Source organism: Sorghum bicolor, chromosome 2 (genome assembly GCF_000003195.3).
Source record: "Sorghum bicolor cultivar BTx623 chromosome 2, Sorghum_bicolor_NCBIv3, whole genome shotgun sequence".
Taxonomy (NCBI): Eukaryota; Viridiplantae; Streptophyta; class Magnoliopsida; order Poales; family Poaceae; genus Sorghum; species Sorghum bicolor.
Genome location: NC_012871.2, coordinates 68,013,697 through 68,290,446, shown reverse-complemented (window position 1 = coordinate 68,290,446; position 276,750 = coordinate 68,013,697). Strand labels below are relative to the sequence as shown.

The 276,750-nt window shown below is 45.1% G+C and overlaps 35 protein-coding genes and 1 pseudogene across 48 annotated transcripts in view; 20 read left to right on the top strand and 16 right to left on the bottom strand.

The window, feature by feature from the left end:
• LOC8077463 (peptide-N(4)-(N-acetyl-beta-glucosaminyl)asparagine amidase) overlaps positions 1-6,808 on the top strand; it is a 16,642-nt gene extending 9,834 nt beyond the window's left edge. For both annotated transcript variants that reach the window (XM_002462843.2, XM_021452128.1), the window contains 3 exons: positions 5,528-5,630; positions 6,228-6,359; positions 6,489-6,808. In XM_002462843.2, the coding sequence (XP_002462888.1) occupies positions 5,528-5,630; positions 6,228-6,359; positions 6,489-6,573 (320 nt within the window). In that variant the 3' untranslated portion in view covers positions 6,574-6,808. The remainder of the gene's footprint in view (positions 1-5,527; positions 5,631-6,227; positions 6,360-6,488) is intronic.
• Positions 16,374-18,079, bottom strand: LOC8080706 (transcription factor RAX2). Its single transcript, XM_002460678.2, has 3 exons — positions 17,815-18,079; positions 17,566-17,695; positions 16,374-17,476 (listed from the first exon to the last, which is right to left on the bottom strand). Exons 1-3 carry the CDS (start codon positions 17,942-17,944, stop codon positions 16,582-16,584), a joined length of 1,155 nt encoding a protein of 384 aa, XP_002460723.1. The 5' UTR covers positions 17,945-18,079; the 3' UTR covers positions 16,374-16,581.
• Positions 27,143-30,148, top strand: LOC8077461. Its single transcript, XM_002462842.2, has 3 exons — positions 27,143-27,378; positions 27,835-27,972; positions 29,859-30,148. Exons 1-3 carry the CDS (start codon positions 27,288-27,290, stop codon positions 29,870-29,872), a joined length of 243 nt encoding a protein of 80 aa, XP_002462887.1. The 5' UTR covers positions 27,143-27,287; the 3' UTR covers positions 29,873-30,148.
• On the bottom strand, positions 30,400-35,038 carry LOC8080705 (LRR receptor-like serine/threonine-protein kinase GSO1). Its single transcript, XM_002460677.2, has 2 exons — positions 31,035-35,038; positions 30,400-30,952 (listed from the first exon to the last, which is right to left on the bottom strand). Exons 1-2 carry the CDS (start codon positions 34,453-34,455, stop codon positions 30,600-30,602), a joined length of 3,774 nt encoding a protein of 1,257 aa, XP_002460722.2. The 5' UTR covers positions 34,456-35,038; the 3' UTR covers positions 30,400-30,599.
• LOC110433084 lies at positions 45,186-46,230 on the top strand. The gene is made up of 3 exons (XM_021454707.1): positions 45,186-45,363; positions 45,450-45,671; positions 45,952-46,230. Exons 1-3 carry the CDS (start codon positions 45,196-45,198, stop codon positions 46,120-46,122), a joined length of 561 nt encoding a protein of 186 aa, XP_021310382.1. The 5' UTR covers positions 45,186-45,195; the 3' UTR covers positions 46,123-46,230.
• On the top strand, positions 56,005-59,705 carry LOC8080703 (protein trichome birefringence-like 13). Its single transcript, XM_002462840.2, has 6 exons — positions 56,005-56,461; positions 56,924-57,101; positions 57,483-57,623; positions 57,791-57,911; positions 58,256-58,390; positions 59,181-59,705. Exons 1-6 carry the CDS (start codon positions 56,071-56,073, stop codon positions 59,436-59,438), a joined length of 1,224 nt encoding a protein of 407 aa, XP_002462885.1. The 5' UTR covers positions 56,005-56,070; the 3' UTR covers positions 59,439-59,705.
• LOC8080702 (peroxidase 7) lies at positions 60,063-62,040 on the top strand. The gene is made up of 3 exons (XM_002462839.2): positions 60,063-60,718; positions 60,854-61,211; positions 61,352-62,040. The coding sequence occupies exons 1-3, from the start codon at positions 60,401-60,403 to the stop codon at positions 61,759-61,761; spliced, it is 1,086 nt and encodes a 361-aa protein (XP_002462884.1). The 5' UTR covers positions 60,063-60,400; the 3' UTR covers positions 61,762-62,040.
• LOC8077460 lies at positions 86,100-91,695 on the top strand. Of its 2 annotated transcripts, none has more exons than XM_021454682.1 (8): positions 86,100-87,247; positions 88,684-88,793; positions 88,897-88,956; positions 89,070-89,660; positions 89,981-90,263; positions 90,329-90,476; positions 91,074-91,164; positions 91,345-91,674. In XM_021454682.1, the coding sequence occupies exons 1-8, from the start codon at positions 86,339-86,341 to the stop codon at positions 91,460-91,462; spliced, it is 2,310 nt and encodes a 769-aa protein (XP_021310357.1). In that variant the 5' UTR covers positions 86,100-86,338; the 3' UTR covers positions 91,463-91,674. The 2 variants fall into 2 exon arrangements, with proteins under 2 accessions (XP_021310357.1, XP_021310356.1); XM_021454681.1 differs by having other exon boundaries at positions 86,102-87,247; positions 88,888-88,956; positions 91,345-91,695.
• LOC8080701 lies at positions 92,090-93,244 on the bottom strand. The gene has a single exon (XM_002460676.1). The coding sequence runs from the start codon at positions 93,242-93,244 to the stop codon at positions 92,090-92,092; it is 1,155 nt and encodes a 384-aa protein (XP_002460721.1).
• On the top strand, positions 95,918-98,139 carry LOC8077459 (GTPase activating protein 1). Its single transcript, XM_002462837.2, has 3 exons — positions 95,918-96,233; positions 97,180-97,275; positions 97,549-98,139. The coding sequence occupies exons 1-3, from the start codon at positions 96,102-96,104 to the stop codon at positions 97,834-97,836; spliced, it is 516 nt and encodes a 171-aa protein (XP_002462882.1). The 5' UTR covers positions 95,918-96,101; the 3' UTR covers positions 97,837-98,139.
• Positions 99,759-102,203, bottom strand: LOC8077458 (annotated as a pseudogene).
• LOC8080700 lies at positions 105,664-108,713 on the bottom strand. The gene is made up of 7 exons (XM_002460674.2): positions 108,584-108,713; positions 108,167-108,225; positions 107,712-107,967; positions 107,303-107,469; positions 106,475-106,778; positions 106,133-106,287; positions 105,664-106,036 (listed from the first exon to the last, which is right to left on the bottom strand). Exons 2-7 carry the CDS (start codon positions 108,192-108,194, stop codon positions 105,873-105,875), a joined length of 1,074 nt encoding a protein of 357 aa, XP_002460719.2. The 5' UTR covers positions 108,195-108,225; positions 108,584-108,713; the 3' UTR covers positions 105,664-105,872.
• LOC110432772 (putative cyclin-dependent kinase F-2) lies at positions 110,753-112,030 on the top strand. The gene has a single exon (XM_021453587.1). The coding sequence runs from the start codon at positions 110,753-110,755 to the stop codon at positions 112,028-112,030; it is 1,278 nt and encodes a 425-aa protein (XP_021309262.1).
• On the top strand, positions 118,675-119,952 carry LOC8080699 (putative cyclin-dependent kinase F-2). The gene has a single exon (XM_002462836.1). The coding sequence runs from the start codon at positions 118,675-118,677 to the stop codon at positions 119,950-119,952; it is 1,278 nt and encodes a 425-aa protein (XP_002462881.1).
• Positions 126,867-128,144, top strand: LOC8080698 (putative cyclin-dependent kinase F-2). Its single transcript, XM_002462835.1, has one exon. The coding sequence runs from the start codon at positions 126,867-126,869 to the stop codon at positions 128,142-128,144; it is 1,278 nt and encodes a 425-aa protein (XP_002462880.1).
• On the top strand, positions 135,012-136,289 carry LOC8080697 (putative cyclin-dependent kinase F-2). The gene has a single exon (XM_002462834.1). It carries the CDS (start codon positions 135,012-135,014, stop codon positions 136,287-136,289), a length of 1,278 nt encoding a protein of 425 aa, XP_002462879.1.
• On the top strand, positions 139,797-142,130 carry LOC8080696 (nucleoside diphosphate kinase 1). The gene is made up of 4 exons (XM_002462833.2): positions 139,797-140,081; positions 140,280-140,328; positions 141,095-141,326; positions 141,777-142,130. The coding sequence occupies exons 1-4, from the start codon at positions 140,028-140,030 to the stop codon at positions 141,892-141,894; spliced, it is 453 nt and encodes a 150-aa protein (XP_002462878.1). The 5' UTR covers positions 139,797-140,027; the 3' UTR covers positions 141,895-142,130.
• On the top strand, positions 142,902-145,030 carry LOC8077457 (FAD-dependent urate hydroxylase). Of its 2 annotated transcripts, none has more exons than XM_021453950.1 (5): positions 142,902-143,343; positions 143,474-143,545; positions 143,655-143,820; positions 143,903-144,131; positions 144,238-145,030. In XM_021453950.1, exons 1-5 carry the CDS (start codon positions 142,997-142,999, stop codon positions 144,756-144,758), a joined length of 1,335 nt encoding a protein of 444 aa, XP_021309625.1. In that variant the 5' UTR covers positions 142,902-142,996; the 3' UTR covers positions 144,759-145,030. The 2 variants fall into 2 exon arrangements, with proteins under 2 accessions (XP_021309625.1, XP_021309626.1); XM_021453951.1 differs by having other exon boundaries at positions 143,251-143,343; positions 143,464-143,545.
• Positions 145,874-152,771, bottom strand: LOC8077456 (protein VASCULAR ASSOCIATED DEATH 1, chloroplastic). Of its 4 annotated transcripts, none has more exons than XM_021453946.1 (18): positions 152,452-152,771; positions 152,259-152,321; positions 151,452-151,505; positions 150,374-150,439; positions 150,180-150,275; positions 149,999-150,106; positions 149,768-149,865; positions 149,510-149,667; positions 149,359-149,399; positions 149,201-149,288; positions 149,029-149,115; positions 148,874-148,928; positions 148,388-148,454; positions 148,094-148,190; positions 147,299-147,360; positions 147,177-147,216; positions 146,758-147,044; positions 145,874-146,513 (listed from the first exon to the last, which is right to left on the bottom strand). In XM_021453946.1, the coding sequence occupies exons 1-18, from the start codon at positions 152,638-152,640 to the stop codon at positions 146,280-146,282; spliced, it is 1,890 nt and encodes a 629-aa protein (XP_021309621.1). In that variant the 5' UTR covers positions 152,641-152,771; the 3' UTR covers positions 145,874-146,279. The 4 variants fall into 4 exon arrangements, with proteins under 4 accessions (XP_021309621.1, XP_021309623.1, XP_021309622.1 ...); XM_021453948.1 differs by having other exon boundaries at positions 149,999-150,100; XM_021453947.1 differs by having other exon boundaries at positions 151,455-151,505.
• On the top strand, positions 157,638-162,462 carry LOC110432932 (COP9 signalosome complex subunit 7). Of its 3 annotated transcripts, none has more exons than XM_021454186.1 (9): positions 157,638-158,023; positions 158,166-158,241; positions 158,836-158,924; positions 159,532-159,621; positions 159,825-159,869; positions 159,961-160,031; positions 161,058-161,190; positions 161,441-161,529; positions 161,960-162,462. In XM_021454186.1, exons 1-9 carry the CDS (start codon positions 157,856-157,858, stop codon positions 161,979-161,981), a joined length of 783 nt encoding a protein of 260 aa, XP_021309861.1. In that variant the 5' UTR covers positions 157,638-157,855; the 3' UTR covers positions 161,982-162,462. The 3 variants fall into 3 exon arrangements, with proteins under 3 accessions (XP_021309861.1, XP_021309863.1, XP_021309862.1); XM_021454188.1 differs by having other exon boundaries at positions 161,424-161,529; XM_021454187.1 differs by having other exon boundaries at positions 161,421-161,529.
• Positions 162,787-165,166, bottom strand: LOC8077455 (vacuolar protein sorting-associated protein 32 homolog 1). 2 transcript variants are annotated; one of them, XM_021454189.1, is made up of 3 exons: positions 164,973-165,164; positions 164,093-164,320; positions 162,787-163,084 (listed from the first exon to the last, which is right to left on the bottom strand). In XM_021454189.1, exons 1-2 carry the CDS (start codon positions 165,033-165,035, stop codon positions 164,099-164,101), a joined length of 285 nt encoding a protein of 94 aa, XP_021309864.1. In that variant the 5' UTR covers positions 165,036-165,164; the 3' UTR covers positions 162,787-163,084; positions 164,093-164,098. The 2 variants fall into 2 exon arrangements, with proteins under 2 accessions (XP_021309864.1, XP_021309865.1); XM_021454190.1 differs by lacking the exon at positions 162,787-163,084 and having other exon boundaries at positions 163,631-164,320; positions 164,973-165,166.
• Positions 167,537-170,901, top strand: LOC110433179 (ranBP2-type zinc finger protein At1g67325-like). Of its 3 annotated transcripts, none has more exons than XM_021454935.1 (8): positions 167,537-167,747; positions 167,867-167,927; positions 168,587-168,705; positions 169,091-169,304; positions 169,385-169,452; positions 169,533-169,605; positions 170,098-170,210; positions 170,521-170,901. In XM_021454935.1, exons 1-8 carry the CDS (start codon positions 167,733-167,735, stop codon positions 170,677-170,679), a joined length of 822 nt encoding a protein of 273 aa, XP_021310610.1. In that variant the 5' UTR covers positions 167,537-167,732; the 3' UTR covers positions 170,680-170,901. The 3 variants fall into 3 exon arrangements, with proteins under 3 accessions (XP_021310610.1, XP_021310612.1, XP_021310609.1); XM_021454937.1 differs by having other exon boundaries at positions 167,590-167,747; positions 167,885-167,927; XM_021454934.1 differs by having other exon boundaries at positions 167,590-167,804; positions 167,885-167,927.
• LOC8077454 (nucleobase-ascorbate transporter 11) lies at positions 171,651-177,060 on the bottom strand. The gene is made up of 10 exons (XM_002460671.2): positions 176,162-177,060; positions 175,053-175,150; positions 174,799-174,969; positions 173,820-173,920; positions 173,595-173,730; positions 173,368-173,418; positions 173,000-173,287; positions 172,651-172,885; positions 172,281-172,561; positions 171,651-172,197 (listed from the first exon to the last, which is right to left on the bottom strand). The coding sequence occupies exons 1-10, from the start codon at positions 176,964-176,966 to the stop codon at positions 171,976-171,978; spliced, it is 2,388 nt and encodes a 795-aa protein (XP_002460716.1). The 5' UTR covers positions 176,967-177,060; the 3' UTR covers positions 171,651-171,975.
• LOC8080695 (peptidyl-prolyl cis-trans isomerase FKBP20-2, chloroplastic) lies at positions 180,953-185,357 on the bottom strand. Its single transcript, XM_021454019.1, has 7 exons — positions 185,184-185,357; positions 184,992-185,061; positions 184,376-184,596; positions 183,428-183,537; positions 182,920-183,028; positions 182,662-182,738; positions 180,953-181,360 (listed from the first exon to the last, which is right to left on the bottom strand). The coding sequence occupies exons 1-7, from the start codon at positions 185,227-185,229 to the stop codon at positions 181,241-181,243; spliced, it is 753 nt and encodes a 250-aa protein (XP_021309694.1). The 5' UTR covers positions 185,230-185,357; the 3' UTR covers positions 180,953-181,240.
• LOC110432896 (ubiquinol-cytochrome-c reductase complex assembly factor 1) lies at positions 185,390-190,093 on the top strand. The gene is made up of 7 exons (XM_021454018.1): positions 185,390-185,868; positions 186,695-186,908; positions 187,522-187,688; positions 188,388-188,512; positions 189,292-189,352; positions 189,449-189,497; positions 189,593-190,093. The coding sequence occupies exons 1-7, from the start codon at positions 185,635-185,637 to the stop codon at positions 189,679-189,681; spliced, it is 939 nt and encodes a 312-aa protein (XP_021309693.1). The 5' UTR covers positions 185,390-185,634; the 3' UTR covers positions 189,682-190,093.
• On the top strand, positions 197,807-207,021 carry LOC8077453 (calmodulin-binding transcription activator 6). Of its 2 annotated transcripts, none has more exons than XM_021453139.1 (13): positions 197,807-198,017; positions 198,617-198,742; positions 199,851-199,966; positions 200,052-200,140; positions 200,794-200,839; positions 201,669-201,846; positions 202,112-202,207; positions 202,288-202,373; positions 203,421-203,795; positions 204,095-204,771; positions 205,211-205,763; positions 205,973-206,284; positions 206,628-206,981. In XM_021453139.1, the coding sequence occupies exons 2-13, from the start codon at positions 198,637-198,639 to the stop codon at positions 206,646-206,648; spliced, it is 2,655 nt and encodes an 884-aa protein (XP_021308814.1). In that variant the 5' UTR covers positions 197,807-198,017; positions 198,617-198,636; the 3' UTR covers positions 206,649-206,981. The 2 variants fall into 2 exon arrangements, with proteins under 2 accessions (XP_021308814.1, XP_021308813.1); XM_021453138.1 differs by having other exon boundaries at positions 197,831-197,986; positions 206,628-207,021.
• LOC8077452 (developmental and secondary metabolism regulator VEL1) lies at positions 207,480-210,047 on the bottom strand. The gene is made up of 5 exons (XM_021453141.1): positions 209,573-210,047; positions 208,601-208,658; positions 208,408-208,525; positions 208,170-208,287; positions 207,480-207,964 (listed from the first exon to the last, which is right to left on the bottom strand). Exons 1-5 carry the CDS (start codon positions 209,993-209,995, stop codon positions 207,935-207,937), a joined length of 747 nt encoding a protein of 248 aa, XP_021308816.1. The 5' UTR covers positions 209,996-210,047; the 3' UTR covers positions 207,480-207,934.
• On the bottom strand, positions 210,580-211,886 carry LOC8077451 (expansin-A26). The gene is made up of 2 exons (XM_002460668.2): positions 211,352-211,886; positions 210,580-211,147 (listed from the first exon to the last, which is right to left on the bottom strand). The coding sequence occupies exons 1-2, from the start codon at positions 211,858-211,860 to the stop codon at positions 210,838-210,840; spliced, it is 819 nt and encodes a 272-aa protein (XP_002460713.2). The 5' UTR covers positions 211,861-211,886; the 3' UTR covers positions 210,580-210,837.
• Positions 217,147-218,968, bottom strand: LOC8080694 (photosynthetic NDH subunit of subcomplex B 3, chloroplastic). Its single transcript, XM_002460667.2, has 6 exons — positions 218,541-218,968; positions 218,302-218,412; positions 218,112-218,168; positions 217,920-217,982; positions 217,738-217,800; positions 217,147-217,508 (listed from the first exon to the last, which is right to left on the bottom strand). The coding sequence occupies exons 1-6, from the start codon at positions 218,781-218,783 to the stop codon at positions 217,458-217,460; spliced, it is 588 nt and encodes a 195-aa protein (XP_002460712.1). The 5' UTR covers positions 218,784-218,968; the 3' UTR covers positions 217,147-217,457.
• LOC8080693 (7-deoxyloganetic acid glucosyltransferase) lies at positions 220,723-222,699 on the top strand. The gene has a single exon (XM_021452790.1). The coding sequence runs from the start codon at positions 221,092-221,094 to the stop codon at positions 222,577-222,579; it is 1,488 nt and encodes a 495-aa protein (XP_021308465.1). The 5' UTR covers positions 220,723-221,091; the 3' UTR covers positions 222,580-222,699.
• On the top strand, positions 227,581-229,140 carry LOC8077450 (7-deoxyloganetic acid glucosyltransferase). Its single transcript, XM_002462829.2, has one exon. It carries the CDS (start codon positions 227,594-227,596, stop codon positions 229,055-229,057), a length of 1,464 nt encoding a protein of 487 aa, XP_002462874.1. The 5' UTR covers positions 227,581-227,593; the 3' UTR covers positions 229,058-229,140.
• LOC8077449 (extensin-like) lies at positions 232,778-233,434 on the bottom strand. The gene has a single exon (XM_021453586.1). The coding sequence runs from the start codon at positions 233,432-233,434 to the stop codon at positions 232,778-232,780; it is 657 nt and encodes a 218-aa protein (XP_021309261.1).
• LOC8077448 (transcription termination factor MTEF18, mitochondrial) lies at positions 234,954-237,103 on the bottom strand. Its single transcript, XM_002460665.2, has one exon. It carries the CDS (start codon positions 237,004-237,006, stop codon positions 235,276-235,278), a length of 1,731 nt encoding a protein of 576 aa, XP_002460710.1. The 5' UTR covers positions 237,007-237,103; the 3' UTR covers positions 234,954-235,275.
• Positions 238,811-244,382, bottom strand: LOC8077447 (uncharacterized Rho GTPase-activating protein At5g61530). Of its 2 annotated transcripts, none has more exons than XM_021454101.1 (10): positions 244,056-244,382; positions 243,431-243,497; positions 242,878-243,125; positions 242,361-242,423; positions 242,253-242,271; positions 241,784-241,882; positions 241,624-241,701; positions 241,295-241,539; positions 240,018-240,174; positions 238,811-239,307 (listed from the first exon to the last, which is right to left on the bottom strand). In XM_021454101.1, the coding sequence occupies exons 1-10, from the start codon at positions 244,365-244,367 to the stop codon at positions 239,165-239,167; spliced, it is 1,431 nt and encodes a 476-aa protein (XP_021309776.1). In that variant the 5' UTR covers positions 244,368-244,382; the 3' UTR covers positions 238,811-239,164. The 2 variants fall into 2 exon arrangements, with proteins under 2 accessions (XP_021309776.1, XP_002460709.1); XM_002460664.2 differs by having other exon boundaries at positions 244,151-244,286.
• Positions 249,694-251,995, bottom strand: LOC8080692 (60S ribosomal protein L15-1). The gene is made up of 4 exons (XM_002460663.2): positions 251,842-251,995; positions 251,587-251,753; positions 250,299-250,496; positions 249,694-250,203 (listed from the first exon to the last, which is right to left on the bottom strand). The coding sequence occupies exons 1-4, from the start codon at positions 251,843-251,845 to the stop codon at positions 249,958-249,960; spliced, it is 615 nt and encodes a 204-aa protein (XP_002460708.1). The 5' UTR covers positions 251,846-251,995; the 3' UTR covers positions 249,694-249,957.
• LOC8080691 lies at positions 251,844-270,445 on the top strand. The gene is made up of 4 exons (XM_021453585.1): positions 251,844-252,011; positions 268,446-269,369; positions 269,651-269,833; positions 269,954-270,445. The coding sequence occupies exons 1-4, from the start codon at positions 251,844-251,846 to the stop codon at positions 270,257-270,259; spliced, it is 1,581 nt and encodes a 526-aa protein (XP_021309260.1). The 3' UTR covers positions 270,260-270,445.

Genomic DNA, 276,750 nt, shown 5'->3' with positions numbered 1-276,750 from the left:
TCTTCAATCTCACCTTGTGCTGGGCGTCCAGGGAAGAACCCTGGCGCCAGCATTACCCACCTGCAGCTACGAGTTGAGAAGTCAGGGACCTGCCACTCGGGGACCTGAGGTCCTTGACAACTTGGTATCGGACGGCCGTCGATCCTCCGGCTGCCAAACCACCTCTGCTGCATCCTCTGCCACACCAGCATCCTCACCCACCCACTCCGCCACATCTTTCCCGCCCACCATGACAGAGCCCTCCATCACCGACCTCGCCAAGATGATTGGTGACCTCACCAAGAACATGGCGGCGATGCAGCAGCAGCTCCTGGCCATCCAGCAAGCCCAGCCGCCACCATCTTCTTCGTCAGGCTCGCGCGGGTCCGGCTTCGGCGAACACCACGGCGACCGGCCGCCGCGACTCCAGAAGATGGACTTCCCCAAGTTCGACGGGAAGTCCGATCCGCTGGCCTTCATCAATCGATGTGAAGCATTCTTCGTCCAGCAGCGCATCGCGCCGGAAGAGCAGGTATGGATGGCTTCGTATAATCTCGAAGACATCGCGCAGATGTGGTATATCCTCGTGCAGCAATCGGAGGGCACCCCCAACTGGCGGCGCTTCACCGAACTCCTCAATCTCTGCTTCGGGCCGCCTCTCCAGTCCAATCCCATGGGCGAGCTCATGGCTTGCCGCCGCATTGGGACTGTGGAGGAATACCAGGCCCGCTTTGAGGCTCTGCTTCCCCGGGCCGGTCCACTGGAGGAAGCCCAGCGGGTCCAAGCATTCACGGCGGGGCTTGGGCCGCCGCTCCGCCATAACGTGGAGATGCATAACCCCCAGCACCTCGTCGTGGCCATGAGTCTGGCCCGGAAACTGGAGCTACGCGAGCAGAGCGCCGCGGCCGCCGCGACCGCCGCGGCCATCGCCCCCATCGTGGCCTCGGCACCGCGCTTGGACGGCCGCGGTCTGCTGACGGGGCCTTCCCCCACGTTGGCCCTTCCAGCTCCACCGACGCAGCAGCAGCAACGCCCCCCCAACATCACCCCGTCCTTCGCCGGTCGACAGGTCCGCCGGCTGTCCAACGCCGAGATGGACGATCGTCGCCGACAGGGACTCTGTTTCAATTGCAACGAGAAATACTCTTGCGGCCATAACCGTGTCTGTCAACGCCTGTTTTTTCTGGACATTGCAGAGGAGGACGACGCAGATGAAATCGCCCCTGTACAGGCCTCGGACGCCCCACTCATCTCGCTCCACGCGATAGCAGGTGTCCGCCTGGGGGACACGATGCAGGTGCGCATCAACCTTGGTGGCGCGTCCCTGCTGGCCCTGCTCGATTCAGGGTCAACGCACAACTTCGTGGCAGATGAAGCGGCCGCCCGCACAACCCTCCGCCTCCAGCTCCGCGGTGGCATGAAGGTCACCGTCGCCAATGGCGAATGGGTGCCGTGTCCAGGCGTGTACCGCGCAGCCCCCTTCTCCATCGAGGGCACCCACTTCTCCACCGACTTCTTCGCCCTTCCGCTGGCCGGCTATGACGTTGTGCTGGGAACGCAGTGGCTGGCCACGTTGGGGCCCATCCTTTGGGACTTCAGCGCCCTGACCATGTCCTTCTGGCACCATGACTGCCGTGTGTGCTGGAAGGGCGTGGTCGGACCGACGAGCCCACGCCTCAAGGCGTGCCACTCCAACGATCTCATGCCGACCCTCCTGGACGAGTTCGCCTCCGTCTTCGCCGAACCAGAAGGCATGCCACCACCGCGTTCCCGGGACCATCACATCAACCTGGTGCCAGGAGCGGCGCCCGTTGCGGTCCGCCCCTACCGCTACCCGGCATCGCACAAGGACGAGCTGGAACGCCAGTGCTCCGATATGCTGCGCCAAGGTCTCATCCGGCGCAGCAACTCGGCGTTCTCTTCGCCGGTCCTGCTCGTCAAGAAGGCGGACGGGTCTTGGAGGTTCTGCGTCGACTACCGTGCACTCAACTCCATCACCATCAAGGACGCCCATCCCATCCCTGTCGTCGACGAGCTCCTGGATGAGCTGCACGGCGCCCGGTTCTTCTCCAAGCTGGACCTGCGTTCCGGGTACCATCAGGTCCGGATGCATCCGGAGGACATCGAGAAGACCGCGTTCCGGACGCACGAAGGGCTGTACGAGTTTTTGGTCATGCCTTTTGGCCTCTGCAACGCACCAGCGACGTTCCAGGCCCTCATGAACGACGTGCTCCGACCATTCCTCCGCCGCTTCGTCCTCGTCTTCTTCGACGACATCCTCATCTACAGCCACTCCCTCGCCGAGCACCTCCAGCACGTGCGCACTGTCCTCAACACTCTCCACCAACATCGGCTCTTCGTCAAGCGTACCAAGTGCGAGTTCGGTGCTGCATCCATTGGCTACCTGGGCCACATCATCTCAGCCCAGGGAGTGGCCATGGACCCAGAGAAGGTGCGTGCAGTGGCAGACTGGCCACAGCCACGCTCAGCTTGGGCGATTCGCGGATTCCTCGGCTTGGCGGGATACTACCGCAAGTTTGTAAAGGACTTCGGGGCGATCGCTGCTCCACTCACCGCCCTCCTCAAGAAAGAAGGCTTCTCCTGGTCCGCAGAAGCTGAGACAGCCTTCTCCACCCTCAAGGCTGCAGTCACCACGGCACCAGTTCTGACCCTCCCTGACTTCAACCAAAAATTTGTCGTGGAATGCGACGCGTCAACTCATGGCTTCGGTGCAGTACTGCTCCAAGGGCCGCACCCGGTGGCCTTCTTCAGCCGGCCGGCAGCACCACGACACCGCTCACTAGCAGCCTATGAACGCGAGCTGATCGGCCTTGTGCTGGCCATCAGGCACTGGCGGCCATACCTATGGGGCAGACCCTTCCTGGTGCGAACTGACCACTTCAGTTTGAAGTTTCTGCTGGATCAAAGGCTGTCCACCATCCCCCAACATCACTGGGTGGGTAAGCTATTGGGTTTTGACTTCACAGTCGAATACAAAGCGGGCAGCACCAACACAGTGGCGGACGCGCTCTCGCGCCGGGACACTGAGGAGGCAGTAGTGTTGGCCATTTCAGGGCCCAGATTCGACTTCATCACACGCCTACGCCAAGCCAATCAGCAGGACCCAGCCTTGGTTGCCCTACAGGAAGACATCACTTCAGGCAGTCGCGGGCCACCGTGGGCCATCACAGACGGCCTGGTGGCATTTAACGGCCGCCTCTACCTACCTCCGGGCGCGCCGCTCCTCCACGAGGTTCTCACTGCTGTCCATGAGGATGGCCATGAGGGCGTCCAGCGCACACTCCATCGGCTGCAGCGAGATTTCCACTCACCCAACCTACGAGTGGCCGTCCAGGACTTCGTACGTGCCTGCGTCACGTGCCAAAGGTATAAGACAGAGCATCTGCATCCAGCTGGCCTCCTCCTGCCCCTCCCTGTGTCATCATCCATCTGGACAGACATAGGCATTGACTTCATCGAGGCACTGCCAAAAGTGGGCGGCAAGTTCGTGATCCTCACCGTCGTCGACAGGTTCAGCAAATATTGCCATTTCATTCCGCTGTCCCATCCTTACTCAGCAGAATCAGTAGCCCAAGCGTTCTTCTCCGGCATTGTCAGGCTGCACGGACTACCCCAGTCCATCGTCTCAGATCGGGACGTCGTCTTCACTTCCATATTTTGGAAGGAACTGATGCGGCTCTCAGGGATTAAGCTCCATATGACGACTGCATTTCACCCCCAATCAGATGGTCAGACAGAGGCAGCCAACAAGGTGATCATCATGTACCTACGCTGCATGACAGGGGACAGGCCTCGAAAATGGCTGCAGTGCTTGCCGTGGGCTGAGTTCATCTTCAACACAGCTTACCAGACCGCCCTGAAAATGACACCATTCCAGGTCGTTTACGGCAGGGAGCCTCCCTCCATTCGCTCCTACGAACCAGGCGAGTCGCGCGTTGCAGCTGTGGCTAAATCCATGGCTGAACGCGACGAACTGATAGCTGATGCACGCGCAAGGCTGGAGCAGGCGCAGCAGGTGTACAAGCGCTGCTATGATCAGCACCATCGGGAGGTCCACTTCAGCACTGGTGATTGGGTATGGCTCCGCCTTCGACATCGTGCCCCTGCCTCGCTGAACGAAGTCACCAAAGGCAAACTGCGCCCACGCTTCTACGGGCCATATCAGGTGGCGGAGGTCATCAACGAGGTCGCATACCGCCTCGACCTGCCACCACGCGCCCGCCTTCACAATGTCTTCCATGTCGGTCTGCTCAAGAAGTTCGTGGGCGTCCCACCAGCAGCACCACCACCTCTGCCCCTGGTTCACTATGGCGCCACCCAGCCGGTGCCCGAACGCGCCTCCCGCACCAGACTTGCACGTGGAGTCCGTCAGGTGCTCATCCACTGGCAGGGCGAACCAGCGTCCTCTGCAACATGGGAAGACATCGACTCCTTCCAAGATCGCTACCCCAGCTTTCAGCTCGAGGACGAGCTGCTCGTCGAGGGAGGGAGAGATGTGATGTGGGGCCGACAATACAGCCGCCGACCTCGAGCACGAGGTGCTGCGCATGGCCAGCAGCAGCTTAATGAGGACAGGGCGGCTGAAGCTTAAGGCCTCACGAGGACCAAGAAAGAAGAGGAAGAGCTTAGCAGCCAACTAATTACGGCTGGCATTAGTATCAAGGAGACAGACTCCTTTAGCATTAAGTAGCAGCCGGCTGTAATTGCCTGGCAGTAGAATCAAGGAGCCTGGCTCCTATTTATGTAATCGACAGACCATCGTATGAGGCAAGCAAGAAGAACCAAGTTATCCCTAGTCTCATCTCTGCTGTCTTCAATCTCACCTTGTGCTGGGCGTCCAGGGAAGAACCCTGGCGCCAGCATTACCCACCTGCAGCTACGAGTTGAGAAGTCAGGGACCTGCCACTCGGGGACCTGAGGTCCTTGACAAAATATAGGCTTGCTTTCGAATTTATGTGAATTTCGAGCTTTGAATTGATTGTTTCATATTTTTGCATGTTTCTCCAACTTGGTGTAACAAATGGTGGTGTGGGCACCAGTAGCATGCATGCTTTAGTATTTATGTTGATTTTTTTTTCCCAAAGTAATAACTGTGAAGGAGTTTGCAGTTTTTCTTGCTATTTCTTTTACTTCCTATCAGTTGTCTCCCTGATGACTAATTGTTTTTATTTTGCTAGGTTGAAACTTGAAGTTTGATTATGGCATTATGCAATTGGGGACTTTGATTTAGTATGTTTTTTGAATTGTCGTAGAAGTTATTTGTCTACATGATCTAGTTCATGGATGCTTGATGATACTGTATATCTTTTCTGCTCCCTGTAGCAATCCACATTTGCTATCCATCTTAAAACTTATTATAGTTTTGCACCTGATGCAGTTCATCAATTATTCTTTATTCACAGTAATGTCCGGTCAAGTTTTGCAGATTTTTTTTGTGTTGTTGTAAAGATGCTGTCTAAAGTGTTTCAAGTACACAAGTGTAGAATTTTATTGATCTGCTGTATTGGCTAACAAAGAAGTTATGCAGGATGTTGGCTGATTTATACAATGCAAGCTGGCAAAAGTTGTGAGTTGGAGTCATATGATTTGATGTCAGCTAATGATGCTCCAGAGAGGGATCCAATGGACTGGTAAAGCTGAGATAGATTGTTAGTCTTATTTAATCCAATGGACTGGAATGGAATATAATGTGCACTATCTGCCATATACATTAAATAAATCACGATGTTGTTCCTTTTTTTTGTAGCATTAATGTCTTACTTGGAGTGCATAATGTTCTATGAGACCATCCAATATTGTGTCTACTCTAAAAGCTTATTAAGAGAACTATCTTGAAGCTAGAAAAATTAGCGCAAGATAAACAAAATTAAACATGATTTGAAAAACCTCACTTGAAGTCAAACAGGTTCTTTGTCCTTTCTTTTGTGCTTATTTTGGTCATTGGTTTGTCCTTGTGGACTTGCAAATATCTTGTTTAGCATTGTTGGTCTGAATGCAGAAAGCCAGATAGTTAGGCTTGCTTTGATGAGAATGTAATCTCCTCAGTTAAATTTCTGTTCACTTAAATGGTCAGTCCATTTTTTTTACTATGAACCATATGACTTGCTGAATTGCATCGTTAACTAGATAATTATTGTAGAAAGAAATTTGTAGCTATATAAGTTATGGGCAACGTTAATCGAACTTACTATCAATTTCATTGCAACTCACAAGCATTTTTATGTCAGGGTTCTTGAAGGGAGCACAGATGCAGGTTCCACCTGGAATCTACTTGATGCTCGGAATTCTGAAATGTTTGAGAGCCGTTTCCTTAGAAAAACATTTACAGTGGATAAGAGATATAAAGCAAATGCTTTCCGGTAGGTTTTACACCATCGTGGTAAAAAAAAAAAAGGTTTCATACCATCGGCTGATGGCTGATGCACACTTTGTGAAGTAGTTAGCAAACCTTTTCCCTTCTGACTGAATTGCTCTATTTCCTTTGGCAGGTTTAGGTTTCTACGCGTAAGAGAATCTCATTCTAATCCAAGGTTTCAGATAGGATCAATTGATCTATATGGGAAAACTGTATGAACTTCCCGGAACTGTGTTTCACTTTTAGTGAGGTCAGCAAGTGGAAGCTTTTCTAACCTGCTCGATTTCGCGAACCTGTGTAGTATCATAAATCCAATTGTAATATGGACATTTTTTTTAAGGAATCCGGAGGAGCCAGTGGCTCCTATGTAATATGAACATTTACTGTGGAAATAGCAGACAGTAGTATCATGAATGAATTGAATAATTAAGAACATGGTTTTTTTGTGTGTTTGATTGAGTTTTGAAATGTAAGCTTGGACCAACATTGAATGGGCCTGTTTGGTTCCCTTCTTCAGTCCTAGCCTGGCTAGGAAATAAGCCAGGTTAGTCTAAGTCAGGCTTGTCCAAGCAGGAACCCCTTGTTTGGTTGTCATGTACTAGGTAAGCCTGGTTTAGTAGGTTTTTGTTTGGTTGTCTGGCTTAGTATGATAGAATCACCTCTTTCTTGCTAGGGTGATTTTTCACCTCACATATCATCACTTGGGCATTTATCGAGCACCTAGGGGTTGCCACCGACCACCGCGCCTGCCCCTCCATTGCTTGCGTTGCTGCTAGGATAGAGGCTCAGTGGTGTTTGGGTAGCGACGATTGGAGTGGCTAGTGCAGGGGATCTATGGCGGGGAGGAGTAGGGGACCTCAGGCAGGTGGTGGCTAGGCGCTCCGGAGGGGAGGATGAGCAGAGGACCACCAGCATGGAGGACAAAAGAGCGGACCTCCGGCTGGTGGTGGCCACGCGCTCCAGTGGGAAGGAGGAGTAGAAGACCGGGGGGGGGGGGGGGGGGAGGGGTGAGGACGAGCAGGGAACTCTGGCGAGGACGAGTAGGCGGAGCTTGCGTGTGAAGGTCCAGGGATGCCCTGGTGCACAGAGATGGAGGAGGGTGGCCCGGGTGCTGAGAGGACGCCCGTGGGCGAGCGGCAATGAAGCTCTTGCTTTGACCTTGTCCATGGCGTAGAGGCGAGGCGGAAATGAGGCAAGCGAAGGACGAGATGACGGGAATCGGCATCGAGCTGGCCCGAGCCTAGTCCCTAGAAAACGACTTGCAGTTTCATTCTTCTAAAGCCTGGCTAACAGCACAAAGGGTCTGTTTGGTTGGGTGGCTAACTGCCAACCAGGCTCTAGCAAGCCAACTTCGAGTTGTTTGGTTGCCTGTTTAGAGTCCGAAGCCAGGCTACATGGAGCCACCAACCACCCTCTAGCCAGGCTCCAGAAAAACGGAAGGGGTGGTCGTTTTTCTGGAGCCAGGCTTGGCTAAGCACCGATTGGCATTCTCCTCACCTTCCATCTCGTCCCGCATCCGGGCCTTGGGGAGGCATCGCAGGCGGCGGAGGAAGAGCAGGAACTGCGACGTCGGGAGGTGGGGCGCCCGCGAGATGGCGGTGAGCGCGAGCGGCGGGGACAGGAGCAGCGCGTGCGCGCGCCTGGCGGCGGTGTGCGTGAGGTGGCGGTGGTGTGGCGGCGCGGCAGCGACGAGCGCAGCGGCGAGCGTCGGGAGGTCGTCATCGGGGACGGGGGCGTCGAGGGCGGCAATGGGGTCGGCTGCGGTGGTCTGGGAGTGGGAGTGGGCGAGCTCGGCGACGAGGTGGGTGAGCAGGCCCCGAGGACGGAGCTCCGCTCGATGTGGAACCACGCGAAGGAGAGGACGAAGACGGAGCATCCCGCCGCCGTCCAAGCTCATCTCTAATGCACGAAGGGGTGGATCTTGCGCCTTGGTGGGAGGAGGGGGCTCGCCGGCTTCATGTGCTGCTCGCATTTGGGAGGAAGGAGGAGAACAGACTCGCCGACTTCCTCTGCTGCAGCTCGCGGTCGAGAAGAAGGGGGCTCGCCGGATTCATCTGCTGCTGCTTGTGTGTGGGAGGAAGGAGGGGGCTCGTTAGCTTGCTCCTTGCTGCTGCTCACCCACGAAGGGAGAGGGGTGCTCGCATCCGTGAAGGAAAGGGCCAGCTTCCTCTGCTTCTCACCACGGTAACATCACCATAGTAGAGAAAAAGGTAGCAGTACCAACTAATCTAGCCAACCAAACAAAAACTAACTTAGCCAGGCTTAGCTAGCACATAACAACCAAAGACTACTAGGGTGGCTTGACTTGAACAGGCTAACTCAAGCCTGGCTTATTTTTCTAGCCATGCTAAGTGGAGCCATGTAACCAAATTGACCCAAAGTGGCTTAGCTGAGCCTGGCTGGCTTCGAGGCAACCAAACAGCTAAAGGGTGGCTTTCTAAGAGTTAACCATCTAACCAAACATGTCAAGGCTCCGCCCACTAGCCAGTAGCCTCCGTACGTTTGCAATCTGCAGCGGATGCACGACCTTGGTGCTGTGAATACCTTGCTGGCCTCTGTTGGGTCTTGAGATCGATGAGAAATGCAGTCGTCCGAGCTCCGGCAACATCTAACTGCCCGTGTCCAGGTCTGAAGCCATCAAGCGCGCGCATCACAGGTGCGCGCGGTGTCCGTTGTGGATCCTCGTGCTGCCATTGCCAATGGTCCACTCCACGGCCCCCTGCTGCGTGCCGCCACCGTGGGCATGGATCAGCGTCCATGGAAATGGATCCGCCGCTTCCGGAGTTCTGCTTGTCGTTGGTGTTCTCGGCCTTCCCTAGTCTATTGGCCTGCAAGTCCATACTGCGTTCCAGCTTGTGTAAATCTGCGTGCGCAAGATCTCACGTACGTTAGACAAGGCGGCAGAGCAAAGAGACGAGGAATTAAGTCGCAGATGGAGAGGACGCAATCAGACATGTTGGCGGCGTGGACGAACGATTACGGTCACATCGTGAGGAAGGAATCTGAGACATGTCAAATTAAACCGCGGGCCTTTGCAGCAGAAGCATCTCTCTATCTGGTGCTGGACGACTGGGATAAAGGCTACAACACCTACAGAGTCGGCGAGGATGATTTCGTCGTCGTCTCCGACGCCGACGACAACTGCAGCCTGCAGGACGACGACTCTCGCCAAGCCGAGTCCCCGCTCGTCAGCATCAAGGCGCTCCACGTACTGCGCGACACCGCGCCCACATGGAGGCTCTGCGTCGACGTGCCTTTTCGTCTGGACAAACTGCATTTTGGCGCGAAGCTCCGTGTACATGGGGGACAACAAGTTCTGCTTGGTCGAGTCCCCGCCGGCGGGTGCAGATGGAGGATGACGACGACGATGGCTGCTTTTACTGGTGGAAGATCTGCGGACGACCCGCGCGCCGTCGGGGTTATGCGTCCATGTGGTACCAAGCTCACAAAGGTGGGGATGACCCAGGATCCAGCGGCGTTCTGGATGTGAGAGCTAGCTGAATAATATATACTCACAAGTCACAAGTTGCTGGCTGGCTGGCTTGCTTCAGGAGCATATATAACCGTATAATTTTAGCTTTTGTACGTAGTAGGACAAATAAATGTGGCATACATAGTCTGATAGTCGTGCTAGTTCTGCTAAAATGAGATGTGGAGCCGCTTTATATTTGAACTCCTCGTCTGGATCTCAGCCGCACATGTCCGGATATCAGCTGTGCAGTGGGGACAACGGTAACGGTGGAGGAGGCAGTATGGGGCGATAATGCGGAGCTCAACGGCGGTGTGCAGAGAAGGAGCCCGAAAAGGAAGAGGAGGGCCGGGACGGAGGAAAACTGGCAGCACAAGGAGCAGTAGTGGTTGCATTGGTTGAGAGAGGTGGCGGAGGGTTGGGCATCTGGAACCGAGGTGATTTTCCCCACTGCTCGGACTCGGTTGCTTCAGCTTTTATGCTGTGGGAAAAACAAGTGCGAGAAAAGAAGCGGATATGAAATCGCTTCGTTTGGCGAGCGTTCGTTGATTTCCCCACGGCCTTGTTTAGATTGAAGATGAAATTTTTTTGAATGTCACATCATATGTGTCGGAAGAATATCGGGTGGAATTTTTAGAAACTAATGAAAAAACAAATTACATAGCTCGTCCAGAAACTGCAAGATAACTCTATTAAGCATAATTAATCTATCATCAACACATATGCGTTACTGTAGCACTTAAGGCTAATCATAGACTAACTAGACTTAAAAGATTCGTCTCGTGATTTTTAACCAAACTGTATAATTAGTTTATTTTTTATCTACATTTAATGTTCCATGCATGTGTCCAAAGATTTGATGGGATGGATGAAAATTTTTTAGATGGGAAACTAAACAGGGCCTAAGTGGAGCTCGATCGTTTATATGTTTTCATAATGAAATAAGTAAGAACGTTTTTTCAAGAACATTACATTGAGATGATACAAAGTCTTGAAAAATGTCTTTTGGTCTCTGCTTGAATAAACCACAAACCATAAAAAGCAGAACATCACACACACTCTATTAACCATCAATATATATGAAGCATCTATGTGCCCCGGGGAAAAAAATAACCTTGACCATCCGCCCATCAGCGCCAACGATCGTTGCTATCTAATGTTGGTAAGACAACTGTAAATAAAAGATATATCAATATATATAGCCGTGAGTTCTATCACTCTTTTATTTCTCTTCTTTTTTACCAAATAAAACCGTAAAACCGACCGTCTGTTCGCTTGAACTTATCAACGAAGGAATATTGTTTTTTTCACGCAACAAATCAAAATCAACAGCAGCAGCCAAATTTCAGCGAGGCGAACAGCGGAACAGGGAAGCTTGATCAACAGCCGGTTCTTGTAACATTTTATATATGAAAGACGAGCAGTGAAAAACCGTCGGTGGAACATACATGCGTGTCATATGGCTGATCTGAAAATTACGTAATTCCTTATGCTTTCAGGTAGTACCATGGAGTGGAATGAAAAAAGTGTTTGCTATGGTGGGAAGGATGCTGAGAAGTTGGATGCCGATGTTCAAACCAGAAATTCAAGAAAAGATGGAGCAGGTGGTCCTTTTAGTGGAGAACAAAGCAAGCTTAGCACCGCGGATCAAGTGGAATCTAGGATATATCAGGATCGGATAAATCAATTGCTTAGCCTTTAGTGGTATGAAGAGCTACGTCAACTTTGCAATGTAATAGGGCTTAGAGTGTCTAGTGTGGCTTTTCTGTTTTTGGTGGCTGTTTCTGGCTTGAACTTGCATTCTTTCGGCCTATGGCCTGGCACTGTTAACTGATAAACCTGCTATATATAGCTTTATGGTAATAAAGCTAGGGAGACCTATTATTTAAAAAAACATATATGCACGCGGGACAGTTTTTGTTTTTTAGTTTATACCCTTCATATTACATCACAATATAGCGCTAGGTCAAGCACACAGTTTTCTCGTAGCCGGTCGGTAATTAACGACGAACACTTGTTTCACTTCAAGGCTGTTAAGCTGTCACAGTTAGTTGGGTTCCACAAGTTACTGAACATTTGGGACACAAGAAAATGAAACACATAGTGGTATAAAAGTTTTCACACATCTGCATGACTGCATGGATGGCTACTACGCAAGGTCTGCTCGGGAATAACACACTGATCGAGATATCCCAACCTGCACAGATCGCGCTGTGACCAGCAATAATATTCTCGGAAACGTACGTGGTGGTTATTTGCGTCCTGTATCGCTTTCGTATCCAATCATAGCGAGGCCTCCAGTTTATTACTAAGTAGTATAGCTTAGCACGTCTGCATGTACAAAGCTCATCTCACCTACATATATAGAGAATTATATATGTAGCTGCTGGAAGTCGAAGTGTACGGTTTATATAGTTACATGTACCATCTCCAATCTCTATCAACTGCTGATTGCCCATTGCTGGAGGTTTAATTTCTTGTAGCTTATTATTAGTGATTAATTGGAATCTTGGCGTGCGGTTTGTTTCTTTGTTTCCCCAATCGATGCTCCTCATTGTTTTTTATAACGATGCTCCTCGTTGTTGCTTGAGCTATGATTGAATGTATCCGTGTTGCAAATGCATCCGTTTCGAAACTCAATATGGTTTCTGGCATGACTTATTCTAGCCTTTGATGGCATGCTATTAGTCCTCTTTCTTAGAATCTGATACCCTAGTTATGCGCAACAACTTTTGGATCTCCAAAAGGATATTGAGTATGACACAAACTCGCACCTTATCAAAAACAATATAGATAAATTGCGTAAAAACCTTATATGAAATCTTTAAAGAAACCACAACAAGAGATTGGGGGTTTTTGGTGAAGCCGATCATAAGCACAATTCTAAAAGAGTGTAAGTGTTTATCGCTCTCTCACAACCCTACTTGACCCTTTAGGACCCATCGATTCTTGCCATATATAAGAATCTATTACATGAAAATTATCTAGCTTAATCCTCTTGAAGGCTCTTAATTGCTCCTTACAAGTTTTAGATGGAGACCATTGTGTTAGCTTGGTTGACGCCTATGGCCTCTAACCCTTGTTTATATAACCCCCTCAAGGTCCGCATACATGCAAGTAGGAGCCTTAATCCAAATAGGATTTTACACTCAAATCCTAATAGAACTAAAAGTCCTAATAGCACGTCTCTCTTGAGTCCTATCACAAGGATTTGAGTCACCACACAACACCCTTAGTCTATGAAATATCAAGACAAGGGGTCAAAGGTGAAGAATTGTGAGTCGACCCCTTAGCACAATACATAGACATTTATTTATCACTAGATATATGCCCATGAGTTGCATCAGGGCCACAATTTTTTTGGACTGAACCTCAGTAATGGGACATGATATATGATCTTTTGTGAACCTCTAGCAGTTAGTATTCGTTGCTAGAGGCTAATATTGACTATTACTGAAAATAGATTCTAGGTCATAACTATTAGTTGCATGAACATAATTGACCAAAAACTCAAGGGATTAGACCATTGAGATACTTGCCTAGTTTACTCTAGTGCAAGTGGGAGGTTGTTGGATGCATGTTGTAGGGCTAATTGGTTTTAGTCTGAAAATGGGCTCTGATCTATTTGACCCATTAGGGTAATATAGAATCCTAATGGGCCACATTTAAGGCCCATTAGATAGAGAAGTTTCATTGCGTATGTTACTATTCATGAGGTTTTGTCGCCTTGTGCAAGGTAAGTGTTTTTCTGAACGTTAAACAATCAATCACTTACTGTTTAGCCATTATTTGTGCTAAATTTCTATTTAAATAGGTTAAACAACCAACTAAACAAAAATGACATACCATTGTGTAATTTCAAATGGGGTCTATATGGGCTTAACGACCATTTAGACTAATAATTTGCAAGAGTTGCATGGTGGAACCCTATAGTCACCACCTCCATCAACCATCCCTGGATCGTGACCAATTGAGAGGTGCTAGCACATCTATATGCGTGGTATTTATGTCGTGTAAATGTGGACTCCCATAAATGTGTTGCTAGTTTGCATGGTACATGCATATATATGGCTTACAACAACTTCCATCGTAGACTACCTCGACCACACACCTTTGATCAAGTCTCCATTGTGCCACGCGACATGAAAGTATAATCTATAGTTATCTACATGTAAGTGATCATGCTCTTGAAGGTAACTTTTTTTTTGCACACTAGCATGGCATACAGTGCACTGTTCCCAAACATATTTAGAATAATGCATGGTTTGTTATATTTTTGGCTGCTCATGAATTTTAATAAATAATGGTATTATTTTTTAAAGTACAATAAGTGAATTGATTGGATATGATGTGTTTTCCAACATAAAAGAATACTAGTTAACTAGAGTTTGGGAACATATATTCTTTGCATGTACTTGGGATGATGCAAAATTATTGTACTCATCATCAAGCTAAAAATGCTACTCCCTCCATCCCAAATTGTAAGTCATTCCAAGAATTTTGAAGAGTCAAACTTTGCAAAGTTTGACCAAATTTATATCATAAAATAATTATTATTATGATACCAACTAAATATCATTAGATTTTTTCTTAATTATATTTTCATAGTATACTCGCTTTAGGTTACAAATCTTAGTATTTCACTCTATAATTTTGGTCAAACGTGAAAATGATTTGACTCTCCAAGATTCTTGGAATGACTTACAATTTGGGATGGAGGGAGTACAATAATGTGATTAAGGTAACTGTCTTTCAATGGCCGAGGGAGAGGGATAATGGGATTTGGTCTTGGAAGAACATGTTGCTATATATTTTTATGACCTGATTAATGACTTTGTTAAGAACTTCAATGGCATATTGTTATAACCATTAAACATGCATGTGTGTTTCAATGGGATCATGTCCCACAGTCGCCCAAACAACTTGCAACTCGAAGATTTATGTATTGATCACGTCATGCATTCTAATTTACCTTTCAGTTGGAGTGTGCGTGTTTGGACACTCGCTACTCTAACTCGTATGCGCATGTGCGAAGCTTCATATTTATCCAATAATCATGACATGTGTTCTAATTGACTTGAGGATTAGATTTTGCATCACACTCCTATGCCTACTTGTTGTCATTCAACACACACGAGTTAGTTTGCCTAGCTAACTAATTGATCTAGTCTAGCATTCTGTATCAACAAGCAGCTAGTCATCCTGTATTTGTGAAATGCACTTGCACTAAGTCAATTTGCTATGCATGCAGAGAATTTTGTTACAAAAATTTTATATAGATATATGTGCATAACACATATTGCCTCAGTTCTGAGATAGAGTGCATTGTGACTTCTAAAATTTGTATTGAAATACAATGCATTCTCTACATAATAACTATGTTTTGATTTGGCAAGATTTGTTAAAAAGAAAGTCACGATTTGAGGATAAACTCTATAATTGAAATAATCTATTAGTACATGTGTCATTTGAGTGTTCTCTTAAGTTGTCTTAAAATTAATGCACTATATTACAGGACAAAGGAAGTACCATATTTTTCTTTCTCCAAATAAAGAGTTGGTGCATGCATGCATGGCAAGATTTACAAAAAGCAGTATATGTTCCCACATATATGTGCTCTTACATTAAATATATATATATATATATCCTAATATATATACCAGATTGATGAATAGAAACATCCTTCTTCTACTAGCAGTAGCTAGCTATAGAGATGTGATGTACTGAATCAACAGTATTTTATGTGTCATTCATTGCTTTTCGTTCATCAACTTTTGTATGCACTGACTAATATAAGTAAACCTTTCAAAATTTGACAGTGGTATTTTCGTTCATCATCCCAATTATTAGTTCACATTCTAGTATGGAAACACTCATACGTATATAGTTTAAGCACATACTGCATTTTGCATTATAGTTGCATCTTGTCCACTAATTTTTGCAGGATATATATATATATATATATATATATATATATATATATATATATATATATATATATATATATATATATATATATATATATATATATATATATATATATATGCACATGCATTGCACAAGAAACAAATTAAACTTCCTTCAACTAAAAAAGAAAAAAAGAGAAGTAATTATTGAAGGATGAACTGCATGCACATCATAAGCAAGTAGTATATAAAACGTGCATTTTTTTGTGCATATATACTTGGATGAGACAAAAGGTGTTATTGCAAGTAGTATATGAGAAAATTGTTTTTTTTTGTTGGAGAAACTTGTGTGCTTCTGCATAAATTGACAAATTTCAACAACTTTCCTTGCACTAAAAGGTTGAAACGTATATATATGTTGTTGCTGCCAACTGGTAACTGACTTGTTCCTCTTGCATGAGTTGACTGCAGTGCAAGAAAAGACTGCAGAAAGTTAAGGATTTGGTGTGTGTGCTCAGAACTCATGCATCAGAGGTGTGATTTCTGCTGCAGTTCGTTACCAGTTTGCTTGCTAAGATAAAATTTCAGATGAGCTAGACACGTCCACACGGAGAAGAAATCAACAAATAATGTGTGTAAGTAATCAAGATAAAATTTCAGATATCTTTATTGAAATCTGAATTAGATGAGTTCGTCACTAAGCTCAGCATATGCATTTCTTGCTTGAAAAGGATGATCTGAACCAAGAACACCCAGTAAATCGAACATCAAAATTAAAAGGAAAAATAATAAAGACATGGATTGAAGCATGGAAGACAACAAACTAATTAGGAGTAAGGACGATAGTGAGCTTAGCAGTCCCATTGCAGCTGCTCCATGGCGTTGCCGGTGGCGCCGCCGACGCCGCTGCCACAAAACAACGCGCACGACTCCATCAGCTCCAGATCGAAGGTCGTTGTACCGGCGCCGCCGTACACCGAAGAGACATCCATCATGTCCATGCCCTTATCAGCAACTGCACCGCCACCGTTCATCACAGCTTGCCGGCCGACGACCATCTCTCCCTGCAGCAACCCTTGCGGTGGCGGCAGCGGCTGCTGCTGCGGCTGGACCACTTCCATCCCTGCACACATGGCAGAATCCACGGCGGCGGTGTTCCACATTCCTGCCGTCACGTCCATGAAGGCCGCCGCGCCCATGCCTTGGCTAAAGCCGTTGCCGTTAGGCATGCCGGCGGCGTGATCCATGGAGGAGGAGGACGAGGAGCCGTTCATGAAGTCCATAGATGTCTGGAGACCTGCATTCTGATCCCTGAAGCTCATGAGCACGCCGCCGCCGTTGTCCAGGTAAGGGTATGCCGGAATCGGTGCGGCGGCTGCCTGGTCATGCCCCATGAGCATGCCGTCATGGTTAGGGACGTCGTACATTGCCGGCGCCATCTCCGGCGGCGGCGTGACCGTGACGGTGTCGTAGGCGGCGGCCTTGGTCGGTGAACTGATGGTGAACGGCGTCGTGGCGACGGAGCCGACAGCAGCGCCGCCGCCGTTGGAGTGGAACTGGGCAGGATTGTTGCCGCTAGGGTTTGCCCCGTTGCCGCCCTGGAGGAGTGTCCTGGAGGCCGGCAGGAGGTTGTGGGTCTTGGGGTCGAGGCCCTGCGCGATGAGCTTCTTCTTGATGCATGAGTTCCAGAAGTTCTTGACCTCGTTGTCCGTGCGCCCGGGCAGGTGCTTGGCGATCTGAGCCCATCTGTGAGTTCCAGCCATGGCCGGCGGGCCGCGGTGAGTAACCAGTTCGGGAACAAGAGAGACACGGCAGAAAAGTATGCCCGTACGTACCGGTTGCCGAGGATGCGGTGGACGTCGATGATGGTGCGCTCCTCGTGGTCGGAGAAGGTGCCGCGCTTGAGGTCTGGCCGGAGGTAGTTGATCCACCGGAGGCGGCAGCTCTTGCCGCATCGCTGCAGCCCTGGTCGATTCGATCGGCAAGAACACAACGCGCATCAGGACGTGAACAAATTAATCCAATTTCTTTGAATTACTAGGACGGCTGGCCGGAGCGAGAGAGATATGGCCGCCGGACCATACCGGCGTGCTTGGGGACGGCGCTCCAGCAGCTGTGGCCGTGGGCGGTGATGTACTTGACGAGCTTCTCGTCCTCCTCCGGCGACCACAGGCCGCGCTTCACCTTCTGCTTGCTGCAGCAGTGGTGCCCCATGGCTGCCCGACCGCTCCTCCCCTTGCTCTCCCTCTCTCTCTCTCTCTCTCTCTAGCAGTTTCGTCTTCTCTCTCTACCTCCTCTCCCCCAACAGTGTATGTAAAGCCTGAAGCACACGCGCAGAGGCACGCCCCTTTTGCTGGTGAATTGACCTTTATGCATCTCTATGTGTGGGAGAAGGAAGCACACCAAATAAAGTTGTGTGATCTCTCTCAAAAGGGTAGATTAATTGCAATTAGGCCACTAAGCAAGCAGTACACTCTTCTACCTCTGGTTCCTTTTTAACCGATGTGTCAAAAGAAATTCCAAAATCAGATCGACACAAGTCATGCATATACATATATAGTAGATATATGACTCAAAAAAACCTTTGATTTTATTTGGTATATATAGCAAAAGTCAGTGGTCAAAATTGCCATTTGGTGAATTGCGTCAGTGTGTACAACAGCATTTGTTTGCAACTGAGGGAGTGAGGTCAGTGTGATCTACTGTATCCAGTAATTACAACAGCATTTGTCTTTTTGTAATTCATTTTGGTCTTTTTGACCACCTAGAGAACAAGAAGATTTGATACCATATATAAGATCAAATCAAATTGTTTGTACCATGGTTCGTTTATGCCCTGTCTAACTATGTGCATGCATTCATAGGGTAAGTGTGTGTGTGCGTGTTTGCATTGTACTGTGTAATTAGAAAAAAATAACTACTTAATAAATGCAGTTGAAAATTTGGCATCATAGATCAAATTGAATTACCAAGATTTTTTTAAAAGTCAGCAGAGGAGCCCCCACCTATTTTTTTCATTTTCATTGATATAAAGGGGAAACAAAAATGATACAAATGTATAGGGAGGGGAGGAGCAAGAGGGAGAGGGAGAAGAGAGATACAACAACAACAACAACAAATGATATAAGGCAAATAGGCCCAAAAACAAAAGGGAGACACTAAGAGTAACTGTCTTGCCACATTGAAAGTTGTGCCCTCTTCTCAAGCTTAGCCTTGATGCACACCAGGCCAAGCTCCTCCTTGAGCAGTCTTTTCTAGTTAGACAAGCTACAATTTCCATGGATCCTCCTCCTGCCTCTCTTCTCGTAGATCCGGTGGGGCGGCGGGCTAGGTGAGCAGCGGGGCGGGGCCTACTCCCCAGTGGTGGCGGCGGCAGCACGCAAGGGAGGCATAGCCAAGCCCAAATCCAAGCCCAGCCCAATTAAGGCTGGATACAGGCTTTTTCTTTTTATTTTTTTATTTGATTAACTGAGGCGGTTATGGAAACCTCTTCGGTTAATGCCTGATTTACTACGACCTTTGATCGGAGGTATTTTGTTTATCTGCCTCCTAAAATCCAAAACACTCGTCTCTAATTATTGTAGTAGTATAAATTGCCTAGCTTCTGAGAGTTCATTTTTTGTTCTATGTATTAACCACCAATTAAGCGAACAAGAAAACCTAGTGACATGCATATGATCAAATTAAATTCCTTGGGTAATTCTGTTCCACTCGAAGAACCAAGTACATATAGCGTAACTTAGCTGGTTGGGTTGCTTGTGGTAATCTTATCCATTTAGGTTCAAGTTCTAGATTTAAATATGTTTTTTTAGTGTAGACAACGTACTCGTCGACAACGTTGGATGACTATTTGTATATTGATTCAGAGAAAAAAGATTTTGTTTGTAGAAAGAAAATGTTATGTTTTATGAAATATCATTTATTTGCAAAAAAGGTAAATGTAGTTCTTTTTTGTTTGAACTAGCTTTTTTTTAGGAAAATTGAACTAGCTAATTCGTAAGTGGAAGATGGCATTTTTTTTCTCATTAACTGTATATAAAGGCCTATAAATTAAGACCATGCATGCTTTGCCGCGAGAATTGGAGAAGAGCAGATGCTGGTCTCGATTAAGAAGGGGAAAAAATAGCAGCTGGAAATGAGTGAGTGGCGTCGTTTGTACTCAATCAAGAGCCAGCATGCAGGAGGCCAGGGGTATCTTCCAAATTCTTGGATCTTTGCCCTAGATAGCTAGCTATAAGAGTACCAAACGACTAGTGTTAATTGCCGCCTGGCTAATCATTTGCTAAAACTTGTGAGAGTCCACAAGTCCAGTTGGGAGCGAGGATGCGTTGCAGGGAAGCTGCCGCCCTGCACTCTTGAAGCACAAGAGACCACTCACGCAATGCGCTGATCAGGTGCATGCTCACTGTCGGTGAGAGCGTGCATGCGTGCAACTCGGTCCTTGTGTGTTACAGGTGGGGGTGGTGCCGTACGTTACGTGACATTGGGTGTCCTTGTTGCTCACCCTCCGACTGGTATAATATAAGTATATATATGATCGTTGATCGACCGATCAGGCTGTACGTTTTACAATGTTGGCCATGCATGGACTCAAATCTGAACGTGTAGCTTCGATTTGGATGTATATATCTCCCGGTAATAAGTCCGGTCGTAACCGTAGCTTTTCTCATCAGGTTCTATGTTTCAGTTTGAGTTCTGACAGATATATATGTACACCCGGAAACTCAAAATTCAGGATGTGTATATGTATTAGTTACGAAGTACCTGTCTGTGTAGTCTATTTGAACCACGTATGATCATCCAGATCCGCGGTAGTACCGATGATGTTTACTCGGTCAGATTAATTACATATACAAATGTTGCCTGCGCTTATACATTTCTTTCACATTGACCTGGGTCGTCTATAGCTACTTCGATGGCTACATAATACATTGTTAATTGAGGCACCAGCTATCACACGGTTAAATCAAATTCAACAAATATAGTATCAGTAACAATCTTCGTCTAATTTCTTTTCACCGACCCAGAACTAGAAATACGTACGGCTGGTAGTTATGACACACATGAATTATATTTATACTAGTATAGTAGTTATGCAGCTTATATATATTGTCATGTGGATATGAATCAGCATATATGCATGCTACGAGTTTACAGCAATTAAGTCACACGCAAGTCGCGAGAGTTTATAAAACTTGTTTGGAGTGAACCCCGTAGCATTTGCCTGTTGGATTATTCGTGCGGCAAGAAGCTAGCAACGGGTTGCTGCTTTTCTGGTACTATATTTATGTAGTATACAGAGGTCCGTTACCACAACTTATACTTCAACTTCTCCTTGGAAAAGGAAAAAGACCAAAGCTAGCACTACAATTAGTAATTTTATCACCAATTTCACTGTTTTTTTTTTCACAATCGAATAGTTACTATATTATAACAAGTAGTACCAAAGGGAACCTTTGTAAAGGTTAGTCCTAACAAATAAGTAGAAAATAAATTGAAGTCTGTTATCAATATATTGGGATTACATGTTAGAATGTGTGTTTGAAATGTGATATTTTGGGGAAATCAAAACTGAATATGTGTGTTTCTCATCCAATTAACTAACACCCAAGTTTTATATCCCTTCCCCCACCATAGGTACTCTCTTAACTCCACCTTCTTTATCTTTGGTGACCTACGACCATGTATTCTCCATGTCCAACGAGCTTTGATCATGTGTTATCCATCTCTATCTAGCAAACAATGGATTCATCGATGTTAGAGTTTAGGTTTAGGTTCCCATGATGGTTGGCTTGCCTAGCGGAGGAGGTGGGCAAGAGGGAACTATCACAAAGGACAGCTAGTGAAAAAGGTTGCGACATGGGCATCAATCAATCCCCCCCATTGAAGATAAGCTAACTCATAGAGGTTGGTTGTTGTGATTCTGGCCACACGAGCTATATAAGACATGTGTAAGAGAATGGATCGGGGCGGTGGTAAGATGGGTGAGTGTTGTGATTGGAACAACAAAGGAATGCAGGGAAAACATTAGAAGGGGCTAGGATTAGAGGAAGAAAACATAATAGGAGTCGTTGATGATGGGTTTCACTTAGATCTAGCAGTTATAAATTTGAGTATGCTATCACTAAGTGAAAACCTCATAACAACGATACAAGCAAAAGTAACATGCCTAATATATAAGCATGTCACTATTATTTTGTTATTGATGGACATTACCTATGTGTCCTTTAATTCGAGGTTTGAGTACGCCCTATCATTTATGCGACGAGTGAAAAAAATCATTCATCACTTGTAGTTGGACCAACAACAACATGCATACATCTTCGTCCTTCACCTTTTAGTTGACAACCATGTTAAAAATATTTTCTTCTCTCTTTATCTAAATTTCAAAATGTCCCAAGTCCCCAGTCGTAGACTTATGTCCTAGCGTCACCAATGACTGTTGCATATCCTCGCATGCCACCTTTGCCAGGATGGAGCTAACACATAGCCATCTCATGCTCGTTGGTGAAGTGAAAAGGAAAATTTTCTTTATATCAACATGATTGTTGTATTTTTGTAGTTAAATTTTTGCATAGTAAGAAATAACCTAGACTCCTAAAAGTTTTTAGCTCCGACACTGACCTCCACCCAAGGACCTCTAACTCCAAGAGGTTGAACTCCTAGAAGAAACTCCTCCCCCTCTTCCCCAAGGATGGTGCACGCACCACCCGCCAGCTCCTCTTCCTTTTGCAGGAGTGCAGCATAGGCTATATCATTGCCTTATCTAGATCTTCATTGTGCAAATGGGGACCATCATCACTATGGCTATGGCTACCTCCTCCTTCTCCCTAAGGTGAGCCCCCATCCACCCTATTTTTAACCCTAGAATCCATGCACAAATATGGTATTGACAAATAAATGCTTGGATCAGTTGATGCTTGGTTATGTTAGAGTAACGACTATATATATGCATCGGATTTGCATGAACGTTTGGATGAATAAGGGCTTAGATGAATACTTAGGTAATATGTTGGATGGATATATAAATGTTATGAATAGATCTGGTATTGATAATTAACTTCTTGGATGGACTGATGCTTGCATTGGTTATGGTAAATCAATAAATTTATAAATGCCATAGATGAGTTGGTGCATGGGTTACAAAGGAGATGAATGTTCATATTGGACTAGATAGACTAGGAATTAGATGAATACATGGCTAATATGTTTGTCCCACTATATAAGGCGTAACCACCTTTGATTCAAAGTCTAAGAAACGTATTTAATTTTCTCTCTCAACACTAGTATTATTATATTGATATACATGTGTCTAGAGAGAGCACACCTTGTATTATAGGACATGAATAAAAAGTGATTGCGCCTTATATCTTAGGACAGACAAAGTATGGATGAGTGAATAAATGGATGGATGACATGTTCATTTTGGTTTCCTCATGTACTACACCTCACAGATCAGGTATGCCAACACTAATTTGCTACTCTAGACGTAACAACCTTGCTACTTCATCGTTCCCTACAAAAACCCAGAAAAAAACAAGTCAATGCCATGTAAGCTTTTAGGACCTACTACCTCCATTTGAAATTAAATGACATTTTGGCTTTTCGATATACATGGTTTTTACTTTGTATCTAGACATAATATGTATCTAAGTGCATAGCAAAAGCTATGTATTTAAAAAAGCTAAACCATCTTATAATTTGGAATAATAAATGACTTGGATCAACCTTCTGTTGTGCATGTTTAAGTTGTGTGATATAAACCTGTAAATATGTTGGTATTTACCACTTGAATGGAAGGATAATGCAAACACTTATCTTTAGCAAGATAGGTATCATCTAAAAACATATACCGTAAACCATAGAGGGTGGCCATATATATCTAGAAATCCTAGTTTGTCTCATCGTCATTGCTCTTCTTTTTCATCTAGACCTATTTCCTTGCCTTGTGTTCTATCAAATAGCATGTGGCCAATCTTTCAATATTAAAGGCACTCCTATGGATTGGGTGGCATGGTGTTTGCTAGGTCGAATAATTGTGCCAAATATCTAGTTGTAGTAAAAAAACATTATAGAAAAAGGGTTTTTCTTAGTTGCAGCCAATATTTGCTTCACTTCTGCTAGACATTCATGAGGCACAACACTTATTGATGCAAGTATTATTGGATTTAAGATGAATCATTTAACTATTAGAAAGATTAAGATTAATCATTTAAGATGAATCATTTATTGGCACAACACTTCTGCTAGACATTTTACTATTAGAAAGATTAATCATTTAATATATGTAATCATAAATGCATTGAAAAACTTAGACAAATAAGGTCAATGAATAAGGTCATAAATTGCTTTTTGTTGACTTTGATATATTCTTTTACATGATACTTGACTTAACACAGATAAGTTCTTGGCAAAAATCATGTCGCTTAGGGATTTTCTACAAGTGTCATCATCTACACAAGTTTATAGAGTCAGTTCCTCAAATTATGTACAAGACTTGGCTAATTTAGTATTCTATATGTCACGATAAAGTATTATTAAAGACGCAAAGCTATTACTATGTATCCACAGGGAAACAAAGATGGACATGAACATAAGCATGTGTCACTATTATGTACTCAAAACTCAAAAGTAACGGGTTGAGGTGTTACCCATCACTTTTGAGTATGCAAGGCGATGGACTTGATTTCGGCCGCCAGCAGCTTCTATAGTAAAGTGCCGAGCAAAAGGGTCCATCATTTTTCAAGGTCATTAATGATGCACCTGACCTGAGTGACGAGTGTTATGACCGTCATTTTAGCATCTTGTTCATCACTCATCAGCACTACCCGGTTGTTTTCAGATAGTATGCGGATAGGCTTAATAATAATATAATCATATTAATATTTTACTTTAAAAGTGATTCCCACATAAATCAGGAACAAATCATCAAGGGTTTGAGTGTTTGACCTAAAACTTAGAATAAGAAAACTGAACATCCCGACAGTAGCACTTGCCTAATGACATGGTCTACCTGGCATGCCGGCCAGGTATCTGATGATGTTCTCTTTAATTTTTTTGGTCTCTCTCTATCCTTTTTTTCCAAATACCTTTTCAGCGTGCGTGACTTCCTTTTATCAAGATCCTGCAACAGTGTGTGTGCACACGAAACCTAGCTAATTGCACCAGCAGCCCTATCTTTTCGTCCCTGCAGGCTAGCTAATTAACAAAGGCAAAAGGAAAATCTTGTGCTTTAAGCTGCCAGTGCAAGTAGTTAAAAGGGTTACCCTCACCCATTTCTTCTCCCCATCGTCGTCACTAAAAACGTCTCATCTTGTTGCAAGCATGCAACTCCAGGCCCTACACAATTTGCAGTTTTGTCTCCATCGGGCCGGTTTATATGTATAATAATAAAGGTGCACACTCTGTGTCATGACGCACGCACGTCTTGTGGGGTGCGACAGCAGCATATCACACTCAAACATAACTGAAGGTGCGTATGATCGAGATGTCGTGGAAGCTGCAGCCAGGTATATGTTGCAACTTGCAAGCTAGTCTCTATATACCCTGCAGGTGGGTGTTTCTCTCATTGGGTGAAAGTGTAATGTATGCATCAATTAATCGCGGGAGGGAGTTCTTTGGTACATTTATTAATTCCTCGTAAGAATCTAGGAGTCTCGGAATATAGATCGAAAAAAGCGAGCATCTTTAAATGTTTATTGGTCCACCATACTTGTTTTTTTAAGACCCAATACAGTCGTTTACACCTGTATCTATAAACACTCGGACACGTCGTCTACCACTAAAAGAATAATAATATTAAATCTTATAATAAATTTTCAAAAATGTAAGCATCTATATAAAGTCGAGGACTTCAACTCAGTGACGATCAATTCACGAATCACCGTACCTTCTAATCCAACATGGTCCATGACTGGTCACCACTATGGTTCTTAGCATGTTTAAGACAACTCATAGAGAAGCTCCTAGGTGGATTTCATGGAAAAAACACTCTTGGAAAAGTGACTTTAGTTTTAGATTAAATTTATTAGGTGGGTCTCTAAAATAAACTTACACAGCTACATAAATGGTTTTCGTTAACAGTATTTTCACCGTTGGTAAAACCAGTGGTGAAAAATCTCCCAGTCATGCATATGGCTATTTTGTAAAAAAAAAATCATTAATGATAACATTGACTATCACCATCCACTTTCACTAGCGCGGGGTGAAACGACGACGGTGATGAGAGTTTCCCATTTGGCGATGAAAATGGATTTTTAGTAGCGTAAGAGGCAGGTAGGTGAAAAAGGTACTATTTTCATTCACTTCCTCATAGAATCATATTTTTTCTATAGAATGTATCTTATAGAATCATAAATAATCGTTTTCCATGATAAAATAACTTCTCTTAGCAGAGAACAAAAAGGCAGAAGTCATCATACCAACGCATGAGAAGTAGTAAATTGTGTGTGCTGCGAAGGCAATAATGTCACCATCAATCTCACAAGGTATGTAAAAAAGATTCATGACTGAGTGGCTGACTATTTGACTCTATCAAAATGTGTAAATACCATAAAGCCACTAGCTATCACAATTTCTTTATTCCATTTTACCGGCACTAAAATGGAAAGTTCATCGAATGTCCCAACCTAAGCCATATATACACGCTACTTGGTACGCATAATGTATCGGTTTGTTGGTCTCAGTGATATCTTTATAGAGCGTCAAAGGCTAACATATATATGAGCCTGTAACTCTCACATGGAACCCACTGAGCTATAGGAGATCCACCATAACATACCACATCAGCACATGGAGTGAGGATAAATTTGGATCTAGGTGACATTGTAATAAGATGAGTTCATAGACACTGCATGATAAGTTTGGGGACCTAGAAATGACATTTTGAGAGCTTAATTGACATGCCGGGACAAGTTTGTAGACCACATGTACATTTTAATTTGTGTTTACACTTGGTAAGCTCCGCCTAATCCAAGTCCATGATAATTAATAAAAAGCAACCGCTCCTTCTACGGTTGAAATTGTAAAATTAATGATTTGAAGTTTGACTAAATTTTATTAAATTAAGTATAGAATATATTTTTATAATAAATTTAGCTAGAGACATAAATGTTAATGTAATCACTATAATTTTGATTAAAATTCAGCTAGTTTGATTAGCTCAAACCTCATAATTGCATTATTTTATTAAGGGAGTACAACTCAACACTCCTGTTTATTCATGGGAAAAGAACTAAAAAACAATGGCGAGGAAATTGCATACCAAATGAAAGCTGTAAATGCCAAAAATTTGGGCAACATGTATTTAGGCCCATTTTCTTCAAAAAAATGTATTTAGGCCCATGGGCTTATTGCTCTCCAGCCTCCGCCACTCTCTCATTAGACCCACAAACTGGCGGCCCACGCAAACAAAGTCCAACAGGTAGTAGGAAAGGCCCTCTCCGGTCACAACTCACCACCACAAGTTCCCACAGCACTCTCCCCGACCTTGCCGTCCAGTCCCCCGGCCCCCGCCGCAGCCGCGCCGTTCGCCCCGACAGGACCGGAGAGCAGCAGGATGCCGGCGACCCCGACGATCATCGGTGCCCTCCTGGGGTTAGGCACCCAGATGTACTCCAACGCCCTCCGCAAGCTCCCCTACATGCGCCGTGAGCCCCTGTCTCCTATCCCCTGTTCATTTCCCCGTTTCTTGATCTGTCTCCGCATTGCGTCCCGCGCCCCATGAGTCGTCCTGGCGCCCGATTCCATCTGATCTGCGGTATTTCCACCTGCCCCCGTGGTGTTTCGGTTGGTCTGGGCGCCTTCCGTCTTTGGAGTCCTAGATGCGATATGGTTCTTGATTTTGAGGTGGCGGGCTCTAGATTCAGACTCGGTTGTGTTGTTAGGATGTGATTTAGAAAGTACGCAATTTGGGATTTAAGTTCAGCCTTTTTTACGAATTTACCATCTCACCTTGATTTTAGGAGGCCGTACTGTCGAAGAGAATTCCCCCTCTGTTCCCCGTTCCCCCTTACTATTCATGATTTCAGTATGTGCTTTGTACCAGTCTCTTTTTAGATGCGATGATTCATTCTCTTGTGCTTCTTATGTCTAAATTGTTATAGATCCATGGGAGCATGTGTTGGGAATGGGTCTCGGTGCAGTGTTTGTGAACCAGCTGGTAAAGTTTGACGAGAAGCTTAAGGAGGACCTCGACAAGATGCTTGAGCGTGCCAGGCTAGCCAACGAGCAACGCTACATTGGTACAGTGCTAACTTGCTCTGGCATGTTATGTTTGCAAATTCATGTTGCTATTGTTGCCGGTAGGTCTCGCTTATAAAGTTATAATCTGCCGTATTGCCTCAGCCATCAGCAATGCTACTAGAAGAGTTAGCAGATGTTTTATCATTTTGTTCCAGTTTTAACATATAAGTTGTCATACCGCCAGCCTTTTATCCTTATGCAATATTCGAGGAAAAAAATCACGCATTTGATTTTTTGAACACCTTCGAGTACACTAATTTGATCTGCAATTTTATGTTTCAATCTGCCTTGCTGACAGCAAAGATATAGAGATCTACAAAGTCTATAATTTGACTGTCCAAGTGTGAAACAAAGCTGCCGTATCACAATTTGCTCAGACATGGAAATCTTTAAGTTTCTGTATCATGAATTCAGGATCTTGCATAAAATGGAAATGGAACACGTCTACCACGAGCTACATTGGCAAATCCCCTTTCAGCTTTGTTTGTAACTGTGGAGAAATATATAAATTTCGAATCGTTTGAAAAACTTTCATTTATGATATCAGGGGTAAATGGTGAACTTAAGACATTCCAAAAAAAAAAAACTAGATTCCTTACTTCCATAGAAAACTTGAAGCTATGCTGAGTTCATTTGACCCAAACTGCTACCCTGCTGACTGTTGTGTCTGAAATTGGATGGCTGAAGAATTTTCCTGGTGGCATCTATGAAATGTGAACATGATTGAATTTTCTTCCTGAATTCCTTTTTTTTTGTGATGTGATTATGTGAATATCCACAGCCATCCTTGCTAATGTAATACAAAAGGGCTAGCATCGGCGCATCACAATTTAGATTTGTTTACTGTATTTTTCACAGTATCCGATTTGAATAAGGTGTCTTTCAAACTAATAGAGTTAACTGTTATCTTAGTTGGTTTCCAAAATTCTACATTTTGAAGATTGTTTCGAATACGATTACTGTGAATGTTCTCGAATGGCATGCTGAGTGGCTAGTGGCTACACCATCAGGAGACCTGGTCATTCATATTCGCTATGGGGATGTAGAAACTTTCTTCTAAGGACAGTTAATCTTTAGTCCTGCCATATTGGCACCTTGCAAGAGGTGGTTTTAGTTCCAATCTTTGGTCCTATCTCTATTATAATAGAGTACTTGGATTAGGCAACATTACTTCAGTCCCTTTCAAAGGCCTTATATTGGTCAAAGTTTGAACCTAATACCATATTCTTGTTTGAATCTGCACACATTTTGCAGTGCCTCATTAGTATTTTGTTGACTTTAGCTTCTTTTTTTACATTCTTCCATGTAAACCCCAAAAATGGTTGCATCCTCTTTGTTAACCATTAATTATGACGAAAGAGCAAACTCTTTTTCATTCTCACTTTATTGAAGGGAAGTCCTTAATAATCCTGAAAAGATTGTGAAACTAAATGCTTGTCTCATTTTGTTGTAATGTTGCTTAATATCTGTAAGCTGTTGGCCTACATGATCTAACATTACCATATTAGATAGTTGTAGTACTTAACAAATAGTTAATATCTCTAATTGATATTGGGCTATGGAACAAAGTATGGTTGTAGATTGAAGGTTAAACCAGAACAAATTTTCCAAGTAGGAATTTGTTATGGCTGCAAATGAGAAGGTTTTACTACCATTTTACAGTTAGAAGGTGATGAAAGAGAAGAGCTGCAAAAATGTGGATGCATCCTGGATGATGCTATTTATAGTTGTGAATCTATGAAGTGACTGGAAACAGTTGGCAATTGGACTAGCATTTACAAACATAAAAACATAAGAGGTCCTGGGAACAGCTGGTGCCTGTCTTAACCATTCTGTTTGTTAGTCATGGGGCCTAACAACTTTTCCATTCCATTTTTTTATGCAGATGATGATGAATAGATGTCCAGATTTGTTTGCCAGCGACCTGTATTTTTTGCAACATGTTGTCAGTACACATGGTGAGGACTGAGGATCCCCCATCGTCTTAGTTGTTGTCTCAGCTCCACATTTCAACTGTGGTTTTGTAATAAAATGTGGGTTCACAATGGATCTGATGGATTATTACCAATGTAAGACACCAATTATGGGCTCTGAATCTGATGGCTTACTTCCTCTGATGCAAAATTACTCAATTATAATGATTGTGTTTTTTCAATGTCAATTTTTTTTCTTCCATTTCTCTTCCTGTCTGGTGACATTTCTTTCATTGCACTTTTTTTCATTGGACATAATGATTCGCAAGACCTGTATTTGCCAAGGTTTTCCTATTTTAAAGTGATACTACAATCATGTCGTCCTATGAGCACTTTAGTACTGCCTCTCTCATTTCGCAATCGCAATACTGTTACACGTCTGTTTCAGCTATTTGCAGAATGAGTAGGAAAAGATCTCAGCCATACTGCTTTGGTGTGCCTCGTTACCGAACATTTCCAAATGCTTGTACAAGCATTTCAAAATTTGAAATCCAACTTTGAAGGGCAATCTTTGACTTGATTCAATTGCAAACCCTAAAAACCACAAGCTTCTTTTTTTTCCCTCTAGTTTCATGAATGAAAAAAGATAGGCTAGCTGAAGCACGATTCAGAGAAAGCAGCTGCTAGGACAAGATCATCCCAGTTTCGAAATCCTAACGCTTCTCGCAGGCGCGATAGTAATCGAGTGAAACGTGGAGCAGCAGATCGGAGACCTGCCGCGCAGTCGGCCTCTCCCCCGGCGCCGCCCTCGTGCACCGGAGCGCCACCTCCAGCACCTCCGCCATTGACGACTCCTCACGCGGCGCCAGCGGCTTCAGAGCAGGATCGAACACCTGCTCCCGGGCCGGCAACGGCGCGTCCATTCTCGACTGCACCCACCTCACCATGTCCATGTCGCCGCCGAAGGTCTTGTCGGTCGGCAAGAGCCCGGTGACGAGCTCCATCAGCACGATGCCCATGCTGTAGACGTCGCTCCTCTCCGTCGCCTTCAGGGAGTAAGCACACTCTGCAGAGATAATGTGGCACGTCCACTGTCAGTAACTGAACTCTTGCGTTTCTGTAGCATTTCAGATTGCCGTTGAAATTACCTGGAGCGATGTACCCGTATGATCCGGCGAAGCATGAAGCTGACTCGGTGCAGTCTTTGCCGAAGGCGGCCTGCCGGTTCTCGGCGACGGCCTTGGCGAGGCCGAAGTCGCCGAGGTGCGCCTCCATGTCGCCGTCGAGGAGCACATTGCTGGACTTGATGTCCCGGTGCACGATCCGGGGCACACAGTCGTGGTGGAGGTACTCCACGCCCTGCGCCAGCCCGGCGGCGACCTTGAGCCGCGCGTCCCAGCTGAGCGTCTGCTTCTTCCGGCCGTCGCTGCCGCCGTGCAGCCAGTCGTAGAGGCTGCCGTTCTCCATGTACTCGTACACGAGCATGCCGCCGCCGCCGCCGCACTCGCGGGACGTGACGAAGCCGAGCAGCTTGACCAGGTGCCGGTGACGGACGCGGCCCAGGATTTTGACCTCCCGCGCGAAGCTCTTGTCGTGCAGCAGCATGTCGCTGTCCATGTGCGCGATCCTCTTCACGGCCACCGTCTCGCCAGTGGACAGCTCCGCCCTGTACACCGTGCCCGACCCGCCGGACCCGATGGCGAACTGGTCGCTCAGGTTCGCGGTGGCCTCCATGATCGCCTCCCACCGGAACTCCCGCCGCGCCGAGCCCTTGAAGACGAGATGCCGGTTTGCGCTGCCCGAGCTCGACGACGAAAAAGCCGTGCAGTTCACCTCCCGTGACCCCCGGGCCCGGCGACGCACTGCCATCAGCGCAAGCATGATGATCAGGAGCACAATCAACAGCGTGACCGCCGCAGACACCAACGCGATGGTCGCCGCGTGCAGCGCCGAATGGCTGTTTCTGCTGCCGCAATCTCTCAAGGGGCTACCGCAGAGCCCTGCATTGTCGGCGAACGCGGCCTGCGGCCACCGGCCGAACTCAGTGCCCAGCTTCCCTTCCAGCTGGTTGCTGGAAAGGTCCAGCTGCACCAAGCTACTCATTCCAGCGAGCTGCGACGGCACCGCGCCGACCAGAGCATTGTGGGAGAGGTTCAGGTCTTCCAGCTTGGAGAGTGAACCCAGTGATGCAGGGATGTGGCCACTGAGGTTGTTGCTGCTCAGGTCCAGCAGGCTCTGCAGCTCTTGCAGCTTGCCGATGTCCAGAGGGATCGGGCCGGACAGGTAATTCTGTGACAGATTCAGCTCATAGAGACTGCTCAATTTCGCGACCGCCGTCGGAATCAGACCTGAGAGCTGGTTGTGTGCGAGATTCAGCACGTTGAGGGACACCAGCCTGCCGAGCTCAGGCGGCACTGTTCCATTGATCTGGTTGTTGTCAAGCGACAGCTTCAGGAGCTTGGAGCACTTGCTGAGCTGCACCGGGATTGCTCCGGCGAACTCGTTGTTGGAGAGTGTCAGCTCGCCGAGCTGCGGCAGCGAGCCCAGCCAGTCCGGAACCGCCCCTGACAGGCGGTTGTGGCTGAGGACGATGAGGCTGAGCTGCTTGCACTGCGCGAGCGTCGCCGGGATACCGCCGGTGAGCGCGTTGCTTGACACGTCCAGCAGCGTCAGCGCGGCGATGCCGCCGAGCGACGGCGGGATAGGGCCGGAGAGCATATTGAAACCCAGGCGCACGCGCTGGAGCGACGACGACCGGCCGAGCTGCGCGGGGATCCCGCCGTCGAAGGAGTTGTTGGTGGCGTCGAACGACAGCAGCCTCGCAGTGCCGCAGAGCGGCAGAAGGCTGCCGCTGAGCCGGTTGTGCGCGATGTTGACCCTCGTGATGTTCCGGCACTCGAACATGCCGTCCGGGATGACGCCGGAGAGGGAGTTGTTGTACAGCATGAATTGCTCCAGCGAACGGAGCTTCCCGAACGTCTTGGGAATCGACCCGGACAGAGCATTGTCGGCCAAATCAAGGATTTCAAGTTGCTGGCACTCACCGAGCTCCGGCGGGATCACGCCGGACAGCTCGTTCTGTCTGAAGTCGAGGAAGGTCAGCTGCGACAGGTTCCCCATGGACGCCGGTATGCTCCCGTTGAACCGGTTCCCGAAGAAATCGATCAGCTGCAAGCTCGCGCAGTCCCCGATGGATTCCGGTATCTCGCCGACGAACTGGTTCTCGTACAGGTACAGCACCTCCAGGTTCACGAGGCGGCCGATGGCGTCCGGCAGCCGACCGCTGAGCTCGTTGTGATACAATGCCAGTGTCTGGAGCTCGGTGAGGTTGAAGAGCTCTGGCGGCAGCTCGCCAGAGAGGCTGTTGTTGTTGAGCAGCAGGTCCGTCAGGTTGCCGAGCTCGCCGAGAGCGGCAGGGATACCGCCGGAGAGGCTGTTGTTTGCCAGGTCGAGCTGCGTCAGCGCCCGGCACCGCGAGAGCCCCTCCGGTATCTCCCCGGTGAAGTTGTTCGTCGAGAGCATAAGGTGCTCGATGCTACTGGACTCTGCTTCATCGCCGCCGCACAGGTCGCCGGGGACGCTGCCGGTGAGTTGGTTGTCGGATAGCACCAAGAAAGTAAGCTCCGGCAGGCGGCCGAGCTTGGCGGGCAGCGCGCCGGAGAGCATGTTGCCGGACAGGTCGATCGTGCGCACGCGCGAGAGCGCGGCGAGCGTGCGCGGGACGCGGCCGGAGAGGCGATTGTTCATGAGGTTGAGGTACTGGAGCTCGCCGAGCGCACCGAGCTCCGGCGGTATGGTGCCCACCAAAGAGTTATTCCCAAGGTTGAGCTTCTGGAGCCCCGTGAGCCTCCCGAGCTCCGGCGGTATCGCGCCCGTGAGCTGGTTGCCGGCGAGCGAGAGCACCTGGAGGCTCGCCAAGCCGGCGAGGCCACGAGGTATTGGCCCGGACAGCGCGTTCTGCTGCAGGTTCAGCGCCGTGAGCGCGTCGAGCCGGCCGAGGCTCGCTGGGATCGGGCCCGTGAGGTTGCAGGAGGCGAGGCCGAGCACGGTGAGGTTGCCGAGCTTGCCTAGCGCGTCCGGGATGGCGCCCGACAGGCCCGGGTTGTCGCCCAAGCGGAGCACCTGGAGCGCCGAGAGCGCCCCCAGCAACGCCGGTATCTCGCCCGTGAGATGGTTGGAGTAGAGCAGCAGCACCTGGAGGTTGGCCAGCCCGCCGAGCGCCGCCGGGACGGGGCCCGTGAGCGCGTTCGACGACAGGTCGATCGCCTCCAGCGCGTCGAGCCGCGCCAGCGCGCGGGGCACCGTCCCGGCGAGCCCGGCGCCGGACAGGTTGAGGCCCACCACCCTCAGCCCCGCCTCGTCGCACACCACGCCGGCCCAGGAGCAGAACCCCGACGCGTCGGCGCTGGCGTTCCAGCCCGCCAAGACCCCCTGAGGATCGTCGACGAACGCGCTCTTCACCTGCAGCAGCACGTCGCCGTCGTCCGCCGCCGCCGACGCCGCCATGCGTGAAAGAAGAACCAGCGCCACTATCATCAGCGGCGCCAAGAACGGCCGCGCCATTGCCATCTTCTCGGTGCCCCTCAACTCAATGCTCGCCGCTCGCCACAGCTAGCCCAGAGCTTGAGCTCGTAGCCTCCTCCTAGGTGCAAGATTGTGGTGGGTACATGAGCAGGAGGGCAGGGGGCAAGTAGGGAAGCGCACGTATGCGGCGGGTGCGTGCATGGGCGCACGGGTTCCCGAGCGAGTCAGCGTCGGGAAGCGACGAGGCAGGGGAGTTAAAGGAGGTGGCGGTGACTGCGTCGTGTCTCAGAGAGAAAGAGAGAGAGAGCAGACAGCAGAGGCGCCCTGTGTCTCAGTGCATGGGCCGGGCAGCCGGCAGTCGGGGCATTGAATGGCACCGACTGCGTCCGCCTCTGGAAGGAGTTGTTGTGCTTGGGGAATGGCGGAGCTGCTCGGCTGAGCTCGCTAAACAGAGGAGGAGGAGGAGGAGGAGGAGAGAGAGAGAGAGAGAGAGAGAGAGAGAGAGAGAGAGAGAGAGAGAGAGAGAGAGAGAGAGAGAGAGAGAGAGAGAGAGAGAGAGGGAGGGAGGATTCGGCTGGCAGTTGGGGGAGTGAGTAGAGCAGAGCAAGGCCGAGGAGAGAGATGGAGTTCGTAGAAAGAGAGTGGTTGGCGTCCCTTTTATGGATGGTGGATTCAGAATCCTTCCTGCCTTCGTCCTCGGCCCTCCATGGCTGTGACCTGTGGGAACGAAAACGAATGAAGTGGCTGGAATGATTTGACCTGCAGCATGGGGCCACACGCCAGACCTCATGTATTATTGAGGTTTTATCGGAAATTATACGCATAGGAATTTCGAGAACTCTACGCATAGATTATACGCCAAGTATTTTTTTTTTCTCTGAAGAAAAGGGGGGAAACGAAAACCTTGCTGACCTTTTGCTGCATTTTTCGTTGATGAGATGGGTTTTCCACGACTTGAAGCTGACAAACTAAAACAAATCTAACTTTATTGGCTCCTAGGTTATTTGAAGGAGAAAATAAAAGGAGTTCATGTGGACCCTGATATGAGTAGTGTTTTGCAGGTGAAATTGAAGTTGCTTTAAACCCTGCAAAAGAGCACTTAGGAATGGTTAGGTTTAAAGATTAGAGTTTTGGGAAGGGGCTTCTCCAGAGTATATTAAGATGGGATGTTAAATTGGAAGAGATTAAGGCTCTATTTGGATCCACCCAACTAAAGTTTAGCTAGCTAAAATTTTAAGACTAGACTTTAGCAGCTAAAAGTTTTCCTAGCTAAACTTTAACTGATGGGTCTTTTAGCTTAACTATTTTGATCCTTAGCAGTTAAATTTAGCCAACTAAAGTTTACTTGGTGGATCCAAACATGCTCGAAGACTTCCTTTGGCAAGGCTCTAACCCCGTCTTCTTACCAAGCATTGCAAGAAGCCCTGTCAAAAAGGATATAAAAAGGCTTTTTGAAAGGAGACGGAGCTAGAGTTGTTTTTTATAGAGCAATTAGAATTGAAAAAAAAATAGCTTCTTCTAATTACTTTACAAATTTAATATAAAATCTTTTAGCTTTCATCTCTCTTATTTAATATTATTTCTGTATCAAGAAATGTTTTATGTGGCACTATATTATATAGTATGGAAATTATTATAGTCATATAATTGGGATTGCCCCTGAGGTTTGGAACTTAGTCAAACATTGGGAAAATAAAATCATAAATAACTTTTTCAGTTGTTTAATTTGAAAATGTGTTTTTCAGTTGTTTAATTTGAAAATGTGAAAACCATATGACTGGATTTGTCTTGAAAAATACTTTCATAAAAATATACATATACCACTTCTTGATGAATCTTTTTTATAAAAACAAGGAGTCAAAGTTAGGCTTTTGAGATCGTGTCGCAATCCTAAATGATTTATTTATAGGTATAGAGGGAGTATTACCTTTCTATTAGGGCGTCCCCAATGGTTAACTATTTGACTAGCTAGATCTAACGTGGCAAGAAAAAAATAGGAGAGAGAATAGTCAATAGCGACAAATAAATAGCTAATCTATTTCACGTAGCCCAAGAATATGTGAGAGGAGCATGTTTAAAATAGTCTTTGCTTATGTCTCTCACCTCCACGTCAGCTGACTACGTAGCTAGTACCATTGGGATACCTTTAGTATATTTCTTCATATATTGGTTCTCGTGTATACATGGTTTCTTATCTCTATTTTCTTGTCTTTTATCTTTTTTTCCTTAATTGTAGCTAGTATCATTTTGTTTAGTTAACTCCTTAATTGATTAACATAGAAATCATGCAGTTTAGGTGTGAGTACCCTATCCAATTGAATGGCTAAAAGAATAGAGAAAGACAAGTTGGTGGACGCATGGATAAGCAAGAGCAGCTCTTCGAGGGTGATTGAGGGGCGTGCGTGTCTGATTGCCCACATATCTACGGAACACAAAGAGGAGGTAGGCAACTAGGCATACGCATGCAAACGGATGTTGGGCTTCAGAATTAATGCATGCGCAAGCATGCGAGCAAATCGATTGCTAGTATAATCGAGGTATTTGACAATTCGCCTATTTTAGGAGTGATATATTAGAAAATAAAACCATTAGGCTAATCCCAAAATAACAATTTCATTTTTCTGTTTTTTATTGATGGAACAAGAGCAGTAGTATTTTCATTATTACATAGTGTCATTGTGTTGTTTTAAAGGCTAACTATCTTACTATTACCAATTGGTGGTCTCCTAACGGAGCTCCATGTTATTCTTCACAATATGTGCTAGAAAAAGTAGACCCTAAATAAAACTTTTCATGAAAGCAAAAAAAGGTCTAGTCACCACTTAAGTGACTATAATCATCATTGACTAGTCATTGGATCTAGTAATATTCTGTTTTCTAAAAAAAAGACCCACCTCTAATAGTCTAATATTATGTAAACAATAACCAATAAATTTTATATAGATTACCCACCTATATGTTATGAAACATAATCTAAAGTAGACGTAAATTTGCATGTAAATTACCCACATGGCACTATGATAGATAATATAAATAAAACTATTAAATTTGCATCTAAATTACCACTTTTATTGCTATTTAAAAATAAAATGCCCTTTAAATCCACATCTATATTAGGAATGAATGTCCAAATGATAATAAATTGCACCTATTTCTTTATGAAACTTTTGAATTATATTGTTATTGATTTTAAAAAATAACTTAAACTAGACATAAATGTTCTGCTATCACTTAGATCAAGTACACATGTATACACAAGAGATAAATATATATTTTATGTTCTAGTACTCATAAAAATATCTCTCCAACAATTACAATAACAAATTATTGTAAATTGTATTAATATCATGAATAATCTATATAAGTAGTTATTTTAGATAAAGGTAGTAGACATTTTATAACAGGAATGTCATACCTATATACTTTTATCTAAAATTATAACAAGAATGTGGGTAAAATGTATAATCTTTTTTAAAAAAATTATATCATGAATAATGTATGCAAGTATTAACATTATAATTGTAGACACATTTTTATTAAAAAAAACATTGTTACAAGGGTTAGAGAAAAAGTGTCAATGAGCTTCGAGTTTTTTGAGGTTATTTAAAGTGAACAATGATTATTAAGCTTAAACACTACTCCCTCCATTACAAAAAAAAAACTTCATGTTCTAGGATTTGAAAAACGACGACTCTTCTGTTACAGGATGCGGAGTTGAAGTTAGTGAAGTAAAAAATAATAGTTCCTGGTTCCTAAATCAAAAATAATCCTTTTTCTAGTGAAGAGCAAAAAAGGAAAATTAACTTTTTACTGCAATAATGTAATACACAGAAGAGTAGAGCCGAAGCCGTTGGGAGCTCTAAGGCCTTGTTTAGTTACACCAGAAATTTAAAATTTTTCGTCACATTAAATTTTGTGACATATTTACATGAAACATTAAATATAAATAAAAAATAATTAATTACATATTTATGAAATAAATTTTTTAAATTTAGTTAGTCCATAATAGACAATAAAGGCCTAAAAGCAAACGGTGCCAAACAGTACTACTCGACGAATGTCGACGATTTTGTTGCTGTAGCCTGTAGCAGAATCCTTGATCTCACATTGATCATCAGTAGCTACAGCTAGGGCCTAGTACGTCAACGTTGCAGACTTGCAGTAGGATGTAGGATACTACTGGGACCGTGCTAACCCCGTGTAGGCCGCAGTAGCCTGTTACCCTCAAAGAGTACTCTACTACTCTATGTAGCGACATGGCAAGTTGCAATGCCACGAGGGGCTGAAAGTCCTCTAGTAAAAATCACGAGGAAAAAAATATCTCATGTTTCTCGTTCCACCAAATGGCGTCCTAACGGCACTCCCAATGCAAGACTCTATTATAAAGTTCAAGATAATTAATTACATTATTTATGGTATTTTGCTGATGTGGCATCATATTTATTGAAGAAAGAAGTAAAAAAAATAAGACTCCAAGTCTTATTTAGACTCTAAGTCCACATTGTTCGAGGTAATAAATAACTTTAGACTCCATGATAGAGTCTGCATTGTGAGTGACCTAAGGCCTTATTTAGTTCACCCCAAAATTCAAAATCTTTTCAAGATTCACGTCACATCGAATCTTGTGTTACATGCATGAAGCATTAAATATAGTTAAAAATAAAAACTAATTATACAGTTTGTCTATAAATCACGAGATGAATCTTTTAAACCTAATTAGTCTATAATTAGATAATATTTGTCACAAACAAACGAAAGTGCTACAGTAACCAAATTTTTTCCATTTCGGCAACTAAACAAGGCCCTCGCTTGAAAATGTAGCCACACGTACGCTCTGACAAAAAAAAACTTGTGCCTTGTTAGCTTGTTTGGCTAGATGCTTATGAGCTAAACAAGCCAAATACTTTATAGTTTTTTTTGACAACCTAAACTAGCAATATATAGGGCTTGTTTAGATGCGAAATCTTTTTGGATTTCACTATTGTAGCACTTTCGTTTGTTTATGGCAAATATTGTCCAATTATAGATTAACTAGGGTCAAAAGATTCGTCTCACGATTTACAGACAAACTGTGTAATTAGTTTTTATTTTCGTCTATATTTAGTGCTTTATGCATGTGCCACAAGATTCGATGTGACGGAGAATCTTGAAAACTTTTTGAATTTCGGTGGAAACTAAACAAGGCCATAGTTAAGCTAAATTTTGTGTTATATGTACGAGATTAAAGTCTAAAATTGATGTATTGCTACGTTTTACACTTATTTATTTACTTGCGGTGGCGTATGCATAGAATAAATTACTTGTGAGCTAGCTTGTTAACTATAATCTATACATTGGTTGCAATAGTTAATAAACCAGCTCACAAGCCAAATGAGCTGGCTTACGAGCTAAACAAGTCGAGTTGAGTTTTTAGCTCGTTTATTAGTTAACGAGCCGAATCAAACCAGCTCGTTCTAACGAGCTACGACGAGCCGTGGAGCCCTAGCGTACTTTTGGGCGTGGGACTGAGGCTTTGGCTGGATGTGCGCCCACCGCTGCCGGTGAAAAACTGCAATTCAGCACGGCCAGAGAGCAGCAGCACGTACTCCTACTATAGGCTGGTGGCCTTTTTGGTGGTGGGATCAGAGCACACGCGACACGACACGACGTCCCGACCCAAGACGAGGCGAGATTTTCTGTTGGGCAGGGCTCGCCGGAAGATTGGAAAAAAAAAAAAGGCCGGTGTGGCTCGCCGGAAGATTGAAAAAGAAAAAGGCCGGTGTGGCTGGCTTTTGGCGCGGCCGCGACGACGACGGGACCAACTGACGTGTGAGCAAGCAACTGGCATCTCTCGCATCTGCAAGCACAGCGGCAGCCACCACGCCTGGTTTCCCCCTCCCCGTGCCACGCCACAACAGGGGGGCCGCATGCACAACAGCAACCCTGCCGCTGCCTGCCGTCGTCCATTCACCTGGCTGGGCCATCGTCCGTCAGGGGCACGGCACACACCCAGCTGGAACCGCCGACGATAACCGAGGCAGGCTGCATCGACGACGACGATCCTCGGCGCCTCTTACCAGACCGTGGTGTTCGCCGCCGGCGAGGGCTGCAGGGTGGGAGGCGAGGCGATCGACAGGCGTAGCTGCGCGGCTGCGCGTCGACCTCGGCCGGGTTCACGTAGTACATGCACGCCGGCCTCGGGCCCCGGCGCAGCAGGTTCGGCGGTGGGTCTCTCGTCCCGGCGCGGCGGCCCCGTCGTCGCGATCCCGGATGCAACGTCGGACGCGTGGGGTCTCTCGGCCGACAGCGGGTGCGAAAGGTGACGCGACGGGTTCGACTCGCGAGCGTGCGTGGGGTCGCCCGGCCGGTCAAGGCGGCGTGCACCGGCAACCAACTTCGCAGACCGCCGTCCCGTCGCTGACCTCGTGGGCCCCGTCCCGTCATCCTTTCCGTCCCGGCCACCTGGCTGGCGTGTGCCGTCCCTCCTCCCATCCGTGCGCTGCGTTGCGTTCGATTTTTTGAGCGATGGACGAGTCTCTTACTTTCCAGACATTGTGTGTTCGACGATTGGCAGCAATATTGAGCATGGTCGTTGGTCGCATGGATTATGGCCTTTGAAGAGTGTAGAGTGTATCGAGTCAGGGCAGTCGTGGCTAAGAGGCTGTTGGATTCCCTTTACTAAATTTCTAAATTTTAATTACTTTACTAACTAAACTTTCAAACACATTGATTAAAAAAAGCTAAAATAGTTTAGTTCTACTAATTATCTAAGACTACCTAAAATAGTTTTAGTAGCTAAATTTTAATAAAGGAAACCAATTAATAAATAATATTATGTTCAGTTTTCGGATAGAGGGTTGGAGGGACGCGGGCGGCCTGGTGTTTGGATTGTGGGATGGGACTATAACCGTTTTGCAAGGAGTGTGAACTCGGTGGCCTCCTTGGCAGCACAACCAATCTAGGAGCACACGACATGACCAGCTAGCGACGTGTTTTTAGGGGAGTGAGAAGGTGTCCGATAGACAACAACACGATCCTAGTGGCATGCAAAAGGAGGGGGCAGTCCCCGACATCCATACCAACCGGCGGCGTCCGAGCGAGGGAGCGAGTGGGTGGCCTATGACACAACCAACTGACGCATGTGGGGGTGTGTGGGGAAGCTTGGCGTTTAGAGTGAAGCCTCGAGTTTGGAAAGACTAAGAAGAAACAACGACTGAAGGGGATGATGTGACAACATTTTAAGAGTATATTCCCTCTTGGAGATAGATGCATCCCTATGTTCCAAAACCAAAAATATCCTAAGAGCATCATCAATGTGTCATACACTATCAACCATCTTAGAAGAACTATGATACACGTAGGAGTGGATGTATTAGAACTAATATCTTCCCAACACAGGGTACATATGCCATTTTCTTCTTGCCCCCTACCACTTCATGCTCTGTCTTCCCATGACTCTATCACTTTACCCATCATGTGCTCTCAAGAAAACGTATGCTGAGCCACATCGAGTAGCTTCATGGGTGCTTCTGCGATTTGTCAGGTGCGGCGCCGACTTGTTCTGCAGACTATTCTTAATGCAAGCCACCGCCTCTCTATTTTTTCCACCTGGTTTGAGGATACTAGTAAGACTAACGAAAGATGGAGTTGACATGACCATGGTTATATATGTGTGCTGTAGTGTAGTGATACTAAGAGAGTCGACATTGTTATATGGAATAGGAGGAGCTCTACCAAATAGGCCATTCTCACCACACTCTAGTCTAGTCCACTATGTATGTCATCACAAAATAGATCAAAAAATGATGAACTACATAACGCTTGAGGCTAGTCAGTCTCAACTTTTGCACGTCTCAACTTTTGCAAAAAGTACATCTATGGATAAACTCGGTTTATTTTCTTAAAACTTCTAAGTACAGGCCTTTTATGTGTTTTTATGGAGTTTCTAAAGATTTGCCAGAAAAACAATGACACGCATCGTACGCACTATGCCACTATTCCAACACAACATGAAAACCACGATACCCAGCTAACAATATCATCATGACGGCATGATTAAAGACGGAGGGGGGCAAAAGCAGAGGAAAAAAGGGAAAAGGAGCAGAGAATGAGAGAATCACAAAGACACCGCCATGGGTTTTTGGCTCGTTTGCAACGGAACGGAACACAAGGCGTCGCGGTTCCTTTCTGCTCCAAAAGCGTTGACACTTTTTTGTCCCTGCTGCTTGCTTGGTGAGGCAATGACAATCACACCAGGACCTCGCGCGCTCGCAGCTTGTTGACTCGATCTTGTCACGGAACGGGTGGTCGTGTCTGGAACTCTGAACAGGTGGCCCCTTGGATCAGACAATGGACGTTGGAACAACAATTATTTATGTGCTTCTTAATCCTCCAGTGTAGTCCCTGATCATTGATCAAATTACGCTGCAAACTGAGTGGATGGAGTACAATACAAGCGTCCATTCGTCCCTAGCTCTTTGCTCATGCCAAATTGACCTAGAGCTTGGCTGACACGTCAGCTGAAGTTTCTTTTCTTTTGGGCGTGTCAATGCGTGATTAGATTAGATTAGACATATGAGCTAGAGTGATAATAATAATGTGGACACTGGAAGGTCATTGGAGTTGGGCTACCGAACACAGAGAGGCGTCCAACCTTTCGGACAGTATCAGCTGCTACGATCTCTCTCACCAAATTGAAAATTCGGATGGGAAATTATGGGGCGGGCGCTAATGGTAACAACTCAACCATTGAAAAATCGGATGAGAATTATGGGGCGCTAATGCTAACAACTCAACTAGCTATCTAGGCGACTAGGCCTCTGTCGTTTATACCACTGTAGGAGTATAGTAGCTAGCGCCAATGGTGCTTACTGTATTGTTTTGCGACGCCAAGTCTATCATGGAAGCATGTCAGCCAAAGTCCTCTTCAGTTTTTGTCTTCTCTGATCTGATCCCTACTCGCAGAATAATTATTACCAAGGTGCATGGGTAGTGCTCTTGTGACTCTTGTTGTTAACTACCTCAAAGTCATACCTGTGCATGATATCTTAACTGTCCTTTTGGAGTTCCATAGTTCCATTGCAATCAGTGTTCATGTAGTATACTTGTATAGTATATTTCTAGTGCCTCACGGATCAAATTATAATAGCTCATCAAATTTCACTAGCCACTAGGAGGATAAATCTCGAAAAGTTCATATGCATAATGCATTTAAAAGGGATCTTAAATTTCCATGCTACCTATTTAAGGGGATTTTATTCGTTTTTAAAAAAGGGGGATTGAATTGGCCATTTGACCAACGCGGCACAGTTCGTAAGCATCAGGTACAGAGTCCACTCTAGTGAAGATTTCGGGCTAATTATTTATACTGCCTGTGTACCTGCCCAAACTTATCAGAATTTGCTTGCATTTCTTTACGCCATGGAGAGGATTTGGAGATGGAGATAGGAGATTGGTTGGCACTAAACATTTCAATCCCCAATAATATTTATACTTTCTTTTGTTGGGGTTACATGAAGAAATGGAGCCTGAGCCTTCTACTAGTTTGGTGAGCTAATCCTCCTCCCTAGCTTCCTTACTATAATAATGATCTATCTAGACCATTCTGCATGTACTTGCTATAAAAAATTGAGCTGGTAGCATATTTTGTGCTTTTTTGTGCCTAGCTTAGCTAGGGCCTTGTTTAGTTCCGAAAAGTGAAAAGTTTTCGGTACTGTAGCACTTTCGTTTGTTTGTGACAAATATTATTCAATTATGGACTAACTAGGATCAAAAGATTCGTCTCGTGATTTACAGTTAAACTGTGTAATTAGTTTTTGTTTTTCATCTATATTTAATGTTTCATACATGTGCCACAAGATTCGATGTGACGGGGAATCTTGAAAACTTTTTGGTTTTCAGGGTGACAACGCCTAGGTCATTCCAAAGTGCAGGTACTAGGGTGTTTCCTTCGTGAAGATACAGTATGCTATAGTGTTTGATTAAAATGCTAGTGTTTGACACTTTTAGTCAAACCTAACGTCATCATACTAAGGCCAGTCTCAGTGGCTCGTTTCAATGCACTGTTTTCAAAACAAATCCGCTGACAAGGCATCAATGAAACGAATAATGAAACAACATCCACAAAGCATGAGTTTCATCTTGACGTTTCCTAAGCTGGGTAAAGCATTTAATTACTGCAAAATGATTGGATCACATGCAAGATGGTGAAACGATTTAGCCCTCAGTAGGGATTTCATCCCATTTCACTGCGTGGGAAACAACGCCCATGGAGTTTCACCATGGTGAAACTATTTCCTTCTCTCTCTCCTTTCGTTTCATACAAAAAGTGCAATTTTGCTGATATGGCGCTCTAATAAATGTGCATGACATCCTGATGAAATCCCCACTTAGACTGACCTAATAATCAATAAATAGCACATCACAAACAAGATCAACCACGGATGACACCTCAACAAGTCTTGAGACAGTTTTGAGACATGGGTCAACTAAAAATAAATAAAAGGGAACCAATACAAGTGCACTATAGCTGCTTTCTGGATGTAGTTTATTTAGCATTACTTTCTGGAGGCAAAATGCATGGCGTGCAAGAAAGATGCTGCCTGTGGTTGTAGCTAAACTAGCTATTGGACTGTTTATAGCGAATATAACCTGCATTCACATCCATGAGGATTAATTATTGGAGGGACCCTGACCACCACCCCCCCCCCCCCCCCCCCCGGCGCAACACACACACAAGAACCATAACCGGACGGAACTGCTACTAGATATAACACACTGTAGACTGTAGACACAACCAGAAAAGAAATGGAATGCCAATGCAACAAAACAGTGGTCCGTATCTTGTGCAACGACGACAGAGCTGAGCCGTTGAGGCACACAACACGATCTATGCACATGAGGCCTTGTTTAGTTGAGAAAAATTTTGGATTTTGCTACTGTAGCCAACGGCCAACAGCGGTGGAGGCACTACAGGTAAGTATTCCAGTTTCATTCATCGTTCTTTCAATTTTACGTTCCTTACCTTTGCATTATTGAAACATTGGGTTCAAATGTTGTAGGCCGAGCTGCTAGCACTTCGGGCCCAGCAGGAGGCCCAGTTGGCTGAGCGAGAGGCTGAGCGAGCCGAGCGGGAGGCCGAGCGTCAGAGGATACAAGCTTTGGAGGCCCAGCAAGAGGGTTTGCTCAAGTTCGTGCAACAACTTGGGCAACAACAAGGTTGGGAGATCCCAGCACAGCTGCTTGCACCACCACCACCACCATATCGTCGAGAGTCTACTCCGGTGAGTATTAGTATGGATGTTTTACTTTCTTTGCTCACACTTAGCATAAAACCTAGTGATGGCCTTCTCCGGATTTGTTAATGTGTCGGCCTTCGTGCTGGATTTGTTGATGTGACGGCCATCGTGCCAGACATGTGGTTGTCGGCCTTCGTGTCGACGTTTCTCTTGCAGGTTTTGGAAACCTCCCCGTGCAGGGGAGGTGCTGCCGAAATTTTCAATTTTTCTTTACACTCTCTACATTTTTATTTGTCACTCACATCTAATGCCCTCTCTTTTGTAGCATGCATCGGGGGCGGCGTCCAACCATGTCGGAGGGTCGCCAGGATCGCACGGCGTGCTATGCACACCTAGACCGTCGCCGGGATCGCAAGCTGGGGCGTCCCAACCCTCGCCGGCATCGCACACTGGACAGTCGCCGTGTGCTGCCTTGGGAGTTGTTTTTATGTATTAAACTTGTGAACTTGGAATAATATGTACTCTTGAACGTGTGGTTTGTAATATATTCTGAATTTCGTATAAATTTGGTCATTTGTGATATATATAAATGTGGTTTGTGATATATTGCTGTTGATTTTTGGACTGTGATATATATATATATATATATATATATATATATATATATATGTATGCTCTGTTGATTAAATTGAAAAGCAAAAAAAAAGAATTTTCGAAATGGCTTCCCCGAGTGCACAGAGTTTGGCTCTCGGGGAAGAGGAAGTCTTCCCCTAGTGCTTTGGCAGCGGCTCTCGGGGAAGAGGAAGTCTTCCCCTAGTGCTTTGGCAGCGGCTCTCGGGGAAGAAGGAGTCTTCCCTAGTGTCTGGACTTCGGCTCTCGGGAAAGATAGTGCCTTCCCCGAGTGTTGCACTCGGGAAAGATTTTTTTTTAACAAGTAAACGGCGCCGGAGGCCACCAACGGCGTCAACTCTTCCCCTAGTGCTAGGATGGCTCTCGGAAAAGACTTCCCCGAGTGCACGAGTTTTGGCTCTCGGGGAAGACGTCTTTACCGTGAAGAGATACCCCGGGCACTCTTCCCCGAGTGTTGCACTCGGAGAAGGCTTCCCCGAGTGCTATTAGGCCTTCCCCGAGTGCATTTGGCACTAGGGGAAGCCACTCCCTTCCGTAGTGAGACTAACTAGGATCAAAAGATTCGTCTCGCGATTTACAGGTAAACTGTGTAATTAGTTTTTGTTTTCGTCTATATTTAATGTTTCATGCATGTGCCGCAAGATTCGATGTGACGGAAATCTTAAAAATTTTTGGAAACTAAACAAGGCCCGAATCAGGCCCAGATGGATATGCATGTGCATGCACGTACGGCGCTGCTCTGCTGGGGCAATGACCAGGCACCAACCGGCGACTGGCTAATTGATCCTAACTACCTCTACTACTGCATCACATCCATCAGCCACACCACAGGAAAGCTGCAGCAGCTAATAATCGACGATTCGATCCCCAAGCATATGCATGGCAAAAGTCCAGCTCATCAGGTGGTTCTAACTTTTCTAGCTCACTGTTGGTTCGGAATCAGATCGATGAGCAGACGACCACAGATCGCATACAGATGCGTGAACAGCAAATTCCATCGTCGATCACCCGCGGATCACGCAATCTCGCCGTGGTTCTGCTTCTGCCGTGGTTCTGGTTCTGGTCCAGCCACATACTCCTGCTTCGGCTAGCTTGGATTATCCGGGTGTTGTTGCATGGATTCAACAGCGGCCTGACAGCGATGGCTTAACCGCAGTCCGCGGCAGGCAGGATCACCTTTCTCTTCTCGCTGGCTGGCTGGGGTAGCTTACTAGCTTAACTATATGGTTTTTCATTACCACTACCATTACCATTTCCTTTCTTTGAAAATCATTTTGCTTGTACGTTTGGTGCTTGCGTATGCATGCAGCTCGATGTGTCGACGTATTGGATTGGATTGCCTGTTATATTATTGGAAATTTGGTCTGTTCGGATAATTGCCTTGTGGTCACTAGATCCTGCAAAGTCGGAGCCGCCTGTTCGGTCGATCGTTTCTGCAGCTGATGCTAATTTATTCTGATAAAAAAAACACTAAATACTGTTTCATGAATGATAAGTTTAAACGAACAGACATTCAGAGAATTGCATTCGATAGAAATAGTTTCAATATCTTTTAACATTTTTTAAGTAGTATATGCTTGTTTTTTTCTCTCGATAATATGTAGGAGAGTAAATGTCATTCTAGGAAAAGGAAAAATAAATATTTATTTAAATAATTCCTGACATGAGAAGCAAGAATAGGCAGAGCCCTCGTGCTGTCCTTTTCGTATGGTTACTGTTAGGCGTTATAAGGCGTTGCGTATGAGATTTAGAAGCAGGAGCAGTGGCGGCATGGGTAGGTGTTGTCCACGCTTTGGTGATGCACGGAACACTGACAGCACTGCACAGTGCACATATATAGCTGGAAAAGAGAATTATCAGCAGACTTTGGTACTTCTATAAAGCCTTTTTGGAACAGTGTCGTCCAACAGAAAAAGAGTCTTATTATATGTGGTCCTGCTAAAAGCGGGCAGCCCCACCATTTTGTAACTCTGAACGCTTATGGCTTCAGAATATGATAGTATACAATCTAGCAATAGTACTCATGCATTTTCTCCCTAAAAAAAAGTAGTCATGCATTTTCTCCAAAAGATGATCCATTAGGATTAATTGAGTGGTTTAATTTTTACACTTGCTGTGTCAAACGTAAAGAGGAATAACAAAATTATTACACTGATAACTGGCTGGCCACTTCTGACAGACAAGATTCAGCCTACAGATGCAAAATACCTGCAGATCGATGATGGCTCAATGAGCGAGTCATGCTGATATCCTAACGCGTATTTCTTCATCTGATCTTTGAAAAGACTTGCTTGCACCACATCCAACCATATGCAATGTGAAATCTCGATCGAAGCAGGCGAGACCGACAATTATCCTACAAAATGCAAACTTCACATCATAATCTATTCTAAGACTGTTGGACAGATGGAAAAGGAATAACATGTGTGCACTCAAGAAACTTGTTGCAAACATGTGTAGGCTCGATCAATATACGAGTACGACAGCGACATGAAAAGTTGAAAACCTGCAGCATGATTTTCACCGAGACGAGAACAAGGACAGGTGTGACTTTGCAGCTCATATGAACTCCTGGATTTGTTGGGCACAGAGCGATTAGGGCGTTTCAGTACTATTTTTTAATAACAAGATCTCAAAGTTGAATAAAGTGGCAATGCTGTCTGGTCTGCCTCGTTGGATTTGTCCTTTGCACTGACGGCATGCAGCTAAAACACAAGGATTCGATCAGAATACATGCCGGCACTGAATACATGGATGGAGCCTGTTTTCATACTGCTGATGAAGAGTGATAAGTTCCTGCAATGTTGCAAGTAACATCGTATGAACTGGACTGCTGAAACGCTTGTTCTACAGTTGCCAGCCCAGCCGTTGAAGAGTTTCTTAACACCACACAAGGCAGCTGAAAGCAGGTCTCTCTCTGTAGTCTGTTGTTTTCTTGACTGCATTCATGTTTTGCACATTGTAATTTTTTTTTTTGCACATTGTAATTAATGGCATAAAATGGGGAATGCAGAGCGCCAGCCGCCAAGCCGCAAACGCGGCATTGAGCGCTGACCCAATATGAACAACTGCACTGCACTGCAGGTAAAATCCATCAACCGCTGATGATGTCTCTCTCTCACTCCGGCTCCGGCTGACCGCTGAACATGAACATGACTACATGAGCATCTTCAGAACCGTTCTTTTTTTTCAGCAAAAAGAAAAGAAATCTATCTTGAGACTTCTGACTATCGCAGATACAACAGTATAGTAGATATACAGATGCGAAGTCAGAGTTGAGGCCTTCATATGGAGTCTGCAGGTGATGAGGCCGTGAGCGCTGAGTCTGGGTCTCATGGGGTTGGTTACACTACACAGATAAAACGTCGGCGGATTCGGTGGTGGAGTCCGGCACCGGCAGTGGCAGGTAGGAGTAGGATACCGGATACGACGACGACGACGCCACGGAACGGAGGAAACAAACGCAGCGTGCGCGCGGCGGACACGGATCGGACTGGAAGCAAGGACGCAGCATGAGACAAGAACCTCAGTCTGCAGAGGAGGACGGTCAGGGCGAGCGCCGAGCGAGGTGTTGGACTTGCAGCTCGGCTGGTCGTCTTGGGCCACCTCACGGTCTCGGCTCGGCAAGTCTGGCTGCCATGACGGAACAACGACACCGATACACACGTACAGTCGGCAAACAAATCAAAACAACGTTTTCACGGTGCGTAAAGGCTAAAGAGTTCACATCGACGAGTCGCTTCAATTCCAACGTGCAGCTTCTACCAAACTCTAGTAAATATAGTCTGGTGCCTGGATTTATTGATCTTTCACGGTGTGCCACAGTACCCTCTGCCACCGCTTCAGTAAACTCTAGTGTGTGGAGAGTGTGGACAGAGACGAACACGCGTAGAGTAGAGAGAGGCATCGCCAACACGTACGCGTACTCGCCGGCCACACCCTCCAAGCCATATAGCCATGGACCACCGATCGCAGTTGCGGCGATCAGCGACCCCGGCCGACCACACCCGCACGGCCCGGAGACGCGCCGCTGCCAAGCCTCCGTCAGTCCACCGGGGTTTGTCCTGTCACGGGCGCGCGGCAAGGGAGCTCTGGGACGAGATGCAGCCACCAGCCACTCGCCAGCACGGATCCACGGAGCCGAGGCAGGCAGCACCTGCTAGTTTGGTTTGGACGAAGCGAAAGAGCAAGATTGTGGCAGATCCCGTGAGCGCCTTTTAGTTTGACTCGCGGAGCAAGGTGACAAGGGCGCAGATTAGATGGACGCGGACAATCCCCTCAGGTCAGGGGACGTGGTAGGCATGTGTGGCAGTAGTAACCCAAAGCTGCGAACTCGTGCCGTCCGGCACCGTGCAGTGCAGCTCCTGCACCTCCAGTCCAGTCCATCGGGTCCATCGGGTCGGGGCACATTGCACTGCCCGGTACGGACTGCCGACGTCCCGTATGACTGGGGAATATAGTAGGATGGTGTACCTCCCTGCTCTGGATTGCATGCGATGCTGGGGTTCAGAGTCGTCTCGGTTTCACATGCATGACGATGATCCATCGGTGCATGCAGGAACAGGACTGGTGACGCCAACGGCACATCTGTCGCGCGGGTGCGAATGCCGCCATGGACAGAAGAGTAGTAACAAATCAACGACGACATCACCTCCGGCAGCAGCTCGCTATGATATGATTGCTACTGCCTACTAGCTCTAGCTGACTAGCAGCAGCTCCATGTGGATCGGATGCATGCATGCAGATGCTGCATGCGTGAGAGGTGAGGTCACGGGGGACGAACGAACGCCATTGGCATGCAGCTGCTTCCGCGGCTACTCGGTGGCGGAAGGGTTGTCCTGGTCCGGTTCCTATAACACGGCTGACGAGATGTTGCATACTTGCATTGCATACCATAGGGATAGGGTCATCCTCCGATCAGCTACATTGTATTCTATTCTACTACTACTACTACTACTACTACTATCAATGGCGGGTGGCACATGCCCTTGGTTTCTATGAGGGGCGGAATAGCCATTTTTCTCCCTATTGTTTCAAAGCTCCATTTTTTTGGTCGACGCTCAATTTTATCTATAACTTTTAGAATGATCGTGTTTTAGTCTTTGAACTTTATTTTTAAAGGGCCAATTTCATTCTATGAGACTGATCTTATAGTGGAGAGATCTCTATAGTGGAAGAGGTCTTTGAGCTAGTGCAACGCGAATTGCAACTCGTTTGTCCAGGCAACTGCAATTACTGAGGCAAATATCCCGGCATGGTTGGTCGAGAATCCACTGTATGTCTTGGCCAACTTGACCCCTTCAAATTCATCCCCTTGAAATGACGGAATCCGTAGGTGCTTTTGTATGGTGCATACATGTACTTTCTGATGGACATAGGTATATTTTCTTTACAAACCTAGAATTTGAGAGGGACATGTGCCACCCGCTCCTTGTGTACTCAGTCCGCCCTTGGGACACAGCCGTTTGAAAAGTCCCGCGGCCACCACTTGCTGAGTGATTGAGGCTTGACAATATCCGTACATTAGAGTTTGCAGGAACCACTTGTTGAGTGATTGGGGCATAGCCGTTTGAAAAGTCCTGTAGTCCACACATTTGAGTTTTGCTTGCATCACAATATATGTAGGTGCCGCAATAGGCATAGGCATCGCACGGGTCTGATGGGTAATAAAAAATATTATCCATTTTTTGTTTGTCCAGATTACCCTTTTGATCCGTCTTAAGGAGTTATCCAAAAGGTTATCTGCTATGAACTCTGAAGATGGCAATGCACCGGCATTTTCAATGTTCAAAGAAAGAACACCCTTCTTAAGCGGTTACAATTTCTCCCTAAATTGAAAATTCAGATGGGAATTATAGGGGTGTGCAACAACAGAAATTCAACTAGCGCTGTCCTATAGGAGTATCTATGTGATAAGAGTAGTATATTGGCACGAAGTAAACTAACTCTATGATGTTTGTAGTTTTTTATCGCGGTCATCGTGTCACGAGCTGATGCACGCATGTCAAAACACAATCACACTATAGGATCACATGGAAATTTTAGAACACCATATTTACTTCAAATAACTATCAAGGGATAAATGGTTAAATTTATAGTGAATGATAGAGGGTTGTCAATGATTCCAAATAATGATAAAGTGTAAACATATTAACACATATAATTGTGTTTGTTTGGCCTAAATATTGTAGACATGCTCCATTTCATACGATCGAACTTTACGAGAATTTATCTTTTGGAGAAGTAATTTCATAAGGAATATATAGTTAGGATTACGTTCCCCCGAATTTGCTTGGAGGTGAAGCTTCAGCTTCTAGTGGGGTAGGCTAATGATCCTCTTCTTAGGAAATAAGCATTGAGTACTTGCTGATAATGGAGCTAGCTAGTAGCAAACTAGGAACCGTTGGTGCCTTTTTTGTGGTCCTAGCTTAATATCTGCAAAGTGCAGTCGTCCTTCCCCACTTTTTCCCCCTTTGCTGAAAATACTTGTTTACTGTGCTAGCTAGCGTTTGACACTTCAGTCAAACCTAACACATCATATATTCATAAATAAGAATATAAGATGGATGGTATCCATTATGGATGCATGACACGGCCTCAACGATGATGAAACGAACACTTTTATTGAGACATGTAGCCATGTAGGTCAACCGGCCGGACACACGAAAACAGGTGTAAACTGTACACTGCACTTCGTCAATGCATAATTCGTAAATTATATGCATGAAAAACATTGAATTAAAGAAAATTTTATGAAAAAAATCTCAAATACGTATACATGGATCTAGGAAAAACATGTCTTCACGTGCATTACCTTTTCTTATTAAATCAATCGACATACTCTCACGACTATGATTAATACTCATATTAGTTCAGCATTTAGTATTAATAATTTAATAATTATTCAATAGTTTATTACATCATGTATTAAGTAAGAACACAGTGAAAGACATAGATTATACTCCTCTCTAGTAAGGAATGAATATTTTCCGAGGTTTGACCTAGTGGCGCTTAAAATATTTTACAGCTAAACCAAAAGGCGGTGTTTAGAGGATCTAAAACATTATTAGCGGTAATAGCATAACAATCATATATAGTGCGGTAAATCCTATAAAAATGTTATAGTCAAACTATTGCAAAAATTTAATTTAACTTAGAACACACATAGGGCGATGCAGATAACATGCACCTATATAAAAGTTCAGAACTTGCTGCATGACTGTCATCAATCGAGGCTTATATGTGATGACTTCGGTGGTACGTATGAACTGCAGGATTTTGGATAGAAAATGGTAAAGCCCTGACAGTGTTCCTGAAGATCTTAAAGTTGAACAGATAAACAAAGTAGCAGCATGCCGTCTGGTCCTGCAATCTGCTGCCTCTTGGGCCTTGTTTAGTTCCAAAAAAATTTGTAAAATTTTTTAGATTCTCCGTCACATCGAATCTTTAGACATATGCATGGAGTATTAAATATAAACGAAAATAAAAATTAATTGCACAGTTTGGTCGAAATTGACGAGACGAATCTTTTGTCCATGATTGAATAATATTTATCAAATACAATGTCCATTTCTCAATTTTTTTTGAACTAAACAAGGTGGATTTTGTCCTACGCGCTAACTTGATGAGGCGAAAACAAATATTTCTGCCGGAATACATGCCGCCGGCACAGCGATGAAGAATTATGACGTTCCTGCATGCAACGTTGTATGAATGAAGGTGAACACTAGACGACTTCTGAAACGCTTGCCCCACAGATCGATGCCGGACTTTGAAGTAGTTTTCCAGATCCAGAGCAAAATTGAACTTAGGAATTGCCACTGTTGGTAACCCGGTAGATCCTACTGTAAATTGCAGGAGATACAATGGACACGAGGCATGAAGCAGAGGTGTGTTTGACCGGTATGAACGCCACACCTGGTAATAAATCCATTACTGGCATTGTTTCAGTCAGAGGGGGCTTGATTCAGTTATTGCTGTACTCCAGTTCTAGCGCTAGACTGCAGAAGCCGCCGCGTCCAGGACCAGGCCAGGAGCATCTTGAGAAAATTCTGACTAGCACCACAGTCCACGGATGCAAAGTCAGAATTGTGAGCTGGGGCTGAAAACCACAGATGGAACAAACACGTCTGACGGCAGTGCACTTTACATCTGGAATCATTTGTCTGTTGCCGTGGCCTATGCGGCCACGAATTCAACCTCCAGATGTGTGTGCGGTACACACCGAAACTATACGACCAAAGCGTGCATATGCATGTGTACTCCTACTAGCTAGTATCTGGCCTCTGCTGATAATCTGCATTTATATTATCGTGTGTCAGCAAAGTCATGGATGGTTAGATAGACAGATAATAATAATGTTTGCGCTCATCGGCTCATGCATGTTGTCCAGCAGGCAGGACGACGACGCCACTGAAAGAAACGCGCGCGGCGTGCGGACACGGCCGGGGGCAGAAACGCCGCGTGAAACAAGGACGGCAGTGGAGGCTAGGGGACCCCGACGACGGGGATCGATCGGAGCTGAATGCTGGTGCTGGTGGAGCTCGTATCTTCATCTATCGTTGCTTGCGTTGTTGAGCTCAGAAAGCATAAACGACTGACTGACTGGCAGAACCAACACTGATCATCAGTTCATTTTTATGAAGAAGAAGAATGCTGAATGCAGTACATGAGGTTGGTCCGGCTCCGACGGATTGCCATTTGCACGCACATGCACAGCTAGTGGCTGACGCGCGACGGCACCTAGCAGCTGCCCGTGCGTCTGACCGCCCCAGCATCTCAACTACTGCACTGCTAATGCTGTACAGTACAGTACAGTACTCATAGTTGGCCGCCAGTTTTTCAGTTTCAGTGTAAATGGGTGCAGAAGATAGTCCTTGTTCAGTTATTGCATGCAAACAACTCCCTAGCGTACCGGACATATAGGAGTGAGCATGCCTGGTGATGGTCAACGGTAGAACGAGGTCGTCACGAACGCCGTCACTGTCCAGTCACGGGCACGAACAGATTTAGCGGCGCCTAGCTCTTTGTTTGTAGATGGTACATACGTACAATACAAAGGTTGGTACTATACGTACGGTGGATTCGTATGTAGGGTGTAGATAAACTAGTCCAGAGACTGCAGAGACGAAGTGGACCGACGATGACCGACGACGACGGCGAACGCCGCGCCACACGGCCTGGCCTCGTATTTCTATGATTGCTGCCTGCATGTGTGGATGGATATACGGAGTACAATACAACAAATATAATGTAGGCATTATTCCTGTCCTGCTTCGACGCAATGCCGGCCGGCGAGTCGCTACGTAGGCATGACACTGTATATGACGCCAGCTAGCTTCTAGTAGGATGCTACGTCGGTCCAGGTCCAGCCTGCCTGCCTTCATCTCGTTGCGTTGCCGTACGGTACTGTACTCTGCCGCCTGCCAAACTAACATACCCTCTGCTTCCAGCACTCCATATCATCGCCGAGTAATCAACAATGCCTTTTTATTTTGCGATCGAGATCAATAGATAACTACTACGTGTTGGTGCATAATAATATGCAGAGAGCCAGAGACCGAAACAAAATTCCCTTTGTGATGACAGGAGGAACATTTTCCGTTCTGCTGTTTTTTTTTTTTTTTTTGAGCATATTCTTGTGGCCGACACCAATGTTTACGCTCCCGGCCTGTTAAGGCCCGGTACTTGTCCCTTCTTCCTCCTTTGGCCCAGCAAAGTTCCTCGGCACGAGCTTGTGTATTGTAGGCCCACCGCGCAAAGCACGAGATCTGCTTCGCTCGCCCAACCTCGCCCTCCGCCGGGCCGCTCCCCCATGCCACCGCCGACGAGGAGCCCGACCACGGGGCCTCGGCGGCGCGCCCTCGTGCTCACTCTCCTCCTGCTTCCCCTTCTGCTGCTCCTCCTCCACCTCACCTCCTCGCGCTCGCGTCGGCCCCTCCTCCCCGCGCCCCGCAAGCCCTCCTCCCGGTCCCAGGCCTGCGACTACTCCGCCGGCGAGTGGGTGCGCGACCCCGTCGCGGGCTCCTCGCTCCGCTACGACCACACCTGCAAGGAGATCTTCAAGGGCTGGAACTGCATCGCCAATGGCAAGACCAACGCCCGCGACCTGCTAGGCTGGCGGTGGGCGCCCGCTGGGCCCGGATGCGAGCTCCCTCGCCTCGACCCGCGCCGGTTCCTGGAGCGCCACAGGCACACCAGTATCGGTAACTTCCCGCTCCCGTTTTGTTGTTTACGAAAAATGGCTGAGAAAATCGACATGCTATGCGACTTTGGTGGTGACAAGGTGGTTCTGGTGTGATTGGGTAGTTTTCAAAGCAATTGATTCGGGGGTGTGTAGAATGTGGCAACGATGCGTGATGCGTTCCACTTAGTTGTACAATGGTCATCAGGCGAGTAATGTGATTGCACACCGTACTTTGTTTGCACATGTCCTTGTGTGATGATGGTTGCATGTTCCACTGTGTCCATTCTGCTGTGTCCATTCTGCGGCATGCTTCTAGTTAGATTGTTACAATTGGCCAAAGGTAGAAGCAATGTTGATTCACACTTCCAAACTCTGAGGCATCAAAGTGTACTCAGATTTTCTGCCTGTACTGAACTCATATATTTAGAGCATCTGAAATTTGCCTTGCTGTGCTGACGGTTGTCCTATACCTGTCTTGCAGGATTTGTGGGTGATTCGTTGAACCGCAACATGTTTGCCTCATTAGTCTGCATGCTGAGGGGAGTCAGTGGTGAGGTTCGCAAATGGCGTCCTGCAGGGGCAGACCGTGGATTCACCTTCCTGAGCTATAACCTCACCGTGGCATACCACAGGACAAATCTCTTGGTACGCTATGGTAGGTAAGAAGTGTCATTTCATTTGGATTAGCGTAAAAATGGTTATTTGGACATATGGCCTACTTGTATTGTTATTTATGATAACTTTATTTCAGTTTTGCATATCTTGCTTTCAGTTTACAACTCTAGATGTATCTTGGAAGCACTGAAAAATTTGAAATATCTCCCAGTCGACCATTCTTGCTACCTTGTTAAAGAAATAGTGGCTTAATGTTTATAGAACTGTGCTCTTATCAGTCACTATGTTTCTTTAATTTTGCCTATTTGATTCCTAAAACTTTTTTATGTCAATTAGACGCTGATTCAGAACTTTTTGTTCATGGTGATATTGTTGCCCTTCTAATTGGTCATCTTTTATTGAACCCCATATCACTCATTTTGTAGATGGTCAGCAAATCCAAATGGAGGCACTCTAGAATCTCTTGGATATAAGCAAGGTTACAGAGTTGATGTGGATATTCCTGATCAAACATGGGTAGAGGCATGTAGCTTCCATGATGTTCTTATTTTCAACACTGGGCATTGGTACGTGATATTTATTCATGAACAAATAAGCATCACATCATCAGTTCTACAGCTTGATGCCAAACTAACGGAATTTTATGATTTAAGATCTTGGCACGATTGGTTGACCAAACAATGCACATATACTATTTTTACCACTGGCCTCATTTGCTTTGTTTTATACTTAGGTGGTGGGCACCCTCGAAATTTGATCCAATACGGTCACCAATGCTTTTCTTTGAGAAGGGGAAGCCGATTGTTCCTCCTTTACTGCCACCTGCTGGACTGGATTTGGTTCTACAAAACATGGTATGCCTATAGCCTTGTTTCTTCATGTTTCTAAAAGTTCCAGTTTAGAGTGCCCATGCAGATATCTAATAACCATTTTATCCGTGCCTGAAGCTCATATGTAACTGAATCCTGATGTTCTCTTACTATGCAATGGACTAGCATTTCTCTATGATATGCATATTCTACTTCAACTACTTGATAAATTTTACCAGTTGTTGAAATATTCTTTACCATGTGAATTTGATCTGAGTGGATTTATGACATTTTCATCTCTTAAAAAGAAAAAAATGCTGCCTTTGTATGTCTATCAGAATGACTTTCATCTTATCTTTCTCATGCTCTGAATAAATAATTTCCATCAGATAACGTATGTGAACAAAGCAATGAGACCAAACACAGTGAAATTCTTCCGCACTCAATCTCCTAGACATTTTGAAGGTGGTGACTGGAATGAAGGTGGATCTTGCCAACGCAACCTGCCCTTATCGTCAGAAGAGGTACTGATATGGTACTAAATACATGAAATGCTTAAATAGCAAACTTTTTCATATCCTCATGCAAGCTTTCTGTTTCTTCAATTTTGTTGCAACATCATGCATAATATGCTGACATGGATATGGGAATGTGCTGAAATACTTCCTTGTTATGTTCTTGTGTTATCTGGTAGGACAATTGTAATATAAAGAATGAGAAAATGTTTATTGAAGATAATATAACTGCACGATGGTTGGCTTATTAACTTAGTTCTAAGCTCAATTGGGCATGCTGCCATGTACACAACTTTTTTATCCAAATGTAAAGGAATAAGAAACCATTATCCTTGTTGCATACGGGACCTTGCGCTGCAGGGACCTAATCTTTTTCATGTTAACATGCTAGCCAAAATAAAGTAATGTGTCTTATTATATTTTATCCTCTGCGATCAGTTTTTGAACAGAAAGTTTTTCATGTTCACATGTCAGCCAAAATAAAATAATGCATCTTTTTATATTTTATCCTCTGCGATCAGTTTTTGAACAGAGAGTTTTTCATGTTAACATGTCAGCCAAAATAAAATAATGCATCTTTTTATATTCTATCCTCTGTGATCAGTTTTTGAACAGAATCAGAGCATTTCCAAATAATCATCCACTAACTGGCAGACAAGCTAATCCCCACTTAATGGATTTCATTAACATGTTGGAACAATGCTCTGATGCTGAACGGCAAACTGTTTGATGGTTTCTGCCAAAATCTGTTTTTTCTATATAAAAAAATAGACTAACATATTGAGGCAAACCTGTTCAGGTGGAAGATTTTTTCTCTTTGGACAATAACAGCACCAATGTAGAAACACGCTTGGTAAACCAACACTTGGTGAAGGCTCTTGAACAGTCAAGTTTCAGAGTTCTGGACATCACTCGCATGAGTGAATTCAGAGCTGATGCTCACCCTTCAACAACTGGCGGGAAAAAACACGATGATTGCATGCATTGGTGTTTGCCAGGACCAACGGACACATGGAACGATTTGCTAGCTTTGAGCCTTGAAGCAGTTGAGAGCTAGTCTGAGAAATAAAACTCAAGAGCTCACCTGAGGAATTATCCCTAACTTCATTTTTTTTTCCGGAATATGAGTATGAAGTATGAATCCACTGGCAGAATAGAGTTTTTGCTGGAAGCTGGTTTTAGGGCTTTTGCTGCAGCTTGTTAAATATAGAGGGGAGCATTTTCCCCACTTGTATTCTTGACCCTGTATATTTTAACATCACTGTAGAGTTCCACTGACGATATACAATGCTATATTCGAAGAGTCCATTTTGTATGTTTGAAACTAGTAAGTCGCATTTATGCACCAACAGATCGATGGAGCATGTTTTGGCGCAGACTACATTTTCGGCATTTCATTCACTGCAGATTTGAACTGAATTCATGAGACCCGGCGAAATACCTCTCGCCCAAAACAAGTAATTTCATTCGCTTGCCATTTTTCTCTTCAGGTGAGGCCAGCACCAGTGTCTACCCTGAGCTAATATTCTGCTACCATGCTGTCTGCAGGAGCCAATAGGAAATTGCAATGTGGCTATGTGCCTTTGACTTTTGTGTTTAGCAGCAACATGGGAGTTGCTGACACGATGTGGCATGCTGCAAGTGAAGCTCTAGCACTAGCAGAAGTCAGGGCCTCATAATCGATCGATCTGCAATGGACATACTTCCTTTTTCAAATAAATGCCGACAACAATTGAAGAAGAATATATTGGATTGCTCCAACAACCACCACCACCTACGTGCAAACCATCTAGGTATCGTCGATCAAAATGGATGTTGTGTTGCTCGTCACGTCGTTGTAAAGCTGCTAGGAGTACGTGCCTGCATGTACGGGGAGCTAGCAGCTAGCTGCTGTACCAGTACTCCAGTAGTATAAAGTATCCTGGCGCAATGGAACCCCAGGTCAATGCCATCCATCACGAGCTAGAAGAAGCCTGAGCACCTCAGGTCCACCCTCCGGCGATCGATCGACAGAGCAAGATGAGGACGCCGCGGGCTGTCTCCTCGTTCTTGTCCCTTTCCGGGCTCCTCCTCCTCGCCGTCTCGGTGGCCGCGGGCTCCAAAGGTTACGGCGGCGATGGCGCTGCGGCCGGTTCGAATGGCAGCGGCGGCCAGGAAGGCAGCTACAAGGTGCCGGCGTACCAGAAGCCCGTGGCCGGCCTCGACGAGAGGTACTACGAGAAGTCGTGCCCGCAAATGGAGGAAATCGTCGGGAGGGCCGTGATGAAGGCTGTGAAAGCCGACGAGACCCTCGCCGCCAGCATCATCCGCCTCTTCTTCCACGACTTCGCCGTCGGGGTACGTATCGTCTTTCGTGCGTCATCAGCTTAACTAATTAAGCTAGTTTATTTGTCACCGGTGAATCGAATTGACGACATGGTGAACGTGAAACGACTGATGTGGTCGTCGCCGGCGGGCGGTACGTACGTGCAGGGCGTGGACGGGTCGATCCTGTTAGACGTGCCGGGGCACAGCGAGAAGTACGCGCAGGCGAGCAGGACGCTGCGCGGGTTCGAGCTGATCGAGGAGATCAAGAAGGAGCTGGAGGCCAAGTGCCACGCCACCGTCTCCTGCGCCGACATCCTCACCGCGGCCGCCCGCGACGCCGTCGCCTCGCCGGCGGTCAGGGGCCCCTACTGGACGCTCAACTACGGGCGCAAGGACCGGAAGGGCTACTTCAGCGCCAACACGGCCGACCGCGACGTCCCCATGGGCGGCCAGAGCGTCACCCAGCTCATCTCCTTCTTCGAGAAGAACGGGCTCAACATCCAAGACCTCGTCGCCCTCTCCGGTGAGCTCTCTCATCTGTCGATTAATTTGGTTATCAATTGGGCACCGCCGCACGTACGCATCGATCGACGATCGACCGGCACATAACTAACTAACTAACACACACACATTATGCTGACATGACATTGACATGCATGGCAGGAGCTCACACGATCGGGCGCGCGACGTGCGGCGCGGTGAGGCCGGGGCTGTGCAAGCGCCGGAAGGAAGGAGGCGCGCTGCTGCTGCTGGACCGGCAGTACGGCGACTTCCTGCAGCGCAAGTGCCGCGCGGGCGGCGACGGGGAGTACGTGGAGCTGGACGGCGAGACGCCCACGGCGTTCGACAACCAGTACTACAAGAACCTGGTGCACGGGAAGGGGCTGCTGGACACGGACCAGAAGCTGCTGGCGGACTCCCGGACGGGCGGCTTCGTCAGGTCCTACGCCAACCAGAGGTCCCAGGCCTTCGTCGGCCAGTTCGCCCAATCCATGCGACGCCTCGGCGAGGCTCAGGTGCTCACCGGGAACGAGGGCGAGGTCCGCCGCAAGTGCTCCGCCGTCAACTACTAATCAATCATATATAGCAACCGATCGAGCTAGGAGATGCATCATCATGCGTGCACTACTATTCCGCGGCGAACCATCTCGAGTTACTATTTTGGCGTCTTTAATTTGCTGATCCTTTTTTTCTTTTTGTAAAATGTGCTGCGTATTTCATTCGTCCAGTGATCTACACGTACTGGTACATGCATATGTATATTGGCCATGAGTGTCTTGGAGCCATGCATGTCCCGTCCATTTCAAGGGCTGAAATCAAACATTTTGAACCATATATACTTTGTGATACCATCTCAGTGTCGTCAATGTGTGATGGGGCTGTTGTGCAAGAAGAAGAGTTTTCATGGGGCTAATGTAATGTTGATTTTTCAGCTAGTATTATTATTTATATGTGATGTGATGAAATGAAACGGATGGATTTCTCAGAAAAGCAATGGAAAAGGCCCCCAACACAAACTTCAAACAGGCCTCCATTGGGTTGTTGAGCAAAAGAAGAATTGTGTTTCCTGAATGAAAAGGTAAAGAAGATAACGGAGCGGGCTAAATTAAAATGTAAACCAGAAGAGCCCCTGTACCACTAGGACATCAAACAGGCCAGGGCTTCGCCCAACAATGGCCCATTTAAATGTTGGGCCAGGGGGCTTGCAAGTCGCAATGCAAGTGACGAGAATTCGACACAGAGTGAGCAGTGCAGCAGCATTTCCACTACACTACACTACACTACACTACAGCAGCATAGGACACGGCGGCAATCTGTTGATGTGGGTCTACGCCAGCTAGCTAGCCATCTGTGATCTCTCTCTATCAGGTCGGATCGGCATAGTGTACAAATTCCCACAACAAAAAGAGAAGAACAAATAGCTAACAGTAGAGAGATATAGATAACAACGTAGGATGAGTATTATGGTGCAGAGAATGGACCATGCATCACGGTTTCATTATTATGTCGACCCTAGCACTAGCACGAAACCTATGGCTGGTAACCGGAAGCAGGGCATGGCTTATTGTATCCAGATAGGAGTTTTGGAGACTGCAAATTACTAATAAGAGCGAAGAACATATAAATAGTAAATAATTACACGTATCCACCACCAACGGGTATAGTTTGCTACCTTTGAGGAATCCAAGTACAAATAAGAGCGGAAGCGTGCCAACCGCTCTGCAACAATAATGTCAGGTGTAGAGCTGATTTACCGTACGTGTCAACTTTGTTCTGCTGAAATCTGGTAGCTAGGAAACCTCTGGGGGCTCAGCGTTGACTAACAATGATGGCCATTAGCCACCGTCTATGAAAACACTGACAGAATATATAGTAGATTCTTCTATGCATGTCTAAGAAACAGATCAAATAAACTTACCATTTAAAATAGATACACACACACGCCTCTTCATTTGGGTTGCAATCATCAGCTTTAAACAAAGGCATTTTGCTAGGTGAGTTGGGACGACGGGAATATGGTGAATGGGAAATTCCCCCAAAAGCAACCCGGTTGCCGGGCGTAGGGAGGCACGCGGCGTGCCGCCTGGGGGTCCCCGAGCCGCGCGGAGGTGTGGTGTTGCCCAACCCCAACCCCGCGGGCTGCCGCAGAAAGGGACGCCACCATCTTTCCTTTCTGCTATCCCCACCGGCGCACGCAGTCGCAGAGCAGAACGTGCTATCCTTTGATCGCTGGCCCAGCAGCGAATGCTACGTCGCAACGACAACGACATGCGTTTTGCTCGTCATTATCATCATCATCTCACGGTCTCCTGCCTTTTAATTTTATTTTATTACGAAAATGTTTCGAAGCTGGAGGAGACATCGATTGCCCTTTGTTTGTTTATTAGTTATTACTAGCAAAAATGCCCGTGCGTTGCAACGGGAAAAAATATCAAATCTATTTCTATATCTGTATATATATCTACATTATCTAATTATATATATAATATCAAAGAGGTAAAATTTCAGTCTATTTTTTGTTCGTCTTCCTCTAACTACCGGATAATGCAGAGTATTTTTCGTCCAAACTTATATATAACTCGTGCTTATACGAGTTATAAAATAGCTCTTGTCTAACATGATATGGAGTTCGATTCTAGTTTTATATAGGTCCTATATATGGTAACTTTGATAGCTAAGAAGAGTCCTAATCCTAATTCATAAATAGATTACTTCAATCTTTTGAGTAAGCTAAATAGGAATTCTAATTCAAGAGTTTGATTCTAGATTTATATTAACACTATGGCCTTGTTTAGTTTGAGAAAAATTTTGGATTTCGCTACTGTAGCACTTTCGTTTGTTTGTGGCAAATATTATCCAATCATAGACTAATTAGGATCAAAAGATTCGTCTCGCGATTTACAGGTAAACTGCGTAATTAGTTTTTGTTTTCGTCTATATTTAATGCTTCATGCATGTGCCGCAAGATTCGATGTGACGGGGAATCTTGAAAATTTTTTGAACTAAACAAGGCCTATATATGGTAACCTTGATAGCTAGGAATCCTAATCCTAATCCTAATATAAATAGATTACTCATCTTTAAGTAATCCAAATAAAAAAAGATATAAGTTTTCTATTTTGCTAGCAACAAGAGTTGGCTAAATATAACATTTTAAAATTTACAAAACCATTTATTGTATGATGATGTTAGCAATTTTGTTTGCAAATAGGGTCCACTGCAGCTCCTAGGCCGCGCTGCTGTCAGCCCACAAATCCTGTCCGCACGCTGCTATGGGTGCCGCGCTGAAAGCCACCTTCGAATAGCGTGCGAATTAATTGGTGGCAATCGCCAGATGGAGTTTACCGTCCGCCCATTGGACCATAGCACGACCCGGGTTTGAATCTGCCAAAATAGATAACGGGGGCGCGGGGAAGCGGATAGGAGAGGACCGGATGAAAAAAAAAGGGCAGACTGAAATTTTGGCTCTTTATAGATAGGTATAGATTATTATTATTATGTTTAGATAGGAGAGAATTTAGAAGAAATAGTATTAGATACGGAGAGAGATGCCGATTACCTAGTATAACTTGGTTGGTGGATTTTTGCATAGTTAAGGGACCTATGGGGGCCCAGTGACATGTTGCTGGGCTTTTCCCTTTTTTAATAAAGCCGGAGAGCCAAACCGGGCCAGCCCAGAGCTCAGCAATATATCATACTATCAGTTGAGAAATACATACATATATAGCTGTGTTGTTATGCGGACAGTACTATTCATGCATGTTTTCTACAGACATATGCATGCAGTGATAGATGCCGAACTAGCTAATGAGTATAGATCCAAAAAATAAGAGTAACTTTACTTGTCAGAATATATGTGAGAGCAAAAACAGACACATAGAAGACGGCAAAGATCTCCATGTGATGAACCTGAACCTTGTTTTGCAGTCAATAATAGTATAGTGTCACGCTACAGCTGATTTGGGAGATATGCACAGTGCAGCTGCGATGGATCAGTATGCATGTTTCTGGAAGATAGCAATTGTCCGTTGGCCGGTCTAGTACACTATTTTCTTGCCCTTCCGAACACGCTACCTACTCCGATCCCTGCATTCACGTCACTGTAACCACTTCACCAATCCAAGCAGGCATTAAACACAATTCCGAGTTCGAGCTTGTTAAACGTTTGAAGCTTTTTTTTTTTTTTTGAGGAATCCGTTTGAGGCTTTTACATACAAGTTATTATAAAAAGTTAGTAATTATTTATAAATCATTAAAAAAGTTGAGTTCTAACAGATGCCATTGCTCTAAACTCTTTTCCTCTTCATGCTATTTTCGTCAGATTTAGCTCTAACGGTGTCAAACCACGAGTATGAAAAGTCAAAAATACTCTCAAAGCTAAATATGTAATTAATTTTTTTGAACATCTTATAATGACCTTAAATGAAAAACCTCAGAACTACAACAACAATATCTATAAGTTTTGTATAAAAATTGTCTTCATTGAATTTCATACAAAATATGATTTGATATGGTTAATATGTCTTAGAAAAAAAATTATACAAAATCAAATAAAAATATTTTTTATATAAATATTATAGATCTCAATGAGATCTACGACTTTCTAGTTTTGAATTTTTTTTTCATTTGAGATTGTTAATATGCTCAAAAAAAATTAATTGGATATTGTCGACGAAAGCTGGTCGGCAGTCTACCTTGGGGTATACCCACGGTAGTAGTTTATCGGTAGACGGTGCGCAAACTACGAACTCGATGGTGACGCAAGACACGGACAAGCTTTTTATCCAGGTTCGGCCGCCGAGTTGGCGTAATACCTACGTCCTGCGTCTGGTTGTATTGATTTGTGCTGAGAGAATATGACGTCCTAGGGGGGTCCCTTGCCCCTCCTTATATAGTCTGGAGGGCAGGGTTACAGAGCTAGAAACTAATCCTAGTCGGTTACAACTGCCAAAGATAATTCGATATCAATTCCTATTCTAACCGACTAGAATCCTGCTTGATCTCCACGTCTTGTTTCCTTGCGCGAAACTCGGGCTGTCGGATCAAGCCTTGAACTCGTCTCGTAGTGGGCCAAGCTTCCTGGCTAAAGTCTAGCCGTAAGGGTATAGGGGTTTATACCCCCACAGCTAGTCCCCGAGCGCCATGTATTGTGATGCAACACGCCGTCTTGAGCTTCTTCGATCAGCGAGGCTTGTCGTCTTCAATAAGCAGGGAAATCGCCCCAACAGTTGCAACGGTTCCTTGACCAACTCGAAAGACAATTGATCAACGTTGACATCGAAGAAGCAGGTTGTTCGAAGAATGCATGGTGCTCTAAGAAAAATTTCTTTCCTGGTGAAGTGTGCCCACTTTGCCTTTTTGAAAGGTAGAAGCATCAAAAAAGCAAGCAAATTCACCGCTAGGTGAAGTGTGCCCACTTAGTCCCCGAGCCTGGTAGTAGGTGGCGTAGGCACGTGGTGCCAGGGTCAAAAGAAAATTCCCCAAAGTAGTTTTGAGACTGAGATGCATCGCTAGATGCATCGTACCGATGTAGTCCCCGAGCTTGCTGGAAGGCGAAGTATGAGCCTTGTAGCAAGGTCTAAAAAATTGAATTTACCAGTCCCCGAGCATGTCATGCTCGTCTGCAATCGAAAAGACCAATCGACCAGTCCCCAGACACTTAGTGTGCTTCTTGGAATTATATGTTGCTATACTGTACGACCAGTCCCCGAGCGTCGAGTGCTCAGTGGTCGGTGCATGCTTTAAAGCTTTGAGCTGATAGACTGAGCGACCAGTCCCCGAGCGTCGAGTGCTCAGTGGTCGGTGCATGCTTTAAAGCTTTGAGCTGATAGACTGAGCGACCAGTCCCCGAGCGTCGAGTGCTCGGTGGTCGGTGCAGTCCTTGAAGTTCTGAGTTGATAGATTGGGCAACCAGTCCCCGAGCGTCGAGTGCTCGGTGGTCGGTGCAGTCCTTGAAGTTCCGAGCTGATAGACTGGGCGACCAGTCCCCGAGCGTCGAGTGCTCGGTGGTCGGTGCAGTCCCCGGATTGCTGACTCACTGGCGTACGTGTCTTCTTACTTTTGAAAAGATCTTTCCAATTAAGGTTGACGTGACGGGGTCTTCTGACGATATGTCAGACGGATGCATGAAAAGCTGCACCTGGCAACTGTACAACCGCTCTTTGCATGGTTTGAGAAAAGGAAACCATCAATTGGTACGAAAACTCCGCCGCATTAATTGTCTATAATCATTGTAAACCGAAACGCCGCGTCCGCCGCATGGCCTGCCCACTTCCCGAGAATACAGGAAGTGGGAGAGGTGGGGTCGCGGGTTTATAAGGGCCTAATAGGACCGCCTGTACCGCTTCTCCTGCCATTGCCTTCAAACCTTCCGCTCTCATCTTCTCCAATCTCCTGCATCGTCCTAACTCCAGCCCACATTCGCACCTCTAATGGCGAAGAGCGACTCCAGGAAGAGGGCCGAACTGATGGCCAAGGAGTGGAAGAAGTCTCGCAGCACCACAAAATCTCTTGGTGACCTCGTCGATATGGGGCTTCTGCACGGCGCAGAGCTCGGCGGCTGGAGGGCACCGGAGGGGGAGAGCTACCCCGACCCTCGCGCCGGTGAGATCGTCGTTTTTGAAGATTTCGTTAAGAGAGGTTTTGGTGTTCCTGTCCATCCTTTTCTTCAAGGTCTTCTTTTGTACTATGAGATCGGGATTTGCAATCTGCACCCGAACTCAATTCTCCTTATTTCCACCTTCATCCACCTGTGCGAGGCCTATGTTGGCATAGAGCCGCACTTCGATCTTTTCCGGTATCTTTTCTGTCTGAGGAAGAAGGGAGCAGTTGGAGGCTCCAAGGTTGCAGGTGGAGTATACCTCAACCTTCGTGATGGGATGAAGAATCGCTACCTGCACTGCCCATGGAACACTTCCTTGACCGAATGGTACAGGAAGTGGTTCTACATCAGGGAGGAACCGGGCAGCTCCACGTTCTGCGACGTGGGATACATTCCCGAGAAGAGGACGAGCTGGACCGACCGCCCAGAGTTCGACGGTCAAGTGGCGGATCTGATGAAGCTGATCGACTGGTCGCGCCTGGATGGGCTTGGCGTGGTCGGCAACTTCATTTGCCGCCGGGTGATGCCCTGCCAGAAGAGGGTGCACTCGGCGTACGAGTATGCCGGAAGCGCAGACCCGACCAGGATGCGGTCGGAGATCTTGGAGAAAGCGGAGGTACAACAGCTGTTGAACGAGCTGTTTAACTTCGCGGATGGGGGCTTCACCCGTGGCAGTGATCGGGTGCAAGCCTTCAAGTTAGGACGACCAGCACCAAAGGTTAGTAGCATACTCCGTTTGATCATTCGTATATCGTCTGTAGTTGACTCGCCTCTGTTGCTTTTTCAGGTCGGTGATGTCGACCGGTGCGTGGTGTATGTATCACTGGCGCCGGGGATGGAAAATCCTGCGGGAGAGGTCCCGCCAGAGGAGGACGCTGCTCGGTGTACTCATTACACCAGCAGTGAGGAAGACCGAGCCCGCCCCGTCCCGACCTCCGAGGAGAGGGTAGCGGGGAAAAGGCCATTGCCGGCGGATCCCTTGCCGACACCGGAGCTGCCAGCAGACCTACCGGCGGAGAGCAGCCAAGCGCCGAAGCGTCGTCGGCTCGTGCGGATCGTCGACGACGACGACGAGGAGGCTGCGCCATCATTGGTCCGACGGCCTCGGAGCCGCCCAGACACTGCGCCGGTTGCCACTGATCGAGTGGCCAGCGGCGCCACTGCCCCGCAAGTTGCCGAAGTGGGGGCACAGGTGCCGACCGGCCGGGCGAGGAGGAGGTTCACCGCGACCCATCGTCGGTCAGACCTGTAAGTGTTCGACTTACGTATTTTGGACTCCTCTTTTTTTTTAACTTTTGTTCCTGCAGTGCGGCATCGGATGTCGACCCTGGCCAAACTGCCGGCCAGGGGACGGGCGAGCCTGCCCGCGGTTCTGGGGATTCAGCCCCCCAGACCACAGAGCAGCCAACAGCTGCAGTCGCGCCTGGGAGCACCGAGGGGCTCCCGAGCGCGGCGCCGACAACAAGCAGCCCGACCAGGGCTGGAGAGGCTCCCCCAACTGACTCCTCGGAGAAGGGGAGATCTCCGACCGCTCCTCCTGCGGGGGGGAGTGAAGTCCCCCCGCTGCCCCGAGCAGGAGCCTCTTCGGCTGCGGGCTCCCCAGGTCTGGTCCAAGGGCCAGTAATGCCTGGGACCACCACCGGGGGTGACGCAGCACAGGAGGAAGAAACCCGGGCGGCCTCCGACGATGAGGTGGAGGAGATCGAGGGTCGTCCCCGTGATGGCCGCCAACACGTGTATGTGTGGCGCCAACGCGGGGATCACTTTATCGGTCATGAGGAGGTCGCCGAGACCGAAGAGGCCGCCAGGGTGGAGCGCGCGGCCAAGCGCCTTGTCGACGAAGTCAAGGTAAGCGGCTTTTTGTACTGCTGCGCATTCTTTTGCCTTGTCTTGCTTGATCGTTATATGCTTGCTTTGTAGGACGTAATGAAAACGGCGAAGTACCGGAAACGGTGCTTTGACCAGATAGAAAGCGTCATGGCCGAGAACAAGGCCCTTGCCGCGGAGGTAGACCGGTTGCGGGCGGAGGTCGGGGAGAAGGTGGTCGAGATGAGCGCCGAAAAGGAGCGTCGTCTCGACCTCGCTCGTCGTCTGGCCGACCAGTACCGGCTGCAGGAAGGTTAGTCACACGCTCCGAGCAGTTTCGCGTACTTGTATAGTTTGCTTTGCTGACCAGTTTAGGATTCACGCAGACTTGGAGGAGGAGGTGGCGAGCCTCCAACAAGAGAAGGAGCAGCTCGGCCAACAGCTCGCCAGTGCACAGGAGTCCGGGCGGCGAGCGGAAGAGGAATTGGGTCGAAAAGACCGGGAGTTAGCTGGTAATGGGTGCCGCCTTGTTGGTTGCTGCCTGCCCCTTTGCTTGTCTGGTATGCCGAAAGTAACGTTTCGTTTCGTTTGCAGTGCTCAAGGTGAACACCAAAAAGCACCTGGATGACCTGATCAAGGACCGGGACTCCTGGAAGGTCAACTGTTGCAGGATCTGGAAGGGAGTGTCCCCGGTCCTGGACCTGATCAGTCCCGAGCTCCCGGAGAGCCAGCCCCGCGCGCCGCAGTTGACCCCGGTCGAGAAGGCGCAATGGGCGTGGGACTGGCTCCAGCAGTTTGTGAAGGACGCCGGGGAGTTTGCCGGCGCGCACGTCCTCAGCATGGTACGCGCCCACTACCCCCTGGTCGACTTGAGCAGGCTGGAGAAGGGGTACCCGAAGGAAGTCGGCCCACAGGAAGCGGACGAACTTCGGGGTAGTCTGCTGGACTTGTCGTCGACAGTGATCGGCGACATCAACCTGTGCGGAACGGCCACTCCTCCAGACCAGCCGAGCTCAGATAGGTCGGCCAGGGAGTTGTCGGGCGCGTCCGTTGCTGGAGATGGGCGGTCGACGCCTGCGGTCTCGACCAGCCAGGCGCTGGTGGCCCCGACCCCTTCGTCCGGGCAGCAGGGCCAGGCGGGTGATCAGCCCGAGCAGCTAGCCCAATAAAGTAGTCTGTAGGAATAGACTAGTATCTGCCCGTCAGGGTATTTATTGTAAACTTTGTATGTAAAGTTTGTAATAAAGTTTTCTTTTTGTCATGACTGTTGTTTTGAGCGCTGTAAAAATATCTGAGTGACGTGTCACCGTATTTGTCTTGGTTGTCGCCAAGAGCATCCATTGCAGGAGTTTTGCCGAGTGCTGTGTATGACAAGGTATAGGCGAAAAATAGAGAATTTTATTATCAAAAATTATAAGATACTTACAAAAGAAAGTCATTAAAACTTTATGGATAGAAACGTCGCAGTTTGTCGATGTGCCAAGAGTTAGGCACTCGTGTTCCGTCTGGGCATGCCAATCTGTAGGACGTAGGTCGTGTGACCTCGGTCACCACGAAGGGTCCTTCCCAGGGAGTGGATAACTTGTGCATTCCCTCCTGGCTTGTTTTCCATCGAAGCACCAGATCGCCGACCACGATGGAACGGTCCTTGACGTTCCTGTTGTAGTATCGCCTGACTGCCGCGAGATATTTTGCTGTTCGGAGACATGAAACTAAACGCTTTTCCTCCATGCAATTGATTTCGAGTTCTCTGGCGTTGTCGGCGGTCGCCTGGTCGTGTCGGGGGTCCCTGTCTTGGTCCTCATCCTCATCTTCGTGGTCGTGCCCGTCGCGTTTGTTATTTTTCTTGGCGGAGTCCTCTTGGGCGGCCCGCCGTGTATAGATACTTTTGAGGACGCGGCACTCTTCCATGGTATGGTTAGACTTTGGGTGTAGCTGGCATGGTCCCTTCAACGTTTTGTTGTAGTCGTCTTGGTAGTCCCGTCGTCCGTTGGGACGTTTGACCGTATTTACTTCGTGGTCGTATTCACGAGGGCGCTTTCCTCTGAAGTCGTCGCGGCTGTCGCGCCGCCGATCCCGACCCTCTCGGTGATCGCGGTTGTCGGAGCGGCGATGATTTCTGTTGTCGTAGCGACCACGACCGTCATCTCGCCGGGAGGGCTGGTCGGTGCCTCTCGCATCGTCTCGGATTAGTTTCTCTGCGTCATCAGCATCGGCATAATTTTTAGCCGTGGCTAGGAGCTCTGCTACCGTTGATGGGCGCTTACGCAACAGCTTGTTCCTCAGCGCTTCATGGAAACGCAAGCCCTTGATAAAGGCTGATATGGCCTCGTCATGAGAAATCTTCGGGATTTCGAGGCGCATATCCGAGAATCGTCGGATGTAATCGCGCAGAGGTTCATTCTTCCTGTCTCTTATCCTTTCAAGGTCATACTTGTTTCCGGGCTGCTCGCATGTGGCGATGAAGTTGTCGATGAAAGCCTGTCGTAGCTCTTCCCAAGAGTCGAAGGAGTCCTCGGGCAAGCCGAGAAGCCACTGATGACCAGCCTGGTCGAGGACTACGGGGAAGTAGTTAGCCATGACGTGCTCATCTCCTGCCGCTGATCGGACGGCGATTTCGTAGAGAGTGATCCAGTTCTCAGGATTTTCCTTGTCGTCGTACTTTTTAAGTTTTTCGAGCTTGAAATTGCGGGGCCACACGACCTGGCGGAGGTGTGAGGAGAACTGCCTTAGGCCCGGAGGACCGTGGGTCGCGTCGTACTCGATGCGGCGCAGGTTTTCGTGGACTGCTCTCTCTGCGGCGCGCCTGTTGATGCGGTCCCGGGCATCTTTGGGAGGGATGTTGTGGCGGAGATCCCTGTGTTGATCTTCTTCTTCTTGGCCGCGTACGCGGTTCTGCTGGCGGCGGCCATCGGCGTCCCGACCACCATCGTCGCGCCGTGAGTCCCCTTGACGGTTGTCGGGGGAGCGGCTGCGGCGACGCCTGCTGGGTGAGGCCCGGCTACGATTAGTCTGGTCGGAGGCGGCTTCCGTATAAGAGACGTCCTGGACTCTCTTGAGCAGAGTGGCTGTCTGTCCCATTGCGGCGATCAGGTGTGCTCGGATGCTGGTCCGGACTCCCTGGCACTCGGGGGTGTCAGGAAGCCGATCCAGGTTGGCCATGGCGACAGCCACGTTGGCGCTTGGCGTTTTGTAGACCGGCTGGTCCCCGACCATGTCAAAGGCATCATTGAGGTTACTTGGCGGCATCTGTTGTTGCTCGTCCGCACGCCGTCGGGCGCGATCGGCGTTACGCTGTTCGCGGAGTTGCCTCTGGTCGTCTGTTTCTCCGTCAACAGCTGGTTCGTCGGCGCTGACATTGAACACGATATCCCCTCGCCGGGGGGGGGAATATCGGGAATCGGTCGAAACCCGGAGGGTGTGAAGGAAAATCCAGGTCGTAGCCCTCGTCTTCGGTGTTTATAACCTCGGTGGGGACGGAGCCGGTGCTTGAGTTGGTGCTGGAAACCTGGCCGTCCCGTAGCTCTCGGATTGTCACCATGTTGACATGGTGGCGATTGTTCCTCGTCGGCGACCAGCCCGCTTTGCTGAAAACGGATTGGACATGCTGTGAGTAAACAGAGGCCGAGTTGTTCAGGCCGCGAGGATAGTCTTCCTTTTTGAGCTCGACGGACCGTCCTGAGGGGGTTGAGGTTATCGTCAGGGACGTTCCCAGCCGTTCGTGTGTGGCGACACGAGTTGGCCGGCAGGATTTCGAAAAATCCGCTCGAGCAGCTTGGTCGGGCCGGCGCAGAACTCCATCTATTAGTTGGGAGATTTCGAGTAGCTTGGAGTCAGCGCGATCGAGCGCTTGGAGAAGGTCCGAGCAGTCGATCTCCTTTCCCTTGTAGAGTGGGAACGGTGGTCGGGAGCTTGGTGCCGTCACGCGTGTGGTCGGAGACGGCGTGATCTCAGATTGGATCTGGACCTCTTTCGGAACCGTGGTCGGGAAGCCGTCGCTGCACGTCGTCCACGTGATCTGGCCGACGGTGAACATGAGGCCTTCGGGCACGGTCGCGGAAGCTGGGATCGTGACCATCTTGTTCGCCGGAAAAGTTGCACGCACACCCCCTACCTGGCGCGCCACTGTCGACGAAAGCTGGTCGGCAGTCTACCTTGGGGTATACCCACGGTAGTAGTTTATCGGTAGACGGTGCGCAAACTACGAACTCGATGGTGACGCAAGACACGGACAAGCTTTTTATCCAGGTTCGGCCGCCGAGTTGGCGTAATACCTACGTCCTGCGTCTGGTTGTATTGATTTGTGCTGAGAGAATATGATGTCCTAGGGGGGTCCCTTGCCCCTCCTTATATAGTCTGGAGGGCAGGGTTACAGAGCTAGAAACTAATCCTAGTCGGTTACAACTGCCATAGATAATTCGATATCAATTCCTATTCTAACCGACTAGAATCCTGCTTGATCTCCACGTCTTGTTTCCTTGCGCGAAACTCGGGCTGTCGGATCAAGCCTTGAACTCGTCTCGTAGTGGGCCAAGCTTCCTGGCTAAAGTCTAGCCGTAAGGGTATAGGGGTTTATACCCCCACAGATATTTAGACATGAGGGTATTTTTGACTTTTCATACCTGCAGTTTAACACTGTTAGAACTAAATCTGACGAAAGTGGCATAGAGGATAAAAGAGTTCGGAGCAGTGGCACCTGTGAAAGCTCAACCTTTTTAATAGCTTATAAGTAATTACCAACTTTTATAATGACATACATATAAAAACCTCAACATTTATTGGTTTTCCGATACATAGAGCCAAACTGCTTCAATTGCCTTGACAAGCAACATAGCACACAAATTACACTTCTTTCCCTTTCTTATGAAAGCATTGTATTACAATACATATCTCTTCTCTACAACTAAAAAAATATAAAAGGCTTGTTTAGTTCTCTATAGAATATAAAATACAAAATACCAAATTGTTTGGAATGATGAAAAGCGAAATGACAATTTTCAGGGTTACATTTAGTCCAATCCAAAATGTAGAATTTATTGCCCTCTTATGGTCTCTTAAGGCTTTTTTGGACTTTTTTTTTACTTCCTGAGGATAAATCCAAAATAGAGAATAGCAACTATTTTGCTAAAATTTTGTATAGTGTTTATTTCTATTATATAAAATAATAGATCGAAACCTAGAGTTTTTTGAGACAAAAGGAGAACTAAACACCCCATGAAGTGATATAATCTGCTCGTGGCTCCTTCAACACTAACCTCTCTGGCAATTCCACACGTGCTCTTTTTGCATACTTTGTTTCCTCACACCTTTGGCCGAGCACATTGAATCTTTAAACTCATGCATTGAGCATTAAATATGAATGAAAATAAAAATTGATTGCATAGTTTGTTTGTAATTTGCGAGATAAATTTTTTAAACCTAGTTAGTCTATGATTAGACAATATTTGTTAAATACAAATAAAAATGTTATAGTAGCTAAGGTAAAAAAATTTCGTGAACTAAACAAAGCCTGTATCTCTAATCACCTCCTTCCAATTCGTTACACGGAAAAAGAACCTACCTGAAGAACCGAGCGAGGCGACCAGAAAGGGCTAATGGGAGTCTATTCCAACTATTCTTCGACTTGGACCATTATCCGAACATCGCGCAACCAAGCGCTCAAAATCACCAAAAACTCCGAGAAGACTAACAGACGCCAACTGGTGGCTACTAGATGCACTCAAGAGAGACCCAAGGACACAGTGGAACAACCATGGAATCTAATTGAGATCAATACAAGTAACCTCAAAAATCAATGGCAAAAACCGACCTGAACCAGTTTGCAAAACCAGCTTTAGCTAGTTTTTCAGCTTACAACGGAGAAAAAGTCAAAAAGTCAATCAAATGATTTCGAACAGACTTGAAACTTGCTGGGGGAAGCTTAAAACACAAAGGAGAAGATCTTCACCGAAAATCAGCTCAAGCAGAGTAACTTGAAAAACTGGTCTGAGCCAGTTTTCCAAATTGGTCTGAGCCGGTTTACACAGATTTCAGGAAATTTTCTCCAAGACAAATTCAAACGGGCTCCAAAAAATCTAAAGTTTTGCATAGAGTTTTCCTTGGGTGCTTAGAAGCTATTCCCCGGAGATCATCACCGAAGCCATTATATTATCTGTTAAGTTCGCTTTGTGATGCATTTCTTTTTTGTTTCTCATAAAAAAAATCAGGTTCATCGATCTGCATTAGGGTTAATAGGAAGGAATTAGGAGTAGACACAATTTAAATTTTGCTTATGTGGAGCCCGTCGCCCGAGGCTTGCCTTGGGCTGAAAAGGGATGGTTCCGGCCTAGTATGGAGGTGCCCTTTTGGCGGCCCAACAGTCCTCCTTTTACAGGGCCAGACGTTTTTGGGCTTTGACTTTTGTTTTAAAACGAAAATTTGGATTTTTTTTTTATAGTTTTAGCTTGGATATCATGGTTTACGGTACCCAACACCTCTAGCTTCAACTCTAAATATTCACTATTTAGTCCTTCTTTATCTCCATCCTAGATCCGCCACTGTCAACTAGTACTCAACTTGACAGACGATCGACATTGGTAGCTAACCTTCGAAGCTCAGCTTGATCATCATCAGCTTCCACAAAAGGTGGAGGGATTATATTAATTCCCATACGTGTGCATGCATGCATATCTATAAAATGATGTGAATGGTGTTGTGTATGTGCAACAATATAAGTTATCCCTTTTTGAATGATGTAGTACAGTAGCTTCACTGCCTAGATCCAAAAGAACGAGCAAAATCCTGTACAGAGAACGAAAACGAACACATAGAAAACGGCAAAGAAGGCCATGTGACGAACGAAGCCACACGCTACGTACTGGTTTGTGAGTTATGCGGCTGTGATGGATAGGTCAAATATGTCTGTGGAAAGATAACCCATATATCATTTGTTTCATTGATCCAGGCACAATTTTTTCTTACTTTAGTATGGAACAGTATATATATAATATTAGTGCATAGGCATTCATGCATCTGTCGTGAAGCAGCAGGCAAAAAATATTCTTCTTGAGCCTGCTAAACTCCTTTTTTTTTAAAAAAAAAAGGTTTTCATACATGCAAGCTATCATCAAGTCTGTTTTAATCGCCTTTTGACTAGCTATATTATACATTTGTGCAACATTCATGTTAAACAATATACTTAATTAGTAGCACATATATATAAAAACAAGAAGAAACTTAAAAAGAGTATAGGCAAAGGTTAAGGCCTGTTTATATCTCGTATTGATAATAATTAACTACTAAAAATAACTGAGATTGTGTTTGAATCCTGAGCTAGCTAATGTCTTACCAACCACGTAACTAACAACTAACTAATGCTCCCTCCGTTCCAAATTATAAGACATTTTGACATTTCTAGATTCGTAACTTAGCATCTCCAACAGTTTGGTAAAACTCACTTGTCAAATCTTGTGATTTGGCAAGTTGCTAAAACATATGGCAAGTGGAACCTTTTTCTATCTCCAACTTTTTGTCAATTGAGCTTGATAAACTTAAAAAACAGACCCACAACCAATATGCGTGGGAGAAAAAGCAACCACTACATATACTGAACACATGCGCGCGTGATGGCAAGTCACTCGGCTGCGCGTGCTGTGTTGCTCGATGGCAAGTTGCCAAAAGATGGTAACCCATTTGCCAAACTTAAAGATGAGCAACGGGCCGGCCCGGCACGGCCCGAAAGGGCACGGGCCCGTATGGCCCGCGTGCCACCGGGCCGTGCCTGCACAGCCCATCGTGCCTGCCTGACGGCCCAGGCACGGCCCGTGGGCCGATTTTCGTGCCGGGCCGGCCCGAAAGGCACGAGGCCCAATAGTGTTTCGGGCCGGCCCATGGCCCAATATATGAAAAACACCAAATTTAATGCATAATTTAACAAAGCATAAATACATTACATTCAAGTCACATACATTAATACTTCACAATTCACATGACACAATATACTCTCAGATCATATTTTACTTACCAAAAGTCACAAGTTTCACAAGGCATAGAACCTGATACTTCAAGTTTCACAAATTTCCTAATACTGTGTCGACACCGTGCCTGCTGTTAAAAGCGTGCCGTGCCGTGCCGCCCAGCGGGCCGAGGGGTCGGCCCAAGCACGGCCCGCAACGTGCTTCGGGCCGGCCCGGGCCCAGTTAGGATCGGGCCGTGCCGTGCTCGGGCCGGGCCAAACGACCGTGCTTTGGGCCGTGCCTTTGGCCCGCGGGCTGCATGCTCAACTTTAGCCAAACTATTGAAGTGTCTATTTTCTAATTTTGCCAAATAAACAAGGAATAGCAAATTCATTTAGGAAATTGTTGGTGATGTTCTATATAGAAAGAGCACCAATGTTTAAACGTATATAAGTAGATACACCATAAACTATATATCATACGCTTAGTTTGTGTTACTAATATTTGTACTTTTTGTAAAATCATAGAATGTGAAAAAGGTGGACTTAGGGTAATTATAGAAATTGTTTTATTTAGGAACGGGGGAGTAACTAGATCGATCGATCCAAATAAAACCTAGAGCATCTTCAAGAGTTTGAAAATCCACTTGGCCACGTCCAATCTAGATTTTTTGACAAGATTGAAAAAAACTGTTCTCCAACAATTTTCTATCTTGACTCCTATTTTTTCTGCACTTAGAAAAATCAACCCAATCGCATGAAAATATATGTGCGTGTATTGATTGCTGAAGGTAGAAGGACGTGTGAAAGGATAAAGAGGAGGACAGTGTTGTCAATACAAATATACAAGAAGGAAACAAGGTATCAAAAAATGGTTAGGGTGTGACTTACAATTAGTCAGGATTGTTGGTGTGAAATTGTCTTCTATATTTTAGGAGTAAGACTTTTATAAACTATTCAAGAAACTCAATGAATATGCTTCCAATTTTCATTGGTCATACATTTTTTTTTGAAGTTATTGGAGATGCTCTTATTATATATTACTACCTCTGTCCTCAAAAGAATACAACTATAGTATACATAGCAGTTAAAGTGGTTTATGTTTGACCAAATCTCTAGTAAATACTATTCACATTTATGACTTTAAACCAATATATTTCATAATTAATCTAATGGCGTGTTTTTTGATATTGTAAATATTTATGTTTTTTTTATCTTAATTGATAAAATTCGGTATACTAAATATGACACTGTTTTAGAATTACATTTTTTTTAGATGGAGAGAGTAAAAGAGATTTCAACAACCGTGCGTTATGGATAGGTGCAAAAAATAAATCGAAGGAAACATCACCATGACTGTGGACTCACCCGTACGCAACCGCAACGTGCGTGATGCATGAATTGGACACACGCATGCAGCGCTTGACGATGTCGGCAACTCGGCATGTCGCCACGTAGAAAACAACGATCTGTGCCGTACCGTACGTCCGGCATGTGCGCGTGGCCTCGTACGTACGTGTATTGTAGCTGCCATAGCTAGGGTCGTCGTCGATCGGAGTGGGGCGTGCAAGCTTGGCATGCAGATGGGCTAGCTACCAATCGAACAGCCACGTCGATCTCCTAGGTAACTAGGAGAGTTTGACTAAAATTATGACTAAAATTAGTAGTTAAATTTTATTATTTAGCTACTTTGTAAAATAGAATTTTTTTTAAAAAAAAGTCCACAATAATCTGACTATTTTATAAAATCAGATAGTTAGTTTTCTAAAAAAAAAAGTATAAGTAGTTGGTTATATATGGCCACCAAAAATCAAGAGATAATCAACTTTTCATTTACAGAATCATTCTATTATATAAAATCATATATTAGAGCCTACTTTTTACTATACAAACTCTAAAATAATTTCTATAATAAAAATAACTAAGCTCTTAGAGTTATTCTAGCATGCTAAACGCACGATGTGACGAGAAACTGATGATGAACAAGCTTGTCGTGAAGCATCGAGATCAATTATTATCGACGTACTTATCGGTGTGGTCGTGTGTGGACAACGCATGCATGCTGCGGAGCTTTCTCTTTGATTTGCATTTGCTCGCGATCTTATTTGATTTGATAGATCGAGGCGTGCATGCATGCAAGGGCGCGCGCGGTGGCAAAATAACGACGACGACATGGTACGTTTTTTCACTCTCACCTGCTCGATTAAGAACCGACACGAATTCGATCGTCTGACGAGGACTGACTCAGAGAGAGAACAATGAAGTGATCGCCGCATAATAGTACTAATATTCGTCGGGCATCTCGGTTGCTTCTAATCGAAATAAAGGTTGCATATATATTTTCCCCCGGTCCCCTGGGTGATTCCGAGAGTTCACTGCCACATCGTTTACAGATTAAATTTACCAAAAATAAAAAAAACGATCGAAACATCAAACGTACGCGTAAATACGAATTGGGACAAGTTAAATATAAAAGTCAAGATATATATACCAACCATTTTCACCCCTACCTCTATATATAGTTCGTTGTAAGAATGAGACCGGCATGCATGCATCTCATTTTTCTGTTACCTTAATTGAGTTATGAATGTGTTTTTTTTTAAAAAAAATAAAAATAGTTTTAGGTGGAGGTAGTGGTAGAGGCTAGTGAGTAAATAAATAATATTCAAGAAAGGGAAATGGCTATCTAGGCCGTTTGCATATATTTATACTACAACAGTCAACAAATTCAACTGGCAGAAAAAAGCAGGACATCCATCGCTTCTTTAGAGGGGCCCTTAATCTTGTGTCTCCCTATTCCACCCAAACTAAAATTAATATATGGCGCATGGGATCGAAGAAAAAAAATACTAGCGCTCTGTTTTCGTTCGAGTAGTGCCTGCAGAATTAAATAACAATGATGCATCATAGCCGATTCAGTTTTGTTCTGTAAACACACATCTGTTACATATTTGAGTTAAAAAAAATGCTTGCTGATGGCGACGTTTATTTCTTAAGAACGTGCTAATGATGAGGCTAGCCACATACAGTACACTGCTTTTAGTTTTATTAGCTAGGTTTCTTCAATTCAATTCGTTCTGAAAGGCTCATTCACTTTAAATAGAATCACTACAGTATGCTACTACTACTATATATCTATATGTAGTGTATATAGAATATGAACATCTTTCCACTGGTTACATAGGACTACATAAATTAAATAAACACAACGCTGCGCGCAAAAGATGGGGCAGGATTGAAACGATATCATGTCATGTTGCTTGTGGTCTCGTGCCTCTGTGGATCTTGAATTCTTGACTAGAAAGTGCATGGGCCCAAGGAAAAGACAGATTAGTTAGCCGTTCGATCGGTCGAGGCGTGTTCCTGCCTAAATTATATATATACGAATTAAAGCTAAGTTAAGCTAGTAGGAAAATTTAGTCCTAGATTCTACTCCCATCATCCGTGGTCTTTTCGCATAGACTAGTGCATGCATCCAAGCTGGCCTAGTGCCCGGCGCCGATCCACCGAAAAGGCTAGCAAGGCAGGCCAGGCCAGTTGGCCGCACGCAGATTGCAGTGCATGCATGCATCGGCAACCGCGCGCGCGGCGGGGAAGGGAGGGGCTGGCCTGGATCCATGCACGATTCTGTGGATCCCGGTCTCCCCTGACGGCCTGGCCTGGCCGGGTTTTTTCTCATCGACGGCCGGCGTGCGTAATATAATGCCCGGTCGATGGGTGGCGTGGCGTGGCGTGTCCGATCCATCTGTACGTACGTACGCAGAACGTACTCTCGATCGGGCATAGTACGTACTACTGTGTACCGTGCGTGCACGTATAGTAGCAGGTAGCTAGCTAGTAATCGGTGGCGTAGAGTTTGTGTTATTTGTTGGCTTGTTTGCATGGTGGTAGTACGTGCTCCGACGACACAAGTCATCACCCAGAGCCAATCAAATTTAATTAGACCACGTGTTCAAAAAAAAAAACTAAACTTGAGGCTGAAGCTAATCGCTCCAGTCTTTCTATATATACGTACGTACGATCTTTGGACAAGTACAAGAGTTAGTAGTAAAAATCGTACTAACCGGAAAGTGTACCATTTTTTGGGGGAAGGATCCGAATTTTGGCAAGTGTGCTATGTTTTCACTGACAATGGAGCACCGAACAACATAGTCGAAAACTACCGTGTTACATGGCTCGAACTTGAACAGTTGAACTTGCATGCTTATTACCTGATCGAGATGTTATCGTAGGCCGGGCACAACTGGAGCAAATTGGATGGTATATGCTTGCCTTACGAGTGCATGGATTTGTGCTATAAGGAGTGTATATCTTGAAAAAACGACAATAGTAACAATTTTTACATTTTGTCGTTGGTACGTGCACACACCTCCTAAACTTATATATAGATTCGTCCTCTGGATACTACTTTTTGTTCGGTTAATCCCCGATCCAACTCATATATAACTCAAACATATTCAGATTGGAGATAAACTGATCGAACAAGTGATAAATGCGTGTTAGTATATGCATCCATGCATACAACAAGATGTAAACAAAAAGGAAAACTTAGTGCACGAGTTTAATTTGAAGCAGCGGGGGGCGCCGCACGGCATTTAATTCGCATCTCGTGTGAGCGCGGATCGATCGAGCGCTACCAAATAGTACAAATTTAACGCTGTCCCCGCGCGTCCATGTAAACCTGTCTCCGTTACGCTCATTCAATTTCAATTTCAATTTCGAAACATGCATGCGCCCTTTGTCGGTTTGAAAATCGAATTTTTCTTGGCTCCAATAGCTACCTCTCTCCTGGGTGTGGGCCGGGGTACCACAGTCCACAGGCGCCATCAGGCATGCTGCATGGTGCATGCACAGGCACAGGCGCAGGCACAGCAAGGTGGTCACCGCACAATACACGTACAGTACAGTACACATGGTGGTTGAAGGCAGGTGCCAGAGACATTCCTTCTACACGCACGTATTGGTTGTTCTGGACGTTCGTATTCATTCATTTTTTTGCCTAGAGTGGTTGGAGTAGCTAGTGGCGTACTACTACTACTCGGCCTTGTTTAGTTCTAAAAAATTTTGAATATTTTTTCAGGTTTTTCGTCACATTGAATCTTTAGACACGGAGTATCAAATATAGACGAAAATTAAAACTAATTGCAAATTGACGAGATAAATATTTTGAGCTTAGTTAGTCCATGATTGAATAATATTTATCAAATACAAACGAAAGTGCTACCGTGTCGATTTCTTCGAATTTTTTTGAACTAAACAAGGCCCGGCTTGCAGTGTTTCTTCGGTTCCAAACAATTTTAAAAGAAACCTATTATATACGGCCGGAAGCCCGGAAGGTATCACTGTAACTCTGCTGGTCAGTTTTATCGGATGAGTTTCAGTCATACAATGGCGTACGTACTACGTATCGATCAGTTACGGAGTAATAAAGTCCTTCACGAGAACTACCAAACGGCTGCTCCGATCGGGGGCCTTGTTTAGTTCCAAAAAATTTTGCAAAATCGACACTGTAGCACTTTCGTTTGTATTTGACAAAAATTGTCCAATTATGGACTAACTAGGCTCAAAAGATTCGTCTCGTCAATTTCGACTAAACTGTGCAATTAGTTTTTATTTTCATCTATATTTAATACTCCATGCATGCGTCTAAAGATTCGATGTGACGGAAAATCTGAAAAATTTTGCAAAATTTTTTGGGAACTAAACAAGGCCTAAGGTTGGTGGAGAGAAGCAAATGTTGGCATCACTGCTGTTGTTGGGCTCAAGAACAAGTCACGAGTGTATATACTACACGTATCCGCAAATGGCTCAACCAAATAAAAAGAATTAACGTTCACTCAAAAAAAAATTAATCACAACCAGATTGTTCAATTTTTCCTAGTAGTGTAGGGTTCTTCTAGTGTTTTAGCATTCAAATTTTAGTATAAACTTTTCCTAGTAAATACCTTATAGTGAGGATTTCTTAGCGTTTTGACTGGTGGTAGTATTTTATTACTAACTAAAAACACTATGAGAACTCCACCATTTTGGTAGTGAATGCAGTCTTCTGAAAAAACAAGGGGAAAATAAATAAAGCATTTTTTGATTCATGAAAATAAATAAAGCTGACCAGACAGAAGTAGTATTCCGCAGAAGGTACGTACAACGTACTACGACTAGTACGTTTTAGGTGAAGTTGTGACCAGTGAACTACTCGATCCAGAAATTCAGGTACCCTACCGGCGTCGGCGGCGAGTTTTTGCGGCGTTTGGTACGCCAAAAGAGAGAAAAAAAAAGGTCCAGTAGCACTTGAGCTACAACATACTGAGTATGCCTGCTTGTAGAATTATATTCATTCAAGTTTTCTTTTAAAAAAAAATTACACAAACATCGTATCTAACAGTCTTTCATGATTACATGTATATACGTATGTAACGTTGTGTGTGTATGTATTATGTAACGTGTGTGTAATGGGGCCGGAGAGGATTCGTGCGTTGTCGCGTTGAAGTCAGAGAGGATTCTAAATCATGTAGTAACGTGCGTTGCCATCTACTACGCACTACGCAGTACGTTTAGAGTAGGCCAATGTCAATGCATATTTTATGAGAGTGTCATACACATTAAATATGGTGTCACATAAGCAAAATTGCTGACTTGGTAGGGTCATTAAATGAAGAAGTATTATCAGATGAAAGAGGAGTTTCATCACTATGAAACTCATGTGGCTCGGTTATCTAGTTTAACTGTGTTATGAAACTATATATATTGAGATTGACCTTAGTACTACAACTAATTTGGGCCGTTAAAAGCTGGTTAAATAAGCTGTACTAAAGGAGGTCTTAATAGCGAGAGCGTTTCGGGTGGTCGACGACCGACTCACTTTTCACGTCACGTGCTTGACAAGTTGGGCCAGAGCTCTCTGATCCTGAATTCCTGATTTTTCTCTTTGTGGGCGGTCGGCATCGGCAAATGGACGGGGGGATCCATTCATTTCCTCACGGTGAGTCGGTGATGAAGCTGAAAGCGGCATCGATTTTGGCCTTAATTACCGATTGCTGATACTGATACTACGGCCACGTCAACGGCTACTTGTTTGGCGCCAATACGTGCGACGGCACGTCTCGGTAATCATGCCAGTGCATCTCTGGACAGTCTGAGCGCCTGGGTGATCTAACCGATGAGTGTGCCTGGAAATGAGAGCAAAACGCCGCCAGGTGCAGGTGCTTTTGGGCTTTTGGGAGAACGCACGTCCTTGCTTTTGGGCAGTGGCTTTGGAGTACTACAACAACTTTTCAGACGACTGGACTGACGACCAGCTTGAAGATCTGGACAGGATGTAGCCCTAATCGTAGGCCGCTGTGCTTACATTCTCCTCGAGAGCGAGAACACTCACCGAAGCCCCAGCGACACGGCCATTGGCTGTTGCCCCACCGCGCCCCGGGGAACGCCACGAATTCTTCGCCTCGAGCTTGTTGCGAAGGTCTTGTTTAGGCCTTGTTAGTTTCTAAAATTTTTGGATTGGATACCGTATCACTTTCATTTTTATTTAATAATTATTATACAATTATAGAGTAACTAGGTTCAAAAGATTTATATCATAAGTTACAACTAAATTATACAATTAGTTTTTGTTTTTTGTCTATATTTAATGCTTTATGCATGTGCCGTAAGATTCGATGTGACTGAAAATTTTAAAAAATTTTTGGTTTTTGGCGTGAACTAAACAAGACCTTAGTTCAACCAAAATCCACCTCATACCAAATCTTTAGACACAAGTATTAAATGTAGATAAAAAATAATAATTATACAGTTTGACTATAATTTGTGAAACGAATCTTTTGAGCTTAGCTAATCTATAATTGAATAATAATTGTCAAATACAAATGAAAGTGTTATAGTAGCCAAATTTAAATTTTTTCACCAACTAAACAAAGCCTAATCGCACCCGATCGAAATGGCTGCAGCTGCAAGCTTTGTTGTGCTGGCCTCTAGTCTACAGGAGATTATTGTTCCTTGGTTCTTTGCAGCTCCGCAGCCACAGGTTTACCGAACAAGCCACCCAGTTGATCAAGGAAGCTGACGATGACGGACCAAGGCACATCCAAGTGAAGAAGCTGCCTCCAGTGCTGTGGCGATGTGCTCGACGTCGTGCTGTTGTCTTTCTGTTAGTCGCTCTGGCACGTTTCTGGCCTTTACTGTTGTTTTTCTGAAACTCTCTAAACGCTGGAGTATTTCCATTCCTATGCGTAATAATGGATGGAAATTGGGGACCCTCGCTTATAAAAAAAAAGGGCCGAGGCCGGGAAGGGCTGCCCCCCGCCAAGGTTGCCCGACCCCTGGACGGGCGCGAGCGAAATCATCGGTCTATCTTTCAAAAAAAAAAAAAAAAAAAGCAAAAGCACCGGTCTGGACGCGACGACATCGCCCTGTAAACCACGTGGCAACCCGTCGCCCGCGCGACGCCACCACACGTAAACCAGAACGGCACTCACGTCCCGGCGGACGGCGGCCCCGTCTGCGGCGCCTAAATTTAGCGGCCGCCAGCGGAGCCAAGCCAGCTGATCAAATCCACTCGCTCGCCTGCCTGCCGTTTCCCTCCCTCCCTTTCCACTGGTTGAACGGAGCGGACGAAACCTCCCCCTGCTGCTGTCTCCGCCGCGAAAATAGCGAGCAGGGGCAGAGGGAGGGAGGCAGGGCGCGAGGAGGGCCGCGCGCGGCCCGCGCGGTTATATCTACCACCGCACACGCGTCCGCCCGCCGTTCCCCTCGGCCTCGGGCGCGGCTTTCACCTCTCCCCCCGCCCTGCCTCCCGCTCCATTTTCCCACGGCCATGGCCTCTTCGGTGGCCGCCATGCCCCACGAGTCCGCCTCATGGAGGGACCCCTCCCGTCCCACCCCGTCCAGGGGCTTCTTCAACATCCTCGTCTCCACCTCCTCCCCGGACGCCGCCGCCGCCGGGGGCTCCGCCTCCTCCTCCTCCTCCGCCAGCGAGCCCACGCCCAGGCGCCGCCGCCAAATCCTCGACCGATGGGCCGCCGCGGCCGCCGCCGTCACGGCCAGCGCCGCGCCGGAGCCCGCCGACCAGCCCCGCCGCGCCAGGGACGCAGAGCTGTCCGAGCTCGCCTCCGCCACGCGCCCCGTCACCGCGCGCGCCGCCGTCTTCCGGGAGCCGTCCCCGGCGCCCTCCGACGCCTCCTCCACGGCCGCCAACGCCGCCTTCGCCGCCGCGGGCGCAACCAGCGCGCCCTCCGAGCTCCCGCCCGCGGGGCCCCGGGCCTCGTCGCTCATCCAGCGCTGGCGCGAGATCGAGGCCATCGGCCCCGTCACGCCGCGCCCCGGCACCGCTGCCGCCGACCCGGGAGCGGCCTCCGCCTCCGACTCCGACACCGGCTCCCCGCGCGGCCGCGTCGGATGCATCGTCAAGAAGCTCAGCGGGGCGTCCTCGCTGCCCGAGGAGGAGCTCGACGAGGTCGCCAAGTCCGAGCTCTCGTTCTCGCAGTCCGCGCCCCCGTCGCCCGCCCGCATGCGCGACGCCTCCTCGCAGTGCGCGTACCCGTACCCGTACCCGACGGGCGCGATCAACTGCCCCCGCCCGCCGCACCTCGTCGTCCGGACGGTGCGCGGCCGCCGCGCCATGGAGGAGCTCGTCGCCGCCATGGCGCACCGACGGAGGCGCGAGGTCGCCGCGCTCGCCGAGAGGCACGCCGTGTCCCGCTTCGCGCACAAGGGCAGGATCCAGGTAACCTCCACTTCTTGTCGCGTTCTGCGGTTTGGATCATCGTCTCATGTACTTGTCACACTTATTAATCATCATCACTCGGATATTGTTCCGTTTCTCGATCCACAAATCCTTGTTTCAAAGCGAGCCAAAATGGTGGGAGCTGTTCATTCTGACTCCCACACATGGCGTCGGATGAGAGTTTGGTGGATCGGTTCCTTCCCAACTGGCGTTGCTGATCAATGTCATGTGCGAAGTCCATTATCGTGCTTGCATTGTTTCGTCGGGTTCGTTGACAAGTCATCAATATACAATAAATTGAGGGCTAAACTTTTTTACCGTTAAATATTTTTTTTTCCGAAGAAAAAAAATGCACCTAGTCTTATTTGCTTATTTATTTGTCAGTTGGGACTCTGGGGCAATTATATAGAAAGTTCCACCAAAAGATCCTGAAATTGTTTGCAGCTACATGGACAGTACTTCACTTTCACGTTTCACAGATCTGTTAGGTTGTCATTTTTGGACCAGAAGAAAAAAGGGAGTCAATTAAGAAGATGCAAACTTGACATTGTATTTTGCAAAAACACGGATGAAATGGAGGTGTGCATCTAAGACAGCAGTGATGGGTCAGTTTACAGGTTGTGACTCTGCATATCTAGTGGTTGAGATGTCTGGGGCGAGTAACATCTCCCGTTTGTCTGGCTCTTCTGTTTCGTACACAAGCTGACATGTTATTGGAGATGTGGGTGCTGCACGGTTGTGGTCAAGAGGCCACATGACTTGACAGGTTCATTGCTGGTATATCATCTCATGTACCTGAGGCAAATAAATAGGAGTAATGTCCTGGTGGTTTGTTAAGAGCAAGTACCATGCAAATTTCAACAATCCTTAATGCCATTGTCTTTTAGGTTTGGTTTAGTTGTTACCGTACGTTCAGTCACTTGGAACCCCTTTGGTTATTCTTTACTCCAACTCTTGCCAATAGTGATGTGCATGGTACTGGCACCAATGAAAGCTGAATTGCTGTAAAAACACAACACAGGTTCATTGGCTTGTCAGCAGTGATATGATGTGTTGCGGACATTGCCAGTTTTAGAAGCAGCCCTTGTTTGTGGATAGTATTGTGCAAGTATTTTGATTGCTTGAGATCCAATTGTATATGCTGGGCACAAACAAACATAACAAGAATACTCTGTGTCATTATTCTTTTCTCAAGGACAAAAGCATTCTTTCCTTTTCATCAAAAAGAATATTCTTTCCCCTGAGGCAAAGATTGGTTAAATCATAGTGAACTATTGATGCTGTCATTTCTGATGGAATAATAATTGTATAAATGTTCTCTCATCATAGAGCATTGTAATTTTTTTTCTTATATGGGAGAAGCTGCACTTCCATTTTACCACGCTGTGCAGTATTCAACTGTAGCTGATTCCAGATGCTGTTTCACATCTTTGCAGTCCATGCTTCGTCTGAGATTGTTACGCCAGAGAGGTACAGTTGAGGATGAACTGTGGAGTCAACTAAAACCGGTGAGGCCACACCAACCAAAACATGTGGGCGAGCTGAGGTATTATCACATTCATGTCTACGAGTTGAGCTTCCAGGAAGTTTAGTGGACATGTAGAGAGCTAGACATTAGCTGATTTTATTTCTTCAAATAGTGGGTGCAGGTATGATAGCAGGGACACAAACTTACGAGAAGCAAACAATTACAGCCAACAAAATAATGGGTAAATAATTAGAGTGCATTGCTTGGGTAGAGCAAGTTATACTTAATTTGAAATATTTGTTGGTCTATGCCTTATTATTGCTAACCAATGCCTCTTGTAAATGTTCTTTTCAGCAAGTGCAGGCCTGACGAACACTTTTGTAATGATAGAGTTCCAGCTGAGGAAAAGTCAACTGATGTATCCGCTGAAGGCCTTGTTGATGGTTCAGGAAATCTACAGTGTGATGAGCAGATGAAAACCAAGGGGGATACGTCTCAGAAAGATTGTAAAAACTTTTGTGTTCATAGTCAGAACTATTCTGAAGCATCAAACTTTGCAAGGTATGGTGAGCATAGTACTATCGATGAGAATCAGTTTGTGGAAGATATCTCCCCAAGCACCACAAGCACGTTGCATGAACTAGAAACCCCATCATCTAGAGGAGATAATCTACGCGAAGAAGACAACCAAAGCATAAATGGTTCCTGGGAAGAGAGAGGATTATGGATAAGTAGCCTAGGTTGGCCTGCACCAATAGACACTATGAGTCCGGATAGCTGGCATCAGGATACAATGGGTGATATTGAGAATCATAATAATCAGATTCAATTCAATGATCGCCCCTGGATAGACTCCCCAAACTCATGGAGATCACTATGTGTTGTCACGCAATCTGACTATCGTGCTTTGTCACGCAATGCTGACATTTGCAACCTTCTCGAGAGGTAAATTGGTCCCAGTCTAACTGTTTTGCATATTGCTTTTGCAAAATCAGATGCATTTAATCACACATTATCCCCACATTGGTGACAGCAGTGGGATTCATACGGGCCATTCTACTTTTGTTAGTTTGGCATTCATCTCAAAACTACCAGTTAGCAATAGTAGCTTTATATAGCTAGTTTCTGAAGTTCAAACATCAAAATAATTTTGCCACCTTGTTAAAAATGGTTATCATACTGTTCAAATGATTTTGCATGTGCTTGACTTATATTTTTACAGGCTTAACTGAATCAATTCATGCTATCTCTTTCATTTCCTGCAGCAAAAAGGTCTCAAAGTCTCTTGAGAGTGACTTCAGCAATAAAATGAACCAGCTGTTGCTTACAGCTCTGCAAAAACAAAGGCAACAACAGATGATGGATGATTTTGGAGGATACTATGATGAACGCATGTACTGGAGACAAAATGATGAAATTCATGATGCTGATAAGGAGGCATCTGCTCCATGTTCATTAGCTCCTGTCTCACATCTTGGAGCTCATCAGCAAGAGAGCTGGCAGCATTCTTCATTTGGAAGTCAACATCACGATAATCAAAATTTACTTGTAAGTGAGTTGCTGCTTAATGTCAACTGTGGAAAGTTATATTCTTACCATATTCTCTATCCTAGGAAATGGAAGTCAGGGTAAGGGGTGAAATGTCCCAGATTCATCATGAAATATATGAACTGCGGAAGTTGGTGGAAAGTTGTATTGCATCCCAAGTAAAGATGCAGCACTCCATTAAAGAAGAGGTGTGCAGTGCACTTCGTGAGGCAGGTGAGTTGTGCCACATTTTTTTTTTAAGTTTGTGTTTTCTATACGCAACAAAGAAAAAATAGCACTCTATTAAAGAAACCTAGTTTCCATATAGAATAGGAACTGCTCCTATCTCTTTGCAAAAAGAAAGAAATATAGAATATGGTAACTATCACGCATAGCCTCAGTGTGAAATGTTACAATTGGCTTTCAAGGCCACACTCTGCTCTTTTCTGAGCTGCCAGAGAAAGTGAGCTAGGTTGTCTTAAAAGTCCAGTCAGCTGAGGTCTCAAGAAAGAAGGGCATAGCTATGTTTGGGGAAACAATAGAGGGAAGGAGCTGTTTAAGTCTTTGAAGCAAGACTATGTGCTGCAGTCTTGTTGCTTAGATCTTGGCCTGGACCAGCCTACTGCTGCATATCTTCAATGCTTCGTATGGTACTTTTGGTCCAGTTTGATGAATTAACTGATTGTGCAATGAAGTCTGTGAACAACCATATGAACTTTGTTTGGTTATTTGCTAGTGCCCCACCATCCATTACTACCATCTTGACTGTATTTTATTTGTAATCATTGATGCACATCTTCATGCTTTTTTCTGATGCCATTTCGTGAACAGGTTTGATGCCAAGCCAACCCGACACAACAGCAGCAAAAAGGGGTGATTGCTGCATCTGCCATCGAATGCAAGTTGACTCTCTACTTTACAGGTAATGATTTGCAGGGATAGATCATCTCGTACTTTGAGTAACTTTAATCAAGAAGTCATATCTTATTCTTGTTATGATTCGTAACATCTTTATCCACACGAACCTCAGACCTAATAATAGTCTGAAGTGCACAAATTGGTGTGTGAAGTGCTTCTAACCGCGTTCCTTATGATGCATCAGGTGTGGGCATGTGTGCACCTGTTTTGACTGTGCCGATCAGCTGAAAATGAGCGGCAGGAGTTGCCCAATCTGTCAATCTCCTATTGATGATGTTGTTCGGGCGCAGCTGAATTTTTGAGCTTAGGATTTAGGAAAAGGCCAAGAGAAAAGAGCCGGCACTCCCAGATTTAGATGTGGAGTTTGCGAAGCCCTGGTTTTGAGGAGGCTTCTTACCTTTTGATAACCACCACTAAAGATATACGAGCTAGTTCTTGGAGAAATGTAAATATGTCTTTTTTGCTCAAGAGCGGTGTGCTTGTATTTCCCTAAAAGAAAACAGAGTTCTAATCATAATGCTGATCCTGTTTCTGATGGTTCTTGGTTGTATTCTGTATGTATCACAGTATTTGTTCACAGCGAGAATGTAGTGATTCTGTTTGCGCACAGGATTGAACTCACGGCCTGGATACAAGTCATTTCGGCCTATTTGAACAAAGCCGTTGCTGCTGAATCTGCCTCGCTGGACTGGCATTTAGTTCAAATAAACGTGAAACTTTGAATTCAGATTTAGCATGCAGGAATAGCAAGTACTTCAAAAGTTTTGAAAAATGAACATGGAATCGCTGGACAGAGTTGGGATTCAAAAGCTAATGCCGCCCGTCATGAGGTTATGCACAGTTGTACACACAGCTAGTGCACGGGGTTCTCCGCACTGAAAAAAATTCTGTCTGCCACCTGCAGGACGCTTCGTCGACGGCGAGGACTTTCACGGTGACCTAGACTTCAGGGAGACCCGAACATGAGCGTTCGATATCCTGACGGACGCGTCCATGGACACCTTCCCCAACGACGGGCGCCGCGGCTCCCAGCCGGCGTCAGCTTCCAGCCTCCGCTTGAGCACGCTCTTCCGTATGCCGTCGCTGTCGAACAAGAACGCGGCGCACACCGGCAGGTCGGCATCGTCTTCGGCGTCGCAGCCCAGGATCAGCTCCAGCGGCAGGTCGAAGTAGGACGACGACGCCGAGGGGTCCTCGCCGTCGTCGTCGTCGAGGCCCAGGCCTCGTGGGGACGATGACGTCGACATGGCGCCGCAGTCGAAGCGCTCGAGCGACACGGCCAGCGACATGGTGCTGGGTCGAGCCGAGCACGTGCCTGGGATCACTGGGTTGATGGGCTGCAGCTGCACAGTGCTGGCGGTGCTGCCGAACTTGCCCGATGAAGAAGAGCGTGCCGCCGCCGTTGCCGTTGCCGTTGCCGTTGCCGTTGCCGTTGCCGTGGACGTTGGAGGCTTGATCCTCCTGGTGAGCCCCGGGACGAACATACAGCACGTGAACGGCGCTCTGCCGGCCTGCTTCGCGTGCTTGCCCCGGCCGTCCTTGGCGGGGTAGCCGCCGAAGGAGTACTCCTCGGCGTCCGCAGCAGCAGCGATCAGCGGGACATCGCTGCCCCAGCGCTGCGGCTCGCTCACCTTGTTCCGCTCCGTCGACGACAAGTGAACGCGAACGTCGAACCCGGCGTCCGCTAGCTCCGTCTCCCCGCCGGCGGACAGCTTGCTCCTTGGCAGCGCTCCGGAGGGCGCGATCGGGCGCGCGCCATCCCACCAGGTCGGCGTGGCGGGAGCCTTCAGCTCGCCGGCGTTTGACGCGCGTGGGGACGGGGACGGGGACGGAGACGACGACGCGGAGTCCGCCGGAGGAACGCTCCTCGCGCCGTGGAACCGGGCCGGCGACACACGGCGGCGGTGGTCCACGGAGACGGCGGGGATGGGCAGCGGGCGGTCGATGTCGACGCGGGAGAACTGCCGGAGCGAGAAGGGGTCGACGGCCACGTCCCTCACCCCGGGCTCCTCCGGGCGCTGTGGCCGTTGCCACCGGAAGGCGGCCTCTTCCCAGGACGCTTCGCAAGTGGAATCCCTCGCCATGGTTGAGACTTGGCGCGTGCTAGCTGCGGTGGTGCGCGAGACGACTGATCGGAGATTCGGAGCTACGGCGATCAGGTTATGGGTTTGGGTTTGACACCAGGCCACCAGGGACAGGGAGGGGAGAGTGGTGGGTGGCACGCATCGCATGCGCAGCGCATTAGTGGTGGCGGCGTTCGTGCCCACTTCGGCGGATCCTGCCATGGCGCGCAGTATTCAATTCCTGTGTCCTGGTGCTGTCACCACGCTGGAACCATTTTCATGGGCCGGAACTGGAGAAGCAGGGACATCTCGGCACGACTTATGGGTTATGGCCTTATGGGCCTTCGAACAGAGAGGCTGTCCTAGTAGCTAAATATACACATTTGAAGCCTTTTTGAACATTAATCAAAAAAACCTATATGCCGGCATCGCGCTAAAGGCTAAAGCTCTCAACTCCGGATCCGAGCTATGCCAACATGTGCTGACTCTGACAGCGACGAGAACCCTATCCACAGGAACGACATAGTACACTTATCGGCCTCAGGCTGCGACATTGATTTTAATTTCCTCGTACTAACCTGGGCCGTCGAAATAAAAGGCCCAGTTACTTCAGTATAGTGCTTTGATGTCAACATGACATGGAGACACTCTGGACTTGTGGAGTCTGGACGTGTGGATGTGGTACACGAGTGTACGTAGGTGTAGTGACCCGTGCATGCTTATGTCACCTTGTAATCGTAAATAAAAAGAAGGGGAAAAAAAGGCGATCACAATGCTAGCGTGACTTATATTATCCCATAGCGGTGTACCAGCTAGTTTGTTGCAGAGACCATTATCGTTTGGTTGAAGACTTGACTTTGGGAAATAGTTTTTGCAATCAAGACGGTACGACATGTTCGTTCAGAAACAAAGATAAGAGGGGGTACGCACGACGAGGTTTCTGATTTGCTAACCCGTACGTGTAACATGATAGGGAGAGAGAGCCACCAGCTGGTCGAAAATGACCCGGTTAATACCGGGCTCCATCTAGCGACAGTGTGGTTATGTACCATGTGTTGCATGCTCATTATATTATATATATCGACACCAACGAGTCCGTCTGCAGAGTTCACATTCACACCCATCATCCATCCATCCTTAGATAGGTCCATATAACCGATCGTAATGTGTGTCAAACAGGTGAATGCAATAAAAAACCTTGCAACATCCCCTCAAAAAAAAAAACACACACACACACACAAAGCCTTGCAACATAAAACACTTGATTTGTCGTATATGTGAATCTCACCAAACAATAAAAAAGAAATTGCAGAATTTGAAGAACATATAGAAATGGATTTTTTGTCACGGTGATAGAGAGCAGTAGTAGTGCAGCAGCCATGTATTCATGTCCCCGGTCTGATGACGCCGGCGACCATAAAACTTCTCTTGGAGTCCACGGATGGGGACGGCATACACAAAGAGCAAAGAAATACGCTGCCCGTAGCTGAAAACCGGCGAGGACGATGTCGTCGGAGCTGTACGTGTTCGTTCGGCAGTGGCGCCGATCGGACGGCCAGAATAATGTATTGCGAGCGGTTGCAATGTCAGGATCTGAGCTGGCACGCCGGGCGCCGTGCACCTACGACTGAGCTGGGAGGAGTGAGGTCGCCGGTGACAAGTGGCAGGGCCAGGGCGGGTGAGGTGGCCGTGGCCTCTCCAGGCGATAATTTCTAACAATTATTTGTTTGTCTGGTACATGACAGAAAGTACTAGTTGATTTGTTGTGGGAGAAAAACACTACTAAATGATTGACAGATTCGGCTGATAAACTCAAGCGAACAAGGCGCGGCCACATAGAAATAACAATCGCCACAAGGCTATCACTTCATCCGGAGAGGTCGTGCCGTGATCCTAGCAGAAAATGACACTGCGTGCGTGCAGAACAAGCACAGCCTACACTACACCCACATAATTTACATGCCTGAGTTCTGTCAAAAAGAAAAAAAAATCACATGGCAGATATCCACCAAGCATCTCACAATAACAGTATACGGATCACGATGTTAACAGAGTCTTGTTCAAATTTGGTTCACTTTAGCACGGTATTTTCTTTTGCCTTCACACACCAACCTCTATGATGGCTCTACCTGCTTGTCTGTTTTAGAATTCAGAACGCCTTCACCAACCCTTGGATGACAATTTCGTGCCTTCGAGCAGACGGTTCATGCTTCGGCTACGTGCGCGAGAGGAGAGGGAGGACACGTCATTACTCATTACTCCATCAATTCTTCGTGTCTACACATTGGATCCGCTTTCATAAATATAATAACAATATAATATGTGCCGAAAATGGTCTGTTTAGATCAACACCTCTAAACTTTAGACCACTAACTAAACTCTAGAGCTAAAACTCTAAACAGGTAGTTATAAATTAGCTCTAAACTGTAGTCCACCTCACATTAAAGCTTTAGATATAAAAAATGAGTTAAAGTGCTCTAAAATTTTTATAGAGCTCTAAAGATGATAGAATCTAAATAGACCTGTCTCACGATGTACAGACAAATTGTGTATTTAATTTTTGTTTTTAACTATATTTAATGTTTCATGCATATGTCGTAAAATTCGATGTAACGAAAAATTTTGAAAAACTTTTTATTTTGGGGTGAACTAAACAAGACCTTATTGGCTGCAAAATTATCCACCAGGCAGGCCGCGCCGCCTATAAAACCCGGCGCCGGCCGCCAGCCGTTGGCAGCATCCACCGGTGAGCAGAGCGGACCACTCCTCCCCTCCCTCGTGGCCTCGTGTCCGTCGGAGCCTCCGCCTCCGCCTCGGCTTGTCCCCACCAATCCACAGCTCGCTCGCTCTCTCCCACCAAACCCCCCACACGCGCACAATGGCGTCGGCGTCCAAGGAGGAGGTGATCGGGAAGCTCAACGTCCGCGTGGTGCGGGGCAACAACCTGGCCATCGCCGACCCGCTCACCCACACCAGCGACCCCTACGTCGTCCTCCAGTACGGCGCCCAGGTCCATGTCCATCCCCGCTCCGCTCGCCTTCTCCCTCTTCCTCTGCCATCTGGTCCCCTTTCTTCCCCCCCCCCCCCCCCGCCCACAGCATTGCTTGGCTGGATCCCCCGTGATCGACGGGCCCCGTTCGCAGTGGGCTTGAGGTGGGGATTGGGTGTCGGGATTGTCGATCTTCACCCGATCTCCTAGTCCTAGGTGCTCGTCTGTCTCTGTCGTCTTCTATGGGCTGCGAATCTGCCCCTGTTACCCGACCAGCCGTTGACCTCGACGCAAAGGGTTGCTCTACTGTTTTTCAACGACGACTGAAACGGGGATCAAAATCCTGGCAATGAACTTTCAGTTCTAGCTTGCTCATGAATTTGCGTAACCAATGTCCCTGCGAAAGGGCTATCCTGCACTTTGGGGAATGTTGAACTGAGGGGCAGAGCACCACACCCCGTAACAACTTCACCTTGAATGAAATAAGAAAATAATAACTGCTAATAACATTTCTTCTGAACTAGGGATTGATCCTGCACAAGTTTGCGAGAAGAGAATATGAATTGAACCTGTACTTAAGCAGTATCTCTGTGATCTGCATAATGATTCCAGGATCAAAATATTTTTCCTGGGGCAATTCAAGATATTTTACTAACATGGCTTTTTCTTAGTGTTACCCCTAGGCTGACGATTCCAATGAATATATGAATTATAGTTTGACGTTTATTTATGTATGATTGGCTTGTCTGGTGTCAAGTCAACCACTCATGTCGACTGTTGCTGAATGCACTATTGCCAACTGAATACATGATAGAATGCACTACTAAACAGTTTTGTAGGATTTTGAAAGCTCTTGTTCTATTTTATCCAGTTGACTTCAGTTCAAGCGTCATGGATGCCCATTGAATTTATGGCTTTCTGTTCTTGTTGTTCGTGTCATGGAAGTTCTCTTTTGCTGTTGTTACAGAAGGTGAAGACTAGTGTCCAGAAGAAGAATCCCAATCCAGTATGGAACGAAGTACTGCAGCTATCAGTGACAAATCCTACAAAGCCAATTCACCTTGTAAGTTTGCTGTCTCAATTAGTTCATCATGTTTGCTATCATGAAACTATATATATAGATTACAAAAATATAATAAGTATACAAGTATACAATACAACTATATGCTGGTTAAAAGGTTTACCATGATGACATGTTACAAAACATTTAATTTATCAAACCAACAATTTTGTTACCTGAAAACAATTTCTTGGCAGAAATGTGAATTATATGTTTCTAATTATGCAATAACCAGGAAGAATGTATTTTGATTTCTGAATTGCAAATATCACACAGGAAGTTTTTGATGAAGACAAGTTCACGGCAGATGACACCATGGGTGTTGCTGAGATCAACATTACTGACATCTATGATGCAGCAAAGCTGGATCTGAAGCATGCCACTGATGGGACTAGGATCAAGACAATCTACCCAGTCGGTGTAAACTACCTTGGTGGTGAGAGCCATGTTCAGTGGAAGGATGGCAAGGTGATCCAGGACTTGATTCTGAAGCTGAAGAAGGTCGAGAGTGGCCTGATTGTGGTGCAGCTGGAGTGGGTTCATGTTCCTGGTGTGAAGCTGTGAGGCCTATCTGAATTTGCGGTCGTTGCTTTGATGGAGCTGCAGTTGTAGTTGGTCGTCCCTGGTTTGAGTGTTTTGTTGTAAACTATATCCTGAACGTGGTGATTTGCAGTGTATGAGTGATGTTTGAGTGTTGGTTTAAGTGTGATGTTCATTTAAGGTACTTCGTGGTGACATGATATGGGTGTGACTGTTAAAAGGTTGTGGCGCACCAATAAGAAACGCCCTGTCAACACAAGTGGAGTGAGATGTAAATTAAGAACTTAGAACTTAAATATAGAAGTGATTGGGCGTTAATTGCTTTCACTTTGTTCCTGCAACGTTTCTCTCTTAGCTCCTAATCAGATATTATTGTAGCTAGGGAAGCAAGAACATTTGTTGAAATACCTGCGTCCGGCCTAATTTTCTTCGTCTGTCTTTTCTAGAAATACCTAATCTTTCATACATTTCTAGTCATCAAGCGAGGAGCGTTTTGTCAGTTCTATCCTTAATATTAAAGAGCCTAATTTTCTTTTCCGGTGTATTCCTGTAGTTGAGTACATTCAATGGTCATGAATCGGCTCTGAGGCCGTGTTGTTTGGATTTAAGCCTGGCAGACATTTACCTAGCCAGTCCCCTGCCCTAGGCATCCAAAATTGGATACTTGGGATCCATATCTGGCCCAGGAAAAAATTTTCAGCCTCCAACGAAACACACCATTGGGATGCTTCAAACTTTCGTATTTTTTAAGGAACAAATGCTTGGCAATTTGGCATCATTATTTGGCCCACGCAAGTTTTCTCGGTCTCCAACCAAATACGTCCTTGGGATGCTTCAGAACTTCCGTTTTTTTAAGGAACACATCCGTGTTTTTATAGAAGTCCTATGCTTTGCTCAGAAAGTGCATTTAGATGCCAAATTTCTTGCTTCCGCTAGGCCTTGCTACAACGGCCTTGTTTAGTTGCGAAAAGATTTTGAATTTGACTACTGTAGCACTTTCATTTATATTTGTTAGTGTCTAACCATAGACTAATGGGATAGGCTCAAAAGATTCGTCCAATGATTTACAGGCAAATTATACAATTAGTTATTTTTTATCTATATTTAATGCTCTATGCATGTGCCATAAAATTCGATGTGATGGAGAATTTTGAAAACTTTTTTGGATTTTGAGTGGAACTAAACAAGGCCGTAAACCGACTCTTGGAATAGAATCTCCAATCCAAGGGAGTTGTAGTGGATTGAGAAGGATTTTGCTCTTGGACTAAGGGGGTGTTTAGTTCTCCTTTTTCCCAAAAAAATTTGAGTTTTTGTCTATTAATTTGCATAATGAAACTAAACACTATGCAAAAAATTTTGGTAAAAAATTAGTTATTTTCTATTTTGGATTTGGGCCTCAAGAGGCCAAAATAACCCAAAAGCGTCTCAAAAAGCTCTCATGAGGGCAATAAATTCTACATTTTGGATGGAACTAAACATGACCCTAAAATTTTTGTATTTTGCATTCAATCGTTCCAAATAGTTGGGATTTTGTATTTTGCCTAACTCACTGTGAAATCGACCTATGAGGGATTGGGATTTGGGAGCATGGTATTGGAGTGGTTTAGTAAATAGTAAAATGGTTTATATAGCAGCCAATTGCGTTGTTCACCCCCTTTGACATATCACACGCTCTTTGTGCGGCTGTTGTTGTTTTGGCCTTTAATACCCCATTCTGTACATAAAATTATTCGCTCATAATTGATAGGTAGAGCTCCTGCCGTTTGTGTAAAAAAATGTTGTTCCCAAGAAAAGCACAACTAATAAGGCTGGTCAGCAAAAACAAAATAAAGAAAAAATAACTGCTGCGAAATCATTCGTTGCATGATTGTGCAATCAAGATAGATTACCAGAATAACCTAAAATAATAAGATCTCAGTTTGCATATATTAGCAACTTAGATCACATAAAAAATAGTCAAAGCACATATATTTGGTGTCTTCGACAGAATGAAGCGAAGAGTGGATACGTTGACATATCTATAGTTCCACAAGCAAGCAAGAGTCGCAATGTCATGGTGATATATAGGGAACACGGTATATAGTTGGTTCTAGCGAGAATAAACACTAACCATGAGCTCTCACAAATTACTGAGTGTACTCTGTCTTGGAAGATCCATTGATTGCGACTTCAGCCTCAACGCAACACTTGCCTTTGATGAGATAACCCTTTGAGGTGTCCTTGAAATTTTCCAGCGAGATGAACTTATTCCATCCCCAGTAAGGATATTGGTTTGAGAACTGGCACCTGCCTGCATTTGCATTTCCCAACAAAAATAAGGCAAGAATATGTGATGACAATTTAGCATCCAGACTAACCAGTCCATCAAGCAAATTTCTGCTAAACTGCAAACCTGGCAATTTCTTGTGCTTGCTGTTTTCCTGGTCTTTGATGGATAAAGTAATTTCGACCAGGTTCCCAGAGTCTTTGGGGACATCATTTGTCTTCTTCATTTTCAGAAATAAGGACACGTGATTACCATCGCAAGATCGATACATAGTGATAGACCTGCAAGAAAGTTCAGATTATGCTATCAACATTCAGTCATGTATACATGCCAAGTATTGCAAGCTGAAAAGATTATCACCATGTGTATCCACCAATTTCAAACTCTGGTGAGTAGGATCAGTTCTTCGGAGCAAAGAAATCCTCAATTTTCAAATCCTAAATTTTCCAAGTGTAAACTTTGGCCTCGTTGAAGACGTTCATCTTCCTGACAAACAGTGTTTCTAACGCCGTGTTGGCTTTGATAGTGGCAACTTTGACGAACTCAATACCAAATATGCAGCTGTTGTTGACAAGAAATCCAGAGGACTGTTTGTTTAGTGTTTTCAGGGGTAACAAGCATGAGATGCTAGACGTCGTACTTGCAGTCTGGAAGCTGTGATTAACTGCACAATAAAAAAAAAATCTAAGCATACATATTTCTCAGAAAGAGGTATTTAATTACCATAACAAGATTTGAAGCGAAATGGGAACGCATTGTTTCCAGAGAAAAACTAAATGGGGACATAAAACCAAATAGAAGGTTTTGTAAAAAGGCAAGCATTAAAGGTTTTAAGTTATAGCTAGCAGTTAAAAATGAGCATTTGGGCCAATGACTATACAACTCTGATCAATTCTCAGAGAAAAAAACATTAAAGTTTACAAGTTATATCTGACAGTGTAACTAGGAAGATATAGTTTGCTACTTTACCTAGCTGCTTCTTGTGTTTTCCATTGGACTGATCATATATCATTAACTTGAAAGATGCCTTAACGATAGTGTCAAGTTTCACTGAATCCTGTTCAAGCCTGAGAGAGACATACTCCTCCTTACCAATGATGTTTTTGTACTTTGGATTCAGTTTCAGATACCTGCAAATGAGTCAGAACAGAGCACTGAGATCCTGTTCATGACATGAATGACTGCTGGCCATGTTTTGTATTTTGAAAGTTCTTACATAAACCTATGAAAACCATTTGCATGTTAGGGGAGATGTACAAAGAAGCCATTTCATTATTGGCTAGACTTCTGAAGTCATTCAGTTTTGCAGGCAGGATATATACAAACAAAGTCAACATTGAAATAGTTACCCCCTCAAAGAAAACATTGAATAGATCTGGCTGTAAGAAGGAAGCAATTTAAGTAGAGAAACAAAAACAGCAACGATAGTAACCATACCATTTTACGCCCATGATCTCAAATGCATTGGAGTATGTCCATCCTTGATCCTTGTCTAGAAGTGAGGAAAAGCCATCAATGATCCACTTGAAGGTTGTCTGCTCCCCTGGAGCTGTGGCATTGGACGTCAAGTCCAGACCTGAGTTTGATCGGCCTGAAAACAATGAGGGGGCAATAATAAGAAAGATCAGAACAAGAGCAAAAACCAGCAGTGAAATCTAGAAGGAAAAAAAATGCGAGATGAAGTGTTTGTTGCTCGTGAAGTCGTGATGGCGTAGCAAGTATGCTGAACAACGTGGCTACATTGAGGTAAGCTCTAAGAAGAAAATCCGTACCAGCTCTCATCATTCATCAAGAAAGACAACAACTCGCATCCGCAAAGCCCGAAACCCCTCTAAAATCTACGAGCAATCCAGGATCTCTGCAACCGTGCAAGATTCTCCAAATGCTTTCCCGATTATTCCTTCCACTCCCCTGCGCACTTACAGCCCACGATCGCCGACGCCGTACACACGCGACGAAAGATCGTTGAAGAGGCACGGCAAGATCAAGAGACAGAGCTCACCTCGAGATGCTTTCTCGGCGGAGATCCGAGGCTTCGAGCAAACCCTCACCGCGGATGGAGTGGGGTTTTCTACGGAGCCGAAGCCCGCAGATGGGGTTTTCTAAGGGCGAGGTGAAGCCGGGGGCTGCGCCACACGAGGGGGGAGGGGGGGGGGGGGGGGGGGGGGGATGCCTCTCCGTAAATTCGGTTGCAAAATTCACGGGTGGTTTCGCTGCAAAGTTTACGGAAGAAGTTGAGGTAAATTTGACGGTGTGTAGCTAAAAAAAAAACTTATTCGACGGTGTTGTCTTGATCTTTTAACTTATTAGAATTTGGATATTTACGTCCTATACGGCAGTGTCCCTCTGATCCTTAACACTCCTCAAATTTTAATGTTTGGGTCCTAAATTCTTGTACAATTATGATATAATCTACTAGGCTTTGTTTAGTTCACACCAAAATCCAAAAAAAATTAAGATTCTCTATCACAACGAATCTTACGGTATGTGCATGAACTATTAAATATATAAAAATAAAAAAATACTAATGGCACAGTTCATCTGTAAATTGGAAGACGAATCTTTTTGAGTCTAATTAGTCCATAATTGAACAATAATTGTCAAATACAAATAAAAGTGTTACAGTATCAAATCCAAAAAAAAAAAAGATCAAAACATGGCCTGAGTTCTAGAACTAGCACGTTGCACGCAATAATGTACCACGTCAGCGTTATCTATGAGGTGAAAGTTTGGGAACCTAGATAATATACTTGTACAAGTTTAGGATCTTATAAAAATCAAAATCTAGGAGTTGGAGGCTCAAGTGACACCCTGGTATGATCGGGGACTCAAATGTTAAAATTTGAGGGTTAGCAACAAGACCTAGCACTATGGTTGAGTAGGTGTTTATGCTAGTGCAATACAGTGGTTTGGAACCGGTTACTTTTTTTTTCTTTTGTTAGTCTTTTGGTTTTTGGCATGTGTGCCATAGTAGTTTAAAGTCGAGTTGCTATGTAAGTTGTTGTAAATATTTTCTGTTTTTCTTTTTCCTCGTCTAATAAAAATACGGCAAAGCTCTTACCGCTTTTCTAAAAAAAAAGATCCAGGGTCAAACAAAATCAGATGTGATAGTCTTTTAGAGAAATTTCTTCGTATGAAACCTTTGATATGCTTTCCTACATGGTTGGCTCGAGAAGCTTTTTGTCTACGTGATACAAGGTTTATTATTAGTGGCTTATTTTTGATGCTATGCATCGACAGTTATATGCAACATAAGTTATAGATACATCACCTTTCGATTCTTGATTTTCTATTTGTGACCATTATTGATGAGATCAATGATATGGAGTAACAATCCTCATTAGGAGTGTCCAATAACACCCCTATACTTGCAGGCAGTGACCATAAATTGACTATCTACCTATGATTAGCCATCTATCGATGAAATTGATGCTTACAACAACGACCTTATCGTGACAATCACTGAAATCATCACAAATAACAAAAATTTGAATAAAAATCATCTAATTCCGTTGGTAGATTAATCTTGATTAAAACTAAAAGAAATAGATTTAAAGAATAGTTAGAGACATGATATAGGTTTCCTCTCTTTGCCATCGATAAATTCACCTCCTCGAAGAGGAAGAAAGAAAGAGACCTTAGATGATAATAGCTTCTCTAGCGGTTTTCAATAATATCTTTTGTTAATATTGGGGGAGTTGTTATAGCAATATTCCAATATATCTTTGACAATACTCATACTATGAAAGATGGGTCTATAGGAGTGTAAGAGAAAATATGGCTGAAAACTGGTAATGGTAGTTGGGATGGTCCACGTGGTATTGGGGGAGTTGTATCTCCCTTTTATTTGAGGAGAAGATGAGACAAATATTGGTGGCCACAAAAAAAAGAGAGGTATTGCGGACTACTAGAGCAAGAAAAAGGTATAGCATAGCTATACTCAATATGATAGTTTTATAGTGATAGAGAGGTATTGAGGAACTGTTGGAGATGCTCTAACATCGGCGATGAGGAAAGGACAGTGCTTTGTAGTTACCGAGTTCTAAATCTTTATATCTTTACTAGATATATGCCCGTGTGTTGCATCAGGGTCATATTTTTTGTTGAGTTGAACATTACTAATTGGACATAGAGACATGAGCTCTAAGGACTTTGTGTTAAACACGAACATGTGGATCTGATCTTCTTATTATAGCTGGGTAAGACATAGACATGAAAATAATACGACTAATAAGTATGAATGACTCGGTCATATACCTATGTTGTTGCGTCAATGTGCTCGTCCTAACTCACGTCCTTCTCGAAACTCATTCAAGTAATTGCCACTGAGTTAGGCCTTATTTAGGTGGGGAATTTTTTTTTGGTAATGTAGTACTTTTGTTTTTATTTGGCAATTATTTTCTAACTATAGGCTAACTAGGCTTAAAAGATTTATCTCACAAATTACAGATGTAATTAGTTATTTTTTATCTATATTTAATGTTTAATACATCTGTCATAAGATTCTATGTGATCGAGAATCTTAAAAAAAATTTGATACTTTTTGAAAACTAAACAAGGCATTATATAAGAAGATTATTTCGAAGCCCCGTTTGGCACGGCTCACTTCACCAGTGAAGTTGTTTTTGGGGCTTCAGCTCTAGCTCTATCGATAGAGCTGGAGCCATTTTGATAAATTGTTTAGCAAAACAGCTCTTTCCTTAATATGTGCTCTCATAGAACGCTACGTATGATGAGGTAAAGCCGGGAGAAGCCGCTTTTTTGGCTCCTTCATACCAAAGCTCCGTGAGAACACATTTTTAAAAGCTTCATTAGTGGAGCCCTTTTTATTTTACCCCGTTTGGCACAAAACAGCTCCAAACGACTCCTGAAGCCGCTGGAGAAGCCGTGTCAAACAGGGCCTAAATATATTATAGCTGATTACATGAAACAGAAAAAACAGACGTATCAATCTATGGTTGCGTCTGATTTATAGGATCGTCAGTTGCTAGCTTCAATTAGGGAGTGTTTGGGACAGCTCCGCTCCATGTTTTTTTAGCCAAACAGTTTCAGCTCCACACATTTAGTTCGAAAAAAAAATATTGGAGTTGTGAGAGCACCTAAAGAGGTACTCCACGAACTCCAGTTTTTTGTGGAGTTGCTCCATGGTGGAGTTTGTGGAGCAGAGTTCGTGGAGCAGTGCCAAACACCCCCTTAATATAAGAAAATCCAATGTGTTTCTAGGTAGTTCCTAATTTATAGGATCGTGTGCACCTAATTTAGGCCTTGTTTAGTTATATTTTTTTGCAAAATAGATATTGATTCGTCTCGTAAATTACAGGTAAATTATATAATTAGTTATTTTTAATATATATTTAATGCTAAATTATGTAATTAGTTATTTTTAATATATATTTAATGCTTTGTGTATGTGTCGTAAGATTTGATGTGACAGAAAATTTGAAAAATTTTGTAAAATTTCGCAGAAAACCCGGGCAGACGGACCATGCGGGAGCCGGATAAATTAAACGCGGTTGTACGTCTCGCCAGAGAAAAAAAAAAGGAACTACTAAAAAATCATTCGTTGCATGATTGTGCAATCAAGAAAGATTGCCAACTTAGATCACATTCAAAATAGTCAAAGCCATACATTTGATGTCTTATCGATAGAATAAAACCTGAAGAGGTGATACGTTGAGCTATCTATAGTTCCAAGCAAACAGAGAGTCTCGATGCCATGGTGATGGCCGTGATGGGGAACATTAAATATAGCTGGTTCTAGCGAGGATAAACACTAATCATGAGATCTCACAAATTACTGAGAGTACTCTGTGTTGGAAGAGCCAATGATTGCGACTTCAGCCTCAATGCAACACTTGCCTTTGATGAGATAACCTTTTGATGCGTCCTTGAAATCCTCCAGCGAAATGGACTTGTCCCATCCCCATCCAGGACTACTGCTTGAGAACTGGGCACTGCCTGTATGTCCAAACAAAAATAAGTTAAGAATATGTGATGATGATTTGGCATCTGGACTAACCAGTCCATCAAGTAAATTCCTGCTAAAATGTGAACCTGTTAATTTCCAGTCCTCGCCGTTTTCTTGGTTTTTGATGGATAAAGTAAATTCGACCAGGTTCCCAGAGTCTTTGCGGAGGTCATTTGTCTTATTCATTCTCAGAAATAAGGACAGGTGGTTACCATCCCTAGATGGATACATACGGATTAACCTGCAAATTTGACAGCATCACAGAATCAAGTTAATAATGTGCAAAACTACTATATTTGTGTTTACGTACATTTCCAAAACTTCTGTGGTATAGAGCCATTCTTAGCATTTTAAGAGAGTTTAGATATTATGTTATCAACATCAGTCATGTATACATGTCAAGTATTGCAAGCTGAAGAGATTATCACCATGTGTATCCACCGATTTCGAACTCTGGTGAGTAGGATGTCTTCTTTAGAGCAAAGAAATCCTCAGTTTTTAAATCCTCAATTTCCCAAGTGTAAACTTTGGGCTCGTTGAAGACGTCCATCTTCCTGACAAACAGTGTTTCTAACGTGGTGTTGACTTTGATAATGGCAACTTTGATGAACTCAATACCAAATATGCAGCTGTTGTTGACAAGAAATCCAGAGGACTGTTTGTGTAGTGTTTTCAGGGGTAACATGCATGAGATGCCAGATGTCGTACTTGCAGTCTGGAAGCTGTGGTTAACTGCACAATAAAAAAATCCAAGCATACATATTTTCTTCAGAGAAAGTTATTTAATCACCACCACAAGATATGGCTTCAAACTAGAAGAAAACACATTGTTTCCAGAGAAAAACTAAGTGGACACATGTCTCTTCAAATCATGCATTGTTTCCAGAGAAAAACAAAATGGAGAAATGAAACCAAATTGAAGGTTTTATAAAAAAAAATAAAAAAATCAAGCATTAAAGATGGTAAGATGTAGTTGGCAGTTTCAAATGACCATTTGGGAATGGAGACATGAAACAAAATAGAAGGTTTTATAAAAAAAATCAAGCATTAAAGATGGTAAGATATAGTTGGCAGTTTCAAATGACAATTTGGGCCGATGAGTATAAAACTTAATCAATTCTCAGAAAAAAAGAATAAAAAGTTTACAAGTTATATCTGACAACGTAACTAGGAAAATTTTGAGTCAATGTGAGTAATGCATCAGTTATTTCCATCAGATATAATCAATTCTCAATGTGAGTAATTTGTTACTTTACCAAGCTGCTCCCTATGCTTTCCATCGGACTGATCATATATCATTAACTTGAAAGATGCCTCAACGACAGTGTCAAGTTTCACTGAACTCTGCACCTGTTGAAGCTTGAGAGAGACATACTCCTCCTCATCATTGATCTTTTTGTACTTTGGATTCAGTTTTAGATACCTGCAAATGAGCCAAAACAGAGCACTGAGATCCTGTTCATGAGATGAATACATAAACCTAAGAAAACCATTTGGGGAAGATGCACAAAGAAGGCATTTCATTATTGGCTAGACTTCTGAAGTCATTAAGTTTTTCAGGCATGATATATATGAACCAAGTAAAAATTGAATAGTTCTGACTGTGAAACGTAATAACAATGCAATTTTAACCAACGAGACAAAAAGAGCAACATCTAACCATACCAGTTTACACCCATGATCTCAAATACTGTGGATCGTGTCCATCCTTGATCCTTGTCAAGAAGCGAGGAGAAACCATCAATGGCCCACTTGAAGGTTGTCTGCTCCCTTGGAGAGGGTGTGGCATTGGACGTTGTCTTGACATTGAACATTGTCTGCTCCCTTGGGGAAGGTGTGGCATTGGACTTTTTCTTGGCATTGGATGTTGTCTGCTCCCTTGAAGAAGGTGTAGCATTGGCCAGACATGGGTTTGATCGGCCTGGAAACAATAACAGGGACAGTAGTAAGAAAGATCAGAACAAAAGCAAAAAAACACTAGTGAAATCTTAAAGAAAAATCTAAAAAATACGAGATGAAGTGATTGTTGCTCGTGTGATCCGTAGCAAGTACAAGTATGCTGAACAATGTTGGTACAATAATGATTATCGCATTGAGGAAAGCAGTAAATCCATCCGTACCAGCATCTTTGGCGCAAGAGTTGCCCATGACTCAACCACTCCCTCTTCCCAGGAATCCTCTGTAAATTGATATCAATCCTCATGCCATAAGCAAATAATGAAGGTTGCGTTGTTAAGAACTTCGAGAGGGTCTCAATTTCAAAGAACAGCCAAACCGCACTACACGAACAGGTAGATCAAAAAGAAGCTCCCGAACACTGATCACAAACCCTCCCATCATTCATCATCAATCAAGAAAAAGCAAACAACTCTGCATTCGCAAACCCTGAAACCCCTTCAAAACCCACAAGAAATCCACGAACTCTGCAACCGTGCAAGCCCACGATCGCCTACGCCGTATAAACGCTACGAAAAAGGAACAAGCTTTCCTATGCATTGTGAGATTAGAAGACTGGAAGAGCCACGACAAGAGATCACCTCGAGGCTTTCTCGGCGAAGATCCGAGGCTTCTAGCAAACCCTCACCGCAGATGGGAGGTTTTGTACGGAGCTGCAGATGGGCTTTTTTACGGAGGTATGGAAGTGGAAGGACGACGTGAAGCCGGGGCTGCGCCGCACGAGGAAGGCTTTATGCACAAGGGAGGGGATGGGAAACATTGGTCCGTTCGTTTGCAGTCCAAAATGACATGGAACTATAGATCTGGAACTATTCAATAAATTGTATTGGCCTGAAATTGTTTTGAGCATTTTATGCCAAAAACGCTTAATCGAATGGGCCTTAAATTGCTGTAAAATTCAACAGATCCTAACTTACATGGAAGTATCATCTAAATTTTTATATAAATTTTAAATGGAGAAAAATCCTTATTTCATACTGAAAATAAAATAAATTTTTCTAATACAACACTATCTTTATTTGTTTTAATTTCTCCAAGTAGCACTTTTTTTAGATCTGACCTCTAACGCCGTTAACTTGGCCGGAAAAAGACTGTTTTACCTCTACTTTTTTTCATGTGTATGATTTTCATAACAGATTTTTAACGTGTCATTTTTTGACATCGAATATATTTTCAAAATATTTTTTTACATTGAACATTCTTTTGTAGTACCATTTCTCTACACAGATAATTGTTGAATTATGACACAATTTTCGGACAGTGCTACACTACACATGAAAAAGAGGGTTAGAAGAGTCTTTTTTCGTCCAAGTTAACGGAGGTCAGATCTAACGACAAAGCTATTTGGGGACCCAAAAATAAAGCCCGTGTAATATTGGAGAACTTTTAGCTTTTTCAGCGCTAAAATAAAGAATAGAATCATTTTTCAATGGTAAAAAAGGAATTTTTTTTTACGCTTGTGTCTCTTTAGTCCTCAACTCTTTGTTTTTGATGTTAAGGTCCTAAATATTTATACATCACACACAATTAGTATACCACATTAGCTTTATACATGGGTTGACGCGCAAGTTTGGGACCTAGAAAACATTATGGCATAAGTTTAGGATCTCAGGTATCAAAAACTTAAGCGTTAAGGATATGAGTAACACTGTTGTTTAAGTTTAGGAACCATTCGTGAATTTTACGCTAAAGCTAGGATCAAGCAAAATCAGAAGTGATTTTTTTTAGAGAAAGCTCTTTGTATGATAAGTTGGTATTCTTTCGTAAATGGCTGGCTTTGAGAAGTTTTTTCTCTGTGTGATGGCCGGTTTGTTATTAATATCTTATTTGACACTACACATCAGCGATTGAACTATTGGAGATTCATAATCTCTAATCTATATATCCTATAAAGACAAATTTCACTAAGTTAATTCTCTTACACCTCCTTACGCCACGTCATCATCCACTTCTCCTACTGCCGCATGCAATTAAGTGTTCACTCACAAATGGTTGATGCAGCTGCCTACATATGATTATGCATACATATTCCTATCAATTATTCTCTCACGTGACCTCCTCTCTTCCTCTTCACAAACTAACTACTAAAACTATATATAAATGACTCAATAGAATATAGTAAGGTCATATTTATATTCTCCTTCATACCCGCGGCAACACGCGGGGAATCCTCCTAGCTCCTATTGATTTTCTCTCCGCAACTATTGGAGATGAGATCGATGATCCGAAGCAAATGCCCTCATTGTGCAGACAGCAGGCACAAATTGACTGTCCGCCGATAAAATTGATGACTACAACAACGACCTCGTGATGACAATCATCCAAATCTTCATGGGTAATAAGATCTCAACCGAAAATTATTTGATTCGCAAGGAATGTAGTTCTACTTATACCACGAGGTCCAAATTCTTTTATAACAACCATGGTTTGAAATCTTTACGATGGAATTACCACTAGAATACGGCTCCTAATATCAGCTCCATTTCCGACTCGGAAGATTAGTCAACCGGCAGGCAGAGCAGCTCCATTGTCATGTGCAAGTCCGACGGAACGAGCAAGACTAGACTAGACTACGTGCGGCGGATTTCCGAGTCCGGTCACCAATCGATTGCAAGCAGAAGCAGCGGGTTCCTTCGCTTTCCTCCATATAAACCCCCCGAGTCTCCCTCCGGCGATCACCAAGCATCGCCTCGATCGTTCGCCGTGTCAACCGCGCGCCACGCAAGCTGAGACCGTCGCCAGCTCGCTCCATGGCCAACCCAGACACCACGCAGATGACCTCCGTCGCCACGCGGGTCGCGGCGCTCTGCAACGTCATCCAAGAACACCGCCGCACCGGGAAGGCGATCAGCGGCAGGCGAGCCGCAGCCATCTCCGCGATGATCGACGACGTCGCCGCCACCGCCGCCGAGGGTAGGCCCAGGGCCTACAGGCGGAAGCGGCGCATGGCCAACGCCCGCGGGTACAAGCAGGAGGGGCGCAGGGTCGGCGAGGGCGAGCGCGGCGTCGTCGTCAGGGCACGCCACCGCGGCACGGGCCAGGCCGTCGCCGTCAAGTCCCTCCACCGCAGGAGCGGCGGGAGCCGCGCCTCCGACGTCCTGCGCGAGGCCTGCTTCACGGCGGCAGGCGGTGGCCACCCCTCGCTGGTCGCGTTCCGCACCGTGGCGCGCGCGCCGGGCACCACGGACTACTCCATCGTCATGGACCTGCACGTCGGGCCGAGCCTCAGGGCCGTCATGGCAGACCGCGACGGGCGGCCGTTCACGGAGGCCGAGGCGCGCCGTGTCATGCGGCAGCTGCTGGCCGGCGCCGAGGCGATGCACCGGCACGGCGTCGTCCACCGAGACATCAAGCCCGAGAACATCCGCGTGGGCGCCGGCGCCGTCAACGTCAAGATCTGCAACTACGGGGTGGCCAAGTCCGTGGCCGAGAAGGACCCGCCGCAGGCCTTCGCCGGAACCATGGCGTACATGGCGCCGGAGGTGCTGGTGAAGAACGCCGACCACGACACGCTCGCGGACGTCTGGTCGCTCGGCTGCGTCATGGTGGAGATCCTCACCGGCAAGCTACCGTTCGTAGTCGCGGCGAAGGACGAGGACGACGAGGCCAGTCAGCTGTTCAAGATCTTCGACGTGCTCGGCGTGCCGTGCAAGAGGGTGTGGGAGGCCCTCAAGCCCCAGGTACATGACGACAAGGTGCAGGTGTGGCGAGCGCGGCAGCTGCGAGCCGGTCACGGCAGCCGCCGCCGCAACCGCCTGCGAGAGCTGGTCTCGGAGGAGATCCTGTCCGGGGACGGGTTCCAGGTCCTGAAAGGGCTCCTGACTTGTGATCCCGAGAAGCGGCTGACGGCGGCCGCCGCGCTCCGGTGCCCGTGGTTCACCGACAACGTTGACGACGATGCTGTTGCTTCGGAGAGGACGACCGCGGTCACCATGATCGCTGCCGTGGCCAGCAAACCGTGGTCACTGGCCACGTCATTCGTTAGGCGTGCTCTAGGATTGCTGCAGGGATTGTCCTGTGAATGTTAATGAGAAGTATACATTCGCTGCTGTCGTCGATGTTTTTTTAACAAAAAAAATATATATTTTATCGACGCGGCTCTTCTATATTGCAAGATAAGCCAAATTTATATATCAAATATAAATGTGCCTTCCATTAGCTAATGGCTGTGCTTTCCTGTCAACCCAATGCATAAAAATTTACCAACACAAACGATTTCTAATTTTCTATAGCCCTGAACTTCGGCCATCGGACCAGTCTATATCCCACATCCAATGGACCCTTTTCTTCTTAACCCAATCTTCTACAGTACACATATATACTCCTAACTTCGTGGGCCACGCGAAATGAAATTTGAAATCACAGCAATGAAACGTTCAAGAGCTGAAGTTCAATGGAGATTGCAACTTGCAATTGCACGACCATGTCCCATAGGGCCATTTTTTTTAACTAGGGCCGTTGTTTTTAGATAGAGGGTATTTTTGTTTTTAAATGACGGAGCTGTGGAAGTGGAAGGGCGACATGAAGCTGGGGCCGGGCGGCATGAGGAGGGCTTTATGCACAAGGAAAGGGATGGGAAACATAAATTAGTGCAAAAATCAACAGATCCTAACTTACATGGAGGTATCATCTAGATTTTTTATTAATTTTAAATGAAGAAAATCCTTATTTAGTACTAAGGCCTTGTTTAGTTCACCCTAAAAACTAAAAAGTTTGCAAGATTCCCGTCACATCGAATCTTGTGGACATGCATAAAACATTAAATATAGATGAAAACCAAAACTAATTGCACAGTTTGTCTGTAAATCGCGAGACAAATTTTTTGACCCTAGTTAGGCCTTGTTTAGTTCACCCAAAAAACCAAAAACTTTTCAAGATTTTCCGTCACATCGAAGCTTTCAGCACATGCATGAAGCATTAAATATAGATGAAAAAAACTAATTGCACAGTTTACCTATAATTTGCGAGATAAATCTTATGAGCCTAGTTACTCTATGATTGGACAATGTTTGTCAAATACAAATAAAAATACTACAGTAGCGTTTCCCAAAAATTTTTGGCAACTAAACAAGGCTGTCCATGATTAGATAATATTTGGCACAAACAAATGAAAGTGTTACGGTGGCAAAAAAAAACTTTCATTTCGGCAACTGAACAAGGCCTAAATTTTCCTGATACAACATTATCTTTATTTGTTTTCTTCAAATAGCACTTTTTTAGATATGACCTCTAACGCCGTTAACTTGGTGGGAAAATGAGGATACAGATTTAGTGACTTTCCTTCGTAAAGTCACGTTGTAACTTTCCCTATGATATCCATCGTCCAATTAAGATCCAAGGAGGGAGATCGATTCAAGGCGTGGAATTGCTTCTTCTTCCACACGATGGTCCTTCGCAGGGCCGCAGCACGGGATTGAAGCCTTGAAAGCTTCATTCGTTGCACTGTGCTTCCACGGCATCTCCTCGCACAGGAGCACGGCCCATGATGGCGCAGTGGTCAAGCTGGCCTAGGTGGCAGGATGCCCCACCAGTGCAGGGCCGCAGCCCGCAGGATGTCAAGGAACGCGAGCACGCTGTAGGAGCAGAGCAGAGCATGAAATCGCAATCTGCCACACCGTAGGTCTCTTGCAACTCGTTTCCATCTGCGCCTCCCTGGAGGGATCGGAAGTCCCACGCTGAGGCAACCGCGCTGGTGCCCCACTCGCCGTGCTGAACTTCGCACCAGCCGCGCATGCTCGCCGCATCCCGTGCCCGCGACGGCCAGCCGCTTGCCGGCGCCCTGTGCCCAGGTCAGCTGGCTGCCCACCACGCCGCCCTCCGTGCTGGGCGTGCACGCGCACGGCGCTGGCCACGCGCGTCGCCCCGCCGCCCTCCGCGATGGTGGCGTGCGATCGTCGTATCCCATGTCCGCAACGGACGCCGCTCGCCGTGCCGACCTTCTACCACCTGCGCACAGTCGCTGCCTCCTGTGACCACGACGCTGGCCGCTCGCTACGCCACCATCCGCGTTGCACACAGCGTTGGCCGCGACCTCGCCACGCCAGCCGCGCACCTTCGTCACGTCGCCCTCCGCGATGGCGGCGCGTGCTCACCGCATCCCATGTCCGCGACGGGCGTTGTCGACGAAAGCTAGTCGGGGTATACCCACGGTAGTAGTTTATCGGCAGAGAGATGCGCAAGCTACAAACTTGATGGTGACGCAAGACACAGACAAGGATGATTTTATCCAGGTTCGGGCGCCGTGTGGGCGTAATACCTACGTCCTGCGTCTGATTGTATTGCTGTGTGTCGAATTGAATTGTCTAAGGGGGATCCCTTGCCTCTCTTTATATAGTCCAGAGAGCAGAGTTACAGATCTGTAAACTAATCCTAGTCAGTTACAATTGTCATAGATAACACTATATCAATTCCTATTCTAACCGACTAGAATTCTACTTGATCTTCACGTCTTGTTTCCTTGTGCAAAACTCTGAGTAGTTGGATCAAGCCTTGAACTATCTCGTAATGTGCCAAATCTCCTGGCCCCAAGTCTAGCCGTAAGGGTATAGGGGTTTATACCTCCACAGCTAGTCCCCGAGCTCCATGTATTGTGATGTAACACGCCGTCTTGAACTTCTTCGACCAGTGAGGCTTGAAATCTTCGTTCAGCATGAAAGTCGTCCAAACAGTTGCAACGGTATTTTAACCAACTCAAAAGACAGTTGATCAACATCGACATCGAAGAAGCAGGTTGTTCGAAGAATGCATGATGCTCTTAATAAAAAAAATTCTTTCCTGATGAAGTGTGCCCACTTTACTTTTCTAAAAAGTATAGACCTTAAAAAGTAAGCATATTCACCATAAGGTGAAGTGTGTCCACTTAGTCTCCGAGTCTGGTAGTAGGTGACGTAGGCACGTGGTGCCAGAGTCTAAAAAGAAAAATCCACGTAGAAATTCTGATATTGAGATGCATCGCCACATGCATCGTACCGATGTAGTCTCCGAGCTTGCTGGAAGGCGAAGTACGAGCCTTGTAGCAAGGTCTAAAAAATTAAAATTATCCAGTCCAATTCATATGTAACTGAGAAATTCAATCCACAAGCTGTGGTCGGAGAGTAATCGAAGCAAGTCCCGAGCACAGCGCAGGGAGTGATTGATGAGTCCCCGAGCATGGTTGAGAATGTAATCGTGCTCGGTGGTCAGCACAGTCCCTGAGCACGGCATAAAGACTGGTCGACTAGTCCCTGAGCATGGTTGGGAACGTAAACGTGTTCGGTGGTCGGCACAGTCCCCGAGCATGGCGTAGGGACTGGTGGACAAGTCTTCGAGCGTGGTTGGAAACGTAAACGTGCTCGGTGATCGGCACAGTCTTCGAGCACACCGACAGCGTAGAGACTAATCGACAAATCCCCGAGCGTGGATGGGAACGTAAACGTGCTCGGTGGTCAGAGCAGTCCCCGAACATAGCATAGGGAAAAGTCGATGAGTCCCCGAGCGTAGCTTGTTGACTGGGCCAAACTCCTGAAAAATAAATATAGAGAATAGATAGTACATAATGTATAAATAAACTCTAAACAAAAATTCAGCACTGAGATAAGTTTTAGATTTTTTGTTGTAAAATTAGGACAAGTAGTTAATTCATCCTAGAGCTTGTACCAAGTCTGGTCTGGCCAACAATCAGCATGAGGTGCGGAACCTAGGCACGCGTAGGATTGCCAGCCTCGCCAGAGAGCTACTGCCGACCACCCGGAACACAGAGGACGGATCTCATGCACGTGTAGGGAGGAGTCGAAGACAGTGCCGGCTCTGGAAAACTCGTGTAGGAGAAAAAACTAGTGGGCTAACCAAAATGTTGTTTTTGAAGGATAATAAAAAATATTATGCTAAAAATAAATAAAATATTAGAAGTGTACTTATCTTTGGACGAAAGTCTGGTCGGTGGCGATAAAATTGATTGGCCCTCGAGCTTTTTGACTTGTTGTCATGACGGTGGTCGTGGTTGTCGTAGCGCCGTTCTTCGCGATGATTATTATTGCAACTGGTGGTCAGAGCAAGTAGGCCAAACAACTTGGTCGATAGCCCGAGCAGGTCGGTGTCGTCGATCTGCCTCCCTTTGTAGCAGGGAAGCGGGTGACGTGTTGTCGGCGTGGTCGGAGACGTTGCTGGAGTAGTCGGAGTCGTAGCCAGCGTGGTTGGAGCCGTGGCCGACGTCGATGAAGAAGTGATGGGCGCAGATCGGATCTACGCCTTCTCTGTGGTTGTGGCGGTGAAGCTGTTGAAGCCGACGGTGAACGTGAAGCCACCCGTCATGGCCGCGAAGTCAGGGATGATGGTCATCTTGATAGTCTGGGAAGCTGTACGCACACCCCCTACCTGGCGTGCCTCTGTCGACGAAAGCTAGTCGGCAGTCTACATTGGAGTATACCCACGGTAGTAGTTTATCGGCAGACAGGTGCGCAAGCTACGAACTTGATGGTGACTCAAGACACAGACAAAGATTTTATCCAGGTTCGGCCGCCGTGTGGGCGTAATACCTACGTCTTGCGTCTGATTGTATTGTTGTGTATCAAATTGAATTGTCTAAGGGGGGGTCCCTTGCCTCTCTTTATATAGTACAGAGGGCAGGATTACAAATATGGAAACTAATCCTAGTCGGTTACAATTGCCATAGATAACACGATATCAATTTCTATTCTAACCGACTAGAATTCTACTTGATCTCCACGTCTTGTTTCCTTGTGTGAAACTCTGAGTAGTTGGATCAATCCTTAAACTGTCTCGTAATGGGCCAAATCTCCTGGCCCAAATCTAACCGTAAGGGTATAGCGGTTTATACCCCCACAGGCGCCGCTCGCTATGCAACCCTCCGCACTGGCCTCGCACACTCGCCGTGCAGCCCTCCCCGAAGCTCCATTGTGTCGCCCCTGTCGTGCTCACTATACCGGCGCGCACTCACCCAGGATGCGCTCATGTTCGTGGACAACGAAGGTGCGAATGGCGGCGAGGCATAGAATGGCAGTAGTGGCCTGGAGGCGCAGCGCAACAAGGTTGGAACAATGCAGAGCACGGTGCCGGATGGCTGCAGCGGCACGACGCTTCGTGTGCTGTAGGACTTGGCCGCGATGGGGGCGCGAGGTGCGTGAGGGCGGCGGGCGGTGGCAACGGTGGGTCGGTGGCCCAGCGTGGGAGACTCAACATGAAAAGATCAGGGAAGTTTTTTTAGCCGTCGGATGTTCATTCGACGTCGGATACACACCCGAAAGTTAAGACGTGACTTGCAGGAGCAACGTTACCGAATCCAAGTCCGGAAAATGACTGTTTTGCCTCTATTTTTTTTTCATGTGTATGATTTTCCTAACAGATTTTTAACAGTGCCATTTTTTGACATATAATATATTTTGAAAATATTTTTTTACACAGATAATTGTTGAATTATGACACAATTTTTGGACACTGTGCTACACATGAAAAAGAGGGTTAGAAGAGTCTTTTTCCATCCAAGTTAATGGAGGTCAGATCTAACGACAAAGCTATCTGGGGATCCAAAAATAAAGTCCGTGTAATATTGGAGAACTTTTATCTTTCAGTGCTAAAATGAAGAATTGAATAATTTTTTGTTGCTAAAAAAAGGAATTTTCTTTTACGATTGTGTCTCTTTAGTCCTCAACTCTTTGTTTTTGATGTTTGGGTCCTAAATATTTATACATCACACACAATTAGTATACCATGTTAGCTTTATACATGGGTTGACGCGCAAGTTTGGGACCTAAAAAACATTATTGCATAAGTTTAGGATCGAGTATCAAAACTTAAGAATTAAGGACATGAGTGACACCATTGTTTAAGTTTACGAACCATTCGTGAATTTTGCGCCAAAGCTAGGGTCAAGCAAAATCAGATGCGATATTCTTTCGTAAATGGCTGCCTTTGAGAATTTTTTTTCTGTGTGATTGCCAATTTGTTATTAATGTCTTATTTGACATTACACATCAGCAGTTGTACTGTTGGAGATTTATCATCTCTAATTCTTGACTCCTCTCAACTATTGGAGATGAGACCAATGATCCGAAGTAAATGCCCTTATTGTGCAGACAATGGGCAGAAATTGACCGTTTGCCGATAAAATTGATGACTACAACAACGACTTTGTGGTGACAATCATCAAAATCTTCAAGGGTAATATAAGATCTCGACCGAAAATTATTTGATTTAGCTGGTAATTTTATCTTAACTAAAAACAAACAGAATTGCATCTAAAGAATTGTTGTACTTACACATGAGAGAGAGAGAGAGAGAGAGAGACGGTGGCGGCGGCAAGGAATGTAGTTATACTTATACCACGAGGTCCAAATTCATTTTAACAACCATGCGTTGAAATCTTTACAATGGAATTACCATTAGAATACGGCTCCTAATATCAGCTCCATTTCCGACTCGGAAGATTAGTCAACCGGCAGGCAGCAGCTCCATTGTCATGTGCAAGTCCGACGGAACGAGCAAGACAAGACTAGACTACGTGCGGCGGATTTCCGAGTCCGGTCGCCAATCGATTGCAAGCAGAAGGAGCGGGTTCCTTCGTTTTCCTCCATATAAACCCCCCGAGTCTCCCCTCCGGCGATCACCAAGCATCGCCTCGACCGTACGTTCGCCGTGTCAACCGCCACGCAAGCTGAGACCGTCGCCAGCTCGCTCCATGGCCAACCCAGACACCACGCAGATAACCTCCGTCGCCACGCGCGTCGCGGCGCTCTGCGACGTCATCCAAGAACACCGCCGCACCGGGAAGGCGATCAGCGGCAGGCGAGCCGCAGCCATCTCCGCGATGATCGACGACGTCGCCGCCACCGCCGCCGAGGGTAGGCCCAGGGCCTACAGGCGGAAGCGGCGCATGGCCAACGCCCGCGGGTACAAGCAGGAGGGGCGCAGGGTCGGCGAGGGCGAGCGCGGCGTCGTCGTCAGGGCACGCCACCGCGGCACGGGCCAGGCCGTCGCCGTCAAGTCCCTCCACCGCAGGAGCGGCGGGAGCCGCGCCTCCGACGTCCTGCGCGAGGCCTGCTTCACGGCGGCAGGCGGTGGCCACCCCTCGCTGGTCGCGTTCCGCACCGTGGCGCGCGCGCCGGGCACCACGGACTACTCCATCGTCATGGACCTGCACGTCGGGCCGAGCCTCAGGGCCGTCATGGCAGACCGCGACGGGCGGCCGTTCACGGAGGCCGAGGCGCGCCGTGTCATGCGGCAGCTGCTGGCCGGCGCCGAGGCGATGCACCGGCACGGCGTCGTCCACCGAGACATCAAGCCCGAGAACATCCGCGTGGGCGCCGGCGCCGTCAACGTCAAGATCTGCAACTACGGGGTGGCCAAGTCCGTGGCCGAGAAGGACCCGCCGCAGGCCTTCGCCGGAACCATGGCGTACATGGCGCCGGAGGTGCTGGTGAAGAACGCCGACCACGACACGCTCGCGGACGTCTGGTCGCTCGGCTGCGTCATGGTGGAGATCCTCACCGGCAAGCTACCGTTCGTAGTCGCGGCGAAGGACGAGGACGACGAGGCCAGTCAGCTGTTCAAGATCTTCGACGTGCTCGGCGTGCCGTGCAAGAGGGTGTGGGAGGCCCTCAAGCCCCAGGTACATGACGACAAGGTGCAGGTGTGGCGAGCGCGGCAGCTGCGAGCCGGTCACGGCAGCCGCCGCCGCAACCGCCTGCGAGAGCTGGTCTCGGAGGAGATCCTGTCCGGGGACGGGTTCCAGGTCCTGAAAGGGCTCCTGACTTGTGATCCCGAGAAGCGGCTGACGGCGGCCGCCGCGCTCCGGTGCCCGTGGTTCACCGACAACGTTGACGACGATGCTGTTGCTTCGGAGAGGACGACCGCGGTCACCATGATCGCTGCCGTGGCCAGCAAACCGTGGTCACTGGCCACGTCATTCGTTAGGCGTGCTCTAGGATTGCTGCAGGGATTGTCCTGTGAATGTTAATGAGAAGTATACATTCGCTGCTGTCGTCGATGTTTTTTTAACAAAAAAAATATATATTTTATCGACGCGGCTCTTCTATATTGCAAGATAAGCCAAATTTATATATCAAATATAAATGTGCCTTCCATTAGCTAATGGCTGTGCTTTCCTGTCAACCCAATGCATAAAAATTTACCAACACAAACGATTTCTAATTTTCTATAGCCCTGAACTTCGGCCATCGGACCAGTCTATATCCCACATCCAATGGACCCTTTTCTTCTTAACCCAATCTTCTACAGTACACATATATACTCCTAACTTCGTGGGCCACGCGAAATGAAATTTGAAATCACAGCAATGAAACGTTCAAGAGCTGAAGTTCAATGGAGATTGCAACTTGCAATTGCACGACCATGTCCCATAGGGCCATTTTTTTTAACTAGGGCCGTTGTTTTTAGATAGAGGGTATTTTTGTTTTTAAATGACGGAGCTGTGGAAGTGGAAGGGCGACATGAAGCTGGGGCCGGGCGGCATGAGGAGGGCTTTATGCACAAGGAAAGGGATGGGAAACATAAATTAGTGCAAAAATCAACAGATCCTAACTTACATGGAGGTATCATCTAGATTTTTTATTAATTTTAAATGAAGAAAATCCTTATTTAGTACTAAGGCCTTGTTTAGTTCACCCTAAAAACTAAAAAGTTTGCAAGATTCCCGTCACATCGAATCTTGTGGACATGCATAAAACATTAAATATAGATGAAAACCAAAACTAATTGCACAGTTTGTCTGTAAATCGCGAGACAAATTTTTTGACCCTAGTTAGGCCTTGTTTAGTTCACCCAAAAAACCAAAAACTTTTCAAGATTTTCCGTCACATCGAAGCTTTCAGCACATGCATGAAGCATTAAATATAGATGAAAAAAACTAATTGCACAGTTTACCTATAATTTGCGAGATAAATCTTATGAGCCTAGTTACTCTATGATTGGACAATGTTTGTCAAATACAAATAAAAATACTACAGTAGCGTTTCCCAAAAATTTTTGGCAACTAAACAAGGCTGTCCATGATTAGATAATATTTGGCACAAACAAATGAAAGTGTTACGGTGGCAAAAAAAAAACTTTCATTTCGGCAACTGAACAAGGCCTAAATTTTCCTGATACAACATTATCTTTATTTGTTTTCTTCAAATAGCACTTTTTTAGATATGACCTCTAACGCCGTTAACTTGGTGGGAAAATGAGGATACAGATTTAGTGACTTTCCTTCGTAAAGTCACGTTGTAACTTTCCCTATGATATCCATCGTCCAATTAAGATCCAAGGAGGGAGATCGATTCAAGGCGTGGAATTGCTTCTTCTTCCACACGATGGTCCTTCGCAGGGCCGCAGCACGGGATTGAAGCCTTGAAAGCTTCATTCGTTGCACTGTGCTTCCACGGCATCTCCTCGCACAGGAGCACGGCCCATGATGGCGCAGTGGTCAAGCTGGCCTAGGTGGCAGGATGCCCCACCAGTGCAGGGCCGCAGCCCGCAGGATGTCAAGGAACGCGAGCACGCTGTAGGAGCAGAGCAGAGCATGAAATCGCAATCTGCCACACCGTAGGTCTCTTGCAACTCGTTTCCATCTGCGCCTCCCTGGAGGGATCGGAAGTCCCACGCTGAGGCAACCGCGCTGGTGCCCCACTCGCCGTGCTGAACTTCGCACCAGCCGCGCATGCTCGCCGCATCCCGTGCCCGCGACGGCCAGCCGCTTGCCGGCGCCCTGTGCCCAGGTCAGCTGGCTGCCCACCACGCCGCCCTCCGTGCTGGGCGTGCACGCGCACGGCGCTGGCCACGCGCGTCGCCCCGCCGCCCTCCGCGATGGTGGCGTGCGATCGTCGTATCCCATGTCCGCAACGGACGCCGCTCGCCGTGCCGACCTTCTACCACCTGCGCACAGTCGCTGCCTCCTGTGACCACGACGCTGGCCGCTCGCTACGCCACCATCCGCGTTGCACACAGCGTTGGCCGCGACCTCGCCACGCCAGCCGCGCACCTTCGTCACGTCGCCCTCCGCGATGGCGGCGCGTGCTCACCGCATCCCATGTCCGCGACGGGCGTTGTCGACGAAAGCTAGTCGGGGTATACCCACGGTAGTAGTTTATCGGCAGAGAGATGCGCAAGCTACAAACTTGATGGTGACGCAAGACACAGACAAGGATGATTTTATCCAGGTTCGGGCGCTGTGTGGGCGTAATACCTACGTCCTGCGTCTGATTGTATTGCTGTGTGTCGAATTGAATTGTCTAAGGGGGATCCCTTGTCTCTCTTTATATAGTCTAGAGAGCAGAGTTACAGATCTGTAAACTAATCCTAGTCAGTTACAATTGTCATAGATAACACTATATCAATTCCTATTCTAACCGACTAGAATTCTACTTGATCTTCACGTCTTGTTTCCTTGTGCAAAACTCTGAGTAGTTGGATCAAGCCTTGAACTATCTCGTAATGTGCCAAATCTCCTGGCCCCAAGTCTAGCCGTAAGGGTATAGGGGTTTATACCTCCACAGCTAGTCCCCGAGCTCCATGTATTGTGATGTAACACGCCGTCTTGAACTTCTTCGACCAGTGAGGCTTGAAATCTTCGATCAGCATGAAAGTCGTCCAAACAGTTGCAACGGTATTTTAACCAACTCAAAAGACAGTTGATCAACATCGACATCGAAGAAGCAGGTTGTTCGAAGAATGCATGATGCTCTTAATAAAAAAATTCTTTCCTGATGAAGTGTGCCCACTTTACTTTTCTAAAAAGTATAGACCTTAAAAAGTAAGCATATTCACCATAAGGTGAAGTGTGTCCACTTAGTCTCCGAGTCTGGTAGTAGGTGACGTAGGCACGTGGTGCCAGAGTCTAAAAAGAAAAATCCACGTAGAAATTCTGATATTGAGATGCATCGCCACATGCATCGTACCGATGTAGTCTCCGAGCTTGCTGGAAGGCGAAGTACGAGCCTTGTAGCAAGGTCTAAAAAATTAAAATTATCCAGTCCAATTCATATGTAACTGAGAAATTCAATCCACAAGCTGTGGTCGGAGAGTAATCGAAGCAAGTCCCGAGCACAGCGCAGGGAGTGATTGATGAGTCCCCGAGCATGGTTGAGAATGTAATCGTGCTCGGTGGTCAGCACAGTCCCTGAGCACGGCATAAAGACTGGTCGACTAGTCCCTGAGCATGGTTGGGAACGTAAACGTGTTCGGTGGTCGGCACAGTCCCCGAGCATGGCGTAGGGACTGGTGGACAAGTCTCCGAGCGTGGTTGGAAACGTAAACGTGCTCGGTGATCGGCACAGTCTTCGAGCACACCGACAGCGTAGAGACTAATCGACAAATCCCCGAGCGTGGATGGGAACGTAAACGTGCTCGGTGGTCAGAGCAGTCCCCGAACATAGCATAGGGAAAAGTCGATGAGTCCCCGAGCGTAGCTTGTTGACTGGGCCAAACTCCTGAAAAATAAATATAGAGAATAGATAGTACATAATGTATAAATAAACTCTAAACAAAAATTCAGCACTGAGATAAGTTTTAGATTTTTTGTTGTAAAATTAGGACAAGTAGTTAATTCATCCTAGAGCTTGTACCAAGTCTGGTCTGGCCAACAATCAGCATGAGGTGCGGAACCTAGGCACGCGTAGGATTGCCAGCCTCGCCAGAGAGCTACTGCCGACCACCCGGAACACAGAGGACGGATCTCATGCACGTGTAGGGAGGAGTCGAAGACAGTGCCGGCTCTGGAAAACTCGTGTAGGAGAAAAAACTAGTGGGCTAACCAAAATGTTGTTTTTGAAGGATAATAAAAAATATTAGGTCTGGCCAACAATCAGCATGAGGTGCGGAACCTAGGCACGCGTAGGATTGCCAGCCTCGCTAGAGAGCTACTGCCGACCACCCGGAACACAGAGGACGGATCTCATGCACGTGTAGGGAGGAGTCGAAGACAGTGCCGGCTCTGGAAAACTCGTGTAGGAGAAAAAACTAGTGGGCTAACCAAAATGTTGTTTTTGAAGGATAATAAAAAATATTATGCTAAAAATAAATAAAATATTAGAAGTGTACTTATCTTTGGACGAAAGTCTGGTCGGTGGCGATAAAATTGATTGGCCCTCGAGCTTTTTGACTTGTTGTCATGACGGTGGTCGTGGTTGTCGTAGCGCCGTTCTTCGCGATGATTATTATTGCGACTGGTGGTCAGAGCAAGTAGGCCAAACAACTTGGTCGATAGCCCGAGCAGGTCGGTGTCGTCGATCTGCCTCCCTTTGTAGCAGGGAAGCGGGTGACGTGTTGTCGGCGTGGTCGGAGACGTTGCTGGAGTAGTCGGAGTCGTAGCCAGCGTGGTTGGAGCCGTGGCCGACGTCGATGAAGAAGTGATGGGCGCAGATCGGATCTACGCCTTCTCTGTGGTTGTGGCGGTGAAGCTGTTGAAGCCGACGGTGAACGTGAAGCCACCCGTCATGGCCGCGAAGTCAGGGATGATGGTCATCTTGATAGTCTGGGAAGCTGTACGCACACCCCCTACCTGGCGTGCCTCTGTCGACGAAAGCTAGTCGGCAGTCTACATTGGAGTATACCCACGGTAGTAGTTTATCGGCAGACAGGTGCGCAAGCTACGAACTTGATGGTGACTCAAGACACAGACAAAGATTTTATCCAGGTTCGGCCGCCGTGTGGGCGTAATACCTACGTCTTGCGTCTGATTGTATTGTTGTGTATCAAATTGAATTGTCTAAGGGGGGGTCCCTTGCCTCTCTTTATATAGTACAGAGGGCAGGATTACAAATATGGAAACTAATCCTAGTCGGTTACAATTGCCATAGATAACACGATATCAATTTCTATTCTAACCGACTAGAATTCTACTTGATCTCCACGTCTTGTTTCCTTGTGTGAAACTCTGAGTAGTTGGATCAATCCTTAAACTGTCTCGTAATGGGCCAAATCTCCTGGCCCAAATCTAGCCGTAAGGGTATAGGGGTTTATACCCCCACAGGCGCCGCTCGCTATGCAACCCTCCGCACTGGCCTCGCACACTCGCCGTGCAGCCCTCCCCGAAGCTCCATTGTGTCGCCCCTGTCGTGCTCACTATACCGGCGCGCACTCACCCAGGATGCGCTCATGTTCGTGGACAACGAAGGTGCGAATGGCGGCGAGGCATAGAATGGAAGTAGTGGCCTGGAGGCGCAGCGCAACAAGGTTGGAACAATGCAGAGCACGGTGCCGGATGGCTGCAGCGGCACGGCGCTTCGTGTGCTGTAGGACTTGGCCGCGATGGGGGCGCGAGGTGCGTGAGGGCGGCGGGCGGTGGCAACGGTGGGTCGGTGGCCCAGCGTGGGAGACTCAACATGAAAAGATCAGGGAAGTTTTTTTAGCCGTCGGATGTTCATTCGACGTCGGATACACACCCGAAAGTTAAGACGTGACTTGCTGGAGCAACGTTACCGAATCCAAGTCCGGAAAATGACTGTTTTGCCTCTATTTTTTTTCATGTGTATGATTTTCCTAACAGATTTTTAACAGTGCCATTTTTTTACATTGAATATATTTTGAAAATATTTTTTTACACAGATAATTGTTCAATTATGACACAATTTTTGGACACTGTGCTACACATGAAAAAGAGGGTTAGAAGAGTCTTTTTCCATCCAAGTTAATGGAGGTCAGATCTAACGACAAAGCTATCTGGGGATCCAAAAATAAAGTCCGTGTAATATTGGAGAACTTTTATCTTTCAGTGCTAAAAAAATGAAGAATTGAATAATTTTTTGTTGCTAAAAAAAGGAATTTTCTTTTACGATTGTGTCCCTTTAGTCCTCAACTCTTTGTTTTTGATGTTTGGGTCCTAAATATTTATACATCACACACAATTAGTATACCATGTTAGCTTTATACATGGGTTGACGCGCAAGTTTGGGACCTAAAAAACATTATTGCATAAGTTTAGGATCGAGTATCAAAACTTAAGAATTAAGGACATGAGTGACACCATTGTTTAAGTTTACGAACCATTCGTGAATTTTGCGCCAAAGCTAGGGTCAAGCAAAATCAGATGCGATATTCTTTCGTAAATGGCTGGCTTTGAGAATTTTTTTTCTGTGTGATTGCCAATTTGTTATTAATGTCTTATTTGACATTACACATCAGCAGTTGTACTGTTGGAGATTTATCATCTCTAATTCTTGACTCCTCTCAACTATTGGAGATGAGACCAATGATCCGAAGTAAATGCCCTTATTGTGCAGACAATGGGCAGAAATTGACCGTTTGCCGATAAAATTGATGACTACAACAACGACTTTGTGGTGACAATCATCAAAATCTTCAAGGGTAATATAAGATCTCGACCGAAAATTATTTGATTTAGCTGGTAATTTTATCTTAACTAAAAACAAACAGAATTGCATCTAAAGAATTGTTGTACTTACACATGAGAGAGAGAGAGAGAGAGAGAGAGAGAGAGAGAGAGAGAGAGAGAGAGAGAGAGAGAGAGAGAGAGAGAGAGACGGTGGCGGCGGCAAGGAATGTAGTTATACTTATACCACGAGGTCCAAATTCATTTTAACAACCATGCGTTGAAATCTTTACAATGGAATTACCATTAGAATACGGCTCCTAATATCAGCTCCATTTCCGACTCGGAAGATTAGTCAACCGGCAGGCAGCAGCTCCATTGTCATGTGCAAGTCCGACGGAACGAGCAAGACAAGACTAGACTACGTGCGGCGGATTTCCGAGTCCGGTCGCCAATCGATTGCAAGCAGAAGGAGCGGGTTCCTTCGTTTTCCTCCATATAAACCCCCCGAGTCTCCCCTCCGGCGATCACCAAGCATCGCCTCGACCGTACGTTCGCCGTGTCAACCGCCACGCAAGCTGAGACCGTCGCCAGCTCGCTCCATGGCCAACCCAGACACCACGCAGATAACCTCCGTCGCCACGCGCGTCGCGGCGCTCTGCGACGTCATCCAAGAACACCGCCGCACCGGGAAGGCGATCAGCGGCAGGCGAGCCGCAGCCATCTCCGCGATGATCGACGACGTCGCCGCCACCGCCGCCGAGGGTAGGCCCAGGGCCTACAGGCGGAAGCGGCGCATGGCCAACGCCCGCGGGTACAAGCAGGAGGGGCGCAGGGTCGGCGAGGGCGAGCGCGGCGTCGTCGTCAGGGCACGCCACCGCGGCACGGGCCAGGCCGTCGCCGTCAAGTCCCTCCACCGCAGGAGCGGCGGGAGCCGCGCCTCCGACGTCCTGCGCGAGGCCTGCTTCACGGCGGCAGGCGGTGGCCACCCCTCGCTGGTCGCGTTCCGCACCGTGGCGCGCGCGCCGGGCACCACGGACTACTCCATCGTCATGGACCTGCACGTCGGGCCGAGCCTCAGGGCCGTCATGGCAGACCGCGACGGGCGGCCGTTCACGGAGGCCGAGGCGCGCCGTGTCATGCGGCAGCTGCTGGCCGGCGCCGAGGCGATGCACCGGCACGGCGTCGTCCACCGAGACATCAAGCCCGAGAACATCCGCGTGGGCGCCGGCGCCGTCAACGTCAAGATCTGCAACTACGGGGTGGCCAAGTCCGTGGCCGAGAAGGACCCGCCGCAGGCCTTCGCCGGAACCATGGCGTACATGGCGCCGGAGGTGCTGGTGAAGAACGCCGACCACGACACGCTCGCGGACGTCTGGTCGCTCGGCTGCGTCATGGTGGAGATCCTCACCGGCAAGCTACCGTTCGTAGTCGCGGCGAAGGACGAGGACGACGAGGCCAGTCAGCTGTTCAAGATCTTCGACGTGCTCGGCGTGCCGTGCAAGAGGGTGTGGGAGGCCCTCAAGCCCCAGGTACATGACGACAAGGTGCAGGTGTGGCGAGCGCGGCAGCTGCGAGCCGGTCACGGCAGCCGCCGCCGCAACCGCCTGCGAGAGCTGGTCTCGGAGGAGATCCTGTCCGGGGACGGGTTCCAGGTCCTGAAAGGGCTCCTGACTTGTGATCCCGAGAAGCGGCTGACGGCGGCCGCCGCGCTCCGGTGCCCGTGGTTCACCGACAACGTTGACGACGATGCTGTTGCTTCGGAGAGGACGACCGCGGTCACCATGATCGCTGCCGTGGCCAGCAAACCGTGGTCACTGGCCACGTCATTCGTTAGGCGTGCTCTAGGATTGCTGCAGGGATTGTCCTGTGAATGTTAATGAGAAGTATACATTCGCTGCTGTCATCGATGTTTTTTTAACAAAAAAATATATATTTTATCGACGCGGCTCTTCTATATTGCAAGATAAGCCAAATTTATATATCAAATATAAATGTGCCTTCCATTAGCTAATGGCTGTGCTTTCCTGTCAACCCAATGCATAAAAATTTACCAACACAAACGATTTCTAATTTTCTATAGCCCTGAACTTCGGCCATCGGACCAGTCTATATCCCACATCCAATGGACCCTTTTCTTCTTAACCCAATCTTCTACAGTACACATATATACTCCTAACTTCATGGGCCACGCGAAATGAAATTTGAAAGCAGAGCAATGAAACGTTCAAGAGCTGAAGTTCAATGGAGATTGCAACTTGCAATTGCACGACCATGTCCCATAGGGCCATTTTTTTAGGGACTAGGGCCGTTGTTTTTAGATAGAGGGTATTTTTGTTTTTAAATGACGGAGCTGTGGAAGTGGAAGGGCGACATGAAGCTGGGGCCGGGCGGCATGAGGAGGGCTTTATGCACAAGGAAAGGGATGGGAAACATAAATTAGTGCAAAAATCAACAGATCCTAACTTACATGGAGGTATCATCTAGATTTTTTATTAATTTTAAATGAAGAAAATCATTATTTAGTACTAAGGCCTTGTTTAGTTCACCCTAAAAACTAAAAAGTTTGCAAGATTCCCGTCACATCGAATCTTGTGGACATGCATAAAACATTAAATATAGATGAAAACCAAAACTAATTGCACAATTTGTCTGTAAATCGCGAGACAAATTTTTTGACCCTAGTTAGGCCTTGTTTAGTTCACCCAAAAAACCAAAAACTTTTCAAGATTTTCCGTCACATCGAAGCTTTCAGCACATGCATGAAGCATTAAATATAGATGAAAAAAACTAATTGCACAGTTTACCTATAATTTGCGAGATAAATCTTATGAGCCTAGTTACTCTATGATTGGACAATGTTTGTCAAATACAAATAAAAATACTACAGTAGCGTTTCCCAAAAATTTTTGGCAACTAAACAAGGCTGTCCATGATTAGATAATATTTGGCACAAACAAATGAAAGTGTTACGGTGGCAAAAAAAAAACTTTCATTTCGGCAACTGAACAAGGCCTAAATTTTCCTGATACGACATTATCTTTATTTGTTTTCTTCAAATAGCACTTTTTTAGATATGACCTCTAACGCCGTTAACTTGGTGGGAAAATGAGGATACAGATTTAGTGACTTTCCTTCGTAAAGTCACGTTGTAACTTTCCCTATGATATCCATCGTCCAATTAAGATCCAAGGAGGGAGATCGATTCAAGGCGTGGAATTGCTTCTTCTTCCACACGATGGTCCTTCGCAGGGCCGCAGCACTGGATTGAAGCCTTGAAAGCTTCATTCGTTGCACTGTGCTTCCACGGCATCTCCTCGCACAGGAGCACGGCCCATGATGGCGCAGTGGTCAAGCTGGCCTAGGTGGCAGGATGCCCCACCAGTGCAGGGCCGCAGCCCGCAGGATGTCAAGGAACGCGAGCACGCTGTAGGAGCAGAGCAGAGCATGAAATCGCAATCTGCCACACCGTAGGTCTCTTGCAACTCGTTTCCATCTGCGCCTCCCTGGAGGGATCGGAAGTCCCACGCTGAGGCAACCGCGCTGGTGCCCCACTCGCCGTGCTGAACTTCGCACCAGCCACGCATGCTCGCCGCATCCCGTGCCCGCGACGGCCAGCCGCTTGCCGGCGCCCTGTGCCCAGGTCAGCTGGCTGCCCACCACGCCGCCCTCCGTGCTGGGCGTGCACGCGCACGGCGCTGGCCACGCGCGTCGCCCCGCCGCCCTCCGCGATGGTGGCGTGCGATCGTCGTATCCCATGTCCGCAACGGACGCCGCTCGCCGTGCCGACCTTCTACCACCTGCGCACAGTCGCTGCCTCCTGTGACCACGACGCTGGCCGCTCGCTACGCCACCATCCGCGTTGCACACAGCGTTGGCCGCGACCTCGCCACGCCAGCCGCGCACCTTCGTCACGTCGCCCTCCGCGATGGCGGCGCGTGCTCACCGCATCCCATGTCCGCGACGGGCGTTGTCGACGAAAGCTAGTCGGGGTATACCCACGGTAGTAGTTTATCGGCAGAGAGATGCGCAAGCTACAAACTTGATGGTGACGCAAGACACAGACAAGGATGATTTTATCCAGGTTCGGGCGCTGTGTGGGCGTAATACCTACGTCCTGCGTCTGATTGTATTGCTGTGTGTCGAATTGAATTGTCTAAGGGGGATCCCTTGTCTCTCTTTATATAGTCCAGAGAGCAGAGTTACAGATCTGTAAACTAATCCTAGTCAGTTACAATTGTCATAGATAACACTATATCAATTCCTATTCTAACCGACTAGAATTCTACTTGATCTTCACGTCTTGTTTCCTTGTGCAAAACTCTGAGTAGTTGGATCAAGCCTTGAACTATCTCGTAATGTGCCAAATCTCCTGGCCCCAAGTCTAGCCGTAAGGGTATAGGGGTTTATACCTCCACAGCTAGTCCCCGAGCTCCATGTATTGTGATGTAACACGCCGTCTTGAACTTCTTCGACCAGTGAGGCTTGAAATCTTCGATCAGCATGAAAGTCGTCCAAACAGTTGCAACGGTATTTTAACCAACTCAAAAGACAGTTGATCAACATCGACATCGAAGAAGCAGGTTGTTCGAAGAATGCATGATGCTCTTAATAAAAAAATTCTTTCCTGATGAAGTGTGCCCACTTTACTTTTCTAAAAAGTATAGACCTTAAAAAGTAAGCATATTCACCATAAGGTGAAGTGTGTCCACTTAGTCTCCGAGTCTGGTAGTAGGTGACGTAGGCACGTGGTGCCAGAGTCTAAAAAGAAAAATCCACGTAGAAATTCTGATATTGAGATGCATCGCCACATGCATCGTACCGATGTAGTCTCCGAGCTTGCTGGAAGGCGAAGTACGAGCCTTGTAGCAAGGTCTAAAAAATTAAAATTATCCAGTCCAATTCATATGTAACTGAGAAATTCAATCCACAAGCTGTGGTCGGAGAGTAATCGAAGCAAGTCCCGAGCACAGCGCAGGGAGTGATTGATGAGTCCCCGAGCATGGTTGAGAATGTAATCGTGCTCGGTGGTCAGCACAGTCCCTGAGCACGGCATAAAGACTGGTCGACTAGTCCCTGAGCATGGTTGGGAACGTAAACGTGTTCGGTGGTCGGCACAGTCCCCGAGCATGGCGTAGGGACTGGTGGACAAGTCTCCGAGCGTGGTTGGAAACGTAAACGTGCTCGGTGATCGGCACAGTCTTCGAGCACACCGACAGCGTAGAGACTAATCGACAAATCCCCGAGCGTGGATGGGAACGTAAACGTGCTCGGTGGTCAGAGCAGTCCCCGAACATAGCATAGGGAAAAGTCGATGAGTCCCCGAGCGTAGCTTGTTGACTGGGCCAAACTCCTGAAAAATAAATATAGAGAATAGATAGTACATAATGTATAAATAAACTCTAAACAAAAATTCAGCACTGAGATAAGTTTTAGATTTTTTGTTGTAAAATTAGGACAAGTAGTTAATTCATCCTAGAGCTTGTACCAAGTCTGGTCTGGCCAACAATCAGCATGAGGTGCGGAACCTAGGCACGCGTAGGATTGCCAGCCTCGCCAGAGAGCTACTGCCGACCACCCGGAACACAGAGGACGGATCTCATGCACGTGTAGGGAGGAGTCGAAGACAGTGCCGGCTCTGGAAAACTCGTGTAGGAGAAAAAACTAGTGGGCTAACCAAAATGTTGTTTTTGAAGGATAATAAAAAATATTAGGTCTGGCCAACAATCAGCATGAGGTGCGGAACCTAGGCACGCGTAGGATTGCCAGCCTCGCTAGAGAGCTACTGCCGACCACCCGGAACACAGAGGACGGATCTCATGCACGTGTAGGGAGGAGTCGAAGACAGTGCCGGCTCTGGAAAACTCGTGTAGGAGAAAAAACTAGTGGGCTAACCAAAATGTTGTTTTTGAAGGATAATAAAAAATATTATGCTAAAAATAAATAAAATATTAGAAGTGTACTTATCTTTGGACGAAAGTCTGGTCGGTGGCGATAAAATTGATTGGCCCTCGAGCTTTTTGACTTGTTGTCATGACGGTGGTCGTGGTTGTCGTAGCGCCGTTCTTCGCGATGATTATTATTGCGACTGGTGGTCAGAGCAAGTAGGCCAAACAACTTGGTCGATAGCCCGAGCAGGTCGGTGTCGTCGATCTGCCTCCCTTTGTAGCAGGGAAGCGGGTGACGTGTTGTCGGCGTGGTCGGAGACGTTGCTGGAGTAGTCGGAGTCGTAGCCAGCGTGGTTGGAGCCGTGGCCGACGTCGATGAAGAAGTGATGGGCGCAGATCGGATCTACGCCTTCTCTGTGGTTGTGGCGGTGAAGTTGTTGAAGCCGACGGTGAACGTGAAGCCACCCGTCATGGCCGCGAAGTCAGGGATGATGGTCATCTTGATAGTCTGGGAAGCTGTACGCACACCCCCTACCTGGCGTGCCTCTGTCGACGAAAGCTAGTCGGCAGTCTACATTGGAGTATACCCACGGTAGTAGTTTATCGGCAGACAGGTGCGCAAGCTACGAACTTGATGGTGACTCAAGACACAGACAAAGATTTTATCCAGGTTCGGCCGCCGTGTGGGCGTAATACCTACGTCTTGCGTCTGATTGTATTGTTGTGTATCAAATTGAATTGTCTAAGGGGGGGTCCCTTGCCTCTCTTTATATAGTACAGAGGGCAGGATTACAAATATGGAAACTAATCCTAGTCGGTTACAATTGCCATAGATAACACGATATCAATTTCTATTCTAACCGACTAGAATTCTACTTGATCTCCACGTCTTGTTTCCTTGTGTGAAACTCTGAGTAGTTGGATCAATCCTTAAACTGTCTCGTAATGGGCCAAATCTCCTGGCCCAAATCTAGCCGTAAGGGTATAGGGGTTTATACCCCCACAGGCGCCGCTCGCTATGCAACCCTCCGCACTGGCCTCGCACACTCGCCGTGCAGCCCTCCCCGAAGCTCCATTGTGTCGCCCCTGTCGTGCTCACTATACCGGCGCGCACTCACCCAGGATGCGCTCATGTTCGTGGACAACGAAGGTGCGAATGGCGGCGAGGCATAGAATGGAAGTAGTGGCCTGGAGGCGCAGCGCAACAAGGTTGGAACAATGCAGAGCACGGTGCCGGATGGCTGCAGCGGCACGGCGCTTCGTGTGCTGTAGGACTTGGCCGCGATGGGGGCGCGAGGTGCGTGAGGGCGGCGGGCGGTGGCAACGGTGGGTCGGTGGCCCAGCGTGGGAGACTCAACATGAAAAGATCAGGGAAGTTTTTTTAGCCGTCGGATGTTCATTCGACGTCGGATACACACCCGAAAGTTAAGACGTGACTTGCTGGAGCAACGTTACCGAATCCAAGTCCGGAAAATGACTGTTTTGCCTCTATTTTTTTTCATGTGTATGATTTTCCTAACAGATTTTTAACAGTGCCATTTTTTTACATTGAATATATTTTGAAAATATTTTTTTACACAGATAATTGTTCAATTATGACACAATTTTTGGACACTGTGCTACACATGAAAAAGAGGGTTAGAAGAGTCTTTTTCCATCCAAGTTAATGGAGGTCAGATCTAATGACAAAGCTATCTGGGGATCCAAAAATAAAGTCCGTGTAATATTGGAGAACTTTTATCTTTCAGTGCTAAAAAAATGAAGAATTGAATAATTTTTTGTTGCTAAAAAAAGGAATTTTCTTTTACGATTGTGTCTCTTTAGTCCTCAACTCTTTGTTTTTGATGTTTGGGTCCTAAATATTTATACATCACACACAATTAGTATACCATGTTAGCTTTATACATGGGTTGACGCGCAAGTTTGGGACCTAAAAAACATTATTGCATAAGTTTAGGATCGAGTATCAAAACTTAAGAATTAAGGACATGAGTGACACCATTGTTTAAATTTACGAACCATTCGTGAATTTTGCGCCAAAGCTAGGGTCAAGCAAAATCAGATGCGATATTCTTTCGTAAATGGCTGGCTTTGAGAATTTTTTTTCTGTGTGATTGCCAATTTGTTATTAATGTCTTATTTGACATTACACATCAGCAGTTGTACTGTTGGAGATTTATCATCTCTAATTCTTGACTCCTCTCAACTATTGGAGATGAGACCAATGATCCGAAGTAAATGCCCTTATTGTGCAGACAATGGGCAGAAATTGACCGTTTGCCGATAAAATTGATGACTACAACAACGACTTTGTGGTGACAATCATCAAAATCTTCAAGGGTAATATAAGATCTCGACCGAAAATTATTTGATTTAGCTGGTAATTTTATCTTAACTAAAAACAAACAGAATTGCATCTAAAGAATTGTTGTACTTACACATGAGAGAGAGAGAGAGAGAGAGAGAGACGGTGGCGGCGGCAAGGAATGTAGTTATACTTATACCACGAGGTCCAAATTCATTTTAACAACCATGCGTTGAAATCTTTACAATGGAATTACCATTAGAATACGGCTCCTAATATCAGCTCCATTTCCGACTCGGAAGATTAGTCAACCGGCAGGCAGCAGCTCCATTGTCATGTGCAAGTCCGACGGAACGAGCAAGACAAGACTAGACTACGTGCGGCGGATTTCCGAGTCCGGTCGCCAATCGATTGCAAGCAGAAGGAGCGGGTTCCTTCGTTTTCCTCCATATAAACCCCCCGAGTCTCCCCTCCGGCGATCACCAAGCATCGCCTCGACCGTACGTTCGCCGTGTCAACCGCCACGCAAGCTGAGACCGTCGCCAGCTCGCTCCATGGCCAACCCAGACACCACGCAGATAACCTCCGTCGCCACGCGCGTCGCGGCGCTCTGCGACGTCATCCAAGAACACCGCCGCACCGGGAAGGCGATCAGCGGCAGGCGAGCCGCAGCCATCTCCGCGATGATCGACGACGTCGCCGCCACCGCCGCCGAGGGTAGGCCCAGGGCCTACAGGCGGAAGCGGCGCATGGCCAACGCCCGCGGGTACAAGCAGGAGGGGCGCAGGGTCGGCGAGGGCGAGCGCGGCGTCGTCGTCAGGGCACGCCACCGCGGCACGGGCCAGGCCGTCGCCGTCAAGTCCCTCCACCGCAGGAGCGGCGGGAGCCGCGCCTCCGACGTCCTGCGCGAGGCCTGCTTCACGGCGGCAGGCGGTGGCCACCCCTCGCTGGTCGCGTTCCGCACCGTGGCGCGCGCGCCGGGCACCACGGACTACTCCATCGTCATGGACCTGCACGTCGGGCCGAGCCTCAGGGCCGTCATGGCAGACCGCGACGGGCGGCCGTTCACGGAGGCCGAGGCGCGCCGTGTCATGCGGCAGCTGCTGGCCGGCGCCGAGGCGATGCACCGGCACGGCGTCGTCCACCGAGACATCAAGCCCGAGAACATCCGCGTGGGCGCCGGCGCCGTCAACGTCAAGATCTGCAACTACGGGGTGGCCAAGTCCGTGGCCGAGAAGGACCCGCCGCAGGCCTTCGCCGGAACCATGGCGTACATGGCGCCGGAGGTGCTGGTGAAGAACGCCGACCACGACACGCTCGCGGACGTCTGGTCGCTCGGCTGCGTCATGGTGGAGATCCTCACCGGCAAGCTACCGTTCGTAGTCGCGGCGAAGGACGAGGACGACGAGGCCAGTCAGCTGTTCAAGATCTTCGACGTGCTCGGCGTGCCGTGCAAGAGGGTGTGGGAGGCCCTCAAGCCCCAGGTACATGACGACAAGGTGCAGGTGTGGCGAGCGCGGCAGCTGCGAGCCGGTCACGGCAGCCGCCGCCGCAACCGCCTGCGAGAGCTGGTCTCGGAGGAGATCCTGTCCGGGGACGGGTTCCAGGTCCTGAAAGGGCTCCTGACTTGTGATCCCGAGAAGCGGCTGACGGCGGCCGCCGCGCTCCGGTGCCCGTGGTTCACCGACAACGTTGACGACGATGCTGTTGCTTCGGAGAGGACGACCGCGGTCACCATGATCGCTGCCGTGGCCAGCAAACCGTGGTCACTGGCCACGTCATTCGTTAGGCGTGCTCTAGGATTGCTGCAGGGATTGTCCTGTGAATGTTAATGAGAAGTATACATTCGCTGCTGTCATCGATGTTTTTTTAACAAAAAAATATATATTTTATCGACGCGGCTCTTCTATATTGCAAGATAAGCCAAATTTATATATCAAATATAAATGTGCCTTCCATTAGCTAATGGCTGTGCTTTCCTGTCAACCCAATGCATAAAAATTTACCAACACAAACGATTTCTAATTTTCTATAGCCCTGAACTTCGGCCATCGGACCAGTCTATATCCCACATCCAATGGACCCTTTTCTTCTTAACCCAATCTTCTACAGTACACATATATACTCCTAACTTCATGGGCCACGCGAAATGAAATTTGAAAGCAGAGCAATGAAACGTTCAAGAGCTGAAGTTCAATGGAGATTGCAACTTGCAATTGCACGACCATGTCCCATAGGGCCATTTTTTTAGGGACTAGGGCCGTTGTTTTTAGATAGAGGGTATTTTTGTTTTTAAATGACGGAGCTGTGGAAGTGGAAGGGCGACATGAAGCTGGGGCCGGGCGGCATGAGGAGGGCTTTATGCACAAGGAAAGGGATGGGAAACATAAATTAGTGCAAAAATCAACAGATCCTAACTTACATGGAGGTATCATCTAGATTTTTTATTAATTTTAAATGAAGAAAATCCTTATTTAGTACTAAGGCCTTGTTTAGTTCACCCTAAAAACTAAAAAGTTTGCAAGATTCCCGTCACATCGAATCTTGTGGACATGCATAAAACATTAAATATAGATGAAAACCAAAACTAATTGCACAGTTTGTCTGTAAATCGCGAGACAAATTTTTTGACCCTAGTTAGGCCTTGTTTAGTTCACCCAAAAAACCAAAAACTTTTCAAGATTTTCCGTCACATCGAAGCTTTCAGCACATGCATGAAGCATTAAATATAGATGAAAAAAACTAATTGCACAGTTTACCTATAATTTGCGAGATAAATCTTATGAGCCTAGTTACTCTATGATTGGACAATGTTTGTCAAATACAAATAAAAATACTACAGTAGCGTTTCCCAAAAATTTTTGGCAACTAAACAAGGCTGTCCATGATTAGATAATATTTGGCACAAACAAATGAAAGTGTTACGGTGGCAAAAAAAAAACTTTCATTTCGGCAACTGAACAAGGCCTAAATTTTCCTGATACAACATTATCTTTATTTGTTTTCTTCAAATAGCACTTTTTTAGATATGACCTCTAACGCCGTTAACTTGGTGGGAAAATGAGGATACAGATTTAGTGACTTTCCTTCGTAAAGTCACGTTGTAACTTTCCCTATGATATCCATCGTCCAATTAAGATCCAAGGAGGGAGATCGATTCAAGGCGTGGAATTGCTTCTTCTTCCACACGATGGTCCTTCGCAGGGCCGCAGCACTGGATTGAAGCCTTGAAAGCTTCATTCGTTGCACTGTGCTTCCACGGCATCTCCTCGCACAGGAGCACGGCCCATGATGGCGCAGTGGTCAAGCTGGCCTAGGTGGCAGGATGCCCCACCAGTGCAGGGCCGCAGCCCGCAGGATGTCAAGGAACGCGAGCACGCTGTAGGAGCAGAGCAGAGCATGAAATCGCAATCTGCCACACCGTAGGTCTCTTGCAACTCGTTTCCATCTGCGCCTCCCTGGAGGGATCGGAAGTCCCACGCTGAGGCAACCGCGCTGGTGCCCCACTCGCCGTGCTGAACTTCGCACCAGCCACGCATGCTCGCCGCATCCCGTGCCCGCGACGGCCAGCCGCTTGCCGGCGCCCTGTGCCCAGGTCAGCTGGCTGCCCACCACGCCGCCCTCCGTGCTGGGCGTGCACGCGCACGGCGCTGGCCACGCGCGTCGCCCCGCCGCCCTTCGCGATGGTGGCGTGCGATCGTCGTATCCCATGTCCGCAACGGACGCCGCTCGCCGTGCCGACCTTCTACCACCTGCGCACAGTCGCTGCCTCCTGTGACCACGACGCTGGCCGCTCGCTACGCCACCATCCGCGTTGCACACAGCGTTGCCCGCGACCTCGCCACGCCAGCCGCGCACCTTCGTCACGTCGCCCTCCGCGATGGCGGCGCGTGCTCGCCGCATCCCATGTCCGCGACGGGCGTTGTTGACGAAAGCTAGTCGGGGTATACCCACGGTAGTAGTTTATCGGCAGAGAGATGCGCAAGCTACAAACTTGATGGTGACGCAAGACACAGACAAGGATGATTTTATCCAGGTTCGGGCGCCGTGTGGGCGTAATACCTACGTCCTGCGTCTGATTGTATTGCTGTGTGTCGAATTGAATTGTCTAAGGGGGATCCCTTGCCTCTCTTTATATAGTCCAGAGAGCAGAGTTACAGATCTGTAAACTAATCCTCTGATCCATAACAAACCACACACTAGGGCGGATCCAACATGGAGGTTGGGGGTTCCAAGTCCCCTACCCCCATGTTGCCATGAAGCCTCCTCTAACTTTTGTTGCCATGGATAAAAAGGAGCAAGGAGAAAGAAGATGAAACACAGGAGAGGGAGAAAGAAGACAGGGAAGATGAGCCCTCTCTCTCTCTCTAAAATCCATGTGATTTTGTCGAGGAACACTTGTCTTAAAAATTGAGTGAATGAAGGTATAATTTGTAGATACATATTCTATACTCTGTAGAATGGTATGGCATCAAACAGATGAGCAAACCTTGTATATAGAAGAAACTGAACTAAATCCTAATCAATTCCACTCCAGACTCAAAGTTGTATCCTTAGAGGGGTGAAAATACTATCGCTCATCAGAAAATAGAAGCTAAAGCCAAGAACTAATATCTGTCTTTTGGATATAGAAATACTCAATATATCTTCAGTTCCACATGGGTTTGTTAGCTTGGAGCCATGAGCAATGTGCTAGGGAGCATAATCCAGCATAAAAAACTATAAATAATTTTTAAAATTATCCAAATTTTTGCCCTAAATAATATGAAAATAAAAATTATAAATTCCGATTTAGTCTTAGAAAATCCATAGAAAAACTATTTTAGCACATAATATTTGGATATTTTCCTAAAAGTATGCAACTGAAATTTTCTAAGCTAAAACCATTTTTCCATGAATTTCCCAAGAATAGATCAAATTTTAGATTTTTAATTGCATATTTTACCCAAAAACAATTTAGATAGTTTTTATTTTTAATAATTTTTTAAAATATTTCTAGTTTGATTTAACTTATTTAATTTTTAACTTAGTCTAATTTACCCTGATGACGTTGCGCCACAATATCAAAACATCATCAAGATCATACAAAGTGCAAGAGCAAACGGTTTGAAAAACACAGAGAAGTGAAAATATTGGCTTTATAGTTTAGAGAGAAAATCAGACTACCACAATAGTTAATAAAAGAGCTAAATTGAAAAAAAAATTCCGGAAACCAGGCCTGGCCAAAATGGAGGAACCTTTCTAGCCCAAAGTTTCTCTCAAACAAAAACAACGGCTCGGGCGTACACACCGACAACAGGCTCTCAAGTACAGTACTGTACTTTGGCGTCCCTGGGCGAATATCTCGAGAATGATTCTGTTCCCACATCCCACCTCAGAAAAGCAAGTCCAAACCCACATAAAACAAGCCCGCCCGTCTCTTTCGCCACCCCAAGACGCCCCACGCCTCTCCTTCTTCTCCTTCCCCATCCGCCCATCGCCCGACCCCCTCCTCTCCCCTGCGGTCTGCGCTCCCACAGCCTCACACCTGCGCTCTCGCCGATCCGCATCGCCCGTTGTTGGAAGGAACGATGGCGGAGCAGACCTTCATCATGATCAAGCCCGACGGCGTCCAGCGGGGCCTGGTAATAATCTCATCCGCCGCTTCCTTTTCCCCGTTTTTTTCTTCCATAGAAGAGTCTGATAGAGATAGATATAGGAGGGAGTTTGTTGATCCCGGCGGCTTGATGTCTGTTTTCGGGTACATGTTTTGATTTCGTTTGGGTTTCCGCGTCATGTTTCATGTCTGGTGCCCAGTTTTTAACTGCCAGTTTGTTGTGCAGATCGGGGACATCATCAGTCGGTTCGAGAAGAAAGGGTTCTATCTCAAGGGTAAGGATGTTTTTTTGGTTCTCGAATTGTGATCTCATACTCTGTTTCATTTCCAAGTTATATATATGCATTAACTTGCCTGTTGTTTAGGCAAAGATTTGATCTGCGTGTTCCGGTGAAATCTTACATTTGTTTAATCTATCTACGTTGGGTTCCGTTTTGTGAAAATAGATGTTAGTTATGATTGCCATCTAAAAAAGTATATTAGTCGTGCAAGCAGGAATATTATGCTGAGATTTGATTTGATTGAAAACCATTATCTTTCTGTCACTAGCCCATGATTGGTCCCTTTTTTAATCTGGGCAGCTGATGGTCATAGTAATTTGGAATTAAATGCCTGCTGTTGCGTTGTAAAGTCTAATCATCAATTAGATTGATAGACTACAGATCAGCACTATTGTTAAAAAAAAAATTGAGGATCCTAGGATATGGATTCCAAAAGCAGATATTCCTGCCCACCATCTGTGCCTTTCATCATGTTTTGAACATTCTCTTTCCATTTCAGCGTCAAGGTAACTTTTACAGCACAACAATATAACAGAAGGCAATCAAGCCTTGGCCTGTCGTTATATTGGTACTGTATTATGGATGCCATAGAGAGAAACTATTTTATTGAAAAATAATGAAGAAGCTGAACAAAACCTTATGGGAGAGACTATTTAGTTTAGCTTTCCTCATGTTTACCATAGTGGATCTTCTTTGAATAATCTTATAATCAATATGTGCTGTGTTAATGAATTATTTTGTTACTTGCTATATAATGCAGGGATGAAGTTTATGAATGTGGAGAGGTCCTTCGCCCAGCAGCACTATGCTGACCTTTCTGACAAGCCCTTCTTCCCTGGGTTGGTGGAGTACATCATTTCTGGCCCTGTTGTGGCAATGGTGTGGGAGGGGAAGGACGTTGTATTGACTGGCCGCAGGATCATTGGGGCCACCAGGCCTTGGGAGGCAGCCCCTGGTACCATTCGTGGGGACTATGCTGTGGAAGTTGGCAGGTGAACATTCCTTTCTTTGTAATTAATTGTACTTTATTGTGACGATTTTAGTAGTTTAATAGCTTTGCTGCTATCGAAGTCCACTAGTCCTTGCCTTGGCAATTTTCTGGTTCAATCTAAATAAACGTGTGGTTTATGAATGCAATCAATGTCAATCAAATAAGATGACTCGAATAATCCTTGTGAGTGAGGATATGCTCCATTTTGAAATATCTACTCAACCACTATTTTGTTTTTTAGAAAAAAAAAACAGAATATATAGAAGCAAATAACACCAGCTGCTTGTGATGATAGATGTTTTGTTTAGAGTAAGAAGTATTATAATCTCTGACACATAACATATCTTGCAAAACATAGTCTTGGTTGTGTGGTCTTACTAAAAAAATGAAATCATGGTTGCTGGAACTGTGCATGTTTGGTCCTGTACTAAATTTGTCACCTCTTGTGTAGGAATGTCATCCATGGAAGTGACTCCGTGGAGAACGGAAAGAAGGAGATCGCTCTCTGGTTCCCTGAAGGTGTGGCCGAGTGGAAGAGCAACCTTCATCCCTGGATCTACGAGTCTTGAGCAGTTGAGCTTCGCGGTATTGGATGCCTGCTTCCATGAAAACTGAGTTTTGTTTGAGTTATCTATTGGCTCTGGCTATAGAGTCATAATTTAGTGCTTTGTGCTACATCTGAGTTAAGTCTGCCAGAACTTATGTGGCATTTGAGTTTCTGTCTTTGCGCGTGGTTTAATGTGTACTGTGATTGTGAACCAACTAATGTGATCTTAAATAAAACATGCATGCCAAGTTTGTGTTATATGATTGTCAGGTCACTACGATTATACTTGCTTTAAGCGCTTAAAGCTCGAGGATCCTGCCTGTGGTTTGATGCACTGTGAATGTCAAGCAACTGATGTGATAATAAACAATCCTCCAATCTTTTTCCCCCAAATTGTAGATCGGTTTGATGCACTGTTGCTCGTCTTCATTCATTTGACACACATAAATATATGAGGCGGCCAGTCACTCTGGCCTTGTTTTCCCTTGCGCGTATTCATGAAACATTAAATATAGATAAAAACTAATTATACAGTTTATTTCTAATTTGTGAGACGAATCTTTTAAGTCTATTTAATCTATAATTGGACAATATTTGTCAAATACAAACAAAAGTGCTATATTAATCATTTTGCAAAAATTTTTAGAACTAAACAAGGCCTGAATGGAAAGCGAATTGTGAACATACAGAACAAAATTTCAGATAGCAAGTCGTGCATAATAGTGTAGACGGTCTAGATAATTAAACGAATCAAACACCTTGGGATGGATGCAAGCTAGCATCTGCAAGGCCATTATCTCATCATCTCAATAAACCAGAGGGCTCAGCATGAAACCATCCAAAAAAAAAGGTCATCTCTACTAATAAGACTCGCTCCGATCTATGCTCAAAAAAAAAAAAGACTCGCTCCGATCGATGTCCCCGTCGCTCCCGTACACTTCTCCCACCACAGCACACCAGTGGACGTGTCTTGTGCATGCTCTCTTACTCCTGGGTCAGGAACATGTGGCTCCAAACCCTCCACCTTTCCAGACCTGTAATTTCTCACGGCAGTCAAATGGCCGCCCGCATGGCGCTGCCAGTTCCCCGACCCAAACTCCTGTTTTGTCATCGCCGCCGTCGCCATGGCACTGGCTACGGCCACGATCTCATCCCCACAGCTCCGGTACTGCCCCTCTCCTCGAGGTCGGCGTCGTAGGCGTGGACGCCACGGAGCCGCAGCGGCTACCGTGGCCGCCTCGGCGACGCCGCGGTCCTCGGAGGAGAACATCGTCATCGTCGGCGCGGGCGTCGCGGGGCTGGCCACGGCGGTCGCCCTTCGCCGGCTGGGCGTGGGCGCCGCCGTGCTGGAGCAGGGCGACGCCCTGCGCGCGGGCGGCACGTCCCTGACGCTGTTCAAGAACGGGTGGCGCGTGCTGGACGCCATCGGCGTCGCCGACGAGCTCCGGTCCAAGTACCTCCGCATCCAGGGGTGCGTTCCTCTTCCCTCTTGTTGCATTCAACTTCAACGTCAACTCAAGCTGCCCTGCCGCCGTTGCTCCGTTGCGTTCGTGGATCGTTGTGGGTTCTGAGCTGCACTTTGAGGTTCCAGCTGACCGCAGGATGAGGATGCGATCGCCGGCGGCGGGCGGGCGGGAGCTGCGCGAGTTCTCCTTCGAGGAAGAAGCTCCCGGGTACTGCAATTTCGTTCCATATCCTGATCAACATCGTGAACGAATGCATTGCTTCAAGTATGTACATGACTCGGAAGCTGCTGGTTCGATTGCTTGGCACATTTGGCAGACAGGAGGTGCGCGCGGTGGAGAGGAGAGTGCTTCTCGAGACGCTTTCTTCTAAGCTGCCACCAGGCACCATATCGTTCTCATCCAAGCTGAAATCGATTTCAGAGCAAGGGCCTGCAGGAGGCACCCTGCTCGAACTGGAAGACGGGAGGCAAATTCTCTCCAAGGTGAGTGAGAGAACTAGCAAATTCTCGTGCAGTTTTGACATACGTACGAATGAAAACAACTGCGGCCTCTGCCTGGCTGCAGATTGTGATCGGCTGCGACGGAGTGAACTCGCCGATCGCCAAGTGGATGGGCTTCTCGGAGCCCCGGTACGTCGGGCACATGGCGTTCCGGGGCCTCGCGGAGTACGCCGACGGGCAGCCGTTCGAGCCCAAGGTGAACTACATCTACGGCCGAGGCGTCCGCGCCGGCTTTGTCCCCGTCTCCCCAACCAAAGTCTACTGGTTCATCTGCTTCAACAGGCCAGATCCAGGTACCCTACATAGCAAATGCCAGATGAAGGTTGCACGGCCTATGGCAGTTTCATTTCAATCGCTGACAATAATGGCATGGTTGGTTCTGGTGTTGTTGGCTGGCAGGGCCGAAGATCACCGACCCCGCGGCGCTCAAGAGCGAGGCGCTGGAGCTCGTCCGCGGCTGGCCATCGGACCTGCTGGCGGTGATGCGCAGCACGCCCGAGGGCGCCGTGGTGAGGACGCCGCTGGTGGACCGGTGGCTGTGGCCAGGGCTGGCCCCGGCCGCGTCGAGGGGCGGCCGGGTGGTGCTGGCCGGCGACGCGTGGCACCCCATGACGCCCAACCTCGGCCAGGGCGCCTGCTGCGCGCTCGAGGACGCCGTCATCCTGGCGCGCCGCCTCGCCGACGCCGGCGGAGCCCAGGCCCAGGCTGCCATGCGCGCGTACGAGGCGGAGCGGTGGGCGCGCGTGTTCCCGCTCACGGCGCGCGCGGGGCTGGTGGGCGCGCTCGTGCAGTGGGACAACGCGGCGGTGTGCGCGGCCCGCGACGGCGTCGTCATCCCGAGGCTCGTCAGGCTGGGCCCGTTCCTGGAGCACACCAACTTCGAGTGCGACCTGCTCGAGCCGGCGCCGCAGTCGCCATGAGACCTGCACACCAGCTTTTCTCCTGGACAATGTGCATCAGTGCCCGAGCCATTTTTACTGCTCATTCATACTAGTAACTAGTACGTATATTGACTAACCTCATACTCAGATTGACATGTACTCCCTCTGTTCCAAGATGTGTCTACAGATATCTGGATTATTTAGGGTACGAGTACGATATACTGTACGTTTGGTCTTTTTTTCTTTACCTTGATTGAGAATTTGAGATTATAAATTTCAGTCGAACTGTGAATGACAGTGCATCTGCGAAATCCTTGAGCCCCCTCTCACTGTGAAGGAAAGTTCTTGCAAAATCTGAAAGCACAGCGAACACGTAGCTCTTCGCTCTGGTAAAGTTTTCTTTACCCTTGAGGGCATATGCCCTCACTCTCCTACCCATTGGATTCGCTTTGAGAAGCGTGCAAACACACATCTCAATGCGGTGCAGACAACTAAACCAATGGCAAGCATTACAATATCACATATAGGCAAATTTTGCAATAGCACATCAGAGTACGTGGTATTGGCCATTTCACGCCACATGCACTGAAATATGCCTTGTCTCATTATGAACGTGTGGATCTTTGCTGCAGTAAAGAGCTTCCGTTCATCAGCCATCACTTGGAAACCGCTCGCTGCGAAAATGGACGGCTGAGATCACTTGCATTAACAGGATCGACTTGCCCCTGATCTCCGTGCAGTAGCACGAGCGCGCGCTGCACCTGATCTCCGTGCATGGTTATGAATGGAATATTCTAGCACAATAAACGGACGTTGACCTGCAGAGACACCTTGTTCAAGGGCAGGGTACTGGTGCTGCGAAACTCGATTAGTGAAGATTGCGATGCAGTACAGGCATTACGACTCACGAGCATCCGTCCATGATGTGGAACCGGATCGAAAAACACATTTCCTTTTGCCACCCGAGCAATACATAAATCAGAGAAGGTTTTAATTTTTGGGAAAAAAAAAAGTACTCCCGCTTCAGAGGAATCAAACATTCTTATTCGACCAAATACATATAAAAAAACATTGATGTTTATGATGTGTAAAATAAGAATAATTATATAAATCATCTAACATATTTTCTTAATAAATCTAATTGAAGATCTAAATGTAATAATATCTTCTATAAACTTAGTTAAGTTTAAGATTCTTTGACTTAACTTCTCCTGAAATGAGATTTACAACTTTTTTTTTTGGGACAGATGGAGTAAGTGAGAAGTTTCGAATATCACACCACCTTAGCGTGACTGCAATGAAACGTCCCTCACATTGTACTTGTACATCACCTCAACGCAACGGATAAGGTCCAACTATTTACATCGGATGCTATATACCGGGATCTTGCAGTTTTGCCTTACGGCAATACCTCTGCTCTGCAACAACACTCCACCTCTCCGTTTGCATCTGTATGATCTGTAACAACAGAAGAAACCTGAACAACATCTCCAAGTTGTTTTGTATACACCTATGAATTCGCAGCAAGAACTTGTGTCCCTGTCATGTACGCACGCTGCGTCATGTGCTGCCCCTCAGCTTCTCCAGTCTCTCCAGGTAAGACCTGAGCCAGGCAAACTCGTGCCTCATCTTCTCCATGTGCGCCTCCGCTAGCTGCATCTCCTCGCTTAGTAAGCTGAGGCGCTTCTGCACCCACTCCATGCTATCTTTGCTATAACCTAAACTGCCCGTCGAGACCTCATGAGGAGCCATTTGGACCTGGGGGGATCTTGTTAGTAGAATTATGATGGTTACCTGCAACACAAGTATGTGTCAGAACGGTTGGCTCTCAAGAGGATGATGATTCACTGATCATTGCCATCATTTGGTTATGTTCAGATAATTTTCAGTTAAGGTTCATTCAGTTCATGCAGTATTACATTAAGATTATCTGATTATGTATGTAGCTACTGAGCGCACAAATAACTAACAATAACCAGCAGAAAGACCATATCTAGTCTGTATTAAAGTGCATCTGCATAAAATCCAAAATACTTGCCTGCATTAGGATAATGAGAGCCACCAGTGCCACTGCTAGTACTGGACCAAGTTGGCTTGATCTCATGTATGACGTTAATGAGCCCCACAATTCTTGTGAAGTGGACGCGATGGAAGCATCTCTTTGTGTTCTCTGCTGGTGAACTTGAATAGGAGGAATGAGGCTCCTCACAGCCACACCAGAATCATCCTGCGAGGAACTAACCACTGGAACTGCTACTTCCACGGCATTTTCCTCGTTTGTTGTAGCCCCTGATTGAACAGCAGAATCAGTTGTGCTGGAGCTTCCTGTAAGAATGGATGGACAAAATAGCCATTAATTTGCTTCATAACTTAGCCCTTGCAGTGAAAGAGGTTGCGGTTATAGAGAAAATTTGGAACTGCATCAAATATTTCATTGAACCGTGAACTAGAAAATACCTTTTGGTCGGTCATACTCCTGCTTCAGAAGATCATGACCCTGAAAACATGAAATAGGTTATATACACCTCCAAATGGGAAGTAGCTCTGAGAAATATCTTCAATTATGAGAATAGACATACGAGCTTAATCCAGAGACTGAAAACTTCACGGCATTCATCTTTTGTTGACTGCTCTATTTTCCCTGTGAGTTAGAGATTTAAAGAATATAAGCAGTGATGCCATATGTTCTAAATAAATGATAACATATATGATTTGGATGTTGGAATAAACTAATTGCACAAACATACAGATGCCATGATAGCAAAATTCGAGCATGGAATCTGATCCACAATAAACAACATCTGCAAGAGTCTCTACATCAACTCCGTTCTATTTATAGTGATACAGTCCTTTGACTAAGCCTCTCAGTTTCACTGAATATAGCACAGCAAGCCAAAGAACTAACTTGGCCAAATCAAGTATATGACATATTGAACTGCAGGAAGGGGGGCTTGTGTCATTTGTACCCAAGTAACCATTATTTTGTATTTTTTTCCCAACTATGCAACTAAAAAACAGTAAAGACATAAATAAAAATGTGCACCATTGTTGTGGAAGTATATAGAGCTGGTATAAGTTGTAACACTAGGGGTTTCCTTGGCAAATTATGTTTTGGTTTATCAACACATAAGCTGAAACTTAACATAAAAAGCGTAGCTTGTAAGATTCAGACACCAGGTTAAGTTGGCCTAACTTGACAAACTTTCTCACAGAAACTAGAGTTGGTAGGGGTTAATTCTGTAGGCATGCAAAAAATGGGCCCTAAGAATATTGAGGACATTTTGAAAGTGCTGGAGGATCCAAAATACAAAGATGCAGCATAATTCCAAATATGGTTCTCGCTAGAGATTCAGGATACAATGGATGTAAATTACCTCTAAATATTGTTTTCTTTGAGAAAGCTACATTAATATATATCCTGAGGTCACAACAGTTCTCATCTAGGCTATCTTGTTCGACATCCCAGATGCCCTGAAGGTAAAAACAAGATCAAACAAGAGTTAAGGGCTTTAAAGCTAAGAGAAAATCAATGTTAATATGGCATATAACAACAGAAGTTGGTAGAAGCAAAATGAAAAATCATATATACATTATTTTCCATTGTACACAAAAAGGAAATTCCAAGCTAGATAAAAATCAACATTATAAACAGCGTTTGGATTACTCACCTCTACAGTGAAATGGTCCCCATATGGGGCATCACCTATTGACTGAGAGGTTTGAATCATTAGACGCCTACAAACAAGTGACAGAAGTTAATTGCAGGGAGCTGTAACATCAATTATTCTTCAGAAGGGAAACATTGCTACAAGAAACAAGCATGCAGAACTAGCAACAGATTACTGCTAGCATGATAATGTCTGGATGCCAAACTGATAATATCTTAAACACAAAAGTTGGCACGGAACATCAGGTTAGAAAGCTAAGACATGCACATAGCAATCAACTACCAAGAAGGCAACCTGATCGGACTAAAATCCAAATATAAGAAATTAAGGCATGAGTTTTCTTCAGGTACAGAGCTAAGTTTGATAAAACCAACAAAAGAGGACACTAAAATAATTGCTAGCTCTACAATCTCAATTTTTATTCCGTAGTGACCAAAGGTGAGACACCACACTACTTAACTGGCAGAAAATGAATCTTAGACTAACCTGTTTTTGTAAAGACGAAGTTTCTGAACCTCTTGACAAGTCCCAAATTTTGCACCTAAAGACAATTCAGAGTAATCAAAGAAGAAGAAAGTCATAGCCCATGTCATATTCAATGCCAATTAATTTCTTCAGTCAACTGAAAGCGCTTGACTTACCAAGATAAATTTTTATCGGATGCAAAAATGAGACATCCCTTACAAGTCCCCCTTGCTCATCTATACGCCATTTCGAGCAACTGAATTCTGCAGGTCATCCAGGTCAAAACTCAAAATACTTCTAAAGACCAAAAGATGTTCATGATTAAGGAAAGGATAGATTGGTATCAACCTTTGTCACCACATTTTTTGTGGAAATCATCCACAAAGCCAAAAGCACCATCAGACAATAAGAAATTAAAGAGAACCTCCACAGGCACCTGTTTTTAGGATGTTAGTGTTGTAAACGTAATTGTCAATACTACTACAAAGAAATGGAATCTTGCAAACCTGAAACTTTGACTCCGTAATCATAGTGTAAGACTCAGGTACTGTGAGAAAAGGCATGATGGACGTTTAGTAAAAACAAATCATGTAACGAGTGGCTAGCAAACAATTAATGATATACAAATGAATAGGAATAACGAAGATGACAACAAACCACTAGGAGCATCATCAAGTGGTTCCAAATTGAATGGGTTTACTGCAATGATGTTGTCTTCGAGCCCATTCTCCTCGACTTTTGAAAACCTTTTGGAAATGTTGATGTTCGAATCACCACCATCAGCACTACTTGAGACAGCTGTACTATCGACAGACCTACAGTACAACATGTTTGAATCATAAATAATTATAGAGAAAAGAAGTCGATTTCAAGATTTAAGACAAGCGTATATCATTTTTATCCATAAGCCAAAACCTGTCCGGTGGCGATGAATCTTCATCTTGTTTAGATTCCTTTGCTCCTTCCAATAAAACATAGCCATTTTCTTCACTGCTACTAGCTGACTTTGTCTCCTATATAGTGCCGTAAAAGATTCCGTGTGAACAACAGTTTAGAAACAAACAGTAACTCCAAAGTGGCAGCTCCAGGTCAACAGATTGAAGTTACCAATGTGTTAATGATTCATAAAGAAACAAATCTGCTAACCTGACGTTCAAGGAGCAATCTTGCATCACTAACATGTTGTTCCCAGCCATCTACTATAATTCGAAAGGCTTCATCACGTGACAAGAAAGATCCAAAGAAGTGCTGAAACTAACAGGACATTAGTGCAAGTGGTTTGATAATGTATACATACAAGAAACTTAGACAATGATAGCTCCCTCACCCTTCTAGTACCAGCAACAATTTCAATGGCATTAGGAAAAATGGCAGCTGTCTTTGCTTTACGAACATCAGTTACCTCTTGCAAAGGTATTATTTTCTGGATAACAGGAACAATGTCAGGGCACTTCTCGAAGTGCAATTAAACAAGCTAGAACAGCAATATGGTGATGTTGTCCTTGGATCATTTATTATTACCTTTGTCTCATATCCAAATATATTAGAGTAGAAGCATATATGGTGAAGAAATAAATACATATGCCCCTGCAAGATAACACAATTTAGTAACAAAGTCCATTAAGAAAGCTAACTTTAAACATTGCATTTATTTCCTTAAAAGATAAAAAGATAACTGTACAATTTAACTCAAAAACAATTTTGAAGTTGTCAGATGACCTGGTAGATTTTTAGACACAAAGGCACTGGCTTAGCATTGATGCAAGATAAATGTATAATAATGCACGAAGAAGCAAAGAAACACATGTGAGTCTCAAGGGTAGCAGATGCCCTTAGTATTAAGAAGGTTCTGATGTTTCATAAGTGGAGAAGTATTCATTTTCATCATAAGGTTTCGAGCAGAAACATTGCTACATTCAGAAACCACGCAAAGCTCATTCATTACTTAATAAAATTTTACAAGGCCAAAATCTGTTCATTTATTTCATTTGAGGTTAACAGGAGATATATTTAAGGAAAAAACAACGCAAATTTAATAGGAGCATGTACTCATATTATGTTTTCTTCCTCGATAAGGCTTGGTAACTTTAAAAAAACAATAAAGATGTACTAACACGGCATCATGCAAAACACACTTGGGAGATTTTCTAATTGGATGGAAAAGATTAGGTTTGCCACGCCAGCATAGGAAAAGCAAATTCGTGGGTCACATAAAAGGTTTATGCAATCAGTGATGTCCTATCTTAATGAAATGACATGTAGCTCTCCTGCATAGTTTGAGGAAAAAAACATTAAGCATTGGTGGATCACATATTATGTGATGGGCATCTATTAGTTTATTTAAGGAACAAACTTAAACTGAATGCTAGACTGCCAATATTTTGGCCTGTCGCTGTCTTGACTAAACCAGGCATAGAAAAAGTGAATCAGCACAATATTTGGACAGAATTATCTGCCCGCTATATACTCGCATTGTTGATTCTTGGCGTACACATGAACAATTCAAGATCTCACAAGAGTATAAATTTTCACCAAATATAATGGATGACAGATAAATGTATAATTTATCGTAATGTCTTGGAGACGATTATGTAAGAACTACCTGAAGAAGAATATTTTCTTGGAGAGCGCAGTTAAAATCTTGCACGAGAACCTGGATGATACCAAAAGTTAAATAAAATGCAAAAAAACAAATTGCATTCTCAGTTTCTCACTTGCATAAATGAAAGTGTACCAACCACACACCATTTGTGGAAATCAGTGTTTTGCTTTATTCAAATGGACATGATAGTCCATAAATAAATGTTATCGAATGGCAAGTGCATTGAATCAAATGATAAACTTGACAAGTATGGTAACAGGCTATGTTAGATGGACACTTGGCTTATGCGTTATTGCTCAAAATCCACTTATCAGACTACCTTTCAATCAACTATCAGCAAAATAACTAAGTATGATCACTCAAAATCCTCCTTTTTGTACAGTGGTTCAACTAACTGTCAACCAAATCAAAACGCAGAAGGAAACTCATGAAACTACAAACCGCTTAGGAGTGAAGTCAAACCAATAATTATAACAAGGCTCCTCTGAACTCACTCATAATTCAAACCAAACTCTCAAAGCAAGATGCTGGCGTACTCCAGAGCAAAGGAGCAAGATGCTAGCATACTCCAGAGCAAAGGGTAAAGCAGCTAGTAATTAATTATGATAAGGTTTGTCCTAGAAAACGACGGGTGATCAAAAAGTCAAAGCCCCCAACGAAATCCCTCAGCACCAGTACGAGCACTTGAGCATCCCAATTCCGCCAGAACGGAACGATCACGGTCCAAAGTCAACAGCTAGATCGCAGAAAGAGAGGAAAGAGCTAGGGATCACTCGACGCCAATCAGCCGGGCGCTCAATTTACCTCGTCGGGCGGCAGCCGGAACAGAAGCCTGTACTCCTCGCTCCTGCTCGCGAGCAGCGGGCTCTGCACGACCAAACACCGCGCCACATCAGACACGCACCAGGGCAGAGGAGGAAAGAAAAAAAAAAGGAAACGCGGTGCGATTCCAGCGGTGATCGAATTCGCACGCAAGCGCGCTGCGCGCGGCACCCACCGAGGAGGCGTCAGGGGCGGAGAGCTGGTCCCCGGAGTGGGCGGAGTCCGGGGAGGAGGACCCGGACGCGTCGACGGCGGGCGGCGCCGACGCGAGCCGCCGCGGCGGGGAGGCGGGCGAGGGCGCGGCGGTGAGGATGTCGGTGGGGCCCGCCCGGCTCGGGGAGGCTGCGACCGTGGGCGAGGCCATGCCGGTGGACGCGGGCGAGACTGGGGTCGGGTCGGGCGCAGTCGCGCGGAGTCGGAGCGGAGGCAGAGGGGACCGACCTCGCCGGGAGGAGGGAGGGCGGGCGGGGGTGTGAGGGTGGTGGGAAGATTGAGAGAGAAGGGTAGGTGAGTGAGGGCAAGGAGAGGAGGAGGGTTTGAATAATAAAGGCGAGGTGCGTTTGACGGTGACGTGTTCCGGCTCCGGCGTTTCTGCGACTGGCTATGGTATGGGTTTGGTCGTTCCAGACTTTCACAGGAAGAAAAACGGGCAGGGGAGCAATAGTCTAGTGCGTTCGGCCTTCTGTTCGAATTATCTTCGGGCCTGGTTTTGTTGACGTCAAAAACCAAAAAAAATTCAACACATCAAATCTTACAGGGCATGAAGTATTAAATATAGATAAAACAAAAACTAATTACACATATTGTCTGTAAATCGCGAGACGAATCTATTAAACCTAGTTACTCTAAGATTGAACAATAATGTTTGTCGAATAAAAACAAATGTTACGATGTTAAAATCCAAAAACTTTTTAAATTTAAACAAGGCCTGTTTATAATCACATCCAACTTTCTCTCGTCATTGAATATATCTTCATTATTACATAATACAAATCTTCATCTTTAATAACTTGTAAACTTTTGAGTTTTGAATAGTAATAACTCCTAATATTCTAAATTATAAGACGTTTTATTTTTTTTTCTAAACTAAATATATACACTGTCTAGAAAAGCCAAAACATCTATATGAGTGAGAATCTATTAGATATTGCCATAGAATATTATGACTATGATTTTCTAGATGACGAGATGGTCAGAGTAATCAGGGGACTCAGAACAAGGTATAGCAAAACTTATATTTGTTAGTGGAGAAGTTAAAGAAGCTACAGTACGTACTATATAGCGAGACTTATTTGTGAGGGAAAACAGAGCAAGGTGCCAATGCGGTCTTCCCCTTAGGTCAGTCTCAATGTATAGTTTCATGACACAGTTACCAAAACTATAAACTAGGTAACCGAGCCACAAGAGTTTCATGGGGATGAAACTCTTCTCTCATCTGATAAAACTCCTTCATTTAATGACCCTACCAAGTCAGCAATTTTGCTTATGTGGCACCCTATTTAATGTGCATGACACTCTCATGAAACATGCATTGAAACTGACCTTATATATTATGTATATATCGGTATATAAGAAAGAAGAATTAATACTGTGTCCGTCACAATAAAGAATGGTTCGGATAAAGTACGGTTTAGTCCAAAATCCAAACAAGAAACAACAGTTCTAGTTCGGCGGCATCGCGGCAGCCAGCACCTATAGATCCGGCCAAACCCGGCGATAAAAAATACCAAAACCACTCGCTGAGTGCCGACGACACTATCAGTCTATCACGCGCTCCTCTCCTAAACGTCGCATTCCGGGCGTTGCGTCGCGTCCATGCGCCTATACTATACGTATGCAAGATTAAGAAAACACCGCCATCTACGATTAGCAATTAACAAGTTGGATGGATAAACTAACAGCATGATGATTGATTGAGAGGGTCCGGTTGATGGGACACCCACACCGGCACGCCACGGCGAGACCGATCGGGGCCTTTCCGGCTTGGGCTCGGCGTCGGGGCAGGGGCAACCCGAAGCGTGCCGGCTTTGGCCAGGGATCGGAGATCCCCGCAGCGGGGCCACGGCGACGGCGACGCGGCACCGGTGGCGTCGGTGGCACGTACGTCGTCGCGGCGCCCGCCTCCGCCTGCCCTGGCGCTCCATCGCGGCGTACGGGGTACCGCGTGACGGTGACGCGTACAGGGCCGCTCTGGCCCACTCATCCTGCCATGCGGGGCCGGGCCGCCAAAAGCGGGCCTCGAATCGGTGGGGTCTCTGTGTTTCGTGTCCTTTGTCCGAGACCGAGATACCGAGAGATCTCTGATTTGAGGCCTCGTTTATAGTTCACCTAAAATCCATCAAATTTTTTAGCACATACAGCATTAAATATAAATAAAAAATTATATATTTTATTTATAATTTGTGAGATGAATCTTTTAAATCTAATTAGTTTATTATTAAAGAGTAACTGTTAAATATAAAAAACTATAATAGCTAAATAAAAAAATTGAGAACTAAACCAGGCCTGAGACACGAGCGAGGACCTAATGTCTGGAACCAATGGGTTCGATTGATTTCGTTTGGCAGATGTGTTACCTCATGCTCAACTTTGAGATGTGTTACCTTGTGTTCTTGTTGAAACTCACAAAGATAGGATTGGACTCTGTGTTCGTTAAAAGATATGAGTCGATGTGCATACTTATGAGCATATATGGATAACATATAGTATTATCCAAAAAAGAAAAAAAAAAGAAGACCTTCCGAAAGCCCTGACCTTAATTGTCCATCTTAAAAGAAGACCTTCTAAAAGCCTTGACCTTAATTGTTCATCTTAATAAAATAGGTCCAGTGGCATTCGCAAGCAGAAAAGTTTCAATAGCCTATAGATAGTGGAATACGATCTACAGCTTTGATTCTACAACTATATTTCACTTGCTCTCCAATCACACAAGAAAAAAAAGGAAAAATATAGCACATATGCAGCACACTAGCATATACATATGCATACCCAACAACTGCAAGTCACATTATGCCTCGAACCAACATTAGGCATTCATTTGAAATCCTAAATCAATCTTATCCACACCCAAGCCATATTCTAAATATTATCAATCACAATCACACGACTTGGCGCATCTTCATATGTGGTTCTATTGTATTTCATCATATATGACTTCGTCATCATAAGAGATCATTCTATTTACAATATATGGCCATGTTTCTTTCTACCTTTAAACTTGGCTTGCTATTCTTCCTAATATCATTACTGCCGATAACTTTCTTCCTCACAATTCCAACTTGATCAATATGGATGCATAGTGCTTTTCAAGTTCTTGTCCATATAAGCAACCATTATTGAGACCATCCATGACCATCCATTGTATATTGAATCATTTGTCATTTGACCCTTGCTTGATATTTCTCCGCTTATGCATTCTTCACTCATTCGATCAATACCAAACAACTATCAACAATATCTCCCTTATCATGTAAAGCTAGCCACTTCCACAAAAATCATATTCATTTCTTTGTCTCTTGTTGCCTTAGCAAATACCTCTTCTTATTTTAACGTATGAGATTAGTTTGGTATGATCATTAGCAATAAGCAATAAAAAAAGTTCGAAGACCCGTCTCGTCAAACTCATTAGTCCTTTAATTGTCTTGTCATCCACCCACCAAAAATCCACTAAGAGGCATGGATGCACTTTCGACGATTTATGTATTCGTCTTAAATATGAATATCCAAATAAAAATCCAATAAACACAAAGAAAGAAAGAAAGAAAGAAATATCACGATTTATTTGTGCATAGAATTTAGGGGTCCGTTTAGTGAGGACCTAGTTTTTTTCATTAGAAAAATATAAATGTTTAAGATCCATATTTTCTCAAGAAACATTATAGACGATGAATCATAATCACTTTTTGCCCCGTTTAGCTGGTAGATTAGATTTTGATTTGTGTTTTACATAAAAATCATATCAATAAAAATATGCTTAAAAATTCAAAACTTTTTGTGGGAGAATAATAACTTAAATAAACATATTTTAACTTGTTGCACTTAAAAGGATAACTAGAACAAAAAAATATGACCATTGGTGTACATGAGAATCTAGAAACGGAATTTAGCGAAGCCAACCAAGAGCCATTTCCGTGGACGCGATAGAAACGTTCTAAGGGATAATCATTTCACAACCTACCTATTGACAATGTTTCTTTGGATTCCAATGTGAGAACTTATTCCACCAACCAGACAGTAACTTCCATCTTTGGGATATTTACTTGATTCAATTTCTTTTATTATCCATCTGAAGGGAAACTCTTACAATATAGACATCATTTCATTAAGAAATTAAGTAATTATTTCTAGTATAGTTTTATATTTACACACATCATTGATTTGTTTTATTTTATCAAGTACACAAGTTGAAGTTTCATCAAACAACATGGCAAGCGTGGAAAGCATCTCTCAAAAAAAAACATCTATATTTACATCTATACCTAATTTTAAAAGAAGAAAAATAACTTTGCCTATTTTTTATATGTTAGCCCATCCACCATAACTCATTGCCCCGCTCATGTCTTGTTGTGTGGTACAATAAGCTATGCCTTGCATTGCAACATACATATATATGCTAGCTAGTGATGGTAAAATATTTAATAACTTTTACCGATTAATACAATCACCCAATTCCACACGACCATGCAAGGTTTCGCATGTGCGGTATATTTGCTAATACTTTAGGCTCCATTTGGTTTACCTTGCTAAATTTTAGTCAGCTAAAATTATTTTAGCTATTCTTGGGTGACCAATGAGACTAAACTATTTTAGCTTCTTTATAGTTAGTGTGTTTGGAACTTTAGCTACTAAAGTGACTAAAGTTTAGTTGGCTAAAATTTAGTAAAAGGAACCAAACAGACTCAATATCAATCATATATCGAATAATTATTATTATTTTGTTATACAAAATGTATTTCTATAATACACCTATTTGACATACAAGCTGATATTATTTTATATAAATTTAATCAAATTTAGAGTAGTTTGATTTAGGCCTTGTTTAGTTCACCCAAAAAAACAAAAAGTTTTCAAGATTCCCCGTCACATCGAATCTTGCGGCACATGCATGAAGCATTAAATATAGACGAAAGCAAAAACTAATTACACAGTTTAGCTGGAAATCGCGAGACGAATCTTCTGATCCTAGTTAGTCTATAATTAGATAATATTTGTCACAAACAAACGAAAGTGCTACAGTACCGAAATCCAAAATATTTTCGGAACTAAACAATGCCTTAGACCAAATATAGAAAGACCAAGACACAATATTTTTAACAACAAAACAATTTTTATATAAACAGGTCGAGCTATAGAGCTAGCTTGGGTTACGCAACCAAACGCAGCACCGCACCGCACAAGCAGGCGCAGGCGTGGTAGAGGCCAAAACCCTCCAAACAAACTCGCGGTCCGCACCGTCGCCCCGAGAACACCATTAAGGACGGACGCGAGAGCGAAGGCCGAAAGCGAAACGCCCAAACCCCAGGAGGTCCCATCGGATCCTCCAAACCCTAACCCTAGCGCTCCCGACTCGCCGCGGGGAGATGGCGATGGACGCGGAGCGGCGGCAGGCGGAGCTGATCGCGCAGTTCTCCGCTCAGGCGGCGGCGCTGTCGTCCGCGCCGCAGCTCGCCGCGCTGGTGCTTGAGGCCACCTCCCACCCGGCCCTCTTCGCCTTCTCCGAGCTCCTCACCCTCCCGGCCCTCTCCAAGGTACGCACCCCGCCTTTCGGCGCCCTGATTTGTTACGCACCCCTGCCGGACTAGGGTTAGGGTATAATTATCCGTTTGTGTTCGCGTCGATTAGGTGGTGTGCGGCTCGATCTGACGCGGGTTTGTTTGTTTGTTGGCGCAGCTCGCTGGCACGCAGTACGCGTCGTCACTGGACTTGCTCCGGCTCTTCGCCTACGGCACCTTGAAGGACTACAAGAGTAAGATCGTGGATTGCGCCTTTGCAATTCTCGCATTGTTTGTCCTTTGCGGCTTTGCGTCTCGTGTATGCGTGTTGTTCTGTGGGTTTTTCCTTGTTGCGCTGTTTGGTCTGTCTGTTTTGACTACTCCCAGCAACAATACCTGTGGCTTTCAATCAATAAAAGCTGGACCATGGGCTTTCTTGTCTAAAAAATATGAGTATGAACTCGGAAATTTTACTCTGGATGAAGGCCATTGGGTGGGTGATGGAGCTCTGATGTTGAGACCACACATTTTAGAGAATGTTGCTGATGACTCAAATTTAAAATTCTGTTTCTAGTCAGCAAACTGAGAACACATCACATGCCACATTGTCATGCTAGCGAACAGCGGTTGCGCTATTAAGATGTTCACCTTTTTACCAACTACTATGAATGAGCATTTGACTGTTCATAAATAACAGTATGAATTATTTATGCTTGTTTGATCTACCATTGCTTCAGCGTGCATATTATTTAGTGGTTAATGTCCAAGTTTGGCTTACTTATTGGTACTTCTATATAGCAAGATATGCACATTGTTTTGTTCTCTAATGTATCTTCATGCAAGTGTAGGTAATTCTGGATCCCTTCCAGCATTGTTGCCTGACCAGGTCCGGAAGCTAAAGCAACTCAGTGTGCTAACTCTGGCAGAGTCAACTAAGGTGCAAATTCTGACAAAACCTATCCAATATTTTTAGCAATCATCATCTATAGCATGCCAATGACACAAGGCGGGGTGGATTTATAGTGACATTAGTGGGTGCAGGTGCACCCACACAATTGAAAAAACAGTGGTTATGGCTAATTTTTCACATATCTGCACCCTCACAGTAAAATTCTACACACCCTCAAGGCAAGCCGAACCCCCTCAAATTTGCTCTAGCTCTGCCAAGCTATGCTTATAAGCTTATTTCTTGCCATCACATGCAGGCATGTAAATGGTAGCTACCCATCTTGCATGTTTGTTGTACAGGTTTCTTAAATCCTCCTCTTTGTTCTTCTAGTGGTAAATATTTCTGCGTAGTAGCCTAGTAGGAACTAACTTTGAAGGGGAAAGTGTTATTTTCTTTGGTCAATTAGTTAACTAACGACTGAAAATCTGACCTTATTATGTGCGCCAAATCTATGAAATGCATGGACCTATATTATGCTTAGCTTAACATTGGGAGAAACATTCTTGTAGCAATATCTTTTACCTTCTACACCATGCTATATTTTTTTCCTGTAGAATTGTAATGTACTCCCTTGTTCACTCTAATCTTTCTTCAGATACTACCGTATGATCAGCTCATGCAAGAGTTGGACGTTTCCAACGTAAGAGAACTCGAAGATTTCCTAATCAATGAGTGCATGTACTCGGTGAGTTGTTACATCCTCTTTCGATTTATGCACTTAATCTTTGTATAAACCATCCTTGTGAGACTTGAAAATGTGTCATTTGAAAATCTATCATTTACCACTACTAGTAGTATTTTGATTATTTCCAGTGGTTTTACTATGGTCTCTAATACTTCTAGCGTTGCCATAGCATCATATCCATAATATTCTGCATGTTTATGTAGGGTATCGTTAGAGGCAAACTGGATCAGCTGAGAAGGTGCTTTGAGGTAAGATGCTTGCAGCTTGTATCTGTGGCATCATTTTCTATCTGTCTAATGATAAGTTTTTTTATAAAGAATTTCTCTTCATTCATTTTAGGTACAATTTGCAGCTGGAAGAGATCTTACACCTGATCAGCTAAACAACATGATAGAGACCTTGTCTGACTGGTGTGTATGCTTATTTAAGAAATCTTTCTACATCTAGTAAATGTGCATGCTTGTTTAATACAACTTCTCTACTTCCCAAAAAATGTGAATGCTTGTTTTTGTAATTGCCATTTAATTTTATTTCTCATGTACAACGTTAAGATGTCACATTGTGGTTTGCTTGCCATGGGACGGACAACCTTTTTTTCTGTTTTGTTTATCTTCTATTGATTGTTTGTGCTACTCTTCTTGGTGTCTTACAAGGTAGTGACCTATATTAGTCTTATGAGATACTCCATCCCAAATTGTAAGTCATTCCAAGAATTTTGGAGAGTCAAAGCATTTTCATGTTTGACCAAAATTATAGAGAGAAATACTAAGATTTATAACGTAAAGTGAGTATACTATGAAAATATAATTAAGAAAGAATCTAATGATACTTAGAAAAGTTTGACTCACCAAGATTCTTGGAATGACTTACAATTTGGGATGGAGGAAGTAATTTGTTTTGGTAGGACGATCATGATCATAGTCACAACTTACGAAGTTCTCGTGTCGAGGAACGTAGTACACTACTTGTGAGAGGTTTTTACACTACAGGATCAAAAATTACCCCGTGTACCCGGGTCGGGGTTCATGTTCCTGGGTTGAGGGTCGACACCTTCGACCCTGTTTTATGTGACTATGATCATGATGTGATGAAATAGTGTGCACCATATTGTTCCCTAAAATCTATGGTTTGTTTGAGTAACACTCTAATTTAAGGTATAATTGCTTTCTGTTTCTTAAGGTTTTGCCTTTCACCTGGATGTACTTTCATTGTTTCTTCTGTTGTTATGGTATTATTATTGTTAAACTGGAAATAGATAATATCAACTTAAGAAGATCATATGGTAGTGAATTCGGCATCCTTCGCTGATTATTTATTTCTGTAGCAATATGTCCATACGTTATGGTTACTCAATTCTTTATGTGCGCCATGAGGTGAAACTCAAAGAAAACAAAGTACATTTTTACAAGTTCTGATGAAAATGTAACATTGCTCAGGTTGGGAACATCAGATAGCCTGTTGCATCAAATTCAGGAGAAAATCAAGTGGGCTGATACAATGAGTGAGGTGAACAAGAAGCACCAGAAAGAATTTGAAGACAGAGTGGAAGAGGCCAAAAAATCAATCAAGGTGAGCTGGATTAAACTGAAGCATTTGTTATCCACTTTTTCTTGTTATTAGTAAGACTGAAGAAAAAAGGAATAATTTGCATCTTGTGATGAGTTATGCTCTGTTATCCTCATTTTCCTACTTCTACCTTACTGCCTTCTGTTTAGATTTATTATTTTTTTTAGTGTTCATATAATGGCAACTACTGTATTAAATAGTGTTGCCGAACCATGTTTCTTACTTGATGGCAGAAGTTGAACAATTTAAGCAGGCAGACATCGACTTACGGGGGCATGACGACTTTCTCTCTGAATCTGGAGGAATAATGGATTTTGAAGAGGACCGCGTCCGACCAAAAAGGTAATAAAATATAGGGCACTCTAGGTTGTGCGGTTTTGTATTGTCCTGCTAATCTTTAGCTTTTGTATGCATCTGTTTGGATATATTCTTATCTAATTGTACCGAAGGATAATGTTTTTAGCTAGAATTATAAACATATTAAAACATTAGCTACCCTCCATTCCTAATTTGTAATTCGTCCTGGCTTTTCAATATACATAACTTTTTACTATGTATCTAGACATAATTTATATCTAGGTGCATAGGAATAGCTATGTACCTAGAAAAGCCGGAATGACTAACAATTTGGAACAGATGGAGTAGTTTTTAGCTGCATTTGTAACTTCAAGCATAGAAGTTTAATGTTCTGTCCAAATGTTATCCTTTTACAGAATTATGTTCTATTGTGAAAACTATGGTGCTGTATTAATATGATGCACTGATATTGCAGGAGGCGACAACCACCGGCGTAGTTTCAATTAAGCTCTTACCAATTTCTCCCAGAATGGGAGCTGCTGATACCTTGATTGAGACATTTTGACGCCAGAGTTGAGGAAACTTTGTACATCTGTCATGCCATGCCTCCATTGTAGCGAGTCTGTTATTTTGCCTTCTGGTCAAACTGCTCGTTTGTGTCTTTGGTAGGGATGTACAAGGTCAAACATAAACGTTATGTTGCATTTATTTGGCAGTAAATGGCCCATGGCAGAGATAGCGCTGTTATGATTGTGGCACTGGTTTATTCTCAAGTTACATTTTGTGTGTTGAGGTGCTCGCAGGTTCGTTTCCATGGGCACTGCAGGTGCCCAATTGGCGATTGATGTGACGTGAATCTTCAGCGTTTTTATTTTTCAGATTTCAGATGATAGAGGCCCGCGACATTTTTTTTGGTGAAGCGTGACTTCAGAAATTTTGTATCAGACAACCGGATTCAAGTTCTTTCGATTGTGTCTAGTATTCCCTGTTATGTTTTGCTGAAATTTGGTTTATGCTGATGCTGAAAAGTGCTGTTTGCTGATTTATTGTGATAGAAAAACACTAAGTTCAAGCAAATCCATTACCAAAAAAAAGTACGACTTTTAAAAGGGCAGTCATGTTCCAAACTATTCCCCGCTTTCTGCAGTGTGCTTCAACCGATCCAGGTATCATGAACTTAGGTTTGAGCAGTGAACAATCCATTCAGCTCAATGTTTGTGGTTAGAAAGGGAAAAATTTTGTTATAACGGGGCGCAAAGCTAATGAAAATTCGATCCAAGGTTGAAAACATTCGCACAGATGTGATCACGCTGAACTGAAAGTTCAGGAAAAAAAAACAGAAGCTAAATGGCAGGAAAGAGACTGTTTACAGTGTAGTTTACCGAACGATAAGTCGATAACAAAAGGACAAGGCTATCTCTATGTTACAGGAAGAAACAGGAGCTAAATGGGAGGAAAGAGACTGTTTACAGTGTAATTTACTGAACGATAACAAAAGGACAAGGCTATGTCTATGTTACATGATTGATTCGAGGCTGGCTGACTTGCTGTTTTGGAGGTTAGCGTAGCTGCTCAGGAATACAAACTGCCATCATTTACTCTGCAAAAGAGAACCATCTTTTGGTGAATGACAATTGTACAAGATCACATAAGCAACAAATTGTTTTGTGTTCGATAGCCCATTTTGAAATGGATTTCAGATTATATGCATTTTCTTTCCAAAGTTTTATCTTTTTCGTCATGAGAAGAAAAGGCAAATCTGAATTCTGTGACGAAATGTTGGTTATGTACGTGTTGAAAAAAGAAATTAGGTTATGTACTTGCTCAAAATAGAAATTAGGACCAGGTGACATAGTAACTTCGGAGGGAGCATTAGAAACAGCAGCAGTGGAAAATCTGAAAGCGGAGGCAGCAATAGATAGATCCACTAAGGTGGATATTCACATATTGAGTGTTGTGCTTAGATAGAGATAGTGAAAACGTTCAGCTTCCTCTCCAATTATTATAGGCTATCGCCAAAACATGATTGAACTTATATTAATCAAGATTCATGGATTTACTCTGCTGCCCCAGAGCGCCTGCAAAGAGAGGAATACATGATCTCTATCTCAACTCAAGAAAAACCACCTTGTAACCCTTGTGTGAGTGCCAAAAAAATTTAAAACATCAAATGACTTGGTAATTGTTATTCAGTTGAATACAATGAGAATGTGGATGCAAAACAAGTATGGCTCACACTATATACACTGTACAACATGCTAGGAAATAAGTGTTGTCATGCCTAGGAAACAAGAAGTCTGGTCCAAAATGCAATATCTTATTCTTGTATTAAGGTCACACTAAGGCCTTGTTTGGATGTAGTCGGATTCGCATCAATCCACATGTGTTAGGGTGGGTTGGAGTGGAAATTGAACTAAATTCCACCCATATCCACTCCAACACATGTGGATTAAGGTGAATCCGACAACATCCAAACAAGGCCTAATGTTAAAGTGTGATGTGCTGTTTGGCAAAGAACACACCAATGGTTGACATCTCACAAGATTGCATATGTGAACAGAACAATGCAGTCAGTGTTCGATACATAGTTCCAGAGATGTGTTCTCACTTTGTGTTACTTGTTGCCCATGTGATCAGCGATCATTCTCTCCTTGGTATTAATGCGTAGCTGAACGCTTCCAACCTGGTTCATTTGACTCTCATAGTACTTTTTCCTCTTCAAGCATTGCATTGCCGCCTGTTTGTTTCCCGACTTTGTGAACTCCTTGGCCCGTTCCATCTCTTGAGAGATCTTCTTTTGCAACACCGCCTCTTTGGCCTTGAACACATCACGAGCCTGCAAAGCCAGCGTATATTGTAAGTGATCAGTTCAGCAGCGAGAAATGAAATACATGAATCAGATCAGATCACACTCCCTTAATTTAATTCAGTATTTCTCTTAGTTTTTTTTTGTTAGTTCAGAAGCGCAGCAAAATGAAATAGCCTTAAGTTCAGTGAGCACAAGTGCAAGACTACGCAGTGCAGGATGCAATTTGTTTTAATTAGAGAATGTAGAAGGGTGGGAAACAACATTTCAGAAGAAAACAAAAATGTTTGTAATGTTTTTCCTCAACATGGAGCTACCAAAACTTGCTCATTGATCCAGGTAACAGGAGGAAACCCCACCCCACATTGATCCACCAGCAGTTTATTTGACAAAAGAACAGATCAACAATCTGCTTATTATTATATCGTCCAAGTCCATCCAGGAAGTGAAACAAAACACCCAAGTCCCAGAATGAGACATCACACGAACTGCCCAGTCCTGTCTATCACTCTACCTCACAGTTTCCGTCCTTCATTCCCCTTGGTAAGATCGTACAGGAAATTAGTCCCATCCTTTACCCCAAGACTCGCGAATGGCAAAAGGGGGGAAAGGCCTCCTTTTCCTGCTGTGGTTCATTCGAAATCGACGGGGAAAAACAGATTTTTGGGGGTGAGAGGCCGACCTGCTTGAGCTGGTCGGAGGCGGAGCTCTCGTCGCGGCAGCCCCGGAGGATCCAGGCGAACATGCCCGCGGCGGCGTGTCCACACCACTTGTAGGGTCGGCGGCAGCGGCTACTGACAGGAGGAGGAGACAGGAGTGCGCCGCAGAGCAACGGCAACTGCCGGAGAGGAGAGAGAAAGGGGTAAAAATGGAAAGCCGAGACGCCGCGGAGACAAGTATAGACGGTGGGCCTTTGGGCTTCGGTAGCCATCGATCGGAGTGGGCCGCGACTTTTTGGCGCGGGGCTCGATCTGGCCTTTTCAACGTCCATTCGTTAGCGTTCTAACAGCAACATGCTATCCATGTTATCTAGCTTATTTTTATATTTTTAAAGTAAAAATTAAAGTCCAATAGATATGCTATCTGGTTTACTAAAATAGCAAGTTTGCTATTTCTAAATTTTCACTTGTCATATATAGCATGTCGTCCTCACTAGCTGTCCTATACAAAGGTTGTCGTGAAACTCTATGCTTTGAGTGAGTTTTTTATTTTACACAATGGCTAAATTTTGTAGTTTAGAATATAATTTTAACTAGTCTCTTGGAGATGCTCTAAGTGTGTTTAGTTTCCCTTTCATGCTAAAAAAAAATTCGATTTTTCATCCATACAAAATTTTTGGTAGCTATTTTCCATTTTGGTGAGACCAAAAAAACCGAAAAGACCTCAAAAGGTTCTAATAAAAGCAATAAATTCTATATTTTGAATGAAACTAAACATAACCCTAAAAGTTTTAGTATTTTGCATTTTATCATTTCAATGTAGTTGGTATTTTATATTTTGCATTGTATAGGGAACTAAATACACCCTTAATTTTATTAGCGAACATAATTCTCAAAAAGAAAAAAAATAGCGAAACTACGGTAAACGTTAGGTCTATCTGGCTAATAAACCCACAGTAAATTAACTCGTACTACATCCCCAGCAGGGTGTGATTGGATTCCAATTTCCAACTTGGCTAGCGCAATAAAATAAAATTCTAGAAAAGCACCATAACAGCAAGACGAGTATAGATAAGACTGCGTACATAACATACCTGCCTCAGCTGAGACGCGGCGGAGGCTAGCCCGGCTGCCGAGGAGGAGGACGCCGCCGCCGCAGACGGCTGCTGGCGATCTGGGCGCGGCACGACGACGGAGTCCGCCGTGAAGCCGCAGAGCCAGTGCGAGAACCAGGGGGACGACGACGGCCTCGAGCACGCGGCGCCGGAGGTGGAAACAACCATGGTGGATGACTACTGGATGGTGGTGCTACGTTGGCTACTAGCTAGGCACGTATAGTATGCGTAAATGCGTGCACAGATGCCGCCGCCTTATATATTAGCTTCGCCGCGCGCGTTGGAGTGCTGGGGTACTATAAGTCGAGTCGGAATCGGGAACGCCTAAGGGCGGCATTTGAGTGCACGGGTGATCGTGTTCGTCCACCGCCTTTAGCCATATGATGCTCTTTTGCATTGCGGTCTTGATTACCGCAGAATATCTTACTTGAGATCTTCCATCGAGAAAATTTCCTTCTTTTGCACTCTTAGGTTCGTTTGGTTCTCTTTGCTAAATTTTAACCGGCTAAAATTATTTTAATTATTTTTTAGTGACTAGTGTTTGTTTGATTCCTCTTACTAAATTTTAGCCAACTAAATTTTAGTCACTTTAGTAACTAAACTTCCAAACATTAACTAAAAGGGAGCTAAAATAGTTTAGTCTCATTAGTGTCACCTAAGAGTAGCTAAAATAATTTTAGTTCGCTAAAATTTAGCAAGGGGAACCAAACAAGGTCCAGATCCTGTTTGGTTTCCCTTGTTGAATTTTAGCTACTCTTGGACGACTAATATGACTAAACTATTTTAGCTCCTTTTAGTCAGTGTGTTTAGAAGTGTAGCTACTAAAATGACTAAAGTTTAGTTGGATAAAATTTAGCAAGGGAACCAAACAGAGCTTTATTTTAGCTCCTTTTTAGTCAGTCTATTTGAAAGTTTTACTAAGGTGACTAAAGTTTAATTGATTAAAATTTAACAAGAATAACCAACACAAATACATTGGTGTATCTTAATTCAAAATGACTTCCCCCAACTCCATCTTCTTATTAACAAAAAGATTAAGTCCCGTTGACATCACCACCTTGAATGCCATGCACGGACATGTCTCCCTAGACTCAGCCACAAATCAATTCTTTTTTAAGAATCAAGCATGGGAATTTTTATCCTTTCCTTTGACAAGGTACAAAGAAAAATAGGCCCTTCATCGTTCTCTATGTATATACACACGCGCACGTTGAAGGACCTTGTTCCAATTGCTCCTAAACAATCTGAACCATTGAATTTTTAAAATTTAAAATCAATTAACAAAAGGTAAAAAAAGATAAGTACACGGGAAATCTGTATTTTTTTCTCACACGGACGGGACTTCAAATTTTTATTAATCGCTATCGAATCCAACGCGTGGCAAATGGACACTACAGATTCCATGGCCCATGGGTTCACCCGTTTGGACTAACCCATTAACAGAGGGCCCAGGGCTACTGTAGGCCCACTCGCAGTCGCAGCTCGGTGCTCGAACACAACACAGCTCGGCCACCGCACTGCGGCGCGTAGCCAGCGCAGCGAATCCAATCCCATCCTCATGATAAATAAATAAAGAATAATTTTACGAGCCCTCCTTCTCTCTCGATTTCTCGCGCAGCGGTCCTTCCCCTTCTCTCGCCGCCGCCGCCGTGTTCCGTCCCGTCGCCGATGGCTTCCGCCAAGGTACCTTTTTCCATTGTCTACGGTTCAAATCCATTATGGCGCCGGCCTCGGCCTAGGGTTTGGTTTCTGACGCTCTTTTTTTTTTTCTCGTTTGTTTGTGATTTATTTGTTTGGGTAAGTTCGGTGCTGTCGCGCAGGTGGAGAACCGAGGCGCGCTGTCGAAAAGGTCGCGCAACGACGGTGAGGCACTTTCCCACTCTGATCTGTTTTTCGCTCGCTTGTTAGGCGCTTGTTAGGCCGGAGTTAGGGTTTAGTCGAGTTGCAAACTGGAGATCTTCTCGGGCAGAATTTGTTCGGTTTTTTTTGTTTGGGAATTAGGGATTGACCAATCGCAAGGACAGCTGAGCCATATTGAGAGACACGAGCGCCTCTAATATATGCATTTTTGTTTGGGAGTGGGTCGTGGTGCCTCACCATTTTAGTCTATCCGATACATGGAGTCCTCAAGGAGAACAATATCATACTACCATGCCTTTTATCTAATTTTGTTCTGATTAGTGCCTTGTGGATTACAATCGTGGTTAATCTTATGCCTGTGTAAAGTAGTTGCGGGATTTGAGAGTCCGCCACCTGAAGACAGAAGAATGAGTCTGTAAAGCCATGTAATACAATAAAATGTAGCTTGCTGTGGTTGCTTTCTGTGCGCAAGAGTTCATGCATGTGTTTATTGATAGTCAATTTCATGGTTTACTTAGCATTGCTGGGAGAACTCCCTGGGTTAAATGTATTATACTCTCTTCTTTTCCCAGCCCTTCCCATTCCTTTTGGAAAGGGAACTAATTACAATGTCTTGTTTTACTTGAGTCTTGTTGGTTAAGAGAAGGTTCTACTATTTTCAGTGTCTGTAAGGGAGGGGGACTGGAATTGTCCTCAGTGTGGTAATGTCAACTTCAGTTTTAGAAATGTTTGCAACCGTGGAGCCTGTGGTGCACCCCGTCCATCACCGAGTCCAAGTCCTGTAAGTTGTCATAGATTTTCTTCCTAAGTAATGTCATTAATGATCTTTAGTGTAGTGTCAAGTGGAACATATGTTAAACACTGGAGGTCTGGAGCTTTGTTTGGTTGTTCCCCCATCCTTTTTCATCCTGGGAGATTACGTGCACATATATTTTATATTCATTCACAGTTTCTAGAGATTTTCTAGTATATATTTATGTTATATGAGCACTTGCTACCATCTGCTAGTCAAGAAGTTATGATGAATACTTATGACACTGATTGCTTAAAATTTGATGTGTTTCGTGGTAGCCATATGAAAGGGAATAGGTTTATGCATCATGTCTGGGTTATCAATTATTCAACTGTTTGAGATGTCTTTTTATTAACTTCTGTTTGTTTTACAGAGAATGATGCCAGCACCTCCTCCTGGTGGATATGACCGGTCACCTCTATTTTACGGAGGAGGTGGTGGTGCCCCACCTCCAATTCCTCTTGGATCTGGTAGCTATGGTGCTCCATATCCGCACCTTGGGATGCGATATGGTTATGGTCCACCAGTAGGAGCTCCTGGTTCATATGGCCTTTTCTCGTCATATGGTCAACCTGGGCCAATGAGTGGTCTGTGTTTCTTCCACACTTGATAATTGCAGTTATTCAACATATAATTTATTGACCTTTTTTTTTGGTAATTGTTGCAGGTATGGGATATGGCCCAGGACCTGAGCTAGGCCGATATAGCTATGGCTTTAGAGGTTCTCCAATGCCGGTTTGTCTTCAGTAAAACCATAAACGTCTATTCGCCTTTTTATTGGGGGGAGTTGTGATCATGTTTAATGTCTTAAATAGGTTTCTAGCCCATGGTCTGGTGGAGCATTAGCTGAAAACAATGACAATATTGCTTCACGAAAGCGCCGTGGAGGTAAGTGATAATCTCCTTTTCACATCATTATACTTTTGATTGCATGTATTTTGTTTCTCCAGACTCATTGTAATTTAATGGCATTCATCAATTAGTGATTTGCTATGTTCGGCCCTGATGTATTACAATTATTTTGATGAACTCATCGTATGATAATGTTAAGTTTTATGTCTTTTCTATCTTTGGGTTAGTTCAGTCTAGAACTGGCAGCATTTATTGGCATATTTATAGATCATATGATTATACCTACATTGTCAGCTAATGAGAGTGGATAATAGTTTAACAGTTTGGTGAAACTGAAACATATTATCCTTCAAGCCTCAGTTCAGTACACAGGGCCACTATGTTGAGAATTGTATGAAGTAAATAAAGTTGACCAGCCTGTTCTTTTGCGGTGGAACCATGTTTATCATAACTCTTTCATATTTAGTTGTTGTAGTTCACTTCTTCCTTTTCTGATTTCTCAGCTGTTATGAAAATTCTTATCTGTAGGCCCTGATGGACTTTCTGAGGGTGACTGGACCTGCCCCAAATGTGACAACATTAACTTTTCCTTCAGAACCACTTGCAACATGAAGAAATGTGGAGCCCCGAGGCCAACTTCTGTAAGCATGATTACCCCTTTCTTGGACTGCTGTCAATACAACAATACTACTTATTTTGTGAACAACAGATCTTTTAATGTCTTCATATTGTAAGATGGTTCTCTCTGTTTCCTTTTTTGTATTTTCATATATGGCACAGTATAAATGAAGTGCATATAAATCTTAATGGACAGTTTTTTCGGATTAAATGATGATGGCTACCTGTCTTAACCATTGTGCAATTAGCAAGACGTTTTTTAAAAAATAGTGTATGCAAATTGGTTCCTTTTGAAATTTTATTTTGGTGTCATCAACTGCTCCACTCTCGTAGGGAGGTAACACGAGCTCATCTCGCAAGGACAATAACAATAAGGAAGCCCCTGAAGGAAGCTGGACCTGCCCAGAGTGCAACAACCTGAACTACCCGTTCCGCACCGTGTGCAACAGGAAAGGATGCTCGTACAGCAAGCCAGCCCCGACGAATAACTGAACCCAACCTTGCGCACAGCGCACCATATTGTTGAGAGCCATCGTCGAACTATTGTTGTACCCGTAGATTGTATCCTAGTCGTGTGTAATCTTTAAACTGCACAAAAATGTTTGTGCCTGGAGACGAGAGATTCTATTCGTTATGTTATGTTTAATTTACTTGTTAATTTGTTATACATTTTAAATGCTGAAAACAAGTAAATAGCATTGTACTTATAAACTACTCCCTTCTTTCCTATTTTTCTTAGGCCTTGTTTAGTTCACCCCGAAATTCAAAAACATTTTAAGATTTCTCGTCACATCAAATCTCGTGGCGCATGCATAAAACACTAAATATAGAAGAAAACAAAAACTAATTGCACAGTTTGTCTGTAATTTACGAGACGAATCTTTTGAGCCCAGTTGATTTATAATTGGATAATATTTATCATAAACAAACGAAAATACTACAGTACTAAAATCAGAACTAAACAAGACCTTATCCGAAAAACAGTATGGGAAGCCCCAGATGTTAGGATTTTATTAAACCAAGAGATGTTGTACAGCAAAAATAGAACATAAAACAGCAAGCATTCAGAGGGCTAATTTGGAAATTCAAGACTTTTTGGGACCCCTGTTTTTTTTTTTCAGGGTGGAAAACCTGAGGAAATATTTTGAATAATTATTTAGTTCTTAATGGAGGGGCTTTCTATTTCAGGTGTGCCTCCATTGCTTCTAAATTAGCTCTGATTGTACAAGACGCAATTGCAGAGCTCCCTACTTTCTAAATTATAAAGCGTTTTACCTTTTCTAAATGCATTGCTTTTATTATGTATCTATATTATAAAGCTATGTATCTAGAAAAGCCAAAATATCTAGTATTATGCGTGCAATTGACATCAATCCAAAACGTCTAGTATTATGCATAGCAATTGACGTCATGCTGCGGCTCTCCAGACACCAATCTACTGATGATATGTATCCACCCTCAAATCATGGCAAGGTGTTCTGAAACTCTTAAAAGCGTCAACACAGTGACTGGTCATTTCAACGTAGCATTTCCACAAACTTTACATAGCATAGCTCGTAGAACGTATCCTCTAACATGACCATAACTTTACACAGGCTTATCCTAACCTAACCACGAAAACAGGGCCTCGAAGCTAACAGCAGCAAGAGAGGCCCCTAACTATGTAGCATCTGTATGTATATATATATATATATATATATATATATATATATATTCTCATATAGTAAATCCTACAGTAGCAGGTACCAATGGAATAAATAGAATCTTCACAGCCACTCCTCAGAGCCTTTATATGCCAATACACTTTGCCCACTTGAACCAGCATGAAATCTTTTCCGGCAATCGGTAGGGTTCCAATGTCGCAGGATCCACCTCAAGGGATTTGGGATCTGTCCAAATGTACACACCACGCTCCTGTCTGCTGCCTGGCACCGTGTTGTCAAGGATCAACGCGACAAAGAGAGCCACCACAACGTTGATGGATAGGAGCGCATTCACTGCATAATTCAGCTGCAGTACATTTTAGACTGTTAGTAATTTGATTGATGGAAAGATATTCTAGCTGCACAGCTGTAGTTTGAGAGAGAGCTCACCCCACTGCTGGCTGTGCGAACTGGTCCACTTGACGCAGCTGCATATGGAAGAAGATAGCTTGGCAAGATAAGGTTGGAGCTGGGTTCATACTGCTGAAAGTATGCAGGGATTGACAAGGAAATGAATAGTGTAAATCCAACTATTATCATGTTCCTGGAGCTTGCTGCTTGGGTGTAACGCAATGTGGACAAGCCCAGTGCAATAATTAGCGCCCAGGTGAAACACAGAACAGAGGCGGCCAAGGCAAGAGGTATAGAGGCTAGGAGAGCTCCGATTTTACCTACATCCAAGGAATTCAAGCTTTAGGAAGTCTGCACTTCATAAATAAATAATGAGATATAATTGCAATATAGAAGTGTCACATCATACCAAAGAAGGAGAAGATGACTAACACAGCTGCCCCAAGCTGCAAAGCCCTCCTGCTGCCCATTTTGGTTGTTTCAAGGGTGTGTATATTCTCTGTTAATGTTGTCGAACCTGTACCTGTACCCCACACTCCAGCAATAAAAGTTGAAATGCCTTCAAGCCCAATTCCTCTGCTGACAACTCCCCGTGTTGGTGGACTTAAATTTACCAGCAGCGATGCAGCATGGTACGATGAAAGCTGCATATGCACCAACATGTCAATGCATGCTAGCCATCAAGCATCCAAACTTCCAAAGCAATTTTTTTTTACAGTTGCTGATGATTGTCTGTTCTGCTGATAGAAACTACTCACCGAATCAACTGAAGCAACCAGTGAAACTATTATCATGATGATACCCGTCTTAAAATGAAATGTTGGAGGGCCCCATTGGAATGGATAGGGAACCCTCACCCAGGCAGCAGTTTTCCATGCAGTAGAAACATCAGTACGACACCGTCTCATGGTTTCTAAATGCCTTCTGCATGAATCCAATAATATGTTTGAACTGGGTATATTTGAGGTGCAGCCTTTGAAGTTATATGCTCCACCAGCAGTTAGGAAGAATGCATATGCCCATACAATTGCAACACTGAGGGGCACCTGCCAATACATCCCAGTGCAGTTAGCACACAACCAACTACCCGCACAAAGGGTGTAAAGGGATAGGATTAGAAAAGTACCGCATAGACAAGGAAGATATGGTTGCCAAACAGGGATATTTTTCTCATGTACTGAAATGGATAAGTACATTAATCAGTAAGATATGGAGCAATACAAGTCAAAGGGGAAAAAAACATGCCCAACCATAATTAAAATACAAACAGGTATTAAGAAAGCGCAGGCAAGGAAACAAAATGGTAAGATATGATTAAGTTTTGTTCATCAAAAGAAAGCTGCAAGGATATACCAGAGTGCACAGAAGAACCAACAGAATGAGAGGCAAGCTGATTTCTACACAGCTACCAGCCTGAGGGAATCCATAACTAAAAAATGCCAAACCCACTGCAGCAATAGTTGGTGCCACCACTACTGGATTTATTAACCTGTAAATCCATAGTTAGGCATTAAACATATTCCATTTCTGTGAGGTGTATTCTAGATTGTAGAGTTAAGCATGTGTATCTTGACATACCTCAGAAACAGTGACATAAGACCAGTGTATCCTAATATTATCTGGAATACTGAACCAACAAGTATAGCCCCCTGTAGCTCCCTCATTATGTGCTTGAATTTCTGCATATCATATAAAACATATTTAAATTAATGAGGCCCATTTATATAAAAAGAAAACTGAAAAGCTTTCCCACAGCCTACAAAGCTAAATCTTGACGATAGGTTTGACCTAGTGATGAATGTGCATAGTTCAGTGCAAGCACAGGCCATTCCACAGCATAACCTCTTATATACTATGAAGGAAATATCAACGTGAATTGGATCAACATCAACACATTGTTACATGAATATCCTGGCTGCTGTGTAGGTCAGTAGGGAGTAAAGATGGAAAAGGTGCACAAAGCATGAACACTAAACTGCTGCCCTACTGTGAGAGACAATGGTTCATGGGTATTTGGTGGTATGGATACATATGAGGTGAGTGTCACCCTGACAATAGATAAGGACAGACAAATTTAGCTGCCAATTGACTCAGTTCACGGGTACAAAAAAGCTTGGAACAAGTGTCAAAATTTACTAATTTATCTCACAGCACATATACTTTGTGACAGAGCTCTTTTGTCCACTTATTTCAGAGATACCATGTCAATTTTCATAGTTTATAAGCAAAATTACTATAAACTTCTAAGGCCAGACACCAAAACATCTTAAGTTCCATTTTTTTAAGGCCCACTGTCTGCACTCTGCACCATTATCTGAACACCTGGTACACGATAAGAAGAGATTGCCCCAGAAATCCTCCTAGCAATTTAGCTCTGATGGATCTTCCCTTTCCAAACAGCCCCCAATTTGGATCCTAAACACACTGGCTTTATCCAAAAATTAGTTGAGCTTGACACACTACATGATGTCACCCCATTTGAATGTCTCAGAAATCCCAGATGATGCAGGACAAAAAGTGCAGGTAAAGTAAATGGGGCTCTAGGATTGAATCATACATTGTCACTAAGATTTCTGAACTCCTCAGAGTTCGCAATTACCAACGCCGGAGCCAAATATACAAAGGAGCTTCCTTGAATCAATGGAAGCCGAGAACCCAAAAAAGTATGTAGTATTGTAGTAAGACCAGAGACTAATAACATGGTGGAGATGACTGTTGCAGTATCCTCCTGCCACATTAAATGAATTTATTATATGAAGGTGGTTTTCAAGGTAAATAAGTGCAATTAAGAAAGGAAGGAAAGCTTCATACATCAGAACCACCCATTGTAGGTACCAGTATCAAAGGAACAAAGACAAGTGAACCAGCTATTGACAGGTAATGTTGTATGCCATAAAATATGAGGGGCGCTGCAATTGGAAAAAGGAAATTATGTCAATAGCTATCATAGCAGTTATAATTGAATTGACAAAAATTTATCAAACAGTGAAAGAATCACAAATATGGATCGCTATTTTCCCTTAGTTGAAAAATTATGGAAGCCTTTCTAATATGTTTCCTTCATAAAAGGGATCCTTACAACATGGAATGAATTCTCTCAACCACTACATTAAGAAAAAACAAATGACCTAACACATGCTACTCCTACAAAGGTGTGATGGTCTATTTCATCCTTTGCCAAATAAAGTGATGCGAAGTTATCAGCAAACCTAAGATGTGTTTTTAAATCCTAGACCCTGATTATTTCCTACTTCAATCAGGAGGGGATGAGATGACAGCTAAAAGGACTCCACACCTCCAGCCTAAGTTCTTTTATTGCCTACTAGTAGGACTCAAAAGATGGCAGATTATGCTATGGGAATATGAGATATAAATCCTGTTAATATCTCTATGATAACACCAGGATGGGAGATTGTTTACTAGACTTTTAATGTGGCAATGCATCCATGATGCAATCTAAAAGATAAAGAATGGATACGTTATGCATAGCCAAACAGCAGAATGTACATCTAAAATTACTGATTTCCCAAGTTTTTTATACTAAAAAGATGTTTTTTTAATCTATTATTGCTTTAAGAAATGACCAGTTTAGTCAATTCACATATCAGATCTCGTTCCATTTTCAGCCCATTTTTCATTACTCACTATCGAAAACTGGCGACATTGACAATTATTGACCAAAACTGACTTCGACTAGTAGCAAATAATTAGACACGAACTGAAGTATAAGTATGATGACTAATTGACTATCACTATCACTATCAGGAGGCCTATTAATTATTACTCCTAGAACATCACTATCTTCAAGGCTCGACCAACAAAACATCATCTGCGCAAAATGCAGGTTGAAGTTCGCCATTATGTTAGTATACATCTGAACGGAATAGGAGGCAACCCAAGGTTGAGAGCCGTGAACTCACCCCACCCGGGGTTCTCGGTTACACCGCACCGGAGTCCTCCCGGCGCCTCGTACAGCGGGGCCGTCTCGGCCGCGGCAGCGTCCGCAGCCCCCTCATCCTCGTTGGCCCACTGTTCCTGGTAGTACGCAGCCAGCTCGGCGTCCCTCTCCTCCTCCTCCTTCTTCCTCCTCGCCTCGGCCTCCTCCGCCTTCCGCTTCGCCTCCGCCTCCTCGGCCTTCTTCCTCGAATCCGCGTCCGCGACCGCGACCGCTGCGTTCCCGTTCCGGCCCGCATTGGCCGGCGCCTGGTCCCTCTCGACGCCGCCGTTCCTCCTCCTGGCGTCCGGCTCCGCCGACCTCGGCACCGCCTCCTCGCGGCCGAAGCCCGGCGGGATCTCGAGCTCGCCGCGGAGGTCGATGCGTCGGCGCGGGCGCCCGCCCCGGACGCCGCGTCCGCGGCCAGGCGCCGGCCCGCGCTCCAGGTCCAGCGGCGGCGCGGGATCGAGGTCGTCCTCGGTGTCCGGGCCGGGGTCCCGCTCCGGCGGCGGTCGCGGCGGGCGGCGCGAGGCGGCCGGGGGAGGCGGCGGCGGCGGGGGCTGCGCCGCGGCGGAGGAGGCGAAGGAGGAGTTGGACTCCCCCGAGAAGAAGGCCGAGGGGTGGAACCCCGTGCGGCGCGCCCAGGAGCGCAGCTCCCGCGGGTTGTGGTCGCGGTTGTTGCCCATGAACGGCGGCACCCTGTCGTCGTCGCCGCCTCCTCCTGCATCACCGGCCCCCGCGCCGCCTGCGCCTGCGCCGCCGCGGCCCGTGGTCCGCCGCGAGCTCGGCATCGCCGCCGCGCTGCGCGCTCGAGGGAGCTGAGCGGAGTGGAGTGGTGTGGAAGCGACGCCGAGCCAAGGCAGCTAGCAACCCGTACAACGAGTGAGTGTGAGGAGAGAGTGTGAGAGGTACCACGTCGCTTTTACAAAGCGGCGGCAGCAGCCGTTGGGGGGCGAAAGGTAAAGGCGAACGTTGGACCTGTCACGGACATGTGGGCCCTCACCGGTACGGCATACGCTAGGCCCAGCGGCAGGGAGTGGTGGCAGTTGGTGCGGCGTGTGCCTGGTTTTTATTATTCCGGGTGGGTGTGGGTGCGGGGCGTGGGGTGTCGCGTCGCGTCGTGGCAATTGTAGCTTGGATGGCGGTGAACGGAACGTTGCGTTTGCGGAGATTTCCAAGCAGCATAGATTAACCGAAACTGTGAAAACTAATCAGGACTAATCACTGGGACGAGATTAATTAATAGAGTTAGGTTCACTAATCACTTTTCCTAGGGCTGGTTAATCAAGTTTATCGGAGGACAGAGACAAAGGGCCCAACCAAGAACCAACACCTGCTGCGAACCAGGTGTCAGGTGGACTGATCTGATCTCAGCGGCGGGTGGAGTGGTGAGAGTGATTTTTTTTTTTCTTTCCGACGAAGCGTCACCAGTCAGTGACGGCTGTCATCAGCCACCGATCAGCGCGGCTGCGGATGCCGATGCGGCGGCGGCCATGTGGTCGCTGTCTGCACGTACGCGGAGCTGCGTCACCAGCCTGTCGGTTGGGTTGGGCGAGGGCGACGGATATCGTCGTTGCACTTGCACCGTAGACCGTACGCGTATACGTATCTGCTCAACTCAAGCAACTACAGCCTGTTTGGTATGGTAGGTGTGTAACTGTGTACACATTGAGATATACGTAACCGTTGGTGGGATGATAGTAGGTTGTTAAAAGTGTGTGGTGCTTACTGTTTTAGCAGTTAAGGCCCTAAGGCTCCGTTTGGTTGCCTCCGTTAAAGTTTATTGTCCTTCATATCGAATGTTTGAATATATGTATGGAGTACTAAATATAAACTATTTACGAAACTAAAAACATAGCTAGATAGTAATTTGTGAGACGAATCTTTTAAGCCTAATTAGTCCAAGATTGAACATTAATTATCAAATAAAACAAAAATATTACAATGTCTGTTAAACTTTAACAACTTAAACTCAAACCAAACACCAGGCCATGAGGCCTAGCATCAACCAATACTAGTATTTGTAGTTTGCACGCACCAAAGCATACAATGATACAAGTATATGTAGGCTTGGTGGTTGTCTAACACTCGCTGCTAAATTATAGGGCGTTTTGTCTCTTTCCAAAACTTCTAATAATTTAGGACGAAGGAAATATGTAAGAAACAAATTAGTTGATAGAGATGTATGTAATTTTTTTAATGTTTGTATGGATGGAGCATGGGAATGTGGAATCTTGTGGGAAGAATTGGTAGATATGGTTCACTGGAACATATCCGGAGACTAGTGCTCCATTGCATCTATCCTTTTCTTCTCCTTTTTCCGAGTGTCCATGCATCAATAATTTTTTTAATGGCGATTCTCAGTTTACATGGATACTTCTTCGGGTTAGTTGTGCGCTCTCTATCTGATCGTATGATCAGTCAATTCAGAGTAGAGCTTGCTATATCCTGCACACACAAATGACTTTTGTTGCCAAAAGATATAAAAAGGCAAGTTCCAAAAAACGACCCCACATGTCACTTTGTTAAGTTTCCTCCCTTGTTTCGCGAAGGCCCAAGTTTTGTCGAATAAAAGAAAAGATACTTTTTTTCGCGAAGGATCAAGGGAGTTTTTGACTTGGATTAAATCCCCGTCAATCCCCTTGTTTAGGTTAGAAACGAAGAAGGCGTAAAAGTTTAAATGTGGTTGAATCGGTATTTATTGTCCGCAATATTTTTTCATACAAAAAAGTGATATATGTATATTTTTATGAAAATATTTTTCAAAACAAATTTATTCTTATAATTTAGAAAGGAGAGAGAGTAGTATTTAGCATATAGTGGCTTTGTATATTGCTGAAAAAAGGTGGAATTGGGTGCCGACAAACGTGGCCCGTCAAATTTTTATGGACTTCATAAGAGGCAAAACTCCATTTCCAACAAAAGGCTTTAATTAGACTAGCATATGGGATGATTTTTAAATTTTCCTAAAGGTGAAGTTCCTACTCGTGCATGTGCGCCACCTTTTGACCGTGAAATGAAAGAGAGTAAGACCTTATCTATACTATACTCTTAAAGTTGGAGAACAAGAGCCCTCTCACACATCACTGTAGATGAACAACACCTCCTCACACGGTCCAATTGCAAGCACAGTAACATTTTACGAATGCGGTTTTTTTCACATATGCCCTCACTCTCTCACCCATTGGATTCGCATTGAGAAGTGTGCAAACACACATTTCAAAGCAGATTCGCATTGAGATGTGTGTTTGCACACTTTTCAAAGCGAATCCAATGGGTAGGAGAGTGAGGGCACATGCCCTCAAGGGCGAAGAAAACTCTGACCTCCCCATTACAACCATCCATGTCTCCCACCTTCCAGATCTCTATCCTATCGCATCCCCTCCTGAATTAAAAAGAGCATCTCATACCTTCCAGGCTCCTGTCGTATTCCCTCATCTCAAAAATAAAAAGTACTGCATCTGTTGTATCCTCACTTCAGACCCGAGCACATTTTTCGCGATTGGAGCTGCATGCTATATGTAAATATTCACTTCTGCTTTACCGCTTCATGTTTCTACACTATACTTTTAATAACAAACAAAAGTTTTACATATTTGATATCACAACATTTTATCACTCCCCTACCCCACGCAACGCGCGAGGCTTCCTGCTAGTTTTATAAGGCCCTGTTTAGTTCCCCGTCCAAAAATTTTTCATCCATCCCATCGAATCTTTGACACATGCATAGAATATTAAATGTAGATAAAAAATAAACTAATTACACAGTTTAGTTGAGAATCGCGAGACGAATCTTTTAAGCCTAGTTACTCCATGATTAGCCTTAAGTGCTACAGTAACCCACATATGCTAATGACAGATTAATTATGCTTAATAAATTTGTTTTGCAGTTTCCTGACGAGTTATGTAATTTGTTTTTTTATTAGTTTCTAAAAACCCCTCCCGACATCCTTCCGACACATCCGATGTGACATCCAAAAAATTTTCGTTCCCAATCTAAACAAGCCCTAAGGCTCCTCTTCATAGACTTCTTTGGAGGAGCTATTTAGGTTCTATAAAATAGCTCTGGCTCCTTTCTTTTTCACTGGAAAATGGCTTTTTCTAATAACTATTTGGTAAGGCTCATCCGCAGGAGCTAAAGCTGGAATGTGAGCAAAAAAAAAAACCTACCAAACAAGATAATTTAGAACGGCAGCATTTTGCATGTATTTTTTAATTAGGATGCTAATGTGGAGGTCCAAGACTTATTTGGTGAAACCATAGTATTGCTGATGCGACGTTTCTGTCCCTCTATCTGGCACGTGGGCCTGGATCCCGGACCCGGACAGCTGCGTGTGTGCTCGGCGCCTCGGCCGACGGCAGGTCGCTACGAGACAAGGGCCTTCTTGGTCGCTTTTTCACGCCCATGGACCATGGTCCGTCCCTTTGGAAAGCGGCTCGTGCTGACTTGCGTGCTGCCTTTTGTAAAGAGCTGCGCTGGATCTGATGCTTGCTCGTGCTCGAACAGATTACTATTACTATTACTATTACTATTATCTCAGTGATAATATAATATGCCTACTTACCTGAGTGGCGCACATTTTTTTTGATATTTTCCTACAGAATCCAAACAACCCAATTCAAAAAATAATAATTTTATACCATCACTACGTAATTTCAAGATACGCTTACAAAAACCGCCAGCAAACTCACTAGGACTGAATAAGAAGCAGAGATGGTGTGGACCTTGGTAGAGGTAGGAGTAACCTCAACATCAAGGTACACATGCCAACTTCCAAAAAGACACACCAAATGCGCATATCCCGCCATCAGGAGATTCGAGACAAAACCGCCTTGTTCGCTTAAGCTTATCAGCCAGCCAAACGAACAAGGATAATACACTACCATTGCCAATCATCAGTAACCTTTACCGTCGTAGTAACAAAAGATGGCTATATATACACAATACAATTGCACGGCAACTCAGACCAGCAGCAAAATTCTGTCAGCACTCAGCAGCCAAAAGTGCAGGATGCTGCTGCGATGTGCTTTAGGTTTAGACGGGAGAGACTAGATGATCCGAGGCTCAGCTGCACACAACATCAGAATAAAATGCTATCGTCCTCCGCTGGCAATCCTGCACCGCCAGTAGCTCCACATCGAACACTTCGAACTGCTTCGCACTGAAGAACGTCGAAGGCCCAACCTTGAGCAGATGCAATGGAGATGTCAGAAACAGTGTGCCACGATGGTAGGCTGATAGTTAATAATGGCTAGGCTAGTACTATCTGTACTTCTCGAGATGATATTTAGCACGCAGTAGGTCTTAAAAACATATGATCTGAGAGAAACTTTTATCAAAAAAATCTGAGAGAAACTTTAATAGGAAGTACACCCGCACATTTTCAAATAGTTTTAGGTGGGGGACAATATTCTTGTTTTAATGTCTGGACAATATTCTCCTCTTCTTTGTTGAGTCTCACATGCCACACTGGTCCGGGTAATTTTAACATTATTTGATGTTTCTACTTTTAGCAAGTGCCATTTTTCTTACCATTTCAGTAAGGTTCTTTCCATAATGTTTCCAAATGAAAAAGAAAAGTAAGACTAGAAAAATGCCAAAACGTGCAGGAAACTCATGTATTTATTCATGAACAAAATCCCTCTTGTTTCTGGTCTCTACACAAGAAGTTAAGGCCTCAGATCTTATCACACATGATTTTTTACGTGATATATTGTTAAATGGATATTTATGTCAGGAAAAGGATAGAGACTATTATTGCAAGAGCAAAATACACAAGCACTCCATAAATTTGTTCTGTGGTGTCATCTAAGTCCCCCAACTTGTTAAGTGTGTCACTTGAGATCCAAATCAGTCTAATCAGCAAAAGCTTAGTCACACACAAACACAGCACTTAGTATGCACTATACATGATAGCAGTGATGGTCATGAGCATGTAGTAGAGCATGGGACATCTAACACTCCATACAAGAGTGCCACATACATAGTTAATTGTTAATTAGGGTGATATGGACCTCATGTGATATACTTAGTTTATGGACCTAGATGTGCATTTTAATAGCTCACAGACCTAGATGAACACCACTTGACAAGTTTAAGGACTGCTGGTGCATCTTACTTTTATCGCAATATAAAGTACATGGAGAAACGGAAAAGGTAACTACACTTGTACAAAGGAAGTACTACCTCTGATCCCATAAATATAAGTCAATTTAGATTTGCCCTAAGTCAAACTTACTTAGCCTTGACCATCAATTACTAAAAAATCATATAAATTGACAACATGGTGTCAAAGTTACTAGATGCATCATGAAGCATGCTTTCATGATATATACCTCTTTTCATTTGAAATAATATATTTTTGGAGATACTGTTAGCCAAACTGTGATATTGGAGACCGTGTTGATGTCTTAATGGGCTTATATTTGGGATCGGAAGGAGTACATAAGTTCAAGCCTACTATGCAAAAGAAGACAGTAACTTACAGGAGGACCAAGCTCTGGAGGTATTATAATTCTTCTCTTACCACCTGGTTTCATGTCCCGTATGCCTTCTTCAAAACCTGAAGTATCAATGTCTAAAATGAGATGTGATCTATTACAACTTCACACCCCACCAAATTCATCAGAGGAACACTTGAATTTTCAAGTTGGATTTACAAAAACAGCTCCAGCAAGCACTAAGAATACCGGTAGTTGCATCAGGGGCCCAGGGAAAAAAATATTGAGACAGTGAATACTTTCCTGGAACTAGAGTTCCATTCCCTAACCGAATTTTTGCAGGGGAACCCTGAATATAGGTGCTATCTATTCTTCGTCCTGCTTCATTGTAGCCCACATAATGGAATATAATCTGTAGATTAACTGAAGAAAGTCAGTATCATGCAAAAAGTTAAAAGTAAGCATGCTACAGACATAAACGGAAAGAACCGAAACATATCAGAAACATATTTTGCAGCAATGTAGACCGATTTCTTAGTTCCAAATTTCTAATAGTTATAGCAAACACCAAACAGGATACTTAGACCATCCTTAAGCAACACACTAGATAAATAACCAACTAGGCCAAACATAACAAGTATTTCCTAATGACGGTGAAAATGGACCAAATCGATCTTTTTGACACACATCTTCAAACAAACCATATTAGATAATAGATATAATTGATTTTATTCATATCCAAGACCACCAAGATTGTACTGATCAGTAAAATGAGCAGAAGAAAATAAAACCGTTGCTTTGGAGGAAGAACCTGCTGACCATCCTTTGGAGAGTCACCTGTACCAACTTTAATGTCCTCATACATTAGTCCAGAGTCCCGTGTAATGTAGTTGTCTGTTGTCACTACTTTGACCTGGAAACCTGAAATGCATTAGATGCCACATGGTTAAACTTTACAGTTCTATTCAGTTTGGAGCTAGAATGTTCCCAGGAGAGTTCATTGATGAAGGTTATTCTCAGACAAATAAGTGTATTAATGAAGTCACTAAAAGCATTGTATTGCACTACCATTCCTACAAACAAACATTATGTAGTGCTTAAGAGAGAAAATAATACACTCATAAAGTTTTCCAGAATCAAATGCCCTGTGCCGCTACAGAAAATTTGATCTGTACTTATAATCCTTTAGTTATTTGTCAAAGAACGATGCACTTGCTAACAAAAACTATGTTGCAGTGTTGCCCTCGACAAAAATAGTTGTACTTGTAATTTTTCTTTCAATATTCAGACAGCAAGATAGCACTCATGTCAATTTACAGTGGTACAGACACTATGTCCGTGTCATTTTCCACATTGTTCATAAACAGAAAGATAAAACTAGGGAATATCAAAGGTGACATGGTAAATTACAAAACCATATAAACTTGGGCAATGCGGTACTCCCAAATTCTCTTGTGACTCATAAATTGATATAAGCAACATCCAAGATGTCACATGTATGAGAAATAACTTCTACACCACATGATTGCAAACTTTGTTTTGGTAGTAGACAATATGATGCTTATTTGCTTGCATACTTTTAATTTTCCCTAGAATTACACCCAATCTATCTAGAAAATATATAATCACATTCAATCAAGAAAAGTGAGTTGTAAATGGTATCTGATAGAAACTGCAATAGTAACAACAGATTATGAAGAATATGACATATTCTATGGCCCATAACTTGTAAGACAAGATCAGTAATACGATTATTCACCTTCTCTGATGAAATTTGGGAAATCATCAGGGGCACGGTTGGCTTCCTGAATCTTCTTATTCTGCTGAAGCAGCCGCTTTTCATCGTAAGGGTTCATGGTTTTACTCTTCCCATAGGCCGAGAACGCCACTGACAGCACCGGCGAAGCCAGCAGCAAAGAAAATGCAGATCGCCTCCGGATCCTCCTATGTACCACGTCTTTGTCCTCGCCGCTCAAGATACTGGAGTTTTTGCACAGCAGGAGTCTCCATTCAGGATACCATTGTATGCACTAAATGTCAAGTCTCTCAAAATGTCAAGAACAAAGGATTACTCTATGATGGCGTGTGCCAAGAACAACACTTCACTTCACCAAACACGAAGGTTTTCAATGAAATAACTGCGCAACAGTGACACAAATGGCGCATTTCCAATGAACAAAAGGGCTTATGCCAGTTTCAATGGGGAGTTTTATGGCACAATTACTAAGACTGTCACGTCAGCTTTTGTGTTGGTAACTATGCCAATGCGTTTGATCTAGATGAAACTCTCTCTATCTCTCTCATTATATTTAACCTGTCTACTTAGCAAATTTGTTGATGTGTGGCAACATTAAATGAGAATGAAACGGCCTTACCATACTACTCCCTTCTCCTTTCTCCTTGCACCCGCGAGCGCCGTCATGCACGGAGCTCGAGCGGCCAGCCCTGCAATATAGTTAAATAAATTGTTAAAATTGGGGCGGTGCGAGAGAACTGAGGAACGAACACTACCCTGCGCGTCTAGTCAAGCAATCTCGCCAGCAAGGAGCAGGATGAGGCGGCCTCACGGTTGCAGGAGGAGAGCACGGAGCGGGAGGAGGGCGTCAGCTCCATTTCCTCTCCTCCCCCCAAATGGCGCGCCTCGCCTCTGTCTCCTCTCTCCTGTGCTCGCAGTTCCTGCGAAGGGGATAAGCTGATCGGCGGGTTTGGATTTTGTTTGGGTTTTGGCCTTTTGGCCTTTTGGGTCCGCTCCCAGAGAACCGGACGGCATCCGTTCCGTTCCGTTCCGGCTGCAGGCGCTCGGCGCACGGGCCTAGGTGGACCGCGCCCAGCCGCAGGCTGAGGCTGCGGACGAGATGCCGGGAGGGCCTACGCGTCAGTGAGCCAAGCGGCGCCGCGTCGCATCTGCTGCTGGACCCCGCGCCTCGTGATCCCGCTCTCCAGGGCAGTGAGCCATAGCCATCTCCTTCTCCGTCCCCCCGCAGCCGCCGAGACGCGAAGCGCGAGCGTGAGGAGACCATGTCACGGTGGCGCGCGGCAGCCTCCAGCATCTCCGCCGCCACCGCCGCGTCCCGCAACTCCGCAGCGGAGGCCCGCGTCCTCTCCAGGGCCTTGGCGAAGGCTCCCTCGCCGCTTCCGCTTCCGCTTCCTCTCCAAACCCTCTCGAGAACCTTCGCCAAGTCAGCTGCCGCCGCCGCGACGGCTACGTCGCCCCGCCCTGGCGCCTCCCCGCCCGCTGGGCTGAGGCCCGAGGTACCGCCGCTCTCCCGTCTCGCGCACGCCTCTTGGGTCAACGTGTGATCTCGATGGTTAGGGCGAGCTGGTTGAGTGGTTGTTCTGAGTAGCTACTGGAATTTGGCAACGGAAGTCATTTGGATGAGATCGCGCATTTTAGGCCGCAGTTGGTATCCACGTTAGTAGCAACCGGATCACCTGTTTCTTTAGGGCTGCTCATGTGGGAAAGGTTGGGTTTTGCATGCATGTAGGACTAGGAGTAGCCTGCTCTGCGTCAGACACTGCAAATTCCCCCAGTGGTGATATGCGACTTGTCTTCTGTTATTGTAGAACTTGGTTAATAGCACAAATTAGTGGTGTTCTGTTTATCCAGAGGACTGTGTGGCATTCAAATTTTACATCCTTCAGACCTCCTTGTTGGTGCTTCTGATCTGTTTACCAGATCTAATAAGTAATTACACAAAATGACAAATACTGTGGTTCTGCATTGTCGTGGCTCTGGTTGTTTATATCTTTTTGTGACTCTATTCCACATTTCCATCTTGTCACCATTAGATTATTGTATGACATAAAGAAATAGGCATAGACAGGTAACACATTTTTTAAGCTTATGGCCTACAAGATGCGTATTTACTGGGAGATGCAATAAGAGGATATGGAATGAAACAAGTTATTGCTCCTCTGTACATCATCGCAATTTGTCGATGCTGCTCAATGCTCCACTTTCTGTGGATCTGAGTATCTCGGATTTTGACACGAATCTGATGCTTTGATTACCATTTAGCCATGATTTATTTTTAACTTCTATACTTGCAGCTTAACGGATTGTGTTTCTGTTTCACAGATCAGACTGAATTCTATGTTCTTATCCAAGCCCTGTTCATTAGCGTTGCCGCCTGACTCCCCTCATAGAGCAGTGGATCCACAATACAAAGGCATCAAGCGTTTCCTGCTTACACTGTTACTGTTCTACAGTAAGCAAAGCAAGTCCATCAGAGGAGCAAATGTTGTTTATGATCGAATCACTTCTCAAGTTGATGCACCTGCAATTTATGATGGTAAACTTCCTGCTTATTACAGGATCTGCCTCCGTTTTTTTCTCATTTGATGTTTGTTTCTCAGTCTTTCATTTTCCTCTGTTCTAATGCTAAAATATGCATATTCATCTTTTATAAGTTACATAGTTGCTTACAATTTGTTAAGAAGAATATGTTGGTGGTGGCCATCAATATATAAATAGTCGATATATATTAGTTTTAGCAACAAGAACTTGATGCCTTGATGGTAAATTCCTGACATGCTGATCCATATTGCACATTATGAGCTTGTATGACATAAGTTTACTGGCTGCCCCCCTGACAAACTAGTAGCTTCAGTGGAGGCACCTGCCAAAGATACACAGTTGCTACTGCTACACATTTCATTTCCTCATAGGAGGATGTTTATCCGTACTGCTCTGTATGTGCTTCAAGTTGCTGTTGGGTGTAGTGAAGAATTAATTTGTAGCTTGTTGTGCAAAACCGAAGGATTGAGTGAGTTTTGTTCAGCAGAAATCAGTAGCATGATAGGATGATTGAGTTTTTGTTAACTGATTTATTTGAACTTTTATCTTTTTATGATCATGAATTCATGATATATTGAGACGTAAAAATCTTACATATACCGTTGCAGTTTTTCAGTTGGAGAAAACATTTAAGACAACATTTTCATTGCTTGTTCTTCATATGTGGCTTGTTCTACGCCGCTTGAAGGAAGAAGGGAAGGATGGTGTTAAGTTCGGACAGTACATCTATGAAATGTACAACCACGATGTAGAGCTCAGAGTTTCAAAAGCTGGGGTAAGCTGTTTGACTGTTTTATAGAAATTTGTATATGGTTACTATATGCATTGTTATCATCTCGATCCGTGGTCTGATGGATGTAATCCTCATTATTTGAATATCTGTTGATTGGTAATACGCTTTACCATCCTACACCCCTGGCAAACTTGTCATTACAATTTAGAAGCTTCCTGTTAGATGTCTGATACTTTCTTGAATATCGGAAGGGGGGCGGGGGTAGTATTAATAATGTTCGTACAGTTGAACACCAAATTTTGGATGTTGTACTGTGGAAGCAGTCCTGCAGTTCTTTTTTGTTTCTGATTTCAATGTAGCAAGCCCTCGATTTTGCCTTGGGATACTATCACATTGTGAGACTGGAACAATAATGACCCTCAGGTTATGCTCATTCCTCAAATGAGCAACTTGTTAACATTAGTCCTGCATCATGTAAATGATTTTCATGTAAGAGCAGAAGTGCAGAACTTCTCTTATGTTTTAGCACTGCATGTTTCCTTCTGATCAAGGGTGGTATGACATTTAGAACAAGCAAACTAGTTCAAAAATAAATAATCCTAAACATCGTATATTTAAAAATGAAGGGAGTGGTATCCAATCATATCTTCAGTTCCTCTTGAATGATCAGACGATTCTTACTTTTTATGCATTCTACCTCTAGAGAAAACTGATTTTATATACCATGCTAATGCATTCTAGGTTAACTTGCTCTTGATAAAATGGATGAAGGAGCTAGAGAAAATATTCTATGGAAACATTGTGAAGTATGATGCTGCGATAAGCCCAGAGGCTCGTCAAGATGATCTTGTAAATGTCATCTGGAGGTAACTATGCCAAGCTTCTACCTAACAACCCAAGTAAAAGTTTACTTCAAGGGCTAGGTTCAATACAGGAGAATGTTTTTCCTGGACATACCTTACAATTCGAGCTGATTTCCTTCAGTTTTGTTCCACACATGCATATATCATTGACTCTGTTGGTGACACTGATGCTGTAAGTGTCAGGCTGTGTGGACAAGTACAAGTACTTCCAAACTGCCATGCTTCATGGAGTTTACTCCAAATTGTCCCTAAGTGAATGAAATAGCAAACTGTTTTGGTGCTTCTGTTGACCATTCCAGCAGTTCTACAGATTTTATGCTAAGCAACTTATACAAGGAGACTAGTCAAATGTGAAATTTCTTTGCTTTGCATTCTTAAGGAATTTGATTGAATTTGTGAATGTAGTGAATTTCTTTTAGAAAGTAGAAAATCAATTTCTTTGCTGTAATGCTGTTAGACCCCCATGGTAGCTATCACTCATTCCAAATTATAGTTCATTTAGCTTTGTCCTATGTGTCAAACTCTCTAACTTTGATCAAGTTTTCAGAACAATATATTAACATCTATAAGTTCAAATCAATGCACTATCATGACAAATTTTATGGAGAATTTAATGAAACTTATCTGAATTGTACACTATAATTTGACTTGGGAGTTGGGACAAAGCTACAGTGCATTATAATTTGAAACGGATGGAGAATGGGATCACTGTGTTGCTGTCTTTCTTTCACAATAGAAGTCTTCTGGCATTATATGTGATGGGTACATGTGTTGAATACTAGAAATATTTATGCTGAGGAAGGTTCAGAGGTTATGGATGCGGCTGCTGCCCCTGCTGTCCAGGTAAGCTCCTTTTCCTGATGGAGACAACTACTCTATCAAAATATAGTCATCTTTCAGCTTTCATAACCTAAAGCTACTTGTTCTGTTAATTTTCAGGCATTGGCAAGATACACACGAAGGGAGGCAACTTGTCTATCATTGACTGGTTAGATTTCTGCAACTCTTAAAACATTTACCATTTTCTTCTTCAATAAGTTAACTCACTAGATACATCTTGTCTGGTATATATTCTAACTACAGACAAAGATTCTATGTTCTCTGGGAACTTCAAATTCACAACCCTGCTGCCGGCAACTCCCAGTTCCAGCCCAAAGAAGCCTGTGCGATGAACTGCCGTGGTACATCCACATTCCATATGAAGATTTGAAAACAGCAGGATCAGTGGATATCTGTCATTCTCTCAGCAATACAAATAACAGGCTTCTTCCAGCAGTAGTTTATTCTGGGGTTCTCACGATTCAAACCCTTTTGATGGATATATACTTCTTTCTAGATAGGAAGTTTATTTTATTAATCTTACGAGAATCTGCTCTAGTAGGCCACCCACATGAATGGAGCCTTTTTGTCTCTTTTTCTATGGTAATCTTTTTCCTTTGGCTGATTTGGACTCTGGTCATCGTGCCAGTGCCTAGTGGGAGGTGATAGAGAAAGTAACCATACAAATGCATTGTCTAAATATGTACTTTTGTTTGAAGCCATAGCTGGATGGTTTGGGAAAGAATGCAGATGCGGTCAGCTTTATTTGAAAGTGTCACCTGATTTTTTCCCCGGAGTACTTTCTATTACGAGTCATACTACCTACGGAGGATATACAAAGTTCTAGTACTTACGATACTGACATGAATGGTGACAATCGCATGATGTGAACCGTATGCAAGACGATCGTTGTCATCTGCTACCTGACCAAGAGAAATATTTCTAGATGCTTTTTTGTTAACGTGTCTAAAGTTTGACTAAGTATATAAATAAAAAGAAATAAAACAATTCTAAATATATTTTTGGTTGATTAATCAAATATAGTAATAAAGGATTAATGTTTATAGAGCCAAATATATACTATGAAAATATATGTCATGTCAAATTTAATAATAGTTAATTGTATAAATATTGATATTTTCATTTATAATTCGTTGGACATAAGATACTTTATTAATATGGTACTAGAATTGTATTTTCATTGGATCTTTTTTTTAAAAAAAATGTAGGTGTAGCAAAGTCGAATCTGTTGTGTTCTTTTGGATTGGTCTCACGCTCATTAACTGTGATGTTCCAAGAAAAAGGGGCCACAGTGACGAGTTGATGCAATGTATCTATCTTTGAAAAGATAAGGCCTTGTTTATTTCTCACCCCAAAACTTTTTTTTCCATCACATCGAATATTTAGATACATGTATAGAGTATTAATATAGATAAAAAAATTATTGCATAATTTATATATATTTTGCACGATGAATCTTTTAAGTTTAATTAATTTATGATTGGACATTAGTTGATATAATTACAAATATATTACAGAACTCAAAATTTTCATTTCGTGAAGTAAACAAAGCCTAGGCCCTGTTTAGATTGGAGATGAACAATTTTTGTGTGTCATATCGAAAGTGTGGGAAGGATGTCAGAAGGGGTTTTTAGAAACTAATAAAAAAACAAATTACATAGCTCGTCAGGAAACTGCAAGACAAATCTATTAAGCATAATTAATCTATCATTAGCACATGTGAGTTACGGTAGCACTTAAGGCTAATCATGGACTAACTAGGCTTAAAAGATTCGTCTCACGATTTTCAACCAAACTATGTAATTAGTTTATTTTTTTATCTATATTTAATATTTCATGCATGTGTCCAAAGATTCGATGAGATAGATGAAAATTTTTTGGCTGGAAGGGCCAGAAGAAAATCGACCGCTTTAACAGGCTTATGTAGACGTGGTCCTGTTCCTTGTTTCGCTACAGTTGCTACCGTGTTCTTGCCTCCATTTGTCGAAGAAAGCTTGGCTGAGGCCTGGAGCATGGCTATGGGGCATATGAAATGTTATAGCACTTTCGTTTGTTTGTGGTAAATATTGTCCAATTATGGACTAACTAGGATTAAAAGATTCGTCTCGCGATTTACAGGTAAACTGTACAATTAGTTTTTATTTTCGTCTATATTTAATGTTTCATGTATATGTTGAAAGATTCGGTGTGACGAGGAATTTTGAAAACTTTGGTTTTCGGGGTGAACTAAACAAGGCCTTAATACTTGTGAAAGTAAATTCAATTATGAATTTAACGAAATTTATTTTGTTACTTATGCACATTTGGTTAAACCTAAAATAATTTGAATTAATATTATTTTTAGAGATGCATCCTTTTTCGGACATTGGTAGTAGATTAATTGAGAGCTTATGTTATGGAGGTGTTTGGGACTGCTCCATAAACTTCATCATAGAGAAGCTCTACAAAAACTGGAGTTTATGGAGTACCTCTTTAGGTGCTCTCACAACTCCACCTTTTTTCCTCGAACTGAGTGCGTGGAGCTGAAAATGTTTGACTAAAAAACGTGGAGCGGAGCTGAAAAACGTGGAGCAGAGCAGTCCCAAACACCACCTATATGTTGTTTTTTTAAACTAAGGCCTTGTTTAGATTCGAAATTTTTTGGATTTTGACACTGTAGTTATTTCGTTTTTATTTGATAAACATTGTCCAATCATAGAGTAACAATGCTTAAAAGATTTATCTTACGATTTACACTAATTAGTGTTTATTTTCATCTACATTTAATGCTTCATGCATGTGCCACAAGATTCGATATGACGGAGAATCTTGAAAAGTTTTTGATTTTTGGATAAACTAAACAAGGCCTTAATATGGTACATGGTATGACTTAACTTGCTAGTTTAGAGTACCCCTAGCAGTCTTGCAATAATAAAAGATAGCCTAATATAACTTTTGTGAATATTAGACGAGAGTATCAATGTCTTGTTTAGTTCCAAAAAATTTTACAAAATGGACACTATAACACTTTCGTTTGTATTTAACAAATATTATCCCAAAATAGATTAACTAGGTTCAAAAGATTCGTTTCGCAATTTATAGACAAATTATGCAATTAGTAATTATTTTTTATCTATATAATGTTTCATACATGTGCCGCAAGATTCGATGTGACGAAAATTTGAATTCTTTTGCAATTTTTTTTGGAACCAAACAAAGCCATAAAAAGATAGGGTCTACACCATTCGGTGAAAAGATGGCAGCAAAATGATGGTTGGGTGCAACCCCCCCCCCCCCCCTCTTCTGCTGGATCAGATGTTTTTATTTGACGGACATGCTTTATTATAGGACAGATGATAAAAAAATTGAGTTAGGCCTTGTTTAGTTCTTTCCCAAAACCTAAATTTTTTTCAACATTACCTGTCACATCGAATATTTGGACACATGTATGAAACATTAAATATAGATGAAAACAAAAACTAATTACATAGTTTATCTGTGCGAGACGAATCTTTTAAGCCTAGTTAATCTATAAGTGGACAATATTTGTCATATACAAACAAATGTGCTACAGTGCCCGTTTTCCAAAAATTTTTGGAACTAAACAAGGCCTTACTGAAAGATTGCTAGAGCAAGTAAAAAAACCATTTTTCTCTAATATAGAAGCTGAGAGATTACTCAAGATGATGCGGGCATGTTTGTTACCAGCAAACACGCCTAATTGTTGGAGGTAGCCCACCAGCCCACAAGAGCATAATCACTCGGTAGCATGTGCCGATTTATCATAAAGTGCATCATTGGTGTCGGGTACAAATGGTACCCAATGTTCACTAACTAAAAGATTGCACGTATCTAAAAAGCATAGCATAAAATCTGAACAACCACCAATTATATATTAAGGGTCTGTTTAAATCCACTAATACTAATAATTAAGAGCAACTAGTAGTGTTATACCAGTGGATCGAAACAGGACTGTTTATAGACCAACTAACTATTAACTAAATGGTTGTTAGCTATTACTAGTTTCACTAGCAAGTTTGAGGTTGCTAATAGGTTTGAATCTTTCCAACCACCTATTAGTAGGTGGATCTAAATAGCCCCTTTTAGATGCAGTCAAATAGCAAAAAATTTTGAAAAAATAAGCATATTTTGAAAGAATAGATCTAAATAGGGGCCTGTAAAACTTGGGTGGTAAAGATTTGGAATTTGGGACCTTGAACCTCCAAAACTATGTAAACTTGCTTAGAGGCCCGTGTCTTGTGTTTTGTTTACCAAAAATTTTGGAAAACATCTAAACACCTAGTTCGAATGTAAAGTTTACAGCTAAAAGTTTTGGTTGGGCCCTAATAATTAGCCAACTAATAATTAATATTTTAGCTATTAGCTAGCTAACTATCAACACTAGTGTATCCAAACAGGCTCTAAGCCAAATTTAATTAATCTCTTTTCCATCTTATTGTCACTATCACGTTTATTTCTTAGTTACTGCTCCCTGCCATCCTATATCACGCTTTCCACTTCTTAGAATCATTGGTTCATTTTAACTTATTGCTTGAGTGATTGTTTGCAGTTAGTTAGACAAGATAAACAAGTCCTTGTCCCATACATCATCCGTTCGATTGCTAGTCAACCGACGGAGACAAATGTGACAACATATTACATATAATACATAATCTGGTAATGAACTGATGGAGACAATGTGAAATGATTATATATTACATAATGCTGTACATACCAACTAATAATAATCAACTGACAGAGACACTGGAGGCAGAGGCGGAGCCAGCCATAGAACTCAGGGGGGCAAGATCAAGGTAACACATATGGGAGACAACACATTCAATCTCTCTTTCACTTGAAAATAATTGATTGCAACAAAGGTAATTAGGCCAGTCTCAATGCATGTTTTATAAGAGTATCATGTACATTAAATAGGGTGCTATATAAGTAAAATTGCTGATTTGGCAGGGTCATTAAATGAAGGAGTTTCATCAGATGAGAGAGAAATTTCATCTCCATGAAACTCATGTGGCTCGGTTATCTAGTTTATAGTCTTGGTAACTGTGTCATAAAACTATGCATTGAGACTGGTCTAGCTTGTCATAGTGATAGCCCCCTAGCTCCGCTAGTGAATGGAGGTGCAAATTGCAAACTTGGGGAAGTAGGTTGTGCACTAGGTTATTAGGGCAGGCGAAGTTTGGCCAAATATATACAAAAATTACTAATGTTTATAATGTGTAATAAATAATAATATCATCATATTGGTTATGGAATATATTTTTATAATAAAATTATTTAGATATATAAATATAAATATTATTGTTTATATATTTAATTAAACTTAGAAAGAGTTTGCCTCCTCAGTGAGTGTAATGTGCATTTATTTTGAGACAAAAAGAGTATATACCATGTAGACAAACAATCGAGACTTACTACAAATCTCTCCACTGCAAAGGTGTTGTTTTTTTTCTGGTAAAAAATAGATTTAACTTTTGTTATACTTTTTACTGGCCTTGCTCACAAACCGTGGAAGCAGGGAGGCTGCTGCTGCTGCTTTGGTCATAACGCAAATTCAGTTGGTGCCTCAAGTCTATGTGCCTAAGTGGAGGCTGGGGCTACCAATCAGCTGTCAGTCAGCATTGGGGCTGCTCTTAAGAGTACCGAGTACTTAACTTAGCAGCCCACATTAAGCATCACTAATCAGTCACTAGCTTGCGCAGTGCATCATGAATTTTGGGTGCATTGGTACGTAGATGTTTACTTACAGATGTTTCGTTGGAAAAAAATGTTTATACATAGAAAAAGGACTATAAAGGCAGCACAAAATCTGAAAAACACCTACCAAAATAAACAATTCCAATACCTTTTTTCTTGTTATCACTATCTAACCGGCCTGTCCTGATTTTCCCCTACAAAAACTACTCCTTATTATACAGGTTTTTTAATTTTAATTGACAGAGCAATGTTTTGTAGTTAGAGTTCCCTTCCATCCTAAATCATGTTTTCCACTAATTATTACCCCCTCTGTTATTTTAGTGCCGGATAGGACTACATAGGCAAACTCGATTTTGATTATCATTTGTCTTTGAGCATGATATCTACCATATTGAAGTAGTTATTGATGGTATATGCTCCATCTCTAAATAAATCAATTTCTAGAGTTATGTTTAAGTCAATTTTTTTGTGTTTCACTAAATTTATAGAAAAACATAAATGTATATATGATATCAGATGAGAACATTATAAAAAAATATTTATGGTAATCTAATGATACCAATTTGATGTCATAAATCTTGGTGCTGTTTTTATAAATACATATGATACCAAATGAGAACATTATGAAAAAAATAATTATGGTGTATGTAATGGTATCAATTTGATGTCATAAATCTTAGTGCCAGTTTCTATAAATATATTATATCATGGAAAATTATTTATGATGTATCAAACGATAACAATTTGATGTCATAAATCTTAGTGCTATTTTTTTGTATAAATTCAATTATCAAAGTTAAAAAAATAGTTTGAGTTAAGACCACTTTAAAATTTTTAATTTATTCAGTTTGGTACAGTTGGCGTAGTTGTACTTGTTTATCCGTATGCAATCCTTAGGACCAACCAGCCCTCCCACATCACGTGCTGGCTGCTTCTGACCTGCTGCTGTACATGTAGCAGACTAGCGGCCAGTCGTCGCTCTCTCTGCCGCTCCGCTCTACTTCGATAAAAATGAGCTATTTTTGTCGCACGCAACCCGTAGTTGCACGATGAATGCGACGCCATTTCCTGCCTGCCTTCGGCGAAGCACCGTTGCTGTTGCTGAAACCCGTGTTCGTTTCTGCTTGTTCCAAACGACCGGATATGTCATGTCATCTCGAGATGGTCACAGGTACGAATGCATCATGCACAAACGCAGAGCATACCAATTTGGCACGTGCCATCCGAGGAACCGGAGTGCCGACAACAAAAGAGTGGGATAATCTCGTTTCCTCGTGTGTACTGCTGCTGACCTACTAGTACTGCATCTGCTATTGCTGTCTGGAAGAGAAGAGGACACCCTTTGCTGAAGAAACGTGGGATGCATGGGTCATGACGTACCACCCGGCGTGACAACTGGGTCTACGGAATTTTGGCAAATTGATAATCCAAGTTCAAGGAATTGCTCTTGACTACTAGTATCAGTCAATTCTCTTATTCAATAGTTGTCACGTTCAAACGATTGAGCTCCATTACCTTTTTGCCTATGTGTCTAGATCAATTTGTCTATTCAATCAACTAGCCTAGACAATTATCAGGCTATTTCTTTACATCCGGACACAATAATTACCATGCACAACCTAAAAAATATATAATTGCCATGTTCTAAAGGTAAACTTTATTACCTGTTCACCATTAAGTTCGGAAGAAGTTCTTATTTTTCTTTTATTGGAGTCCCTCACTTAAATGCAGAGCTCAACATTGACAAATGACAAAATTGTAGGCATGTTTTAGTGAAAAAGTGTAAATAACCCCTATTTTAAAAACATATATCTCTCGCTACAAATGCATTAGGTAAATATAGGCTGATTGGTTGATAGCCAAAATTTACTTGTCAAAACTTAGGTAAGTCAAGATTTTGGCAGCCATTTTGTTTGGTACCAAAATTCGGCAATATCTCATAATTGATATGGAAAACATTTTTGCTCATGATTTCGCAAATTCTTCTTGCCAAATCTTTAGCATGGAAAAAATTGGTAGTCAACCAAGCAAGTCCATAGTGACCCACTTCTCCTAAGGAAAAGATTTGGCAAAATTTTGCCATGCTAAATTTGGCATGGCAAAAATCTTTTGGTCATCTATAGTTCTCCATTTCAATCGAATTTGAGGTTAATGGACAGGTGACATTCTTGTGACTCGTGAGCAAAGTTGCAAGGAAATCATGGGTCTGCGCACAAATTTGTGAAGCTTGCAAGTGGGCTCAGCCGCCGCAACAGAGTGAGCCCGTGATCTTTTTTTGCCAACCGGCAGTTGCCAGTTTGGCACGCGCTAAAATCGCTAATCATGCTACTATTACCAAAGTTCGATGGCAAACATGCCTCCAACTACCCAATCTCGTTCTGGCAAGTGGATCCCACTGACCTCGTGTGGGTCCCACCAGGAACAGCAAATTTTGTTTTTTATATAATATAATTTTCTTATGGTTATTATCGTCTGCATTTTTTGTTTGTTCGTGTGAAAAACTCTCATCACTTTGGCCTTGTTTAGTTCCAAAATATTTTGCAAAATATGAATAGTACTAATTTCGTTTGTATTTGACAAATATTGTCCAATTATAGACTAACTAGGCTCAAAAGATTCGTCTCGTCAATTCCGACCAAACTGTGTAATTAGTTTTTATTTTCGTCTATATTTAATACTGCATGCATACGTCTAAAGATTCGATATGACGGGGAATCTGAAAAATTTTGCAAAATTTTTTGGGAAACAAGGCCTTTATGACTTTTCTCCCTCCCCAGTCCCCCTCGTCGTCTTCTCCTTCCCCGTGAGAGCGAGAGTCCGAGAGACAACGCGCAGGTAGAGGGAGTGTGTGGAAGCAGCAGCAAAGCGCGGCCATGGCGGGTGGCGCCGGCGGGCGGGACCCGCTCGTCGCCTCCGAGATCCACGGTTTCCTCACCAGCGCAGGTCGCCCCGCCACGCCCCAGCTCGAGCGCCGGTTTTCTGTTCCCCCCTCCTTCTCCTTTTGTACTGCGATTCTGTTGCTCGCCTTGGTCCTGTATCTCTTCTTCGACGTGGTTCGATTGAGCTCTGGAGTCTGGGGGCTGCTGCCGTCTGATGCCTAGCACTCGTGGGTTTTCGGGGTTCTTCGAAGTTTCGCGGCTGCATACGCGTATTTCCCCATTCCAGCTGTATTAGCCTATAAGGTGTGCTGTTAGAGATTATTTGGGCTGTTTCTGCAGTCGTGTTGCTTGATTGGATTGGAACAATAATGGTATTTCTGTGCTTCTGTTGGAAACTGATCGATTGCATTGTGAGCGTTTGGCTGCTCAGTTTTCTTAGTTCACTTCATCTCCTCACCTTTTCTTTTTCAGTTCCTTTCCCCTGAATTTTGGTGTGCTCAGTTTAAGGACTTCGTGATTAGTTTAAGCTTTTATACTTGGTGACTTTGTTGCTCTTGTTGTTCCGGTGTTCAATTCAATGACATGACGTTCTAATCTGGTATTGTTTCAAAGCCCAAATGATGAGGTTCCGTGCTGCTTCTTGCACTGAGTTCTTGCTTGTTTGTGTTTCATTCAATTGGCGATTGGTGGACAGACTTGAACTTTGATAAGCTGATGATGGAGGCAGGAACACGCTGGTTCCGGCCGAATGAGATCTATGCGGTGCTGGCGAACTATGCAAGGTTCAAGGTCCATGCACAGCCCATCGACAAACCCATTAGTATGTGTTCCGCATTCGCCATAAACCCCTGACTTTACTGCACCCTGCACATGTGTTTGTTTATTTCTGTTACTTATATATGACATAAGCGAACAAAAGGAAACGCAACAGAATTTTTTTCCCCCCCCCCCCCCCCCACCAAAAAAAAAGGAAACAGAACAGAAGCTTGGGTGTTGAAGTACCGAGTATAAGATGGTTGTGTTCTTTGAACTTCTGAGTCTGAACAATTTGATTTGTATGTAGAATGAAGAGTAGTAATTATCCCTATGATCGATCTAGTGCTGATATCCATAAGAGAAGAGATGAATGAATGACATTTAGTTTTTGAGTACGAGGGGACCTACTTGACTAATTTCGATCATTCTTTCTCCTGAAATGTTTGCGCACAGGAGCAGCAATGTAAAGACTAATCATTTCATTCTCTTCTGTTTGATAATCTTCTCCCTTCATGTTTAGTGGTTACTCATCTACAAATCATAATACAGTGTGCAGGGTTGTAACATATATGCCCTCAATACCAGTTAAAATGGTGTTTTTTATTCTTGTGCATGTCTTCATGTGCTTTAGTTTCTACTCTTCACATTGCCATATTTGGGATCATGAAGGATTACAGAAACATAGGTTAAATGAAAATGAACACAGTTTTTTTATCGTATTCGTTGTAAATCCAAAATTAATTTTGCTTGGTATGAATTTTTTTTTGTGGCTATGCCATTGGGTATAAAACACCTCTACCTATTCACATTGGTCTTTGTTTCTTACCCAATTGATGAGTTCTGTAGCTACTTGTAACTAAAACCATTTACTGTTCTAATAATACTGTATCTTACATGTCTTTCTATAACAACACTTATTGCACATGGGAATCATTTTCCTTTTGTGCTACTTGTATATTTTTTTGCTACTGTTATTCCTGTGCTAAGTTACTCATACAAGTGTGTAGATCTGGTTGCACTACTTTCAGAGAACACCTACATCTTTAAGTTCTTTTTTTTTAAATGAATACATTTTTTATTTTGTCTTGTCTTGTATGAGTCTTCTAATTCCATGAGAAAATTGGTATATGCATTCCCAATCCATCCTTAGTAGTAATTTTCTTTTAAACTAGGTGGTACTGTTGTTCTATATGATCGTAAAGTTGTCCGGAACTTCCGTAAAGATGGCCATAACTGGAAGAAAAAGAAAGATGGCAAGACTGTCCAAGAAGCCCATGAAAAACTAAAGGTAATTTGTGCAAATAACTGTTGCTACATTGTATTATCCTAGTACATCCACCACTACACTATTGGTGTTTTGTCTTATCTTGTAGATTGGTAATGAAGAAAAGGTTCATGTGTATTATGCTCGAGGAGAGGATGATCCAAATTTCTTTCGCAGATGCTACTGGCTGCTTGACAAGTAAGGTTTCAACCCTGGCCTGCAAATTATGTTAGATCACTAAACTTTATTTAATGTGGTGGACTGGTGGCTGTGAGATATTCGGTCTTTTCCACCCTTATTCTCTAAGATGAAAAATAGTTTTACACAAGATGACAAGAGGTAGGATGCCAGTCTTGTGGCATCATGAAATAGCTTCCATGCTTCATGCCCACATGCAGAAGTGAATTGGCACATCCTTACATCCACAAGGACCTGCAATGGTGTGTTAAAATTTTGTATATAGTAAGGAAAAAACCCAATAGGATGAATCTGGATAAAAGGAAACAGCTCGGCGTTGCTTAATTTGGCTTGCCAGATCTTAAAGCTGTAGATTAATCAGATAAATGCTGGTACTGTTAGATGTATAATGTATTGTAATATCTAGCTGTGAAATTTTGTCGAAATCTTGGCTAGTTCATAAGAATGGATGTTAGCACTTTATGTTAAGTTTGTAGGAATACTAGATCTAGATTTGTAGGAAAGTTCTGTTGAAGGATTACAGAATATGAGGTCGATGGCATAATTTTCTTCATATTTCACCACATTTATGACTTAGTCTTTTGCTCAAATACAGACTTAAATGCCATGCTGGTTCTCATTGCTGATATTGTTCTTGGTTGTTTCTTATTCAGAGAGTTGGAGCGCATAGTTCTTGTGCATTATCGGCAAACATCTGAGGTCAGGTCTTTCTTTACTCATCTTTTTCTGTTTTGTAGTAAATATTTAGATTTTTTCACTTTGCTTCTGCCTGTTTTTTTTTTGTTTTTTTTTCATTTGCACTCCAAACCATTAGTAATACTCATGAGATGTAAACATGTGAATTTCATTAAAAATGACACATTGTTGAATGTGAATGTGCGACTGATTTTGAGGTCTCAGTGGTTGGGTCTGCACGGCTTCCCTTGCCAAGAGGGCATGAAATAGCCTTCATACCTGAAAAGGTCCAAAGAGAGAACAATTGAAGGAACTAGGCTAAGCTACAGAATTATATGTGATACGACTAGACCTTTGAGACTTTTGTGCATCACTGCATCCTGTGCAAAAGCAGGTTACTTCATCCAAAATGCCTTTAAGGTTGAAAGGAACTAAGGAGTTCATTCACTCACTAATAACTTTTGTTGAAATTCAAGGACCACACTCAATGGTTCGACATGCCAGAGTTTCTTTTAATGAATAAATACTAGCTTCTGAGTTCTGACTCTGGCCCCATGGTGTGTTCTATTTTCTTCAAAATTTATTAAAGTAGCTCTTTGACTGACAAAGAACTTGATATTAAATTTTTAACTTCTCTAGTCAAACATGTAAAAGGTTCATGAGAATAGCCATGACTCTTGTCTATATCCTTTGCTTATAGCTAGATACAAGTAGCAATAAACTTCAAATGAATTAAGGGCTCTTTGTTTCACAAATATATATATGTGTTTTCCTCTATCGTGCAAGTGTATTAGAACAAAATACTACATATTTTATCGTTCAGTATGCTAATATATTTTTGTACTGAAAATAGGAAAATGCCTTGCCACCTCCACATGCAGAAGCTGAAGTTGCAGAAGTGCCTCCAATCAATATGGCTCATTACACCTCTCCTTTGACCTCAACAGATTCAGCGTCTGCTCATACTGAGCTATCATCTGTTGCTGCTGCACCAGAAATCAACTCAAATGGTGGTCGGGCGATTTCTAGTGGTAAGACATGCTTAGATCCTAAACATTTTTTATTTGATTAAATGTGCACTTCTATGCCAGTTTCTACATCTTCTGAAAATTTTGAAATATGTAAAATAGTTTTTAAAACTAGACCTGTTTTTATAGTGTTTAGTTTATACTACTTACTGATAGATGCCAAATTTTTCAAAACATAGTGTTTATTGTTTAACGCCATATGGAATTTTTCTTCTATCTCTTTACTTTTGAGAGTATTTTTCTGTATCTTCTTTTGGTGAGTTTGCAGAAACCGACGATCATGGATCTAGCCTGGAATCATTTTGGGCAGATCTATTGGAGTCATCTATGAAAAATGACACTCCTATTGGTGCTTCTTCTTGTGGTGGGTCTTTTGACATAGCTGCAAGTTTTCTTGGTGTCTACTGTTGTACAGATTGTAATCCTTCTTATTATATAAAACAGGTGGATCTTTGGCATCCAATCAGCAGACTAATAATGGGACAAGAGATTCTGGAAATAATATCTTGCATGCCAATGCCACAAGCAATGTATGTGAGCTAAGTTTGCCTTGCAGTGGTGCATGGATGAAAACTTGCACAAAGTTATCACTTCTTTACATTGCTAAAAGTAGTATAACTGTAGTCCTTAATTTCTGCTGCTTCTTTATATTTTTCCTTATGAGTATTTTAAATGAGCTACAGTTAACTATTTTGAACCGTAACATATATGGTCAAAATCTTGGATCTTAAGATGAAACTATTTTTTTCTTTGCACTGTGAAATTGATTATAAATGTATCCCTTAATTTTGCTCCTTTTAGCTTCCTTTGCATTTCTTAGTTCACTTCAGCTGTGGCAGTTAATTTGCTTCACAATTTAGGTTTCATTTTTCTCTTTTGTTAAGGCAGCATTTCTCTCTCTCTCTACATTAATTACTGAATCTAGTAAAATCTGAAATCTGAATTTAGATGGGAAAAATATCCAGTCGAAATTACCTCCCCCCCCCCCCCAAAAAAAAAGGAGTTTTCATAAACATCTGAAACTTTGTGCATCCATAGATGTACTTTGCTGCAAAAGTTGTGACAAAATACACCTGTGGACGCACTATGGATGTGCCAAGTTTGAGATGTTATTGGAAAATTCTAAGTATGTATCTTTTGCCTGGGGAGGGGGTTGATCCCAGTGAATATTTTCCAAGAACAGTGTACTAGAAGGTGGATACTCTGGAATTTTAAGGGACCACTTGCCTTGGTTGCAACTTTGTTTGGTAATACTCAGTGTCTGCAATATCTTCTATGTACAAAACTAATTCTTTTGGGTTGTTATTATATCTGTCTACGCATAAGAGATTATTTTGTCAATCTGATCATATGCTGCAAAGAAGCTGAGAGAATTGCACCCCTTACATATAGATATTTCTACTTAACCTTTGATCCATTTGTACCTCAGTCAAACAGCTGCATCTGTAGGCATGCAAGGTCATTCTTGGTCTCGGTCTCTACTCAAGATTTGTGTATTTATGCATGGGTGTGGATGTACTATTGCTTGTTTTCTTGAATGTATCTATGATGATGAATCAGCATCTTCTTTTTGGCAGGCTATCTTTGCTCCAACAACTAATGTAGTTTCAGAAGCTTATGCTAATCCTGGCCATAATCAAGCATCAGAGAATTACTTTGGATCTCTGAAACATCAAGCAAACAATTCTCCATCTCTTTTAACATCAGATCTGGATTCTCAATCAAAGCAACATGCAAATTCTTTGATGAAAGCTCCAGTGTATGGTAACATGCCTAATGATGTACCTGCCAGGCAGAACAGTCTTGGTTTGTGGAAGTACTTGGATGATGATATTAGTTTAGAGAATAATCCAAGTTCTGGCATACTCCCCACTGAACAAGTGACCGACGAAAGACCCTTTCACATCACTGATATATCCTCAGAATGGGCTTATTGTACAGAGGAAACAAAGGTTCCCCCTCCCCTCATCCTTTACTGAATTCCCATGGTTTCTTGTTTTAATTTCTCGTAAGCTGTTCAATTCTCCTGGGAAATGTTCTACTTCACCTTCATCTGTTAAGAACTACTCAAATCATTTCTTATTTTAACTATATATCAGGTACCTCCTGTTTTGGTGGATGTGGAGGTCCCTTTTATAACTGAATACTTAATAGCTGCATTATAGAACAATATATGCATGTCTGTGTGAGCTTATAAGTTCTTATCTATATCCCAGTAAACAACAAAGCATTAATATCAACTTAATTGTAGGTCCTTGTGGTTGGATATTTCCATGAGAACTACAAACATCTGGCTGGGACCAATCTCTTCTGTGTCATTGGTGACCAATGTGTTGTTGCTAACATTGTTCAAACTGGCGTTTACCGTCTCATTGTTAGACCACATGTTCCTGGACAAGTCAATCTTTATTTGACTTTGGATGGGAAAACACCAATCAGTGAGGTTTTGAGTTTTGACTATCGTATGGTGCCTGACAGTCAAATCTTGGCTGATGATGAGCCCCAAAAGTCAAAGCTTCAGATGCAAATGAGACTAGCTCGTTTGTTGTTCACTACAAACAAGAAAAAGATGGCACCCAAGTTTCTTGTAGAAGGCACCAAAGTTTCCAATCTCTTATCAGTATCGGCAGAGAAGGAGTGGATGGATCTGTTGAAATTTGGTAGTGATTCTAAAGGCACTTATGTTCCAGCTATTGAGGGATTGCTTGAACTAGTATTGCGAAATAGATTGCAAGAGTGGCTTGTTGAAAAAGTAATTGAAGGCCAGAAGTCAACTGACCGTGATGATCTAGGACAAGGACCTATCCATCTGTGTTCTTTCTTGGGTTATACTTGGGCCATTCGCTTATTTTCTTTGTCAGGATTCTCCTTGGATTTTCGTGATTCTTCTGGTTGGACAGCTTTGCACTGGGCCGCATACTATGGGAGGTATCATCTTTCTTCTGAAATTCCTAATGTTTTTTCTTTGATTGACTAACAAGACAGTACAGTGAGGAAAAGAACGATGTCTTGTATTGGTTCTGGCAACTGGGATGGGTTTGTCACACTGACTACACAAAAGATAGAATGTGGAAAAGAATGATTTCATGTATAGTTCTTGCACTTTGAGTGTGTATATATATTATTGATACAAAAATTTATAATTAATAAGAAAGTACTAGCAGTTTGTAGAAAAAGACGGCCCAAACTTTGTTTTGGAAACCTGCTAAGTTATTAATGTGTGTTTTATAGGCATCTGGTTCTTCGCATAGGTGAGTGTAGAAGTAGACACTATGTGGCCTCAGGCACATGTTTGTTGGGATCAACTTATTCTTTAGATTTTCTGAGTTATCTGGTGTCATCTTAAATTTTAATATTCTTTTGCTAGGGAAAAAATGGTTGCCGCTCTTTTGTCTGCTGGAGCAAATCCAAGCTTGGTGACAGATCCTACTCATGATGACCCTGGTGGATACACTGCTGCCGATCTGGCTGCAAGACAAGGTTATGATGGCTTAGCTGCATATCTTGCTGAGAAAGGGCTGACTGCTCATTTTGAGGCTATGTCACTGTCCAAGGATAAGCGATCAACATCAAGGACACAATCACTAAAACAAAATACCATGGAATTTGAAAACCTTAGTGAACAAGAACTGTGCTTACGAGAATCTTTAGCAGCCTACCGTAATGCTGCTGATGCTGCTAACAACATACAAGCCGCGCTCAGGGAGCGAACTCTTAAGCTTCAAACAAAAGCAATTCAGTTGGCCAATCCCGAGACTGAAGCCGCTTCAATAGTTGCTGCTATGAGGATTCAGCACGCATTCCGGAACTACAACAGAAAGAAAATGATGAGAGCTGCTGCACGAATACAGAGTCATTTCCGAACATGGCAGATTAGGAGGAACTTCATGAACATGCGAAGACAAGCTATCAAAATACAGGTAAAGCTTCTGTTACTATTGTGTGTTTTGGTTTGCTAAGTTTCCTTTTTTCCCAGGGATTCATTTTGGTCGTGCAGTGTTGGTAAACACTTTGTGAATTGACAGATACCTTTTCCCATTTTGTATTAACAATTTTGAAATTTTATCTTTTGTTATCCTGTGTGTATCTCATTTATCGTGTTGTCTAATGATTCAAACATCTTGCTCAGGCTGCATACCGAGGTCACCAAGTGAGAAGGCAGTACCGCAAGGTATTATGGTCCGTTGGAGTCGTGGAGAAAGCTATCTTACGATGGAGGAAGAAAAGAAAAGGCCTGCGCGGCATTGCAACTGGAATGCCAGTAGAAATGGCCACAGATGCAGAAGCAGCAAGCACTGCAGAAGAGGACTACTACCAGGTCGGCCGGCAACAAGCAGAGGACAGGTTTAATAGATCAGTGGTACGTGTCCAAGCTTTGTTTCGTTCTCATCGAGCACAGCAGGAGTACCGGAGGATGAAGGTTGCTCATGAGGAGGCCAAGGTAAGGATTTCACCCTTGTGCCTTGCTGATACTGACTGACATCTGATAATACAATCTCTAGAAAGAATTTAGGTTTCACAGAAAAACTGCTTTGACTATTGCCAGTAATTCTGTTTTTAGAATACTTGTCTACTGTAATTGAGCTTATGCTTTCGTCCAATGTTCTAAATGGAGTGAATCTGCTGTATGTTTTCAGAAATAGTCAGATTTGCAAAACCCAAACCTTGATATGGAATTTCAACTAGGGACTTGCACATGCAATTATCGTTAAAAACACTACTAGATTCAGTTTGTAGACACTGTATTTGCTTCTTACATCCGTGCTTGTCATTGTATTTTGCAGGTGGAATTCAGTCAAAATTAGTTAAGACGGGCATAGGTTCAGGATCTGAAGTGACTTGTACCTTGTAGGGGTTGGCCAGTTCTTCTAATTCTTGTATATTTGAAGGAATAGGCGTAGCTTGCTGATGGTGTACATTTTAGGAACATCTGACGCTCGTGGCCAGTCTGCCAAATGTACCTGCCGTTAGCCTTCTTCTATGGTGTGTATTTGGTTGGTTTTTAGTTGGGCGAAAACGGCATTGAGCTTATTAGGTATGGTTTATGTGGACGCAAATACAAATAAGGTCGTAAATGATAATAATCAATTCCACCTGACTATATATCCAGGTGGATGCAGGCAACAACATTTGCAATATGTTGGCCATTTGTTTTCTTTATTTGATGGATTTTCCTTACACCGCTTATGTACAACCATTAGTACGAGTTGTGTATATCCAAAAGGTTAAAATGACATGGATGGGATTGGGAAGCATGGGATGTTTGATCGGCGACACCTTTGCCTTGACAATGGAAGCTCCCCCAGGCATCTGATTTTGGACACCCGGGGTTCAGATCTCTGCCTGGGGAATATAGCTCTATGTGCACCACTCCACCGTCTCGCTTATTGTCCCGGACATTTTCAGACGACTTACTTTTGGGATATATTCACTCCAGCACATTTGCTAGAGTTTGTTCCAGTTCTTGTTATCCTACACTGTTTCCCGTTTGCTGTTTCTATCTGAGAAGAGGATCACTCCTGCTCCTTGTATTTGGTTCATTCATCAGTTGACAGCATCACGAAGCACAAACCGATTCCATTTCAGATGGGGGAAGACAATGTCCACACCACAACAAAAAGTTTAGTAACAGGCGATCAGAGCAACACATTTTTTCCCCCCTTTACTGATTTGATAGTCTTAACACAAACAAAAAGAGTACAAGTTGGCAACACATAAATCTGGTACTATGAACCACATCCTAAACACACCTGATGTACATCACTAACAAAGAGGAGCAGACGATTGTGCCCTTCTATTAACTTCACATCTGACAGAAGGATGTCACACTCTTTCACCGAATTAGCATTAGCTAAAATAGCCTAAATGCTAAACCTTCAGAGCTCAGAACACATTATTACGCCCTTTTCATTTACTTCAAATCTTAAGAAACCTCCAGTACCAGTAAACTCTTTCACTGAGCTAACAGCTGCTCAGACTACCTTGACTACAACTAGAATTGTGGACTCCACTTCGGGCTCTGGCGATGAGAAGCCGATCTAAAGGTAAGCACCTCGTGGACTCCACTTTGGGGTCCATCGACCTCCACTTTTCATCCTGGACGCCCAATTCCAAGAAGATCCTAAAATATTTACAATAAGAAAGATTTAACCTTCGCATATTACTTGAGTTCATGAAATAAAACATGAACTATGCATTTGACTTTTCAATTAAGAAATGATGGACATGTCAAGAATGTATTTCTTCTTTTAAAATTACAGCATAAACCATAGGTGCATCATGTAAACAAGATAAATGGTTTGGATAAGTGTTGAACTCTTCCTTACCTGGCAAGCCTTGTTCTTAGCTCTGGTTTCAGCTGTGCTGGGAATGTCATGGTTAGGTTTGTTGAATTTTTTCTCTCGTCGATCACAGGAGCCCCAACCATCTGAGAATCTGCCACCTCTTTAAATACAGAAAAGAAAAAAGAGAGTTAATAATGCCTGATAAAAAACATGAATAGAGGTAAAAGGGCAGGTGAAAGTTACAGAAAAATGACTCGCAATTGCATAGAAAACAGCATACGTCATTGACGCTCGAACAAGAAATTCAGCACGGTTGACATTGCGGTTTTCATCAAACTCAATGGTGTGATCCTTGATTTCGAATGAGATATTGAAGAAGCAAGATATCTTTCTCCACCCTGAAAAGGATTATAGAAGTGAGCACTATGAAGATTCCATCAGCAACTCACAGTGAAATTATGTCAAGTGAGCACCTGACTTCTTTATGTATGGGTTCCCACTGATAGAGGTGTAGTCACTTTTGTCCAAAATCTGAAACCGGACATGGAAAATATGTCAAAACTCGTAATAGAGTTTGAGAAGGTGAAGCAGCTAATGTTGGAAATAGCGCTGTAGATCCAGCTTTGATCTCTTTCACTGCATCAAACAAGCATATGTGTACCATGGCATCGAACATGACAATTTCTATAGAGATTACATAAGATTATGTAGTGAACACATATAATGAGACAATGAGCACACTGCACACATTTATTTAGTTTAAGAAAGTGCAGCAAAGCAAAGCAAAGTTAAATACTACTGAAATTTACAAAGTTATCACATGGAACAGAAGTTTAACAATATGTTCCTTTTAACAAGTGATCAAAAGACCAAATAAACAATCTGTGCCTAATGTCATCAACCAACCAATACATGACCTAAGAAGAAGCAGATATACACGAGGCATAAACTCCGATCCCCCATCACACAAGCATAACGAATATAAGTGAAGTTGATTCATTTCCTTGAGTGATCAATCAAGGCACAACAAAACTATCAGGAGGGCCACTATTAGTTCTGTTTGATCATGATCCCAGAGGATCTCATCCCACAGGCTGCAGAGCATCATTTTCTATTTTGTAGGAAAGACAAACATAGCTCAAGCTTAACTGCCGTTCTCGTGTGATTTTCTACAGATTATCATTTTTCTATGTTCAGCCCAAAACAGAAACAGCTCGAGCTTGACTGTAGTTGTTTCTCCAATGCCAGTTGAGGATTCCCGTCTTGACAATTACAAATTACTACTGGTAACATCGGCAACTTAATCCGTAAATTACGCTCTATCGGCTTGCAAACTGTAACGAGACAATAGAACAAGTACGATTTGACGGGGCAATGGGGCAATGTAATGGTGGGAGAGAGAGAGAGAGAGAGAGAGAGAGAGAGAGAGAGAGAGAGAGACGCACCGAGAGGGCTACGTCCTGGTACTTTCTGAAGTTGGCCACGGAGAGGGAGGGGAGCAAGCCCCCGTCATAGGCGGCGGCGATGGGGCTCCCCATAGGAAGCCTCCAGAGCTCAGGCGGCGGGGGGCTCTCAACGCCCTGGAGCCGGTTCCTGGCCGCCGCTGCGTCGGGCGTGGCGTAGGGAGACGCATGAAGCCGGGGCGGGGGCGGGGGCGGGGGCAGAGGCAGCGGCGCGGGGTGCGGTGGCGTGACGTGGGAGGCGGAGGCGGAGGCGAGCCGCGGGGACTTGAACGGGCGGGCCGGCTGCAGCACCTCGCCCCGGTGGTCGTCGTCGCTGGCTGCGCAGCGGACGCGGGAGGTGGCCTTGGCGGCGGCGGAGTCGACGGCGGCCCAGAGCGCTGCGGAGTCGAGGTCGCTGTCGTCCATTGGCGATCGCGGAGGGCGGCCGGGCGGTGCTGTGCCGTTGCAGCGCCTCTAATTTAGAAAATGGAATTGGTTGGGGGGATTTTGTATTACTCCCTCCGTCCCAAAAGAGTGTTGTTTTAGGTTTTCATGCCACAAGTTTAATTCGATTTGTAGAAAATACGTACAATATTTATATCTCTAAATAAATTTATGAAAAAACTAGACTTAAAGATCTTTCCAATGATATTAATTATGTATTATAAATATTAATATTTTTTTTACTATATATTTAGTTAAAGTTATTTCTCGAAAAGCGAAAACGACACTTATTTTGAAACGGAGGTTCTTGATAAATCCGAGGAAGAGGAGACTTTTTCGCCTGGCTGGGCCTGCTTATTCTCCAGCCCAGCCCAAAACAGTTTGCCATGAGCCCGCCTTCCTGTTCCTCAGGAAACGATTGCTGCAACAGATCAATTTGAGTATTTGATTGACGCATTATTAAGAAATTCAAAATACATCAAAATGGTCTGTAGCTAGTGGTTACAAGAGTTTTTGTAACATCTCAACTCTCTATAAAAGCGAATATTTAAATATTTAACAGCATATTTTGCATTCAATGATAGACGAAATTTCTATTGACCGCATGCAAGACGCTTACGAGGACTTTGTCAATCTCAACCTCTGGCTGAAACCAATGGTGTTGAAATTGAAACATGTCAACAGTTTATTGACTCCAGCGACGGAGGTTCAGTTCGGTTTTTCAGTACAAACCATGCAGTCAATATGTTAAGCTTGAATGAGAGTATACAAAAATACAAAATATGCATGCATAAAGAAGAGGCCGGCCGGAAGATGATCCGATCCTAGAAGTTCTTGGTGGCCTGGTATGTTTTGTCGTACTTCCAGTCGCGGGGCGCGACGTGCCAGGAGGTGGCCTTGCGGTGGTCGCCGGTCATGACGCGGAACGTCAGCGACTCGCCGGTGAGGTTGACCTCCGTGATCCAGAGCTGTCCCCAGCTGCGCTTCATCGGCGTCCACTTGACGCGCTTGTTGCCCTTCACCGACAGCGCCACCACGTCCCCGGCGCCGCCCACGTTGGTCACCATCACCATGTTGTAGTTCGGGTTCCCCGTGATGGTGTACCGGATGCCGCCTTGCCTCGCGCACGCCACCCTGCACGTACATGTACGTGTCAATTGTTTGTACGTAGATGCATGCATGTATATGAAAGCTAGTGCTACCACTATGAGTATGTTTGTTTATCTGAAAAACTATAACTAAAAATATTGTTCGTTGATTTATTATAAGAGAAAAACACTACTAGTTAGTAGAAAAATTACGGTTTATAAAACAAGCGAACTAAGCCTAGCTACCTACTTGCGATAGGTGATGGGCACAATGCCGGCCTTCTCCTCGTCGATCTTGAGGAACGCCGGCATGGTGAGGTCGAAGTGCTCGCCCTTCTGCCCGCTGACCGGCGGCGGGGCCTGGTTGGTGGCCGTCACGACCACGGTGCCCTTGGAGCCCTTGAGCTCGTAGCACGCGCCGCACCCGGCGCCGTTGGTGTAGAGCGACGGGCCCACGGCCGCCGTGAGCGCGCCGTAGTCCTTTCCCAGCTCGCCCTTGTAGCCGCACGCGCCGCCGTCCGTGGTGCCGGACCCGTCGCGGCCGCCGTAGAACGTCGCGTGCCCGTCCGTCCACGGGTCCGCCTTGAACTTGCCGTGGTTAACGTGGGGCTTCTTCTTCTTGCTGGCGCCACCACCGTCGTCGCCGTCCGCCTCCGCCTCCTCGTCCACCACCTTGGCCGACAGCGCCAGCCCGGCGAGCAGCAGCGACGCCAGGAGAGGCGCCCATATTGTCCACGAACGACGACGACGACCAGACATGATTGGTTAATTAATTATGGTTTAATTTGCTTGGTAGTCAGCGTGTGAATCTAGCAAGCTAATACGTGATGATAATATATACGTAGCTGGCCAGCTTTTTAGATGATGCACCCGCCATTTTTAGATGCATGCTTTGCTTGTGGAGGTGCGCGGTGCGATGAAAATGAAACTATATATGGACGGCTTGGAGGAACAGGAGGACGTTGGCATTATTAGCAAGACCGTTCGTTGACCTAGAGCCTAGATATCTGTTCTCCTCGAACAATATAGTCAGGTCATTCTTCTCGTCATTGCCTTCGGTTTAAGAAATCAACTCGATCATCTACAATGGAGTTGTCCATCATATTATTAGTATTAGCTATTCCATTCGATTCATTTGGTGGGACGCAATATATATACCATTCCTCACTATTAACTAATCATGCATTTGCATACGAGGGCGGTGGTATCTCGTCAAATTAACCATTCCATATGCTCGCGCCAATATGGTTAGTGAGGTTTGTGATTACTAATAACTAGGAGGAATCCCCGTGCGTTGCCGCAGGTATGAAAGAATATAAATATATTAAAATGTTAATTACTAAGAATCAGAAAAGTGATGGTATATTTACTGGTTGTATACATCAGAGTAGTTTCTAGAGATGGAGGTGTGTTAGTGGTGGACATTCCACCTGCGTGAGTTTCCTGAAATTAGTTAGCAGGGTAGTATGAGATTTAAAGGCAAAAGCCATCAAAACAAAACTACCGCTCCAATATAGATTGGCGGACGCACGAGGGGGGCTGGGGTGGCTGCAGCCCCCCTCTTGGGCTGAAATTTTTTTGACATGTTTTCTTTTTTAGCAAAAGACTCTATATATTTGGTATTTTTCTATGCTTATTTTATAAATCTTTGTCTTTAAACACTTTGAATCAATATTGAATTATCAATCTTAGCTATAACTATTAGGCCTTGTTTAGTTTCCAAAATATTTTGTAAAATTTCTCAGATTTTCCATCACATATAATCTTACGGCACATACATGAATCACTAAATATAGATAAAAGAAATAACTAATTACACAGTCTATCTGTAATTTGTGAGACAAATCTTTTAAGCCTAGTTAGTCTATGATCGGACAATATTTGTCAAATACAAACGAAAATGCTACTATTCCTATTTTGCAAAAAAATTGGAACTAAACAAGGCCTTAGTGTACTGAATTGAGCGAGCAAAAAAATAGCATGTATTATTTAGCCTCCCCTCTTGATCCATTTCTGGATCCGCCACTGCCAATATATATACGGAGTATAAGTCAGCCACGACATTACCTGTGTTCGCCAGGCGCGGACGCACGAAAAAATCAGCCACGTTACCTCGCGCTTCAGGCGTGGATGCATGGTCACATGGATGGGCTCTCCTCCGCTTTATTGGTCTTCCGCAGCCATTCAGACCTAAGCTGTCTGCTCAGATCCTCTTCCTCTGATTTTCCTCCCCTTATAGTGACAATCGCACGGCTCAAGATTCCTCTACCGAGCTCAGCAGCAAACAGCCGCCCGGGGTTGGAGAGTGGGGCTGTACCGCCGGCCGGCAAGGGTGCAGGCGCGGTGACCGGCGAGGGAGCCGTCATGGGCAAAGCTCCGCAGGCATACGGACGGGGCAACGCAGCGCCGCCAAGTGGGGCAGAACCCAGTGGAGGTCCCCATGTTTGGCCGAGGTAGAGCGCGGGGACGTCGTGACAGTTGAGCTGGGAGAATCCCGACTGAAGTGGCGTCATGCAATGTGGTGTTCCTGAGAGCGGGGCATGGCCATGCCGCTGATGCAGAGCGAGGTGGCTAGCGAGTGGAGCCGAGGCAGAGCAGTTATTTAAGCTCGATTGCAGCGACATGGTTCATGTTCTGTGCTTGCATTTGTAGAGGAATTGATGGGGCGTTGTGGAAGAGGAATCGACCGTGGAATAATTTTCGTGCCCGTTTGGTGGTGCCCAAGAAGATCGGCGATGATGGCTGTGGAAGAGGAATCGCTAGTGGAATTATTTTTTGTACCTGTTTGAGGTGGAGGTGGGATCCGTTTTCGTTAATTGTTCGTTGCGCTGGAGGAGATGGTGCAGTACGGTAGCAGGAGAAAGTGGATGACGTGGCTTAAGGAGATGCTAGAGATAGGAGATATAGATCGGATGATCCATTGTCAACTAACACACTCCTAAAAAAGCACCTCATCATACAAAAAGACCAATAAAAACCTAGCATACATAATTCACTTACATTTAGAATGTTGTTTGATGACTTCATTAAGTGATGTTTTGGCTCCACCAACAAGACAGTGTTAACACAAATGAAACAATTATTCCACTCGTAGCAGCAGCAGCAGCAACGAGAAGGGAATAATCAATTACCACTTTGTTTGGTCTAGCCGCCCTTTTTTTTCGAGATCGCGACTTCACGCGTTTTTCATTAAGAAGAAGAGCAGAAGGAACGACAAAGTAACCGATACAAAGGATTCGCAAGTAATCCATGGATTACCAACAAAGTCCCCAACACAAACAAAAAGCAAAAACCAAGAGGGAGGGGACCCTCCACCTGACAACCCCACCTAACTGAACCTAATATAAAAGGAACTCAACACTTTGGAAGCCAGCAGTGAAGTAAAATCGTAGATGACGATAGCAGCAAAGCATCCGCTAGAAACTCTAGGCGGCAAAGCATCCGCCATCCACGGATGGGGTCGACACACTCGCAGCAGCAAAGCATCTGCATGGAAGGGGGCCTAAACTCTGGCAGCAACATCTGCCGTAGCACACCGGCGGCAAAGCAACCATGCAAGCAACACGACCATCAACGCGGCAAAGCAACCACGGATGGGGCCAACACACTGCTAGCAGCAAAGCATCTGCAAGAGGAGGCCTAAACGATGACTACGACTACAACAACACCAGCTGGACAGACCGAAGTGATGGAAAGCGAGAGGCGCAGAAGGCAGAGCGCTGCGACCACAGTAGTAGACAAGCAACGGGTTGTAGGAGATTCTTCAGCAGCGCCTTCAGGAAGTAAGTGACGTCCAAGACGCCAACGCCGCTAGCCTTAGAGGCATCTAAGACGGGGCTTTTGCCCAGAATCCGGCGAAGCTGACGAAGGTTCAGAAACGACGCTTCCAAGGAAGAAAGTGACGCCCGAGGCGCCACCGTCGTTCGCCCGGCCAAGCCAAGCTGAGCTTTCGCTCTGAACTCTTGCAATCACCGCTTCACCGTGGGGCCTACAACACCAGAGCACCGTCCTCGAACGCAACATTAGCCTGGAGGAGCACCACGGCCACCCCTGGCCTGGCCACCGGAATCGGAGAGGGGTGGGGGGATGACGGCCGCCTCGCCGCAGAAAAGGAAACCATTGACGTTCCATGGGCAGCCGGCCCTTAGTAGTCGCAAACGTGGAACATGGCCCTTCCTTGTTCCAGGAACGGTTATTTTCCACAAGAAGAAAACCTTATGAAAACATTATATCAATGTCATATACCATGTTATTCCCTATCATTCGAGGAACATAGATACTAATAAGGTCCAGTTGTGCTTGTGCTAGGGCCATTGTGTACGCGATACAGGATGTGAGCATGATTGCCTACCTCGGCTCCTACTTTGGAGTTATTGGCTTTCGCTAAATGCCCATGAGATCCGATTACACTCGCGAGTTCTGTTATGAATGGTCAAAGCACTAATGCTTCTTTGAAACGTCCGCTCCCAAATAGATAACCGGTCCGGCGGTCCCCTCCCCACTGGTCTCTTAGCTTCCATGCTCTCTTGATGCCGACATAGAGCAACTCCAATAGGCCCTCCTTGTTCCATGCGCATGATCTATTTTTGGGTGCCAAAGTAAAAAGTCTCTCTAACTGGCCTCTTACTAGTGAAATAAAAAAAGATATTAAACTAGCTAGTGAAATAAAAAAAAAAGATAGAAGCTATTGTAAGCACCTCACTAAAAGGCACCTAAAGTCTCAATATTCTATGTTGAACCCAAAAGAATGACTCTATGTTTTGCATTGATTTAATGATTTTTACTCGCCCACTTGCAACAAGTGTTCTGTTAAGAATGTGATTATAAAATATAAATTAATGCATCAACAATGTCGCAATGGAGAAAGAGCTCCTCAAGAAAAAAAGTAATCCTTACCAAAGATTTGATCATATAAAAAGCCAGGAGAAGTAAATCAAACCTCAACAAGATAATGGCCCAAGGTTACGAAGCAACTTGGATAGAGAGCAACTGCGACTTGCTGCTCATGCCAACAAGAAGGCCACAAGAACTCCTAGTGCAAGATGAAGGGGATGGGAATGTCAGAATCCTTTGAGTCCTTTTTCTATATAAATTCTATCAAACTTACAAGATAACTTTGAAAGTTGATTTATTTAGGGACAAAGATAGTTGCAAACTACCAAATTTAAAATGTTTATTAGAAAAAAATAATATTGAGTAATGTGTATTGTTGTGAAACACTTGACGTGGTTGAATCATGACGCATAATCGTGATAAAGCATGTGATCATGACGGGCTTCATTTTTTACATATATATTTAATACTTATAATGAAAATACAATATTTATATCATAAAAAAGAGTAGAATAGAAACTTTTTTTACTGTGCAATTAAATTTATTATGTTATCTTTTAAATCCACTGTGTGCTTGGGGGGTGGGCATGCATGACCCCTGCTGCCCTCTCTCACCTGCTTTTCGACTTCGGGCCTCAACAACCTAGCCTGCCCCATGACTAAGAAGAAGGTGGTCTCCTTCGACAAGGCTGTTGGTGTTGCTGTTGAGGCGGTGGCCTCATTTACCACAGCGTCATCTGATAAAGCTAGAGTGGCAGCACAGAAGATAGACATTGTGGCTGAGGCGGACGCGACTTAGGAAGGGCACTGAAGGCAGCAAAAGTAGCCTCCTTCTTTGCTGCCAACGTTGCCACTGCCTCAGCGACGTCCGCAACATCAGAGTGCGTAAGTGAAACCTCAAAGGCAGTGGCTAGTGACAACGTTGAGACTAATAGAGGATACATATTGTTCAAAAAAAAAAGCCATATATTCATATACTCATCCTAAAATAACTATCATTTTCGTTTCATAAGAAATAATTTTGACTACATATATATTAAAAATATTAATATTTATGGTACATAATTAGTATCACTGGAATGATCTTTAAGTCTAATTTTTTAATAAATTTATTTAGAGATACAAATATTACACGTATTTTTTATAAATCAAGTCAAATTTATGATACAGAAATAAAAACAATAGTTAATTTGGAACGAAGAGAGTAGATCGTAGCAGAGCTAACAGTTTTTTCAGAAAAAAAAAACATGTCTTTTGAGGATCATGAACAAGTTGCGTTTGTTTTTTTAATATATATAAGGGAACAGTTTACAGAACGGGGCTAAATTGATCCATACTCCATTCGGTTGCTAGAAATGGTGAAAAAAATGGCCAGGATTTTGTTTGGACTTTGGAGTATGAAAAGGCTTCATCAATCTGCACCAGCTCTTCTACTGATCAACTGCTTCTTATTTTTCCCCACTTCCATTGCATGTAATCTATAATATGGCCACGACAGTACTCTTTAAGATCAGTAGTAGCTCCTACTTGTCCCACTCATGTATCTTCCACTCTGGCAATTGTTGAATGATCATCTGCGCAAAAAACAAGTCTCAGAGGAATGCTATCAATGTCATGCCTTGTGAAAAAAAAAAACATGAAGCGGCACTAGGCACTGGCTAAAAAGTTATCCAGCGCCAAACTCTTTATTAAGTTTTTCAGAGCAACTTTCAACAGAAAACTCAGAACGGACAGTTTAATTTTCGTTTAAGTTTGGGAATGCAGTACGTGAAAGCAAACACTGAAAAGCGTTAATATGCATACCTGTCCAGTTGAATCTGCATTGCCTACCGTTGCCTGGCATGCCAATCTCCACGTCTTGGGTTTCTGAAAATTGGCGCGAAAAGGTTAGCACAAAGATACTAGGAATTTTCCAAGTTTATTCTTTTGACGAAAAAATGGCAGCTTCTGATGAACAGAGGGAGTCGTGTGTACAAACTACAGACCCTTTTGAGCAGCTCCTTCTCCACATCAGTTTTCGGGGATAGCATTTCCTTGCCTTCAACCACCTGTAAAATTAGCCAAGCGGCTAAGTGTCAAGCAGCGCGGATCTCGTTGGATTAACCGGTTGCAATAATCGCAATAATCAGAGTTCCTTCTTTCTGGCATTATATTGTGACTGGTTGCATTGGATTTACCTCGACGAGGCAGGTCCCGCACACGCCGCCCCCTGCGCAGTTGAGAAGAACCTTATCCTGCGGCAGCAGCAGAGAGCAAACGATTCAATTGCTGATGCAAGAAAGACAGGTGGTGATGTGCAGTGGAAGCGCAGCACGGTGAGCAAAGCGAGAGTGAGATCGCCGGCGCCGCGTGCAGTTAGTGACTCACGTAGGGCCCGTAGAGGTCGATGTAGGCGTCGAGCATGATGTCCCTGAGCTTCTGCCCGCCGCACGCCGTCCGGTAGTGCACGTCCGGCGTCCCGTCCGGCAGCAGCCGCGGCTGCAACATCAGAGCGGCGACGACCAATTCAACCACCGTCAACGGATCACGAACGCCGCGGACATCAATCAAAAAAACAAAAAAAAAAAAGACCACGGAGAGAGGCGCGAGCGAGAGGGGCAACTCACGCTGACGAACGCGAAGTCGATGGACGGCGGCTCCACCTGCTCCGGCTCCGGCGCGCCGGCGGAAGGCGCGCCCACCTCGACGGCGCGGGCGACGCGGAGGCGCCTCCTCTGCTGCTGCTGCTGCCGCCGCGGCGGGCGCAGCGAGCAGCTCTGCTTCTTGGCGCCGCTGCAGCTGCAGTGGGACGGAGCGAGAGGCGGCGACGACACGCCGAGGACGCCGGTGAGGTGCATGGTTGCTCCCATACCTGCCGGCGATGCGCAAGCGCGGTGCGGTGGCCTTGGGCTGTGTGACGAGACACGACGCCCGCGCGCGCTGCCTTGTGTTGTGTAGCTGTGTGTCTGTGCGATGATACTTTTTTGGCTCGAATTATCGTCTTATCCGGGAGACGAACTGGTCACTGGTGCTTGTGGACGGCGAGGAGCTGCTAGAGTGCCAGTGCGGTAGTGGTGCCTCCGCTCGAGCAGACGCAACCAGGTCACCAGCTGCACTTTTTTTCTGCCAGATAGGTTGGTGATATTTGTATCGAGTGGATGAGCTGGATTTATCTTGTTTTTGGTCCATTGGGCCTGGCCGACTTTCTGTTCGCAGTGAAACCATTATAAAACTATTTTAACTATATTTGTTTTCCAAGAATTCATCTCCTCAAAAGATTGTCGGGCACCCAAAAAAATTGTATAGATTATGTCCAAGTCTTTTTACATCCATTTGTCTGTAGAGGTCATTTTGACTTTTTAATATATTAAATTTGCTAGATATTTTTTTAGACATACATTATCTCTAGATATATAACAAATTTGATACACCAAAAAAGTCAAAGTGACTTATATACTCTAATTTGGAATGGATGGAGTACGTGGACAATGAGGGTCATGGGCTAATATGACGACATGATACCAAACAATTTTGAGGGCGGGGAAAAGTACTTCTTACGTTCTATATGAAATACAAAGTTTTTATCATTTAACTTAATATACAATAATATAAATATGTAATTAATAAAAATATATATCTAACGATCCATAGGGCATAGGCCATCATATCACAGGAAAAAAAAACTCGAAGGCTCTCTAATAAAAAAAAAGAACTCGAAGGTGTAGGCGAACAGGCGATCGCCGGAAGGCAAAGCGTGAGAGCACAAGCCCAAAATGGAATAGTCAAGGCAACATGGGCCACAGTAGCACTGTAGCAGGCCAACAAGGGCACCCCCCCCAAAAAAAAAAACAGATGGCAATAGTGTTTCTCAAAAAAAAAAAGATGGCAGTAGTATCTCTACGACCAACGATTCGAATCTTCAAATTTTGCATGATTAGTACTTGGTCAGTAACAAATCTTAAGTTGACTAATTATAAAAACAATATTTATGATATCAAATAAATATTATTTAATTAGTTATGAGATATATTTTTATAGTATCTCTGTTCGTGTCGTAAACTTATTTTTATCTATATATCTGGTCAAACTTTTGTCACTTAAAAAATCACTATATTTGCGCTCTTTTTTTAGATAGATGTATTGAGAGTTTTGAGAAGGACGCAGCACATTGTTATCATGTTGACATATTTGTAAATTTCATTAATAGGTAACTTGGAGATATTAAAGTGTGATTTTGTTAGTAGACCTAGATTGGGCTGGGATTATCATGTCAGGGATTCAACTAAGGATCTGGTTGGATGCATAGAGCTAACTGTTAACCAACTAGTTTTTAACCTTAATCCATCTAAACAGATGGCTAATAGGAATCTTTGTTGTTATTTAACTCTACATCAGCACCACCTCAGATGTGATTCCTGTTCCTCTGCCTCTGATAAAGGCCTGAAAGTCCTCTACTAGTAGACAACTCCACAACATTTATAGACTTTTCACCTATGGAAATATAAGCTCGAGTGTGGTTTCTTGTATCCAAACATCCTCCCAAACACAAACACCCTTTAACTTTTAAACGTGGCCCCTTATCTCGGACGTGTTTGTTTGTTTGTTTGCCGTCTTGGGAATCTGCTAGGCATGCATACGAGCCCACGATCATTGCCTGAATGAGATATGAGAGAAGGCACAATCCAAACACGCCATAAAAAACCTGCTTGATTTTCTGAATGCCTTGGCAATATTGATACGGCAGTCGGTGGTAGGTGAGAAAAAAGAGCGGGAAAATTCAACCGGCGGCGGCCGGGTGGTGGCCGCATCTCTGCCGGAGGAAGAGCCGCCGGAGACACATGGACCGAGAACTGTGAGGCAGCATCCGGGTCGCTTTCACTTGCACTCAGCAGTCAGCCGTGACGACATTTGTATCCAAGTTTGTCCTGCACTCGACGCCGCCTCCACCAACCATTTCTGGTCATCAGCGTTTACCTGGAGCAGACACCAGAGCAGCCGAGGCAACTGCATCACCACCTCTTGGCATCTGCATCACCACCTCTTGGCGTCTTCCCACGCCACGCCCGCATCCATCCATTTCCTTTAAATAGACGCCATCGGCCGCGCCGATCCAGTCATCGGCCCGGCGATCTAGTACTAGAGTAGAGCACTGCAGTGCAGTGGGATCATCGCGCGGCAATGGCGAAGGCGGAAGCGGCGGCGGCGGCGCACGTGCTGGTGTTCCCGGCCCCGGCACAGGGCCACCTCAACAGCTTCCTCCACTTGTCCACGGGGCTCCTCCGCGCGGGCCTCCACGTCACTTTCCTCCACACCGACCACAACCTCCGCCGCCTCGGCGCCGCTGTCGCCGAGGCCACGGCCGCCTCGCCGCGCCTCCGCTTCCTGTCCGTGCCCGACGGCCTCCCCGACGACGACCCGCGCGCCGTCGACGGCCTCCCGCGACTCGTGGAGGCCCTGTGTACCAAGGCCAGCGCGTCGTACCGCGCCCTGATGCTCGCCTCCCTGTCGCCGCGCGCGGACGGGGGCGGAGGCGCCGCCGACGGCTTCCCGCCCGTGACGTGCGTCGTCGGCGACGGCATACTGCCGTTCGTGGTCGACGTCGCGGAGGAGCTCGGCGTCCCGGCGATCTCCTACCGCACGGTGAGCGCGTGCGCCGTGCTGGCGTACCTGTCCGTGCCCAGGCTCCTCGACCTCGGCGAGCTCCCATTCCCCGAAGGTGGCGACGACGTCCTCGACGAGCCCGTCCGCGGCGTCCCGGGGATGGAGAGCTTCCTGCGACGGCGAGACCTCCCGATCCAGTTCCGCCAACTCACCAGCACGCACGAGGAGCCGCTGATCAAGGCGGTGGTGGAGGCCACCCTGCACAGCCGCAAGGCCAGAGCTCTCATGGTCAACACGACCACGTCCCTGGAGCGGCGGTCCCTCGACCACCTCGCCAAGGAGATGCGCGGCGTGTTCGCCGTCGGGCCTCTGCACGCCATGTCCCCCGCGCCGGCGGCGGCCACGAGCCTGTGGCGCCACGACGACGGGTGCATGGCGTGGCTCGACAGCCAGGCGGAGGCGGCGGCGCGGTCCGTGGTGTACATCAGCCTGGGGAGCCTCGCCGTCATCTCCCACGAGCAGTTCACCGAGTTCCTGCACGGGCTCGTCGCCTCCGGCTACCCGTTCCTGTGGGTGCTCCGGCCGGACATGCTCGGGGCAAGCCAGGACGCCGCGCTCCAGGAAGCCGTCGCCGCGGTCGGGAGTGGCAGGGCGCGCGTCGTGCCGTGGGCGCCGCAGCGAGACGTGCTGCGGCACCGCGCCGTGGGGTGCTTCCTGACGCACAGCGGGTGGAACTCGACGCTGGAGGGCATCGTGGAGGGCGTGCCCATGGTGTGCTGGCCCTTCTTCGCGGACCAGCAGATCAACAGCCGCTTCGTGGGCGCCGTGTGGAGGAACGGGCTGGACATGAAGGACGTGTGCGACAGAGGCGTGGTGGAGAGGACGGTGAGGGAAGCCATGGAGTCCGCCGAGATCAGGAGGTCGGCGCATGCGCTGGCGGAGCAGGTGAAGCGAGACGTGGCCGACGGCGGGGCATCGGCGTTGGAGTTCGAGCGCCTGGTCAGCTTCGTCAGGGAGCTCAGCACGTCAGCAGCACAGACCCCCATCTCCAATGTCTTGAAATGAATGGATTGAAATTAATCTGGATAGACACGCACTATTTTGTTATATTTTATTTTTTGAGATCCAACACGCACCAATTCAATGGCCGGATGGGCATATACCACATTGTTGTCTCGCACTAAACACGGCCCAGTCACCGCTCGCACATATGGACATATCGCGCCCACCGCACATGCACGACGTAATTCGTCGCTGGGCGTCTCCACGCCGTGTACCCTAAACAGGGAGGGAACGGTCGAGTGGCTCGTTTGGTCAGCATCGTGAGCGGCGAGCTCGATCGGCCACCCGAGTTTCTAACTCAGTGCCCAGCGTATTTCCGCTCAAGTGAGTGGAAATGGTCCGGTTCAAAAAAAGTATCCTAAACCGGCGGTAGCGTGCACTGGCCTGTGGTGTGAGGACGACGGCTGCTTGGCATGGCTCGCTGTTATCGCCGAGTTTCTTGTAGGGACTCCGGACTCGTCGCCACCGGCGACCCCTGTGGTCCGATCAGACATGCTCGACGTGAGCCAGAGGATGCCTCGTTGCCGCGCTGCAAGAAGTTATCAAAGCGGTTGGCAAAAACAGAGTAGAGTGCTTCCTGACGCACACATCTGATGGAACTCGACGTCGGAGATAGGCCATCGTCGAGGGCATGATATGGTTGTTCTTCACTGATCAACAGATCAACGTCGGAAAGCACGTAGTTCTGTCAAAAACGTCGGAGGCACTGGCCTGGCGGAACCATGGGGCCCTGTAACACAAAAAGTGTCTAATACCCTATCTATATATATTTTTAAACTAGTTAGCAGGGAATCCTCTACCTATTTTTTTTTATTTGTATTAAAAGAAAGAATGGTGCCTCAATACAGACGTGTGGCCAAAGTTCCTCCTTGAAATGCCTTTTCCAAACATTGGTATCAGCCTGGGCACTGCATTCCTAGATGTCCAGATTGGCGCGAGGACGACGGGTGCACGGCATGGCTCGACGGCCACGCCGACCCGACCGGTCCGTCGTGTTCGTGAGCTTGGGAAGTCCAGCAAACAACTAGAGCATGCAAAACTGCAAACCATGCAAGGCAAATAAAAGGTACTGGGCGTGTCCAGAAAGCAACTAATAGAAACGAACTGAAATGAATGAAACAAACGAAGGAAACACTACGTACGCTAGAGCATGCAAAAAACATGGAGCCATGGAGATTGGGAAAAGCCTCCCCGTTTGTGTACGTGGCCCGGGGGGGGGGGGGGGGGGGGGCAATCTGGACCGTTCATCCTGGCCTAGGGGCCCTCACGATATGTGTTTTTTTTTCTAGAAGAGGTTGTAGTATCTTTGGCTTACGGAAGCTATCGGAGGGGCATTATCGGTATGGAAAAAACTCTTCTTCACCTCTTTGCTAGCTGGAGACATGCCCAAGCTCTGTTTCACTTCTGTTTCACTTTCCCCTCGCGTAATCGCGTTCGTGTCTGCTCTGCTCAGATCTCCGAGGCTCTTCCCGTCCCCTCCATTTTTACTTGGAGCTTCGCGTGGATTTGGATTCATGGAGCCAGGCATCCGTCGATCTGCGTGATTTTGATCTATCCTCGGAGGTACTCTTGATCCGTCCATGTGTGCTCGGTAATCATTTCGCTATTGATTTCTAGACGTCTGTACCTGTGGTCCCGTTGGCGTTGGCCTTGCTTGCGGTGTTGTAAATTTTGAGATGAAACGGATGAAAATGTTTTTGTACTTTTGAGATGGTCTCTCTTGGTTTCCAAATACGTCTGCCTCAGAGTATGGCCAGCCTAGAGACGAGAGACTTTACATTTTTAAAATAGAAAAGAGTTCGACTCCTGGAAGGAATATATGACTAAGATTCATCCAGGTTCTCATAGCCATGATCGAATAGTAATTTCCAAATACAAATGAAATTGCTCAATCAAAAAAGTTTTCCAATCCAAACAAGGCCAAACGAGCCAATCTCCATGCTGCTTCCCTGAACACCAAAGTACAGCAGTGTGTGATAGACTAGACCAGAGATAGTATGGTGACGCTGGCATACAGTATGAATGATAAAGTGCATAAATAAAAGTCCACAGGATACATCTAGCAAGTACAGAGTTGGTAGACTGAGGCAGAAAAAATAGGTGGTGCATTGCTTCAAGGTCGAACTGTTTTGTGACAACAATGAACAAGTACTCAACAATCTATCAAGAACACTTCCTGAAACACTAAGAAATGAAAGTAGGCTCATAGATGGAACACATCAGAATGGTGCATGGCCTTGAGCTCAGGATACACCACTTAGGCCTTGTTTAGTTCCCAAAAAGTTTTGCAAAATTTTTGAGATTTCTCGTCACATAGAATCTTTAGACGAATGCATGAAGTATTAAATATAGACGAAAATAAAAACTAATTACACAGTTTGATCGGAATTGACGAGACGAATCTTTTGAGCCTAATTAGTCCATGATTGGACAATATTTATTAAATACAAACGAAATTAATATTATTCATATTTTGTAAATATTTTGCAAGTAAACAAGACTCAGTCAAGGAAATGGTGATTCCTAAAAATAGGGAGACCATGATGGAACTCCATATCGTCCAGACCCACCAATGCCAAAGTCAGTACAGTGTGAAGGACGAAAGAGTTGGTACTCCTTGGTCAACCCGAGAAGGCAAAGAAGTGAAAGACTAACAATGGAGACACTTTTGAATTCCATCTTTGTGCACATCTTCGGCCTTGTTTACTTCCAAAAAATTTTGCAAAATAGGAATAGTAGTACTTTCATTTGTATTTGATAAATATTGTCCAATTATGGACTAACTAGGCTCAAAAGATTCGTCTCGTCCATTCCGACCAAACTGTGCAATTAGTTTTTATTTTTATCTATATTTAATACTCCATGCATATGTGTAAAGATTCGATGTGACAGGAAATCTAAAAAATTTTGTAAAATTTTTGGGAACTAAACAAGGCCTTCATTTGTCATTAGACCTCAATGTGTCCTTGAGTCTTTCCCGAGTTCATAAGTTGAAACCAATTTATTTTTTAGAACAATCAAATTTGTATGTACTAAAATTTTAATCAAATTCATTTCTTTCCAGAAACAACCCGTCCTTAAAATCATAGCATCACTACATGACAACCTTACCATCCTTGAAGCAATGTAGCAGGTGTAGCTTTTTCCACACTCTACCAACTCTCCACATTTGAAGTTTTTCATCTTCATTGTCTTTTCATACTACTGTCCGGCTGATCTTTAAGCATACTTGGGCCTTGTTTACTTCCACCCAAAAACGCAAAATTTTTCAAGATTCTCCGTCACATCGAATCTTTAGACGTATGCATGGAGTATTAAATAAAGACGAAAATAAAAATTAATTGTATAGTTTGGTCGAAATTTACGAGACGAATCTTTTGAGCCTAGTTAGTCTATAGTTGGACAATAATTACCACAAACAAACGAAAATGCTACAGTGTCGTGAAATTTTTTCGTTCACGAACTAAACACGACCTTGGACCAAACTTTGGTTCCTGTGATGATACTTTCTTTTGTTAGTAGACATTGTGTTGTTCATTGATTATTGAGTCCTTGTGTTGAACTTGTGTTCATTGTGTTCTGTCAAACTGAATCAGTGGCACACTCCGTGTCTCCAAACCATAACTTAAAAATTTAACATATACTCCCTTCATCCCAAATTGTAAGTCATTCCAAAAATCTTGAAGAGACAAACTTTTCTAAGTTTGACCAAATTTATATTATAAAATAATAATTATTATGGTACTAACTAAGTATTATTATATTCTTTCTTAATTATGGTATGAAGAGTTTGAGAAATAAAAGTCAGGCCTTGTTTAGTTCCGAAAAGATTTCGGATTTCGGTACTGTAGCATTTTCGTTTGTTTATGACAAATATTATCCAATCATAAATTAACTAGGCTCAAAAGATTCATCTCGTGATTTACAGGCAAACTGTGCAATTAGTTTTTATTTTTATCTATATTTAGTGCTTCATGCATGTGCCGCAAGATTCGATGTGACGGAGAATCTTGAAAACTTTTTGGATTTCGGTGGTAACTAAACAAAACCCGGGCGTAACTGCAAGCGAACGGCGACTTCAACTTTTCCCCTTACCGCGCTTTCTCAGGGATATGTACATTTCCAATTCTACCCCTCCCACCTGAATCCAATTATTTTGTTCACCTGGTACATTGTTCGGCGCGAATCTTAACACCATGTATGCACTTCAACGGACAGGATAACCCGCCCGGCCACACATACAAACGTGAAATCCGCTTCCAGCCACAGCAGATTGATTGCGTATCCACCTTCTCAAGTCGTTGGAGCAGAGCCGGTGTGGGTTTCGATTGTGTAGAACCGACTTTGAAACCCGCGTCCTCGCTAGGAATGCCTAAATGCATTTTCTTTGTAGAAAAAAAAATACTCGATCCATGGGAGATAAGATAGGTTCGGACATTGTGCTTAAAAAGAAGATCTTTAGAGGCAATATAGGTCTTCTTTTGCATAGGACATATGAGGAGATTTTTTTTCGCTAAAACAATGTTGATTTTATTGTTAGAATTGTGCGTAAAAATTAAGGCCATGTTCCGCACCAGAAAAATTTTCATCCATCCCATCGAATCTTTGGACACATGTATAAAATATTAAATATAGATAAAAAAATAAACTAATTACACAGTTTGGTTGAAAATCGTGAGAAAAATCTTTTAAGCTTAGTTAGTCTATGATTAGCCTTACGTGCTACAGTAACCCACATATGCTAATGACAGATTAATTATGCTTAATAGATTTGTCTTGCAGTTTCCAAAGGAGTTATGTAATTTGTTTTTTTTATTAGTTTCTAAAAACTCCTCCCGACATCCTTCCGACACATCTGATGTGACACACAAAAATTTTTCCTCCAATCTAAACAGGGCTTAAAGAAAAAAAGTAGCTTCAAGCTGTGTCAAACGGCCAGGAGCTGATAGTATAAATGCAAATGATGCGCACGGGTCTTGCTACCAGTCCCTGACCCTGCTCGCATCTTCGGACGGACATGGCGCCGGCGCACGTCCTCGTGTTCCCGTGGCCGATGCAGGGCCACATCAACTGCATGCTCCACTTCGCCACGGGCCTCGCCGGCGCCGGCCTCCACGTCTCTTTCCTCCACACCGAACACAACCTCCGCCTGCTCGGCCTGGCCTCCGCGGCCGCCGCGCCGCGCCTCCGCTTCCTGTCCGTCCCAGATGGCCTCCCGGACGACCACCCACGCTCAGTCGGTGACCTTATCGAGCTCGCCAGGTCCCTGAAGACGGAGGGCTCCGTCGCATACCGTGCTCTGCTTACCACGTTGCTGCCAGTGCCACCGGCGGAGAGCCCGGGCGGCCCTTCCTCCGACGCCGGCGTCGATCCCGGCTTCCCGCCGGTGACATGCGTCGTCGCCGACGGGCTGCTGCCTTGGGCCATCGACACCGCCGAGGAGCTCGGTGTGCCGGCGCTCGCCTTCCGCACGGCCAGCGCCTGCAGCTTCTTGGCCTACCTGTCCGTGCCCAAGCTCTTCGACCTTGGCGAGGTCCCCTTCCCTGCCGGCGGCAGCCTTGACGAGCCGGTGCGCGGCGTCCCGAGGATGGAGAGCTACCTACGCCGGCGTGATCTCCCACGCCAGTGCCGCCGCCTGAGCGAGACCGTCGACGTCGATCCCATGCTGCACTTGCTCGCCACAGGCACCGCGCACAACGTCAACGCACGGGCACTGATACTGAACACAGCCGCCTCCCTGGAAGGCTCGGCCGTCACGAACATCGCACGGCGCACGCGGGACGTATTCGCCATCGGGCCTTTACACGCGGCGTCGCCGGCGGCGCCGGCGGTGGCCTCCAGCCTGTGGCGCGAGGACGACGGGTGCACGGCGTGGCTCGACGGCCACGCCGACAGGTCCGTCGTGTTCGTGAGCTTGGGGAGCCTCGCGGTGATCTCGCACGAGCAGTTCACGGAGTTCCTGTGTGGTCTCGTCGCCGCGGGGTACCCTTTCCTCTGGGTGCTCCGGCCGGACATGGTCGACGCAGGAGGACAGGACGCCGCGCTCCTCCGAGAAGCCATCCGCGCCGTCGGAGGCAAGAGCGCCGCGCGCGTCGTGCCGTGGGCGCCGCAGCGAGACGTGCTTCGGCACCGCGCCGTGGGGTGCTTCCTGACGCACGCCGGGTGGAACTCGACGCTGGAGGGCATCGTGGAGGGCGTGCCCATGGTGTGCTGGCCATTCTTCGCCGACCAGCAGACCAACAGCCGCTTCGTGGGCGCCGTGTGGGGGAACGGGCTGGACATGAAGGACGTGTGCGACAGGGCCGTCGTGCAGAGGACGCTGAAGGAGGCGATGGAGTCCGATGTGATCAAGGGCGCGGCGCAAGCGTTGGCGCAGCAGGTGAGGCGGGATGTCGACGGTGGGGGCTCGTCGGCGGTGGAACTTCAGCGGCTCGTCGCATTCATAGAGGAGCTCTCAGCACAGCCGAGCCATTACCGATGAGTAGGATGAATGGAGCGTAGCATAACATGTGCATGGCGAATCCATTCAGAATTGGTTGTTGGTTAACTTTTGATTCTATTTATTTTCTGGGGCTCCTCAGAGTCCCGGGCACTGGATGAATTGTATTCCTGTTAGCACTGGCAAATGGCAATTGGTTGTCGTGAGATTGTGCCATCTGACATTGTATTTTTGCTGTTATCTTCAACACTGTTTACACAAAAAAAAAACTCTATGGCACTAAAACTATGGGTAATGGGTCTATGGCACTTGTATCAAATCAAGAGCACCATGCCCTAAAACTGGCCCAATAACGTCCACTACTATTTATTTATTCTTCAAATTCACAAATGCACAGCCAAACAAGCTGTCAGTCTCTCACACTTCCGGTGAATAAACCTTTATAAAACACAGGGGAAATCGGGAAGAGTCTAATTTCCATCAAAGGAACAAATCAAATAACGTCATACACGATCACAAATATTTCTGCTTGATCTGTCACAAAATCTGACATGTCGATAGTAGCAACATCAGCTTGATTGCGAGAAATGACTTGGTTGATCAGCAAGCATAAAAAAAAATAAAAAAAAAACATAGATAGTACCAGGTTACTCTCTGCACAAAGTGGTGACAAACGCTGTGAAGACTAGCAGCAACTCGCCTCTTGAGAAACCCCTACTAGCACCATCAACTTCTTATATTAATGCAACATATCACACAAGTAGTAATCATCTCAAACATATCTTGAGATAATTGGGAAGCAAAAACATAAGAAAGCGCAAAGACGAATTTAGAAGTCCATGATGTCATCAAGAACATACGTTTCCAAATATATAATCATATACAACCATTACATATAAATCACCAAAAGGGGAAGGTTTTACACCAACCACATGCTGACAGTTTAGTTTTGCCGATAACACATGCATGGTCACTTGCGACTTGCACGATTCATGAACTAATCCAACAAAAACGGCGACTGCTCATGAACGAACAAGCAATGAAACTACTCATGCAGCAGCTAGTATCCGATTCCTGACAAGGAAGCCCGGGCCTGGCGCTCCATCTCCGGCAACAGGCTGCGGATGACGCGCACGCTCTTCCCCGCCGTGGTTGGCCTCGCCGCAGGCAGCGTCTCCTTCTTCTGCGCGGCGGTGGGCGGAGGCAGGGACGGCGGTGGAGTCGTCGGCGATGGAGAGGTCTTGATCACCCTGACGTGGTGTCGCCGGACGCGGACGGTGCCCTTGGGATCGCTGGATGGCCGGTTGCCGTCGTACACGACCTCGTAGCCTCCGTGGGTGGACGAGGACGACACGACCGTGGCTTTGAGCCAGAGCACGAGAACCTGCCCCGTCTTCAGCTTCGTGGTCCTCGTGCGGACACCAACCACCGTACCAGGCCTCAGAAGCGCGGCGACGCCCGGAGTTGCTCGGCTCGCGGACCCGGCCGAAGAGGGGACGGACCGAGGCGGTGGCGGAGAGGCGGCGACGCAGCGCGAGGAAGCGCGAGGCCGGGACTGTGGTGACGCGTCGGTGCCTGTAGAGTCTCGGGAGTGGGAGACCGTCGACGGTGGGATCTCCTGGTGCGGTGGACGATGGCGTGGATCCCGGACGGCGTCGCTCGAACCCTGACGCGGCGGCGGCGACGCGGACGGCTTCTTCCCAACCGACCTTGTGGGCGCCAGGGGCTTGGACCTCCTGCGCTGAAGCTCGCGGCGGACGCTCCGCATGCCGGCGGAAGAGGAGCGCGGCGGCAGATACATCACCATGGAGGGCGGAGGAGAGCTGCGGATGGATTGGGGCGACGACAAACAGAGAAAGATGCAGAGAATTGGGCGCCAGGAGAAGGGAAGGGGAGAGCGTGGGATTTAAGCAGCTGGGCTGGATCTGAGATCTGGCCCAGCCACGCGCTTCCGAGTCCGACTCGAGGTTGGGATGGATGGGCCAGTTGTCGTGAGGACCAAGTCGAAATCGAGGCCTGATTTTTTTTTTCTACAGCCGTTGGGTTTTCTCGGCTGGGATCATCTGCCAACTCTTCTGGTCGCCCATTAATTATCTGTTACGAACCATGCCAAACTCCAATCCTAGGTTTTATCAAAAAAAAAAAAAAACTCCAATCCTAGACAGTGTGTTTTTTTTTAACCCCTAAAAAAAAGACAGTGTTTGTTTTTAGCATTTCAGCATTTGCTAAAACAGATCAGACTAAAATCATTTTTGCACCAATATTTTGCTACACCAAATTAGACCTAAAATAGAAGCATCAGTCCATTTGCGGCAAAGTAATACTGTAATCCACAAATGCAGCAATATTGTTGATAATATTTACTGATTGCAGCAACAACACAATTTGATTTGATTTGGCCTGACGCAAAATGTGTTAAAAGCACGAAGAATATTAGAATGGCTCAGCCTTTCAGAGCTTGGTCACTTGGGGATCCATCTGGGCATTTGGCTCTATTCAGCCAAGCTGTTCTTAACAAAATGAACTTAAACTTCTACCTTCAATTATGAAACATCGAATCTTGAGTCAACAAGCAAAATCACCCACTACACTACCAGTTCTCTTCCATCAGGTGTTCAAGACAGCATACGCTATGACATGCACTATATCTCAAAATCACTGACTTTTTGTCATGATGCTTCAGAGTTCTGATTATCTGCCTCAAGAACTGCTTTTCAGTTTTGACCACGGTATTTATTCAAACAGGTCACAACAGAATGATTATCACAAGTAAAAAAACTGTGCAAACGCATATTTATGCAGTGATCTGGTGTTTACATCTCCAGTGACGAGATGCTCAGGCACATGATGGCAATCGCTATGTGAATGGGAACGGTCTGCTTGAACCTCATTCTGTCATTCTGTTCAAGAAAACCCTCTCAGAGAAAACAGTGGTCAGACCCAAAAATGAGTACAATGCCCCAACCTGCTGGCAGACAGTGCCGATGAAGTTCAATCGACTCGCCGGTTGTATTTATTCTTACAATTTCATGACAAAATTTGGTATTTACAAAATTCTGATCAACAATTTGTTTGTAAAGTCAGCTGGGGCAAAAGTAAATACACAGCCAGCCAAACAAGCTGTCACACACATGAGTTCGAATGAACCTTTTTCAGACACTGGGGCAGAGTCAATTTTCACAAGAGGAGAAACCAAATAAGATCGAAAACTGTACACGAGCACAAGAACTATCGGATCAGATCAGATAGCAGCAATAGCAGAAAACTGACTTGATTTGCCATTTGCGAGAAGACTTGATTTGCGAGAAAAAAAAGTTTGATTGGCAAGAACTGACTTGATTGAACACAAGCAGGCATCAGGAAAGAAAAAAACAATGATCCTACCAATTTAATTTCTGCACAAAGCAGTGACAATCACCTGCTTATTAATGCAAAAATACGACATAAGTAGTAACCATCTCAAACATGTGTAACTGTAAGCAAGAAGAACAAAACACAAGCAATCAAATAAAACAAGCGTTAATAATGATGTCATGAAGATTCAAGAACATACTTTTACAAACATATGATCATACGAGCATACATATAAATCACCAGAACGCTGGTCTCGGCAACAAAACACTATTACATGAGACTTGCACGATTCATGAACTAATCCAACAAAAACATCGACTACTCATGAACGAACAAGTAATGCATCACTAATTCACTATCAAATCCAGCGCAGAATCTCGCAGAAGCTACTATCCGGTTCATGATAGTTCAAGCGCAGACTGGAAGCTCCATCTCCGGAAAGAGGCTGCGGATGAGGCGCAGGCTCTTCCCTGCCGTGGTTGGCCTCGGCATGTCCTTCTTCGTAGTCGCGGCCACAGTGGCGGTGGGCGGAGGCAGGGACGGCGGTGGAGTTGTCGGCGACGGAGACGGATCGATCGCCCTGACCTGGTCCGGCGCGACGTGGACGGTGCTCTTGGGATCGCCGCGTGGCAAGTTGGCGTCGTAGACAACCTCGTAGCCTCCGTCGGTGGACGGCGACACGATCGTGGCTTTGAGGCAGAGCACGAGAACCTGCCCCGTCTTCAGCGTCGCAGTCCTCGTGCGGACACGAACCACCGTCCCAGGCTTCAGCTGTGCGGGGGCGGCGGGAGTAGCTCGGAACGCAGACCCGGCGGAGGCGGGGGTGCAGCGCGACGAAGAGCGAGGCCGGGGCTCTGGTGACGCGTCGGTGACGGTGGAGCCTCGGGAATGGCCGTTGGTCGACGATGGGACCTCCCGATGCGGTGGACGAGGGCATGGACCCCGGATGGCGTCGCTCGAGCCGTGACGCGGCGGCGGAGACGCGGACGGCTTCTTGGCGACCGACCTCGTCGGCGCCAAGGGCTTGGGCCTCCTGCGCTGGAGCTCGCGGCGGATGCTCCGCATGCCGGCGGGATCGGAGCGCGGAGGAAGGTACATCACCATGGAAGAGGAGGGTTTTGAGTCGATTGGATCGACGAGAAGCAGGGAAAGCTGTGGGTAGATTGCGGAAGGCGACGGCGGGTGAGCAGAGAGGAATTACGCGCCAGGAGAAGGGAAGGGGAGGGCGTTGGATTTAAGCAGCTGGGCTGATCTGGCCCAGCTACGCGGTTTCGAGTTCGAGTCCGACCCGAAATTGGATGGGTGGATGGGCCAGTTGCCGTGGCTTTCGAGTCCGACTCCGACCCGAAGTTGGAAGTTGCCGTGAGGGCCGAGTCGAAGTCTGACTGAATGAAACGAGGCCGGATCTTTTTTTCTTTTCAGCGGCTGGGGGCTCTTGCGACTGGGGGTGGGGGGGGGGGGGGGGGGTCTTTTGTTGTGATATTAGCCCTTTTTGTTTCCTCCTTTAGGCAGAATCCGATAGATTATTATTTGGGTCTTTTGTTGTGACATTTCTGCCAATTCCTGTTAAAAATCAACATTGGTAGTGGTAGCATTTCAGTGAAACACCAACTGGATAGAAATTTGATGATTATATTTAGTATTTTCGTATTTGCTAATCATTGCCGCAGTTCAACGTTTATACAGAATAGAGTGCATCAAATATAGGACTCCCTGCAAATTAAAATTACAGTAGGCCTCATTTTAGAGGAACACATACATACTAAGGGCCTGTTTGGTATAACTCACAAGTCACAACAGCTTAAGCTGTTTTTCTGTTTTTATCAAACACTTATTTCTAAAACAGCTTTATAGGTGAAGCTGTTTTTCTTCTCTCATAAAGATATGAGTTGAGATGAAGCTAAAAAAAATAAACTTATTACAGCTCTCTCCCTCATTTCTCTCCCTCGTCTATGCATGAAGTAGTTGGTGAAGCTATTTTACCAAATATTTTTTTCAAAACAGCTCAACTTTATCTAAAAAGTTGCTTATGAAGCTATTTTCTAAAAAAACAGCTTTACTAGTGGAGTTGAGCTATGTCAAACAAACCTAACAGTTTAACAGACAAGTCAAACATATTGGACGTTGATACGAACTTATCAGTGCAGGGCAAAACCTGAAAACTTGCGAAACCAGAGTAAGGCCAGAAGGGTATAACAACAAACTGCCACAGATATTTTTCCTTTTTTTCCAAGAATAGTCTACAAGCTAAACACGAAGAATGAGCAAAGATTCGTAGCGCTTTAGCTCCATAAAAGCTAAATTGATTCTATCACGGTCTTGTTTAGTTCCAAAAAAAATTGCAAAAATTTTCAGATTCTCCGTCACGTTGAATCTTGCGGGCCATGCATAGAGCATTAAATATAGATAAAAAAATAACTAATTGCATAGTTTACCTGTAATTTGTGAGACGAACCTTTTGAGCCATGGTAGGACAATATACTATCAAATACAAACATAAATGCTACAGTGTCTATTTTCCCTATATATAGCTTTCAATATAGGGATCAACGAAATATCATGATGTATAACAATAAGGACTCCGTTTGGTACTAACAGATGGTAGTTAACTATTGTCAAGAATGTGATGAATACACCATGCTGTTCCAGTAAGTGCATAGCCACAGGAGGAACGCGGAAATTGGACTCAACAGAGTTCAAATTTACAGCACAGCTTTACCACAATCAAGTTACAAGGATTGCTATCTAATTGGTGTATCCCTTTCATGCTACGTATGCAGGAGCAAAAAAAATTTGCCAAATATAAAGCTGCTACATCTAACAACTACCTCAACAGAGAAAAGGATGCACATGGCAAATACTCTGTACCATTAACAATCAATGTCAATATAATTCCAGACATCTAATTATATGTTTTCTGCATACTGATAGATGTTCTTGAGATAATACTCCATATGTCTTCTTGAAGAAAAACACTCAAGCCACAACTTTGGAACTGCAGGATGCACAAGGTAAAGGGTACTAATGAACCTCTTCTCTGAGTTAGCAAGCACTGTTGCAGGGGCTAATTTTTTTCTAAGCAAGCCATGCTCTTGGAGCCACCAAAGCATTGTATACCTAGGCTTGGTCCTGTTCTCCAAATCAAAACACAGAAATGCAGGGAAGCAATGCAGGTACTCCAAGGAGTAGCCCAGCTCCTCTGTGAGGTAGTTCAACTTCTCATTGAGCATATCCTTACTCTGGTTCAGCACCTTTGGAAAAACGCGCAAGATCCGACATAGTATCTTATACTCCACTCCTCTTTCCAGGAGGTAGTCAAACCGCTCCAACAGCAAATCCCTGGTGCTGTTAAGGGCAGGAATTACCTTGGTGGTTATCTCATTCTCACCATACCCAACACTTTTCAAGAACTCCAGCTTCTTGTCTACAAAATGTGCTTTCCTCTCAAGCATGACCTTAGCCATCCCATCCAGGAAAGCTCTTTCAACATCGGCATCATAGCTATCATCCTCCAAAACAAATTCTGGTGATAAATAGCGCAAACTCTCCCCACCAGCCAATATCTTCTCCAGGAACCGATGCTCCAGCTCCATTGCCCGCAGCACCCTAGGAAGGTTTTCCAGTTGGTTCTTCCCAACAACATATGGGTGCTTCTCCACCGCAGCATCGATCTCATCCTCTGCTAATCCAACCCTCCGCAGATACCTTGGCACTGAGATCACCACATCAGAGAAATCAAGATCGAAAATCCTGGCATTGCTCAGCAAAAACCTTCCCATCTCCTTCCCCTCCATCCCCAGCTCCTTGAAGAACCAAAACCTCTCAGCAATCCTCTTTTCCCCGAGCTCAAGAAACACCCACTGGCTGCCTCCGACAAGTCCCCCAATGCTACCAATCTCTGCCCCGGCATCATAAAACATCCGCATCCTCCGGCACACCCCCGAGAACGCGTCAATGTCATTGCTGGAACTCAAATCCGGCCACAATCCTTTGAACGTGGCGGCAATATCCTTAATGAGTACGTCATAGTCGGATAGATCCCCCTCAAGAAGCGATGGGAAGGTAAGGCAAGCGGCGATGATCGCGGCGCGAGGGAGCCGGTGGAGGCGGGCCTCGAGAGCGGAGAGGCGCGCGGAGATGAGGTCCGGGGGCACGTCGAGGAGGACGCTAGGGAAGAGGAGTCCGAGGCGTGACCACGGGAATCCGAAGTGCGCGAGCGCGGCGACGGCGCCGAGCAGGGAGGGGTGGTCGGAGAGGAACATGGAGTTCAAGCAGGGGGCCGCCGCGGTGGGCCCGCCGATTGATTCGAGGAAGAAGGGGAGCTCATTGAGCGGGTGGAAGTTGAGGTGGCGGCGGAGGTGGGCGGGAAGCTCCGAGGTGGGGAGGGAGCGCGGCACGGTGGGGAGCGCGGCGAGGAAGGAGAGGAGGGAGCGCGGGGAGTGCGCGGCGATGGAGTCGGCGTGGGAGGACGCGAGGCAGCGCGTCGAGTGGAGGTACTCGGAGATGACGGCGCGCGCGGCGGGGACGGCGACGTGGCGGAGGCGGTAGGGCAGGTTCCGCAGCTTCGGGGGTGCGAGGGCGGCGTCGGTGGAGGAGAAGCGGCGGAGCTGGAGCGCGACGCGTAGGCGTAGCGGCATGGCGGGGCTGCGCTGCTCAGCTCTGCTCTACGGCATTGTTCGGCTTCAGCACAAGGGGAAGGGGTGAATGGGATGAGCGACAAGAGAAGGGGGTTTGAGGCTAGGAACGTTAGGGTTTTTTCTGTCCGCTGTTGGCTCCGGCCTGGGCCCTGAAGCTACAGCTAGTCAGCTACCATGGTTACTGGCCGAAAGAGAAAACTAGCAAACCAAAAATTAAAAATCAAATGATGCCCAATGTTGCAGAGCAGCCAAATTTTACCTTGGCTTGGACACACCTTGGCACAAACCAAACACACTTTTAATATTAGATGAACAATGTTGCAGAGCAGCCATCGCCTGTTCGCTGGTCTGAAAAGTCAAGGCTGAAATTACTGTTGGTTGATTTATTGTGAGAGAAAAATATTGTTGACTGATAAAAAAAATACGGCTGAAAAGAAAAGAGAACAGGCTTGGCCCGGGGTGGCATTTCGTATTTAAAACTTATTATAATTTAGTAGGATTTATGCTACCTCCCGGTTGATTTTTTTTACTAGGATTATAGTACTACCCTGTCGGTTTTAGTTGATGTTTTTGTAAAAAAAAAGTTATATGCAAGTCAAAGTCCATGTCTTGAATGATAACTAAAACTGAGGCTTACCAATTACCACACTTTCAATAGGTTTAGAGATTGAGCTAAGCATTAAGTTTTAGGTTAACCTTATTGTTAGAGTAAATAAAAATACTATCACATTGTCTACCCACGTGATGTGTTAATCCTATGTATCCTATATAATAGGCCCATGGGGCCAATGCAACATAATACAAAGCATCTCCAACAACTTTGTAAATCCACTTTGTATTCTTATTATTTTGGCAAAAACACAAAAAGAGCTCTCCAACAACTTTGTAAACTAACTTTGTATTTTTCCAAACTTTGTAAATTTCTCCCACGCGCGCGTAAATTTACAAACTTTGTATCGGTGTTTTTCGGCCCCGGCGCCGCCCCCGCTCGCTGCCTGCGCCGCCCCGCGCCGCCCGCCCGCACCGCGCACCGGCCGTCCGCGTGCCTGCGCCCCGCCTCCCCGCGCCGTCGAGCACCGGCCGCCGCGTGCTCGCCCCTGAGGGACCTAGGCTATGATAGATTTTCTTTTCTGGACTTTTCTGCAAAAAATACTAGACAAAGATTTTTAGATACGTCCTTGGCATGATAGATTTTCTTTTCCGGACTTTTCCGCGAAGTGTTATGACGGGATTTACCAAGTGAGAATAAGGAGTTGTTGGAGATGGCTTTTTCACTTGGTAAATAATTTACCAAATTGCTAAAACTCAAGATATACAAAGTGAAATTTACAAAATTGTTGGAGATGCTCCACTTACGAAGAGAGAGGAGGTTATGGCGTTTTTATACCTGCTAGGCTGCTACACGATAATGATGTTTCAAATTGCCAAATTACAATACGGCTTTCTCCCCTACCGCCAGATACAAGCAGGAGAAGCTCAAAATTCTCATTCTCGTGACCATCACATCTTCCAGTGAACGGTCCATATTGGTCAAAGCAGCTTTCCCTCTACATCCGGCTTCCCATCAAATATATACGCAGGCTTCTCATTTCCTTTCACGATCCTTCCAGCCAAAAAAAGAAGAAAAAAAAGAGGAACCGTCTACAGATGCGACCCTAGTCTAATCAGGCAGACAGACAAGCAAACTTTGATAAACCTGGTCAACGAACATGAAACCACATGCAAAGCAGTAGAGCCATTTGCACAACTTCAACACCAAAGTAAATTAGCTTCCAAATTCAAAGACCTATGTAAACCCGTCAAGAAAAAAATTGAAATCTTGTAAGGCAATATCTAGAATGATTTGTTTTGAAGTATGTTACACCAGCTAACAGCGAATGCACAGGAAAATAATTCCCAATTAACAGTAGCGAAGCTAATTCAGCAAATGATCAAAACAGCACATCTGGTTTACATCCATCCAAGTATACTTTTATTGATATGACATGACCAGATTCTAGTCCCGTGGAGAATTAACACTAGCGTATATACACACCTACTCCAAAAATGTTCCGGCCAAAATGCTTATCCCTAACAATAGCGAGCGGTAATCCACCTTCCTACCTGGAACTTGTACATAGCACGAGCTAACACCAGAGAGATCTAGAAGAGATGCTGATCATCTCCACACGGTTTCATTTGCATCAGTGAAGATGGCATTGTGATGCTCGATGAGACACTGGATGACCTCAATGGAGCTGTAGTCTGGCGGTGAAGCATCGTCCAAGGGGATCTGGGATGAAGCATCCTCGTCATCCTCGTCTGCAATCAATTAAGCAGCTAATGTTCAGTTGGCCAAAGAAGAAACCTTTGCGAACAAATAGGATTGTAGTTCCTAGTGACAAAACTAAATATTTTATGAAAAATCCAATTGATTAAATAGTCCACTTGAACTGAACCAAAAAACTTTTGCGGCATAAACCCTGGCCCACCTAAATAAGGCCTACCATTCAGATGAAAATCATCCAGAACTTTTTTATTTGAAAATCATCTGAAACTGTGATAGTACACTAACAAAAATCCTGACAGACATTTTTGTAAGGAATGTAGCATGCGCTTGGAGGGGACCGCCTAACCTGAACTCTGATTAACATGCCTATCAATGTTGGCCTAAATGTCTACCGGTTCATGTAATGGAGAAGTAGCTAAGGGTTTACAGATGGACTGATGTACCCACGTATCTGTAACTTCTTTTGGCTCGTTACTTGGTAGTTGGTAGGCAGTTGCCACATGGCCCACGATCTCAATCATTAATTCATGCTGGGCCAAAAGATAGAGGACAGCAAGTACCTTTCTTGGCTAACATGAGCCAATTCCAGATTTGATAACTTAAATGGTTGGTGCCACAATTGATACAGACAACTGCCACAAGGGCAGACACAGACTAAATTGCTCTATGCCACAATGATCAGAGACAACTACAAAATATCTGAGATTATAATAATAAAATAAACAAAGTAGAATTTACATACCTAACAGGTCCCATGTGGCAGTATTTGATGTTGTATCTACAATTTTTGGAGGCGGTTTCAGGGTAAACTTGAGATGGTTACGCAAATCTGTGCCAGCGTCACCTTGCCGCCACATGATCAAAGGCGCAAATTCCACAGCAAGGCAGCGGGAGTCCATCTGCATTGCATACAAGAAAAAAGTTGTAAAACACCACCCCAAAGGTGATTCAGTAGTACAGTATTAGTTAGGACGAAGAGACCAACTCGAGAAATACAGAAATTAAAGCAGCATTTTTTGCATATGTAAATTACTAAACTATGAAATGCTTTACTGCGAAAAGATTTACAATGTGGTTTATCAATCTACACTCTACAGACAAAACAGAACAAGATCATTTAGTCAGTATATTTAATCCCATCTGTTTGCTACATTGCTCATGTTTTTGTCCCAATCAGATAGAAGTGGCTAACAAATGTGTAATTGAGCCTACAGCTAATTAAGCAAACTATTGTGGTTCCTTTTTAAAGAGCTTTTTTTTCTGAATTTGAATGGAAGAGTAGTGAAACCTGAGCTGAGATTTGTCATAAAAGTTATTTAACTCTGGTAATATGAAAGTTACCATGAACAACAAATAAACAAATCTAGTTTAGCACTCTCAAACCCAGTGGTGGCCAACTCTTTAAAAGGCTTGTTTACACTTCTATACACTTTACATACAGTTTGGTTCTTCATTGATAAATTGGGCTTATTTTGCAGAAAACACTAGGGTTCAAACCAAATAGATAGATGCTGCATCTTCCACTGGATCTCAAAACAACTAGGTGGTATATGGATTAAGTGTTCAGTCCATGTTACTCCTGAAGATGTTATAGACAGTTTTACTGATTTCTAGTACTGCATTATATTATTCAAAACAGGATGTATCTGTTACTGGGTTTGTTACAAAAGTCTTTCAGAAACCCAAACTGTCAGTCAAGCCACGTTAGGTGAAATTGCCATTTCCTAACATTTTTCAGCCCTGTCAAAGCTAAAGATAAAAATGTGCAAGACAATTAAAATGTCAGGGGCATACAATTCCATATTAAGTGGCTCCAAATATGTACTGAATCTGAATGTTAAAAGGTGTTGTCCACAAACAGTCACAATAACCCTGCTAATAATCTGTATATCGTATATTCAGTTCAGATTTATTACTTTTAATTCCAAAAATATTGTCCAAAGACAGAACAAATAAAAGGAATAACAACATGCAAATGCATCATAGAGAAGAGTAACAAACATTAGGAATCAGATCTACCTTGTTAAGTGAAGATTTACGGCTGACTCGAAGCAGCAACGCTGTAACAAACTCTAGCGTCATGTAGTTCACATTTGGAAGCTTCTTCAATATGTTCCTAAGATCAGGAATGCTAACCCTCGCAGCTCGAAGTTCATCATAAAGCGAAAATGTAGTAAGCGGCTCAGGGATACTGGCAAGGTAGCACTTCACCAGTGCACCTACATCAATAGGATTTACACCTTCAGGTAAAGATGCACCAGAGTCTGCAAAATATGAAAAAAAAATCAGGGGCATGGAAACAAATGATAGCTAAGCTAAGCTTAAATATGATTGAGAGGCAGTGATACCTTCATTGTAAAGAGAAACTAACTGCTGAAGAACTTTTTTGTCGCCTTCTGATTTGAATAAGTACTCATTATTCAAACCTGCGAAGAAAATGATCAGAAATCATACAGTAGTAAAATTAAAATGGAGAGAAGCTTTCTGTATAATTTTCAGCCAGTTCACCTGATATAACCAGGTAGTCAGCACATCTCACTAGCACCAAGGGCACAGCTTTACCAGATTGCTCTCGTTGTACAGTGGCTTCAATAGGAACACCAAACACTGCAAGATTATGATTTAATAGTGGATCATTTCTTCTTGTTCATTGCTGCTCTTACTGTACAATGGCTTGAACAACTATTTACATTTTGTATCAGAGGGTCATTTCTCACAGGTCACACAATCCACAATAGACAGAACAGACATAAACTTACAGAAAATATTAGTAAAGAATAAGTTAAACAAGCCAGGCAAAGAATAGCAACGTAAATCAACACAAAACTTAAAGGCATATGACTCCACACTAACACGATGCTACAGGAAATTTAAGCTACTACAGGAACAAAAATAACTGCCTGGATGCTACAAGAAAATATATGTGCATTGTCAACTATGATAGACATGAATCCTGGATATTGAATTGTGAGCATACCATCAGTGCTTGCGACTCCCTGGGGCAAACAGTCAGAAATGAGAATCAGCATTGTACACAGAAAAGGTCAAATTGTGTTACTAGGTAACAGAATTCCAAATCACAAACCTTCTGCCAGCGTTCAATATTGTTCAAGATACTCTTGCTTTTATCTGCAGTTTTTTTAGCAGCCTGCAAGCACATGAAACCAGAAAAGGATGAGCTTCTCTAAAGACGCTACTTTTTATCATAAAAGGAATGCAAGGTCGAAATTCCAATATCCCAGAGAAAATTACATTTCTCAACCCGGAAACATTTAAGATAGCTATTTAATACACCAACGATTCTGCCATGATGTTCACACCTGGAAATGCCAATAACCAAGGTGCACTACTTGTTACTCCATTTTTTCCCTGGCAATGATTTAGTGCACTATTCAACCAATCTTTATGTTGGTAATAATGCAGAATAGACAAATTTGCAGAACTACTGCAACAAGGAACTCTTGCCTTTTCCACTAAATTGTTTTTGGGTATAATTCTAAACAATTGCAACAACAAACTGATTACACAGAGAACTCCACAGCAGGTGAAACCACACTGACCAAATAACATGTCAAAGTACTTCTGTTGAAATGCATACATACCTCTTCAACTTTGACCTTTCCCACTGCAACCTTCTCCTTTGTCTCTGAAATGCCTTTCCTGAAAAGCAAACCAGTGGAGGCAGCAGCAGTGATGATACGCTCTTGCACTGTCTCGTGTGGTGGATGTTGCTGCTGCTGCCTAGCCTCCTGGAAGACAGCCCACCGACTCTTCACCACGGACCCAACCTTCCCAGCAACATCAGCTATATTATCCCCAGCCGATTGCCCTGCCTGCTTCAGCTTGACACCTGCATTAAATCAGTACAGTAAGGTTAAAGTTCCAGGCAAGGCAGACATAAAAAAATAGTAATAGCATAGAAATACAAGCAGCCTGCGCAGTCACACTCTCAGGACTATACTAGCAGCTAGATAATAGCTCCAAAGCACATCATAATCCTTACCTTTATCAGTGCCAAAAAGCTATGGAGTACTAGTAAACCACAACATCATCATGATAAAGTAATTTGATGGAATGATTACACTGAAGTAGGAATATTCATATAGAAAATGATTACCAAGTGATTTACAACAAACACCAGGATGTCACACTTACTGGATGTGGAGAAGAAATCTGTGGCCTTGCGGCGCCACTGGGGCGGCTCAGCCAGCGGCATCACTACCTGCACAAGATGAGGAACATCCACTGAGCCATAACACAGCCTGAGTAGAAGCACGAAATGGAGTATATACTCCGTAGCAGAATAGCACAAGGGAAAAATCAGAACCACTCCCGTAACGCAACCACCAGTCAATTGAGTGTCATATCATGGATTAATAACTCCGCAAAACATCTAGCATAAACAGACACCCTGAAGTCGTAAACAACAAATGAAAAGCTGAACCACATGGATTAATAACTCCGTACAGCATCAAGCATAAATAGACATCCTGAAGGCTTAAACAACAAATGAAAAGCTGAACCACACGGTTATATTTCTCCTGAACCCAAACGAGCTAAAAACCAACCCAGCTCCTCATCACAAACCCAAACACAAGCCAACCCCAGACCAAACCAAGTTAAACCAACCAGCCCAAGTAGATCAACAGCTCGAGCTAGTGACGAATAAAAACCCTAATCGATGGAAAAAAAAACACGCACTCGACGCCGATCGAAGTTCGAGCAGGCGAAGATCCAAAGCAAACCAAAGCGACAGAGAGAGACGCGGGATCGAACGAACCACGGCCCGATCCGGCGAATCAGCGGGCAGAGCGGGAATGAACTGCGAGCTGGAGCCGACCGAAGAGGCAGGAAGCACGAGAGCGGGGCGATTACCTTGCCTCTCCTCTGGCTCCCGAATCGAATCGGAAATGGAAGCGAGAGGCGAATCGCGGTGAGAAAGCGAGAGGACTGGGACTCTGCCGCCCGTTCCGCAAGCTGAAAATGAGTTGGGTTTTTGTTTGGGGCGCTCTGCTCCGGGTTGGATTCTGGTTGGCGGCGTCGAGTCAATGGCGGAGGCGAGCGAGACGCGGGAGGGATTTGGGAATCCCATTCCCGGTCGTGACGTTGCGCCGCGCCGCCTCTCGCTCACTCGCCTCCACGTGGGCCCGGCGGAGAGCCGGTGCTCGGTTCTAGAAGCATCTGTGGCCGCGGCTGCGGGACTCGGGAGCCGGAGTGGGATAGGGATAGGTGCAAAGGAATGACGGATGGGTGGCCGAGAGACGTGCGTGCATTGATTGACTTGGCCACCTGTTTCCGCGCGGGATTGGGACTGGGGATGGAGATGGCAGCCTGGCAGGCGACCGGGCGTGCTTTCGCCCGCCTATTTGGTGTTTGACTATTCTCATGGATGATTTTGCGTGGGAGGGAGTATTGTTTGACATTAATATCCTTTGGTTTAGGATGATTGGATTAATTACTGTAGGCCTTGAGAATGACAGTAGTTATGGCACGCTATGTTGTACAATGTACAGAAACAAGATAATAAGGCCAGTCTCAATGGAATTTCATGAGAGTTTCATACACATTAAATATGCTGATGTGACGCTATGGTAATGAAGAGAGATGATAAGAGTTTCATGGGAGTAGAGAGAGTTTCATCCCCATGAAACTCCAATGCACTGTTTTCAAAATATAAATGTGTTGGAAACTGGGCTATGAAACTCCCATTGAGGATGGCCTAAAAAGATAAAGAGAGATTTACTTGTATGGCCTTAAAAAAATGCCTCTTCCTTGTATGGCTTTATTTTTTTTGAACTTCCTTCTATGGCCCTCAAACAAACTTTTATTTCTTCTATGGCCACTTCCAAAAAAAATGCCTCTTCCTTGTATGGATTTTTTTTTGAACTTCCTTCTATGGCCCTCAAACAAACTTCCATTTTGTTTGAGGGCCATAGAATGAAGTTCAAAAAAAATAAAGTCATACAAAGAATAGGTTTTTTTTAAGGCCATACAGGTAAATCTCTCTTTTAAGCCTAGTTAGTCCATAATTGAACAATATTTGTTAAATATAAATAAAAGTTCTACAATATCTATTTTGCCAAAAATTTAGAATTAAATAAGGGCCTTGTTTAGTTGCATTTTTTTTGCAAATGTGCACCGTAGCACTTTCGTTTATATTTGACAAATATTGTCCAAACATAGACTAAGAGCAACTCCAATCCAGGCCCCTACTTGAGCCCCTACCCTAAATTTAAAGAGTTTTGACAAAAAATCAACTCCAGTGGAGTCCCTACTTGAACCCCCATTTTACATGTCCCCCCAAATTTTAGTTTGAGCTCCCCAGATCTAGCAGCCCCCTACCCGTGGGACCCACCCCAATTTTCCCCCTCCCCACCCCGCCCCGCACGTGGTAGCGCACGGCGGAACCGCGCCGCCGCCGCCGCCCGGCCCCGCGCCGCCACGCCGCCCACGCAGCCGCGACGCTGGGCCGCGCTCGAGGGCCGCCGCCGCCGCTGTAGAGCCGTCGTGCGCCGGCGTGCAGGAGCAGGAGGGCCGCCGCCCGACGCCCGCAGTGGCCGCCACCCTCGCCGGCCGCCTCCTGCTGCCGAGGGGAGCAGAGCAGCAGCTCGTGCACGCGTCGATCTCCACCCCACCGGCGCATCTCCACCACCCTGCCGGTCTCCATCGCCACGCCCACCCCTCTTCTTCGTCTTCTCCCGTGGAGATCAGTTTGGTGATCTTGCCTGTGGAGGTTCTGCTCTGCTGCCCCCATCTGTAGACATTAACTACTGCCCCCATCTTGCCTGTGGAGGACCTGTGGTCTTTTTTTTCTATCTCACAGTAGTGAAAAGGCATGATAGGAAGTCAGTTGCATCAAGAAGCAGTCGTGCTTGTGACTTAGTGAAGCCCAACGTATCGAAACCATCTAATAATTCCAGAGTGAAGAGAGTGCCCATGAGAAATGTTAAAAGCTCCACCATTGATGAATTAGTGGTATGCATCCTTTTGTTTTTTAATGGAAAGTATGCATCCATCTTTATGAGTTTACAACATTTCTTGGAGATTTTCCATTCAGTATTTGCATACTACACCTCTATATAGCATGCCAAATAATCAGTCACAATCTAAGAAGTTATTGAAACTGAAATCACAGCTTTTGTCCATAGATTCAGAAAGTTAATTGACCCTTAGCTTTAGAAGTTTTCAGCTAAATCATTTAGACAGTAGTGTAGATGAAATCATCAGGACACTGATTTGCATGCAAGTTAATATATGTGTATATTTTGTTTAACTTAATTCCCTTGCTCATTCTTTTGCTCATAACGTAGGCTTATGAGATAGAAAAAGAGATCTTTCATGCCTTAGGACGAAGCATCTTCTGGCGGTAAGGAACTGCGGATTTGCGCTCTTCTAAACACAATTTTTGTTTCCAGCTCTTTTAAAGCTCAATATTTTTGCACTGAGCAACCACTTTCTGGATTCTGGGGACACACAGAACCCCAACAAAGGAAGCTGAAATAAACACTGCCAGCAAAACAGGCTGTGTTACACTGGATTGCAGGGCCAGAAATGCAGATTATCAGCATACTTCTCACTGGAGGAATTGCTGAAAGAGATGAGCTGATGGAGATGCTTTGATCACTAGTGTTTCGGACATGGGTTGGCAAGGTTTGATTTGCATGGAAGAGACAAAATGCTTCGTCAGAGATGCTGGGGAAGACATCCTATCCTCGCTCATCGAGGAAGCTGCTCTGGACATGTGTCATGAAGATCTAACCTGTAGCTTCAGTTTGAACATCATCGGCACAACTTAGTGCTTGTAGTTGTATTTTGTGTTAGGTTTGAAGTAGATTTCGCCTTTGTAATCATCCGGACATGATTGTAATCTGTCCGCGTGGGAAATCAAAAAAGGAAAGAAAGAACATGTTTGAGTTATATATGGGTGTTTTTTGTTTATGGGTGTCAATCTGTCAATATGATTCTTTGGCTTTGTTCATCAGTAAATATTCCTACTGTACACAGGTTGCAAAGCATCAGAAGACGAAGAAAGCTGAAGCTTTTTCATTATATCAGGTTCATCATTTCCTGAAGGCATGAAGCCACCTCCTAACCTGAACTGGACATCAGCCTTTGAAGATGGCATGCCTGAAGATGACATGCCTCAACTGAACTGGAGACTCAAGATGGCATGCCTCAAGATGCCATGCTTGTAATAGGAGACAACTATCCTTTGACAAACCTCTCTGAAAGTCCAGCTAGTGTTTATTCAGTACTAAAGGTGTGTGTAATACTGTATATAGCTTCATGGAAACTGGAGTCGATCTTAGATAATGCAATTTTTCAGAAAACTGAAAGTCGATCTCATCTTTCAATTTTCTGTCAATTGTTTCTAGTTAGCAGTAGCCTTTATTCATTCCTATTGTTTGCATGATGTCAACAGCAGAACCAACAACCTGTTACTGTTCCTATTGTTTTCACATCTATGTATTAAAGAAACTGATCTTTAATACAGAGAAACATATGGCGCTCTCGTCCTCGCCGGCGATGCGCAGGCATCCTCCCCGTCCACCGACGAGGCCATCGAGCCGCCTTCATTGCCATAATGACACGCTCATACAACCGGCAACTGACGACTGGGCTGACGACCTGCTGGCGCTGGAGCTGTTGACGAACACCTCTGCTCGTGCAGAGGTAAGCACCGACGTCGGCGATCCTTCATCCTGGTCGTCGCGCAGGAGCAGATGCTTCTCCAGCTGCTTGAGCTCCGGCGCGGGCTTCTTGGGCGCGCCGGTGGCACGGGCAACGGGAGAGGGGCGGCGGGCGGCTGGCGGCGGGCAGGGGCAGGAGCAGGAGCAAGGAGGTGGGGTGGCGACAGAGGTGTCCTCGCTGCTTGGGCAAGGCCACGGGGCAAGCCGGCGAGCGGAGCAGGCGGGGCGCCGACGCCGGAGTCGGTGCGAGCGGGGTGCTGCTAGGATGTTGGGCTGTTGGATAGGGTGTTGGGCTGGAGTTGGATGCAATTTTGGGTTCTTATTTTTTATAGTCCAGCCTGCAAATAGAGTTTTAGGGGTTTAATTTGAAGACTTGGGCTGGAGTTGCTCTAATTGGGCTCAAAAGATTCGTCTCGTAAATTACAGATAAATTATACAATTAGTTATTTCTTTTATCTATATTTAATGCTCCATGCATGTGCCGTAAGATTGGATGTGACGGAAAATCTAAAAAATTGGGCAAATTTTTTTTTGAACTAAACAAGGCCCGCCTTGGTTGAAAAAATGGAAACACAAACGTAAATAAAATTGAACTTCAGATGTTACCGGCGGTAACAGATTTGAACTAGCTGGCCTTTAAGTTGCGTTACTGTATAGGAATCAAACAGCTCGTTAGTGCCATTGGGAGCATAGCGATGAGGTTATCTCAACAGAACTACAATAAAGTCTTGTTTAGATACACCCAAAAACCCAAAACTTTACAAGATTCTACGTCACATTGAATCTTACGGCGCATGCATTAAGTATTAAATATAGATAAAAAAATAACTAATTGCACAGTTTACTTGTAAATCACGAGATAAATTTTTTAAGCCTAGTTACTTCATAATTAGAAAATGTTTATCAAATAAAAACGAAAATGCTACAGTGTCAAAATCCCAAAACTTTTTGCATGTAAACAAAGCCTAAGACTTCAAAAGTAAACGCCAGCGCGTGCCAGAGCAAAATCAGGCCTTGTTTAGATGCATCCAAAATTCCAAAACTTTACAAAATTTTCCATCACATCGAATCTTTAGACGCATGCATGTGGCATTAAATAAAGATAAAAAAATACACTAATTGCACAGTTTACCTGTAAATTACGAGATGAATCTTTTAAGCCTAGCTAGTCTATAGTTGAACAATATTTGTCAAATAAAAACAAAAATGCTACAGTGTCTTACTTCAAAAAAAAATTATATCTAAACAAGGCCTCTGACCTCTGAGAACCATTAGAGCAACAGCCATAAGCGAACAAAAAAAACAATGTCAGAAAGTTTCGCATGCAACAAAAGGCATTTCTTAGGTCTTGTTTAGTTCAAAAAAAACTAGATTTAATTACCATAGTATTTTCGTTTTGTTTAGTAATTAGTGTCCAAATTATGCTCAAAGAATTCATCTTGCAAATTACATACAAACTGTGCAATTAGTTATTTTGTATCTATGTTTAATACTCTATATATACATTTAAAAATTCAATGCGATGAAACAAAAAGAAAAAATTTTAAAAACTAAACAACGCCTTATTTCCAATTCTGCTCAAAAGATTATCAATTTTGTAAGAATCCGCATCAAAATACGATATGCTCATAGACTGTCGAAGCATGCTCGTCAAACTGAAATAAGCTTGAAATACAACAAGCTTGTAAATTTGAGTGCTTAAATCATGAACCATATGGCAACAGATAATAATCAACCGTTGCCGCAACACTAAACCCATAATGCGAGACCGAATACACAGCAATACATTACTAAACCATCATTTTCATCGACTGAGAACACAAGATAACCACAAATATAGTTCACGGCACTTGCTCCATGGTACACTGATAACAGAGTTCAAGGAGCTCGGAACACATGTAGCAAAATTTAACAATGCAACAAAAATACCAAATACTATCAGAGCCTGCATGGGGCGGGTTCCACAGTAGCAGAGCATCAAGATGTATGTGCTCAACGGTAGCGGCGGAGGGAGAGGGTCTGGTTGCGCTTCCAGGTGGCCCTCCTCGACGGCCTGTTCTTGTGGTGAGTGTGGCCCTTGCCACGCAGACCACGGAACTTCTTGCCTGCAGAGGTGAGACCACGGAGCTCACGGTGCTTGTGCACAGGATTGCATAACCAGTTGATCCTTGGGTCATTACGGATGGTGGTGTGGGCAACATCAACCAGGATGATCTCGAAGTACTTGTAGGTGCTATCCTGTTGTTCAGTAAGAACCAGGTGAGACTTCAGTACTAACTAGGATGAAAATTCTCATCATATCTTGTTATAAGCTCAACTAAATTCAAGTTTACCTCATTCACCCAGTAGGAGTTGAGAACCCTGAGTCCACCAAGCTTACGTCCAGCTCTCTCCTCAGCAACAGATCTCTTGTTCCTCTGGAACTTGAGCTGGGTGATACCCTGGTGCTTGGGCTTGCCATAGACAATACCCTTAGGCACAGGCCTCTTCCTGCCACCACGCCTGACACGGACACGGTAAACAACATACCCCTGAACAAAAATAACATGAGGTTAAGCAAAACTATTTTGATCATAGAGTAAGAGTCCACAACAACTCAAATTTTCAGAGTATAAACTAGCTCAAAGCATTACACAAGTACAAACTGTTCTTTTTTTTAGGGGAAGTACAAGCTGTTCATTTCTACTCAGTGAAACTATCAGAGAACATGTACAGTATTAACCAAACCACACAGCTTCATACAGCATAAAGAATATGCAGGAACTATTAAGTGACAATAGATTGATTACAAATACTACCACAGGTAGGTAGCTTCAATATAACTACTTCCAAAATCAAACCTAACATACCACAACCTCACTCGGCGCAACCCATTACTACAAATGGGTCTAATGAAACATGGTTTAACGAACAAAAAATCCCATATAAACTAGTACTCCCTCCATACCAAATTGTAAGTCATTCCAAGAATCTTGGAAAGTCAAAACATTTTCATGTTTGACCAAAATTATAGAGAGAAATACTAAGATTTATAACGTAAAGTGAGTATACTATGAAAATATAATTAAGGAAGAATCTAATAATATTTAGTTGGTATCATAATAATTATTATTTTATTATATAAATTTGGTCAAATTTAGAAAAGTTTGACTCTCCAAGATTCTTGGAATGACTTACAATTTGGAATGGAGGGAGTACAATATAACAAATAGATCCAACACCTGCATATATTCTGACTCAACAGGAGGTTAAAACCTACAGAATTAGCAGGACTCGTAATACCAAAATCATAGTCCAAACTTGAACATCTTATATTAGCAGAAACAAAATATACTACAACGTTCGGAAAAGGTAAATCGAATAAGGGTCGAGCTCTCCGGAACCTCAACAACCCTTCATTTCGTCCAGGAAGATTGTCACTATAATCACCAGAAATACTACACAGGCCTGGCTTGCAGGAAGGCTGAAAATTTTAAGGCAGACAGGCATACGACTGTAGCACTTTGGGAAATCACAATCCTAAATGAAAACGGTAATCCCTGCACCACCCTGACCTTCCGCCTACCCACAAATCCATAGCCAAGGTCGCACGCGCCAATGGGGTCAAGAGGGGAGATCTACCTGCTTGGCCTTGTAGCCGAGGCGGCGGGCCTTGTCGGGGCGGGTGGGCCTTGTGAGGCGGACGATGGCCGGCTGCTGCCTGTACTCCCAGCAGCGCACGCGCTGCACGAACCGCATCACGTCGGACTGCTTCCTCCTCCATAGCTCCGATACGTACTTGTACGCACCTGCGCCACAGCGAGAAACGATGCAAGACACCGTAAGACCCACGCATGCGCATTGGAGAGGGCATCAGCGGTAAGGAGGAGAGCTCACCCATGGCGGATGCGGCTGCGTGCGACGGCGGCGGCGAGGCAGGGAAGGTGGAGCGTGCGGAGAGGAGCCTGGGGTCTGGGTGGCGGCGGCCTAGGAGTGACCTTATACCGAGGCGATGGAGTTCTCGTGGCCGTCAGATGGGGCTAGCTAGGGTTTTGGAATTGTCCAGGGTAGATGGGCTGCGAAAGTTGGGCCTTGCGCTGCAGATGTACATAGGCCTTTTTTTTTAGGGAATGTACATAGGCCTTGTTGGTTGTTCATCTCTTGCGTCAATTTTCATTTGGAAGAAATCACTTTGACCGTAGTGGTGCCTTATGGCGAATGCATGGAAAGTTGCAGTGTTGTGACTTGTGAGTTGATGGAATTTGGTTATCGGAGGGAAACAAGAATGAGTTTTTTATATTTAACTAAACAATAATGAGGTTGAAGAGGTAATTCTAGTGTGTGGCTTTTTTGTGTAAAATTATATGGCTAAGGCCTTGTTTAGATGGATTTTTTTTTAAGTTTGACACCGTAACACTTTCGTTTGTATTTGACAAATATTGTCCAACCATAGACAACTAGACTCAAAAGATTCGTCTCACGATTTACAAGTAAACTGTGTAATTAGTTTTTTTATCTATATTTAATGCTTCATGCATGCGTCCAAAGATTCCATATGATAGGGAATCTTGTAAACTTTTAGATTTTTAGGTGCATCTAAACAAGACCTAATTACAATGAGCGACAACGGTGTATACTATTAAAACATAATTCCCACCCATGCCTAGAGAAATGGATAGGAGTTCACTCTCTAAAATCACGTTGCTATTTCAACCAAAACTTCCACTCACACGAAATAAACATATGATTTCTACACCTCTTACTCTGAATTAGAGATGGCAACGGATATCCGAAACCCGAATACCTGATAAGGACGCAGGTATAGAATGGATTTTGTACCTGCGGGTACCTTATTGGGCGAAATCCTTTACCCATTGGGTATGACAGGTACGGGTGTGGAATAGTTGTACCCATACACGCGTACCTGTGGGTAAGAAATACCCATAAAATGAGTAAGCAGCCTAAGTAATTTAGCCCATATAGCCCATGAAATTTAGCCCATGTAGCCCATGAAATTTCCACCAGGCGCTGCTGAACGTGGAAGTGTTGAGCGGCTAGTGTGCTACTAGTGCTGCTATTAATTTGTTGTAAGTTGTTATGTTTAATTTTTCTGGAAGTTGTGATATTTAACTTGTTGAAAGTTGTTATATTTCTGTTGAATTCGGGTATATTTTCGGGTATGGAATACCCGTCGGGTAAGAATTACCTGTCGGGTGCGGGTATGGAATGAATTCCTTATCCGTCTGCTTTTGTACGTAACTCGATGGAATAGGTTTTGACCTGGCGAGTATGAGTATGGGTGGCCAGTACCCATCGGGTACGTATCCGTTGCCATTTTGACTCTAAATTCTCATTGTTACTCCCTAAATGAGTACCCCCTTTCAATTAGCTTCAACTAAATGTGTAGCGTCCAACTGGTTGGAGGGGATCAAAGGATTTTCAAAGGAATTTGAAAGCAATAAGCGCTAAAACAGAGGAATCACACCATAGTGTTTGGAATAAAGAAAGGTTGGTTTCCTTTTTAAAGGAAATAAAATCATAGTAGTGCAAAACATAGGAAATAAACCCTCCATTCCAATCCAAGGGAAAGAATCTTTGCTCTTGCTCTCTATTGCTATACGTGCTCAGCTTTGTGTACTTTTCCCCCTTCACTATAAACATCTCAAAGTATCAATTTTTATGTTTTAAAATCCTATAGTGTTCTATTCACTTTATCTTATTCATGTTTTTTTTTGTCCATTGCTTTGTTTTGCATTCCTTTGCTCCGGATAGCCCTTTGCCGATGAAGCATGGAAATCATGCAAAAATTGCTTATATATCACAACTTGCTTATTCGTTTGCTAGATAGGAGTAGATCACTCCCCCAAAGCTCAGGGCTAAGTCTAAAAATAGTTCAAGCTAAATGATATAGTTTGAACGAAGAGAAAGACGATAACATTTTATGGGATGGAATGAATTTTATGTGGATGAAACTTCTTTTTACAGTGTTCCCAAACCCTATGAGTTTTGGAAATTGACACATAAAATCAACATTGAACTGGCCTAAGTATATTTCATTTGCCGTTTTGTAGCTTGTTGGCTGTAAAAACTTAAGCATGTTTCATGGAATTGGCAATTTTAGCTTGGCTGTCAAAGTTTAAATTTGCTTTCAGTAAGTTGGGAAAAAGTCTACATCACCCCATGAACTATGAGGTGGTGTCTACTTTACCCATCGAACTATGAAACAGTCTAATTTACCTCGTGAACTATTCAAAACCGTTCAAATCACCCCCTGGGCGGTTTCTAATGGCGGTTTTGCTACAGTACCGTGGTTTTGACTTTTTCCCTATTTGTTTTCATATAATCTTTGAAAAATCATAGTAAATCACAAAAAAATCATAAAATAGAAAATCTAATTTTGTATGACTCTGTATGAGTAGATCTACACAATGAATATATAATATGGTATACTTTAATACAAATTTTTTCTATAGCTTTAAATTAGTTATAAAAATCAAATTTTAGCTATAATTAATTAGAATAATTCATAGCTGCAGCTTCTGTGGTCCAATTGTGGTGAAATTTTTATGGTGGACTAATTATTCTATGCTTGAACTATAGTATATATTTCATACTCATCACATCATGTATAACTAAGTTTATTCAGGTTTATGCTTGTTAAATATAAATAAATCTATAACTAAGTTATACATGATCCGATGAGTATGAAATATATACTATAGTTCAAGCATAGAATAATTAGTCCACCATAAAAATTTCACCACAATTGGACAACAGAAGGTGCAGCTATGAATTATTCCAATTAATTACAAATAAAATTTATTTTTTCTAACTAATTTAAAGCTATAGAAAAAATTTGTACTAAAGTATACCATATTATATATTCATTGCATAGATCTACTCATGTGGAGTCCAATGAAATTAGATTTTCTATTTTAAGATTTTTCTTTGATTTACTATGATTTTTCAAAGATTATATGAAAATAAATAGGAAAAAGAAAAAGTCAAAACCATGGTTACTGTAGCAAAACCATGATTAATGTAGCAAAACCGCCATCAAAAACCACTCGGGGGTGTGATTTGAACGGTTTTGGATAGTTCAGGGGATAAATTAGACTGTTTCATAGTTCGGGGGTAAAGTAGACACCACCCCCATAGTTCAGGAGGTGATGTAGACTTTTTCCCAGTAAGTTAGGGTAGTCGCTCTGTCCCATAATAGATGACTCTTTAAGTTTGGACATGAGAAAAATTTACCACTTTAGCTAAAAAAATTCAAATCTAAACAGAGCCTTAGAACACCCGCAACATGCCCAAAAAAAGAACCGATGTTTCGATCAAGACTCAAGAGAGAATGTCCAAGCATTGTTTTCAACACTACAACAGCTCATATCTCGTTAAATTTTTTAGCCATCAACACTTGAGGAAGCATTGAGGCCTGAAGATAAAAAAAAATGATATCACTCACTGTCGACGAAAGCTGGTCGGCAGTCTACCTTGGGGTATACCCACGGTAGTAGTTTATCGGTAGACGGTGCGCAAACTACGAACTCGATGGTGACGCAAGACACGGACAAGCTTTTTATCCAGGTTCGGCCGCCGAGTTGGCGTAATACCTACGTCCTGCGTCTGGTTGTATTGGATTGTGTTGAGAGATAATCTGTCCTAGGGGGGGTCCCTTGCCCCTCCTTATATAGTCTGGAGGGCAGGGTTACAGATCTGGAAACTAATCCTAGTCGGTTACAATTGCCATAGATAATTCGATATCAATTCCTATTCTAACCGACTAGAATCCTGCTTGATCTCCACGTCTTGTTTCCTTGCGCGAAACTCCGAGCTGTCGGGTCAAGCCTTCGAACTTGTCTCGTAATGGGCCAAGCTTCCTGGCTGAAGTCTAGCCGTAAGGGTATAGGGGTTTATACCCCCACAGCTAGTCCCCGAGCACCATGTATTGTGATGTAACACGCCGTCTTGAGCTTCTTCGATTAGTGAGGCTTGACGTCTTCAATAAGTAGGAAAGTCGCCCAAACAGTTGCAACGGTATTTTGACAAACTCAAAAGACAGTTGATCAACATTGACATCGAAGAAGCAGGTTGTTCGAAGAATGCATGGTGCTCTTAATTAAAAAAGATTTCTTTTCTGGTGAAGTGTGCCCACTTTACTTTTCTGAAAAGTATAGACCTCAAAAAAGCAAGCATATTCACCGCAAGGTGAAGTGTGCCCACTTAGTCCCCGAGCCTGGTAGTAGGTGACGTAGGCACGTGGTGCCAGGGTCAAAAGAAAAGTTCTTAAAGAAATTCTGAAACTGAGATGCATCGCCAGATGCATCGTACCGATGTAGTCCCCGAGCTTGCTGGAAGGCGAAGTATGAGCCTTGTAGCAAGGTCTAAAAAATTGAATTTACCAGTCCCCGAGCATATCATGCTCGTCTGCAATTGAATAGACTAATCGACCAGTCCCCGAGCGTCGAGTGCTCGGTGGTCGGTGCAGTCCTTGAAGCTCCGAGCTAATAGACTGGGCGACCAGTCTCCGAGCGTCGAGTGCTCGGTGGTCGGTGCAGTCATTGAAGTTCCGAGCTAATAGACTGGGCGACCAGTCCCCGAGCATCGAGTGCTCGGTGACCGGTGCAGTCCTTGAAGTTCTGAGTTGGTAGACTGGGCGACCAGTCCCCGAGCGTCGAGTGCTCGGTGGTCGGTGCAGTCCTTCAAGTTCCGAGCTGATAGACTGGGCGACCAGTCCCCGAGCGTCGAGTGCTCGGTGGTCGGTGCAGTCCCCGGGTTGTTGACTCACTGGCGTATATGTCTTCTTACTTTTGAAAAGATCTTTCCAATTAAAATTGTCGTGACGAGGTCTCCTGACAATATGTCAGACGGATGCATGAAAAGTTGCGCCCGGCAACTGTACAACCGCTCTTTGCATGGTTTGAGAAAAGGAAACCATCAATTGGTACGAAAACTCCGCCGCATTAATTATCTATAATCATTGTAAACCGAAACGCCGCGTCCGCCGCATGGCCTGCCCACTTCCCGAGAATACAGGAAGTGGGAGAGGTGGGGTCGCGGGTTTATAAGGGCCTAACAGGACCGCCTGTACCGCTTCGCCTGCCATTGCCTTCAAACCTTCCGCTCTCATCTTCTCCAATCTCCTGCATCTTCCTAACTCCAGCCCACACTCGCACCTCTAATGGCGAAGAGCGACTCCAGGAAGAGGGCCGACCTGATGGCCAAGGAGTGGAAGAAGTCCCGCAGCACCACAAAATCTCTTGGTGACCTCGTCGATATGGGTCTTCTGCACGGCGCAGAGCTCGGCGGCTGGAGGGCGCCGGAGGGGGAGAGCTACCCCGACCCTCGCGCCGGTGAGATCGTCGTTTTTGAGGATTTCGTTAAGAGAGGCTTTGGTGTTCCTGTTCATCCTTTTCTTCAAGGTCTTCTTTTGTACTATGAGATCGGGATTTGCAATCTGCACCCGAACTCAATTCTCCTTATTTCCACCTTCATCCATCTGTGCGAGGCCTATGTTGGCATAGAGCCGCACTTCGATCTTTTCCGGTACCTTTTCTGCTTGAGGAAGAAGGGAGCAGTTGGAGGCTCCAAGGTTGCAGGTGGAGTATACCTCAACCTTCGTGATGGGATGAAGAATCGCTACCTGCACTGCCCATGGAACACTTCCTTGACCGAATGGTACAGGAAGTGGTTCTACGTCAGGGAGGAACCGGGCAGCTCCACGTTCTGCGACGTGGGGTACATTCCCGAGAAGAGGACGAGCTGGACCGACCGCCCAGAGTTCGACGGTCAAGTGGCGGATCTGATGAAGCTGATCGACTGGTCGCGCCTGGATGGGCTTGGCGTGGTCGGCAACTTCATTTGCCGCCGGGTGATGCCCTGCCAGAAGAGGGTGCACTCGGCGTATGAGTATGCCGGAAGCGCAGACCCGACCAGGATGCGGTCGGAGATCTTGGAGAAAGCGGAGGTACAACAGCTGTTGAACGAGCTGTTTAACTTCGCTGATGGGGGCTTCATCCGTGGCAGTGATCGGGTGCAAGCCTTCAAGTTAGGACGACCAGCGCCAAAGGTATGTAGCAGAGCCTGTTTGATCATTCGTATATCGTCTGCAGTTAACTCATCTCTGTTGCTTTTGCAGGTCGGTGATGTTGACCGGTGGGCAGTGTATGTATCACTGGCACCGGGGATGGAAGATCCTGTGGGAGAGGTCCCGCCAGAGGAGGACGCTGCTCGGTGTACTCATTACACCAGCAGTGAGGAAGACCAAGCCCGCCCCGTCCTGGCCTCCGAGGAGAGGGTAGCGGGGAAAAGGCCATTGCCGGCGGATCCCTTGCCGACACCGGAGCTGCCGGCGGACCTACCGGCGGAGAGCAGCCAAGCGCCGAAGCGTCGTCGGCTCGTGCGGATCGTCGACGACGATGACGACGACGAGGAGGCTGCGCCGTCGTTGGTCCGGCGGCCTCGGAGCCGCCCAGACGCTGCGCCGGTCGCCACTGATCGAGTGGCCAGCGGCGCCGCTACCCCGCGAGTTACCGAGGTGGGGGCACAGGTGCCGACCGGCCGGGCGAGGAGGAGGTTCACCGCGACCCATCGTCGGTCAGACCTGTAAGTGTTCGACTTACGTATTTTGGACTCCTCTTTTTTTTTAACTTTTGTTCCTGCAGTGCGGCATCGGATGTCGACCCTGGCCAAACTGCCGGCCAGGGAACGGGCGAGCCTGCCCGCGGTTCCGGGGATGCAGCCCCCAGACCACAGAGCAGCCAACAGCTGCAGTCGCGCCTGGGAGCACCGAGGGGCTCCCGAGCGCGACGCCGACTACAACAAGCAGCCCGACCAGGGCTGGAGAGGCTCCCCCAACTGACTCCTCGGAGAAGGGGAGATCTCCGACCGCTCCTCCTGCCGGGGGGAGTGAAGTCCCCCCGCTGCCCCGAGCAGGAGCCTCTTTGGCTGCGGGCTCCCCAGGTCTGGTCCAAGGGCCAGTAATGGCTGGGACCACCACCGGGGGTGACGCAGCACAGGAGGAAGAAACCCGGGCGGCCTCCGACGACGAGGTGGAGGAGATCGAGGGTCGTCCCCGTGATGGCCGCCAACACGTGTATGTGTGGCGCCAACGCGGGGATCACTTTATCGGTCATGAGGAGGTCGCCGAGACCGAAGAGGCCGCCAGGGTGGAGCGCGCGGCCAAGCGCCTTGTCGACGAAGTCAAGGTAAGCGGCTTTTTTGTACTGCTGCGCATTCTTTTGCCTTGCCTTGCTTGATCGTTATATGCTTGCTTTGTAGGACGTAATGAAAACGGCGAAGTACCGGAAACGGTGCTTTGACCGGATAGAAGGCGTCATGGCCGAGAACAAGGCCCTTGCCGCGGAGGTAGACCGGTTGCGGGCGGAGGTCGGGGAGAAGGTGGTCGAGATGAGCGCCGAAAAGGAGCGTCGTCTCGACCTTGCTCGTCGTCTGGCCGACCAGTACCGGCTGCAGGAAGGTTAGTCACATGCTCCAAGCAGTTTCGCGTACTTGCATAGTTTGCTTTGCTGACCAGTTTAGTATTCACGCAGACTTGGAGGAGGAGGTGGCGAGCCTCCAACAAGAGAAGGAGCAGCTCAGCCAACAGCTCGCCGGTGCTCAGGAGTCCGGGCGGCGAGCGGAAGAGGAATTGGGTCGAAAAGACCGGGAGTTAGCTGGTAATGGGTGCCGCCTTGTTGGTTGCTGCCTGCCCCTTTGTTTGTCTGGTATGCCGAAAGTAACGTTTCGTTTCGTTTGCAGTGCTCAAGGCGAACACCAAAAAGCACCTGGATGACCTGGTCAAGGACCGGGACTCCTGGAAGGTCAACTGTTGCAGGATCTGGAAAGGAGTGTCCCCGGTCCTGGACCTGATCAGTCCCGAGCTCCCGGAGAGCCAGCCCCGCGCGCCGCAGTTGACCCCGGTCGAGAAGGCGCAACGGGCGTGGGACTGGCTCCAGCAGTTTGTGAAGGACGCCGGGGAGTTTGCCGGCGCGCACGTCCTCAGCATGGTGCGCGCCCACTACCCCCTGGTCGACTTGAGCAGGCTGGAGAAGGGGTACCCGAAGGAAGTCGGCCCACAGGAAGTGGACGAACTTCGGGGTAGTCTGCTGGACTTGTCGTCGACAGTGATCGGCGACATCAATCTGTGCGGGACGGCCACTCCTCCAGACCAGCCGAGCTCAGATAGGTCGGCCAGGGAGTTGTCGGGCGCGTCCGTTGCGGGAGATGGGCGGTCGACGCCTGCGGTCTCGACCAGCCAGGCGCCGGTGGCCCCGACCCCTTCGTCCGGGCAGCAGGGCCAGGCGGGTGATCAGCCCGAGCAGCTAGGCCAATAAAGTAGTCTGTAGGAATAGACTAGTGTCTGCCCGTCAGGGTATTTATTGTAAACTTTGTATGTAAAGTTTGTAATAAAGTTTGCTTTTTGTCATGACTATTGTTTTGAGCGCTGTAAGGATATCTGAGTGACGTGTCACCGTATTTGTCTTGGTTGTCGCTAAGAGCGTCCGTTGCAGGAGTTTTGCCGAGTGCTGTGTGTGACAAGGTATGGGCCAAAAAATAGAGAATTTCATTATCGAAAATTATAAGATACTTACAAAAGAAAGTCATTAAAAATCTTTATGGATAGAAACGTCGCAGCTTGTCGATGTGCCAAGAGTTAGGCACTCGTGTTCCGTCTGGGTATGCCAATCTGTAGGACGTAGGTCGTGTGACCTCGGTCACCACGAAGGGTCCTTCCCAGGGAGTGGATAGCTTGTGCATTCCCTCCTGGCTTGTTTTCCATCGAAGCACCAGATCGCCGACCACAAAAGAACGGTCCTTGACATTCCTGTTGTAGTATCGCCTGACTGCTGTGAGATATTTTGCTGTTCGGAGACACGAAACTAGACGCTTCTCCTCCATGCAATTGATTTCGAGTTCTCTGGCGTTGTCTGCGGTCGCCTGGTCGAAGTGCTCGATTCTAGGAGACCCGAAGTGTATGTCAGACGGCAAGACCGCCTCTGCGCCGTACACCATGAAGTAGGGAGACACCCCTGTGTTTCGACTGGTCTGAGTTCGGAGGCCCCAGACCACTGCCGGCAATTCTTTCATCCATCGACCGGGTGCTCTGTCGCTCTCGGTGTACAACCTTTTCTTTAGGGCGTCGACGATCATCCCGTTAGCACGTTCAACTTGACCGTTGGCACGTGGATGTGCCACTGACACATATTTTATGACTATGCCTCTGTCATCGCAGAAATCCCAAAAAGTGGTGCCAGTAAACTGAGTGCCCAGGTCGGTGATTATGCTGTTCGGGATGCCGAATCTGTGTATGATTTGATTGAGGAACTCCACAGCCTTCTCGGAGGTTGCCTTGACCAGGGGCATGTATTCAATCCACTTGGAGAACTTGTCGATTAACACGAAGACAAACTTGAAGTTGCCCGGGGCTGGTTTAAATGGTCCGATCATGTCAAGCCCCCAGCAAGCAAAGGGCCAAGACGCCGGGATGGTTTGAATTTCATGGGCAGGTACGTGTGTCCTCTTAGCGAAAAACTGACATCCTTCGCAATGCCGAACCAGTTTTTCTGCGTCGCTGACCGCGGTTGGCCAATAAAAACCTGCTCGGAAAGCCTTTCCGACCAGCGTTCTGGATGCGGCGTGGTTGCCGCAGGATCCGGCGTGTACGTCCTCCAAGAGCTTGATACCATCATCTTGGGGTATGCACTTGAGCAGTACTTCGGAACTTGCGTTTTTCCGCATGAGTTTTCCGTCGACCAGGATGTAGTTCTTTGATCGTCGGATGAGACGCTCGTTTTCTGTTTTGTCCTGAAAACCTGTCCCGTCTGAGATGTATTTGATGAACGGGATACGCCAGTCACGCCCACCGGTTGTCGGAGTGGCGTCATCTATGAGCATTGCCTCGGTGGGTTGCTTGTCGACCAGGGGGGAGCTTACGCTCGGCTCATGGATGTCCTGGACGAAAATACCCCGCGGGATTTGGGCCCGAGACGAGCCTAACTTTGACAACGCATCTGCTGCTTGGTTTTTATCCCGGACCACGTGGATGTACTCTATGCCATAGAAGTTAGTTTCCCATTTGCGAATTTCTTTGCAGTAGAGATCCATCTTCTCGTGGGTTGCGTCCCACTCCTTGTTGAGCTGGTTGATGACCAAAGCGGAGTCGCCGTAGACATAGAGGCGCTTGACCCCCAGTTCAACGGCTAGTCGTACGCCATGTAAGCATGCTTCGTATTCGGCGACATTGTTTGACGCCGGAAAAAGGATCCGAAGGACGTAGCGGAGTTTGTCCTTGTTGGGTGATACGAACAATATCCCAGCGCCTGCACCGTTGATGTTCAAGGACCCATCAAAGAACATTGACCAGTGGTCTGAGACATCTGGAACGGAAGGCTCGTTGAGATCCGTCCATTCGGCAATGAAATCGACCAGGGCTTGAGACTTGACGGTGGTGCGACTCTGGAACTCTAGGGAAAATGGACATAATTCCATTGCCCATTTCACGATTCTGCCATTGGCGTCTTTGTTGCGCAGGATGTCCCCGAGAGGAAAGCTGGTTGTCACCAGGACTCGATGGCCGTCGAAGTAGTGCTTCAGCTTTCTTGACGTTATCAGGATGGCGTATATAAGCTTCTGTATTTGTGGGTACCTGGCCTTGGATTCGTTTAAAACTTCGCTTATGAAGTAAACGGGTCTCTGGTCCTTGAAGACGTGACCTGGTTCATCTCGCTCGACCACTATTGCCGTGGAAACAACCCTGTCGGTTGCAGCAATGTAAAGGAGTAGGTCTTCATTGGGCTGAGGCGCTGTGAGGACAGGCGGTGAAGTGAGGAAGGTCTTAAGCTGAGTGAACGCAGCGTCGGCTTCCTCTGTCCAAGAGAATTTTTCTGACGCTTTCAGTAGTTTGAAGAAAGGGAGGCCTTTTTCTCCCAGCCTTGCGATGAAACGACTGAGGGCGGCCATGCATCCGGTTAGCTTCTGAATATCCTTGACGTTCTTCGGTGGTCGCATGTCGAGTACGGCTTTGACTTTTGAAGGGTTTGGTCGTATGCCGTCGCGACTGACGATGTTGCCGAGCAGTAGACCGGAAGGAACGCCGAAAATGCACTTCTTGGGGTTGAGCTTCCACTTGTACCTATTGAGTGCCTTGAAGGTTCGGTCTAAGTTGTCGATTAGGGTGCTCGCGTCCCTTGTTTTTACGACCACGTCGTCCACATAGGCCTCGACGAGGTCGTCGCGAATCTCGTCGTGGAGGCATTGCTGGATGGCCCTTTGATAAGTGGCCCCGGCGTTTTTAAGTCCGAAAGACATGGTAGTGTAACAGTATGCGCCGAAGGGTGTGATGAAGGATGTTTTGATCTGATCTTCTTCCTTTAACGAGATCTGGTGATAACCAGAGTAGCAATCTAGAAAGGAGAGGAGTTCGCATCCGGCCGTTGAGTCGACCACCTCGTCGATGCGAGGAAGACCAAAATGATCTTTAGGACAGTGTTTGTTGAGATCGGTGTAATCAACGCACATTCTCCATTCGTTATTCTTTTTGCGTACAAGAACCGGATTGGCGAGCCAATCGGGATGATACACTTCTTTTATGAATCCGGCTGCTAGAAGCCGTGTTATTTCAGTCCTAATAGCCTCCTTTTTGTCGCGAGCGAACCGTCGCAGTTTTTGCTTGATTGGTCTTGCGGTCTTCGAGACGTTTAAGGAGTGCTCGATCAGGTTTCGTGGGACACCGGGCATGTCTGCGGGTTTCCATGCGAAAACGCTCACGTTGTCCCTTAGAAACCTGACAAGCGCGTCTTCCTATTTTGGATCCAGGTTAGCCCCGATAAGGGCTGTCTTCTCGGGGTTGCCTTCGACCAGCTGCACTTCTTTGTGCTCCTTGGATTTCGAATTCTTTCTGGCTGTCTCCTGCTCAGGAAATCGGAGCTGGTCGGGAGGCAGCTGTGCGGCTTGGTTTTTTGTTTCCGCCATGCGGATTGAGAGGTCAATTGCCTCGGTGATCTTGAAGCTTTCTTCTTCGCAGGTGTACGCAGTGTAGACGTTGCCTCTGATGGTTAGGACACCCTTCTCCGTGGGCATCTTAAGGACTAGGTATGAGTAGTGCGGGACTGCCATGAACTTTGTCAGCGATGGGCGGCCCAGTATGGCGTGGTAGGTCCCGTCGAAGTCCGCTACTACGAAGTTGATGAACTCCGTCCGGAAGTGATCGGGTGTGCCGAATTGGACAGGCAGTGTTATCTGTCCGAGGGGCACTGAACTTTGACCTGGCAAAACACCCCAGAATTGGGCGTCGTAAGGTTTTAGTTGCGCCGGTGATATCTTGAGGGCGGGCAGGCTGTTGCGGAAGAGGATGTCGATGGAGCTTCCCCCGTCCACGAGCACGCGTTCGAATCGGATGCTATTGATGCAGGGATCAAGAATCAGTGGGAAACGACCCGGCTCTGGGATAGCGGCCCATTGGTCCTTCCTGCTGAACGAGATCTCCCTGTGGGACCACGCGGAAAATTTCGGATCTGCGATCAGCCCGTCCGTGCTGTCTATGTTGAGGCAGGCTCTCTTTAACAGCTTTCTTTCTCGCTTGGACTCAGTGGAGACCTTGCCCCCGAAAATGGAGTGGACCACGTCGGTGGGGCTGACGTATTGGTGTCGGGGGTCCCTGTCTTGGTCCTCATCCTCGTCTTCGTGGTCGTGCCCGTCGCGTTTGTTACTTTTCTTGGCGGTGTCTTCTTGGACGGCCCGCCGTGTATAGATATTTTTGAGGACGCGGCACTCTTCCATGGTATGGTTAGACTTTGGGTGTAGCTGGCACGGTCCCTTCAACGTTTTGTTGTAGTCGTCTTGGTAGTCTCGTCGTCCATTGGGACGTTTGACCGTGTTTACTTCGTGGTCGTATTCGCGAGGGCGCTTTCCTCTGAAGTCGTCGCGGCTGTCGCGCCGCCGATCCCAACCCTCTCGGTGATCGCGGTTGTCGGAGCGGCGGTGATTTCTGTTGTCGTAGCGACCACGACCGTCATCTCGCCGGGAGGGCTGGTCGGTGCCTCTCGCATCGTCTCGGATTAGTTTTTCTGCGTCATCTGCATTGGCGTAATTTTTAGCCGTGGCGAGGAGCTCTGCTACCGTCGATGGGCGCTTACGCAACAGCTTGTTCCTCAGCGCTTCATGGAAACGCAAGCCCTTGATAAAGGCTGATATGGCCTCGTCATGAGAAATCTTCAGGATTTTGAGGCGCATATCCGAGAATCGTCGGATGTAATCGCGCAGAGGTTCATTCTTCCTGTCTCTTATCCTTTCAAGGTCATACTTGTTTCCGGGCTGCTCGCATGTGGCGATGAAGTTGTCGATGAAAGCCTGTCGTAGCTCTTCCCAAGAGTCGAAGGAGTCCTCGGGCAAGCCGAGAAGCCACTGATGACCAGCCTGGTCGAGGACTACGGGGAAGTAGTTAGCCATGACGTGCTCATCTCCTGCCGCTGATCGGACGGCGATTTCGTAGAGGGTGATCCAGTTCTCTGGATTTTCCTTGCCGTCGTATTTTTTAAGTTTTTCGAGCTTGAAATTGCGGGGCCACACGACCTGGCGGAGGTGTGAGGAGAACTGCCTTAGGCCCGGAGGACCATGGGTCGCATCGTACTCGATGCGGCGCAGGTTTTCGTGGACTGCTCTCTCTGCGGCGCGCCTGTTGATGCGGTCCCGGGCATCTTTGGGAGGGATGTTGTGGCGGAGATCCCTGTGTTGATCTTCTTCTTCTTGGCCGCGTACGCGGTTCTGCTGGCGGCGGCCATCGGCGTCCCGACCACCATCGTCGCGCCGTGAGTCCCCTCGACGGTTGTCGGGGGAGCGGCTGCGGCGACGTCTGCTGGGTGAGGCCCGGCTACGATGAGTCTGGTCGGAGGCGGCTTCCGTACAAGAGACGTCCTGGACTCTCTTGAGCAGAGTGGCTGTCTGTCCCATCGCGGCGATCAGGTGTGCTCGGATACTGGTCCGGACTCCCTGGCATTCGGGGGTGTCAGGAAGCCGATCCAGGTTGGCCATGGCGACAGCCACGTTGGCGCTTGGCGTTTTGTAGACCGGCTGGTCCCCGACCATGTCAAAGGCATCGTTGAGGTTACCTGGTGGCGTCTGTTGTTGCTCGTCCGCACGCCGTCGGGCGCGATCGGCGTTACGCTGTTCGCGGAGTTGCCTCTGGTCGTCTGTTTCTCCGTCAACAGCCGGTTCGTCGGCGCTGACATTGAACACGATATCCCCTCGCCGGGGGGGGGGAATATCGGGAATCGGTCGAAACCCGGAGGGTGTGAAGGAAAATCCAGGTCGTAGCCCTCGTCTTCGGTGTTTATAACCTCAGTGGGGACGGAGCCGGTGCTTGAGTTGGTGCTGGAAACCTGGCCGTCCCGTAGCTCTCGGATTGTCACCATGTTGACATGGTGACGATTGTTCCTTGTCGGCGACCAGCCCGCTTTGCTGAAAACGGATTGGACATGCTGTGAGTAAACGGAGGCCGAGTTGTTCGGGCCGCAAGGATAGTCTTCCTTTTTGAGCTCGACGGATCGTCCTGAAAGGGTTGAGGTTATCGTCAGGGACATTCCCAGCCGTTCGTGTGTGGTGACACGAGTTGGCCGGCGGGATTTCGAAAAATCCGCTCGAGCAGCTTGGTCGGGCCGGCACAGAACTCCATCTATTAGTTGGGAGACTTCGAGTAGCTTGGAGTCAGCGCGATCGAGCGCTTGGAGGAGGTCCGAGCAGTCGATCTCCTTTCCCTTGTAGAGTGGGAACGGTGGTCGGGAGCTTGGTGCCGTCATGCGTGTGGTCGGAGACGGCGTGATCTCAGATTGGATCTGGATCTCTTTCGGAACCGTGGTCGCGAAGTCGCCGCTGCACGTCGTCCACGTGATCTGGCCGACGGTGAACGTGAGGCCTTCGGGCACGGTCGCGGAAGCTGGGATCGTGACCATCTTGTTCGCCGGAAAAGTTGCACGCACACCCCCTACCTGGCGCGCCACTGTCGACGAAAGCTGGTCGGCAGTCTACCTTGGGGTATACCCACGGTAGTAGTTTATCGGTAGACGGTGCGCAAACTACGAACTCGATGGTGACGCAAGACACGGACAAGCTTTTTATCCAGGTTCGGCCGCCGAGTTGGCGTAATACCTACGTCCTGCGTCTGGTTGTATTGGATTGTGTTGAGAGATAATCTGTCCTAGGGGGGGTCCCTTGCCCATCCTTATATAGTCTGGAGGGCAGGGTTACAGATCTGGAAACTAATCCTAGTCGGTTACAATTGCCATAGATAATTCGATATCAATTCCTATTCTAACCGACTAGAATCCTGCTTGATCTCCGCGTCTTGTTTCCTTGCGCGAAACTCCGAGCCGTCGGGTCAAGCCTTCGAACTTGTCTCGTAATGGGCCAAGCTTCCTGGCTGAAGTCTAGCCGTAAGGGTATAGGGGTTTATACCCCCACACTCACTTTCCCAACAAATGTTTTGGATCCTATATTGTTCAGACACATGTCTACACATCGAATACACATTGTGGGTAGTAACGAATTGAAGCATCGGGTAGTCGTGTCAATGAGGTGACGCCTCACAATCAGATGGGTGCTCTTTAAGGAGGAGAACAAAATATGTAGTACATTGAAAATGAGAAAAGAAGATATAGAGATGGAGATGCATTGAGAAAAAATAATAACTAATTTAGAATAAAATTTGAACCCTAAAAATACAAATATTATGAGATGCAGGGAGTACGTGACAAGGAGGAAGTATGTGACAAAGAGGGAGTGCGTGAGAGGGCAGTATTTTGCCATTTTTACTTCCAGTTCACTCTAATAAAATTGCTCCCAGTACCTTGTCGTTTTTACTCGGCTCTCAAAGTTAAAAATTGCTTCCAGTAATTTTTACTACGGCCTTGTTTAGATCAAAAAGATTTTGGATTTCGATACTGTAACACTTTCGTTTTATTTGACAAACATTATTCAATCATAAAACAATTAGACTTAAAAGATTCGTCTCGCAAAAAAACTGTGCAATTGATTTTTATTTATCTATATTTAACTCTCAATGCATGTGTCGTGAGATTTGATGTGATGAAAAATCTTAAAAAGTTTTTGTTCGTTTGACTGATAAGCCTTGAAAAAAAATATTATTGGTTGATTTGTTATGAAAGAAAAATCTGCTCTAAGTGGCTGGCAAATTCGGCCGGATTGTCCGTGCTCCCCATTTTCCGGCATAGCACAGGAACCGAGGACCGGATCCCCACGTCTCACGTAATTTCGCCCTCCCGCTGAGCTTCCGGCGACGCAACGGCAAGGCCGTTCCCAGATCCTTTTTCTACTCATCCCCAGTCTCCCAGATCCTTTTCCTACTCATCCCCGTTTGCATATCGGCTCCTCTCCCAATCTCCTCCCGAACGGCAAACCCTCCCTATCCCCACGCCCGATTCACCTGCCGCCGCCGGACGGCCGTTTGCCCACCAATCGAGAGATCGCGTGCACCTTCTGCCGCGAAGACCAACTGGATATGGAATGCTGCCGCGGGGGCCTTCTCCCACACTCCACCGGCCTCGGTTGCGTCCTCCCGGACGGCGAGGAGGACCGCATCAGCGCCCTCACCGACGACATCCTCCTCCAGATCCTCGCCCGCATCGGCTGCGCCCGCGCCGCCGCGCACACGAGCCTGCTCGCGCGCCGGTGGCGCGGGCTCTGGGCTCACCTCCCCGCGTTCACGTTCCACCACATCGCGCCCGGCTCGCTCGACGCCGCGCTCGCCCTGGTTGCCCGCCCCGCGCCGTCGCTCCTCGACGTGCACTTGCTCCTCGTTGCTCGGCGCCGCCGCCGCGCTGGCGCCGGCAGAGATCGTCGTCCACGTCACCGGGGGCATACTAGGCGGCCCCTTGGAGCTGCCCTGCTTCGACCGCACAGTCTCCATCAAGCTGGATTTGTACTTTGTCCGCTTCACGTTGCCGCCCGCGGGAGGCTTCCTGGCGCTCGAAAGCCTCCACCTGGAGAACGGCTGCATCGACCTCAGCGACTTGCTCCCACGCTGCCCTCGCCTGCGGAAGCTTTTGATCCCCTTTTGGAATTCCCAGTCGATAGTGGTCAGGTCACCATCGCTCGAAGAGTTCAGTGTTCATGCCAACTTCAATATCGCGCAGCTTGAGATCGTGGCCCCTGCGCTTAAGAGGTTGTATATGGATGCCTATCGCGGTATCCACGATGATTGCAATGTGGTGTTCGCGGCGCCTGCGGTGAAGGATCTGACATGGAAGTGCGAGTGCAAGGCCCTAACTTATATGTTTGGTGTTATATGGCGCATGTGGAGCCTGACCTTTGAGTACACTCAGCTGGACAATAACATCGACAGCCAAAGCGTTTGTTTGCAGTCACAGCACCGCCCTTTTGTTGGCGTCCTTTCACTGAGCTTAGAGACCAATGTGCGTATCTGCTTTCCTGCTCGTTTCTATTGCTGCACTGAACTAAACTAATCTTTGTATATTTTGGCCCTGTTTGGTTTCCCTTGCTAAATTTTAGCTAGCTAAACTTTAGTCACTTTAGTAGTAGCTAAAGTTCCAAACACATTGACTAAAAGGAGCTAAAATAGTTTAGTTCTATTAGTCACTCAAGAGTAGCTAAAATAATTTTAGCTAGCTAGAATTTAGCAAGGGTAACCAAACAAACCCTTTGTTTCACTGCATGCTTCTAATTTGATGTGTAGGTTTTGCCAGGAGATGTATCGAAGACCTTCGAGCAAGAGATATACCGATTTCAGGTTACTGATTGTTCTGTTTTGGAGCTGGATCTCATACAACAAGGCCATGTTTATGGAACAATCGTCCTCCATCTTCTTGGCCTTTGTACTTCTATACAAAGGCTTAAGGTGACGCTAGATGAATTTCTCGTAAGTATTGATTCTGTTTTGCAGATATGATCATTCTGAACAAATTTCTATATCAAAATGCTCGAGGCTGTGCCCTAAGTATGAATCATCACTGACACATTTTACTTCAATATTCTTTAGAGGGAAGACTCCTGCTATGCAAATTGCTGGTGTGATCAGCCTAATAATTGGAGAAGTCAGAGTATCTCCTTGATTGATCTTAAAGAAGTGGAAATCTATCGCTTTAGAGGACAAGATCACGAAGTTGATTTATTGAAAGTACTCTTGAGATGTGCAACCGTGCTTGAAAGGGTGACTCTGGGATTTTCCAGAAAAGTCTCATCAAGTGATAGTGCATGCATGAAAATCGTTGGCATTTTAGAGGATTATCCTTCTGTGAAGTGCAATTTTTATCAGTATGGCAAGCTGATTTTTATGCGTGAATAGGATGCTATTGCATGAAGCAGGATGTGATTTAGCCCATTCCTGTCAAGATTGGAACTTCCTTTATTCTTCTCGACTTTTCCCATGTAGGTTTCTGAATAAATATTGGTCTCTGTGAGCTTGTTCACAGGGTGGTGACTCTAATTTATTGTGTGTCTAGTCGAATAAAATGAATTATGCTTGTGTCCCTACCTCCTTGGTTGCAACTGCTATAATCATCTCAAATGGCTATTATGCTTCTTTGAAGCCATATGGAGACTTCAGTGCGAATTATACTGGATTGTTATTTGAGACTTGACTATATGTTACGTATTGTGTTACGTCGATCTGGTACTGAAGATCATTGTTTTGGTTTACATGCAATTGACTGTAATGTTATCCCTCTAAACCAAATTACAAGTCATTCCAAGAATCTTTGAGAGTCAAGACATATAAGTTTGACCAAAACTATTGAAAAGAATTACAAAGATTTATAACATCAAATATATATACTATAAAAATATAATTGATGAAGAATCTACTTAGTTGTTATCATAAATGCTATTATTTTATCATATAAATTTGGTCAAACTTAAGATGTTTTGGCCTTCAAGATTTTTGGAATGACTTATGAGTTGAAATGGAGGGGTAGTTTCCATTTGTTCAATTTATCATGGCTATTCTAGATCAAGAGTTTCTGACTTATTTTTCCTGTTTCTGACTACATGAGATGGAAGTGTACCCACTACGGACGCTGTGTTATCTCTGAATACGGCTATATGGAGTAGTGTTGGAATATAAGTGAATTATCCATCTCTCTCCATAAGCTTAAGCTTTTGGGTTGAATTGGTCGGTGCATACAACTCAATATGGTATCAGAGCCAGAGGTCTCGACTTCGAATCCTGGTTAGCGTAATTAAATAAAATAATTGTTACTCGCTCCTATTCCACGTCTGAGGTCTGAGAGAGCCTCCACGTGAGGGAGAGTGTTGGAATATAAGTGAATTGCCTACATCTCTCTATCAGCTTAAGCTTTTGGGTTGAATTGGTCGGTGCATGCAACAAAATAAACAGGACTGGCAACACTTTGTTAGTGAGGGTAATCATGCAGAAGTTCTGCGTTCAGAGATGTGAACGAACAACGATCGCCTGAATGCTTGATAAATCGCCACTCTCCTGTCTGCTTGACATGGCAACCGTGGAGCAATCCAAGTATCTGACAATATTTAACAGCCGACACCAAGCTCTATGCTGCAACATACTCTCTGTTCCAAAATAGATGTCACTTTGCTATGAGTCTGGACGTTCACAATTAAGGGCATGTTTGGTACAGCTCACAACAGCTTCATGAGCTGTTTTTTTGTCAAACACTTATTTCCAAAACAGCTTCATGGGTGAAGCTATTTTTTCCCTCCTCTCACAAAGACATAAGTTGGATGAAGCTGGAAAAAAAGTAGCTTATTGCAGCTTCTCTCTCATTTCTCTCTCAACTATGCATGAAGTAGTTGGTGAAGCTATTTTGTCAAACACTTTCTCCAAAACAGCTCAGCTTCATCTAGAAAGTCATTCATGAAGCTATTTTCTAAAAAACAACTTTACTAGTGAAGTTGAGCTGTGCCAAACAAGCCCTAAATATCATCTATCTTGGGACAGAGGGGAGTAGGGTACATTAGAAAAGCACAAGAGCTGGAAACGTAGATAAGGGCCAGGGTTTAGGCTAGGTAACGATAAACGTAGATGTGGGCTGTAAGAAGAGTAGAGTGCTTTTGGTAGTGGTAGACTGGTAGTCCAGTTTTATTAGAAGCTGAAGCACAGCAGGCACTGGAATGCAGTATACGTAGACCGGTCTGTAAATTTCACTGTTAAGCCTGACTTGTGATCATAGTTAAGGACTTGTGATCACAATATACATAGTGACGTACGGTCGATAATTGAGCGATGAGCGCTGACAGATAGAATTTAATAAGCTCTCTGGCAACATACGGAAAAAATCACAAAAGAAAGAGAAAAAACAACCACTTTCCTTCCAATTTACACTTGACTTTAGCTTTCTCCTAACAAATTATTTTAATTTAACCAATATTTTGCACAAATATATTATCAAGGTACATTTCATAGAGATCCTAATAAAACTATTGATATAGTAGATATTGATGTATTTTTTTTAATAAATATAGTTCATATTAGAGAAGTTTTATTTACAATAAAACCAGATTGAATTATGATTTGAAGTGGAGTATGGAACTTTTACTTTTTAAATAGATTTATTTAGTTGTATGCTTGTTGAAAAGTATATTTATAGATGTATAAAAATAACTTTTTTACCTTTCAAACCCAGGCTAATAGAAGAAGACAGACAAAATTCGGGGCCATAACCATGATCCTACTGTCCATCATGGACAATCGATGTTGTTGAGGAAGACGGGTCTAGGTAACTAAGAAAATCAAGATGTTGCCATCATTATGCCAATGCTCAGTAAGAAAATGCTACGTTCCAAATTATATATCGTTCCCAATTGATCAGTAATTTGGAATAGAGAGTACTTTTTTAAAATAAAGTATAGGAGAGATGTGTGGAGCTTGTACACCATTTTGTGCAAGGAGTGAAAATACCAATATGGTATTTTTTTTTGCATATTTCTTATCTGTTTTTTTAATGGACATAGATTACATCTACTCAAGCCTGTTGGAAAAAGTGAATTTCACAAATTGTAAAGACTAGTAAATATGTCCGTGTGTTACTATGGATGAAAATATCTGTTAATTTTTTTCTCTATTTCTCATCTTTTATCTTAGAGGATGGTTTTTTACTAAATATGTCTTTTTCTACTTTTGTAATATATATATTCGAGCCGAGAAGTTAATTTTTTATTTAATATGTTTCAATTTTACCATTTAAAATGAAATCATTTTAGAGTAGAAATACACCGAAAAATATGTTAGAATTTTTTATTTTCTGTTATGTATTAATTTTTTCTTTTGTGATCGCTATCGGTTGAAAATTAGTACTCCCTTGATCAATGAACGAATGCAATTTTAGATACGTGTCAGTCAAAGTAACTCAAGTTTAATGAAATTTGTAATAAATAATATTAATATTTATGTCGCTAAATAAATTTAATAATATTTATTTTATATTATAAATATTACTCTCTCCATCCCAAATTGTAAGTCATTCTAAGAATCTTGGAAAGTCAAAGCATTTTCAAGTTTGACCAAAATTATAGAGAAAAATACTAAGATTTGTAACGTAAAGTGAATATACTATGAAAATATAATTAAGAAAGAATCTAATAATACTTAATTAGTACCATAATAATAATTATTTTATAATATAAATTTGGTCAAACTTAGAAAAGTTTGACTCTCCAAGATTTTTGGAATGACTTACAATTTGAGATGGAGGAAGTAGTATTTTTTAATATAAATTTAGTCAAAATTTAAACGGTTCGATTAAATCTTTGGTGGACAGCGAGTCGCCGGTTGTTTCCGTTCCTGGCTTCCTGCCGCATTCTCCCCCTGTCGCCCCCATTTCTCGCTTGCTACTCCGCTCCTCGCATTTCCGATCTCATGCGTAGCTGGTTTTTCGATTGCTTGCACTTTCTGGGTTGCATGCCTGCATCTTCGCCTAGATAGGATTTAGTTTGCCCCGCCAGCACCTCCGCGAGTTAATCGGCCACCGCACTCTCCGTCGCTTCGTCGCGGCATCTCCCTCTCTCTTTGCTATTCTGGCTGCCGAAGATCCAATCATATCATGTGTAACTCAGATCTAGATTCAACGTCTGAGTTTTTTTTTCACTTAAACCATTCCATCTAGATACACATAGGTTAGATTTAAACCTACAGGTAGAGGGGTTTAAGTAAGAAAAACCTCAGACGTTGAATCTAGATCCTGTGGCCTTAATTGGTGGTTGCATATGTTGCACACGAAGCTGAATTACATGTGATACGTTGTCCATAAAAAAGGAGTTCTTGCTTTCCCGTCTCAGACCTTGTTTAGTTTTAGCATCAAATGTTTGGATATATACATACAAAACTAAAATACTCCCTCCATCTCAAATTATAAGTCGTTTAATTTTTTTAACTTCAAATTTGACCACTCATTTTATTCAAAATATTTATACAAACATAATTAAATTTAAGTCATTCTTGTAGAACCTTTATTAATAAACTAAGCCACGGCAAAAAAAATATTTTACATAAATTTTTCAATAAGACGAATGATCAAACTTAGTGTCAAAAAAGTTAAACATCTTATAATTTAAGATGAATTAAATAATAATTGAAAAATAATTTACGAGACAAATTTTTTATTCATAATTAAACACTAATTATTAAATAAAATAAAAAAACTATACCTGTTACATTTTATCACTTCCAGTGAACGGCAGTGGATCGAGGGAGCTGGCCGCCGCCTGCAATTCGCGAACTCGAGAGACCAGAGCTTGGGTGCGCCGGCCCCATCCCTCCCGGAGCTTTTTACCTGTATGCCATTATAAAAGATTGACCAAACCATCATACCACTAAAAAGTTGTTTCGCACCGCTGTGCCCAACTTCATCTTCGTCTATACTTGTGTGCCATTCCGTCCATTTTGAAGCCTAACGACAGTTAAGTGGTCTGACAATAGACTTGAATGCCCCTAGGCCACTTGGTTTCCATAACAAATTTTTCTTGTCCCCAATGCCACTGACGGCCAAATAAAAAAAAATAATACACTTTATACTAAATAAACATAAAAAATATAGAACATCATAAAGATAATAAGAAAAAAATAAAAGAAAGGTAAAATGTATATAATAATAATAATAATAATAATAATAATAATAATAATAATAATAATAATAATAATAATAATAATAATATAATAATAATAATAACAATAATAATAAAAATAATAATAATAATAGTCATAATCATAATCATAATCACTTTTCCGCCGCCGCACTAGGCTAATGGCGAGCACGCCTGCACTGGTCCGCAAGCAAGACAGAAAAATCTCTTTTCCGCCGTCGCGAGCAGCCCGCACCGGACGGGACGACGGCTCTACGGTGGCGACGGAAGAGCCGTCCGGATCCCGCACGGCGCCACGGCCCTCTTCCCATCCCTCCGCACGCGGTACCCTCCTTTCCTCCCGGCCGCCTCCACGCGGGCCAGCACGGCCGCGACGGGCTCGCCCATGAACACCCGCTCCTTCCCGGCGCCGAGGAACAGCGGAGATGCCGCTGCCGCCGCCTACGCTGCCGGACTCAAGAGCCGAGGCCTTGGCCGCGTAGGAGCCCTGCGCGCCGAGGGCGGGCACAGCGTCGGGCTCGGCGGCGACTCCGTTGTCGCGGCCGCAGGCGTCGTCGTCGTCGTCAGGGGAGGCGGGCGCCTGGTCGACGAGCTCGACGGAGAGCTTGGCTCCGACGAGGAGGAAGCGGGTGTGCTTGGCGGTGAGGTCGTTGGCGCTGTGGATGGGGTCGTCGCAGTCGGGGCACAGGATGGCGCGGTCCTCCACGCAGAACACGAGGCGGAGGAGGAGGAGCAGGCATGGCGGCGGACAGATGCGGCCTGTCGCTTGCGGGTGCTCCCGTGACTACAAGGGCAAAAGGGTCATTTTCCTATCCAGGACCCACGTGTCAGACATCTTTAATGTCACAAAACGAACAGAATGAGGACGGAATGGCACACGGGTATAGTCGAAGATGAAGTTGGGCACAGCGGTGTGAAACAACTTTTTAGTGGCATGGTGTTTTGGTTTAGTGGCATGGTGTTTTGGTCAATCTTTCGTAATGGCATACGGGTAAAAAAGCTCCCCTCCCCGTCGCGCCACTCCCGTCCCGTTCGCTAGTCGCCCTTCTCAAAAATTTATTTACTCCACCGTTAATCAAGCTATCAGTATTATCTTAGAAATGTTCACAGCTGAAGAGTAATTTGCGAGACGAATCTTTTAAGCTTAATTAGTTTATGATTAGATAATAATTTTTAAATAAAATAAAAATATTACAATACCTGTTAAACTTTACTAACCCTAACCAAATACCCTCTTAATCCCCTGCAAGAAGAGTCAAAAGGCTCTCAGAATCTCAAAGCAAGTTTCATAATACAACATACCTGCTGGCTATAAGGTTCTTTATAGCCTTTTTATAACCAACTCATACAATAGTTAATTGTTTAATATTAACAGTACCAGTCCTAAAATTTTAAGAACCCTCTGGCGAATTGATCGTGACGATCCTTAAACTATAAAATCTTATAATAATATAAGCTAATTTTATTCGTAAAGAGAAAACAAATCCAATCATACATAGATAAACTGTTCTTCTTGTCTTTTTTATTTTTCTATTCATAGTCTCTGACAAATGTTTCTTAGGTAACATTCTAAACTTCTAATATCTGACCTAAATTACAAAAATATGACTATACGAGTACAAAGAACTAGACAAAAATAAACAAGAAAAAAACCTAGTGCCTAGACAATTAAGACATAAACTAATTTAGAATTAAAACCAAGATTCACAAATCACAAACAAT

What these genes read in the sequence shown, in the direction of transcription:
- LOC8080691 (XM_021453585.1), top strand. Translation starts at nt 251,844, where the DNA reads ATGGCGGATGCGGCTGCGTGCGACGGCGGCGGCGAGGCAGGGAAGGTG. An exon ending in GGGTTTTGGAATTGTCCAGG is followed by an intron (nt 252,012 to 268,445) that starts GTAGATGGGCTG and finishes TCTGCCGCGAAG; the next exon opens with ACCAACTGGATATGGAATGC. An exon ending in CACTGAGCTTAGAGACCAAT is followed by an intron (nt 269,370 to 269,650) that starts GTGCGTATCTGC and finishes TTTGATGTGTAG; the next exon opens with GTTTTGCCAGGAGATGTATC.
- LOC8080694 (XM_002460667.2), bottom strand. Translation starts at nt 218,783, where the DNA reads ATGGGAGCAACCATGCACCTCACCGGCGTCCTCGGCGTGTCGTCGCCG. An exon ending in TCGACTTCGCGTTCGTCAGC is followed by an intron (nt 218,413 to 218,540) that starts GTGAGTTGCCCC and finishes CTGATGTTGCAG; the next exon opens with CCGCGGCTGCTGCCGGACGG. An exon ending in ATGCAGATTCAACTGGACAG is followed by an intron (nt 217,509 to 217,737) that starts GTATGCATATTA and finishes TTTTTTGCGCAG; the next exon opens with ATGATCATTCAACAATTGCC.
- LOC8077457 (XM_021453950.1), top strand. Translation starts at nt 142,997, where the DNA reads ATGGCACTGGCTACGGCCACGATCTCATCCCCACAGCTCCGGTACTGC. An exon ending in GGAGGCAAATTCTCTCCAAG is followed by an intron (nt 143,821 to 143,902) that starts GTGAGTGAGAGA and finishes GCCTGGCTGCAG; the next exon opens with ATTGTGATCGGCTGCGACGG. An exon ending in CTTCAACAGGCCAGATCCAG is followed by an intron (nt 144,132 to 144,237) that starts GTACCCTACATA and finishes GTTGGCTGGCAG; the next exon opens with GGCCGAAGATCACCGACCCC.
- LOC8077456 (XM_021453946.1), bottom strand. Translation starts at nt 152,640, where the DNA reads ATGGCCTCGCCCACGGTCGCAGCCTCCCCGAGCCGGGCGGGCCCCACC. An exon ending in TCCGGCTGCCGCCCGACGAG is followed by an intron (nt 151,506 to 152,258) that starts GTAAATTGAGCG and finishes GGTATCATCCAG; the next exon opens with GTTCTCGTGCAAGATTTTAA. An exon ending in TTGTTGCTGGTACTAGAAGG is followed by an intron (nt 150,107 to 150,179) that starts GTGAGGGAGCTA and finishes ATGTCCTGTTAG; the next exon opens with TTTCAGCACTTCTTTGGATC.
- LOC110433084 (XM_021454707.1), top strand. Translation starts at nt 45,196, where the DNA reads ATGGAATGCCAATGCAACAAAACAGTGGTCCGTATCTTGTGCAACGAC. An exon ending in CAGCGGTGGAGGCACTACAG is followed by an intron (nt 45,364 to 45,449) that starts GTAAGTATTCCA and finishes CAAATGTTGTAG; the next exon opens with GCCGAGCTGCTAGCACTTCG. An exon ending in ATCGTCGAGAGTCTACTCCG is followed by an intron (nt 45,672 to 45,951) that starts GTGAGTATTAGT and finishes TCTCTTTTGTAG; the next exon opens with CATGCATCGGGGGCGGCGTC.
- LOC110432896 (XM_021454018.1), top strand. Translation starts at nt 185,635, where the DNA reads ATGTCACGGTGGCGCGCGGCAGCCTCCAGCATCTCCGCCGCCACCGCC. An exon ending in CTTGTAAATGTCATCTGGAG is followed by an intron (nt 188,513 to 189,291) that starts GTAACTATGCCA and finishes GTTGAATACTAG; the next exon opens with AAATATTTATGCTGAGGAAG. An exon ending in CTGCTGCCCCTGCTGTCCAG is followed by an intron (nt 189,353 to 189,448) that starts GTAAGCTCCTTT and finishes GTTAATTTTCAG; the next exon opens with GCATTGGCAAGATACACACG.
- LOC8077449 (XM_021453586.1), bottom strand. Translation starts at nt 233,434, where the DNA reads ATGCGGAGCATCCGCCGCGAGCTCCAGCGCAGGAGGCCCAAGCCCTTG.
- LOC8080701 (XM_002460676.1), bottom strand. Translation starts at nt 93,244, where the DNA reads ATGGCGAGGGATTCCACTTGCGAAGCGTCCTGGGAAGAGGCCGCCTTC.
- LOC8080698 (XM_002462835.1), top strand. Translation starts at nt 126,867, where the DNA reads ATGGCCAACCCAGACACCACGCAGATAACCTCCGTCGCCACGCGCGTC.
- LOC8080697 (XM_002462834.1), top strand. Translation starts at nt 135,012, where the DNA reads ATGGCCAACCCAGACACCACGCAGATAACCTCCGTCGCCACGCGCGTC.
- LOC8080702 (XM_002462839.2), top strand. Translation starts at nt 60,401, where the DNA reads ATGAGGACGCCGCGGGCTGTCTCCTCGTTCTTGTCCCTTTCCGGGCTC. An exon ending in TCCACGACTTCGCCGTCGGG is followed by an intron (nt 60,719 to 60,853) that starts GTACGTATCGTC and finishes ACGTACGTGCAG; the next exon opens with GGCGTGGACGGGTCGATCCT. An exon ending in AGACCTCGTCGCCCTCTCCG is followed by an intron (nt 61,212 to 61,351) that starts GTGAGCTCTCTC and finishes CATGCATGGCAG; the next exon opens with GAGCTCACACGATCGGGCGC.
- LOC8077453 (XM_021453138.1), top strand. Translation starts at nt 197,917, where the DNA reads ATGGCGGGTGGCGCCGGCGGGCGGGACCCGCTCGTCGCCTCCGAGATC. An exon ending in AAGCCCATGAAAAACTAAAG is followed by an intron (nt 199,967 to 200,051) that starts GTAATTTGTGCA and finishes CTTATCTTGTAG; the next exon opens with ATTGGTAATGAAGAAAAGGT. An exon ending in TGCTACTGGCTGCTTGACAA is followed by an intron (nt 200,141 to 200,793) that starts GTAAGGTTTCAA and finishes TTTCTTATTCAG; the next exon opens with AGAGTTGGAGCGCATAGTTC.
- LOC110432772 (XM_021453587.1), top strand. Translation starts at nt 110,753, where the DNA reads ATGGCCAACCCAGACACCACGCAGATGACCTCCGTCGCCACGCGGGTC.
- LOC110433179 (XM_021454934.1), top strand. Translation starts at nt 167,733, where the DNA reads ATGGCTTCCGCCAAGGTACCTTTTTCCATTGTCTACGGTTCAAATCCA. An exon ending in GAAAAGGTCGCGCAACGACG is followed by an intron (nt 167,928 to 168,586) that starts GTGAGGCACTTT and finishes TACTATTTTCAG; the next exon opens with TGTCTGTAAGGGAGGGGGAC. An exon ending in TCAACCTGGGCCAATGAGTG is followed by an intron (nt 169,305 to 169,384) that starts GTCTGTGTTTCT and finishes TAATTGTTGCAG; the next exon opens with GTATGGGATATGGCCCAGGA.
- LOC8080696 (XM_002462833.2), top strand. Translation starts at nt 140,028, where the DNA reads ATGGCGGAGCAGACCTTCATCATGATCAAGCCCGACGGCGTCCAGCGG. An exon ending in ACGGCGTCCAGCGGGGCCTG is followed by an intron (nt 140,082 to 140,279) that starts GTAATAATCTCA and finishes TTTGTTGTGCAG; the next exon opens with ATCGGGGACATCATCAGTCG. An exon ending in TATGCTGTGGAAGTTGGCAG is followed by an intron (nt 141,327 to 141,776) that starts GTGAACATTCCT and finishes CCTCTTGTGTAG; the next exon opens with GAATGTCATCCATGGAAGTG.
- LOC8077454 (XM_002460671.2), bottom strand. Translation starts at nt 176,966, where the DNA reads ATGCCGAGCTCGCGGCGGACCACGGGCCGCGGCGGCGCAGGCGCAGGC. An exon ending in AACCGAGAACCCCGGGTGGG is followed by an intron (nt 175,151 to 176,161) that starts GTGAGTTCACGG and finishes TTCCAATTGCAG; the next exon opens with CGCCCCTCATATTTTATGGC. An exon ending in TGGTTCTTCTGTGCACTCTG is followed by an intron (nt 173,419 to 173,594) that starts GTATATCCTTGC and finishes TATCCATTTCAG; the next exon opens with TACATGAGAAAAATATCCCT.
- LOC8080692 (XM_002460663.2), bottom strand. An exon ending in TCGGCTACAAGGCCAAGCAG is followed by an intron (nt 250,497 to 251,586) that starts GTAGATCTCCCC and finishes ATTTTTGTTCAG; the next exon opens with GGGTATGTTGTTTACCGTGT. An exon ending in ACTCCTACTGGGTGAATGAG is followed by an intron (nt 250,204 to 250,298) that starts GTAAACTTGAAT and finishes ACTGAACAACAG; the next exon opens with GATAGCACCTACAAGTACTT.
- LOC8080699 (XM_002462836.1), top strand. Translation starts at nt 118,675, where the DNA reads ATGGCCAACCCAGACACCACGCAGATAACCTCCGTCGCCACGCGCGTC.
- LOC8077447 (XM_021454101.1), bottom strand. Translation starts at nt 244,367, where the DNA reads ATGGGATTCCCAAATCCCTCCCGCGTCTCGCTCGCCTCCGCCATTGAC. An exon ending in TGACTACCTGGTTATATCAG is followed by an intron (nt 241,702 to 241,783) that starts GTGAACTGGCTG and finishes TTTTCTTCGCAG; the next exon opens with GTTTGAATAATGAGTACTTA. An exon ending in TGCCACATGGGACCTGTTAG is followed by an intron (nt 239,308 to 240,017) that starts GTATGTAAATTC and finishes AATTGATTGCAG; the next exon opens with ACGAGGATGACGAGGATGCT.
- LOC8080705 (XM_002460677.2), bottom strand. Translation starts at nt 34,455, where the DNA reads ATGGCAATGGCGCGGCCGTTCTTGGCGCCGCTGATGATAGTGGCGCTG. An exon ending in ATACGGGTACATCGCTCCAG is followed by an intron (nt 30,953 to 31,034) that starts GTAATTTCAACG and finishes TTATCTCTGCAG; the next exon opens with AGTGTGCTTACTCCCTGAAG.
- LOC8077451 (XM_002460668.2), bottom strand. Translation starts at nt 211,860, where the DNA reads ATGTCTGGTCGTCGTCGTCGTTCGTGGACAATATGGGCGCCTCTCCTG. An exon ending in GTGCCCATCACCTATCGCAA is followed by an intron (nt 211,148 to 211,351) that starts GTAGGTAGCTAG and finishes ATGTACGTGCAG; the next exon opens with GGTGGCGTGCGCGAGGCAAG.
- LOC8080700 (XM_002460674.2), bottom strand. Translation starts at nt 108,194, where the DNA reads ATGGGCAACTCTTGCGCCAAAGATGCTG. An exon ending in CTCTTGCGCCAAAGATGCTG is followed by an intron (nt 107,968 to 108,166) that starts GTACGGATGGAT and finishes TATTGTTTCCAG; the next exon opens with GCCGATCAAACCCATGTCTG. An exon ending in AAAGCATAGGGAGCAGCTTG is followed by an intron (nt 106,779 to 107,302) that starts GTAAAGTAACAA and finishes TTTATTGTGCAG; the next exon opens with TTAACCACAGCTTCCAGACT.
- LOC8080695 (XM_021454019.1), bottom strand. Translation starts at nt 185,229, where the DNA reads ATGGAGCTGACGCCCTCCTCCCGCTCCGTGCTCTCCTCCTGCAACC. An exon ending in CTCCAAAGGATGGTCAGCAG is followed by an intron (nt 183,029 to 183,427) that starts GTTCTTCCTCCA and finishes GTTAATCTACAG; the next exon opens with ATTATATTCCATTATGTGGG. An exon ending in CTCCAGAGCTTGGTCCTCCT is followed by an intron (nt 181,361 to 182,661) that starts GTAAGTTACTGT and finishes CATCTGCTCAAG; the next exon opens with GTTGGGCCTTCGACGTTCTT.
- LOC8077455 (XM_021454190.1), bottom strand. Translation starts at nt 165,035, where the DNA reads ATGTTCGCCTGGATCCTCCGGGGCTGCCGCGACGAGAGCTCCGCCTCC. An exon ending in CCTCCGACCAGCTCAAGCAG is followed by an intron (nt 164,321 to 164,972) that starts GTCGGCCTCTCA and finishes CTGGCTTTGCAG; the next exon opens with GCTCGTGATGTGTTCAAGGC.
- LOC8077459 (XM_002462837.2), top strand. Translation starts at nt 96,102, where the DNA reads ATGGCGTCGGCGTCCAAGGAGGAGGTGATCGGGAAGCTCAACGTCCGC. An exon ending in TCCTCCAGTACGGCGCCCAG is followed by an intron (nt 96,234 to 97,179) that starts GTCCATGTCCAT and finishes CTGTTGTTACAG; the next exon opens with AAGGTGAAGACTAGTGTCCA. An exon ending in CTACAAAGCCAATTCACCTT is followed by an intron (nt 97,276 to 97,548) that starts GTAAGTTTGCTG and finishes AATATCACACAG; the next exon opens with GAAGTTTTTGATGAAGACAA.
- LOC8080703 (XM_002462840.2), top strand. Translation starts at nt 56,071, where the DNA reads ATGCCACCGCCGACGAGGAGCCCGACCACGGGGCCTCGGCGGCGCGCC. An exon ending in ATTTTCAACACTGGGCATTG is followed by an intron (nt 57,624 to 57,790) that starts GTACGTGATATT and finishes TTTTATACTTAG; the next exon opens with GTGGTGGGCACCCTCGAAAT. An exon ending in ATTTGGTTCTACAAAACATG is followed by an intron (nt 57,912 to 58,255) that starts GTATGCCTATAG and finishes AATTTCCATCAG; the next exon opens with ATAACGTATGTGAACAAAGC.
- LOC8077448 (XM_002460665.2), bottom strand. Translation starts at nt 237,006, where the DNA reads ATGCCGCTACGCCTACGCGTCGCGCTCCAGCTCCGCCGCTTCTCCTCC.
- LOC8077450 (XM_002462829.2), top strand. Translation starts at nt 227,594, where the DNA reads ATGGCGCCGGCGCACGTCCTCGTGTTCCCGTGGCCGATGCAGGGCCAC.
- LOC8080693 (XM_021452790.1), top strand. Translation starts at nt 221,092, where the DNA reads ATGGCGAAGGCGGAAGCGGCGGCGGCGGCGCACGTGCTGGTGTTCCCG.
- LOC8080706 (XM_002460678.2), bottom strand. Translation starts at nt 17,944, where the DNA reads ATGGGGCACCACTGCTGCAGCAAGCAGAAGGTGAAGCGCGGCCTGTGG. An exon ending in CGCCGTCCCCAAGCACGCCG is followed by an intron (nt 17,696 to 17,814) that starts GTATGGTCCGGC and finishes CGAATCGACCAG; the next exon opens with GGCTGCAGCGATGCGGCAAG. An exon ending in CACCGCATCCTCGGCAACCG is followed by an intron (nt 17,477 to 17,565) that starts GTACGTACGGGC and finishes TGGAACTCACAG; the next exon opens with ATGGGCTCAGATCGCCAAGC.
- LOC8077460 (XM_021454681.1), top strand. Translation starts at nt 86,339, where the DNA reads ATGGCCTCTTCGGTGGCCGCCATGCCCCACGAGTCCGCCTCATGGAGG. An exon ending in CGCACAAGGGCAGGATCCAG is followed by an intron (nt 87,248 to 88,683) that starts GTAACCTCCACT and finishes ACATCTTTGCAG; the next exon opens with TCCATGCTTCGTCTGAGATT. An exon ending in CAGTGCACTTCGTGAGGCAG is followed by an intron (nt 90,477 to 91,073) that starts GTGAGTTGTGCC and finishes TTTCGTGAACAG; the next exon opens with GTTTGATGCCAAGCCAACCC.
- LOC8077461 (XM_002462842.2), top strand. Translation starts at nt 27,288, where the DNA reads ATGCCGGCGACCCCGACGATCATCGGTGCCCTCCTGGGGTTAGGCACC. An exon ending in CAAGCTCCCCTACATGCGCC is followed by an intron (nt 27,379 to 27,834) that starts GTGAGCCCCTGT and finishes AAATTGTTATAG; the next exon opens with ATCCATGGGAGCATGTGTTG.
- LOC110432932 (XM_021454186.1), top strand. Translation starts at nt 157,856, where the DNA reads ATGGCGATGGACGCGGAGCGGCGGCAGGCGGAGCTGATCGCGCAGTTC. An exon ending in TCAATGAGTGCATGTACTCG is followed by an intron (nt 159,622 to 159,824) that starts GTGAGTTGTTAC and finishes ATGTTTATGTAG; the next exon opens with GGTATCGTTAGAGGCAAACT. An exon ending in ATAGAGACCTTGTCTGACTG is followed by an intron (nt 160,032 to 161,057) that starts GTGTGTATGCTT and finishes AACATTGCTCAG; the next exon opens with GTTGGGAACATCAGATAGCC.
- LOC8077452 (XM_021453141.1), bottom strand. Translation starts at nt 209,995, where the DNA reads ATGGACGACAGCGACCTCGACTCCGCAGCGCTCTGGGCCGCCGTCGAC. An exon ending in CCCATACATAAAGAAGTCAG is followed by an intron (nt 208,526 to 208,600) that starts GTGCTCACTTGA and finishes AATCCTTTTCAG; the next exon opens with GGTGGAGAAAGATATCTTGC. An exon ending in CTAAGAACAAGGCTTGCCAG is followed by an intron (nt 207,965 to 208,169) that starts GTAAGGAAGAGT and finishes TAAATATTTTAG; the next exon opens with GATCTTCTTGGAATTGGGCG.